Below are 232,763 nucleotides of genomic sequence, written 5' to 3' on the forward strand. Positions count from 1 at the left end.
CAGGCACTGAGGCAGCCCAAGTTCCCTCAGCCGCGGGAATGTCAGCTGAAGTTAACATTTGCTGCTGTAGTTTTTTGTTGTTTTGTTTTTGTTTTTTTCCAATTAAGACAAATGCAAAATGCTGCTGTTGATGACTCGTGTGGCACAACTTTCAGCACAGGATTACTCATGGCCCTGGAGTTATACAACAACATGTTTGTTTGTGGGATCAACGAGCGCAGGGTGGGACGACGGTCTGCGGCGTTCAGCACACTCCGTGAAATCCCTGTGAGACATCCTAGGACCAAGCACGTGGTCCCATCCCCGTCCCTGGGTCTTCCCAAGCAATAACTCGGGTTTTACAAGAGTTCAATGAAGCATGGTCCCTTTCTCTGGCTGCCCATCACACTGCCGGTACCTCGTCGGGGAAGAGCTGCCCATTCGCTTTACTTTTTAAAATGTACCATTGCTTGTTTGCACCTCGCTCAAGCTGGGCGGTGATTTTAACCATCCTTGTTTCACTTCTGGAGGAATCCAGTTAGTTTTGGGGTCCCTGTAGCAGCAGCAGTCATTGCTGCGTGCAGCACTCATTGCTCTGAGTGTAGGGGACTCCGAAACTCCAAGCCAACAAAAATGTTCCCCTGAAATTAGAAGCAAATAACGAAGATATTTTTATTCCACTTCACGTTACAAAATCCCTTTTTGTATTACAGAACCCAAATTTTAGCCTAAGTGACTCAAGGAAGTCTCTTCAAGAAGACAAATATATATATATATATAGAAAAAAAGCCAAGCACAGACTTTGCATTCGTTACTCCCACAAATTGCGAAGTGGGAAAATGGGATGCACAGCCCTGCGCACAAGCAGCCCCTCAAAAGCCTCCCTTTAAAACAGATTTGCCAGCAGATGTTCAATAGAAAATGGAGCGAATTATTTTCACCACACACTCACGACTTCTCAGGGATGGGGGGAAGGAGGCTCTCGGTACCTTTTTTATGATCTGCCGTTGACTTCACTAATGACTCACATTTGGTTCCAATGAGATATTTTCATATGACTAATGAATCTATATTTGGAGGCGTAAGAGGGTTTGGCTAATTATCTGTTGCAGTCAGTTAAATATTCCAAGTATTCAAAGTGGGTTTTCTTCCAGTGGCAAATGTTATGCCCCCACGGTCTGTCTTCTCCTGGTGCTTTAAAAGCAGCCCAGCACTTTGACTTGTACCAAGCTGACATCTGGGTTTCTGCGCATGTAAGCACGATAGATGGCCTGAACTTAATTATACAGCGAACCAATCCTGCATTTTTTAGGTGGCCAATAGGTCATTCCCTAAGGGACAATTTAAACCCGATTTTTCAACACGCACTTGATGCTTGCAGCGGCCCGTTTTGCTGGGGGCATTTACTGGGGTGCCATTAATAACTCCTGGCAGGGGCAAATTCCTTATGAGCACCATCGTGTAGGCTGCTTGTGCACAAATCATTTTTCGACAGGGAAGGCTCAAAATCTGATGAGAGAAGGGAAGGGAGAGTGGAGGGGGAGGGAAGGGGCTCCGTCGGCTCAGCTGTCTGAATTGCAGGAGGACATTAAACATAATGATCCTGGAGGGAAAGAAACCCTACGCAGCTCAGATGTGGGAACGAGCCAGGATTTCCTGTTCATATGCCTCTTTAGTAGGTGCTCGGGCTGTTCTCCTTCTTTTATTGCCGTCATTTTCTTTGTCCGCCACCGAAGCAATAACGCCGGTGCAGATACAATGGATCAGATGTTCCCCCTGCCCCTGCTGCTGCAGCCCTGGGCCAGGAGACCTCTCCGTGCCGCTCTCCAACTCGAGCAGAACAATAAAGAAGATTTTACAGCTGTTGTGGGGATGGGGGGAGGCGGGGAGGCAGAGGGAAAACAGCTTGAGTGCCCGTGGCCAGCTATAATTTCTCCAGTGGGTCTTTGCTGACAGTTTTAGGATTAACAAGTGAGCTCTGTTCCCAGGCATTTACCCCTCTGGACAAGCTGGCCTGTTTGTTCTCAAGGGTTTATTTTACCCTACAAAATATGGCATTGCCAAACAGATGTAGGCTTGTTCCTAGAAAGGCAAGTTATAGCTGAAGCTGCATCTCAGAGAGGCTTTAGCCCTTGGAATTGTTTGGAAATGCTACAGTATTCCTCCGACCCTTTTCAGGGCAGTTTTTTCCCACAGACGTGCTGGTCGATTCTTTTATGGCTCTGTCCTTTGTCAAGGATGAATTAGGAAAAATAAACTCGCAAACAAAAAGTGGAGGCCCAGCACAGAGATCTTCTTGCTCCCAATGATTAAGAAGTATTTTACAGCTCCATATGTGGGGGGGGTAAAACAATGTGTCCTCCTGTCTTTTTCTTTCCCTCATTTTTAGCTTGGTGGGTAATGGGGGAAAAAAGAAAAAAAAAAAAGAGGAAAGAAGAATAAAACAGTCTTATTATTTTTAAAGGCCTCTCTTTCAATAGACTGAAACAAAGTGCTTTACGGCGAGTGCTGGACAAAACCTCCTGTGCCCCAGAGCTGGCGTGGTGAGGGGCAGGTGATGAGGAAGGTAAGGCTGTGAGGACGTGTGCTGGGCCCGATGTGAGTATTTGGTGGCCAGCATCTTGCTTTCTCCCTGGAGATTTGGCAAACTTCGGCCATGAGTAAAAGTTTGCCGAGAGGCTGGGACCTGGGAATTGCCACTGACTCACAGCAAAGCAGATCAGGGTGGGACAGTGAGGGGTCTGCCCTCCCTCGCCCCTGTTCCTCCCCGGGGGATGGCAGGGGGACATGCCCAAGGTCAGGGTGAGTCAGCAGTGGGGGCAGAAGGAGCTGTGCCCTGATCCCTGTCCTCTGCAGGGGGGACCCCAGCTCCCCCTCGAGCAAAATTGCCTTAAAATCCAACTACGGAGATGCCAAGTCTCTTCACAAGACATGTGTGCGTTCATGGTCTCAGGTGATGCCCTGCCCTTGCCGGCCAGCACGTTTTTCCCCTCAGCAGCAGGTCAAGCATGCTGCCGGAGCTTTGGGGGCCGGATACCCCCCTCGCACACTCTTGGAGGGAAATCGCGCCTCACCCACAAGCCCAGCTCCCTTTCCCTATGCTGGCATTTGGGAAATGGCTCCCTGTGCCCCCCGGCACGCTCCCTAGGACCGTAGGTCCCTGATGCTCCAGCCCCACGCCACCTTGCCCCCAGTCACAGGAGCAGGGAGGGTGAAACTTAACCTGCTTCCAGACACCCCAGTTCAGCAGCTTCGCCCACCGAATCGGGGCGGTGGGAGTGAGCTGAGCAGGGCACTGCAGGGAGGAGGGAGGCACTGCAAGACCCACTTGATCCAGCCTGCCTACAGTGCTAGCTGTTCCCCAAGGCAATCACACTGAAAATGGGAAGGAAACAAAAGAATGACCCAGAAATAAGTTGCCAGCGTCACCTCTTCTTCTTCCTCAGGGTTAGGTGCCCAGAGGTTTGCAGCAAACCTTACCTGTGCTGCCAGGGCATGCAGGAGAGAGCAAAATTTCAAGTGGTGCAAGACCAGATTTTGCCCACCCAGCAGGCTTGGTCAGCAGAAGTGGTTGAATGGAAGCGGGAATGGTTCTCATCTGAAATGAAGCTCACGTTTTCTCACTTGGAGGGATGAGTGGGCTCCGAGCACTCCCCCTGCTCTTGCCAGAGGCAGGGACAGAGCTGCACCACCTGCGCTGTTGCACATCTCCCCAGCGCACCCTCTGCCTGTCCCTGCCCTCCAGCCTTCACTCCTGGTGGAGACTCGCTTTTGTTTGCCCTGTGGTTACACCCCAGCCTCTTGTCCTTCCCCCCCCACCAAAACTCATCCAGCATGTTTCATGCCTCCCTCAGCACTTGCTCTCTGGAGCTTGGTTGGCTCCGGTGCGAGGAGCACAGGTACCCCACGAGCTCCTGCTGCTCCACAGGTCACGCTCAGAGGTAGGTCTGAACCTGCCTGATGCCCCAGGCCCCTCTCTCCATTCTCAAATTGTTCTCCCCAGGTGCATCAGCCCAGCCAGAGTTCAGATGTCAGCAGAAGGGTCAATTATAGGCCACTTTCTTTACATTTACCCTGAGAGGTTTTTAGAGCAGCCCTAAACGCATTATCTATGAGCCCGATCCAGTAATTACGAATGCTTTGGAGTGGTCCAGGCTAGTTTGTTTAAGTTTCTGCAGCACTGATTAGAGATTAGCAGAGCTAAAACCACCCATTAGCTGGAAGGCATAAAGCAGTGGTGGTTTTCAGGCTCAGGGGTCTCCCAGGCACCGCTGCTCTTCAGTGAGGCTGCAGGGGAGGGAGGCAGGGTGCTGTGAGTTTGTCTGGTCTGCAGTTACCATACATAGCAGAGGCTTGCGGATTTGGACATCCTGGTAGCCAAACTCCTCACTCATCCCTAAGCATCCCTCAAAGATGCCTTCATTAGTCCTCAAGTGTACAAAGCAGTTTGAAACCAAGCAGCTGACCAGGAGGAGGTGATGCAAAAGGGTTAAATATTGACCTAGGCTGGTCAGGCACAGCGACTGGGCTTATAGAGATGATAAAACAAGAGCAGAGAGGATTTGTGTGGAGATTGTCCTTGGCTTCAGCAGATACCGGGGTTAATTGCTGTTGGAAGAGAACCTGGCAAGGATGTAGCTGAGGGAGGGGAAGGAGGAGCCTTTATCTCAGTCCAAGGCAGCAGCGCATCTTTGCAGAGATATTCCTACTTTATCACAAAAACATCACAAAATCCAAGCCTATAGGGAACAGGGATTAATACTCTGGGTTTGATGGCCAACAGCCCTAGCTTCTTACCTGAGGACCTGCTCCTCTGGCCTCAGAGATCTTCCCTCTCCAGGCCACTTAACCCTGATTTCCCTTCAGTGGTAGGAGTGCTCCCACAAACTCGCAGGCCTGAGCATAAGGGCCACCACTTTACTTACACCTATGGAGTCTTCCAACATTCTCCTTGGTTTCCATGGGGATTTAGACCCCCAGATAAAAGTTAGATTCAAAATCCCTTTGTTTCAGTGAGCCCAGATGCTAGAGGGTCCGGCTCCTTGGAGAGGGCTGGAACAGCCTCCCAGCCTCATGACACAGTGGGAATAGGAACTGGGCAGGATCCCCCTGACAAATATGAGAACCCAAAGATCCCTTTGACATTTACATTGACAGGCTTTCCCTCAGTGTCTGGTACCCCTTGAGCAGGGCAGTGGGATGAAAGCATTTCAAAGCACACGTAGATGCTTAAGAATTTTATTAGCAGCATCAGCCAACATTTCCACTTGCGTTGTATTTGCTGTTGGAAAAGTAATAACAGTTTTGGAGAACCTACTCAGGAGAGAAAACGGCTCTTTCCTAGGCACCACGCTGGGATACTGCTTTGAGTAACAACATTGCATGCAGGAATGGGGTGGAAAGGGGCTGCAGCCCCAGGAGGAGCAGGGATTGCTTACATGAGCCCACAGAAAGTGCTTGGATGGAACAGGATGAAGGGAAGTGTGGTGTGACTACATATCAAGAAAAGACTCCAGCTGCTGGTCTCTAGCTGCCTGTGTCAAAGCCTCCTTGGGGAAGTAACTTTATTCGTCTCCTGGGACAAATAAAACAAGTACTGGAAAAAATACAGGGAACAGTCTTGTGTTGGCCGGGGACAAGACAGATCATTCAGATCTTAACCCAAAGCACAGAGCTCTCCTAGGGCAAGAGAAGTATTTGAAGGTGCATTGGTATTTACCTCTAACACAAAGGAAACCCCAGGCCCCTGCAATCTCCTGGCTGCCGAGGAACAGGAGCTACTCCAGGACTAGGGGACACACAGGGCTGTGCTGCCTTTGACCTCCTACCAACTCCTAAAACAAGAATTTCCCCAGTGCCATTTCCCTGGTCCTGTGTCTGCACCTCTCTTGGGTCTGACTCATTTCTGGAGATGTGGCCAAGGCAGAGGAAGACGGAGCCAAGAGCTGAGGGGACAGAGCATCTTGCAGAAACAAGTCCTCATCCCACAGCTCCCCTGGCCTAAGACAAGCTCTGTCCCACCTCTGTCCTTGCTCAATGGTAGAGACCACTCGTAGGGCATCTTGGGGCAACACCAGCTCTGCCTTTTTGCCTCCAGATGAAACTACTTGCCCTCCTCAGCAACAGCACAGGAGAAAGACTGAGGAATCAACACTGTATAAAAGTGTCCTTTTCTGCTAGCAGCTACAGATGAACATCTCTAGTGAGCATCACGGCCATTCGACCGATAACGGTACTTAACCAAAAAGCCAGCAGAAAAACACAGGGCCTCAACTCAGAATATTTAATCATATGCTTTAAAGCATGCTACCTGTCAAGGCAGGTGTGGGAGGAGGCGATCTGGATGATCTCACTCCAAGGTAATGCGATGAGCCCTCCTGCACTGCTGCAGCCCTGCTGAGACAGCCAGGCAGCCTGGCGGGTGGGTTTCCCCTTGCAGGACACTCCCATGCCAGTGAGTCTTTCCATTTCTTCAGTGTGTTTATATGTACCAGCCTGTGAACACAAGCAGTGACATGCAGCCCACAAGCAAGACCTCTTCCGTCACCTTCTGCCCAAGCATCACTGCTCATTTCTGGCTTGCCGCTCTGGACCCTCACTGGTTCCTGTTACACAGGAGGAGCTGGACTAACAAGCTCTCCCTTTCCTTGCTGACATGGACACCCTGCCAAAGAAAACGCATGACAAAAGTAACAAGGATGGGCCACCACTGCCCAAGGCTATATATTTCCAACACAAGAAAAGGTCCCCTGGTGTCCCCACAAACCAGTGCCTCCTAGAGCCCCCCACCACAAGCAAACAGATGCTGTGCAAAGCAGAGGGTTTGGCTAGAGACATCCAGAGGTCCCCTTCAGAGCTGGAAAAGGTTGCTCAGGGTCTGTTCCAGTCCAGTTTTGAATATCTCCAGGGATGGAGATCCCACAGCCCCTCTGAGCTAAACCACTCTCCCTGTGAACTTATTTTCTTTTTATTGAGACAGAACTTCCTTCGCAGCAGCATGTCCCTGTTGCTTCTTGTCCTGTCATGGTGCCCCTCTGAGAAGAGACCGGCTCCATCCTCTCTGAACCCTCCCTTTGTAGAGTCAAACACAGAAATTAGCTCTTGCCATCTCTTCAGGTGGAACAAACCCAGCCCACAGCCTCTCCTCATTGCTTGCTATCACACGCTAGTTATTAACCAGACCTTTAATAAAGATGCTGCTGTCTCACTCAGCAGTAGAGCATGTGTTTAGGTTTATAGCTCTGTGTCTATTTCCAAGAATATTCTACTGGCCTGATGTACAAAGCTACTTAAACCTTAAAATGAAGTCATCTCTGCTGCAGCACACAGCTTGCTAATTAACACTTCACAAAAACACTACAGCTAAGATCTCAAAGCATGAGCACCTGCGTAGCCCAATGAAAGGGCAGGGGGCTTTTAGGAAAGTATCAGAAAGGATCCAAATCATGGATTTGCTTGGACATCAGAGCTGCATGAGCCAAGCTCTATCACGTTGCTTTGAAAGCAAGCAGACATTAAAGCCAAGGATGCTCCCACTCGAGTAAACTAAACTTGGCTTTTAAGCGCAGCCCCACTCTGCAAAGCAGCTCTATAAAAATGTCATTGCGGGACTTCCTGTTTATTGTCTCTTGCAGACTCCAGATGAAACCCATCCCACCAGAGAGAGCTGTTTTCTAACAAGCCTTCTGCAAACACAGGTTCTCCTCCCTCACCCACCAGCTCTCAGACAAAGGGTCCCCGTCTACTCCCCCAAACCCTATGCAACACCCTGGCTTTAGGGACATCCACCCAGCCAGAGCCTGCTAATCCGCTTTCTTGCTCCGTGCTGGATCCATCCTTCTCCTCCAGCATCCGGCTCTCCCGTGGGTCACTCTGTCCTGGTGGGCGCTGCTGGTGCAGCTGTAGGGGGGCATGGGGAGCAGCCAGGAGCAAACACAGCCCCTGTCTTAGGCAATAAACCAGTTACTCACTTTTTTACCTACCAGAACAGCTGTGAGCTGGAGTAAAGCCTACTTACCTTCATTGCTGGGATTTTTCAGAAGGGCCTAAGAGAACCAGGAGCCTGTGCACTACAGGCATTAAAAGGCAAATGAGTACATGGTTTCCTACAGCATTTTTAACTCTCCCAGCCTGCAGCAAGTACAGCCCAATTCTGACCCTTCAAAGGAAGCAAATGCACAACAACTGGTGCTGTTTTTCCAGTGTCTTTTGAGAGTTGAACCGCACTTTAAATCACTTTGATGATGCACATACACTAATTTGTCCTGAGAACAAAGAGAGCGTCCCGGAAAAAAAAAAAAAACCAAACAAACCAACAAAAACCCCAGAAATATCTGCTTCACTTCAAACTTGATTTTTTTTTTTTAATTTGCTGGTTAAATATTAAATCTTAAACCTCAGCCAGGTCTAAGGGTGAACACTGCACATCCCCAGAAAGAAGGGGACTTGGTTAGGAAAATTCTGTCCTGCAGCACGTGGGAGTGTATACCGGCCAGCTGGAACAGTAACAGGTAACAACGAGAACGTATGGATGCACTATAGCTGTAAAAGAGCAGCAGGCATAATTTGAGCAATGCTTGTGCACACCTTGGGCAAAACTGCTCCTTGCTTATAGCAGGCAGGCTGGGGAAACAGCAGCCCTTCCAGACCCCAGGGCTTGTGTTCCAAAGTCGACCAAAAAAAGCGGAAGATGTCTTCCAAAACAGCAGGAAACAGACATAGGAAATAAAAACCATACAAAAATACTTCTTGTATCTAGCCACATTAGTAAGGCTGAAAAATAGCTAAAAAATTTGAATATAAGATCATGCCAGTACCAATCAGGACATCAGTATAATGAAGAATAAAATATGGTGTTACTGGCCGGGAGAAATGACAAGATGCAGCCAGGTGAAGAGGGGAAAAAAGGGGCTGGATAGTGTGATCTGGTCTGCTGACAGCCCAAAACAATCCCAAAGGATCTTTCCTGAGCAATTTGCTGGATTTGCTGCTCTGGGCCTGACGAGAGCGGCGCAGGAGGGATTGCAGGGACAGGGCTGCTCTCTTCGCTCGCTTGCCCTCTGCCGGACGCCAGGAGCTCGGCGAGCCCAGCCCCACACCCGGAGCCCCAGGGCTAAAGCCAGCGCTTTTTCAGTCCAGTGCTGCGTTTCTGCAGCAGTTCTGGGAACTGCAAGGGGAGGGGGTAGGGAAAAGCTGAACACAAGGTATGGCAGAGTTAGAAACTGCAATGGATACAAAAAGTGATGGAGGGTGAGTTAAAAAAAAAAAAAAAAAAGAAACATCTTCCTCTTGCTGCTTGTACCTCTGAATTGTCCAAAGTCTCAATGAAACAAGCTTTTTCTAGCTCAGGTTCTCAAGATTTGGGTGTCTGTCTTCCTGAAGAAGATGAACACTGCTTTCTCATGCTGCATTAGTGTGCCTAGAAGAGCAAGAGGCGGATGTCAGGAGGGTCCTGCCATCCTTCTGTCCGAGCAGGACTGCCCAGCCCCACAGAGAGGAGATGGGGGCATGGCTGGTGCTATGAGAAGACGCCCACCTTTCAAACTCCTCCAGCCACTTAGCCACTGTAGAAACAACACCCATCCCAATGGCTTTTGTGAGCCAGCCCGACCCAGCGGAGCATAAACACAAAAGATCTCCTAGGAAATAGCTTCTGCATCTCTTAATTTCGCGGGGCAAGTCAGGGCAGGGAGCTGCATGGGAGCCAGCCAGGATTCCTGTGTACACACACCACCAGCAGCCTGCACATGAGCTCCCACGAGGTTTAAATCATGGTCTGTGGGAAAACGTCAGCTTTTCTAGACAAACTATTCACATCAACGCACCTGGAGAGGTTTGATAGCAAGCTCAGCGTGATCCACGTGGCGCAGTGATATCGGGTCTTTTGCCTGCATCCTCCCAGACAGGTAGAGTCTTTCTTCAGACACTTCGCATCCCCCACTGCTGGGAATTCACTTGAAAACCCACCCTGGCGTGGCAGAGATGGGACCCAATCATGCGGCTTCCTACATCCAACACTGCTGCTTGCAAAATCACCATGGTTGCCCTCTATACCCACTTTTCTCCCACAAAAGCAAGTAGATGCTCCCACTCCAGCATGATGGTAACCTCTCACATGAGGACAAAGGGTGTCACCGCATGCACATTGCCATTTTGCCAATAAACACAGTCATCACTCAAAGAAGGGCAAAAGCACAGTGAACGGTATGAAGTGCTCGGTGAACCAGTTCACCACATTGGTCTGAACTGGGAAGAGCTGAGAGAGATCAGCCTGCCAAATCCTCCACTGGAGTCCTTCCAAACTACCCAAGCCAGCCAGGACAGCGCAGCTTGGCTGGGAAGCTGATGGGATGGGGCGTTTGCAGGCAGCTGGACTTCCCCTGTGTCTAGACTGACGTGGGGAGGTGACTCACCCCAGGCACCTGGCAGCATGGCAGTGGCCTCCGCTCTCCCCTGCAAAACCCAACAGCCGGGTTGGAGGAGGTTGTGTGCATGATCCTGAGGAGAAGCAGTCTGCAGCTGGGCCTGGGTGCTGAGGTGCTCCGTGGGCACCAGGCAGTCTGGCTGCAACCTCTGTGCCTGGCTCTGAAAGCACAGGCAGACAAAACCGCTCTATCACCACTTCTGTCCATGGCGTGTTCTGTACCTAACTCGTGAGATCACAGGGACATGACTACTCTGCCTGAGCTTGTCCCCAAAATGGGACTCGTCTGCTAGCCATGTTACTCGCACAGGAACACAAGCCCCACATGAGTCCTGGAGCCCTGCAGCTGAGATCCAAGACTTGGTTCATGTTCTCTGGGTGATCAGAGACACTGCTCCGGTCCTCGACAGACGAGCCCTTTGGCAGGACCTTTGAGCATGAGCAAGTCAGAGCTCTGGGTATCTGCTTTCAAACCCACTCTTGAACTGGCAGCATGGACGTCACAGCTAGCTTGTGGCTGCCGCAGACTAGTGTGAGCCCAGAAAGCCTAGCAGGGCTGTACTTCACATGGGGACAATAAAGCCACCATCCCCGGGGCTGGCAATAAGCTATCCCCAGAAAAGAACAGCTCTGCTGGTGTAACTGCACTGGGGACTTCAGTGAGCCCAGCTAGAGCCACTCACAAAGCACATCACCCCCCACCCCTGACCCGCATAGCTCTGTGGGTAAAAATTCTGTACCATTGCTCTGGCCAGAAACATTAGACACAACAAATGTATTTTTAAAACAAGGGGGAGGAACATTTTTCAGGCCTAGGGGGTAGAGGATGTTGGCTTGAACTGCAGGAGAAAGTTCAAGGTCAAATCCTCCTGCATGCGAACCAGCTCCTCCGGCAATGCTTTGCAGCAGTGCCAAGTATCATCTCCTATTAACATCTTTCACACAAGTACCTCTCTCCTTTGGGCGCAGACATATTTCCGAAAAAAAAAAAATAAAATCAAGCTGTAAATCAGCTCTGCTCTTAGCTGGTAAAGTCCTCAAGGCAAGGAAAGTCTCCAAATAATACCTGAAAACCATGCGACAGAAAGCCAGGTGACACTGTCTTTCTCACACCGAGATGTGGATGCATCAGCCCGTGCTTCTCACTCAGGATCCCAACAGAAGGTTTGGGCTTCATAATTCTTGTTAGCACCTCTCTTCCAAGACTGGGACAGACAGATGGACAGGCGGACAAGCAGATCATACATCAGTAAAATGTATCACTTTTAGAGCACCTCTGCCTCTTCCCCATGATCGCCTTCCCACTGGGAAGCCAACCTGAAAGACCCTGGACCACTCTGAAGAGACACGTATCCAAAACCCCTTTCCCAACAGAGATTGCCCGAAGCCTTGTTAGAGTTGGTTTTCTTGTTTTTTTAAGTATTTTACTCTCCTCATTGGAAGAGAGACAAGTGGTTGACTGTAGGAAAGGAAGTGATGAAGCCCACCCCACTCACAATGTTATGTTGATCTCACTCATCTCCCCCAGCCTGAGCCACAGCAGATACTGCACAAGTTAGATTTGTAAGACAAAGTTCTCTCTTCAAATATGTTTAGTTCAGCATTTTGGTGAGCAGTATTTCCTGCAATGAAACCTCACCTTGCTTACTCCCCTGAAGAAACGTCCTTGTGTACAGCAGATTAATCACTGTCCTCTGGGCATGGTGTTCCTTCATTTTTATTACGGTAAACTATTTTCAGGAAAAATACTGCATCAGGAAATTAACTACGCTACAGATGCTAAAAAAATGTATCTTGCATGGCTCAAAGCAATCAGCATGGTAATTTTTCTGCTCTACCCATTTTCAGTTCCTTGCCACCCTTAAAAAAAAGGTTGAGGAAGGTGCATAATAGAGGTCCTGCAATTTTGTTCTGTCTTTACCTGCTCTTTAATTCAGCTAAACCCTCAACAGAGTATTTTTCACATGCCTGGCCAAAAGCAGTCCACCATTCAAGAGCTTACCTAGCTACCCATGACTTCAAAGCACTCTCATTAACCACTTTCTTTATAGTGCTCCTCACCACATAGGTGTCCCACACACTTCCCAAGGGTTTTTGGGGAGGTAGCCACCCTGGGGCGGCACTCGGCAACCCCTCAGCAGGGCTGCGCAGAGCCCTGCAGCTGGAAGGGGAAGCTCTGGATGGCCCATGGGAACATGCTGTCAGTGCGGCAGCGTGCCAGAGTCAACACTTGTGCTGACCTTCAGCTGCGAGCAAGAAAATCCCGTAACAGAGACCATGCCACAAACATCTGTGCTCTTGCCGTGGCCAGGTGAAATTAGTGTAACGGGCTGTTAATTGGCCTCTCCCTGAAACCGATCCAGGGGCAGCAGTGCTGGGGATTGTGCAGTACAGGAGAAGCAATGGTTGCACTCCCCAATGTGCTCCCCATCTGGGCAGCCCTGATCCCGGGGAATGTGTGTTCACCAGCTGGGCTTGCAATGGGTCACCTCCAGGCCTCCTGGCTCAGCCAGGGTCAACCCATCTCCAATAAGGTCCTTCACCCCAGGACTCTCCGCTTGGAGGAGATCTGTGGCCTGAGCCACCCCATCCTCCAGGCTGCACACAGAGACCCACCAGTGGCTGGCTGGCCCACAGGGAACAGACCCTTCCCTTGGTGGCTCACCTGGCCCTACAGACATAGATCTCCTTCTGCTGGTGCCTGGTGATTAGAGAGCTGCTCCCGGTGCCAGGTTCTCCTCCACTGCCTGGCTGTGTGTTGGGACATGCTGGCTTCATGTCCAGATTTTTCAAATATTTTGCTTTGTGGTTTTTCCTGCAGCGCTCAAGATATTTTGCAAAAGGCACCTTATAAATTGACTCAATAAATACACATAAAACACTGAGTTTAATCCTTCCTTTCACATTCTTCTTTTCATTATTAAAATGTCCCCAACCTACTGACTCCCTCCCCACCCTGCGTTTAGGCCAGTCCGGTCCAACTTAAAATACTTTTGGCTTCTACAGGAAGACTGGAAAATGACTATTTTATTTCAAGGAAGCTTGTTTTGGACTAAAATCAGGGCTTGTAAATGGTCAAAGCAAAGAATGGCTGTAAGGACTATCATATCAGGTGCACAAAATAATGACAGCGTGGTGGTATTTTCATGCCAAGGGGCCTAGTACCATACAATAAGACCTCCACTCACCAGCCCTTCCTCACTGAGGCATCCTGAATGGGAAAAAGTACATACAAAAGAATAAGAAATTCTTAGGGATTTGTTATTCAACCAGACATGGGTTGAGCAGCGTGGGTACAGCCTTGGGGACAGGCAGGACCTGCCCACAGCAATGGTGGGACTGTCTCCCTTGTATGGGTCAAAAAGGTGCCTGACTTCAGTGAATGACTCCTAAAAGGTGGGTTCAGCCCCTCCAAAATCAGGTCAGATGGGCACTGGTTTGGAATTAACTTTAGAGGAAGATCCATCAAACGTGCTTTGGTTTCCTCATCGCCCTGGTGTTTGCATCATATCCAGCACCAGGGATGCTCAGCCACCCAACAACTGTCTGCTCTGATCAGCCTCCAGCTCCTATCTTCTCCTTGCAGCCCAGCTCTGCTCAGCACTGATGGACCATCTCCAGGTCCTTTGTACACTAAAGAAGTAGTGGGACAAGCCAACAAGGAGAAGCAGCGAAGGTCAATTAGTGGTGACAGCAGGTTAGCCTGCACTGGCCCATGCTCTGCACCTCACAGGTTCCCTCCAGCAGCTGAGAGATGGAGAGAGACAGCAAAGTACTAGAAGGGCATTTTGTACATCACCAGCTAATACCTGAGTGTTCAGGATTTCCCCTACCACCAGGTGAGAGAGCCTCATCTGAAAAATGAGAATTAAGCTTTGTTACCTGCATCACAGCCACGAGGCACAGTGGGAGACTCATGCCATCCATAGGGATAAGGGAGCACCCTCATCTGGCAGGGCTCTGAGTGACAAGCCCCAGAGGATACTATCCATGCTCTTTAAAAAGCACAAAGTTCCTAAATAGGGTCTCATCAGCTAAGAGGTCAGAGCAGCTGAGAAACCACACTAGCCTGGATTTTGTTCCTGGAGCCCTAACCCTGTGGTTTAACTTTCTTAAGATTCCTTTAAGGATCACAATGTTCTGGACAAGAGACCTTTGGGACCTCTTGGGTAAACGTGGGCATTTCTTGTATTCATTACCAGCCTCTGGCTGCATTAATACCTTAGCTATTTCATCACAGGCCTCTCATGCCTGTTAATATGTCTTTTGGACTCATTTCAGCCCGCAAGCCTCCCAGTTCCACAGTTTTGCTGAACAGCTTTGTCCTTTTTCAGAAGGAGCTGAGCACTGTGGTCTGGAGGTTAAAGCCCTGGAGGCCTGTGCATGGGACAGCTGGCCTCCATCCCTGGCTCGCTGCAGCCTGGGCACCCCTTTTACCCTTTCCATCCCTCTGAGCCCAACGGAGAGAACCTGGCAGCAGCAGGGTGACCTGGCCTGTGGTGTTTGCGGGAGCGGGAATTACCTGTGCACGGGCACATTTGTGTGTATCTATCTGATGTTCTCACTTCTTCACCCATAACCCAAAGCATGATGGCAGCAGTGAAGCCAGGCACAACGCCAGCTCAGCCAGTTGTGTCCAACACTCGTGAAGCTTTACTGCAAGACCTGAAAGGCAGAGAGATCAGGCTTCTTTGTCCGATAAATGAAGGGATAAACCAGCTTTTGACACAACTCTAATTATTTAAAGATGGCCACAAGCCCAAATGGAGCTTTGTCTTCGAGGTCTGAAAGGGGAAAGACATAAAAGTCCTTTTCATGGGATTTGTGTGGATTTTTCTTTGCGGAAATAGTTTGGTCCAGGGGTCAGGGAGAGCCTGCAAGCAGAGCCAGAGAAAGCAAACCTAAGCCCATGTGCTCAACAAAAACCAAGCCCTGAGAAGTGGGCATGGCGATGACCTTCAATGCCTTCTGCAGGCAGAAGATGCACAGAGTAGATGAGGACCAGAGTCCAGTCCCTGCTCCATGCACTTCTGGTGGCTTCCCTGCCTGTCTCCCAGGAGAACCCTCCTTGTCTTCTTTCCCTTGGAGGTGCAGAAAAACTGGAGCTCATGCATAAGCTGGGGTTACTCACCTCTGTGCAAGTGAATCCCACCGGGGTCAAAACCCCAAGGCTTGGGTCACAGGAGTTGACGATTAAATGAGTCAGGCTGGCCAGCTTATGGCACCGGACTGGCAAGGTTGTGGCACCATCACCAGGCTGTTTGAGAGGGACCTTCCAAGGCAGCTGGCTTTGCTGCCACCTAAGCATGGAGATTTTGATCCTCTCTGAGGCTTTTAACAGTGGTTTAATGAAGAATTAGCCAAGCTGGTCAGGAAAAAAGGTTGTTAAAATGTTGTTGCTTTTCCCTGCTAAAAAATGTCATTCTCTTTGACCTCTTTTTAACATGTTTCTCAGGTTTATGGTGAAGAAACAAAACCTCTGAGGCTTTCAGCAAAGGCCCATAAATTTGTTTTAAAAGAAAATAACCTCAGAATCAGGGTTATTTGGTCAGTTTCCCATGAAAAATCTAGGGAAAAAATATTCAGAGAGAGATGTGCCCTGTTGAAATGATCAGTTTCACAAAAAGGACTGGTTTTCATCATAGATAAGCAATTCCTGTAAGAAAATCAGAAGAATGTCTGATGAGATAGTTCATACAGGTTTGGTTCAATAGGAGCTACTGGATTTGGTTCTCTTATATTCTTACACTGTCTCACTCTTTCTGAAACTGTCAGTAAAAGAACCTGCATCCTATAACCAGGTAACTAAACAAGACTGACACATCTTTGCTCTTTTCATTATAGACAGGAATTTGTTGTTGTTGTTGTTCTTGAAGGCCTTAATTTGCAATATTCAACAGCTTAACAATTTCCCCACGCCTTCTGCTCATTAACTGCATCAATGAAAGGAATACATTTGATTTATATCCATCTACATCAAAAACCATCATGAGTGACACTTTTTAATAGGAACAATGTATTCAGCAATAAAAGAAATGTCACAGTGCTTTCCAGGATGACAATAAACTGATAGGTCTTGGAGTTTTTAAAGCAAGGATAAGGTAAATTAATTCAGATTGTTCCTCGTGGTTCCAAGTCTGAAGGTGATGCCTTGCCAAATCTACATTAGAAGTGCAAATTGGCAAGGAAAAGCAATAAAAGACAAGAACTTGTCACTTACTTTCCTGTTGCTCCAGACTGGATCTCAATCTACCTTCTCCAAAACAGCTGGCTCCATGGTACACACATTCTACCCAAAGAGAAATCCTTGAAGAAAGTCTTCCACCATGCTCCACCCAAACACCCCTTTTTTCCTCAGCTTCCTTAAAGGGAGCGAGTACAGGTGTCTCCTCAGTATGAGCTGCAGATGATGACTTCAAGGACGTTACCTATGGGTAGGAGAGCAAGGAAGGAGGAACTGGAAAGGATATTGATGCTTCTGCAGGCCAAATGAAACCTTTCACAAGGCCAGAGATGCAGATAAAGTGACTTACTGCTATCCAAAATGTACAGCACCCCTCCTGCCCCCACATTTAAGGAAAAGGTGAGAGGTGGCATTAGGCAGACAATGACTGGTTCAAATGAACTATCTGACCATGCTTTTATCTACCAGCAAGCCCACAAGACACCCAGATCTGCTTGCCTGCCTTTCCATAAATGTTGTGCGGGTCTGGTCACTGCAAACCATTCCACACTGGTGGCTCTGGAAACTTCATCCATTTGTGCCCAGAGGAGGAGCCAGCCAGCTGAACCAGCACAAGCTTCTGTCCAGCTGGGAACAGAGAAAGAGAAGCCTGTCTTTTACCGGTGCCCTCTGCAGACGCATCTGTTGGGCTGAGTTTTGGAGCAGGGGCTGAAGTATATGGGAAAGAAAATGACTGAGAACACAAGATGGAGGGGGAGGACAGGTACAGAGACGTAACTTCAAATCTGAAAGTGTGACATGAACTATTCAGCCCATCAATGACACAACCCCAAGGTGACTTGGTTGAGGCAATAATTATGCACATGGAGAAGAGAACTGATATGACAGGGGCTCTTCAGCCTGGCAGACAGAAGCATAACACAATCCATGGTGTAGCAGCAAAATTGGCCAAATTCAGCCTAGAAATAAGCTTGGTAGAAGGAATTGCCCATTGGCACAACTCACCGATGGCTGTAATGGCTTCCCCATCACTGATGGTTAAGAACAGTGGTTGGATATTTCCCTACAAGATCTGCTCTTGCAGTCCTGAAAACTTCTAGCACTATTGAGGAGACTGGATGATCAGTGAGTGTCCCCTTCATCTTACCTGAGCCACTGCTCAGCTACCTGGCAGGGACCATTTGAGATGACCAAGACAATCAGTTCATCAAAATGAACTGATGACCTACATTTTGGTGAAGGACTTTGCTTCAGCACCAGGCTCCTGAACAATGCAGCCTTCTAGCCAGATATCTCTCTCCCTCTGCCTAACCCATTAGCTCAGAAACCAGCCAGAAGAGACCAAAACGATCTCTCAGTCTGAACTCTTGCACAAAACAGACCACAGAGCCCGCCCCAGTAATTCCTTCATGAATACACTGCAGTCCTCCGGAGCCACTGGGAATACAGGGTTGGAAACAATAGCTTTGAAAGAGCAACTCAAACTTATAAAACAAAAAAAAAAAAAAAGAGGGGGAGGGCAATAAAAGTCCTGATGAGTCAAGGAGGTAATTATGTGTGATAGCAGGGTTTCTTTGGCTGGGGACCAGCAAGAGACACTGTCTGCATCCAACCCTCAGGATGAGCATGACAGAGCAGTTTGTGCCGCAAAGAATTAAAAGTCTTCAGACAGGAGAAAGGTGAGGGAAAAGCCAACAATCTGAGATGGGGCCAGGTCTAACTCAGACACACACAAGTCATTAAGCTAATGTCTCTTAGCTAATTGCACACACAGAGACATATCCTGCAGGGAAAACAGCCTGAGAAACAGCCTTATGGAATGGGCATTAAACAAATGCATTAAGCAGGGGAACAGTAATCCTTTTTCAATGCCAGCAGGGTGCGAGACATTTCTCATCCACAGGACCACAGCAATTCAGTCACACTCAGCCCACGGGAATCCCATAGAAGCAAGAAAACGCAAGAAGCTACAGACCCCCCCTCCCCATCGTTGCTTCGTGTACAAAGGCTCAGGGCAAAGAGGAAGAGATCTGGCTGATGATAGATGTGCGCTGTTAAACATACCTCCCTGGAAAGGACTGTGAGCCCCAGGTTTAGATTTAGAAATAAAATCATGAAATGGGAGTGGGGGAAGGAGACCAAGACTTCTGGGTATTGTTTGCAGCTCTGCCCGTGTTTGCTCAGTGATTCAACTCAGCATTATTAGGTCTTTTAGAAACAGGCCATGAGTCATCCACACCATTGGTTCCTTCCCTCTCTAGAAAACCTCCAACCCAGAAGGGTGAACACAGAGCAACAGCATTTTTCCTAATGAAACCATGCAGCCTCCCAGGTTCCCCTATCTTTTCTCATGCCAGGTATCTGTAAGCCTCAAGCTCCTCCAAGCAGAAATGGAGGATGCATAGCCTGATGCCCTCAGACATCAGTGCTTGAAAGGTAGGACCTGCTGGTTTTTAAAGCCAAAGCAAGAAGAGACCTCAGGAGGAGAGTCTGCTTTCACTCCTCCATACAGTGTCAGCTCTACTCAAGCCAATTCTGACAAGTGTTTGCCTGATCTCCAACTTGAAACTTCCAGAGATGACGTTACTGCCACCTCCCTTCGTCACTATGTGACCATCCGTATTGTGGGGAAGTTGTTCCTCTCGCAGAATTGTAGAATTTTGAAGCTGAAAAGGACCTCTGGAGGTCTCTGCTCCAACCCCAACTCAAAGGAAAGCCAACCAGATCAACTTGGCCAGATAGTGGCCAACAAACACCTAACCTGTATCTCTCTTGCTGTGGTTTCAACCATCACTTATTGTCAGGTCTGCCATGGATACAGAGAACCGATGAGTACCTTTCACCTTACAGCAAAATCGTTTGTGTATTTAAAAAAATGTTTTCAAAAAATGTTTCCTTCTTCAGATCCTTCACCCTTTCCTCATAGGTCATGTTTCTGAGACTGATGATCTTTGCTAGTCTCCAGACACACAGATCCTGGAGCTGCCAACTTCATGAAGACTACTGCAGCTGTAAATGGGAAGAGTTAGAAGCACGTGTCTCCACAGGCTTCCTCTATGGAGAGCAGAAGACAGAAGAAAGGCAGACAAAGCAGAAACAGCTCATCAGATGCTCTGAGCACCAGCCTTCCCTTGGGCCCCTTCTCCTCACGTCTCCGACAACCTCAAGCATGAAGACGCATGAAAAACCCAAGTGCTCAGTTCAGCTGTTGATAGCTGTGGTACTTCTTTCTGTGCCAACAATGTTGCATGCCCCAGTGCTTCCCCAGGGCTAGCAGCATAAAAGAGTGGAAAACCTAACTCACGAGACATTACTGTTATTGTTTTCTAACAGGGTCGTGCTAAAAAAACCTCCACCCAGAGGAAAGCCTTTTTGTGCCATGAAAAGGCCAAACACAGTCCAACTGCCGACCAGCAGACTGGGAGGAGAGGCTCATGGTGAGATGTGTTCCCCAAGATCCAGAAAAGTTAGGACCAGATCTCCCTTGGCTGTAGGCCCACTCTTGCATATCCTCTGCTCTGCAAATCCCTTAGCTGCATCACCCCATCCTCTTCTTAGCCCTGTCCTGAGAGCTCTGCTCCACCATCCTTCCTTGCCTGTCCCAATCCCCCAGAGCATTTGTCACCTCCCCAACCACAAGAAAAACCCTCATTCGACTTCTCTTCAACCTGCCCTAGTCCTGCATTCTCCCCACATCCTCCCCCTCCCCAAACACACGTGCATTTTAGGGCTGAGAAACTCCAGTCAAACAGGAGGTGCTTTAGCAGAGCAGGGCTTTGAAGAGAAAGGGCCTTGCCATGTTAACTAGAGGCGCCTGCCAGCCAACAGCGCAGCCCCTGAATGCGCAAGGAATTTTGACCTCACATAGTGAAATTTCCTAGAACTTTAAACCTTTGTTGTTGTTGTTGTTGTCGTCGTTTCTTTGGCTCTCTCTTGCTTTTCAATTTTCTACTTGGCAACCGCATTGAAATGATGCAAGGAAGTAACCGCTGCTTAACTGCAAATTATTAATTAGATGCCAATGAGTCTGTGCATGAGTGCACGCAGGGCAAGGGGGGCTGTGTCCTACATTACAAAATCAACGGACCAGCTTGGCATTGCTTTTCTGCCCTGAGATATAATTTAGCAGCAAGTCTCCATTTGCTCCAGAACTGTTTCCTAAAAGAGAAGGCACAGTCTATTCAGGGGAAGAAGGGGAGGGAAAAACAAAAAAACCCCCACCCTTGGTGACCAAGGGCTGATCCTTTAGCTGTTGAAACTCTTTCCTAAGAGCCTCAATCACTGTTAAAACAAATACTAATTGTTCTTAGCTAGGGGCTGGCTAGAAATAGTCTGACCGAAGACGTTTTGCTGTAAAATACCAATCTGATGAAATTGAGAGACTTCGGGCGCTCAGGGCTACCCAGCTCTCCAGGTTTTCCTAAGACTTACTGCCACCCCAGCGGGAGCTGACACCCCTCTGCTGAGACAGCGTGTCTGGCCACACGCGTCCTCCCAGACTGCTGCAGCGCAACTGAAAGTAGGTTTGCACAAGCTGTGGCTGAAGGCGCTGCGGTTTTCGGTGCTCTATGTACACTTTGCCCTAGACATGTCTCTGCTCAGAGGACCTCATAGTTTAAACACTCAAGACCAACAAACATCCCAGGGGGGATCTGTTCCAATGGGTAATTACCCTCATTGTTAAAAATTAACAACAAAACAATAATCGTAGACAGCTGGACCTTTCGCACCTTTTATAGCAACATTCCCACAGCTCCGCAAGAGACATTGTTTGGGATTCACAAATAAATTTTCACCCCAATTCAGGATAAATCCTTAGTTGACTGTTTCAGATGCTTTCCCAAGAGGGAATGGCCACTTCCCACATGACTCTAGCCATGGCATATCTTCCTGGCATGGATATTCCGGGCAGCAGGGCTGCGGGGCTTCGATGCTTGCAGGAGCCAAGCTCCAGACCGTGCTTGCGCACCCAGAGTTGCTGCATCCCTCATTTTCTGTGTGTTTTAACTCACAGCATTGCCTGGCCTTGGCACTGACAGAGACTTGGGAGCCTTCGGTTGCCTCCTTCCCTCCAAGAGGTTGGCTGGTGGCAGATGGCCCAGGGCAAAGGGAGGCTCAAGGAGAAGTGTAAATACGTAAAAAGCTGCAGCCAGCTCATCTTCAAGGGGGTAGGCAGAGGTGACCAGGAGATGGACTTAAACTGAGCAGAGAAACAACCCCAGCTCCTGGAAGCCAAGCTGATAACCTCGGAGAAGACTGGCAGAGGCCTGACGGGAAGGGTGGAGGGAGATTGGTCAGCTGTGATGAGGTGCATCCTGCAAAGCTGAAAGAGCATGCTTGGCTTGGAATTCTCCAAGTGCCAAATCTTCTGAGTGGTCTTGGCACAGTCATTTGAAGGCAGACCTCAGCTGCACCCTCCTCTTCTCAGGCTTGGGTGTCCCCTCCCTCTACCACCCATAACAATTTGTATTTCTGTATGCCCAGAAGTGCTAAGTAACATCAAGGGCACAGGCTTGCAAGTGGCAAGAAAAACCTTCTTCAGCTTCCCTAAACAGTGCAGCTGATTGCCACCGCTCCGCAGCCTGACACGAAACCAAAGCAAGATGATGTAAACCATCACATAGACCCTGTCAGGGTTAGCAGGAACAGCCAGTGCTCGATCCCAGCCCTGAGAATCAGAAAGTCTTCATAATCCAGACCAAGAAACATCCCTGGGGAATCTACTCCACTGGTTAATCACCATAGCCCTTAAAAATTAACAACAAACAATAGTAGACAGCTGTGCTTTTCCTGCCTTTTATAGCAACGTTCCCACAGCACAGTGAGGGACATTGTTTTGGGTTCACAAACAGCTTTTGGGCCACGTTCATGCCTTCATCTCTTTTTCCGTGGCCTACCTCTCACCTACTGGACTCCACTCGCCAGAAGGCAGCCAGCACGCCACTTCCACTGCAATAAAACCAACCAGCCAGCAGAAAAGCACATGCACGCACGCAGCAAGCTTGGTCTTAGCCTGGGTGAAGCTTAGCATTCCTTCACATTCTGAGTTGTGGAAAGAGTTGTTCAAACCAGGCTCATAGCAACCTTTTAGACGTCGCACTCAGAGTTATGTAAAATATTTTCCCTGCTTTGGTAGTTGGCAAACTTTGTTTTATAAGGCAAATGGAATTTATTAATGCAAAATATTTATCAAGTCTTCGTATTTTTTTTTTTTCCAAGGGAGTAGAGAGGTTAACCAGGAGTCTTTCATCTTTGCTGGCTTCTGAATGTTAAAAATGCAGCTGATTTAGAGCAAGACCACAAGCCAGAGTCTCTCTCATTTCCATGCAACCCCTTTTTGTGCAAGTGATGGCAAATTCTCCCTTTGACAAAGGTACCATCTTCCTGCAGTGATGGCAGGGAGCACTCCTGAAATGTATTCTCAAGGGCTTGGGTGATCTCCATCCTACAGATAAACAACAGAGGTAAAAGGCAGGGGGCAAGGTCCTCTGTGTTCAGCTCTCCACTGATAGGCAAAACAAGAAGATATTCCATGCCTCAAGGACCTCACATCCTCCAGGAAGGTGCAGGTAAGGTGAGAACACACCAAAAAAGGAAGTAGCAGGAAAGGGGAGGACAGTACATTGGCCAAATGACGTCGCCTGATCCCCACGTACAACCACTCTGATCACCGATCTCCATGCTTTGGAAATAAAAGTAGTAACACAACTGGCAGCTCTACTGCCATGTCTAATGCCTTGGATTCTCCAATTGAGCAATGTGAAATTACTTATCACTGCTTAAGGTCCACGCTGTAAAAACCATCACTGTCTTAAGCTGCTAAACACTGATTTGGTAAGAATAATCCAAACCAAAGCTCTTGGCAATGGCCAGACTGCTGATGGGCTCAGATCACAAACCTTTAGGCTTCCATACCTGTCCATCATCTTCTATCTTTTCCTTTGACTATTTTCTTCTTTGTTTTGATAGATATCAGCATACTCTTCATCTGAGGTTCATGTGGACTATCATGGCATACACACCATTTTTGTCAAAGGTGGACCTACTTTGGAATAAACACCTCTGCTTGCTACAGGAGGTTGCATTTATTTCTTTCTTATTCTTCATGCACAAAGAAGAATACATCTTCAGCTGACTAAGGTTAAAAATTAGTTGTTTAACGCCTGGATTATTTATTTGTTCCCCTTCTTCCCTTGCATGACTTGGGTCTACTCTGCATTTAAGGGTTTTTTAAATGTTCCCTTTACAGATTTGCCTTTTAATCTCAAATCCAATCCATTACAGTAAAAACAGTTTCACATCCAACAGCTTGAATGGAAACAGACATGGTTGATAGAGACCAAGATCCTATCTTCAGGCAATCAATTTGGTGTCACAGCCAGGATATTGGAATCAATCTTGTTCTGCATCAAAACTTCTCCCTTTGAAGGTGAGGCCCAGTAGTAGGTGGTGAGTTGGGAGAACTTTTTCCAGCGAAAAGGGCAAGTGCCCCCTTGGTCCACCACTTAGCATATCCCATGAAATAATATTTATTTGGAGGAATCTGGTCCTCTCTCCACACTTTCAAAGAACTGGAGCCGCTCCAGAACTGCCTGAAGGGGAGAGCAAAGCAGCAACTTGCAGGACATTTGTCTCAGGGTGGGAAAGGGCTGCAGAATAAAATGTTCCTCTTACAAGATGAGATTTAATCAAAGAAATGGAGAGGGATCACAGAGCAAATTCCTGAAACCAAACTCATGAGTTATAAATAAATATTCCCTGGTGTGGACAGAGGTCTCTTCAGAAAAGCCCACTGAATCAAGGCTGAAAATATTCTGTTTTGGTGAACAAAAACCAAAAAAGAAGTCATCATTAACAGGAGAGCTACAAGGTCCACAAGGAGCAGTTCTCCACTCTCCAGGTTCACAGGCCCATCTCACGAGAGTGGGCCAAAATCACAACGCTTCAAGCAGAGAGAACATGAACAAGAAGCAACTTAGTGGAAAAGTAAGGAGTCATTGCATGGCCTGGAGTACGCTTCCAGTTGTCTCAAATATGGCCTCTTCTGTGCCAAGGTCTGCCCTTGGCTTTCCAGCCCTCTGCTCATCCCAGGCTGTAACGCGATGAATGCAGGCTCTGTGGCTCCAAAACATAATTTTCTCTGCAGTGGCTTCCCCACGTCCCCTGCTGAGCTCTTTCCACGAAGAGCAGGTAGGACTCTGAGCACAGAGTGGTGAATGTAACATCCCAACCCGAACACAAACGCTTGCTCCCAATGCGTGTCCATCGGATGACCGAAGGCCAGGAGAGTATGTTGGAGGCAGAGCAAAGCCCAGGGAATCTTTTACAGAATTCACATTTTGAAAGCGCAGCCCAAAGCATCACCTGCTGTAACCTAGCAATATTGTGCTTGTAATTGCACAAAAATAAGAAAGCCTGGCCAGCTCTCCCTCTGCTGCTGCAGGGGCAAGGGGCAGCCGTGACTGTGCACACCACAGCAGAGCCAGTGAGGGCAGCTCCGACCTGTCTTGCCTCCTGAGACGTCAGGGGGAGGCGTGCTGCCAGCAAAGCCCCAGAGGTGCAAAGCCTCAGAGGTGCTGCACACCGGGAAGCTCGGACACTTTCCCACAGCGACACTGCCCACACTCTGGGTCAGGAGGTGAGTAAGAGAGAACAAGAGAAGAAACAGGAGGTGGGCAAAGGTTGAGGGAAAGCTGGCCCTTTGGCTCTCCAAATGCTTATGCAAGATTGTCTCCAGTGAAGCTCAAGGGAGGTTTGTAGCCTGACATATCGATGGATGCCAGAGTCCTAGAAGAAGATTTCTTTTAGGGAGACACTGGGGTTTCGGCAATGCCGCACTGGCTTCTCCCACCTTTCTTTGCTTTGGCAGTTTAAGATGCCAGAGTGGCACTGCCCTTTGCCTGGGGCAGAGGCAGAGAGGCAGCCTGGGCCTGAAGCTCTGACCTGCAGGTCTGCGGGTCCCTGCCTGGCTGTAGGCACCAGCTCCGGGGCTGCTTCTACACCAGTATAAGCACTGGGGGAGGGAGGGGGGGACAAAAGGGGAGCACGACAGCCTCATTCACTTGCTAATAGGCTACTGAAAGGAAGACATCAAATCTATGATTGCCCTGCAAGGGTACAGTCCAACTTGCTAACTAAAACAGGAAAAAGTAAGACACTGCAAAAGAGGAGAGGAAATGGATTAGGTTTTCCAGAAGCACCCCAAAACCCAAACTTCCAGCTCAACAGGAGCCCAAGAAGGCTGAGCAGGGCAGTGACACCAAACTGCTGAACACCAAACAAGCACTTTTTTTAGCTCTGGTTAGAAAAATCCTTTCTTGCAGAGCTGCCATAGTTCATATGCTCAGAGCAGCACTGTACAGAAAGGAGAAGGGTTGGGGTTTTTTTGGGAAGGGGGGTGGGGAAAAGGAAAAAAAAAAAAAAAAAAAAGAGCACAAACCCTGCGCTGGGAAAGCCACACCGATGAGCTTGTTAACATTTGAAGAGACTGCTTGGCGTGATTCCTTCCAAAGATTCCTGCCAAGAATTTGCAAGAGGAAAGTATATTTAGCAATCCAAGGCATGCCAAAGCCTTGTCAAGAGAAAAAAAACCACTTTGAATATGTGGAATAGCAATTAGACATTTTCTAAGCAGCCATTTTCAAAATGCATCCAGGCATCTAATAAGGGCACCTGAGGCATATCCACAACTCCGCCACACTCCATGCCTCAAAAGACATCCGCTAAGGATCGAATACTTGGAGGAAGGATATGTTACCGATGGCAACTGCCCACTTCCAGAGCACTGGGGCTGGTTTCAAGCAGGCGATTCTCTGTCACCCTGAGCCATTGGAAATACAGTCTTATGCCACTGCGTATCACTTTGTAGCATCCTTTGAGGAATCCTTTCTCCAAGAAAAGCTGTGAGCCATACTGCATTGCTGGGAAGCAGAGGCATGCTGCCTGCCCGCTTCTTTCATGGGAGCTGGACCACCAGCTCTGCGATGCTGTTTCCCCAAAGGGAGCTGGTGAGCATTCAGGTGAGGTGAGCAGCAGCTCAAAGCTGGGACAATATGTAAAATCAGATGGTGACTCGCAGCCCGTTAAAGCGGCAGTCACATCATTCCCCAATCCTGTCTGATTCTCTCATTGGCCAACGCTCTGAGCTGCAAAGCCAGCAATAAACTTCATCACTAAGGCTCTTTTCTTGCTAGGGAGAGACCTAGAAAAATTTCCCAGGACGGGGTATATCTGCCCCAGGAAGGTAACTCACCTGCATTGGTTGCTCTTGTTTCTGAAGCACTGTTGGGAATCTCCCTGGGAGGCAGCATGGAGGAAGAGGCATGAAGAAGCTCAGGAAGGCAATGGGCAGCACTTAATCTTGCACAAGGATGAAGGCAGCCGATCATACAGTAAGGATAGACTCCTTAAAACATGGTGCCCATTGCTTATACCTGTCAGGCTCTATTACAGTCAAATCCCCAAGTAAGACACAAAGGCAAAAGGGAGTACCTGCACATGGGCTGAGTCCACACCGCCTTTAAGCCAGGACGCACAGAAGGGACAACCAATGCCTGTGGCTGAGGTTTCTCATCCCCATGAGCCCTAGGCCCCAATGGTCTTTAATGTGTGGCACAATACAGACACAAATGGTGCCCCCAAGGCTTAGTATCATCATCCCCTACCGAACAAACAGGCTGTCCGTGAGCAGGAGGGAGCAGGAAGCACAAATGGGGTAAAGCCAAAGCAATTATTTTCTTTTGGAAGCAGGTAAATGCTTAACAGAGAAACCAGAATGAGGACAGCTGCCCCAAGTTCTTTCAGTCTTCCGTTTCCAAGTTCCTTTGGGCTCCTGAAATGCCTCTCTGATTACAGCCACCATCCCCTTGGGTTATATTCTTGATCCAGCATAAATATCCCATGGGACTGATAGATTGCTCTGAGAAAGAGGTCCCCTTCCCACCTGCTCTTCAAAAGCAACCAAGATCAACCAACCTGCTCAGCCACATCTACAGAACAGTCAGATCCAAAGTCTCTGTTTCCATCAAACCCTCCTCTAATTCCCACAGCTGTAGCAATCCAGAAGGGTCAGACGCTGCCGTAAGCTCACAGCCTCCAAGACAGGTGCCAGCACTTTGCTCTCTGCTTCTACAGCACCTAAGACAACTCTTTCCAAGTTCCTGACTGAGGCTCAACAACAACTATACTGAAAGCAGTAAGTAAAATTGCTAAGAATTCCTGTTTTCATCCTCGATTCCCAGAGGAAATAACAAATTTTGAGGATCACCTGGCCAAATCACATAGCTGTTGATACAAAAAATTCTCCTAGGAGATATACAGGGTTTGGACAGAGCAACAACAAAAAATCAGCTCTATTAGAAGTGACAAGTGCCCACAAAATGCCTGTCTCCAACCTCCCCATTCCTATTCCTACGTCCTTACCTCTTTTGGCACAGACCCTTGTTTCAGTCTAAAATCACCGTCACGGTCTGTTTTAGGGGGAAAGCATGAAACACTGAGCCAAGAAGCTCTAGTAGGCGTACAGGTGAGCAGAGCCTGTCTCCGGGATGGGAAGGCAAGCTGAGGAGATGCAGCCAAGCGGCAGCCCTGCAAGACCGAGCAGCAGTGTCGCCCGCTGGCCGCTCGCAGCATTGCCTGCCGACAGCGCCCTGACCACGGCGTCCTTCCTCCTCCTGCCCTCCCCGCTCTCGCTTTGGGGAAACGTGCCGACCTGGCAGCCCTGAAGGTTCACCAGCACAAAACCCCTCTGGTGAGGAACAGGCCAGGCACCACCGTGCTCTCGGGAGAAAACAAGCCCAGGGGCTCTGCGGGTGCAGCTCACGCAGGTAGGACCACGCGGTCCAGATCGAACAAATCATCCCACATCCTTCTCTTGTCTTCTCTTCCTATTTGAACCCCGCCCAGCTTCCACTCTCTGCAAATATTAATCCCAAAGGTAATTAATAACTTCCTCAGCAGGAGTAGAAGTCACCTTAGATAAGATACCTGTGCAATCACCCTGGGATATCAACATATCTCAGCACCCAGAACTGGGAGGGGAGAGGGACATGGCATGACCCAAGCACACTGAGTGAGGAATAAAAGGCAATATGCAGACCACCATTATCCTGCTTGTAAAGGCAGTGAGAGCTGGCAACACACAGCTCCACACAGCAGCTGTCACAGCCAGCTACAAGGCTTTGAGACTGCAGGTAAATCTGAATTTGCCAGGAGCATGCTCACCAGCTTGCTGCTTACACCTGATCTTAGCGGCTCAAGAAGTCCAGAAGAGAGGACACATTTAACCAGGGGACACCTGCAGCTGTCCCAAGGACTGAGCTGTACTTTTCCCTGGCAGATGACTGAGGCACAGCAGTGACATTCCTGTGGCAGATGAGCCACATCCATGGCCCCTGTATTGCTGCAGATCCCTGCGAAGTTTTGGCCCAGTAGGAACACCTCATGCAGGTGGTGCTGGAGTTTTGGACCTCTTGTGCAGCTTCACTGAAAACAGCATTTCCCCTTCCCATCCTCAAGCCCACCGCCCAGGAAGCTGGGCTGCTGTTTCCAAGCTGTCAGGCCTCTCCTGCCTCAAATGGCTGTAGAAACGTGGACCTCCAGAGCAAGCCAAGCCCCTCAGAGCCTCTTCTAGAGGCAGAGCTGTACGGCCACATCACCAGAGGAACCCCCCCCCCAAGCACATCGAATGTTTTACCACCAAAGGCTTTCACACAATGAAGTAGCAAGCAAAGTAATCAGTGCTCACATGGTTTCATCACAATTTCCCAACAAAAGGGCTCACATGAAGACCCCTTTAGCATAATGGAAGCTGTCTTTATTTTGATGCAGTTACAGAAGCGTTGTTGTTGCTTGGAAGCCTTCTCAAAAGCACTCTCCCAAGGTGATGCACAGATGTGTGGCCAACATCTTCGGAGCTCACTCATCTCTGTGTAAGCTGGCAACTGGAGCAGCTTCCCCCAACTGCTTCACCCCTTTTCCTGGAGTTCCAAGCGGGACACAGAGCTGCTTCTGGACATCCAGTCTATACCAGCTCCCCAACCCTTCCTTCTTGCCGTTTCCTTAAAGGATGGCTCGGTTACCTGCAAAGCAGCCCCTGGATCACAGCACTTCATAAACCTACGTAGGAAGGTAAGCCAAAGCCAGGGGCAGCGCCCCTTAATAAACTCACTGAGGCAGGCCAGCAGCTGTTTTTCAGGCAGCAGAGATCCTCACAGTAGCACGAGCCATCCTCACACACCATGCACCTCACCTTCAGTGGAGGCAGCAGCCAGCAGGAGAAAAGCTGGCTCCTTGAGCTGTTCCAGCTATCCACACACCAGTGCACAAGGCATCCCCAAGGGAGCAGAAACATCTTAACTGAAAAGAAAGTTCAAGGCAGCTTGGAGATGGCACCCCAAGCAAGCTGGTTAGCAGGACCAGCAAGAGCAGTGCCCAGGACTAAGCTGGGAGGTCTGACAAGTACCTAGAGAAGCTGCTGTGGGCATGTCATGTAAGAAAAGCAGCCCCAAAAATGAGAGTGGAGCTAGGAGTTTCTTGAACCCACAGGTTTCCTTCATAACCCTGCTGTAACAGAAGACACATGGGCAGGCAGCTCTGACAGGGCTCATCTGCATACACAAAAATGAGCCACTGCTTCTAAGGAGTCCCCCACTGCCACCTCCACTTCCCACCTGTCACACCGCTCTTCCACCCTGCGCTACAGGCAGAACGAGGCTGTCAATGGAGAGACGGGCAGTGACCTCCCTCCCAGAAGACAGACTGCCTGCGGCCCAGGGAATGACCCTCGTCACTGCTGGGAGGTGACATGAAGGATAGGCAGGTTGGTATGAATGACACTGGATACCTGACCACACGAATTCACTTTAGTAAGGGAAGTTTAGAGCACTGAACTAAAAAAAAAAAATAAGGTTAGGAAACAAGTTCAGGGACACTGCGGTCAAACTTCTGAGCCACAGACATTTTGCAGCTGGGGAAAAGGTTCCTGCTTAGGTCCACTTCTGAATCTCTTTCGAAGACGCCAGGCTCCTTAATGACATTATTGCCGTAGCTCATCACCACCCGAATCCATTTAAAGCTTAAGCTGGAGGAAGAGCAAGCAACCACATGCTACCTGCTAACTGTTTTTCCTCCAGCAGCTATCAAGGTTATTACCAAGACTTGTCTTTTCTGACCTGAGAACAGGAAAGGTGCTGCAGTCCAGACAAAAACAAACCTCAAACCACATCAAAACTCACCTGACAAACAGACCATAAAACATGTTCCAGCATCTTAAGCTTGGAGGTCTACAGAGATGATTTCAAGGAAATTATTAACTCAAACAGCAGCTTTTCCTTCAAGACTGAATGTCCCAGGAGTTCACCCAAGATTTTATTGTTGCAACTTGGTATGGATTAGGGAACTTGAACATACAGACACAGCAGCCCACTATCAGACCTAGGAAGAGCAAGCCACAGGGCACGTTCAGGTAGACCGACCTCAAGACCTGCACACACCACCACGCTACAGGCTGCAGTAAGCAACTGTCTGTAGCTGGCACTGGAAAATAAAGCGGCACCAGCCAGCAACAGAGGATGATAGCTGCCCTTTTACCATTCCAATCTCTGCCCCCAAGCCAGTCATGATGCTTTTTTTTCTCCTCCATCTTGCAGCACACGCCCTACTCCCCTGAGCCCTCCTCAAAGGCAAATGGGAAGCGGCAGAGCGATGTTTTGCATGTTCTCTCCTCCCCCCTTACATCTGTCCATTCCTCCACTCACGGAGCTCTAGGCTGTTCCTCAAGGCACAGACATGAAAGACATAGCAAGATGTGCCAGGCTTCTTCAAGCTATTTAAGCGTTCCTCAGATTCACCTCAGCGCATTTAAGCAACAAAGTATGCAATTAACTAGAAAGGAAAAGTGGTTTTTAATGGCTTCATCAGTAACAAGAGCCACTCAACTACTGGATAGAACTACTAATGTCTCTACTTATAAATATAGTACAGAAAGACAGACAGGACTTTTTGCAGAAAGACGGACATGATTCCAACTCCATTATCACCTTTTTATTGTTAAAAGGACAGATATTGACAGCGGAAAAATGGATGTTGCACAAGGAGAACATGACGTAGCTTTTACTGGTCCTTCAATTCCTTCAGTCTTCTGATCGCAGATTTGACTGTCACTGCAGAGGTGGTACTGGAAGAAGAAGCAGAGTCATCCGCACGTGGCGGTAGAACAACCCGCGCCAATGTTATTTTTTGGAGAAAGCACTAATCATTTCAAATAGTTATCGCCTGATTGCATTGTCAACATGAGGCTAATTCCACTTTGATTTTCATGACAACAAAGCGTAGGCCTTTGTCTACAGAAGCACACGCAACTTCACAAGCTACATCTCAACCCAAATTATCCAGTCATGCGTCGACTACGTGCACAAGTGCGTGGGCTCAAATTCCTAGCGACTGTCATGCGTGGGACAACAGTGTCTTCTACCAGAATTGGGGGGGAAGGAAACTAAAGAAAAGGAGTAAGCGAGGGCACCATCGCAATAAGGATTATAATGATTCAATGCTTTTAATATAAAAACAAAATATGGAAATCATGTTCCTTGGAGTAAACCTGGTTTTGCCTATTGTATCTGTGTCTTTGAACTGAAAAGGCTAGGGTAGTAATCACAAAAAATGCTGCTTAGGCTTTGAAAGAAGAGGTAAGAGTTCCCTTATGCAGCTAAAATTTTTATACAGTCAAAAGACTCAAGGAAGGAAAAATAATCCCCAGCTCAGACGCATAATTTATTAGAAGCTGTTGAAGCTCTTTTAGAATAGGTCAGTGGAACATCTGTCAGGGGTCATCCATACAGTTCATTCCACCCCAAGACGGCTGGATGAACGAGCCATCCTCGCTGCTCCTTTTTTTCCAACATCACAAAAAAAAGGGCCCAAGCATAATACCTCGTACAAGCAACAACTGCAGTTCACATCTCCAGTAAGAAATGCTACTACAGCCAAGGCACAAAAGAGACTACTTAAATAAAAATATTTGTTTCAGGATTTGCAGATGTTTCAATTTCTTTATTTAAAGTTTGGGAAAAGATGCAGAGCTTGCATTTTTGAAGAAGAAAACAACTACTTTGATAAAGCCCAGAGAGATAAAGAAATTTTTGGAGGGACCCATCAAAACCAGCAGCAGTAATATGATGGATCAAATACAATATTCTCAGAAGCTGCACAATCGATACTGGAAAGAATAGCAATCAAATCCAATTTGATCCATTCCAATCAGATTTTAACAATGCAGGCAAAAAAACCCCACATATCACTAACTCGAGACAGATCTACTTAATGGTTAGTAGACTAAAATAAAAAAAAAAAAAGCAAGCGCTATATTATGCTTCAGCTATGTGAGAATAAATGCTGATAGGAGCTTCTTCATGTCCTTACTTGTAAGTCCAGGCACCACCAGCAACTGTCTTCATGCAGGATCCACAGTGCCAGATACCCACGGCCTTCCTCTTCATTTTGGTCTGTAATAAAAAGAAAAAAAATGCACTCTCCATCAGCTGAAAAAGCCAAAGAACAAACTTCAGGCGAGGACTTCAGCATCACACCACAGCACTACCTATAAGCCTAGTTAAGACAGGCAAGGATCAGCGAATGTTTTTATTTAGATTCTTGAGAACAAAGAAAGTCCTTCTGAAACACTTTTTCATTCAGATATGAAGTGGGTCATTCCAACATGCATCATCAAAAATTCAGGTCTTTTTGAAGGAGAAAAATACTAAGGAGTTGCATTGGTCATAATAACCAAGATTCTCACCCGGTTTGATGACCAATGTAACACCGCTATTACTAGGGCTCTCTGGACGTCCCATGACCCCTCTAAACTGGACCCCCTTTGAATAGCACCTGAAGAGTGAGTGGTGGGTACTGAGCTCCTTTCACCTGGGCAAGTCTCCATCACCCTGCAAAGATGACACCGCATTTGCCTATACCTGTACTGGATTTAGGCAGCTCCGTAAATGGGGTTATCAACATTCTCACTTCACGTGAGAAAAACACTAAACAAACAAACAAACAAAAAGTAAATATTTTTAAAATTTTCAGCCACTTAAAGATACCTACTTTACAGATATCAAAAATTAGCTGGGCAAAGCACAAGCTGATGGGCCTCTGAAACTGTCAAAAAACAGATTTAAGAATGAATTTTGCATGAGCAGATAAGATTACTTATGAGAAACTCTTCCCCATCCAGAGTTATACAGCACACAAATGTAAGCAAGCAACTGCAATCAAAAGTTTTAAGTGGGAAAAGAAAGCTCTCTTCCTCCTCCAGGCAAGCTGCAAAGTTACTGAAGGAAAAAAAAGAAAAAGCCCAAGGCATGACTTAATTATCAGGATAACAAGCGTGTTGTTTTAATTCTGTCAAGTCTTTTTATTAGATACCTAAAACGTATAGTATGGCAACATTTCTCACTACTTTGTGTAATGAAATGTAATTTATGTTTTGTTTTCATTTAAGTATCACTAAACACGCATGTGAAATGTCTACTAACTCTCTTTATTTTATAAGGGATTCTGACAGTAGCCTAAAGCTCACAATAAACTAATCGCTGTCTCAAAACTAGTTCTCTCTTCAGTAGAAAAATTACCGAAGCATCAAATTGCATTTCTAGCACCAATAACAAAGTTATTTTTAATGACTTTTTTTAGGGAAGGCCGTCTCTCACCTTGCCGCAGAAGGAGCAGGTATACTTGGCATGCTGGCTAATTTCAATCTTCTTCACCATTTTCCTAAGGGACGCGCCGTAACGGGTACCATATTTACCCACAATCCCAACCTTCTTGGTGCGCTTAGCCTGTCGGGAGGCAAACCAGAACAAGCTTCAGCTTTACGGAGCTCGCCATCTCCTCGGCAGCTGCCCTCTCCTGACACAGCAAAGCGCCCAGCGCTCCAAGGCAGCGCCGCAGCCGGCCAACGCCTCTCCCTCACGTCGCAGAAGCTACGGAGCGGCAAGAGGCGCAGGCTGCCGCGGCCTCCCAGCTCCCGCTGGGCACCCGGGCCCGGCCTCTTCCCGGGACGCCCGTTCGGTCTTCCAGCGTCTCCCCCCCGCGCCCTGCCGTTCCCCTCGCTCGGCCATCTCCCCCAGGCCACCCCGGCGGCAGCGAGCCCCTCCCGCAGCCCAGCCAGGTGAACGGGGCCTGCTCGGGGGCAGAGCCCACACAGGGGCCCAGCTTGCAGGCGCTCCCGCTCCGTGCCGCACCCGCGGCGGGCTCCGCACTGCCACCCGCCGTGCCCCAGGCCCTCAGGGCGGCGGCCCCGGGGCGGATGGCGGCAGATGAGCCGCGGCGCCCCGGCCCCACTCACCATCTTCCTGCCCGGCGCCTACGCGGAGAGAGGAAACGGCAACTGCGCAGGCGCAGTATGAGCCGTCGCCGCCGGAAGTGATGATAGGCGACGGAGCGTGGAGCGGATGGGACTCGGAGTGGGCCTGTCTGCACCGCGGCGGTGCGTAGCTCTATGGTCGCGCTGTATATTCTGTACCTTTATCCCACGACAACAGGGTTCTCTCAAGCCTAAAGCACACAAACCGGAACGCAGCTGCGGCCTGATGGTGGAAGATGCATCGCTCAGAAAACATCATGCACGAGTGTGAAACCCAAGCGGTACGTCAGCCCCAGCAGCACTGGAGGGGAGAGCTCAAGAGTAGCGCAAGAGCTCAGATTCCTGGATTTCCACCCAAGGAGGTCACACCAGGAAAGGAGATGGAGCAGTTACATTCACTCACCTCATTTTCAAAGAGAATAAGTAGTAGGTAGATGTCAATTAAACAAGTAACAGCAAACCAGACCGGAGCCACAGAAGGGGTAAGAAAAAATCATATATATTATATATAAATCAATGAGGATGAATTCTCATCTTAGCCCTAAACCCAGAGGTTTCACGATAACCCGATCAGGTGCAACCACGGCATCTACCCGCTTTCCTTGGGGTCATCCAGTGTGGAGGCAACCAGCCACGAAAGCCCCCGCGTGCCGCCGGGGGGGGGTGAGGGGAGCCGGCACCCGGGGCCCCCAGGCTGCCTCCGCCACAGCGGCAAAGCATGAGGCCGGGACCCGGGAGGGTACACGAAACGCGTACCAACGCCGCTGAGCTGCAATGCTCGTAACAGGATTAACAACCCATTAACCTCCATTAAGAAATCCAATCGCGTTAGCCCGACAGCTTTTTAACGCGCAGAGCCGGCTGCAGCGCATCCCCTCCGGCCGGGAGGGAGCCGGGGCTGCCCAGCCCACCCGGAGAAACCAGCCCCGCGTACTTTTTGCAGGTGCTTTTCCTCCCGGGACAGCCCCATGCCCGCCCCAGCTGTCTCGAGCCATGACAGCCCTCCTCTTCGTTTGCAGTCTATTTAATTAATAGGGAATTAACGACGAGAGCGTACCCTGCCACTACGTTAACCTTTCCCTGGCTGGGGCCCGTACTTTCAGAGACGCTCGTGGACAGATGCCGCATCCCCTCTTGGCTCTTGCTTTGAGGGTTTGGACACTCACATTTTTAATTCCCTCTGTCATGGCAGGTTCCCTGTTCCTCCATCATTCCTGCAAGCTCTCCTCCCGCCCAAGCAGGTCCTCCTAGGAGCTGGTGGGCCAGAGCCCTGTTCCAGGTGAGTGCTCAGCGGGGCTTTAGGCAACGGCATTTGTATCTCCCTCTGTTGAGTCAAAATCTCATTTGCTATATCCTAGGAATGTATTTGCCCTTTCCCGATCCTCATCATAATGACGACTCACAGGATATGCCTTTGATACCAATATATTAAATAGAAGGAAAAAAAAAGAAAAAATAAGAAGTTCCTTTGGCTGCTTTGTGACTATTTGGTTAAAAAAAACAAAACAAAACAAAACAAAAAACCCCCAACAACTCAGCCAACACATCCTGCTATTCTCCAGTCTGCACCTACAGAGTTAAAGTTCACCGTGACAGTACAGCGCGTGGTCATATCCTTCATCTACCAGTATTACAGACAGCTCGGCCAACAACCGAACCCAGCCCCTCAGACGACAGCCATTCCCAGCACCACCAAAATACACGTTTCCAAGTGACTGAGAGGATGGATGGACGCCGACAGGCCAGCACAGCTCCAAAAGCCTTGCCTTGACAGTCCACGCCCTTGAACTCTTCTGCGCGCCCCAGGCCGGCCAGCTTCACGTACTGAAGACTTAGTTCAAACTGCTCCATTTTATTGTTTGTGTATTTTTTTCTGTTGTTCCTGGTTTGGCAACCTTCCTGAAAACATGCCTTTCTCTAGCAAGGGTGAGAGCAGACACAGGTGTACAAGCAGGCAACCAGTCACAGTAAGATGCTGCAAGATCCAGTAAGATGGGTCCTTCCCTTTGCTCTATTGGGCTTTAGACAATGCCAAAACGTTAGTTATACCATCTTCGATGGGCAGGTGTAAGAGTCCCCAAGAGCACTGCGTGTTCCAGAGCCTGCCCGTGGGTCTCGCTGGCAACCTGCATGCTACCTTGTACAAATTCTCATCAGCAAGCCTTGGAGATCCTGTCTGAGCCAGCTGGCAGCTTCCCAACCACCTCCTCATCATATTAATGACACACTAATAGTGTAATTGGGCTAAGGCCTGCACAGTCTTTCCAATCCCTTGATGTAATGACTAAAAGCACTTTCCTGCAAGATTCTTCTCCCCTTTTTTCATCTAGTAAGGATAAAGCGAATCTCAAGTGTACTTGAAGAGCGTTTGTAACTCTGCAGCAAACCAGCTGAGATTTTATGGGCCCTAACAAAGAAAGAGTACGCCTAGCATTCCTCTAACAGGGCTGGGATTTATCAATATATGGATAAGATAAATTGAGTTTATGAGAAGCAGAATTCTCCAAGGGTACTTTCAGCAGATTTCAGAAAAGTACTATTTTGAAATAGCTGTAAGCTTTACACGGAGGAAGAGAATTACTCCTACAGGACATGACAATATGGGTACACAAATAATGTCTTCCTTTTTTTTTTTTCAGTAGGCAGACAGCAACATTTCTCACCCCTTACTCAGAACAACTCTCTCTGCAAGTAGAAAGATCACATGTCCTAGAAACAGATTAAATACCCTGTGTTCAAGAAGAAAGACATTTAAAAATGTTGAAAAGCTTGTATTTATCTCCTAGTCCGCTGTTGGAGCAAGAGAAATGATGTTTAGCTCTCCATCTCGAATCCAGAGATAAAGCATTTCCTTCAGTTGGCCAGTCACAGGATCCTCAGTCCTACTCCTCTTCACTGGCACATGTGCCAAAGCACCTTCTGCAGTCACGAATGAAAAGCAAGTCAATTGCATACACAGCCTGTAGGGCATTTCCATGACACTTGCTGAAAACACAATAATCAAACCCTTCGAAGCAGGAAAAAAATGTCCCAGTTATTATCAGGTTGATCTTCTAGCACAAACTTTTTCGTCCTCGACCATGGAAGAGAGGGCTTTTTGTCAGTGTCTGGTATCTGCACACAGCCAAGCATGCTGCCTGCGCAGCATGTTAGCTCCTGGTCTCCAGAAGCTAAATGTAAGCCTTGAGTTTTCTTTTCCCCCACCCTTCTCTAGAGATTATGGCTGTAAACATAGCTAACTGGTACCTCTGTGAAATTATACCTTCTCCTGTACTCCCTGGTCACATTTGCTTAACACTACCCCATTTCCAACTATTTTTAAGTACTAAGACCAGAAGTGCAAAAGACACTCATTTGGGATCACGCTACACCACACTGGCAATAATACACAAGAATATGAAGACCAGCCAGAGATGCCTGAAAAGATCGGTTGTGATAAACAGAGCCATTTGCCTTTACATCAGGCCCACATCAAAAGTGGCCTCTAGAGTTTTTGCAGAGGCATCACCTCCGTGAAGTGGAATCAGGCCATGCCCAAGGGACAGCAAATGTGTCACAAGCTCCTGAAAGGACCCAAAGAGCAGTTTTGCTCAGGCACCAAGGCTGGGAGTTCAGGTCTCCCAGCTCACAGGGCTGAGAGGATGATTGAGACTATCACAAATCAAAAACAGGTATTTTAATCACTGCATCAAGCAACAGTGCTGCTTTTGGCATTCTCAGTGTAACCTGCACAGACCTGTAATGGGAGCAAATAACAGGTCCTAGGGTACCAGCCTGAATGTCTTATGCAAGTAGTTGTTGATTCATCTATAAGCAAAGTATCATGGGAGTTTCCCATTTGAAAGTTGATGCGTTTTAGAAAGGACAAAAGGAAGTGTCCCCAAAAAGACCTATCCTAGCCATTGTAAATATTTTAAAAAACTCATATTTCCACTGCATCATGTATTTCTTAAGCTTAAGGTCCAAATGGGACATGAAATTCTAAAACAGAAAAAGTACCAAAAGCTTGGGAACCACAACTTAAACCAACTTTTTATTTGAACAGTTCAGTCCAGAATCAGTTTCTTACAAATAGAGAACAAAAGTCCGCACATGTCCCCCTCTCCTCACTGATTTGTGGAAATCAGTCTCGTGTCTTGAAGAACACACACAAACACCCCCTTCCTGAGCAGCCAGGCTTAATTCCTGGCAGTCAGCACAAGCTTCACCCTCCACTGAGACAAGAAGCACGTGTCATGGAGCAGGTCCTAAGATTCAGCAGATGAGGCCAGAGATCAGTGTGCTCAGGCAGACATGTGCCTCACAGGCAATACACACCTGGCAGACAGTTATACTGCTTAGTTTCAAGGTACTGACTGCTCTGCACGGATAAAAATCTGGGGCTCTCCCTCCTCTCCCCCACCTCCACAAAACATCAAGATCTGTCTGGATCTTTTCTCCTCACTGCCAAACTGAATACCAGAGAGCCAGTTTGTAAGTGACCCACGCAAGGGCCCAATTTTGCTAGTGAACTGACTCCTATAAATACAGGCTAAAATTCTTGGAGATGGAAGACTGATTGTTAAAAGTACTCTGTAGCTACCGAGAAATTAGTTTTCACAACAGTTCTGCCTTGTGGACAGACAGACATTATCTGCTTTTGAAACAAAACAACTGTGGAAGCTGACATGCTGAAACAAAGCACCGTGCTACTTGCCTATGGCCACTCAGTCAGCAGCAAAACCAGGACTACAAAACCTGCAGGCTGCCAGGTGTGCCCTGCTCATCTGTCACGCTGTCAGATCCTTCTCATCCTTTGAGATGAAATGCACCAGAGATACAAAAAACTTAAAGTCTTTTATTTTTGAAAACTCAAAAAATAATACTTGATTGCTGTTTTCTCCCTTTTAATTTAAAAAAAATCTCTTAGGCCCCTTCTCTTTTGCTGTCACCATTACACTTTTAAAAAATCCTCAATACGCCGCTTTTTGGGGGAACTCACTGAACACGTCTCTCCTTCTGTATCTTGCAAGGCACTGCCAGAGTCAAACTCACAGCAAGCATCAGCTGCCTCCAAAAGCAAAACTTCATCAATGTCGTCTTTGCTCTCAGAGAAGGTCCTCTGGAAAAGGTCATAGATGGTCTTCTGCTTTGGATCTGGCTGAGAAATTAGAACAGACAGAATCTGCACACACATTGTCATGTACAAACAAAGTGAGCAACAATCAGAGGGCACTCCCCGAGACAGTACACATGTGTGTATATCTCATATGCTATATATACACACACACATATACATATATCTCAGAGACATATATATGCTATGGAGGCTATCATGTCTCCTTGCATGCAGCAGGTTTGGGAACACTCTGTGGAAAGTCCAAGTCAAGGCATGGATCCTGGAAGGAGTTGGAGAATCTGGTCTGTGGCCTTAAAGGCAGAACAGGGGTAAGGTCAGCCTCCCAATCACCTGCCAATCTAGATGTACACAAGCCAAAGTCCATTTAGCCTCTCCCAGGGACCATCGATATTCTTTCAGGTCAATTACCTTAGGGCAGTAATTAGTAGATTCAGCTGTTTTGGACAAACTGGTTTCTGAAAGACCAGCTTCCCCCAACACTTTGATTTTCCCTTGAATCATTGGCCTAGGAGAGATAAACAGATATTACTGAAAGGAAGAAAATATCATGCAAAGACACTCTCATTTACTATGTGTAGATGAAAAAAAGATGTAACAGGGGTATAAAGATGGCTTGGAACTAATCAAAGCTTGTTAGTTCCTTAACCTGTCTTGCTCTTGTTTATGACGACTGTATGCTGTCTCGGGATATCAGTCAATCCACTTTAAATAAGTAACAAGAAGAGGATTTCAGGCTATAAATATTTGGAGAGCACACATATCCAATAGCAAAACTAGTTGACTGAGGCAACAGCAATGGTATGAAGTTAGAACAAGAAGATGCAGCTAAAGGGAATCGCAATAGCCTGTGTGTTCAGTCTCCGAGGCAAGCAATGGTAATCCCCAGCAAGAGACACATAAGCATTTCTAGGGTATCTCCCAATATGCTGCAGGAGAAAGAATTCATCACTGGCCGCCCAAGAGGTCCCAACTGCACCTGCAGACTGGATACTTTGAAAGAAGCAAAGGCCACAGCACATAATTGTGCATTTACCAAATAGCCTTGTCTTCTTATTCTTTTTCTTGCCTTTAAAAAGGATGCCACTGTCCTCCTTTGAAGAGCCGTATTTCCTTCCCATTAAGCATTAATGACTGCATGGACAGCATTTCACAAATAAAGGCAGAATTACTGTCTACTTTCCATGAAACGTGGGCGATGCATCAGTTTCCAGATCCCTGCATTGTAGGGTTATAATTATTTGCCATCATGATATTCTGGGAACTGCACAAGTTAACTTAGTTCATTTGTTCCTTTAAACAAGGTAATAAAGATGTAGTTTTGGACTTCAAATGAACCAGCTAGTAGATAATCTCTTTTCATCATTTGCAGGTCAGTTCCCTTGCAGCACTAAGGATTCCTGGGATCCTCCTGTTCCACAGGAAGTCAGATTCCCCAGCCCTAAGGACCAGTGTCCACTGATAGCTCTCACTGCAGCCAAAAAGGCTCAGACCACAACTCTTCAGAGGTGGGTTAGGAGCACTTCTTTAACCCATCCAAAGGGCGCACTGAAGAGCAAGAGGAAAGCAACAGTGCAGTCCTCCTCCACAGCTCCCTGTCCAAGCGCTCAGGAGCCAGATTGCTCCTCAGACCTGATCCATAATGCACTGAACCATCTCCAGTGCCTGTTGACTTTGCTTGAAAGTATTCAGCACTTCCCAGTACCCTAGCACATGAATGCCCTGGGCTGTATCTAAGACAATTCCTTCTCCTTATACAGAGGCTGTGAAGGTTTTAGATGCATCGGCTCTCCCAGAATTTCTCTCAACAGCCCTTTCTTTATCACATAACTACTTTTATTCCTCCTGCTTGTCATCCACTTAGTTATGTCCACTGTGGCCAGGCCATGTCACCAGCTCATAGCAGCCCTGACTGGCAGTTATTGCTCCTCCCCTCACAGGCTGTGGAAAGCAGCACTAACTTTAAGCACCTTACATCACGTATGTGACAAACAGTGAAAACAAGTGGCAGGAGAATCAAAGGGTCTTTCTTATTTCCTACCATAAGTAGTCATCTGCTGTGCCTTTAGCCACCAGGTAGTGAACATTAACAGAGCTGGTCTGTCCAATTCGATGTGCCCGATCTTCTGCTTGGATCAAAACCTTTATGTAAAAACATGACAAAGAAAATAAAGTGAGAGCTGCAACATCTAAGAAATAGTGTAAGCACTAGAGAACACGGATATCTCCTTTCTTGTGCTTAGTGACTATTTCTCATCTGGATCCTGTTGACACCTGCATCCTCAAACGCAGACTAAGCCCAGAAGTAATCTGGTGCACCGGGTTCCCAAAAGGTACTGAGCATTTTTCAAAATTAGAGGGTGAGCACTGATGATGGACTCTTTCAGGTCTTGGCTGGGCACGTTGTTGAGAGCTCTGTCAAGTTAAGAAACAGGAGCATGTTTCCCTTTCACACCATCGTCTCCAGCCAGCAAGCTGTGTAACCAGCCTCATTGGTTCAAGCCCAGGCACCTGGGAGCGCACAGACAAGTAGCCATCAGCAAAAGAAAGAGAAAAACCCTAAAGAAAGTCTCTTGCCCATTACATCTCCTCCGAAGCGCCAATATTCTGCCCTCCAGGGAGCATCCAACCCCTGTCCCCTCCAGTACGCATACCCCCGGATTCCAGAAGAGCTCTGCAAACACCACCAGGTCCGCAGCAGACAGTGTCAGGCCCATGTTTGCAGCAGTGAGGGACAGGACAGCCACAGCCTGCTTCTCCGAGATCTGGAACTTGTGGCACAGAGACTGCCGCTCGGCTGAAGATGTGGAGCCGTCAATGCGAATGTATTCAACATGCTGTGACAAGCCAGAAGAATATACTTGTTAGAAGCCTTGTGTCCCCTTTCCTGTATCCTACTTCCATGTTTTAGTGGATTCTGTTTCCCTTCCCCATGGCAGAACCAGGAAAGTAAAAAGTCAACAGTGGTATTTTATGACTTTTCCTCATCTTTAAGGCAGAGGCACTGTAGCTCAGCACATAACGTACCTCCCCTCTATTCACAATGCATGACTTGCTCCTATATCCATCGCTCTCTCACTGGTCCTGAGCAACAGGAAGAATAGCAACAAGCTGGCAACTCAGGTACAGTGGAAAGGCAACTGGATTAATATGAAGCTGAACATTGTGTGCTGATGTTACAGCTGCTACAACCTCCCCAACCTCCCTAAGTCTTCCCCTGTTTGCGATGGGAGGAGATGGGATCCTACACATCTCAGTTGCCCTGTGGTAGGCTCAGGAGAGGCACAACAAACTTGGGTGATGCAGGGCTGTAACTCTTTAGTGTCCAATCTCCTTGCTACCACAGGGGCAGCAAAGTCACCACTGCCACTGTGGTTGATAGTTTGGAATATTAACTTAAACCATCCTTCACACTGCCCCAGCATGACCCAGAACTCTTTCGGGGCATCCATGGAAATCTCTCATGAATAATTAGCCAAACACTTTTGAAATCAGACAGATGATTGGCAGGTCTATCAAGTCTCCCTACAGTATCCCAGTTCAAAAATGTAAAAGCACCACAGAGATAAAGGAAGGCAGCCATAGCTGGACTTGGGTTGTTACATTCTCCCTCTCTGAGGAAAGCCTGCAGGACAAAGCAGAGATGGCCACACATGGTAACATTCTTCCAAGAATTCACAAGCTCCAGGGCAGATGATGGAGATTAAAGAACATATTTAACAACAAAAGCCATTCAGCTAATACAAAGTGCATCCTGTGAGTCATTCACATCGACAGCTCAGCTCCCTTGGTGAAGGGTACATTCAGAAGCACAGCAAGTAGAAATTATCTCTGCCACTAACCTTCATAAACTATCTGACTGGCCATAACTCTGGGGAGCTCTTAAACAGCTTTGAAGCTGGAATAGTGATAAGCTTAAGACAAGTCAGTCAACTACTTACTTTCTTCTCCAGCTCTGCAACTATTGCATCCAGCACTATCTTGTGATGAGCAAACACCAGGAATTTATGATTCCCACTTTCCAGTAACTCCAGGATGTATTCTCTACATGAAAAAGGAAAAAACAAAACAAAACAAAACTCTATAAATTATGTGCTGAGAGAATACAGGCTTTGCTCACAACCAGTTTTAAAGATACTGCTCATCTGTACACAGAAACTAGGAAACAGGCTAGCATAAAAAAGTTGCAGTAAAATGCAAGTAGCAAGTCAAGTCTCCTACAGATTAAAAAAGACACTGCAGGAAAATCCACTCATTTTTCTTCACCACAGCTGGACAGCTGCCTACATTTATACTTGTGTTTCACTGAGAATCAATTTATTATACCATACTTGAAACATGACATCCCAGACCAAATCAACTGGAAGTCATCTACACTTACTTGACGATCTCATTCACCCTTCTGTATTTCTAACTTTTGCACAATCACAATACACTAAGATAACCTGTATACAATTATCCTTTCTATGTTTACTTAAGATTGTTTTTATTTTAGAAGAAAAGCCCTCTAAATGCGTGGATCAGAGTATCCTAAAAGTAGCTTTTCTTGCAAGGGTTCACACTGACAATTTACTACAGCTTAACAACCTAAATATATCAGCTATTTCTAGAAATTATCCATATGCATATAGGCTAATGACCAATGAAAGGTAACAAGACTCCTTTTAAACGCAGTTAAACAGTGTTAATTAAATGAAAACACCTGGTTTTTGCCACGGACCAACAGGAGAGCTACAGAATCCATTTCTGTGCAGTAACTTGTGATACAATCAGGTCAACTGGAGCCTGAAAAACACCTGTAAGCCTAAAATTTGTAACTAAGTACAGCAACAGCCATCAGAATGGATGATGCAAATGTCATCTTTTCTTTGGAATAGCAAAATTGTTGCAAAGATCAGGAATACCAAGTTCTTTGCTAAATACAACACAGCTTAGGTGAGCAGCAACTGTCAGAAAACACCAAGCGGGATTTCCAGTGCTATATTAAGGTGTATCAGTGCTTTGCAGACAGCTCCCAGGGTTCGTGATGTTCAGATCCCAATTATGTGACAATATCATTTAACAAAGAAATCTAGGAGACGTGGGATTGCTGGATTTCAAAGCAAAACAAATATCAAAGTGAACATTCAGTGCAGCAAGCAGATGCCAACACATCACAATTATTTTGTATCTCATTCCCATATTCCATTTAACAAATGGCTAGTCATTTCAATGGAAGCCATGGAAGACACTGTCATCAAGGGTAAGACATGGGAGGTGCTGATGATCATAGGACAGTATCATTAGCTAGATGGTACTGTACCTTAGCAGCTTATAATAAGTGTTATTTTAAATGCTACTAAACTCCAGAAAAAAGTGGACTAGCTCCTACCAGACAGTCAAGTAAACTGCACTTCATGGTTTTATATTCAGTTCACACTTCCAACTGAAATAAAATGAAGAAAGTCTTCTAACTGTTCACTAGCATAAAAGGAAGAAACTCTTCTACAGAAATGAGTGCTGGGACTCTGAAGTGCAGTTCTGTGCCAAACAGGCAAATTCTGCAGCAAGGTCTGAGACTGTGAAATCACAAAGTGCACATCAGCTGGTCCTTACGTTCAGAGGGCTATGGAAAAGTAAACTGTTTTCATGTTATTAGCATACTATTTATTAAAAAGTCATGTTATATGACCTAAAGCAACTCCTTTACAGTCCCAGCAGAAAGGCTAAGGATGAAAGGGCACGGAAAGTCACAGAAGGAAATTATTCCTAAGGAAGACAGAATTAAAAACACACCTGTGATAGAAAACTTTTGCTACTGAGGTCCCACGTGAGCTCTGTGGAAGAGCCAAGAACTTCAGTAGGGGTGGTGACATCCTTAAAGCATGCTACAACTAAAGCTCAGTCCATCTCATAAGGTTTTGGCTCAGGGTTCCTGCTGCAGCAGGACTGCAGCGTCTGTTTTCTCAAATTCTGTTAATACTTTTAGTTTCATTACTCCCCCCCTCCTTAAACTGAAATAGGGTCCGGACCAGGGAACTTGATCCAAGTCCCAAACACCAAGTAATTTTAGATGGTTCAAATGACAGTTTAGATCCATATCTGGAATGAAATCAGAAGACTCACTCAGCCTAGGAACTCCAAGAGAAGAAAACGTTTAGCGCGTTGTAATTAAAATAAATTTTTTCTAAGCTGGCTTGAGGCTATGCTTCATGTCCCTGCACTGTTATCTCTAAGGCACCATTTTCCTGTTCTCAGCGGAAAAACATATTTTACTAGGCAAGAATGAAGCAATGACATGCAGCTTACATGACTGAGTGGATTTTAGCTTCTGCCGTTCTGCTGTAGAAGAGGAGAAGAGCTTCCTTCTCCTGTTGTTTCTGCAGAGAGAAAGATAAATAAATGTGAGTCTCAGAAATGCCTTTTCTCTTTCTTGCTTACAGAACTGGGATGTCTGCTGCTGCCAATAAACACTTTGCTAGGAAAAAAATCAGCCTAAAAATGCACAACAAAAGGGGGCTGGAGGGGGAAGTCTCCTACTCACCACTGGGTATGGCAGATACTCACACACTCTTATTTCTGACACCTCCCTTCCTACCTCCTACTCAACTCCTACAAGTTGGATGACAAGCATGTCACAGATGTAGTTTTGGTTGAGAAAGCATTTCCCTAACTAAAATGGCAAGGAAAAACTCCTAAGTTCTTACAGAACTGTATTAGCAACCTAAGAGCCTAGAACATGTATTTGCCATCCATACAAGAAAAACAAACCAAAAAAGCAAAAATACATTTTTCACATTTTTGTCTACTGCTCTGTTCACAACACAGCTTCAACAAGGCTGTGTTCGTAGGGCGAACGGGATCACAAGGCAAGACAGAAGAGTAAGTACAGAGGCAGGAGGTATGAAAGACAATTAGAAAGGACTCATGAGTGACGAAAAAAGAGAGAGGAAGTGGTATTTCACAAAGGGACAAAGTAGACCACATAAATCAAAAGGAAAAAAAGCTGAACTATTTTGATTGTGTTGTACATTCTGTGCAAACTGTGCCTTCAACAGCCTTCCACTGTGCCTTCACATGAGGTGTGGCTCTGACCTTCCTTGGAACTCAAGGTACTGTTTTTCCACCGATGTTTTTAAATAAAGGTACCTGAAATACCAATGGCTCATCATGAAAATAGTTTCTGACTTACACTTCCATATCCTTTGGCCATCTTCTTTGCTTCAGCTGCCAAGACAGCTTTGGTCTTTGCACTGATGCCTTCAGGAGCCACCACAACCATTTTGCGTTGCTTTGCTGGAAGCTGGGAAAGCACATCTGATTTCAGACGTCGGATCATGATGGACTCTTCCAGCAAAATTTTCAGTTCAGTTAAGTTGGATGATCCAGAGTAGTCCCAACCCCACGGCATCTGGGAAAGATCAAAGCAGTTATCAGCGTCAAACTTACAAGAGACTGACTCTTCTGGTCTGCAGGTGATCAAAGAGTAGAGTAAAATTCCAGGGAAACTGGACAAGGCAAGAACTTAATGGTCAGTAGGAAGAGAGATTTGACAAAAATGGCAATAAGATAGAAGTGTACAAATTAATTCACCCAACATGAGGAGGTTACTCACAAACTTCCCTTCTTCCTATCTACAAGTGCTCTGGGAGGTGCAGGGAAGAGGACTGCACAGAACGGTAGGGATCCCTACCACAGCACTGTACCCTGGTATTCATCCTCACGCAGCAAGGTGTCCCAGCTCTCCACTTGCAGCTTTGGGCAGGCTGACAGAAATCAATGCAGTTCTGTGCACACACATTTACCTCAGCTTTAAGCAGAGAGAGACAAAAAATCTTCTCTAACTGCATGAGGACAAAAATCCTTAACCTAAAATCCTTCACAGAGATGCTACACTTGTCTGGCATGCCTAGTAAATGCTAGGTCAAAATTGCCTGCTTTCCACTGTGACCTGTCTCTTGATCTGCTTCCTGACATACTCTGTTTCTGCCATTACCATGTTTGGCTCAGACTCAAGCAAACTATAAATAAATTGTGGCCCAAAATACATCAGTCCAAGCATTGTCTCTTCAAAGCATCATCACTTCAAAGCTCCTCTGAACAAACCCTTCGTTTACTCCTCCTTGAAGCACTTGCCTCTGAACCTGCCCTATCCTCCAAGATCCTGTGTGCAGACAATATATATCTGTTCAATTAATCTCAGCTCATCACTTCTCCTACTAGTAACCCCACAGCCTATCATTTGTTCTCTGGGAAAGAACAACTAAGCTGACAAACAGTGGCATCAAATTGGTACATTCCCCAAAAGAAACATCTTTAAACAACTTACTTTTGGACAGGAGACCAAGGTTTTTTATGCTGACTTAAAGGATAAAGAGATACCTTTCTTCTGAAGTTTCACAAATAAGTATATGAAATACAGTTACAGTAATACCAAGAAAACCAAGGTGGTGGTGAGGGGAGTGGAATCTTCCTCACAGCTCTAATTCCAAGTCTTACTGACAGCGTCACCAAAAAAAGCCAAAAATACAACCTCTGGTCTTGGAATAACAACTCAAAGTAACTCCCTACATATATATACATACACCCTCCTGAACTGCACATAACGGAGATGTGAGGAGCTTCAGCATCAACCCATTTGATCTGCTGCTCTACTCTCATTGCACCACATTAATTGCTAAAATAGATTTAACCATAAAATCGTATTTCTTTTATTTTCCTTCCACAAGAGAAACCTGCTGCAACACAGAACTGGAAGTAAAACAGGAAAAAGCTCCAAAGTATTCACTGCACCCTCCATCCTCCTGTAGAGTGCATGAGACAAAAAAATAAATCATACCAGCCATGAGGTTAGTCACATTACTGACTGTATTAAGGGATGGTGCTTTGACAGAACAGGGATGAGAACATGCTATGAGACAGAAAGAGGAGGAATCAAACAGCTCATAGGCAATTAAGACCTCTCTGATATCTGGAAGTGAGCATTCCTGCTTCAGGTTGAGGCATAACAGGACAATCTGCAATTTTACTGCTATGTTGTACTGATGTGAAACATTAACTGACTTCAGATTCTGGCACCTATGGCTACCATTAAAACTCATTTGACTTAATCTACTACATAATTATGGTACCATCTGATTATCTGTAGTTGGTTCATTAAAGCAGGAAACAATTCAAAACCTAGATACAAAGCCAGTTTGGATCCCGTAGAGTTAAAACTTTTGCTCCATCAACAGCACACTGGTATACAGCTAGAGGTAATAAGTCCACCTGGATCTGAGCCCAGCCCTCAAAAAGCCAACATGGGTATTACTGCTCTGCTTCCCTGAAACCAGGAGTGCAATGCAGGTACTTCCCTCAGGTCTGTGAAAAGCTGGCTCAAGTCTAGCTGGGTTTATCAGCTTTAAGCATGCTGCGTGAAAGCTGACAGTGCTAAGCCCCAGTCTTTGTGCCCCCTTTCTGCATTTCTTCAGGCTCTGTGGACCCAGCAGAGCAGACATACAGAACCAAGAAGGACCCACCTGGTGCTGCACCCAGCCTCATAAGCGCTCTGCCCACACTGCTCAGTGTGCTGGTGGCTAAGTAGCGGGGATCAACACTGACTAGGCTGCTCAGCAAAACCTGCTAAGGGGTCTGGACACTCTCCTCAGGCTACCTCATTCTACTCATGCAGCCCATGTTTTTCCACTTTGCACTTCCATAACAGGCAAGTGATACATATGTTTTGTGTCCACGTAGCACAATTCATTTCAGAAGAGTAACATCATCATAACTGAAAAAACAAGGCACAGAGCCAATATACTATCTACTGTCACATTAAAAAGCATATACAGGCAGAATCCCTGCAGTATGTTCAGATTACTGAATTTCCTTTACGGTGACTGTTGCTGGAACAATTTGCAAATAAGGAAACATGCTAGTTCTGTGCTGCAGCCAGCTAGTGATAAAAAAGATTATTTTTTTTGCAATTATTAAAATACAGTTTAGTATATCCTATTGTGGAGAAGAAGAGAGAGAAAAGAGAGGGACACTTATTTTGCCAAAATACACATCTGGCTTTGATCCATAACATTCCAGAACAAATGCATCCAACTGTGATTTTCTTACCAAAGTGTTACAGCATCTTACATGAGTCAGTAAACTTATTACAGTGTTAGCAGAAGCTGCCAAACTCTTACAAATTCAGAGCATGTGCTCAGATAGAAATTATTTAATATTTGCCAACATCGCCCAGTTTGAAAAATGAATTCACAGCATGTATTTTGGGAAACAGACTTGAGATATTTTGTAAATAAGCAGGTGACATTTCACTTGCTGCATTTTTAAGAGTACAGATGCTGGGAGACTGAACTACAAACTTATATACCTTTTCTAATCACATCTTCCAGATATTTGCAATTTTCTATCATAAAATATATTATCTTCAAACAGAGAGTTGTCAGGTTTTAGTTTTAAATTGAATAGTTCAGGTTTATCAATTTTGCTTTAATCTTATAATACAAACAGATTTATTATTAATGCAGAAACATTTTTACATAGCACCTTTCATCCTGACAGATCTCCAAAAGCCTTGAAAACCTCCCTGTTTCTGTGCAATTCCATCCCCACTTACAGTGCTGCCACTTTCAGGACACAAAGAACCTATTTAAGTAATGACAGTAAAAGTACCCCAACAGTTCTTCAGAGAGGATGTAACTCCTAACACCATCTCAGGTTAGAGCTGCAAAAAGGAAGATGAGGAACATACTACAGTCATGAGGTAACAACTACAATAATCAAAACACCTTTTAATTTACTCATAGCTGAGTGAATCTATGGCAACCCAATATTCAGCAGTCACATTTTTTCCTCTAGTACCATCTACATCTTTTTATTTCCAGCAGCCCCACTTCTCTAAATAACCAAATTCTTTCTAGGTTCACTCTATCATTTACTGACATTAACTGTAGCAAAATGTTCCAGGTGAGCACTGAGACCAGTAATGTTCAACTGTCTAGTAGAGGCCAGTGGAACAGAGAAACAAAACTGTACTAGAAACACTGCAGAGGTTTTGAAGGGAAGTTGATACAGACTGTGACCTCCATGCTCAGTTTCATTGTAGGTTGAAAACTCATTTACTCAGAATACACTGTTACAACCTGGATTGTGCAAAACAATTTTATTTCTTTTATTCAATTCAACATCTTACCTGAGGTCCATATGCCTCGTAATTGAAGCAACAGCTAGTCATGCAGAACTTTACCGTCAAAGGGTTTATGAAACTCCAAACCTATTTAGACCCATGTTGCAATTCAACTTTCCTTTTCACTGCAGAAAACCAATGAGATTAAACTGCATCTCTTCGTTTCCCTCTAGGAAGCATTCTGGACACTGCTCAGACAGGAATCTTTCAACAAAGATAATGAACCTCAGCAGAAGACGTGGCCCTCTCCCTCCATATGATTCCTACTATGGATGGAGAAATAATAAGTTTATCCCCTGCCAGGAAAACAGTGCTTTGCTAATATAAATGCTGTCATCTTCCAGAACTCAAGTTCTGTGATTCTGCATGCTAAATGGCCTTACTTTAATCAATGGCATCAGCATGTAAGTACCAAAGGCAATGAATCACTCATTTATCTTGCACATTTGGACATACATAGAACAGTACTACACTAGCTATGAAAGTAAAAGCAGGCATTCAGATCTAGGAAAAAGGGGACTTGAGAACTTTATATGAGACTGCAATATGAATCTTCTTGATGGAAACTTGGCATATGTTAACTACCCCAAAAAGAGAAAAGAAAACAAACACAAAAGCCCTACAAATAGCTATAACTATTTTTATGGCATACACTGATGATGTTCAGTTCTTCTGTATTTCTGAGCATTGAAATGGTCATTTGGTGTTTCCAACCACTCTGCTGAAAGTTATTGCCCAGTCTTACAGAAAATGAGGCACAAGAAGTGAAACGGATTACTTGAGAACAAAGAAGAGCAAGCAAGTTCATGCACTACAGGTCCATGCTCACACTGCCAAGCCATTCTGTGACATATGCTGACTGCTACATGCTTGTCCTGGAGGAACTGGAGGGCAAGCCAGATTAGAAGGCTCTCGTTTCAAATCAGAACTCAGGGGAACTTTGGTTTCCCTTTTTGTGTCTATGCAACCAACAGAGAAGATCCTAGAGCCTCCTTGTACAACAGGCAGCAGCAAGAGCTCTTCTCTTAGCAGTGTGTGTGTGTTCCAACACATGCAGCAGCCCTAGAGATGGCAAATCCAAGCACAGCTGACTTGCCCATACGTTGGGAGCAAGGCAGACACCTGCCATCATGGCTGCAAATGCTGGCTTCCTGCAAAGCCAAGATCTTGCAGTGGTTGGACTCAATGACTCTGCTGAAACCACTGCTGAGCAGAGGTAAGAGAAGTTAATTAATTTTCAAGATATGCTGAGGACCACATCCATTTCCTGAATTAGAAGAGGGTGGAATACAAAGATGGACTATAAGTCTTCATTTTTCTACTTACCTGGAGGTATAAAATTCAAAATCCCAAGCAACAGAGGCCTTACTTTGTTAAACAGTCACTAAAGTAGACTAGAAACTGTGTTTTTTTGTTGTTTTTTTTTTTTTTTTTTTAATCAATTAGCCCAAACCTGCAGCTGAAAAAAGACCCCATAGTTACTTTGTCCATTTAAAACCTTCTGGGGGCAAGTTTGTATCAGAACAGGCTCATTTCCCCAGCTATGGCTTTTTTTTTTTTAAAAAGCTTTTTACTTCCGTGGTTTTGAGGGCAGATTTTGACAAGAAACATTACTGTCTTCACGTCTCAGGCCCACCACTGCAGCACCTAGAGCTTCTCAGGTTGAGAGCTTTCAAAATGTTACTCTGGAGTGAGACTTTCTCAAAAAAGACGTAACATCAGACAGAAGGAAGGAAAGAAAAAGCCTCCACATTTTGAAAAAAATGCAGAGTCACAGTCTGCCACTTCCCCCACTGAAATACCTTCTTGGCACCACAGTAGCGTAGCCCGAAGGAGTGGAACTGCGGGAAGAAGGCTGGCTGGACAGCCACGATCTGCGTGTAGAGCTCTGCGGGCCGCGACATGGCAGGGGTTCCCGAAAGCAAGATCACTCTCCTGGCAGCCTGGGAAAGCAAAATGGAGCATGATTATCATACAGCTTACAATATAAGCAGAACCTGCATTTCCCCCATCCTGAAAGAAAATCCCAGAGACATTGTCCAAGCATCCTAAATGGAGGAGTCCTTCACCTTCCACAGATACTTTCAGCCTTCACTGCCTGAAGACACTCAAGGACAGTGCTTAAAACTTCTAGGAAGCAGGACAAACCATATCGTTTCTTATTCACCATCCACATGCTGTAAGGGAAGGGAACATCAATTTTTATGACAGTACTTTCTGAATTGGCATTTACCCACTAGAGCGTTAATATCTTATGTCTGGCTCAACATTTCATTTGGCATCAGATGTCACAGGAAAATGACACACCCTTTCAGGTATATCCTCACCTCCGAAATAAATTCTCTTGTAATAAACCTGCCACAGCAAGCCATAAACAGACTGTCTTCCTCACAAAAGCAGAAAAGATCCAGAGAAGTAGGATTTTTTTCTTACTTTGTATTCATTTTTTCTTTTTAAATTCTACTAGGAAGGAGAGAAAGAGGAAGCTGCCTGAAGCAGGACCAGAAGATGCCCACCTGACAGTCATGGTGAGTCCAGGCACAGCTGGCTGGATGCTAGAACATGAGTTAATAAATACAAATCATGTAAGAAGATTGTAAAACATGTGTTGCAGGGGAGACAGGAAGGGGGTGGGAAACCTGTATCTAAAGTGGGTGCTCCCAAAAAGTGGGGAAAAAAATTACACTATAGACATAAAGGCCTCCAAGATGCATTTCTACCCTCATACCTCCATTATTGTCTAATTCTATTATTAGATGAGAGCTTGAATTTCTACTGCTGTAAATTCACATATAGTAGTTAAATTACAAATGCCGTGTAATTTCCTGCATGGTTTAATGCAGGTTCATTAAAATAACAAAGAGATTCTTGAGTGACATCTGTACCAACAGCTCATTCACATTTAAATGAAAAAGAAAATTAAATTCTTTTATCGTTTCACTGAGATCTACCAGTCACCCAAATCTATTCAGCTGATTCATCCACTCGCCAACCAAATCTGGTGGAAAAAGAGTTCACAGATCAGCTACCGGAAATTAATTCCAGGACTCTCTATCAGATATTTATATATAGGTTGTAATCAAGGTGGGACTTGCCTTCTCCCTCCATCCCTATTAAACAGATCAGAAGGAAATGTGATCACCACCAGGATCAGACAATTCCCATAAACATTTAAAAAAGCAGGATATTTATTGAACTAAATAAGAGAGGTCAAACCTTTGGACATGTCGGAAGGTGAGAGTTAGTTCACACAAGACAGAGGTGCCTGTGCTACTCAAAAGAGGGAGAAGTCACAGAGGCCAAAGATATCAGATCCCATGAGGAAACAAAGTGATAGAGTAGAAATTAGGTCAGTATTTAAAATTAGGGTCACAGTGGAGGGTAACTGAGCAGAACCTAGACAATATCTGATACCATGCAGAAGCCTTTGAGGAATAAACTGACACCACCCTGAGAAATCTGCTGAACCGCAAGACAAGCCAGTCCCACATGTGCAAGAAACCTCCAAATTAAACTTTTTTCCTCCTGGACTAACAGAAGGCCACTGCTAGGAAAAAGACAACATGGAGGTCACGCAATTGCCAACGGCTCATTTCAAATAACTCTGGATTAAGCTAAAGCAAGAAAAGTTCACTCAAAACAGACCAGGGACCTATTAAATGCAACATAAACCCAACTGTGTTGAAAGGTTTTATGCCATTCTCAAGGCTCCTCCTCTTTGGAGGGTGCCCCCCAGAAGCTGCATGAGACGAGGCTGGAACACTAATTCCCCAGTAGTCAAAACCATTAGTCAGGCTCCTTCCCCAATCCCTAAATAGGTATCAAAAGAGAGAACAATGAAGTTACAGGTTATTTGAACTCTAAACTTGTCGAGCTGCTGCTTTGCTGGGCACAACTTAATTTTGAACAGATAGGGTATCTAACCACTGCAAGCACTTACCAAGGGCTGTGATACATCTTCTATAATTAACCATTTTAAACAAACCAAGAAGTAAAAAACAACGACAAAAAAAAAACCCAAACAACAAAAAACCCAAAGGACACTAGCTCCACAAGAGCTGTGAAGAACTTGAAGAAATTAATTCCAGAAAATCGTGTGGAACATAGGTGGTCTATCTCATTACCCCAAGGGTCCCTTTGAGTTTTAAAATCCATGACAGAAGGAGCCCAAGAGAGAAAAGAAGAAAAAAAAAAAATCCTAGGAAGACAAGTTTCTGAGTGTTGAAGGCTTACTTAAATTCTGGATGAAAGAAATGGCTTTGATTCACATCTCTCTTTCTAGTGGCAACTCATTTTGAATAGACGCCAATAAAGGTTTGCTCCTGCAGAGAAGTCACTGCTGATCACTGCTTAATTCTTGTTTCCTGCTGAACCTTCTCTGTGCTGTCAAGAGTGAGAGCTTACCCTCTTTCTTCTGAGGTCTATAAGAATATGGAACAGCAGCAGAAAATAAGATTGCAGTGACCAGCAAGGACTTTCTAGCAAAACCAGATCTGTAATCAATTGATACATATTTCCACATAGGAGAACTAACATTAGCTGCTCATTAGCATTTAGGCATGAAGTTTAATCTTCCCCAGAAGCACTCCTCTCTCTCGTGTCCTTCTGACTGTTCTTACAGCTACTTTCCTGTAAGATTGCTTAAGGAAACTCTGACAATGACTTGACTAGCGGAGACCTGTTCTGTAGCCCTCATTTACTAAGCAATGTAAGACGATTGTGGCTTTGTAGTATTACACTTGCACACACAATACACCAGCAAGAATTAATTCCACAGCTGTGACAACATTTGGAAAAGTCACTTTTGAAAGTCAAAGAATAGTTTATGAAATGGTAACTCCTGATGGCACTTACTTTAGAGGTCAAAACACAGCACCCAACTCATTCGAAGGGGAGTAGGTAAGGAGGGGCAGTTATGCCACAAAGAAATAATTGAACATGCAAAGAGCCTCATTAACATACAATGACTGTCTCTGTGTTAAATGAATTTCACAGTATGAGCTCTGCCATATGCTAACAGACTGACATACTTTTTTAAGTAAGTGTGGCTGGTTCTGGCTGTACAATTACTTGTGTCCCCAGTTTTTGCTTACTCTGTCATTTTGAACTGCTTAGCATAAGAATACCTTACCCTGTGAAATGAAAAAATCTGAGAGTGGCGATAATATAATAGAGATAATCACCTGATGAAATAGAAGATTTGATAAATGGAAAGGGTTGCAGCTGTTTTAAGGAGTCTGTTTCTGTACTTGGGTAAGATACATAGAGCTCTGCATTTCATAAAATGATCCTACAGTGGTTATTCCAAAAAATATAAATGCCTTTCCCTATTCTTAAGTGATATCTAGATAGAGAATGTGTGTCAAATGGCAACAATCAGCTACGACTGAAACAAATTACACTACCTCCCTATTTCAAGAAGGAAGGGTAATTGGAAGGTAAAAGCAGATCTGAAGATGCAGCCTTGAGGGCCCACAGCTTCTCCAATTTCAAGACAAAGTTCCTTCTCTCAGCAGGTGACAACAAGCAAAGGCTTATTTATCCAATCCATATGGATTTGTAATGCCTAAATACAGCTGCTATTTATTTCCCACTGGAAAGGGAGATTTTTGTGTTCCCTCCTCACCTTCTACCTTCAGCTTTGACCTATTTCCCTCTATTATTTTTAAGCATCTCTTTATTAAAACAAGCAGAAAGGGTATTAGATTCCAGCCACACAATGTATTTGGACTTCCATAATAGAAACAAAGACCTTTAACCCTGCAAACATCAGGACGTGCATCATGCTATTAACCTGAACAGCAGCTCAATAGGAGCAATCACATTAGTAATATTACCCAAATGTTGTGGAACAAAGCCCAGAGGGAGCACAACAGGAATAAGACCATTTCATGCCACTGGAATCTTTGATTAGATACTACTTTTTATTTCTCAGTTTCTGACGCAGTTCTTCACTAAAAACTTACTGTCATCCTTCCAAAAAAACTCATCCACGTTCCACTGGGACCTTCCCCAGTTTCCACTGCCTTGCAATACTCTGAGGGAGGCAGATGCAGGGCAGAGGCGAAGGGAACAACCAGTACTGTCAGTATGCCCAGGAGAATTTAGTCCCAATCATGAGACTAAAGAAAACAGCAAGGTGACAAGTAGGTCCTACTACTGATTGCCATAGCTCTGGATTAGAGGCAGGGACAAGCCAGGCCTGACAATGGTGACTCAACCAAAGCCCGACAGTATGAGGCTATTCTCTCTTTGATGTGCGTGGAAACAAGACAAAAGGACCACTTTGAACACAGGAACTTCTAGCCCTCTTGAGTACCATAAGAGATGCTGAAGGTGGGGACAGATCTCATGCAGCTGCTGGCACAGACTGGCCAGTGTGAAAGCTGGCTGAGCTTGAAAGCACGATTTTTGCCACATTCCAAAACATCAAAGGACTGTTTTCTACTACGGCTTTCAATCCATCCGCCTCCATAATTTTGCAAGGATGCACACAGACTGTGTACAAACTCTGCCACCTGGTTCCACGTAGGCGGATGAAACATTCTCCCCCAGGTACAAGTCTGCACACCCACAAGTTTGCACATCCACTGGGAATGTGAAGGGAATAAGAAATCTGGCCTAAACATTTTGCTGCTGCTACTTCAGCTCACCCTATCTTACTGTTCACGTAATTATAAGTTCCTCTCAAAGTTTTGTCCATTAACAATAACTTGGGCACAACATGTCTATATACTTACTCCAAACTAATGGCAGCCTGGGGCAAGCTAGCAGGTAGTAAGCATGGTCATTGCATATATCCAGCCATTATAAAAGTGCACTAAAAAGTCTTTCTGGTCACACTTCCCACTGTCCTAAGCAAAACTTCCCTAAATCTTTGTCAGGGCAGCAGCTAAGTATGTCACAAAAGACACTGAATGCTGCACACACACAGAGTTTGTGTTTTTTTTTTAATATTAAAAAAGTGTCTAGAAGTTCCCAACTGACAAACTTAGGCCACATGTTTAATACATGGTTCTGCTTGATAATTCCATACCACACCTGCTCTGCAATATATACAAGAGAGCAGGAAAAGATGAATTATTACTGAGCGGCTAAAAATACCACTTCATTTTGAAAACCAGTCAATGTCAGATATTAAAAGTAAAATAAGGCTTTAAATGCTGTAACCATGGGTTAAATATTTCAGAGGTGGAGATTCAGCTTGGCTGTCTAACAAGGCAGATTCAAAATTAATATCCAAGGTAAGTCATCTTTATTATGAATGTATTGATTTAATCTGATTATTGTGCTGTTCTGTCTAAACACTTAAAACAATTTTTATATTTTACTTATTATTCAAATGGAGAAGTCACAGGAGCAGATTCTATCAAGATAAAAAGAATCCATTAAGTATGGATGGAAGCAACAGAAACATTTCAGGCTCAGAAACATTTTTAACTTAGATCTGTCCAGTGTCGTTACGGACTCATAAATCTTTGTAGCATGTAAGGACAAAGGAGCACATTTCTTAGGTGCTTTTTCTTCTCTTCTGTCCCCAAAAGTCAGTTCAAGGCTAAGCTTCCATGCGTTAGGATGTTGGGAACCTCGTAGGAAATATAAGCAACTATGGCAATCTCACAAAGTTTAAAGTAGTATAATGCTAACAACAGTTAGAAGTAGCAACGCCTAGAAGGTAGACAAGGCACGAGTTGGCTCCAGGGGCTCTGGTTACAGCACTGGCACGGCTTCACACTGTGAATTTAAGGTAGGGACTAAGGTGCTAGAAGCAGTGTACCTATCAAGGGCTCACCTATGGACACAGCTTTTTTGGTGTCTTCTAAGAGCCCCAGTACTGTTCTAATCCTTTTAACATAAAGGAGGCAAGAGCAAGAATATTTTGCTCAGCAGCACATTTATCAATGCCTCTTATTCAATAATCTCAAAGCATCATGTAAAATACTGAAAATAATCCCATTTTTACCCTGTTGACTATTTACTATAAAGATGACACAGTATAGTTGTTAAATCCAGTATTCAAGTGATGAAAACTCCTCATATTTTGGCAGTTCTTTCAAATACAAAAGCATTGCTGTGATGTGTTGTGCCAGCAGTGAACACAGCATCACTCACTAGTAGTTGAGGACAAAGCTGCCAAAGGGGCTAGGTTTAGAGCAAAACACCTGTGTTGGAAAGCAAGGAGGGCAGAAGAGTGGCTATTACAGCAAATACTCGCTTCAGAAGTTATAGACAGCAAGCAGGAGAATAAAATTTACCTGAACATCTAACACAAAATATCTGGTACTGTATGCTGTTTGCAGGTGAGTTAATGCATGATATGAACATGAAACTCTTAATGCTTTCAGAAGACTGAAATTCAGTTTCAGAAGCACCAGTTCTCAATTCTCTAAGACCAATGATGTGACAGCCTAAAACTGTAAATTCTCAGTAAGTTCATACAGGCAATTAACCTCCACTTAACAGCTACCATCTTTCACTCTAATATCTTGTAGGCTGCAAATAATTTTGACAAGCTGATCCTTATAAAGCTACAGTAGGAAAGGATGAGACCGCTTTTCAAGCACTTTGCAACAAGGTAAACTTGTTATTTTCCACCATTTCCAGACACACACCCTAATTATTGTACTTCAAACTGCTCATAAAATTGGACCTCCTACTTAGTTTCCAAACAGTAAAAGCCTGAAGTGATTTGAAAGGCAAGAGAAGACAAGAGTCAGGCCTTTAAAGAGAACAATGAAGTTATTCAAGGACAACCACCTTCAGCTTGCCATTAAAAATCTTGCATATAAAAGTTGGTTGCTATAAAGCCATCACAGATCGAATCTTCCCTTTATACACACTTGCTGATAATTGCTGAAGAGGAACTGCATTTACCTTGTTCTAATGTACAGACTCTGCAGTGTCTAGAAACTACTCGTTAACTTTAATCTGCTAGAGGCTACCAGGGAGAGTTTGATCCTTTGCTCCCAGGACAACAGGCAGACATTAAAATTGACATTTGTCCTGCTATCGCATACTTGAATATAGTCTCCCTTCTGTGGGCCACTTGTCTTGCTAACCTCACATTCTGCCATTTCCTACTAATTCTGTACATTTAACCAGCCGGAGTGATCCTGAACTCCAGACACACAAATACATTGGAAGCTTGCAGTAACAAAGCAGAGTCCAAAACCAAAGCCAAGAAAGGGATCTAGGTAATGTCATTTTGATATACAGCAGTGATTTGTGTGCCAAGAAGTAACTGATAATGATTATTTCAATAAAACAAGCTACGTTGACACTACTATATCCTTCCTACGCTCCCCGAATACATTCGGTAAGTTTTGACATTCCCTTTTTCCCGTCACCATAAAACTCATCAGTGGCAGTACCACAATTAGATCAAGGGAGCTTCTGAAGTTTGTTTGTTAGGTCTTACCATCTAACATTTGTATGGAAACAAGTGTCTAAGCCAGAGACAAATTTTGCTCTTGGATCTACAATGTTACCTGGATTTCCACTTGCACAACAACAGAATTCAGCTGCTGGCTCCTAAACCTGGTAAATGGAGCAACGCTGCTTTGGGAGCCTGACCTTAGCTGCTGGAGGTTTGGCACCCAGCATACGCACCTTGAGTAGAGGCATGGCAGCTCGGCATCGTGCAGTTTTTATGTTCCTTAGGAAATGGGATTCATCCTGAAACAAAACAAGCATGAAAGTGAAGACAGTTCTGATCCATAGTCCAACTGCAGGCTACAGAACAAATTCCCAGTATTCTCAGCTATCTAATATTACAAATCTATCATCCCAGAGGATATTTAAAGCACTGGGATAGTCACATCAAATTCTAAATGAAAAGACAGCATGGAGAGTAGCAGACTTCCTACATTCAAACCCACAGCTGCAAGCAAATGGAACAGAAATCAAACCTTAAAGTCATGAATCTCAAATGACTGCAAACAAGTGAGCAGAGGGGGCTGGAGAGGGAAGGACAGAGATGAACATTATTTCCACCACTGATACTCATTTGCCCCTGTGTGTCCTTTAAATGCAGCAAACATAGGAGGTCTATACAGTGCCACTTCCCTAAATAAGGGGTTAATGAAAACAATAAGGAAAAAAAGAAATCTAATTAGGATCCAACTGCTCTGCTGATAGGGCTCACCAGGCAGATAATAGCCTCCTACCTGAGACATCACCCCCAAACAGGCTTCATTTCTACTGCTGTAGCAAGGCAGAACTTAGACACAAGAAGTAATCGGCACCCTCCAAGGGTACATTCTCATCTTTCCACGTGTGGATGAGCAAGCAACCATGCATGCAAAGACAATACAACTGCTTAGCCTCTCAGGCATAGCCTTCTCCCTCCTGATTAACAAATAAGCTACATTAATGTTCCCAGCCATCAAAAGAAGATTGGAAGAAAAAGCAGGGAAGCTCAGCACTCAATAGGGCTACTCTCATCTGTAAAAACATATACAGGGTCCAAATTTGAACATATAAACACACAGAAGGAACATCTGCCAGCTCAGGGCTGGTAAAAGGTTCTAGGGCAGTAGCCCCAGAGCCCAAGTCCCTTTACTCCAAGCACCAGCACACAAAAGTAACAACCTGCACATCCACCCTGACAGAATGTCTTGTCAGAGAGGGGGCAGGGGAAAAAAATAAAAATGGGGAAAAAAAAAAAGAAATCAATTCCCCCATGAGTAGTCTGGTCTCCAAAGAACTCCATCTATTCCCACATTCCCATCTGACGCTGAGAAACAAAAAGATTATTATGTTCCAGTTGTCATGATCTTAGGGACAGGTGCATATGTGTGCTGAACACTAGACTGAGAACATCAAACAAAGCTACGTAGACACTTTTGGTCTCTATTGATCCAAGCTGGATTTGAAACACTGGGTGTTTTGAATTTTTAGTAACTGAAATCTAGAAAAATGCCTTTCACCACATCTCTGTAACAGGTTAAAAATGGATTTCAAAGTAATTTACAAAAGAAATGATACAAGTGATCAAAGAAGGCTTAATGCAGATTGTCAGTGGAACACAAGCAAAGGGAGATTTTTTGATGCTTTACCTACATACTTGATATTGAGAGGTTATCTGGTTTACTGGATAAACACTAATACCACCCTGAAGTCCAATCCCCTTAAAAAGATACAGTTCCAAGACTACCGTATTGACACACCACATTAAACACCTTGCTCTCCAGCAGAGGACATACTTAAAACCAGTGAAATCAGAGAGGCACCATAACCAGTAAAAGAGAAAACACAGCCTCAGGAATCAAAAAGGAATTAAACTCTACTAGTTATCTTAAAAGGTTTCAGAGAAACCTGCTTCTGCTCTTAAGAGAGCTGAAATCACAGCCACAATTACAAGACAGTTTCAGTCCTAAATAAGTCCCACTTCACACTGCTGTACAACACAAAGGTTACCCCACTTGCAGCATACAATTAACTTCAAAATTTTAGTGTACCACTTACAATAATAACTACTTGAAAAGTGCTCTTAAGCTGCTTGTCCATCTTGCTGAGGAGGTCAAAGCTGATGATGTTGATCACGCTTGCTGTTAGGTTGTCTTTGCCAGTCACTATGACATTGGTGCTACCTGGACTCAACGATGGAAGCCACCTGTGAAATGCCTGGAGGAAGAGGAAAGCAATTAATTGCATTCTGGTGCTTATGTCCTCTGTTGAGATCCCAAAGCACTTCACAGAGCAGCCTCATGAATGCTTAGAACATGGAGCCACCGCACCTGCCATTAGACATCAGCTGGGAGCACAGTAAAGGTAAGCAGCCTTCCCAAAGCAACAACCCTAGTTATGGAAAGATCAAGAACAGAACTCAAGCTATAAGGCTAAATCTACCTTCCAGAGCTAGGAAGGCTCAAACGTGCTCTATTCTTGCTTCTTACAGAAAAAAAAATCTGATCTGTAGTAGAAATGTGCATAACCTCCTGACAATGTTACCTGCTATGCTCAGAGCCAGAGAACTCAGTAACCTCTACTGACAGGGAAATTTAGTTTTCCCACTCAACAGAAACCCTCAGGCTGTGAAACACAGAATTCTAAGCAGTAAACATCTCTCACTATAGCAATGTTTACTCCACAGTAAGGATGAAGTCCGACTCATCCAGATCAACAAAAACTCTTCCAATACCTCTCCTTCTTAAAAAGTCTACCAAAAAAACCCCAAACAAACAAACAAAATGGAAAGATCAAGTTGACAACACACCAGCTGCTCTATGACAGCAGCTGAAATACATGTGGTGATAGTCATTCAAATCAACCTCTTGAAATGCTCCACACACCAGAGCAAAATATCCTCCCCCAAACCCATCTGTTAGCTACTGAGCACCCACCATTTCCCTTGTAATTGTGTCCCCAATGACACCAATCTCTTTGCAACATTTGATTTCTGCTGATGTTGCTCTGCAGAGAACTGGCTGAGGCTTTAGCAATCAGGATCTGGTCCCTACGGAAATGTATCCAAGGAGTGGTGATGGGAAATGGCATCTCTGCCTCTAGGCCCTTCACTTGTGGAAATTCCCCAAGCCTCATTCCTCTCCGTTCAGCAACCACATGTAGCAGCCAGAGGAGTCAAATGTGAGCTTCTCACATTTCTCAGTATGCGAGAAACTAACAATTAACTATCCTTCACCACTTACAGTAAGCACCACAACCAAAATTGGCCAACATGCAGGCAAGGTTAGATCCCAACCAAAAAATACGTGGCTGATGCTAAGCCAAAACTTAGACAAAGGCGGCAGCAGTGGGCAAGTATCTGGAAGCTCCTAGCTGTACTGCCCTCTCCTTTTATAAAGGGCACATGACTAATTCACACTGTAAAAGCAATCCTATGCTGCTCACTCAATGCTGACCTTTGTCCACAAGAAGTGCTTTGAAATTGTCCTCACCGTTAATTATTTAAGTTTCAATGCTGAACTCCAAAGGCACATGGCTGCAGTACTTCTCACCCAAGAGTACCTCGCATCTTCCTGCTAGTTTCCTATAGCACCTTGAATATAAAGGCATTCAGTGGCCTGAGCCCAGAAAGCCAAAAGAAAATGCCGACCACTCTGAGATTAAGAAAATTTCTGGCAATTCAGCTCCAGAGACACCACAAAAGCTTCTACCATTACAGTAAAACACATCTGTGCAAGAATGAACCAAGTAGATTACAGACCATAATAAACTCTACCTTCTTCCACTTTGTGACACATTTTTCTTAGACCTGCATCCTTCACATACCCACAAAGCAACACAGATCATTCTAAAGCAAATGTCCTAACAAAACATCTCCCACAACAGCCTCCTGGAGAGTTGGGAGTAGGACAAGGAAGAGGAAATCAAGCACTCAAAGGAAAACAAAACAAAACAAAAAACCCAAAACGAACTCATATTGCTTAAATGTCTTGAAGTGGGATGTAGGAGTTTAGCTTCAGGTGCCCAGTACTTCAGGAAAACCGTCCCCAAATTGTTCCCAGTAGGTATCCCACAGAAGCCATGGATTCAGGTTACGTGTTGACCCAAAGGCCTACAGGCCTTTGAAATATCAAACATGATGAGTATCACTCCCTTGTTCAGTAAACAATTTTCTTTTCTTGTTGCCCAACATTTTGTTGCACTACTAGGTGTGAAAACACAACCCAAGATGCTTTAACAACCTGGTTACAGCACAAAACCAGCAAATCCCAACCAATACACTTATCAGTGCAACATTCCAGGGAAAGCTAAACTCCCACTCTCTCCTGCTCAAGCATGAAATTACTGACCTAAAACTTCTGGCTCACCTTTTTCTCCCACAGTGAACACTTCACTAGCCTATGGCAACCCAACAGCCTCAGTGTACAAGCCACAACAGTGATTTATTTCAAGAGACATTTCCCAATGATACAAGCTTTCTTGGGCTTCTGATCAACATTAATAAAGGACTAGGAGGAGTCAGCAACATACAGGGGACAGGCCAAAAGACATGTTATGACAGACACTTAATGATGATAATGGGCCTCTTGAACAAAGTGGAGAATCCCAGCATCTGGGCTTCTATTCCAGCCAAGAGACTGGCAAATACTGCTACGAAGGGCGTGAATACAACAGACAATTGCTAGAATGCAACTATTGTCTTTGACACCGATGAGTAAAACGCCCCTTGGAGCCAGCTGACTTGCAGAAACAAAGTTAACAGAGGGTCAGAGGAGGTATTTTCTCTAGACCTCCCTCCTTCCAACAGATCAGCTGGACCACAAAAAGAAAACTGGCCAATAAAAGAAAACAGGCATATATCATACAGTCAGTGCCAAGCAATTTCCCCCCCTCAAGTTTCTAAATGAGTACAAATTGTAGTTTCTTCCACTTACCATACATATTTTTTAAAATTTTAACTTGTACAGAATGCAACACAGCACAACCATCACACATACCCTCTACTGGCCACCTGCACGTGCTCAAGCTCACAGTACCTCTGCCCATGTAAACCTCACGGAAGATGGAGTCACCACCAGCAAGGGCCATTCCTTTCGGTAATATGCAGCAATGCAGATTGCCTGGATGGTCTTGCCCAATCCCATGTCATCCGCAAGAAGTAAACGTCCATTTCGTAAAATTGCAAAACTGGGGAAAATAGAGAGGGGAAATAATGAAGAGTCAAGAAATGGGTTACCATCTGTCCTAGCAGCCAAGATAAGCACAACCCATCACCCAGCCTATAATGTGGATCACCTGGAAGTGATCTGGGTTCTTCAGTAAACCTGGATCTTCGCTCTTAGTCCTAACACAACTGAGCAACTCACAAATCTCTTAAACCTTGGAAGGTCCTGAATAGAGTGGTTCAGGCCAGTCCTTAGAGACTTTGATTTCATATGACGAGTAGTCTCAAGACCTTAAAATTATTTAAAGCACATTCTCTCCATGATATTACTCACATTCTGTCCCAAAGTTAATCCTGGCTGAGCTAAGAAAATATTATTAATAACAATGCCACTTTAACACCAGTAAGTACAGACTTTCCTGGATTGCATCTTGAAGTCAACAACTAATGACCACGTATGACGGGGACAGGGACATTTAAAAGTTTATCTCTACATACAATTAGTCATTTTAAATCTTTCAGGGCCTGGGTCCCGTTTTCTGGCACTTTCCCATGTGTAGTTAATATTTAAAAAACAACAACAACAAAAGAGATGCACTTGGGGGAAAAAAAAAAATAAATGACCTTCCAAAATAAAAAAATCATATGACAATTAGGCACATACTGAATCACAAGAGGAAGATCAGAGATGTATCATTTGAACAATTTTATGAGACTAGCAAAATGCTACTTTCCTCCTGACTCATGATGAAGAATTCTAGCTAGAAACAGAATAGATGTGTCACTCAAAAAAAAAAAATCCACAAAAAAAAGCAACAAAACAAGACATACCAAAAAACCAAGAGCCCAGAGTGCTGGAGTGTAACAGCCCAAGACTCTGGAGAAAGTGGAGCCCTCCATGGAAGACAATGCAGCCTGGGCACCAATATAAAGTATGCAATTCTAGGCAAGGACTAGCTCTTAACAGCATGCAAAAAGGACATACTTCACACCTTCCCGCTGAAAGGGCATGAGGCTCGTCACAATTTTGGAGTCCACTACTGAAAGGTCAGCATCAGGAATGTCTGTCTGTGACGCAGATCTCTGTATTTGAGCAGCAAAGGTTTGTATTACTGCCTCGGGCAGTGGCTCCACTTCTACCGACACAAGGCTCTGTAACATTTCCACTGCAAAGAACAGAGCAGTTTATTATCAGAAGGGGCAACATACACACAACTTACATTATGGATGTCAGAGCACAACCCTCGACCTCATCAACAATATTATTTCCTATGCTGAAACAGCTCAAGAAAGCACTGCATCATGCACAGGTGTTGGCCTGGCCTCTTCCCTGAAGTCTATTTCAGAACCACATGATGAATCACATCTCCTCCCCTTGTATTTAGACTTGGTTATAAAAAACTGAAAGTCTGATGCCATCATTCAGAGATGATTGCTACTAATACAGCTGGAATTGGATTATTCACACTGAGGGCAACTTAGGGCACACTTTACTCAGAAATGAAAGTATGGATTTAAACAAAAAAGCTCCTGAAGCCTAGAAGGCAGGGGCATCTTTATCTTGACCTTGGCATTCTGCATTGAACCTTGGCATTCTGAGGTCTCCACCATCCCTGAGTGATCAGGAGTGACCTGAGACACAGTTACCTAAAGATCATACACCTTTAGCTTTGACAACTCTCTTCTCCTCCTGTTCCCCAAATTCACACAGGTTTGGCTGTCTCCACCTTATCACCCCTCATTTACCATGTTTGGATAAGAAAACACGAAGCACCTCAAGACTCGGAGAAACTGCTCTTGTACCACCATCAGCAGCGCTCTGACAGAATCCTTCAGGGACATAGTACCAACAGCAACTCCCTGCTCAGCTGGTGTCCCCTGCTGTTCTCCTGGACAGAAGTAGCTTGCGGGCCAGAATCAGCCCGCAGGCAGCCACCTGAGTCCCTCACCACTACTGTTGTTTCACCCATGAACCATCTCAACTTTACCTGCAGCTTAAAACCTTCCCAGTCAAACTAAAGGGATCCGCAGCCTCCATTATGCAAAGACATCAGGGCCTTCATCTTTTCAACCCATGCATCACAACAAGCAAAGCGCCAGGGCATTTCTCCTCCTAGACAACCTTATTTCAGTCCCCTCCACTAGCCTCTCTATCCCATCCCAAAAAGATAAAAGTATTTCTTTTTAGTCCAAAAGTAAGTTTCTATAAAAACAAATACCAGTTTAAAACATGCAGTGAACTGGGACCAGGAAAACATGTTTAGTAATCAATCTTTGACCACTGACTGAGAAACAAAAGACACCTCTACACCAGGAACACAATGCATGTGCACAGACCCTTTATTGCAGGAAGCATTTTTTTTTTATTCAGTGGTTGGTTTGTATATGAAGTCAGGAAGATATAAAACAACTCTGTCTGCAAAAATAACCAGAGATATGCAAACTGAAATAAGAACTCACTACACCAGGAGTAAATGCACCTCCAGAATTCAGTTAAGTATTTTCATTTCAGTTATCTCCAAGAGAAAAGCAGCAGAATGGACCCCTGCCATATCAAGGGGGAAAGCAATTCCAAGAAATATACATATGAAAAGATTTCCATTTGTGATTGGGCAATGACCAAACTTTTTAAACTCTCCAGTTTAATTTATGCTTCTTCAATAGCAGGAACTCTCTCCACCCAAAGTACAGCATAGGCTTGTTATTACACTCACAGACTGAGCTATGTGTTAGCATAATTGCTACAATTTGCTCACTGATAATTCTGTTGCTATTGTTCTGTACATGAGCTGGGAGAGTGATTAAGATATATCTGCCACCAGCATGATTCATCCAACAGACATTTTTTACTGAAGTGACCTTTATATAAAGATGACTGAGCAACTAGGCAAAGAGACGTTAACCTCTACAAACAGTTCCCAGCTAGCAGATCTCTGCTGGAAATGGCAACCAGCCTTTTAAAATTCTTTTCTTTTTTTTTATTTTAACATAGGTAAACGAACAGGCACAAAGCAAATGCTGCTCCTCAAAAAGGCATGTGCCAGAAGCCTCAAATGCCCTCACAAATTACACCCTGCAAGAACACTTAGGGAGAAATTTTTTTGTTGCTTTCCTTAAGTCTGTGGGATTCTGAATACTTCATGTGAGGCATACAATTGCCAGCCAGCATGGCCAAGAGAGTGACAGACTGGGAGATGATGTGTTTGCTCAGACTGCCTAACATGTGCTACAGGATCAGGCCCTTTGCACATACAAAAGGCCATTTTAGAAAATTGAGAGAGATCATCAGCTCTCATTGAAATCGGGGCCTGCCAACATCCCAAACCTGGAGTTTCATAATAGTCTCCCCCAAGACACACTCATTTGTTCTCATGATCTGGCATTCCTACAAGGCCCCACAATGTGGCTTTCAGCCCTACAACCACTACTAATGTTATTAAGACATGCATCATAGGAGCATGCAGATACTCAATTATTAAACATGCTTCGGTATCCCATGGAAGCAGGAGCCAATGCTGGAGAAAAACCACTCTGAGCAATAGCATTTCGGCTCTGAAACACTCAGTCACACTTTCTAAGGGCGTGCGTAGAGCACCTTGCATATTATCTTTCTGAAGCCTACCCCAATCAAATTCCACAGCCACATACCCTCACACAAGTACTAAGGCAAACACAGCAGGCCGACTGGGATGATAAATAATAATTATAATACTTAGGACTTGCATAATGGTATTCATCTCAAAGCACTCTATAAACTTAACTAAACATAAAAAACTAAGAAGCAGATGTGCTAAGAGCATGCTGCTGAGACTGGATTATTCTGCAAAGTGGCATCCATTTTTTAAAAAAAAACAAAACACAACAAACCACAGTTCTACATTTCAGTTCAGTGAGTCACAGCTTCACCAGCATTACACAGATGCATAAAGGCAGAAGTCTACTGCTCAACTTCTACCAAGAAATGAACACTGTAGCAACACTATGTGCTTAGATTCCAGTTGCAAGGGAAAATACGATGCTCTCAAAAAGATTTTTTGGCGAGGCTTTCTTTTAAGCATCCATCAACCAGCACCGAAGCATTTTAGTAGAGTATGAAATTCTGCTTCAAGAAGAATGCTTCTGCTTCAAGCAGATTTGCACACTTCTGCAAGAGAAACAGGCAGTTCTTGTTTGCCCCACAATCAACTCAGCTATGGAAGCAACCTGAATTCTAACCTGCTTCATGTTATCAATTAAAAACTTAACAGTTGTGTGCTGCCTGCAAAGCCATTATTACTAGCAGTAACATATGAAGCTGAACAAAATAATCTAGACAGTCACCACCTAGACTGTAACTGTGGATGAACTGGCTGTTACAGAAATCATCAGTTGTCTCGAAAACCTAGCGCTCTGTCCTGAAAAACAAAATTTCCTGGGTGTGAAATGAAATAGCACAACACAGTGCACACTACTTAAAGAACTGGAAGTAAAACAGCCTGATACATGTTTGTTTTCTAAGCAAGGGGTGGCTGTGCCAGTTTACAAATTGATATACTCACAAAAGGGAGCAAGGCAGGCTGGCACTGAGGACAAGGGGAGCACAGCTAAAAAGAGTCCATATAACAGAATTTCTGTAAGGACAGGAAGGCCTGGCAGCTACCATGCAGACCTCTTCAAATTTGGCAAGTGGGAACAGAGGAATCCATTCTCCTGCAACTCCTTAGTTCAAGTAGAGCTGCTGTACATTGTAAGTGATAAAAATAACTTTGTGATAGTAAATACATTCTGGAGTTCTAAGAAATGGTACAAAAATTCAGTGCCAAATCTGACAAAACAGGGCCACCCTCCCAATGGGCCCCTAAAGGACTGCCATGAATAACACACATTTATAAAATTCTGAGTCTGGACAAACTGTAAATGTCTGACAACACAGGAAAACATCTGCTTCGCGGTTCGTTAGCATCTTATCTCCCCAGAGCAAAAAGACTTAGCCCAAGAAATGAAGTTAGAATTAATTTACCTCCCCAGAAAAAAACCCTAGCCAGGAAAATGCAGGTACTCACTCAGTTTGGGATAGTCCTCCAGCAGGAAATTCCACTTTCTGGTGTTCATATCTGCAATAGTTACAACAAACACTGTCATAAGTCTCTTTTTTAAAAGACTGAATGCTCTGTCCATAAGAACGTGGCTATCCATTCATAACCTCTGCATTTCAGAACTGCTTTAAAAGAATTCTTACCTTATCCAGCAATCAATTCTCCTCTGTTGGCTTTCACATTAAGCAAACAGTTTGAAGAAGACTTAAAAGTACGAGCACACATCTAGAAGTGGTGGTATCACCAGAGCAAGCCAAGGTCAGCTCCTTTAATGAACCAGTGTAATGAACCTACCTGCTCAAGGATTTTGGCAACACTTTCTCTTCACTGCAAGAAGGGATGAAGAATGTGCATGAAGGTTCCTATTTGTTAACCAACAAACTCTGACTTCAGTCAGTAACACAATCACCTTCAATTGTACCTCTGTACCCTATAAATGATGTGCCCAGGATGGTACAGAGGAAATTCCCCAATTCATCAATACACAAAACATAACACGAATGCCAGACTTGTCTGGCAGGTTTATCCCTGGGTAGCACCTGCCTACAACTTCCAGGGAAGGTTAGAGTGAATTCAGAGTCAGCTGAAGACACAATGAGCCAGGTGGGACCCTGCCCAAAGAACAAGAGCCCCAGGATTTGTTCTCCATGCTGTCACTGACCTGCTGTGACAATGCGCAGATCACCTCATCACTCTGTGCTTCGTTTCCCACATTACAAGTGGGAAAAACTGGTATTTACCATGGAAATCTGAATGCCAACATAAAAAGTGCTCTACAGTTCCACTTGCCTCAAAAACATCAGTAAAGCTGCTGGTAAATTCAATCTGCTCAGGCAGTTGCAGCCATTATACACCACAGTAAAGCGGGAGAAATATGAGAACGTCCAACTGCATTTGATAGTAAAGACAAGAACTTACGCGTGGCCTTCGTACTGCCAGCAAATCATCAGCGCATCCCACCTCAACAGTAAATGTAATCATGCCAAGTCCTGAAATATCACCTTGGCTAACAGGCCCAGAAGAGGACATGCTCTGGTACAGAGTAAAGAGCAGGACACAGATACAGCGCTATACCAGAACTACAGGAGATCTCAAAATTGTCACCAAAGTACATCCTCTCATGCTGTTTCAGAGGAATGTACTCTCACAATTTCTCTCCTCTGAAGCATTCACAGCACTCCAAGAGCAGCCCCAACAACATCATTAGAATAAAGCAGAAATAACCAGAGACTCACCATAATTTCTGGAATCCATCTGTTTGAACACTCCAATCACTTCTGCAGAATACCCAATATCAACCTCAAACCGCAAGCGAGAGATCAGCACGCACTTCCCTTTGACAAGGGCCGAGGGTTTCTTCCAGTTCTTACACATCTTCAAGAGGGATTTCACATCAACCCTACTGCCAATGAAATGAGAGCCTGATGCCAAGCCAACTGCATTTTCTCCTCCCAGTGGTGCCAGAATTACTGACGAAAGTTGATTTGCTGCTTCCACTAGGGAGAGAAGCATGAGATACCGAGAAAAGAATTAATAACAAAGAACATGGATAAAACTAAAGATGCACAGGATACTTTGCGAAGAGAAAGGACAAGAGGATGACAAACAAACCATGCACCTTCAAGTTTAAAAGGAATGATGATTCCCCGCTTTCACTCACAGGGACAAAGAATAGAGAGAGTGATGGCCTGGAGGAGCAGGCCGGTGGGATTTTCCACAGAGAATACAGCAGGGGCAGAGGGAACACGTGACAGTAGGTGAACAAGGGCCTGTCCAGCACTGTCACTCTCTGTCAGAAATCCCAAAATGTGGCTCACTAGGTCCGAGCAGGCAATCTGCAGAGCCACATTCAGCAGGAAATTGCACAGAGTCATACAGTGTTTTCACTTACAATGGTGCAGGGACAGGGGCATGGTGACCAACAGTATGTGCCTGAAAAGATGGGAAGGTACTTCTGCAAACAGCAAAAGAGAAAGATCTAAAATTATCTGCCTCCTGCCTCATGTCAATGTCTGATATGCAATCTCATCTAGGAGGAATGCTGTATATTCACAATACTGTAGGAGGGATATCAGGAAGGAATCTAGTCCAAATCCCTAAAATCTCTTCTGTTACAATTTAAGTCCATCACCCTTTATTCTACCGTGTCTTACAGTTAGACTTGTACTTTCCCCTAGCCATCTGCACTCCTGCCTTACTAATCACCAGCAGCCGTCTCTGTCATGATGCCATGGCATGGGGAGAAAAGGGACACAGCATTTCACAGCTGTTAGCCTGAGACCACAGCTATCCACACTAACAAACGTTCCACTTTTCCCTGTGTCTCTCTGCCAATCTAGACCCACACGTTGTCTTTATCATTACAGCTGAACTTTGATGGGTAAGGAACAAGAACAATTTCTTCTTGTATTTTTACAGCAATAAAATAATTAATTTCATCCCCAAGACTCCAACGCATAGGTACTACAGTAACACAAGGATTCACTAGCATCTCGAGAGTCCATTAGACTCAAGATCAGGGGACAACTAAGCACATTCTACCTCCATGTATCTGTAAAGAGAAGCAGCCTCCCCTATCCAGTAGCTGTTTAGAGTAAGCCCAGCTGAATCTAGTCCTTTGAGGACTGAGCTGCGCATCATGATCCACCCTGCTTCTGTTTAAATAGTCCAGCTTACTGATATGCAACAACAACTTAAACAAATTTAAGTTCAGTGGTTAAGATTTGAAAAGGGGAAAAAAAGGGAAAAAGAAACAAATTCAGACACTTTCTTCCTAACCAGTTAGTAAGCCATTTGGATCTCATCTACCTTTATTTTAAAATAAGTGACTTCCAGAATAAACCCAAGCATTTGAGATTTCCACTCCGAAGAAAAAGTTTGAGAGCATCAAGTGAAAATAATTTTTAAAGTAGAGGACTAGGAAACCACTGGTTTAGACTTTCTCCTCCCAATGCACCAAGCAAGAGAGTTTCGATGCTACTGTTCTAGCATTGCATAGTTAAAGCTCATCTCTACAACTAATACTGAAAGAAATTGAAGAAAAACCACCATACTTTTCTCTTTTATTTCACTATCTGTTTCTAGGCTTGACTGCGTGTTTAATTTTTACTACAAAGAAAGAAATGTAATACACAACATTATTCAGAAGAAAAAAATTAATACTGGGAAGTTTTAAAATAACTGTTTTTACACTTACAGGACTTCAAACCAAGGGCATTTTAAGTCAGTTCCCTTTTCTCAGGGTATTTTTTCCCCTGCTATCGTTGTCCAATGTTGGTCACATATTGTCTTCTCTTGTCAACAGGAACTTTCCACAGAGAACTCATATAGTGGATATCTTTAAGGAAAAAAAGCCTGATTTCTAAAAACCATCCTCTTCATTTGCAAGCTCCTTGGTGCAGAGACTCTGCTCTCATCTGTACTTGATACACTTCAAGCAAACCAGCAGCATTTAAATTATAAATGTGTGGCAACCCACATGGGAAGCTAAAATACCAGCACTCAACTGTGGGTTTTTCAAAGTGCTCAACACAGGCCTAATTCTGTTCCCACTGAAATCAATAGTGATTTATCACTCGCTTCAATACAATGTGCTTTTGAAAAGCTTACCTGAAGTGTTTGCCTCTATCATCTCTCAATCTTTCCAGAACAAAATGACAGGAGAGAAAAAAAGATAAAGCCATCCTTGTTATGCCAAAAAAAGGCAAATCCATTTTCAGTCTCACTCAAAGCCCTAGAGAATTACCCTTTTTCCTTTTCTGACACCCAAAATTAACAGGAAAAAATGTAGCAGGGGGTGGGGAAGAGCTGTTTAAAAAGAAAATACATGAACGGACCTAGAAATTAAGCATTAGCCAGTGAGTGGAACACACTCACTCAGTTCTCAATACAGATTCATATGAAGCACCTGCACAGCAGATATTTTTTCTGTGATCCGGCTTGTTGGTTGCTGAAAAATTCAGCAACAGCAGAAAAAGTTAAACCTATGCTTAGCATTTAGATTATGTGAAAAATTATGTTATTTCTAATCAACTACAAAGTGTCAGAAAAATGTTATGAGCTAGATGCCTAACAGATGGGTATTATGCTTGAGTAGCACTACTTTTATTACCCCAGACAATAACAAAGCTAAATAACAATTATGGAAGGCGGGGGGGGGGGGGGGGTCAAGACTTGGATTCTTTTTTATCATTCAACAACCCATTTACTTACTGAAACTGCTGTAATCTTCCAGGCTGAAATTCCATTTTTTCACAGTAGGATCTAAAATTGGGCAGAATATGAATCATTTGGGGTAGAAAAAAGTGCTGTTGTATAATGTTCACGCGAGGTAAAAGAGAATTCAATCTACTCGTGAACTTTTTGACACACATCTGAAAAACAGTATGTCCAAGTTCACAGCTACATGACACCAAAAAAACCCATAGGCATCAATACTAAGACACGAAGAATGCAGCAGCCATTCATAGGGAGCACCAACACATGGGTGGTAAACAAAAGTACAATATAACAAATAAAGGCAGGGAGAAGAGATCAGAAGCAGGCCAAAAGATGGAGACTCCACTGCTCTCAGTAATCCAGTTAACAGAATCGGCTCATCAACTCTGAACTACAGCTAAAGTGACCCATTTTCCCATACCAATTCATGAATAACTTCTCTTCCTTCACTCCCAAAACTCTGACCAGCTGCTGTCACTAAACTTCTCAAAGCATTGTTCATAATGTAGGGCTTCTGATTCCTTGGCTAAATCCAAGCTCAAACTATTTATGCCCAGAATTTCTTTCCAATTTCAGCAGTCTCTATTTTTCCAGTCCCCCATTAATACCACATATTCCACCCCAGCAATAGCTACACTGCTAAGAGCACATAGCAACTACAGTTCCAGCAGATGCTGAAACTTTGATCCAACATAAAACAGAGATAACAGCAAACAATCAGTTCTTACCATAGCTTTTGCTTGGTATCTTCTTAAACACAGCAATGAGTTCAGCATTATACCCTATTTCGACCTGGAATCGGTCTTCCCCATATTTCACACATTTTCCTTTTGTAACACTATTTACATTCTTGCAAGAGGCACCTTCAAAGGTAGAGCCTGCACCAGCAGAGCTGGTCAGCTTCTGCATCCTACCACTGGCCTGAGAGGCACCACCTCCCCCTTCTCTTTCCGTTGGTCTGCTTGTGTTTATCTGCATTTCTGAATCACTTGGGGTGGCACTGCTTGGTGGTGAAACATATTTTATGGCAAATTTGTTCCGATTTTGTAAATCTTTACTACCATCAGGGTGCCCATTATCAATTAATCTAGGATGAGATGGTTCTGTAGGATTTTTGAAAGCTGGGTAGCATTTGGGCTGCTGGAATGTACCAAGATTAATTAAAGCTTGTTGTCCATGTTCCTGACCACCAGCATCCAAGTAATGTTTATTGGAATAACTCAGAGAATTTGGGATTGTTGTAGGGAACTGTTTAATGCCACTTGCTTGTTTCGAGTCCTCTGAACAATTCTTTTGTTGCTCTCCACGTGAACCAGCCATCTGTTGGTTTGCAGTGTAATGATTATAATCTTTCTGAAGATAGCTCTTCTGCTCCGCAGGACTGTTTGGATTCTGTTGGCGATGGCTAATGAACCTGACATGATTGTTTTCTTCCTTCAAGTTTCCCCAATTGCCTGGACTCTGTTCTTTCACCTGAGGTCCAGTGACCCCCACGTGCCCACCTCTCTGGGCTGCTAGCCTCTCTGCTCTCCTAGCCAAAGCCTTCTGGCGGTTCTCTTCAATTCTTCTCTTTTGTTCCTCTGTAAGGCCTGATGACATCTTCAACAATTCAAACAATAAATCTGAATCAAAACTACATCGGGAATTAATCACAGAGACACTTGCTTCTTTATAGGAATGAAGGCCAGTCTTAAAAAAAAAAAAAAAAATAAAAAAGCAAAAAGAGACAGGAAGGTTCAACTCTGTTCCCCCAAAAAATACTTACTGTATTGATAACACAGTATTATTAGTGATTGAGTATTACTGTAACTGATCCTACACAAAAACCTAGTAGTACAGCAAAGCTGTCAGACCAATGCTGAGCCATTATGAGCAAGCAGACACTGACAGCCTCTACTGGGGCTTTGCATGCCAGTACCACATAGATAAAACATAAGAAAAAAGGAGAAAAGCCCTATTTCACTACAGTTCTGAGCACTTTTCTCTGCAAATCCCAGCAGAACTGATAAAATAACCAAGCACAGGGACAAGCTGCACTTCAGAGCCAGACCTGTAAAGGCAAATGCAGGCAAAGCAATATATCTCTTCACAGTCTTGTGTGAAAGCATTTGATATTTCTGGTACCTAACAGCAAAGATGAGATGACACCCCATCTTTCCTGATCACCTTCCAGTTCCTGGGCATCTCACAGCAGGTAGCACATACATACTCAACCTCAAAGGGCAGAGGCAGCTCCTGCTTTGAGAAAGGTCCACTCGCAGGTCAAGGACCTTCTGACAAAAGCAAGGACCTGGCTCCCACCACGTCTCCCAGGAGCTGGCCTCACTCCATCTACTCCCAGCCTCATGCCCGGGGAGCTGCCCGCCTCGCCCAGCACTCACTCACCACCCTGTAAGAAGTGGGGCGCACTCCTTGCCCTGCTCCTCTCCCAGGCACCAGGCTGCCCTGTCCCAAACTCCATCGAGGTCCCGGCCCCCACCCCGCAGGCTGCGGTCCCCCGCCGTCCTCAAGGACCACCCGCCACTCCACGGGGGACTAGGGGCCACGCCGCAGGCCGCGGCCCCTCCCCGCTCCCCGGGAGCTCCACTACTGCCCGCCCTGGGCTCAGCCGCGGCCCAGCCGCCTTCCCCTGCCCGCAGGCCCGCACACCCACCGGCTGGCAGAGGCCTCGTAGGGCGCGCAGCCGCGCAGACTACAACTCCCAGCAGACCCCGCGCTGCCGCCCGGCGGCGCCCAACGGCCGACAGCGCGCAGCATGCCGGGAACTAAACCTTGGCGCGCGGGGCGCTCGGCACGCTGGGAAATGTAGTCTTTCCCTCACGGCGCCATCTTAGGGGCGCTGAGAGCTGCGGGCTCTCGCCTTAGGAGTCGGGGGGCTGGAGGCCGCCCCCGCCACCCTCTTGCTGGGGTTTGGCTCAGGCCCACATGCGGGGGGCGGGCCCCTGCTGCTGGCCATCGGCTGAGACTTTGCTCCAAACAGCACCCAGTGCTGCACGGCTGGTTCAGGTCTCCCTTGCCGGCTGCCTCTGCTGTGTGGGGACTGGCATGCCAAGGCATGTGGCTTTTAAATGAGCAACTGTGAGTGGGGAATAAAAAATGGAGGTAATGCATGAGAAAGGGTGAAAACTGTTGTCAGCAGTGAGGAGGTGTTCAGAGCAGTGGCTGACATTGGTGCAAGGCTGCTGTCTGTAATCTGTGAAAAGTAGTGGAGGTGAGAGGATGTCCCTGGCACCTGGAAGAGGGCAAATGTCAGAGCTGTGTGCAAGAAGGGCCCAAAAGAGGACCCAGGAAACTACAGGCCCATTAGTCTTAATGCAATCCCTGGCGAGTCTTCCTAGAAACTATGACAAACCAAACGAATCACCTTCTACAGTGAAATAACTTTTTCTGTCTACATGGGGAGAGCAGTGGATGTTGTTTACCTGGACTTCAGCAGAGTGTTCGACCCTGTTTCCCGCAGCCTCCTCCTGGATGAACTGGCCAGATGCAGACTGGAGGGCTGGTCTGTGAGATGGGTAGGAAATTGGCTCCCAAGCACTCGCAGAAGGTAGTGATCGATGGGTTTTACTCAGGCTGGCAGCCCGTCACCAGTGGGGTCCCTCAGCGATCAATACTGGGCCCTGTGCTGTTCAACAAGTTGCACTGGAAGAGGTTTCATCTTGATATAAGAAAGAAATTGTTTACAGTGAGAACAATCAATCACTGGAACAAGCTCCGCAGGGACAGGGTGGGGTCCCTGTCACTGAAGGTTTTCAAGATGCGATTGGACAGGGTGCTAGGTAATCTCATCTAGGCTCCCTTTCCCACAAAAGGCTGGACCAGATGATCTTTCGAGGTCCCTTCTAACCTGAGCTGTTCTATGATTCTGTGAACACCTTCATAATAAGGTACTTACTCATATTAGTGTCAAAGTTCTGAATAAAAGCATTTCCCAGGGTTTAATTATACATGGGGCTTGATTATACACATCAAGCCACCCTTCCTGGACAGTCGTGATCCCCATGTGCGTGACCAGAGCGATACCTTGGGAGAAAGCAGAGAAAAGGCCCCGGGGAGCACCATAACCCACTCACATCTCTGGTTTTCACTACCTTGCCCAGTGGCAGGTCTGGGGCCGCCATCCCTGTCCTCAGATGCCATTTTCTCCCACCTGACAGACCCTTTGGCTGGGGACACCGAAGCCAGCTCGCTGTTTCACAGTTTATTCACTCTCTCTGCTGGTTAATTAGAAAAGGTTATCCTTAAATTGCTTCTTGATTAAGCAGCAGTGACTGCCATTAGTCAGGAGCTCATCAGCCCGAGAAAAACAAGGCAGGCAGCAAGAACGAGGTGCGACTTGACACACAGCACAACCCCGGGAGTGCTGTTACTCACCTGGGAATCGCACACGCACAGACGTGAGCACGCCATGTGCACGCGGGCACTCGCAAACACGCCACTTTTAAAGAAAACCACAGGGCTGAGGAGAGGTCCATGTCGAGGGTTTTGTCCCAGCTTCTTTTAAGAAAAAGAGTAGAAGTCAAACCTTTATCCAGATTCCAGGTCCCCTCACTGCACAGTGGCTTTGCTAGGAAAGGTTGCTCAGCCCAGTGGTCTCGTTCAGATCCTCTGCTGTTGCCCTTTCTTCCCCTGCAAGCCAGCAGACTCCAGCTGGCTGCCCAGCAGAGAGAGAAAGGAATGGATGAGAGACCTTTTTTTTTTTCTCCTTCTTGTCACACTTTTAACTGCCCAAAGCTAAACCAGATCCCTGTGTCACATATGGAAAAGAGAGAGAACATGCAGAGTACAACCCTGCAACTGTTTCGAGCTATCTTCTCCCCCTCCAGCAGCTGTCCAGTTCCAGGTCTCTGGTGATGGCTCCTCATGCTTTGGGAGATTTGGGGGAAAAAAAAAAAAACTTGGGAAAAGTGGAGAAAAGCCCCTTTTGGGGAATGTCCCCAACTTGTGAAAATGATGAGAGTGGAGCATCGTTTGCAGAGAGCTCTTGGGTTGCACGGTCAGGCAGACACACAGACAGACGTTGAAGCATTTGCTCCATATGGCACAGCTTCAGCAAGGCACAAGGAACAGCCCAGCCATGCAGAGAACAGACCTACAAAATGAGAGGCCGTTTGTGAGCAGTTCGCTGGTAGCTCTCCAGGTGTCCTTTCAGTCAGAACATGCTTCCAGCAGTGGCTTGGACTCACCCTCCACATACTGGGTCAGGGAGCAAAGATGCAGTACAAAAATCCTGGGAGGACTGGGAGGGTTAGCACACCCCAGCTCTGCTGCAGAGGAAATGGTTTGCCCACTTCCAAAGAAACGTTCCCATCAGCGAAAAAAAATAAGCAAATGGGGCTCTCAGTGCTGTTCTTAACCAGGATCTTTCCATCACTTGGATCATGCTCTAAACATCCTCTCATGGGCTGGGTTGGCTGGTCCTGACTGCTGGCTCCCAAATGAGGACAGAATTGTACATCTTGTATAAGCAGCAGCTAATATCTGAAATACGAGTGATCCAAGACACCAGAGATATTCTGGAATCTCATGGATTGTCCTCTGAGAGGTTTTGAGCTGCTCTTAGGAGGTCCTACTGCTGTCATATTGAATGTATTTGCCCCACTCCACCACCTTGCCAACGCACCTTGGTGGTTCGCTACATGGACAGAGCTGGCTGCCTTCATCCTGGATATGTGGCCAGCCTGCACTCTCTGCTGGGGCTGAATTGCATGCAGAGCTGCTGTGTGTAGCAAGGTCATCCAGCAGACAACTGGAAATCAGCCCAGGCTATCAGCCCTCAGATGCCCCAGCTTCTTGGAGGGTTTTAGTAGCCCACACTGAGCTCAGAGACACCATTACCAGTGCCCAAATGTGCCAGTCTTTGACCAGCTGTGGAGAACTTGTAGTTGCCCCTTCTAAAATAAATTAATGCCATGCTCATGAGCCTTATCAGTTCCTTCCCAGCTAAAACCAGTCAAGTGGCTGGACTGGGGACATACAGGTCAGCTCTTCAGAGAATGCCTTGGGGCAGGAGTGTCAGAGAAAGGCCCCTGGACCGGCAGAGCTTCTGGTTGGAGAAACCCTTTCTTGTGGGCTGCTAGGGTCCAGCCAGAATACTTTTTACAGTACCTGTCCTCTGTAGGCTGTGGGGTTGTGCTTCCTCTGCTCTGGTTTGGGGTCCTCAGCGGGGTCTAAGCTTCCTACTGGGGACCCAGAGCCCTGGGCTTGGAGGGCCAGGGGGTGCTTGGGTTTAGGGGAATGATGACCCTGCATCCCTCCCTGTACCAGTTCTCCCTGGATTTCTTCTCTTAGACAGCTGTTAATCCCCTCTACTTTCCCTCTGCCATCAAGGCACATTAAGAACCTGCTGTCCCATTTGACAGCCCAGCTACTACCACAAGTTGACTCTGAATCAGGCCCTTTCCCCAACCATCTTTGTAGCACCAAAGACAAAATCTGGAGTTTGCTGGATCCAACTGCCTGTGAAATTCTGATGAAAAAGGACCTGCAGAGGCTTTGCTGTGAGCTTTTCTAGCATGAGGAGGTTGCTCCCCTCCTCTGACTGCCAGCTCAGTGAAGACCACTTCTTTTTCCCTACTCTTTGGCCACCCGGTGCAAGGAAAATTAGTCACCCTCCACTCTTTTGAAGCAGCCTCTTTTATCTACGCAGCTTGTTCTTCCCTGGCACACTGAAGCCTTCCTGCTCTTGTTTATAGTACAACCCCTCCAACAGATTGCAGGGTCTCTTTTCTGCCTTCTGTCCTTCTTGGCTGGATTCCTCTCCACAGCACCAGTCCAGAGCAATGGTCTGCACAGCACATGGCCTCCGCTTCACTGCCAGGCTGCTGCCATGCTCACAGGGCTGCTGCAAAGCTGAGCCGACTCTTGATCTTTTATGCGATGCAGCCCAGGTGTGGGGGGCAGTTCATTGGCACCCAGAACAAAGATTTAAAAGAGAAAAAGAACTCCACATCCTACATTGAGATGCAAACAGTGTTCCCAAAGCTTCTGTGTTGCCAGCGTTTAACGCAATCTGTGATCCAGCTGGGGTGAGGGCACTAGCAATGTGGACTCTTCAGTGTCTTATAATATGCTTAAGATCAGGGCAGAGAACATCCCTCTGCTTTAAGCAACTGGTTTTTTTTTTGTCCAGATGCTGAACAGAACTTTATCTTGGTGAAACACAGTTGAACTGGCAGAAGGGTGTGAAGTTAGAAGGAAAGGCTTGTGTGCACACACAGAGAATTTAACTGCATAAGCTTTATTTCCTTGGGAAACCGGGCTAAACAAACCAAAGTTGCATTCCCTGTTCTATTCTGGGATTAATATTAAATTACTGGCCTGGTTTTCAAGCTCAGAATAAGCAACTAGTCCTATGGCCTTAGTATTGATGTGAAGCCAACTCTTGAGAACCAGTTTGTTAAAGCTAGCCACAGTTCTCTGCCCTTTTTCTTCCTGGTGCATAAGAGACCCAGAGATACGGAGAAATCCTTTAAGCAGGAGCATCAGAGGTCACTGATGTTAAATTATTAACCACCAATGTAATATTAATGGTCCTTTGCCCTTGCACAGGAGCAGCATCTCTCCTTGGAGGATCTCAAAGCATACTCTAGACCAAGAGGAGCTGGTGGAGCAGCTCTGGACTTCTGTGGGATGCCAGGTCTGATGCCAAGTGGGTTTCCAAGAGACAGACCCAGGGTTGTGGCATGCCCAAGACTTTCCTAAAAGACCTGAGCTTACAGTGGGTTCTGATACGAGTGTTTGCCATCCTCTGCTGTGACTTAGATGGGAGCAGCGTAAGACCACTGCTTTAATTAGGAATGTGGACTCAGCACAGGAGTCTCTTCTGCCTCAGTCTTCACTCAACTGATGATGCACGAAGGTTGCTCTCATCTTAAAAACCTCCTTGAATGCAGTGCATGGAAAGCGAGCCAGAATCTGGCCTTGGCAAACAGCACACTTAAGCACACGCTAAACTTGAAGTGTGTGCTTAAGCTTGTTAAGCCTGCTCCTTCAACAGAGATGATTTTCCTTTATGTTGGGAGTCTCATCTGCTACAGAAGGGGGGAGTCACAAGGTGATTTGTTTGTTATATTTTGTATAGCAGCCTGATCTAGAAAACCCTTGCTGTCAGCTGCAGTATTTTGCTACCAGCTTGTCTCAGTGACTTCCACTGGGCTCCTTGGGATAGCAATTATTCCACAACAGGGAGTGCTCTTGAAGTGTCAGGGCAGCGTGCTCGCAAGGCGCTGCTGCAGTCTGCCTGGGCGGTGCTATACGTCTCTCATTATAAATAACAAGGGTCATAAGCAATGAGAATGCACATGCCTTTATTTAGGGGGGGTATTTCCCCATTTTGATCACAGTAAAAATCGTGATAGCCAGATCCTGAGAAACAGCTACAAAGGTTCTGTTTAAAAGAATGTGACTACAGAAAGCAGATGCTCATCAAGTTAAATAAGGAATTTAATTAGCCCGCATTTTATCTTGTTTTCAGCAATATGATGACAAATCGCATCTTAATAAAATAACATTAGGGAGCAGCACAATTCCAGTGCTTCAGGAAATGAGAAGCAGTATAAGTTATAGGCCTGTTCCCACGGAAGAAGTCATTCTCATTCAGAAATCTGACATGATGTTAAGATGGATAATGTTTTAGCAAAATGGTCCTCTGGCATTTAGAAAGATTTACAGCCACTTTCGGCTTTAAAAGGCTTAATATAGGGTGGTGGGGGAGAAGGAAGTGGCATGAATAGCTCAAGGGACTGGTAGTGCAATTAATATTTTTTTATGCCTATGGTGGCACAGGCATGCAGGGTTCGTTATAGGTGAATAAAAAGAGTTGTCCTTTCCCCAGTGGGGCTATAACTAAACATAGACATTATACGTTGTACAACAAGCAGCGGGTTTAGTGTTTGTCATGTAGTCGAATATGTCCAAATTCAATTACAAACTCGCATTTGATCTAGGAAATCAGTTTTGTGTTACACTGTGAGGATGGGTCTTGCCTCACCCTGAGAAGTGTTCACGAAGGATCCACAGAAAGTTCACTCATGTCATGGTTTGAGGGCTGCAAAAGTTTGTCTAAACTCAGTTGTAGTTTCTGGGACTCAAGAAACTAGCATTGTTTGGAATACTTCTGTCCAGTAAAAAGGATTACAAAACACAAGAGTTACAACAATAAAACATGATGAGATTTATCTTCACTATACAAGAATAAAGGAACTACTCGTCCCATTCAGCATGGTTGTTCACTGAATCCTTTCTTTTGTCTGTACCAGGGAGCAGATCCATGTTTTAGGTGATAGATCATGGGATTATCACATAGCTGTCCACTATCAAATGCACAGTTTGATCCTGCGTGATATCTTGAGGCAATATATTTCATTTGCTGGTCATATGTCGTAACAACCGTTATTCCTGGTGGTCTATTTGACATTTTCCATCTTTCAGATTCAGTGGTTGCTCCATAGCTCTTGTATCAGGAGAGGAGAAAAGTGCACGAGTTGTCTGATTGCATCTCTTGTCATGCGAGGGTGCACACATACACAGACAGTACACACATTGAGTTTATACATGTATACATATTTGTGCGTATACAAATATATATAGTTGCTGATAGAGTAGTTTTCTGGATTCATGATTTAATATATTAATCTGAGATTATGCTGCTATTGCTGAGGACAGAAATGCTTCAGAAGTCGTCGATGAATTGGGAGTCTTGCACCAATAATTTCTTGACCTGCATTTAGTTTAGGCTGATGAGGGCTGAAAGCTGTTGCTCTGTGATAGCTGTTCACTGGTGTATGTGAAATGAGTTTATGATTCTTGATCCAGGTCCTAGAAAACAGATGTCCATGCTACAAAACCCATTTTTGCTATTTAGACCCTCACTAACACTGTCTAGAGGGATGGTGATGAAGCTCTGCTCATTGCTATGGGGCAGCCTTGAATCAAAAGACAGTGCAGAAGTATGGATTGAGAGTGGGTCTCCTCCTGTAACAGGCAACAAATTTGTTTTAAAATTGTCTTGCAGGAGCAAGACTTAAAACTGAGTGTGGAAGGGTGAGGTTTTCCCTTCTCTCTGTCGGTGGAAAAAAATTTGAAATGTATTGACCTGGAAAATCCAAGCTCAGAAGCAGCAGCTGGGTTTTCAGCAAATCCCTTGTTTCTTTCCCTGTTGTCCATCTGGATTCACTGTAACACAGAGTAATCAAGCATTGCCTCTGAGGTCAAGTAAAGTTTGCAAATGGTCACCATTTCCATACAGTTTTGCCAGGATGGGTGGTGCTGCCCCGTGCTCTGAGAACGCTGCTTGCTGGATGTGAAGGGCTCAGGTCTGTAAGCAGTGGTGGGGACGACTTTTCTCATTTGCAGAGCTGTTGCAGAATTGGACCCTAAGCCCTCCTGGAGCGAATTGTGAAGCAATGCACAAATCAAATCAAGATGCTGACTGTGACTGCATCACGGCACAATATCATGCTGACAGAATTTGAGGCTAAAAGCAGTGACACTCATGTCTAGCGATGTCTAATACATCATATGGTTGTAAAGTGACAACTGAGTCCTGGAGGGCAAAGACTAACCCCCATATGCCCTGCAAATATTTTCCAGTCCACAGACGAGTTAAAGACCAGGTCTTGAAACTCATTTGATGCAGCGTTTGAACTTGATCTCTTAACAGCAGAACAGGTAGTTCCCTCTGAATTTGCACATGCTGTCAGGTTTTGTTCATGGTCATGACACCATGCGATATTAATGTTCCCTGTGGATGCAGGGATTTTTAAATAGATTTTCCAGACTTTCATTAATTACTTAATTGGCGCACAGTAATATAAGAAATGAAGTGTATTCCTATAGGGCAGTCGTACTTCAGACAGGCAACAAGCTATTTGCAAGCAGAATTAAAAACAAACGGGAGAAACATTTTCAGTTGTCCCTGCTTCGTCCCCGATTTCAGCAACAAAGCTGATATGTTGCCAGGTACTGATCCCACTATCTGGGATCTGTCCAGGTTGAGGACTTATTAATGCTTATTTGAGGGAAGAGGGAGAGAGAGAACACAGCTTGTATAAATCAGATTGAAGTATTGACAACTCCTAAGCAATGCTCATTCCAGGAACAAGCTCGCTATGTGATAACACCACTGCTATAAAAGAAGTGCATTTTGAATGCATGCCACTTTGCAAATACCCAGTGGGTCATGAGTTCTTGAGGCTTAGTTCCTAGAAGAGAAAACAGGATTGCTGGAAAAATTAAATACTCTAAATGGAGATTATCTGAATGATTTAATAGGTGAGAGACTTAACAGCACTGGACCTTGCTTTGCCTGTAGTTGATGGTTCAGAACCATCCTGGGTCAGAGTAGAGTAGAAATTGTTATAGCTGATACAGACTGCATGAAAAAATCAGGGTCTTGACCCAGGCCTAGTGAGCAAAGAACTCCGCTGTGTGCCGTGACTAGCCTTGGCTTGCACGTTCAGTGGGAAGGGCATGGTTAAATGAGAATCTAAAAGAACAAACTCCTGTCTCTCCTCTCAGTGTGGTTGCTGGATGTCAGGACCATGAAATATTAATAGTCAGTGTGTGTTAAGAGTCCCCCTCTCTGCCTGATCCACAGATGATGTGCATCTGTCTCTGCTTTCAGCCACAGAGCTCGGCTCAAGCTGCGGACGCTGGTGTTTTTCGCTTGGGAGCCCTCAATGCCCCTGGCAGCAGGGCAGTTTTGCCACCGGTGTTGAGTCTGGGTTTGGCAGATGGCTCCAGCTTCCTGACTCTCACCCTGGCATCTTGCATCAGCACTAAAAAACCCTGCGTTATTTTTATTTGATACATTAGTCTCTTTTTTGCCACAAAGCAGAACACGAGCAAAGGGTTGGAGGCAATGTGAGATGACTGGAGGAGGGATGAATAGCAGGGTGGTAGGAAGGAAAGGAGAGAGCTACAGTTGCAAGCAGAGAGATCTTCAGTGGCTTTACCAGTATCCCATCCCCTTTCCCCATCCCTCTTGCACACACACACACACACACAGACGCAGTTGAGCAGTGGCAGATGGGGAAAGAAAACAGATAAATAAAAGTGTCAGTAGGATGGATTGGTTTGCACTTGGTCTCCTCTCATCTCTCTGCATATGTCTGCTGGTATGTAAAGATCACACAACCAAGGGACTTAGCACTGACCTGGAAAATTTATACCACTGAACATAAAAATGAATCAAAAAGAAAAATGTAGGAAGGAGGTGGTCAGGGAAGAGAACAAAAGGAGATTAATTTTTTTTCTTGTGTACATCAGGATTTCGTTGGGACAGCAATTTTGTGGGAGCACATATTGCCAATGCCACTGCAGGAGCAGCTCTGCCTCAGAGAAAAGAGATCGTGTGGGCAGTTTCCTGTGCTGAGATCCCTCATGGTTTTGATCCTTATCTGCCTAAATGAGGGCTCCCCAAAGGGCATCAGAGCCGGACAGGGGTGAGCTCAGCAGCAGAGTCCCAACACATGATGGCTTCAGACAGAAGAGATGTCATCTCCCTCCTCATGCTCTCCTGGTATCACACACCCAAACTGTATCAGGGAAGGCAAGAGGAGGATATACTCTGGGCCAATTCTCCTGTGATTTTCTGATTTTCTAGTAAGCTGGTGTGTCCAGAGGAAACTCTTCCCCTCTGTGTAGTGCCACCATGTAACTGAAAAAGCAGCATCCTAAGGAAGAGATTGTTGGTCTGCCCGCTCTGCCTTTTGCCTGGATGACCAGGACTCCCAGCCATGGGCTTCGTTTAGCGTATGTCAGCAGCAGCTCCTCATCGTCATAATGTACATAAGCACAGTCATTCCTGCAGTCCTGTCAGCTTGTGATCTTCCTCTGGGTCGCAGACCCAGACCCATTCCCAGAATTATCACAGGTACCACGACACCATGCCCTGCAGGTGGCAAAAGTGGGTCCTGCACTGGGCTAAGCCCACCTTGCCCCATGCACCCTCCTGTGCAGGGAGCCTGGGCAGAGGCCCACGACATGGCCACTGTGCTGGGGTAGGGTGATGGTTGGGCAGGGCAAACAACGGCCACCAGCTCCTCCGGTGGGGCCACGGCAAGCTTGAATGCCCATCCCTGCTCCTCCAGGAGTAGGTGGGGAGCATCTGGAGCACTATCCTGCCGGGTCTCCTGGCCTCCATGCCCAGCATGGGAGCCTTACCCAGGATCACAGGCAGGTTCAAAGGTGGGATGAGGTTCAAATTTGGCCTATGTCTTATGCGTGGAAACCTCCCTTTTTAGAACATGCTGGAAACTTTTTTCCTAAGGCACTATATATCCTCCAGGGTATCCTTTCCTCCTTCTCATTGCTAGTTTCTACACAAATGCAGGATCTTTGCTGCTTAGTCACTCTACCATTTGTGCTGTTTATTGCCTCCGACGGGCATAATTCTGTGCTCGGGAGAACTTTGTGAGTTGCTGTGGAGGAGCTGTGGGCTGTTGTCATCCTGTTTCCAGGGGGCAATAAACAGCAGCAGTCAAACTTCCATGGAACAAAGATTGTGTGGTTATTCAGTCGTAAAGACAGGGAAGAAAAACAGATATATATTGCGTGTGTGCTTATTTGCACATCACACAAGGATGTGCAAATTGCTCTCAGAAGAGACTCTTGCTACGAGGTAAAATAGGTCCCCATGTAGCGCTTCACTGCTGACTCGAATGAGGGAATTCTCCTGCCTGTGCCTCGGTTTCCCTGTGCAAATCAAAGGGCTTGTAGCTCTTCCCACCTAGCTTAAGTGCTTTCAGGGCCAGGAGTTTATTCATGCCCTTACAGGGCAGGGCAGGAAGGCAGGGATGCAAGTTTTGGGGTGACGCAGGGAGGGAAGTGTTTCCTGGGGTAGACGGCTTGTGTTCTCCCCCTCTTCTTGAATGAGAGCAAGCATTTGTCTGGGAGGAAGATCCAGAGAAACCACATTAGTCTTAATATGGAAAGGGCTGGTATTAGAGCCAGCCCATCACCACAGTCACCTGCATCTGACCTGAGGGTTAAAAAAACATCACCGGAGACAGCTAAAGCCTGTTAGGAAGGAAAAGCCCTTTCAACAGCCGGGAGTTGCTGCCTACATGCAGACACTGGCTCTGAAGCAAGTGCTTTAGAGAGTTTCCTTCTGGAGGCTATGAGACTGGATACTTCAGTCTAGTGGGACCAAGTCATTAAGAGCTGCATGACCCCAAGGACCAGAGGGGATTTCCAGCTCATCAGCAGCAACGGTTCAGCCCACTGGGGAACCCAGGTGCTCAGCATCTTCACAGAGTTGTTCAGCACGTGGCAGAATCCATCCCTAAAATGCTCCCCCCACCATAAAATGTAATTACAGAACTCTTTAACTACATAAACTTCTAAATCAATTAATTATCTTGGCAAGAAAATGTATATGGTTTTGAAATCTCCCTTTAATTAATGCAAAAGTCCGTTAGGAAGCAGTAGATCTAGGCCATCACTTGGACATAACAGTCTCTCACTTCACGTGCTCCTGAGGCCCTGGGAGAGTGTGCCAATGCGATGCTCAAGCTCTCTTTCAGATGCTGTGTCTGGGCCACCCCCTTTCAGAACAAGGTTTCCATTCTGATGTACTATTGTGGGACCCTCCTTAGAAGTGCAATGGTCAAAAATCAACTCCTGTTTCCACTGGTGTAAATCCATTAACTTTTCCCACTCACTGCTCTTCCATTTCTCTCTGCTTTCATCGCCGGCAGCACTCCATCTCCGACAGTCCTGCCTTTAAATCCACACTTATCCTCTTATCTCCGTCCTATCTCTTCCCAATGGAGCCCTGAGTTCTTTCATTGACAAGACACCACACTTGTCCTTTGTGCAAAGGTGTGGGGAGAAGTCACCAAGGAGAGTGATGCCTGCCAGTGGAATCTTCGCGCGCTTATTAACAACAGTTGTGAGCTTTCCTGTATTTCTGATGTGCAGTGGAGCATATTCAGGGCAAGGGAGAGAGGCAACGCAGTATCTTAACAGGCTGTGGGTTAGACCAGTGTTTTGTACCTGACATTTCCAGGCAGATCTGGAAACCTACCGACTGCTCCTGCTGTGAAAATGATGTGGAGCTGGTGCACGTGGTGGGTGCTTCTTCAGCACAGGGAGAAGCTAGGATGTCCTCCTGCCATGTTCTTCACTGTGTGCCTTTCTCTGATTTCCAGTGACCCCTCCTTTCTCAAGACCCACTATATGCAATGAGGGTCACTTAGGAGACACCTAAAATGGTCTTCTATTCACATCTGGACCTTGGCCTCTGCCAACACGGAAACTCATCTACTACTGATGAAACTAAGACGATTATCTGGCTTGCAAGTGATTTCACTGCCTGCATTGTATTTATGCAGCATGCGTGTATTTGCCTGCTGATCCAGAAACAAGCTGCTGTAGCTGAGGAAGTTATCTGGGCAGCCTAAGATGTTAAATCCTAAGGTATGGATTTATAAGAATTTGGGGAAACAGTCTCAAATGCTCAAGATATTTATTATACCGAAGCAGAGTTCTAGCTCAAGAGGGATCTCAGCTCAGCACAGGATTCACAGAATTCATCTCCTGGACATCCTGGTGTGGTGTCACCACACATGACCCCTTTGTGCCACAAATGGGTCCTCCTGAGGACAGACATTCAGTCTTCCCATACAAAGTTGCTCCTGTTTTCTTAAGCTGAGTATGGCAGTGTTGTGCCACAGTACACTCATGATGGTCCTAAGGGGAATATCCTCAGTCCTACTGTGTCTGATCATGAATCCTGGTAGCTAAGCAAATGCCTGACAACATGCTAGATCCTCTAGTTCAGCTTGATTTGGAGAGCATGGCATATCTCTCAGGATCAGTCTCTAATGGGCTTGCTTAACAACGTTGTTTTCTCTCTAAATCCCATGTCAGACAAGTGAGAGCTAGTTCTAGGACTGTTGCATGTCGCTAAAATAACATACATCTGAGAATGCAATTAGGGACTTGAAACAAATTTGACTTGACTCAGGAGAGTAGTGGAAATATCCAAGGGACCTGTGATTATATACTTTCTCTTTTTTTTTTTTTTTAAATGTCTAAATTCCATGTTCTTTTAGGTTTGGGATTTCATGACAATTACTACATTCCTGGATAGATAAAACTACTCAGCATTTGGTTAAATGCCTTCTGAAGATATCCTGAAATGCACCATCTATTGCAGCTGCTCTGTTCAAGTCACAGTTCTGACTAGTCACCCAAGGGGACAAGGAATTCCTTTTGTAGGAGTTAGTGTAGGACTTGTTACCAGGAAAGCTCTATGTTTGGGGTTGTCTAGTCCTGAAGAGAAGTGCTGTGGCTTTGCAAGTTTGAATTTGAAATCCAGATCCTGAAGGAGGAAAGGTGGGGGCTGTCCTCATCAGCAATTGTGTCATCTCTCTCACATACTCCTGCACATTGACTGGCCTCAAGACTGCTTGTAGAGAAAGCTCAATAAAACAAAGACCTGGATTTCTTCCTAAACCCAAGGAAAAAGATGTACAGTTGTACTTCAGTGCTTGGGCTCCTGTTGCAGGGCATGCCTGATTTTTCAAAAAAGAACTATTCCTTCTCTTCCCTTAGCGGAGAGCAAGCTGCCATGGAAGTAGAAAAATTTGCTCTGTATCAACTCAGAGGCAGACCGTGGTCCTCACAGGAAGAGAGCGAGTGGAAGTTTAGCCCCTGCTTGGGGAGAAAGCAGTAGCACAGGGACTCCCTGTGTGCAGAGAACCACATGGATGCTTTTTGCTCCAGCCCAAGGCAGCAGATATACCAAGGCACAGCACTCCAGAAATTATTTCTGATCTCCTTTGAGAAGATCATTCCAATCAATACATGGATTATTTCTGGATGCTTGGAGGATGCATAACCCCCACCTGCTAAGCCCAGCTTCCCAGCAGCAGCATCCTTTGCATCGGCACATTTGCAACTGCCCAGAAAGAAAGAAAGACCAAAGAAAATATGACAGAGCTCCCTTCAGCCCCCGGCTGTGTCTGCCCGCAAGCTTCGTTGACTGAGTTATGGTAATTACATCACTTGAGATTTATTTAATATCTCCATCCGGGAAAAAGAACCAGGAAGTCTGGCTGTGACAAGCAATCAGAGGGTACTCAGCTGATGAGCAGCTCCCCATCACTGAGAGAGCAGTAGGAACCTTCGATGGATTGGATTTAAGTAATGGTTTGCCAGAGGGATGGGGCCCACGCCACGGCAATCAAAGCTCCTCTGCACCATTAAGGATCTGTAAGTGGAGCAGGAGGCGCAGTGCAGCTATTGACCGAGTAGGTGGGCATGAAAATGGGTTTAGGTAACTGTTTATTTCCTGAGAGATGGAAAACACAAAGGGATGTTTCTCTGGCAGCTTTCTGGCTGTCCACATCAGCATTTATATTGTCTGTCTCTCACATACTCGTGCACAATGACCGGTATGCTGCATTCAAGCTGTTCGGCTGCAGTCCACACAGAGCTGTCCTGCTTGTATTTGCCCTCTCACTCTCTGCCATTTTTTAAATTTCTGACCTAACAACATTAAAAAAAAAGATTTCTGATATGATTTTATATCAGACTGCCACATAGGCAGATCAAGTATCGCTGCCACTCTAGCCACCCTCTTTCTTCCTTCCTCCACTCCCTCTGCACTGAGCGATGGTTTGTACAGAGAGACGAAGAGGAGGCACATAAACAACAATATTTTTTTCCTCCTTGTTGAGGTGGTAGCTAAGGGCCAATGGGCCCACACTCTGCTCTAGAAGACCAGAGCGAGAATATCTGCCATGAGACCGACCTGCAGCCTGACACCTGAATCCATCCTGATGCAGGATCTATAACAAACAGGCATGCAGCTCTGCACTGAGATGCCTGGGCATCTCCCCTTCTGATTTCCTAGCCAGTAGCTCAGATGCAGCCAATCAAGAGGAACCAGTTCTTCACTCTCAGCTGATGGGTCCATGTTTTTTTCTTCCCCTTTCTGTACCTGAGGAGGGCAGAGGTAGTGTGTGCCAGAGCTGATGCCTCCCATATGTTTCCTCCCTATGTTAACCTCATGACTATTAGTGGGCTCAAGAAACACAGCATCAAAACTCCCAGAGACAGGCCCTTCTGCAAAAGGAGAAGGGGTTGCCCATCATTTGCAGCATGTTGCTTCCTGTGGAGCAAAGTTAGGAAGGCTGCATCGGCCTCTGGACAGCCCCCTGCTCTCATTGGCATCTCACCAAAGTGTCTTGGGCCAGCTCTTTCCAGTGCGAGCATTTTAAGCAAGGGACCTTGATCCATACCAAGGGACCTGAATGCAGCATCCAAGTGTGAAAACATTGGCCGCTGTCCCATTTACCAAAAGAGGAACAATAGTACCCACTCACCTCTGGGAAGCATATGGAGCACCTCCGATTTATTGTTTGTTTTATTTATTTTGTCACATTTATCAGCCATTCAACTCTCTGGGCACACAGCCCGTACATTAAAACCCAGAGTATAATACAAAGATCTCCTCTACCCTGAGCATATCCTTTCTGTAAAACCAGGCATGGGCAGGAGGGGAGGATGAAAGATGCTTTACACAGGCAAAGGATGACAACAATATATTTTTCTCCAGTTCTGTTATTGATGGAACCATTCTAAAAATGTTGGCGACATCAAGACAAGAAGATGAGGGCAATAAAAAGCAGGGGGGGTGGAAAGCCATCCTGGAGCATGGGCAGAGAGACTCAGCCTCTAGCCAGCCTGTCTCATGCTCAGGAAGTCCCTAAAATGCTCTTTCCATTATTATTTCTCTAATGACCCCATTAGACACATGTGAAATTCTGAGAAGCCTTAGATATGTTGTAGAGAGCCACTACTGGCAAATCTGACCAGCTTTTCTGAGAAATGGCAGGCTGCAGTGATGAATGTTTTAGCTTTAGAGCATCCCGATGTGTAATTTATTTGTTGGAAATTAATTGTATGTGCTGGTTTCATTTTCCTGTAGTGAATAATCAAGTTTGTTCCCTTTTTAATTAGGTACCAACATAGATTCCTCTGCTGATCATGGCACAGTGGTTTATGCATGTCACGTCTTATTCTAAGGGAGACAATTTCAAATCATTGTCTAGGGCCCAGCACAACTTTTGAGTGACATTAGATTGTCTGTCAGCCGTAACTCCTGGGCCACTGCCAAGGAAGACCTCATGCACAAGACCAGCTAAGAGAACCCAGCCTGGGCATTGGTGCATGCTGCGTCCTACTGAAGCAGGAGTCTGAGGAAACCCTAGCGAGAAACCAAATTAAGGAGCCTGAAATTTCAATGGCGTTGACATGATGTCGGACCCAGGCCCAGCTCTGTGTCACCAAAAGGTGTGTCCCATCTGGCGGGAGTTCACTGGTCCCTGAGCTGAGACACTGCACTAGCCAGACTGCATAGACTAGAAGCCTTCCGATCATCTGTATCATTCATACTTTTGGTCCACATCAAACCCAGCACCTTTGTCAGCTGTTCCAGTGGAGATGGCAAAGACAGAGTCCTGGCGAAGAGCTGATTTTCCCCTTGTATTCATAGACCGGATGGGGCTGCACGGACACACATAGCAGGCCAATGTGGAGAAAGCCACCTCTGCTGATTGCAGAGAAAAGGTAATGGGCTCCAGCAGCTGCTACTTAAAATTTTCAAATAGGCTGAAGCGAGTAAAAACTATCAGCTTTGGCTGCCATTGGTTACTTTCAGCAAATCTCTAATTAAGCGATGGTGTTCAGTCATATTTACCCTTCATTGGGCTACAAGGAACCCATATTTCTACTGAAATATATGCTACTGAAACAAAACAAATCTATCAGCGAGCAAATGCTGCTGGAGTGAAATGAAAAAATATTGATTATCATAGCTATTAAACCATGAAATCCTCTGCAACTAATTAATCCGGTAGGCAAAAGTTTGTTAGTGGGATTTCGGCTTCCTGCTGGGAACCTGTGAAGCAGGCACCATTGCCCCAGAAGCCACCGAACGGTCCCTCGCTGCCACCTGCCCCTGGAAGTTTCCTTCTTTCGCGGGTCCCCGCCACGGGCGGTGGGAGGGGAACATCTCCCAGCCTGGCGGCAGGCCGGGGCGCAGAGGTTTCGCCTTCGGCAGGCTGCGGACCCTGGCTGCCTTCCGCCTCCTGCGGTGGCCGCTCTCGGCAGGGCGGGCGGGCTGCGGGGCCCCGGGGCCTGGCCCGGCGGCGGGGGGGGGGGGGCCGGGGGCGCGCAGCGCAGCGCGGAGCAGCGCGGAGCAGCGCGGAGGCGCCGCGCCCCCGCCCGCGGCCGGCGGAGCTGTCCGCCGCTCCTGGTGCTGAAGCCGCAGCGGCCGCCCAGCCCCTTCCCCCGCCCCTCCTCCCTGCCTCCCCGGCGTGGGCTCTTGCAGGCAGCCGGCAGCCCGGGGCATCAAAGCTTGGGGAGGGCCCCATTTCTCCCTTTGATTCTCCCCCCCCGCCTCACCCCGCCTTTTTGCTTCTTTTTTTTCCTTTTTTTTGCCCTTTTTTTTTTTTTTAAGCCGGGGGAGGGAGGAGAGCGCGGCCACGTTACACCCCTCCCTTCCTGCAAATCCCCGCTTGCACTGCAAACAATCTGCCTTCCCCATTGCATCCAAGGGAGATAGCAACAGCAACATCATCACGGCAAGCCGGATGGGATAACGGAGGGGAGGCTGCTGCTGAGGGAGAAAGGCACACAGGCACACACCAGCTCGATGTTGCCAAAGCGGTAGGAGCCGCACGAAGAATAAGCCATGCTGCCCCGTGTGTCTGGCGCATTGTGCTCCATCCGAGCCTTTTAGGAGGAAGAAGAGAATTATCTGCTCCGATTTTTTTTTTCCTGCCAGCGAGAGTGCGACAGACTTGCGATGGTTGAATGTCAATGCCTGTGAGAGAGAACAACAGTCAGAGGAGGAGGAGGGCAGAAGGGGAGGAAAATGAAGGTGGGGACGGTGGTGGAGAGAAAGAAGCAGCCTCGTCCAATGCATCAAAAGGAGGTCCCTGCAATTGCTGATAGAGCCCTGGCCGCCTCGCCATCCACAATGGTCTGTACAAGCTGCCAATGCGTTTGATGACGTTCCTGTTTTGTGAAAGGAGGAAAGGAAACGTGACCATGTAAGATCCACGTTTCCCCGGTCAATTACATGCGAAGAATAGATCCGATTTCGACGGGGTTTTTTTGGTCCAGGATGGTATCAGCTTAGGGAATAATACAGCCGCCTTCCCTCACCAATTTCGCTCTGATTTTTTTTTTTTTTTGGTGTGGTCCAGACAGCTGCTGGAATAGAGAAGGTCAGAATATATAAATATATATAAAAATATATATGATATATATATATTATATATATAAAAATATATTTATCTCAGTACATCTGGGATTAAGCTCACTGAATGCTAATTATTTCTTTCAGGACTTTTAATATTTACAATGAAATCTTTTAAAGGCAACGGTAAAATCTGAAGCCACCTGGGAGTACAGTGTTGGAAACGTAGGGTGTTTTCCCACAAACAATGTGAAGGTCTTTTTTGTCAAAGAGGCAATTTTGATAATAACAACAGCTACCAATTTTGCATTTTGATAGCCAGACCGGCTGCTATTTTGTCTGGGTGCACACCGGGTCTCGTGTGATCGGGTTTTATTTTTTAATTGAAAAAAAAAATTATTAAAAAATAGAAGAAAAAGGAAAATTACTTGAGATGCCAAATACTGTCGAAAGAACCATATTCTCCCTCCTCCCCACACCCACCGGAGACGTGGACCCTTCTTTTTTACAGGCTTAGGAGTTGCGAGAGCCGAGCAGGGGCTCCCTCCCGGGCCCGCCGCCCGCGCCCCGGACCCTCGGGCGTGGGAGATTTATTTCCTCCTCCCGCTGATTTCTGAACAAACTTGTGGACGGGGGGTTAAGAATCCCCCAGGAGCGCAGAGTCGGGGGTTATTTTGGCGTGGGTTTTTTGTCGTTTTTTGTTTATTCATTGTCATCCTCGGCGGATTTCAGCGGGCTGCCGGGGGTTTCACCCCCTCGCCCTCCGGCTCTGCCTTCGTCCTTTCCCCGCCGGCCCGCGCAGCCCCCTCCCCAGGCGCCGCGGCCGCAGCGGAGCCCCCCCGGCCGCGGGGCTGCCCGGCTCCTGCCTTTTTCTTTCCCGGCCCGTTCCCGCCTGCCAAGGAAAGGCACATGTTAATACCACCCGGCGCGGTCACTTTCTGCTTCTGCTGCTGCGGGCTCCTCCGTCCGAGACAGATGTTGCGAAACCAAGGCCTCCTCAAGTGCCGCTGCCGCATGCTCTTCAATGACCTGAAGGTCTTCCTGCTGCGGAGACCCCCCGCTCCGCCGCCGCCCTCCCCGCCGCCGCCGCTCCCCATGCCCGGCGGCGCAGAGGCGGCGGCGGGCGGCCCGGCGGGGGCCGCACCGCCCGGGGGGCGAGGGCCCGGCTGGCGGGCGGCGGCGGCGGCGGCGGCGGCGGCGGGAGGCGGCGGCGGCGGAGCGGGCAGCCCGGCCGCCGAGGAGTGGGGCAGCCCCGCCGGGGAGCCGCCCGCCTCCCTGCCCAGCAGCACCTCCTCGGATGACTTCGGCAAGGGCAAGGCCGAGGACCGCTACTCGTTGGGCAGCAGCGTCGACAGCGGCATCCGCACCCCGCTCTGCAGGATCTGCTTCCAGGGGCCCGAGCAGGTGAGCCCGCCGAGGGCGGTGGGCGCTGGGGCGGGGGAGCGACGGCGGGTGGCGGCGGGAGGCCGGCTCCCCCGGTGGTAGCGATGCTTCAGCCTGCAGCAGCTGGGGCCTGCTGCTCACAGGGGTCTCCCCGCTGCGCGGAACAGGACCCCAGACCCAGAGGGGCTCTGTCCTCTGCCCAGGCCCTGGGCTCCAGGATTCTGCTCCTCGGCGGTGTTTCCCAGAGAAATGTGGGGCGGAGGCCCACTTCTTCCCTCTCTGCTGCCCAGCAGCCTTGCCCCGGGCACTCATGCCCAGCCTCAGAGCCGTGCAGCTGTGGCATGGCAGGGACTCACGGACTCCTTCATGGAGCAGAGCCCATCTCGGCATGGGGGGGCTTTTTGTCGCCTTGTTGGTACCCAGTTACGATGATGCCAGAAGTGATGCAAAGGACGTGTTTAATGTGCTGTTTGCTCTTAAAAATACAACTTCAGTCTGTATATACACGTGGCAGGAGGCAGCCCCAGCTCATCAGTGGTTCCCAAGGGACGGCTAGTAGGAGCTCTGTGGGTTTGCCGTTGCTCCTATGCTCCCAGTGCACTACCTAGAGGAGGAAAACCTCTGGTTACAATTGTACCTGCTGAAGCTGCAGCCTTGAGATGCTCCTTGGTACAGACTGAGGTTGAGCCAGTGAAGTTTCCCTCCACTACACAGGACAATGAAACAAATGCAACCTCACTAGAACATGAGGTGCCACCCTGGGGCATTATTCTCCCTATTTAATGACAATTAAAAGCAGTTCATGTATTTTCAGGCTGGCAACTTCCTTACAGTAATATACACAGCAATATTTGTACCTAACGTGACACGGCTGCAGGCGGCAAGGAAGGCTGCAGACTTCTGCTTGTGGGATCAAGCCCAGATATGCAGATAACCTTTAGTACTCAGGATAGTCCTGTTACCTGTGATAATAAGGGATCCTTGCACAAGAAAGGGTTGTGAGGTTCGACTTGGCTGGTACCGATTTCCATTTTAGGCACAGATCCTGGCACGTAAGGTGATGCGTTGAAATCTTGAGCAAAACAGGTTTTGCCCCATGTCTTCTTTCCCCTGCGTGGGCCTGTGTGCTCAGCTAAGGAAAGCCAGTGCTCGTCTGAGAGTGGCCACGCTCTGGCACGCGTCCTGCCTGTCCCAAGGATAGTGCCCACATCTGTAATGCAGTGATCGTGCCTTCCCTTATGGAGGTCTGAGGATGGTGGTGATGGGGGCAGGGAGGTGGGGAATAGGCTCCCATTCTCCTTTGGGAGAAGCAGGGCCTGCCACCACCTCATCCGTCTGTCCACAGCCCTGCTGCATGTGTCACACCAGGGGTCCCATAGATCAGAGCTCAGTGCTCAATGGACTGTGGCCTTCTCTAATGATTTATGCAGCTGAGTGGTAGCTGTGAGACACAATTTTCACCATAGGCTTTCAGATGGGGGGCGGGGAGAATCATTCTTTTCTGGAGATGCTGTATGCCTTCCTCACTTGACTGTCTCCTCCCCGTCTCTTCTAAAAGTTGGGAGCCATGCAACTCGCTCCCTGGGAATTTGCATTATTCCACATTTCTAGTACTCTTCCCTGGCTTGCAGTTCTGCCTGTGTACATGAGACATAGCGCCTGCAAGATTGGCTTATGTGTCTGAGCAAATAGAGCCTAAGCAGAATTAAAATAGAGGTAACTCGCTTCCTTGGAGAACATTAATGCTCGAAAATAATTGGATGCTAATTTTCACACTGAAAACCTGTGTAAGTTGCATTGTAAAACTGAGACTATTTGCTGACCATCTGCCAGCCTACCTGAGTGAGAAGCTGGGCAGACGTGACTGGCATCTAATAGAATTTCACCAGGATTTCTCTTTTTTGCTTCTCACAGTTTCTGACCAATATAATAAGACACTTACAGCTGGGTTCTGCCACTCGTCCTTGAGCCATTCCGCAAATAATTTTTTCTTCACCAGCATGTCTTGAGGACTGTCTGAAACCCTTTGCCTTGCAGCAGCTGGGAAGCACAAGTCATTATGGAGGCCCAAATTGTGGGGTTTTAAAGCATGGCCAGATCCTGACAGACCTTCCTAGAAGTACAGTTCAGAATAACTGAGAGCTGAATCAGTGCAGCTGATGTCAAGACCTGCAGTTTGGTTTATTTGGCCTTTATGTCAATAAAACTCCAACAGGGCTAGATCCCAAATTCCTTGTTCTTTTTTATTATGGTGGTTATTACTGGTTTAGCCTTTATTTCCCATTTGTTTTCCAACTCAACAGCTGAGTGAGGACCCTTCATGTTTTGGCCCCTTAAAACTATAAAAGTCATAGAGGCACATTATTCTATACCACCCCTGCCAAGATCATCATGAAAATTTATCCACTTGGAAACAAAATATAATTGCTAGTTCTTTACTGTGCAGATTAATAACAATGACAGATATAAACAGTGTTTTATTTACCTGTCAAAAACATCTGAAACTGCTGCAGCTGTGGGCAAATTTGCAGGGCTGCATCACAGTACCAAGAACAAAAGCCTTCATTATAAATTGACTGTTAGGCGCTCTAAGCTTATTTACCCAGATAAAATGACAGCTAGTCTCCAAAAGATGTTTTAATCCTGTTTTGATTTAAAAAAAAAAAAAAAAGTGCAACAGCCAAAAAGGTTTTTTTACTAATCTGGCTTTGCAAGTAGGTTTTATTTAATATCTAATGCAAAACAAAATCAGTAGGGATTTTCACTTTAAATTTATGATTGCCCAACACGCATGATACTTCAGGCTACCAAATTGCTTATATCTTAAGCTCCTCATATTTGTTTGTGGCTCTTATGGGTAAGCTGATTCTTTCATTTAATAATGTGCTGAGGACCGTAGGAAGGAGTAAAGCTCATTATTGTAAAACTGTTCTGATCCTTGTGTGTTACTCAAGAGAAACCAGTGATGCAGATGAGAAAGAGTGGATCTGGTGGCCAGGTGATCACAGCATCTGGGCTCCCGTTTTGAGGGCATGAAGAGCAAGCTCTGCTCAGGTCTGGCAGTTGAAAGAGGCAACTGCTTTTATTGAAAATGAGGGCTTAACGTCGTGAAAGCTGATGGGCTGAACTCTGAGCTTGGTAATGGCATTGCCTTTCGGGGGCTTGCTTGGCATTTGCAAAGGTTTCACTGAGTGAGCGTCCTGCACCGTTGTGTCAGCTAATTCTGAGACCCTGGATAGAACGGCAAAGCTCTGGGGAGAAAGTGAGAAAGAAAGATGCTGGAGTATTTTCTTCTGTTATGGTTAATGCTCAGTGTTTGCAGAATTTTGTCTGCTTTCCTGGATCTCTGACAAAGTTCTGCAAGAGAAAGAAACTAAGAAGAGCTCTGCTCTCACAAATGTTTCACAGTGCTTGGTGTGGATCCAAGTTGAAAGCAAGTCATGGAGAGCAGCAGGAAAAGGCATGGGTGAAAAGTCCCTTCACATCAGCAGATAAAGTATTTGCCCATGGCACAAGGATTTAGCAGTACAGCAGGGTTTAGGAGCTCAGAGTTGGTGCTAGCTGTGCTGAAAATAAATAGAAAAGTGTTCTTAAATGAAACTGAGATCATTTGGAAATCAGTGTGTCTCAAGGATTGCTTGTTAGATTGTCGGTTAGAGAGTGTATGCGTCTTTTCTTACCTGTCAGTTTCTGTCTGTGTTTCTCTTTTTCTCTGTTCTGGGGAAAAATGCTGTAAAGATGGAGATTTGAGAAGCCAGTGCAAATAGGATTGGTTGGCTAAGGAGGATCAGAGAGAACAGACTGTGGACTCTTTTGCCTGCAGGCTGCTAGTTTGGACTTAGCTCGGTATTCAATAGAAATGTTTGAAAATAGACTACTCTTCCCACCAAAGTCCCCTCCAGACTTTAGGGACACCAACTCATTAATATGAGAACATGAAGACCTTCAAGGAAATTGGAAGGGAAGACAACTTATAATGGATATTAGGACATGCATTTACATGTGATATGTCATTAGGTTGTGGAGCTCCTTGCTGCAGGACGTTAGCAGGACAAAGACTAAGTTTAATAAAGGATTATAAAGCCATGTGGTTATTAAAGATATCTAGAGTCATCGCAATTAATGATAACACTTCTGAAAGTAAAATTCATGCTTCAGTCAATCTAGAGATCAGGGTTACACTGAAGAGGAGCAGAGCCCTGGGGCTGGTCTCTAGCCACACAGCTCACCAGCCCCTTGTGCATGGCCAGTGAGATCCGCCTCTCCAGGTGCATGTCTGGATTTCATGCACATGTAATGTAATGTCTTCAGCGTGTAGGGACCTGCCACGCTCAGGACCTCTCTAGAACTAAGGTGACCCTAAATTACTCAGTCTCGATTAACACCCCATTCTTGGGAGCCCTGTGTAGGCTCAGTGAATGGTTAGTGCCTTCGTATGGCTGGTCATTAGCATGCATTGTTTGAAATAACTAGTGAGAATTGCAGCCCCATGCCTGTTACAGGTACAGGCAAAAGCCATCATTAGCTTCCTGCCTGGTAGTGTCGCAGAGAAGGCATGAAGTAAGCCAGGAAATATTGCCACTCTACAGACTGGTCTCTCAGCAGCACAGAGGAGTAGAGGAAGTCTCTGGGATGCTTGATTTCTGATTTACAACATTGTAAGATGGAGGAGAATCAGGTACCTCTTTTCTGGAGTGAGACAAAGAGGAAAAGAGGTAGCCTGTGGCAGAATTCAGGGCACAAGCATGATGTGAAGGAGTGGAAGAAGAAACAACTGTGCAACCAGCATCACACGCATGTCCAAAGCCAGGGAAACTTGGACAGGTCTGTCCAAACCAGCTAGACCATCAGGACACTGTTTTCAAACACGTTGCATGACTTGATGATGGTGCAGGCTTCCCATCCACGTCCTTTTCGTAGGTGTGTTCCCACAGGATTCATTTACTTGGTGTTAGAAGGAGAATCATGTATTGGAAAACAGCCAGTCCTGCTAAAACCGAAGACTAAGAGATGCCAGGATGCAGCCCTTTAGATTTCAATCTGTATATTGTAATTTATGACAGAAAGGAAGGGAAGATACTTTCTGTGACATTCAGGCCACCTCTCTCCCATCTCTGAATCTTAGCACCTTGATAGCTAACTCCCCTGTTTCATCTGTCCCAGGATCAAACCTACACTGTGCAGGCAGAACATTTTTGGCTTTGGCAAAAGCTTTCTTGAGCCATCAACTGAATAGAGCCCAGGATGTCATCTATTTTAGATTTAGACTCTGTTGCCACAGAGTTGATTGGCAAAGCTCCCATTAACTTCAACAGCAAAAGGGTAGGCATCCAGTAGCAGGGACTTGACCCCTGTATTTCAGTAATGTTGTGCACACAGTGGGGTTTCTATAAATAATAGTGAAGGCCACTAATCCCATTGGCTTTTAATTGCTCTAGGAGACAGGGTTTTCACCTTTTGTGCCTGCTGAAACTCTGATGCCTGACCCATTTATTTCAGTGCCACTAGCGAGCCTGAGGAGCAGTTTTTCTTTTCTTTCACTTTTCCCCATATAAAAGGCATCATGAAGGAACTTGTCTGTGTTTGTGTCACTGTTTCTTAAATATACATTTCAGGCCATGATTAACAGTGGCTGATGTCAGTTAGTGACAGAACAAGCAATGCAAAAGCATGTAGCTCCATTGTTTGCATCTGTAGAGTCACTGTTATTTCCACAAAGGCAACACTTACTCCTGGAAGGGCTCTGTTCGTACAAAACTGAATTGCATTCAGGTTGTCTTTCAAGCAAAAATTCATTCCCAGCGAGGGCCTCCTCTGCGGCAGCCTTTTGCTCACATTGATAGTTTTCCATTCAAGGTTGGCCCACTCCAGAAGTCAGAAATATGGTTGTGCCAAAAATCTGTGATGCTGTCTGTCCTATGTGTCTGCTGCACATGTTTTCTTCACTCCTAGGCCTGGACTAAGATAATAAGATAGACTATAATCATTATTGGTCCATATCTGTGGCCACCCCATCCCTTTTATTAGCTGATTGCTAAAGGAATAAAGCCATGTGACGGTGTTAAGCTGTTAGAGTTTATGCTCATCAGCCCTCCTCTAAATCTATTGGCCGATTTCAGGCAGATTTGGCAGAGTGGAGATCTGAAAGGTGTTAATTTCCTGCTAGTTTCATGAAAACTAGCTGGATGAAGAAGAGGAAACCTAGAAACGTCCTGTTGTGGGAGAGATTATAGCATTGGCTGTGCTACACACTGTCGAGTCCATGCAGGACAGATCTTCAGCTGGAGGAAAAGCTTTAACAGGAACGTGTATCCCATTAGACATAAAAAAAACCCCAACATGATATGGTTTCCATGGGAAACCAGACTCAAATAATACTCACAGAATAGCTTGTTAACTTTTTATCTTTCTCCTTTTCCTTTGTTAATCAGGGTTACTTGCCTAAAATGAATTGCTTGATGCTGAAGACTTTCTTAGCTTCCCCCATCTTTTCACAACTGACATTTTATCCTTTTCTGATTTATCGCTGGTTACAGTAGAACAGATTACGTTGTTGGCAGTGGAGAGTGATGAGTGATGACTTTCTTCTGGTGAGGAAAAAACCAGCAAGACCTGGAAACCTGTGTAGATAATAAATAGGCTGTCCCCATGCCCCTCTGTGAAAAGCGATGAGATAAGGCAAAATGTTGGTGGGCAGACTGGTTCCAGTGACAGGGCCCAGATCCTGAAATCCTCACAGATCTTTTCTTCTGTCGTGTCATTTCTTCTTCTTTATGCTCTTTGGTGGTTTTCTCTCACCTCCTCTTCCTTCTCTTCTTCTTGGCCAGAGTAAATTGAAACATCAGACCTTGGTCCCACCCATCCTATCTGTCTCTTCTCTGCACACGTTCTCCTATGGCCTATGCACCCCCTTATCCAAGCACCCTCTGTTTGCAGCTTGAACACTGGTGGCATCAATCACAACAGTCACACAAGTTTAATGTGCTTCCCTGGGTGGGAGTGAGGGAAGGGATGGTACAGAATGGGAGAATGATAAGCAAAAATATGTTTCACCTGTTGTTTATTCTTTCCTACATCTGGTGCCTTGTATTTGTTGGAGAAATCAGGCTATGCTTGGGGAAAACTGTGTAAACTTCATGGAGGATGGGATAGTTCAATCTTGAACAGATTCCTGAGAAAGTTTTGTCTCCTCTGTAGAAGAACTTTGTAGGCAACTTCCGTTATGGTTGGAGAATAGGACTGTCAGCCATACTTTTTACCATGGAGTCACAGACATTTTAGATCAGCAGGTCCACATACAAAACAACTTTTCAGAATAGGAGAGAGAAAATGAACTTGATATGCCACCAGTTTGGGAGGCCAATGACTGCTACTGTCTTTGTGGTGTCCCATTGTGCCATGTCGCTCTTGGCAAAAGTTTACCAAGGGTTGCTTGATTGACAGTGTATTTACATTTAAGGTAAGGCCATGTGGTCACCTTTTCCTTGCAAAAAGTATGTGTCATTAGCTAAGAGATCCACATAAGAAGCACCTTTAAAGTTTCCAGGGCATTGAGCATTTGGAGGTGTTTGCCCTCACTGGATGCAGACAGTTCCCGTGTAAAGTTGTTCCCTGTGACTACCATCATAACCTCTGGTACTGTGTGGATTTAGCTTCTGTTACTTAATCCATGCACTGATCGTGCCCAAGCACTGGGCAATGCCCAGGTCTCAGGAGATCAATTAGTCCACCCATCCAAAATCCTGACAGAGGCTGATGTAACCAGTTCTTAAGGGTCATCATGGTTGGAGACTCCATCTTTCCTGCTGCAGCCCATTTCTTCTTGCCCTGCCCATTAGGAGGAGAGCAGATTATTTTTACGGTTTCCTTTTTTCCGAGCAGTAAGTAATTGAAGGTATTATCCAGTAGCTGCATGTAAATATAGCAAAAATTCATCCTCTGAGGACTTTACAAGTTCAAGTGACAACTGAAGCCATGACACTCCCTGTTCTTCTCTAGGCCAAACAATCCCAATCCCACCTTTGCTGTTATGACATGTTTTCTAGACCTCTAATCATCCTTGGTGTTATCCTCTGGACTCTCACCAAATGGTCCATATTTTTCTTTAAATGCACTGTCTAAAGTTGGAAACAGTTCTCCAGCTGCGTCCTTGTAAGTGCTGAGCAGTGCAGAAAGGTTTTGAATCCTGTTTAACAGATAACAGATGCCATCCATTCCAGGGTGATGTTTGCCCTCTTTATTTATTTATTTATGGGACAGCAGAAGATTATTGATTGTTACTCAACTCATGATCCCATATAATCGCCCTGTCCTTCAGAACTGCTTCCTGGCCAGTCCTTCTGCATCCTGGTTCTGTGCAGTTGGCATTACTGCCTTGGTGGAGGAGCTGTACTTGGCCCTACTGAATTGCGTCCTTTTTTCCCCAGTCCTCTCCTCTGCAGTACCAGCCCCTTCCAGGTGGGCCCGCAGATGCAGTAAGCATTAACTCTGTTGAATCTTCTATGTCATTAATGACTTGAGCTCTTCTGCCTTGACTCCTGAGGAGAACTGGTAGGAAAAGGCTGGAGGAGAAGCTGTGCTTTTCTTTAAGGATCCCTTGGCTGCCAGAGATGAGACTTATGGCTGGGGCTGGTCCTGTCACTGCTCACTTACAGCCATGTGGAGGAGGAAAGAATGGATCCTCGTTACTTCAGTTCAGGTGTCTGCTCTCTGCCCTCAATTAAAGCCACTCAGCAAGGCTGAATATGACCTTTCCTGACAGATGCAGGCCTCCAGCCAGTCCTATCTGAAATGTTGCCTCCACCACCCATTTCTCTCCTGCTTCTCCAATCACTTTGTCATTGATGGGGTGGCTCACATTTCTTCCACAATCCCCTAATGGGGTCCCACAAAGCTGCTTTCTCCTTGTCCTTCCCATCTTTCTCCAGCTCGTCCACTTCCTCCATTCTGTCAGCCCTTGTCTGGCTTTGCAGGCTTGATTTGCTTCAGTCCAACCCCAGATCTCCTTCTGTCTCCCGGACATCTGTTATTGAATGCTCTGGTATCAGCTCAGGTTTCTTGTATCCAGCATTTTCCTCCATGTCCATCTTTTTTCTGCCTTCCTCTTGTGCTAGCACTGTCACTTGGGGCATTAACCCTACCCTCAGCTTGACTTTCTTTCCTCTTACTTCCCAGCTGTGTATTCATGTTGTGCCCACATCTTTATTTGCTTTCTTTTGGGTTGCACTTGCTCAGATCCTCATTTCTTCCCTTCATTTTTGTGATCCCTTCTTGTCCACCTTCTCAGCACAGACATTGATTGCCCTGCTTCAGTTAAGTCAAAACCAAGATGTGAAGATCATTTTCTTTCACTGGTATTTTGATGGAAGAAGTGGTTCCCCTGAGAACTCCCTTCCCATCAGTGTTCCCTGTCTTTACCCAGGTAGGTCCTGTCCAGTTTTCTACTCCAATTCCCAGTCTTTGGGAAAGCCAGGAAAGCTCTGTGGATGGATCTGATGAAGACATAACATACAGCGTTGGCACGCAGGAATTCTGCTGACGCTTCACCCACATCACATCAGTACCTACACTGGCAATTTCATGCAGGCGGTGAACTAAAGCTCAAAGGATGGTTTGTACTTTCTGCAAGTACAGGGCCATGGGCTAAACCTTCCCCTCCAAACACCCCAGCACTTCTGGTTGTGTCAGGTCTTCTTCTCAGCCTGCCTGATATCCTGCATGACCTTGCCCTGTCTGTCAAATGAAGCACTTTCCCTCTCCTTTTCTTCTTGTTAAGCACACTAGGACCCGTCAGGATTAAAGGTGCTGGAGAAGTACAAGCAGATTATTATCCCATCCCAAATGATATTAAAAGAACATTAAGACGGATCAGATGAGCATTCAAGAAAAGTAGGTAATAATAAAATATTATATCGGAGAGAAATAGCAGTTAAGTAATTAAAGAGAGGGTTTGCATGAAAGGCAGAAGTAAAGTTATGGGTGCTTCTGGCCTCTAGACCATTCTTTATTTTAATACTGTGGTAACCTTTAGAGGATGTCAGTAAGCCAAGCATTGCACCAAGAAGTGAAGCGAAGGCTTTTCTTGCCCTAAAGAGTTCACATTTCAGGACGTAAAAAAACAACATTTCCTTAACGTTGAAGAGAGGTGAATTCTTACAAGATTTAGGGCCAGAGGGGGTTATTGGGCTAGTCTAGTCTGAACCTGTCTATAATAGCAGTGAAATAAGTTCCCTCAATGAAATTCACACTTGAAGGTTAATAGCTGTGCAAGGACTGGAGAAGAAATATCCCATCTTGATTTTAAAATCTCCAACAATGGGAAATTGTTGCAGTGCCCAAGGGGAAAATTTGGGGGAACAGGGAACTGAAACTGTCTCTGCAAATGAACTTTTGTCTTTTCTGTCACAGAAAGCACCATGTACTGTGTGCATCCTTAGAAACCAGCTTCAGAAACTCCTGGGCTGGCTGGCAGAGGAGATTTCCCCCATGGAAAAAGTTCTGTGTTTGAAGACAGTTTTATTCCACATCAGATTAAAAGCAAGAAACTTTCAGTCTGGGAAAACGTGCATGGGATTCAGCTAGTTAGCAAAAACCAGTTCATAGCCTCCTCTGACATATGAAAGCAGAAGTGCTGTCACCTAGATTTAACCCATGTTTGGAAAATTTTCTTCATAGGCAGGATGGCCACGTCATTCCCAAGAAAAACATTTCTACAGCCCCCCTAGCCTGCAGTGAGGACTCTGACTTAAAATCCAGCTTGCTAAGCTGCCATGACCTGGCCCAGCTGCCATTGGCTTTCTCTTTCCCAGTCCTAATGGATTTAGTTCTTGCCCTTCTTGCAGACATGCGAAAATGTGCAGGAGAGCCCCTGGCCTTCCCATCCTGCAGCTGTTAAAGAGATTTCTTCTCTTAACTTTTTCTTGGTGTTGCCAGACAAGAGCTTCATGTCTTTGGAGGTGTGCTCAGGTGTATGACGCAAATGTCAGAGGAAGGTGGCAATTCTGAGTGTTATATCTCAGGTCAAACAAAATCACACAACCCCAGAATAATTTAGGATGCAGGGATCTCTGGAGGTCATCTTGTCCAACTGCCTACTCAAGCAGATCTGACTAGATCAGGTTGTTCTGGGCCTTGTCCAGCTGAGAACTGGATATCTCCAAGGATGGTTATTCCACTCAACTCTCTAGACCCCTGGTCCAATATTTGACTTCCCTCATGGTGAAAATGTGTTTTTCCTGATTTCTAATCAGAATTTCTTGTGTTCCAAATTGTGTCTGTTGCTTCTTGTCTTATAAGCATGCACCTTTGAAAAGAGTCTGGCTCTCATAGAATCATAGAATTGTTTAGGCTGGAAAAGACCTTTAAGGTCATCAGGTCTAACCATTAACCTAGCACTGCCAAGTCCACCACTAAACCATGTCCCTAAGCACCACATCTCCATGTCTTTTAAATACCTCCAGGGATGGGGACTCAATCACTTCCCTGGGCAGCCTGTTCCAATGCTTTGGATAACCTTTTCAGTGAAGAATTTTTTCCTAATATCAAATCTAAACTTCCCCTGATGCAACTTGAGGCCATTTCCTCTTGTCCTGTCAATTGTTACTTGGGAGAAGAGACCAACCCTCACCTCGCTACAACCTCCTTTCAGGTAGTTGTAGAGAGCAGTAAGGTCTGCCCTGAGCCTCCTTTTCTCCAGACTAAACAACCCCAGTTTCCTCAGCCGCTCCTCATAAGACTTGTTCTCTAGAGCCTTCACTGGCTTCGTTGCCCTTCTCTGGACACGCTCCAGCACCTCAATGTCCTTCTTGTAGTGAAGAACCCAAAACTGAACACAGTATTCAAGGTGCGGCCTCACCAGTGCCGAGTACTGGGGCACTATCACCTCGCTGGTCCTGGTGGCCACACTACTTCTGATACAAGCCAGGATGCTATTGGTCTTCTTGGCCACCTAGGCACACTGGTGGCTCATATGCAGCTGGCTGTTGACCAATACTGCCAGGTCCTTTTCCACTGGGCAGCTCTCCAGCCACTCTTCCTCAAGCCTGCAGCGTTGCATGGGGTTGTTGTGACCCAAGTGCAGGGACCGGCACTGAGCCTTGTTGAACCTCATACAGTTGGCCTCAGCCCATTGATCCAGTCTGTTCAGATCCCTCTATAGCACTTTCCTACCCTCCAGCAGATCAACACTCCCAGCCAACTTGGTGTCATCTGCAAACTTACTGAGGATGCAATTGATCCCCTTGTCCAGATCACTGATAAAGATATTAAACAGAACTGGCCCTAGTACTGAGCCCTGGGGAACACCACTTGTGACCGGCCGCCAACTGGATTTAACTCCATTCACCACAACTCTTTGGGCTTGGCCATCCAACCAGGTTTTTACCCAGCGAAGAGTACACCTGCCCAAGCCATGAGCAGGCAGTTTCTCCAGGAGAATGCTCTGAGAAATGGTGTCGAAGGCTTTCCTAAAGTCCAGGTAGACAACATCCACCGCCTTTCCCTCATCCACTAAGTGGGTCATCTTGTCATAGAAGGAGATCAGGTTAGTCAAGCAGGACCTGCCTTTCATAAACCCATGCTGGCTGGGCCTGATCACCTGGTTGTCCTCTCTTTGCTGTACCTTTCCATGAGGTGGCTGAAGACAGCAATAAGATCTCCCCTTAGTCTTTACAGTGATTTTAGAAGAAGCTGTACAAAAGATAGGATTAAATGTCTGCTCTAGCTCCCTAGGGTGGATTTGGAGAGGGGCTGAGATTTTTGTAATGATAGCCAGATAAATACCAAGGGAAAATAGCTGCCTAGCCACAGATTGAAGAATGAGAACAAACATCCCTAATAATAGCAAAGGCTCAGATATTTCTGTTTATCATAGCCAAGACACTTGATCCAATAATCACTAAACCTCCAAGAAGTGATACTATTTAAAATCTGAGTCTTATATAGAAATACTGGTTGTATAAAAGCTTGATTGAGCAAGAACTATTTCTGTTTAAATCGAACAGAAGGATAAGCAAAAAGAGATCTGTAACTAAGGTTTTAAACTTTGCAAAAGCAGATTTTGAAAAATTAGGAATCTTTAAAAGTATGCAATATAGCAGAAATTTATTATATCTTGTCTAATGACTACCAAAACAGCCATTAGTGTCTCTATAACAAACAAAAGCATTCTGTTACAATTGCTGGAATCTCACAGTTATTCTCCTTTATACAGGCTATTTTTGCTTTCTTCCTTCAATTAATTTGCCTGGAAAGCTGTTCAAAAGCTGTCCCAAGATGTATTTTAATAAAAATGAAAAATATTATTTTCTCTTTCTAGCTTGCTTTTCTAAGCAACAGTACTTACCCATGTAAGTTCTAAGTCCATGAGATACACTCAGTGACGTTTAAACTTCTTGGCCAAACTCAGACAATTTATTTATTTGATAAATAAAAGCCGCAGAATTCTTAAGCTTTTATGAGTTGCGTGAAAATATGGAGCCAAGTGGGGCGTAACCCCACATTAGGTTTGTGATGCCATGGAGGGGAACTGTCTTAAGAGGTCCACCCCTACCAGACATCAAAGAAGTCACCTTACTCCCAGATACAAATCAGAGGGAACTTACACTTCATTTGGCTCCATTGCTCTGAGAACTTCTGGGTTTGCTGTTGATTTTGTTCTCCATTCTGTTTAAAAAAAAGGCAAGAAAAAGATCCATCTGCCAGCAGAGGCTGAGCCTAGCAAGTTTGAATGTAGTACTAGAGTATTTCAGAAAACTATACATTTAGGAAAACGAAGGAACCGCATAGTAAAAATTTTGGAGTCTTCTGCACTGATCACAGTCCAGGATCTGTTTTTTCAGTTGGCCTCTTCCAAGGGCACTTCACAACAGGGCAGTCACACCCAGCCAAATGATGGTGTTTGCCCTCCAGGCAGCATGGGCATGGAGGAGGTTGGTGTAGAGCTGCCTAGGACAGCCTGAAAGCCTGAACCAGCATCTTCATGGTAGTTGGCTGATGGCAGCACCTCTTCCCCAAGCCTGCAGAACCCCACGTGTCACCTGATTGCTATAGCAAACCCAACTGGAGTGGAGAGACAAGTGATCGGGGAAGCAATAGTAGACCAGTTAAGTGAGCATGCATGGTGGGGAGAATATCAGAAATAATTCTGTGCAACTTAACAAGAGGAGGAACTTTGATCAGAGGCAGCCAAACTGCGTCTGTCAGTGGGAACTGAGCGGCTGGGACTCTTCAGATGTTGTTATTGTCACGGTAGGCCAAGGGGAATGCAGAGATGGCTATGAGCTTATGCATTTCTACAGAGCAGTCCGAGAGGCTCCACGTCAGAGATTATTTGCAAACGCAAAATATACAAATGTGTGTGTGTGTGTGTAACCGAGCTGCTCTGTGTGTGTTTAGGAGGATCAGAAACATACGGGGCAAATGTTGCAATCCCTCTGAAGCTGGCAGGAGGTTTATCACCATAGCATGGCTCTGTTTTCTGTTTGGATTGGATCCAGTTATTTTTCCCTGCAATGGATGTGAGGAGACCGCTGAGATCGGGTTTCTCTGATGAAACAGAAGGTGCAGGGGGATGGTCTTGGGAGAGGAGAAGCTGGAAAACATGTGCTCTGCTTCTCTCATCAGCACAAGCTTGTGTTGCACCTGATGGAGCCTCACTTGTTCGCTCCTGCAGGCGATCCCACTGCCACCAAAAGAGCCCAGTGATGTTCATCTGCTACTTGCTTCTTTGCATCACTCCCAATTCTGCCTTTCCCCACTTGTGTATCTCCTTCCGTAGGATTTATAACTTCATCCCTCTCCATGTGATGTCTCTCCAACGGGGGAATGTAACTGTCTTTTCTCACCAGATAATCCTCTGCCCCTAAGTGCTGTGATCAGAGCAGCAATACCAGCCCTCCCAGGCTACAGGGGAGGTTTTCACCTTCTCTAACTACATCCTGAATGTTCCCAGTTTTTCAGCATGCTCTGCATTTTGGCCTGATTAGGCTATTTGTTCTGTTGTATTGCAGAGACAAGGAGTGGTGCTTAGGCACAAGAGAGTATGTTCTCTCTGTATCCTGTAAAATAAGAGAAAATTTGCTCAGCTGGAAATGAAACAACCTGGAGTTCAAAACTCACTTCCACTGACAGCTGTTTTGCATTTTCATACACTTACCAGCCATCAGCACTGGCCAAGGTCGCTACCCCTAGGTAAATGCCCCTAAGGCACTTAGCTGTTTGTATGTTGGAGATACTGATGAGTCAAAACGAGGCTGTAGGAACACATGGAGATCAGGAAAACCATCCAGATCCCTGAAATTTGGCCTGCCTTAACCACGTCTGGGACAAATATGCACCCCTTGAGTCCCCTTTCTCTAACTGCCCTGTGGTATTTTGTTCCCCGAGGTGAGATAAAACCCTCCTAGCTGACACTATTTGGTAACCCTCTGACACAGCTTCAGATGTAATGAGTGGGCCACAGGATGAATAACAGCCCTTCCCACGATTTATATCCTGTTGGGGGAGGGGGGGGGGATTTTTGCCAGATATCTATCTACCTATAAATACGTATGGCATAGCTGCTGGGACACAGCTGCACTCAAGTGTCCGTCTTTAATCTGTTTCCTTTTAAATCACTGTGTCTACATTACCTTGAGCTGTTTTTCTTCCCTCCTGAAATGTGCACAGCAGCATCGGAGGTAGGTATTTTCAGTGCATTGCTCCACTCCCAGACTGCACGCTCTCTGGGGCTTTCATGAGACCATGGAGGTCAGGGACCTGGATTCCCACTAACACATTCCCTGACCTCTCTGTCTTTCAAGGATCAGCACGATTTCCAAGCAGGAGCCGGCCATCACACACTGCCGCAGCGTACGCTGATCCCAGCGCTCGCTATTAGGCAGGGATTTGCTGTGCGCGTGTTTGCGGCAGTGCGGTGGAAGGTGGATGCCACGTGGCTGAGCCAAATGGGATAGAGAAGGAGATTAAGTGGTCACTTGTGGGTCAGCTTTCCCTGCAGAGGGCAGCTTGGTGCCACGGTGCACATCTGGGCTGTTGAGCAGATGCAGCAGTTTCAGGCTGCTGCAAGGCACTTTCCTGGAGGTCTCTGCTAAGCTTACTGCAGGGCTGGAGGCACAACACACCAACCAAGAGCTCCCCTAGCAAAGGAAGTTCCTGTGAAGAAAGTGGTCCTTTGGAAGGTAACTACTCTTCGCTGTTACTGGTACATTTGTACTCATAGATCAGCACTTTGGCTGTTTTTCCCAATAGCATGTGCATGGCATGTCCAGCGCAGCGTGGTGATTTGCAGTGTATTGCGACTGGGCTGAATCACAGTGGCCCACGGATCAGGCCTGTGTGTCTTCTGTTTTTTCAGTCCCCATATTGGTGCTCTGTGCCCACTCACTGAAAAAGACCTTTCTGTCTGGCTGGTCAGCTATGAGGTTCACCAGGTCATGAAAGCAGGCTGACCTAGAAAGATCCAAGATATGATGATGGTTAAGAACTTAGGCTTGTTGAGGCTTTGGGCACTTTCTGACACTGGGATGTCAGGGCTGTGACTGTGAAACAGTAGTGAGCCCTTGCTGGACAATACAAGCAGTAAAGAAAACTTCCTGGTCAGGGCAGTATTTAACCTATGTGAGAAGATGTCTAAGCAAACGGCACACCGTGATATGGGGGAAAACCACATGGCCTGCCCCCATGAGTGCTTGGAGAGAGGCATCTCTGCTTTCTGCAGAGCCACGGTTTGCCTTTCTGCTAGAGAAAAAAAGGTAGGCTGAAGGGTGTGGGGAACTGAGCAGCAAACACAGTCCTCTCACATGAGAGTTACCCTAGAGATCAGTATTAGCAAATCCCAGGTTTTAGAGTCAAGGTGACAGCTCAGTCACTGGTTAACAAACAGGTCCCAACCCAGGTGGAGGGTTGCTCACTGGCTCTAAGAGGACACATTTAGAGTAGTTCCCCCATGGTGACAGCTTGACTAGAGGAGGTTGGTCTTCCAGTTCAAGCGACGAAGGAAGATGAGCAGCAGCCCAAGGATCTCAGCTTCTCCTCTGAGCTTTGTAAAGAAGCCGTGATCCTGGGCACATCACCGAGGTGGGATGCAGCTCTGGATTGCAGACACCTCAATGTGACTGTCGCAACGTAGGTGTCTGCATGTGGACTGGGTGTCTAGGCAGTGAAAAATCAAGAGCTTGACTCATGCCCACACAGTGATTTCTTGGCGGAAAACATCTCAAGGTAGGTAATCATGCCCCTAGTCAATAGTCAGTTGTGCTGGAGAGCTAGACACCTACATCTGCTCATCTGACTCACTCCCAGGGCTCTGCTGTCAGCATTGACTAGACCTCCATTGATTATATGGGATGTGCACATATAGCTGCTACATCTAGATATAGTCCATCTGGACCTGGATTCACCTGTAGTGATACGTAGGGCCCTTTCATCCCGCCATAAAGCAGGACTAGAAATCTTCACTTCCTCCTAGGAAAGCTGTGAGGGATCCTTGCTCGACTATAAAACACCTAAAACACTTCAAAGCTAGGTGCTCTGCAAATGCTGAGTATTCGCATTCTTGTAAGTAAACAGCAATTCAGAAATGCACGCACAACATTGAAGAGTAGTAAACAGATGGGAGAAGTTGCCAAGTAAGGCCACGCTGAAGCGGTGAGCAAAAATAAGTGTTAGAGACAGTCTGACATTTTTATAGCGAGACAGACGCAGCCAGGATTTGAAGCATATAGCAATGAAAAGGGGTCAAGGAGGTGAGCTGCCTTTTCTTGGCCAAGTTCTCCTGTCGAGCAGTCCCTTCTGTGCTCAGATAGCAAGCGTTCCTTGTCGCTGGCCCGGCTGGGAGTTTTTGAGGTAATCACAGCGCAACACAGCTTCAGTGGACAAGGCAGGAAAAGTGATAGTGTTTATGATGAGCTGCTGTGTGGGAGAAAAGAGATTTTAAACACAGCCTTGAAGTCACTGGGTTACACCAGCACTGGACTGAGTTGAACTGACAACTACTAATTACTGAGAGAAAAATGACTCACTAAAACCCAGTAATAATTGTCTTATGTCTAATTAAAATGGATGATTTACAGTCAAATAGAAAACTATAGTCTTGGCATGGGGCATATGCAGAATGTGATGGACAGCCTGCAGCCTTGCGTATCTTTTACAGAAATAGAGTTCAAAAGTTGTGCAAGACGTACTGTATTTTAATTAACCAAAGCCCAGAGAAGCTGTTCTGCAAATTCAGGCAGAAACTGCACACGAGGACACTGTTCTCCTGGCAAAACACTGAAAGTCCAGTCTGATGCTGCTAACAGCAAAAGTCCGCTGGCTTCCGAGGAGTCACTATTTTATCTTTTCCAGTATCCAGCTGGAATTGCCGCTGGAAACTCTCCCATGGGGAAGGGAGAGCATCAGCAGAGAGGGTCTCCACAGAGAAATAGTGAGAGGGAGCAATTCTTGGGGACTGACATAGTAAACCTGTGACAGGCACTTCTGAAAATTCATATATCTGTCAGAGACATTAGAACTATTTTCTGTTGGTGTGATAAGAATATATGAAATATTTGTTGGGATTTACATGAGCATGGATTATAAGGAAAGCTCTTGTATTTTAAGGGATTACATACTTTGCTACAGTATATGCTACCTAAGTAGTACTGAGAACAGTTCTCGTGTGTGTGTGTGTGTGTGCTACAAGGGAACAGTTAGCAAAAGGCAAATGGTTGTTGGTGGTCTTAGGTGTAATTTGGATGAACAGGCATGGTTTTCCTCTTTTTGGCATCCAGAATGATTTTTTCACCTCCATAAAGTGATCTGAAGTCTGTCTGAAAACCAAGCTGGTGTTGAGGCTCTCCTCATTTGGGTGTAAATGGCTCCACCACGCTTCTGGGTCCTCGGAACTCAGGGGATCTGTCTCTGGTTCCCAGCTCACTTTTTAACCTTGAGCAGGTCATTTCCAATCTCTGTTTTGGGAGGGACGGCTCAGCAGACCTTGGCTCTGAATTTCAAACTGCTGGGCCTACTCAGCAGGCGGAGACGTCTGCTGGGGAAGAAGGCTCTCAGCATCTCTGGAAATGGCACTGTCAGTTCAATGCCATTTTTATTTTTTAAGAAAAAGTTGGCTTAGTTGGTCTTTGCGTTAGTTACCTTCCCATGTGTATGTTGATAATTCCTTGGGTCATTTCTGTTTGTAAAGCACTTTAAGTACAGTTCAACACCAGTGTGGGACACGCTCTTCCCTAAGGTGGTCGTGGCCTCCTGTTTGCCTCGTCTTCTCTTTTTCTCTCTCTCTTGCAGTTGCTTGAAAGTTCCCCGTGAGCCCTTGCTTAGCTGGTTCACCCTGGACTCAAAATAGTAACAGCCTTAATCCAGGGGACTTCTCTAATCCTGGGGTCGGAGTGGGATGCATGAGTGATCGCTCTGAGCAGCAAACCCATTTATGCAAAGTGCTTCACTCTCCGAGCAGCATCATTGAGGAAGGATGAGATTAGAAGGATATCACTGGCAAAGTGACTAAGAGATTTATCTTATTCATAGGCTTGGCTTGTACTTAAGGAATTTACATTATTGGGATTTTTCAAAATCTGAGCTGGCTGAATCTATCCTTCTTCCAGCAGTGTCACAGATAATTGAAGGCTTGTTGTTTCCTTTCTAGTTCATACTTTCCATCACCGACACATCGCTCCCATTGCTTTCTCTGTTGCTTTTTCACACTTGTTTTCAAATGCCAGGAGTACCACAGCCTCCCTCAAATTACTAAGAGATAAGGTGATTCAGTGTCATAAGCTGATTCAGTGTCAAGACATTTTCCTAGGTATTCAGCCTGTTTTTCCTTTTGCTTAATTAATTTCTTCCTGATTTGTCTAGTTAATACTGTTGGGAAGGATTAAGAGGGATGCATCTCCCTCTGACACTGACATGTCCAGATATTTATGATAAAGAAGAGCTAGATCGCCTTGAAACTTCTAGGTCAGAGATCCCCTCTAGAGAGGGAGCTGGGCCAGATCATAGGATGGAGACAGGTATTTCTGTGCATATGTCCTGAGAGAAAACCCTCAGGAGGACAGACCTCAGGGAGCCCTTACCCCAGCTGAGGTCAGGGATGCCAGTGCAAGGCCCCCGGCTCACAACACTGAGGGAAGTGCTGGAGTGCCTTTGCTCCGCTAGGACTGTGTATGCAGCCAGACTACTTGGGAAATGATATCAGCAAAACCCCACACTTCTCTGCTAATGAAGACTGACACCTTGCTGGGGGCTTCGGAGAGGTGGCAGGGCTGGGCTGGATGAGGAGTGGGGATGGCGGGGCTGGGCTGGCACACATGAATTGCTCTGGGGAAAGGCTGCGTGGAACAAGACATGCAATGCTGGCTGGAAGGCAAAAGGTTCGCTGTGAGCTAAGTCAGGCTAAAGTCGTTTCAGAAACTGTGTCCTCCCAGCATGGCGTCTCCCTGCTCAGCAATGAGGCAGGAGCAGTAGGAACATTCCCAGGGGGAAAAAAAGGTGTCGCTGAAGTTGAAGGAGAGGAGGTGGGTGTCACTGAAAGAAGGCAAAGTCTAATCTACAGACCTTTCCTCAGCGTAAGGATGACTTTTTGGTCTCTTGGTGCTGTGTGTTCGTGAGTGAGCTGAGCCAATCTAAGCCCATGCAGCTATAGTGAGCAGCGACCTCAGCTCTGCATTTCCACCCTTTCTGAGCTCTAGCACCAGTGACTGTGCAGCCAGGGACTTGATCCAACAAGAATCAACTTTTAAAAATTTTGATTAGCTTTCAGTTGGATCAGTTCCCAGATCCGACCACTCGGTTACCACCACAGCACCGGTGAAGGGGCAGGGCAGCACACCCGGGAGGACAAGGGAAAGGGGGAGATGGCAGCACAGACTTAGGCATACACTGTGCATGGAATTGCATCCTGATATCAAGAATTCAGCAACTCCCTTCTAGCAACAATGAATTGAAGGCAGCTGAAGATATACCGCAGCAATGTCAAGGGGATTATTCTAAATTCAGCCCAGTGAAATAAAGCATACTTTGGGATCAGCTCTTCAAGAAAACAAGCTCCCTACCTGGCCTCACAGCTGAAGAGCTGTCCCAGGAGGGAGTCCTTTTACCTCTGTAAAAGGAAAAAGAAAACGAGTGGCACTTTTAGGCATGGAGCCATGCCATTTTCATTCTCATATACTTTGCAGTTTTTCCCAAGTGACACTGAAGCTGTTCCCAGATCAGGGATGCAATGTCTTCTGGCCAGCCTGGGAAGAAGGGCTACACTACAGCTGTGTATGAGGTGGTTGCAGGCTGTAATTTCAGAGGTTTCTTTCTTAGCACCCAAATACCCCCAGTACAAAAGAGAGATTCACAGTTCGGGGCCAGTCCATGGGGGGGGCTGCTAAAATGGTTGAGGGGCAGGAGCCCATGATGGGTGAGGAGCAGTGGAGGGAGTTGGACTTGTTCAGCCTGGCAATGAGAAGGTGAAAGGCAAAATCTGCTGCCTTCTGCTACCTAAAGTCAGATTATAGAGGCCACAGAGCTAGAGGGACACAGCGAAGGGCAAGAGGCAACGGCACAAGTTGCAGCAAGGGAAATGGTTGTTATATACAGAAGCAAGCTTTCACAGTGAGAGCAGTGCAGCCCTAAGACAAGGGCCCAGAGATACGGTAGGATCTCAGTCCTCAGAGATCTTCAAGGTTCAGCTAAACAAAGCCCTGTGCAACCTTGAAGCTAGCCCTGGTGTGAGCAGGAGGTTGGACTAAAGAAATCCAGAGACCTTTCCCAACCTAAATTCTGAAACCATACAAAAACCACAGGGTCAGGGGACTGAGAAGTGTTTGCAATGTCACTGCTCGTAGGATTTAGACTTCTTGTTCTGGAGAAGGATGTTGCGGGGGGAGAAGATTTTTATACATGCAGAGATGTGTGCCCACCCACTTGCCTGCCTTCAGATGCGACTGTGCCTGCAGCTGTCTCAGTGGTGTCCTGACTTCTGTCTCATTGACCTTTAAACGCTTGAGCTGGCCCAGCATGAGAGCCTGCCCTAATGAGCACAGCAAAGTCACGGCCTCTTGAACCGGTGGCAGCAGTTGGTGCATCACTGGTGGCAAGGAGGTGCCTGTGCCTGGCTTCCCACTCATGTCGGGGGGGGGTGCTGCTGCTGCTATCCTTCACCTGCTGCACTTTTAAGATCAAATTAATGTAGAACCAGTGAAAACTGGAGCTAGAAAGGGCTGGATAGACCTGCTGTATGCCCACTACCTGCCTTACCTGTACCTCTAACGTGGCCCCTGCCCTATCCCCTGCATAACCTCCAGTCTCCCGTATCATTGTGCTTCTCTCCACCCCATGGCCCCCAGCTGACTCCCCACTACTCACTTTTCTTCTTGTTTCCAAGCATGGTTCTCCTGCCTTTTCCCTCCTCTCTCCCTCAGACCTGGTGCTCAGACCTGGATTGAAGGTCCCTTCTGTCCTCCTCAGGGATGGCAACAGAGTGGGACTGGTGAAGGAGCCACACTCTGAAGTCCCTTAGCTCCCATGGTGAGACCACCCTCTGGTGAGCATGAGTCTGGGTTTGGTGCCTCTCTCTCCCAATCCTCTCCCTCCCAGCAGAGATGGAAACAATTTCCTCCAAGCCTGTCTTGCCTATGGGACCCTGGACTGCCTGGACAAACTGTGCCCATGCCCATCCCAGCACTGCTGCTGCCCTTTCTCTATCAGGCAGCAAGGAGGGAAGAGCAGCCAGGAATGAGAAAGCACTTCTTTGACCAACCTGGTTTCCTGCAGGTTATCCCAGGTCCCTCCAGTGTAACATCACACCCCTGCTCCCCAGTTCATCAAGTCCTTTACCCTCACTATTATTCCCAAGTCTGTCTTGCCGGGGCATCCCAGTCCTCCATCCCCAGTGACTGTCACCTCAGAGCCACACTCGGAAGCACCCCTTTTACACCCTCATTTCCCAGAGCCCTTCCAAGCTCAGTACTGCCAACTCATCACACTTGTGACTGTCATCACACAGGGCTCTTTCCCCTCTGGCACATCCCCATCACCTGTACATCCCCCCCTCTCCCAGCAGCTCTCCCAGCCCAGCCTCCAGAAATGGTCCTCCCAGGTCCCCCCTTCATCTTCACCTTCCTCCCTGGCAGCAGTGTGGGAGGAGAAGGCAGGCAAAACCTCTCCCCGTAGAGTGGGCGTGCTTAATTTGGTGTTTGTTTTCAGTGCTGTCTGCTCAGTCACTGCTTAATGGAGTTCATTTGTGATGTTCAAAGAAAGAAAAAAAAGAGGTATATCCCTGCCTCACTGCAGTACCTTCTTTCAAGGGAAAATACCTTCTCTGTTTGCCCGTGGATGCTGATTTCTGTCTGTGAGGTTCAGCTACCAAAAGGCTTGAGTGTGGTCACCTGAAACATGCTTTGAAATGCTGCTTATTTTCTCCCTCCAGGGAGCAGGTGAAACGTTTTAAATCTGGTCTTGTTCTGCCAAGGGAGAAAGTGATGCTAAAATGCAGCCTGCCCCAGCGGAGGAGCTGGGTGAAGAGGACGGCTCTGGAAAGGTAGCGTGGGCTCACCCGGCCAGGTCCAGCCGTCACAGGCAACCCCTGTATCTCCTGAGCATGCCCACCACCAGAAGAGAGAGAGTTTCTTCCCTCCCTGCTCTTGCTGGGGACAGACCCTGAGCATCCCTGCACTGGGGATGGCTGGGAAATCTCAGCTCATTTCCAGCCTGCCCACAAGTCCAGGCTACTTGAGACCCATTTGGTTTTGTGTCTACAAAGTCCTTTATTTAACCAAAGTCAGACCTTCAGCCTCCTCAATATGCTTTAAAGCGTGAAATAGTTGATTCATGTTCCTTTAAATTGCTGTTGCTTTCCTCTTTTAAAATTTCCTTCCCATACTCCTACACTGTCTGAGTTTGGATCAGGTGCCACAACCAGCCTGCCTGTCCCTGGACAGGGGCAGCTTTCCCAGCCTCTGTGTGGAATTTGGTACCATTCAGCAGGTTTGCATCATTTTCCTGATTTCGGCATGGGCTTCAACTCTTACTCAAGCTGCTGTGAAAGGAGAGGCATTAGGGAACGGCTACGAGGTCTCCGGAGAGCCAGACCCAAGCAGAAGTGTGAAATGTCACTGTGCCAGCAGGGGAGAAGGAAGAAAGCGTGTTAATGCTTTTGAGAAGCACTGTCAGGCCACAGACTTCGTTTCTCAGCCATCCACCTCGCCACCCTATTTGCAAACTGCAAATAGTAACACCTCCCTCCATCCCTCCCTCCCTCCTGGGAGCCGGGAGGCAAAATTAACTATTGCAAAGCCCACTGGGTGCATGAAACAAAGAGTCCAAAAGGTCTATGAAAAAGCCTTTCCATGATGTAAATTCTCACTCGATGTATTTTAGGCTTTTCATAAAATTAAAAATAAAGCGAGACAAACCTCTTCCCAGCGCTCGGAGCTGAGTGTGTGTGCAAGGCGGATTTTGGCTCAGAGCAGGCGCTGCTCTCCGCAGCACGAGTGACTTGAAGGAGGGAGCCCGGCCTCACGTTGTGCTTTTAGCACAAAAGGATGGATTTTGCAGCTCACTGCAAAGGAGTAGCGCTGCCTTCCCCTGCCACTGTGGTCCCACCTTTGTTACGGCAGAGCGCGCTGCCAGGAGCAATTAGGCAGAACGAGTTTTGTTCTTTCCAAGAGCAAGAGCTCTCTCGTGGCGAGGTCACTTCTCACGGCTCACATGGCTGAGCTCGGGAATTTGCCGTGGTTTTTGAAGGGTGCTGCCAGCCAGGGTAGGACCAACAGGTTTCATTAGAAAGAGGATGAATGCAAAGCCAGGGAGGGGCATACACGCTGGTTAAAGGAGGGAAGGATGGTGCCGAGATGAAACCTCTCGCCTAGCACTTGGAAGCCCATGGTGTAAACCCCTCCTCCACTGGAGTCTTCCCGTGTGTCCTCCAGCGAGTCTCTGCCCGCACACCAGCTCCCGCCTGGGCACTGGGGACACCATGCTGTCCCTTCTCCCCGGGGAGACCATCAAGTTAAAGGCATCAACAATTACACAGCCCTCAGACAGTATGAAAAAAGGAGACACATGCACATGCCCGAGATAGCCGCTATTAACCTTGCCTCATTTTATATATTTTTACAGCTGCAGCAGATGTCTCTGTGTCTCCCTGGAGGGACGTTAGGTACTTACAGCCCTTTCAGCTCAGACAGAGCTGCCTAGAGGAGCTGATGGCTTTGGCCCCGGCTCCGTGAGGCTCCCTCCTCACAGGCAGGCTGATTGAAGTCGGTCGAATCATCCCTGCCCTGAAAGGGACTTGTCTGCCAGAGCGTGGCTGGGTTTCAGCAGCCGGGTCAGTGCCGGCAGCCGCTCACCCAGATCTAATTGCAAGCTTGGGACGTAAATAAGACAGAGGATAAATAAGAAAGGATGTTCTGGGAAGCCCCACAAGAGGAAATAAGGATATTATTATTGATTAATAAAGATAATAACAATAGTAGTTATCAACTCAATGTTGCAGCGTTGGGCACACCAGCCATGTTGTGCTAATGCAGGAGAAGCGAGAGGCGCAGCAGCCCCTGGACGCCAGTCACGCAGCTTGTTTGCTCTCGCCGAGCTGAACTGGAGAGAGCACATGTGTAAAATGCAGCCTGAATATCATAAGCTAAAGTGACCTGTAGGATTTTCCTGACATAGTCACCTGGGGAGCTGTTAGCAGCAGTAGTCCAGAAGTATTTTTCTGTGGCATCAGCTCAGAGGACGGTGGCATTGCTGGGAAATGTGCTGAATTTAGGGAGCTTTGGAGCTGGCTGGAAGAGTCTTGCAGAAGATGAAGAGGAATTGGGGTTTGGTGTCAGGGCAGTGCTGATTCCCAGTCCTGGGCTCTGCAGCAAACTGGTCTCCCCCTTTAAGTCCCACCAAGGAAGTGCTGGGTGCAGAGAAACCCGTCACTCACCCCCCTGGTGAGCTCTGCACATATCCATAGGGTGGAAGAAAACACCCGTGATTTTCACTTCTGGTGTAGCTGTCTCCACTGTGGCCCAAAGTGATTTTTTTTTCCCTGTTCCTTTCCAGCTGCCTGCTGCTTGCCTGGCCCCGGCTGGGGCTCTCCCTCTGCAGTGCATGGGTGATGTCTGAGCATCGCTTCTCCAGGCAGCCTGGGTGGTGGGTTAGCCTGGCTTTGAGTGGGGACTCAAAGCAGCCAGGAGTGGGACACCCTGACAGGTGGCTCTGCCACCCCCTTACCCTGCTCTCCATCCTATGCACGGCCCCAGCATGGGCTGCCCAGCCCTGGTCCTGCCTCTCTTCTCTGTCTCCCTGTGTCCTAGCTGGCTTGGCTTACAAAATGCCAGTAGCTACATGGAGATCTCCTTGTGAGAGTAAAGGGGCATTTCCCAGCTTCTGGAGTTGCTTAATAGGGCAGGCAGGTTTGGTTGCTGGAGAGCCAGTGTCCCTGGCACATCCCATCTCCCTGCAGTTTGCAGCTGCTCCCTTCACCCCACTTGTGCCTTTTTCCCCCCTGTATTTCATATAGAAATCCAAATGAGAGTAGCTAGCTCTGATAGGAACTAGGATGCTTAGAGTATTAAAGATCGCACGGCACCTGGATAGCCTTGGATGAAAGCACGTGGAAAATGTCTCCACATTTTTATTAAATGCATTTTCTACTGATCATTCTGTGCTGCCTCCCCAAAGCTGCCAAGTCCCTTGCAGATGAGGTTAAAACCTCGTACCGAGCAGACGAACCAGCTGCGGTGACCTGCTGACAGCAGAGCCATCCCTGGGCTCACTGTAGCTCCCCGAGCTCAGGGCTGGCACAGCCATCCCTGGACATGCCGTGTGGCGGGATGTATCCCTCCTGCTCCGGCTCAGCATGAGCAGCTGGAACCCCAGCCTTGGTGCCAAGGCGAGGGACGCTCTCCGCAGAGCTAAATGTTACATGTACTTGCTGTTCTCTGGTTCATGGCCCCCAGCCACCTCTCTACCTGGCCCCTTTGCAAGGCAGGTAGCTTTTAGTTGGGGAAAGGACTGCCGGGACACTGCAGCAGCTGCTGTCTCAGAAAACCAGTTACAAACGGCCCGAGTGAGAAGATGCAGAGCTCAGGTAACCCTCACCCACAGGGTCTGTGGGGTGGATGCAGCCTTGACCAGGGTAAGAAGCTTACATGTGTTACGGCGAGCGTGTGTGGTGCTGCACAGGAGCACCTCACGTTTGCTTTGTCCTTTCACCCCCTAAATCTGATTTAGGGTGGCCTTGTCTATGAGGAAACCCACTTATTTCCCATTCCTTCGGTCTGTTTCAAATCACCCTGCCGGCCACCCTGCTAGTCTGCGGCTGTGTGTGTGTAGAGGGGTGTTAAGCCCTTTAAAGCATGAAATGTGATAGCTCTCCCTGCATGCGGTGAACTGGAGCTGCAAAGGGAGATGTAATTAATTGCACCAGCAGTAGAAGTTGATTGACAGTCAGGCGTCGCGGTGGTGGAGAGGTGAGTCTGCAAAGGAGTGAGCTTTATAAAAAAGTTGGGAATCGGCTTAATCAGGAGGGTTTTTCTTCAGTTGGTAGCTGGGCAGAAAACACATCTGTTGGCATTAGTGCCTGAGGGCACCCGCTGGATTTGGAGGTGCAGCAGCCACTTGGGTGCCAGCCTGGGCTCCTCGAGGGTGCAGAGAAGGACTCACGGGAGAGCAGCCTGGATGTGCTGCATCAGACTTGGTTTGATGTGCATGTAGGAAAGGGGCCACAGACCAGTCCCTGGGGATGCGGGCTGTAAGTGAGGGATTGGGACCGATCTGAAATACCAGATTTAAAAGTGAATTTTGGAGGTAGTGATTTTCAGAGGTAGCTGCCCATGGCAACTGGGTTGGAGGACAAGGAACATTTAGAGATTCAGCCTGGCATTTCTGGTGCCAGAGCATGGAGCTACCATCAACCTGCTGTGCCAGGGCAGGGTGAAGCACAGTGCCAGTCAAGGTTGTTTTTACTGTGCCATGGGCAACACTGACGGCTAATCTCCAACCCCCTAGCTCACTGTGGAAGACTTTATTAAACATCTCCATAACCCCAAAACCACTTTGTACAGTATACTGATTCAGGGTCCCTGCTAAGGCCAGATCCTCAGTGACTCCAACTTGGTGTCTTTCCCTCCTCAGTGCCATGGAGAGGTTTTATTGCATGCATTGGAGATGTGACCACCCAGGCTGATCAGTCCCAGGCTGATAGTCACCATAATGACAGATTACCCCATGGCTCTGCTTTTTGTTACACAGCTATCACCACCATGTCCATGACATACGGATGAATCATTCTGCCCAGCGGTAGTGCACAGCCTCCTCCAGAATAGCCGCTGGTTACTCATGCACAGCAGCAATACGTGCTGGCTTACTGCTCCAGGAGTGTCATCTCCAGCTGCCACTTCAAAATGCAAGAGGGGGGTGATTTAGACCTGCCTGATGCTGTAGCTGAGTGGGGCTGAGCCCCTAGATGGGCGAAAAGAGGGGCAGCAAATTGTCCCTGTCCCTCTATGGAGAGCAGAGTTGCTTAGAGTCTCTACTGAGCATAAGGAAGACCCAGGATTTCCACCCTTACTTAAAGTCATTTGAGCTGATCTCAGTGGAAGGCAGGACTGGGCAGCAGGGCCCCCAGCCCAGTGTTTTGGCTCGCAGCTGATTCACTGCCTGACACAGGAAAATGAACTAGGGCTTGTCTGCACCGGAGAATTTCCCCCCGCACTAATCTGGTCTGGCAGGGGAGGCAGAGCGAGGTGCCAAAATGCTTTTTTTTTCTTTTCCTTTTCATCCTCTTTTTAAATAGCAGTTCAGCTGATGGGCAAAACACAGTCTAGAGTAGCATTTCAGGCAGCAGAAAATTAGTTCAGCTTTTACCCTCATTAGCTGATTGCCAGTAATTAACATTTTGTCATTAACTACAGATGTTTATGGCCTGGAAGAGAAGTTTGGGTGTCTCCACATTAGCTCTCAGAAATGCACTGATTATTTCCATTTAATTGGCTGACTGTGCCTCAGTTTCCTTATCACTAAGGGGAAAAAAAGGTTATAATGACTCACCCCCATCCTCTACTTTACATCCCAGCCTATAAGAGCTGTCAAAGGAGCATCTGCTGCCTTTAGATATGGGTCTTTTTAGGAAGCTCGGCTTCAGGAAATGCAGTTTTTCACTCTCTCTAGCTTGCTAGTCCTTCCCTTTAATGAGCCTCATCATCCAATAGATCATAATCTCCTTAGCATTAAGTGACTCTCCATTGTGTCCTGGGGCTTTATTCAAACTATTATCTTCAAATGAACGTGGATGCCCACAAGTGTTTTCATGCCTGGTTTTTGATGGCACCTGGTTCTTTTGGAGTTGGTTAGGCTAAGGTGTCTTAAAGAACCATAGCTGGGGTGCAGGTGGACCATCCCACCCTAAAGATCCCACTCCTGGTCTGAAAAAGCAGGCATAGCCCAGCACTTGGGTCCCAAACCCAGTGGCAACTGGGGATGGCTGGCATTCGTTCATGTCATCCTCATGCCTTCTCCCTCTTTGACAAGCTTCTCTGTCTCCCTGGGTTTCAGAACAAATCCTTCCATACTGCTTGTTTTCTCATTAAAATAAATGCATTTATGTAGCAACCTCTTCTGGAGGAGTAACTCCACGGTAGCAAATTCATATGTGCAGCCTGGCATTTCAGAGCAATGGTGTAATGGGAAATAAAGCCAGCTGGAGTTTCACGGGGGAAGCTAAAAGAGGACTCCCTTTCCCCTATCCCCACTCCTCCTGCCTGGGACACTGAGCACGGCCCCAGCAACGTGACGTGGATGTGGCTCTCCTCCCCTCCTATTCCCACTGCAGCTGCGACGGCCCCGGAAAACAGGAAAGGCAGCAGCACACCATGCAAAAATGTGTTTCCGGGAGGCTGCTGTAAGTATCGCTGAATGAACAGGGAGCCTGGGGAGGTAGGAAGAACTGGGAAATCATGCACAATATCCTGCCAGTTTCCCTTTGAAAGCCATTCCTGTTTATCTCCCCAGCACACCCCTCTCCCGTTCCTCCCGCTGCTGCTGGGAGCCTCAGTGCTCTCTGCTTACCAGCCGTTGCTCCTCCTTCTCCTATGTAGCAATTGCCACCTTTTGATGCTCTTTCTCCGAGCGGGAGGGCGCAAAGCGGAGATTGACAACAGAGTTCAAAGGCCCTGGGGATCAAGCAGTGCCGCTTTCTCACTGCTGCAGTGACTGAGTCTCTTTCTGGTGACTCCGCGTGGAGGGTTGTACACCAGTGCCTCTCCCAGGTATAGCTACAGTCTCTGCAGGCTGAGACAAAGGCTCTGGATGTATCTGGAGATAGTGGCAGTCTTCGATGGGAGGGAATGTAGGTTTTCAGCAGAGCTAAAGGCAGCTGGGTGGTTTCTGGTTCACACAGCAGGCCCGGAGCTCAGCTGCTCTGTGCACGAGCAGAGCGGGTTTGCGTGTGCCAGCAAAATGCACATCGATGCAGCCTTGCATACCAACCCCTCCTGCACAGCGGCTTTGGCTGCCAATGCAGTCCCCGCCGTATTTATATTCCAGCAGTGCCTGAGCCGCACTGTTAATAGGTGTCAGCATCAGGACAAGCGGATTTGACGGTCCCCAGGAAGACCTTGTCTGAAGGATAGGGACATGAGGGCATTGCAGTATCCAGGCTGGAGCTGCTCAAGCACAGGCTGCGAGTATTGGCATTGGAGTCCGGGGACAAGCTGTTGTGCTGAGGGCAGGAGGCAGGAGAAATGGGATTCATGCAGTAATGCTCAGCACTTGCGTTTTCTTGCCCTTGCACCTGCTTAGTTTCCTCTCCTCCTCCTCGGACGTCACCTGCTGAGTCTTTGGCCCTGCTTTTCTGTGTGGCATGCCCCGACTTTGCACAGACTAAAGCCAAGTGTGGCTGAAAACCCCTGGGGCAGCACTGGGAAAGCATGACAGCACAGAGAGTGGCATCCCAGGAGCACCCAAGACAAGAGAATTACTGGGCATCTGGATAAATCCAAGGAGGAGTCCAAGGATCAAGCAGGGCCAGCATGTGGCCAGAAGCCGTGTCACAGCCACACGTAACGCCAGGTCATTATGAAGGAACAGGACCCCAGTAGCTGTCCAAGCTGTGCAGAGCACATTCACACGCACTGGGAGCTGCGTGTCTCGGAGCCGTCTGTACTTTCTGCATCCCGGTCAGGCTGGGGGCATTGTACAATCACACCTGATCTTGTGTCAGAGCAGTGGCCCCATTGGGATGACTTGTAAGTCCCAGTGTCTGTATTAGCTCTTGCTGGACCCATTGTTCAGCTCCCCAGGCTCTGCCCTGCGAGCGCCGTCCTGCTGGAGTGGCTTTGCACAAGGCAGGAATCCCCAGTCCCTGGATTTCCCTCTGGTCTTGTCAGACAGGCTTTCCTCATGTAGTAAAACCTCCAAACACCCACAGGATCCCTGCAGAGGAAAAACTCCCAGTCTGTCCTCTGGTGAATTCCCTGCCTTCTCTACTCCTCAGCACACCACCCAGTCACCTGGGGTGAAATATCTGCTTTGCAGGCAGAGGGAACTCCAGAGGAACCTGGAAAATGTGCTTTTCCTGCTAGTTAGATGTCTTCAAAATGGGAGGATCCTCCACCAACAGCCTCAGCAAACATTGTCTCCAGTGCTGGCACCCTGGTCCTAGCTCCGTGGTTTCCAGGAGGAAAAGACCCTCGGTGTTCAGTGGAGGTCTTGAAGAAAAGTGTAGATCAAGGCTGATCAAGACTGCTTTCCCCTGTGCCTTGCAGTCAAATTCTCTCATGCTTAATCATGTGAACTGAAGCAATTTCCAAGATACCAGGGCATTTCTGACAATTCTCTTTGTGTTCTTTCCATCTTGTGTGGATACTCCACTCCAGAGTCTAATAAGGAATGTAACTCAGTCCATTGATTTTTCTACAATGGCGGTTTTTAATAACGTTTCTCTCTTCTATGCATTCCCCTGTTTTCAAGAAACATAAGCAAATTTATTTTCTTGGAGCCCTCCAGTCCTTGCCAAATTTGGCTGAAAGTGGCCAGTTACTTACTTAAAAATGAGTTATTGGGTGGTATACACAGACCCACATGTTACCAGCAATGTGGTCTCATAAGCCCCATTCCCATTACTAACCACGCTAAAAAGGGGAAGAGCAAAACCTGGTGGGACTCCGTGATACCTGATGAGATGAGGAAAGTCATGATGGGGGGAGATGCAACACTGTAGAGATGGCAGTGATGAGAGAGCAGAGGCGAGGTAGCCCTGACTGTGCAGGAGAGATAGAATAATGAAATTCAGCAGTGTATGAGGCCGCTGAAATGATGGGATGTATCTGACACATGTTGGCCAAAGCGTGTGCTGGGATAATCCAAAGACTGCCGTTCTGGCCAAAGGTTGATGCTTCAGGTGTGACTGAGCACTGGTTTGAATGCCTCCCTGCTAAGATCCTGTGGATGTCCCAGAGTTTGAGCTAGAGAACTGGACAGACCATTGGCGGTCACTGGGAAAGCTGGGGCAGGACAGGAACTGGTGTATGTGTTTCTGCACATGTTACTGCACGAGCACATTATGCCCTGTGGAAGGGCTTCAGGGCTGGAATGCCAAAGTGTCTGAAAGGGTTTGGACAAGAAGGTCTCTGGCAAGTGCTTGGTGTGCCAATGAGAATGGAAGATGCCTGTGGGACATGTCATTGCCACGACTGTGGTAACTAGGAGAGAAAGTCCTCGATCCTCTTGACAGCACTAGGTGTGGCCCTTTGGTCCCCAGACAGATGCCAGCAAGACCATTTTGCTTGTGGGAACTTTTTCAGTTACTCAGAGTGCAGTGGCTTGGCCAGAACAACTGCTTCCAGGTGGGAGCTGGAGAGGCATCTGGGACTCGGCATGAGCCTGAGCAGCACAGAGATCCTCCTCACACCCCAGCAAGCACGAAAAACGGGAGAAACACGTTCCAAACTGGGAGCCAGATGGTCTGGCTGGGTTGAGATGCATTTGCAGCCTCTGAGCAGATCCAGGGGAGAGGCAGGGAATGTCTGTGCCCAAGAGATGCGAGGAGAAAATAGTGCGAGAAGAGAGCGTGAGGGTGGGCTGCAAGAGGAGGCAGGTTATTCTGGTCATGTATAGGCATGGAGCGGAGGTTACGGTTACTGTAGAGCCCTTGAAAACTGAAGCGGGAGAGGAGGAGTATGTGCAAGTGATTAAGAGCCTGATTAACGTTCTCCCGTGGAGAATGTGTATAACCGCATGATGCACAACTCATGGCTGGAAGGCAACAGCTATTAAACATTCAGAAGCCTTTAGGAAGCAAAGGTAAATTCATGGATTTTTTTTTTTAAGTGGGTCTTTTATAAACCTGCTATCCTGGTTCCTCTGTGGTGTGAAATTCTAGCAGATCCCCTCATTTCAGACCCAGTGACACCTATCATTTCAAACATAATCAGGTTTTGTTGAAGACTTTAGGAGCTGGGGGACCTAGTGCATCTCTCCATAGGTTCTTTAATGGCTAATTGCTTTCACTGTTTAAAAAAAAATGCACTTTATTTCTAGACTGTATCTGCCCGCCTTCATCTTCCATCCACTGGATCTCATTCTGCCTGTCTACTGGATTAAAAAGCCCTCCACTGTTAAAAGCCTTCTCCCAGTGGTAGCACTTAACAGATTGCAGTTGCGTCACGTCTTTACCTTCTCTTCATTAAGCTAAGCAGATTAAGCTTCTCTCTCCACTCACCAGAGAGGCAGGTCTTCCCAAACATGGACTCACAGTTCTGCTTTTCACGTCTGAAGTCGTAGGAGGGTTGTGGGGAGTCAGGGTACGCTCCAGATGACCAGACTAACCTCAAGACATGAGGATAAGGTGCAGGCTGTGTTTGAGAAGCTAAACACACACTGTCTGAGATGCTGATTTGCCAGACCCTGCTCCATGGAGATGAAGTACAGTGCAGTATGGTCGTGGAGACTTCTCCTCTCCACCATATCCCATTCCAGGATGTATTTACAGGAATTGGAGGCAAAAGAACATTTCTTAACTTTCCCAACTTAGAGTGGCTCCTCTGTGCATCTGGCAGTCCTTGGGTTAATCTTGCACTTGGAAGTTTACCGATGTGCAGAAATCTCCTGTTTATTTCTTTTGTACACTTTGTTAAGGGTAGGCCCATATGTCCTGTTTGCTCACCTAGCATGAAGAGGATTGACACAAATGAGTAGTGCCATCCACAGCCTGATCATACTTGGCATCCTTGCATTTGGCAGAGGCTGTGGAGCTAGTTTTAAAAAAGAAGAAAGAAGAAAAAACTGTAAGATGCTGTCAGCTCTGCTTTCCTAAAGGGCTTATTAGAAAGTATGTTGTAAGAATCTGCTCAGCATTTTTGTGATTCGATCAAGGAGGGATGAGTGAAGCAAACTGGAAGGAGCAAGAATTGATCCAAAGCTCAGCCTGAAACTTATTGGAAGTTTGTAAGTTTGAGCAGCTTCATTTAACTGTTCCCACCACTACTTTCATGAGCTCCTGCCTTGCTAACACTGGGACCAGAGTCCCGAATAACAGGACTGCTCTAAAGCCAGGATGTGTCCTGCCTGACCAGACATGCCAAGTCTTGAAGAGGATCTCTGCCTCTGGATTTCTGGCCAAGCCGCGCTCCTCGATCACACGTTCCTCCCTTGGTGTAAATGCACGGTTTCTCATCCTGGCAGTCTGAGAACATGCTGTCATTGCTGCCACCCAGGAGCAGTGGGTGGGACAGGCCTCTGAGCTGGGGACTGAAAGGTGTCCAGTCCCCTATCTTTGAATGCTGTTTGTGATGTTGTCTGTGAAACATGAATCCCTTACTAGCTGATTTGATTTAATGCACTCAGATTGTTTTGTGTCAGGTCCCCAAAGCCTTTCCTATCCTCTTCTCTCTGGTTTGTGAAGAGTGAGGAAAGGGATGTCCCGCTGACCAAACTGTGCCAAGGACCGAAGAGTCCTCAAGACTCAGAAGTCCTCAAGAAGACACAGAGGATTTAGTGAGGGAGAAGACTAAGCAGAAAACAGCTCCAAGCTTCAGGGAGGGTCAAAAAAAGAGTAATTGTTGGAAGTGATCCCAGTGTCACCACAATGGGTCTACTTGCTGCTTGGGGACCCTTCCAGTCCAAACCCAATGGACTGCCTGGAGCAGTGTTACTGAGTTAAGGAGGTATCTCCTACCTGCCTTCAGTCCCCAGCGTGATGTTAGCTCTTGTGATTATCTCAGGAAGCTTGCTTTCAGTCAGAATGGCAGTGCCTGTTCCCACTGGCAGGCATGAAAGTTCTCATGATGCTTTTGGAAAGGGCATCCAAACAACACTGTCCTGGCGAAAGGGCATCCAAACAAGTGTCTGGGCCACTCGCCAGGCTGGGGAAATCACTGCTCCTGCAGTCTGCCTAGATCTCTCCTTAGAGTTATTAAATTGTGGTAGGCCTCCCAACACTAGTGGCATTGAGGGTAAATTACTACTTTTAGTGGCAGTCTACTGCCTCCCTGCTTTGGGCCCTAATCTGCCACATTTCCAGTTACCTATTGAAATATGTACACCTCCGCTCTGTGTGTCAAGTAGGTGAGTTGTACATTGAGCGATAAATTCGATGCCTTCAGGTGGCACTGGGCTTTCCAGAGCAACTGGACTTTTCCAGAGGAAGAATCTGCTTTCCCAGGAGGTGGTATGGTGGTGGCTGGGTGGCAGCCCAGTAAATGCCTCCTATGTGTCACACCATGAGATGGAGAAGTGGTTGCGGGATTTTGTGCCTAGTGCATGAAGCTTAGCAGATACAAGGGTACACGTTAATTGTGGAGTTGTGCAAATACTACATGCATAACTGGGACCCAGTTCCCTTTCTGTCCTGTTAGTACAGAAGTGAAAGGTCTTAGGTAGCAGATACGCTCGGTTACAATGTTCAGACTAAAAATAATTAATCCTTATGAATGCTAAGAAAGAGTTTAAGGAGCTGCCTGCCTGGATGGTTATAAATCCCAACTAAATGTGTTTACCACAGTCAGTCAAACATGTAACTTAACACTGACTAAATTTCTTAGTAAGCAAGGAGATTATTAGCTGTCTGGGCAGGAAGAGTGGATCAGAGTGCTGATCCTTAGAAGTCAGTGCCCCTGTGGTGGTTAAAATGTCCCCTCTGTGTTCCACTGGGCTTCCACAAACACACAGGACAGGATGTTTACCCACACGTACTTAAGGTCACAGGTGATAATTTCAAGCCTCAGGGGACCTGTGAACACTAAACCCACTAAGGTTACAGAAGGGACTGTTCAGCACTGAGGAAATCTCCCATGCAAAGATCCTTTTCCATGCAGCAATCATGGGTGTTCACAGTATATACATGTATGGATTCACGTTCCTTTTTGCACCTTGAAAACAAAGAACAAGAGAAGGTTGGGAAAACACAAGGTATAAAAATAAAAGATACAAAAAAAGGAAAAGAAGGCAAAATTATGTGTAACAGAGAGAAAGTTGCAATCTCTCCAGCTTTCTTCATCTGTGGACACTTCCAGAATAAGCACCAGAACTGCAGTCACTGCACTGCTAGCACAGCTTTAGCCATGGCTGCTGGCATGGTGGTTTTTGCTTATCAGGTTTCCTGAGGGGCCGGGAAAGCCTGATTGAAGGACAGAGTGGCTTGGTGGGCTATTACAGGAATGCACTAATGAAATCTGCTGATGACATGAGGTTCAGAGGCATTGGCCGTGGAGAGGAGAATGAGAGTCTCAGCTTTGGATTACTCTGGGTAATAGAAATTACCTGAAATGGAGTAGGGCTACAGGGAATAACAGCCTGGACTTCCAGTGTTGCAGCTGGAAAGGGCAATGCTGGACCTAGCAGGCCAGGTGTTTCCTGCAGAGGCAGGAAAATCGTAACCGTGGCATTGGCAAGCCCTCCTGGGGAGTCCTGGGCAGAGGGTTTCTGGGATGGCCACAGGCATGGAGTCTCCATCGGATGAGAGGAAGACACCAGCCATGTGTTTAGCCTAAGAAAGCAAAGTCTGGAGGAGAAACGCTGGGCTATTCTAGCTCTGCTGGGGGTGGGAGACCACAGCACGAGAGAGTGATGTCCACTAGCGGTCAGCACTGGTTCCCAGAGGAGAGAGATTCAGAAACAGATTCTCAATAGGAATAAAAAGAGGAAACCTACTTGTAAGAGGAGCCCGAGTCCTTTATTTGGGATTGAGGCTTGCCTTGGAGTCATGCAACTTGATCTACCCAAGTTCAAAGTCTTCCCTATAACAACAGTCAGTTGAGAAAAGTCTCTCATAAATCACCCACCATTTTATGTCCCAGAGTCTGTAACCCTACTGTTCTTCACAAACCCAGTACCCATTTGCCAAAAATAATAAATAGGGTGGCTACAGGTAGGAGGAAGGTGCATGAAGTTTTACCTGGGAGAGGAGGATTTGAGATTCCAGCATTAGGTATACGATTCTATACATATAGCTGGTTAATCCTGGCTGGATTTGTTTCAGTCATTTGAGACTCATCCACTAGCAAAAATAAAAATAACTTCGACCTTATGACTATTTCATCATCTCTGGTTTCTTCTCCCTGATCAAAAGCTAGAGCTATAAATCAGAGAGTTCATCTTTGTAACCTATGTCAAGTTAAAGAAATGTTATCCTAGATCTTAATCAGAGTAAAGCTTCCTTTGAACACAGAGTATTAAATTTGGGAAAGGTCTAGATCTCCACACACACTCTTCCTCCCACCTAAGTAGCCAGGTCTGCTGTCGGGAGGCATAGGGAGGAGCTGAGATTTGCTCTGGTCCAGCTCCTGCTCTCCTAAACAAGAGCACAGCAAGCACAGACACCAAGACCTTGTCTTGACTTTGTTTCAGCTCTCATGGCTTTATAGAGAGGAGAGAGATAAGATGCAAATCATTCAGATCAGTATTTAAACTTCCACTCACTGTCCAACTGGTGGCCTGTCAAGAGATGGCTATCTGAGGACAACCCCAACTGATCAGAAGGCAACTGGGTTTGGCATTAGCTATCGCTAGTTACCTGTAGCTAGTGGAGGCTCTTCAGAGGTAGCCTGTAGTGACGGTCCCGTTGTACCTCAGCCATCTGTGCAAGGCAGTGCAACCTCTCCAGCACCTGAAGTTATGAACATACCTAACACTCTCTGCTAGGAAAAAAACCAAAACAAAACAAAACAAACACTCCCAGGAAGTGCACCTAGGAATCAGTTTCCCTTCCCAGGCTTGACCAAGGGGCAGCAGATGCTACCCCTTAAGCTCTCATCCTCTCTTTGTTTCACCCAGCCCTCAGCATTATCTTTGTCTCCTCCTTGCTGAGTATCAGACAGACACATGAGGACCCACTGTCCAGCTCTGCTGTACGTTCATTGCAGGACATACTTAACCCCAACGTCATTTTATCCTCCACTGAGTAAAGGTAGCATTGCTTCTCCACAGCCACAATGCGTTGTGTTATGTACATGGTGCCTTTCCAGTCATTTTTAGAGAGGCTGATGGCTGACGGAACTCTCAGCAGCACAGCCTGGGAAGTTATGTCAAAAGAACACCCACTTTGTACTCTCCCTGGTTTTGGTACCCCCAGCACCCACATCTGGGCATGTCCAAGGGCAGGTGCGGGACTGAGAGAGCCTTTGATTCGGATGCTTTTCTAGCTGACGTTCAAAGGACTTACAGAGATTGTATTTTTCCACTGAGAAATTGTGAGGTCCCCTTTAAATGGGTAGTTTCAGCTTTCTGGGGACCTCATGAAAACATGGAAAGTACAAGCTGAGACAGTCATTGGGGTGGCTGGTCTCTATGGGAAGCAGTCTCCTGTTGCCCCACACAATATGGCAGGCCCCTCCACCTAGAAGTATCTCCAGGCACCTTGCGGCCCCACAAATCAGGATCCAAAAGAGGTGGCAGGAGGGCAGCTGAGCAAGGGGGAGTCTGGCCATGCTTGCTGGTCCATCCCAGAGTGACGGCTTTGCATTTCTTCTTTACTCAGAGGAGGCTGCTGGCCTTCATCAGTCCCAAAGCAAACTTTGTATGCAGTTATTCCTTCAGCCTTCACACGTGGCAGGAGATCACACGGATCCTGATGGGTGTCTCCAGCCCTGCTCCTGCCCTGCTGGTGCTGCCTTCCCGGGGAACAGCAGACCTGCTCCACAGGCTGCTTTGTTCACCGTTGGAAACTGGATCCCAGCCCGCTCCATCATGGCTCCAGCTCAGGTAGAAAACCTCCCCTCCAGCCCAAACTTGGCCCTCCGAATGGGGCTGGGAAAGGATCTTTAGTTCTTCACAGCCAAAAGCATGGTGGGTTTGAACACATCCTCCCTGAGCGACCTGCCCCGAGACTGTGCTGTGGAGATGCATACATTACCCAGCTCCTGCCGGCTGCACAGAGAGCATTAAATGACTCACTAGGCTTTTCTGCCAATTTTTTTTTTTTTTTTATTATTATTATTATTTAGCCTCCAAAAGCATTTTTCATATCCTCTCATCTGCTTTTAATGGAATGCATTTAGTTTTCTTTTTTTTTTACCCAAGATTAAGGTATGATTTTTTTGTTCTTAAACCTGGGCTGGTCATTATTTCTGTCAAAGTTTTTGGGATGTCTGGGGTTTCTTTTCCATGTGCATTAGGGAGAGCAGGACTTGAAGCAAGAATAGATGTCTTTTACATTTTTTCACTGTGCCTGCCATGAAAACCATTCCTGTTTGAAATGAAGTCTTGTTATCTCAAAGATGCCTCTTACTTCTGTGGTGGCAGCTGCCAGAGAAAATGCATTACCCTTCTAGCTTGTGCAGGGGGGTTGGGGCTGCGTGTGTGGGAAGGCAGGAGTGTTTTTTTCTGGAAGGACCCTTTACCAAAGTGCAGATGCCTTTCCAGCACAAAATTCTTGCTCCTGGGATGAGGGACACCATGAGAAGATGGAGTTTTCTCCTCAGTAAAACATGGGAAGAGCAGTTGAGAAGAATTGTGTGAGCGTGTTGCATTTTTAGGAAGCCTCTACTGTCACTCAGTTCTGGTGAAGGCTAACATGCTTTTCTGGTGGAGCAGAGGGCCTCCAAGAGGAGCAGCGCAGCCCTCGCTGCCCACCTACGCAACAGCACATCGAGGTCTCATTCCCAGCCTTTCCCGAAGCCTTTGCCAGCCCTGAAGATGGAGGCGTGTGTGGATGAGACGGGTGCCTCTCAGAGCAGCTCTCCAAATTACGTCACTGGAGAAAAACAAGGAATACAGGCAGGGTGCAGGGAAGAGGGAGGGAGGCAAACTGGAAGGGTGAACCCAGGAGCAGGCAGGGGAGAGATCAGCAGGATCTCAGAAGCAGAGGCAAAAAGAGAGCTCAATGCTGTCACCAACCTGGGAGGTTCAGGCAAAGAGCATGGGCATCCCGAGGACTGTGTGTGGCTGTGCTGGGACGTGTGGGTGTATTTGCTATCTGACAGAGACTGCACAGCATCTTCATCATCCCTATCTAATATATTGATTGTGATTAATGCTATTACACGGCGATTCTGATTAATTAACAATGGCTTCCCACTTGCGACTGCTTCTAGCCCAGCAAGTGCATCAGCTCTCGCCCAGCAGATGTGGGCGCTAGTATTCCTAGTCCTGACAGCAGGGCTCCCGCTGCCCACCATGGGAGCACGGTGGCCAGGGCAGTAACACAAGGTCTGGAGGAAATGTGCAAAAACACCACGTTGGTGGCAAACCAAGCTTTGCCACAGGAACAGCAGGGGTCACCCATTGTACCAGCAGAAATGATAGCAAAGGGGAGGATGCTCATCTGGTCAGCTGGAGCAGGAGGCTTGGAGAAGTTGGAGTTGCCCCTATGCAGGGACTTCATCCTCCTCACAGCCCCAGTTCCCAACCACCAGGCTGTAGGCTTCGATCTCCTCCAAATGGAGGGCTCAGCACTATTTGGACAGGAGGGTCTGAGGCTCTTCATTGTCTCACGTCTCCTCCTTCTTTGGCATCAGTTGTTTTTTCTCCCCTATAAAGTTCTGCAGTCTTGCCAGGGAAAAGGCACTCTGGGAACCTCCTTGCCCTGACCTCCAAGGCAGGGGAAATCATGAGCCTGCATGTCTGTATCTCCTCTCTCCTGTGCTCAAAAGCCATCTTGATCTGCTGCCTGTTGGCACCTGCACAGGAACCAGAGTGGTGGATTTTTGCAGCCTCTTCTACGTGGAGGACAGGTTTTCCCCTGCATTCCCCCTCATCCAGGGACAAAGCCACCCTTTGGCATCCCCTTCCCTGCTGTGTGTCCATCCTCCCCCTGCCCCAGTTGCCATCTCTCCTTGTGATATTTTGTTATGGATGGTTTTTGATAGCTGATAACCTGTTACCATGACAACCGGCCTCTGTTGTGACATTGGTCTTGAAAGAAGCCCAGGCTGATGGTTTTTCAAAGTTCCCGCATGTCTCAAGCGGTCAGAGGGCTGCCTTTGTGCCCTCCATTCATCCCCGGCATGCCTCCAAGGCCGAGAGGAGGAGGGTAAAGTTTCCCTCTAATGAGGGCAGTGGGTGCCTGGCTACATTTTTATGTATTAGTGAACCAGGGAGAGATTAAAGGAAAGAGGCTCCACTAAAGGATTAACAGATTTGGGTATTCAACTATCTCTTTAAATTATTATCCCTAATTATGAGTATGATGAAAGTCCACTTGGTGAGGGATTAGAAAAGAGTCAGATGCAGCACTTGGGGCTCTTGTGCTAGCGCCTGGCTCTGGGGAAGATGGCCATGCTGTGCTTTTGTGTGCTCCGCTCTGCTCTTTCTCGTTCGGGTGGAGAACAACTCTCTTAAAGGGGGGATGAGGTCCTGGTGTTCCCTTTTCTCCCCTCTGAACCCAGTGAGATGTCCCATGTGTAGGAGAAGGCGAAGGCAAAGGCAAGCAGGACCCCCGTCTCCTTCCTGGCTCCTCACCATCTCCCTTTGCTTCCACTTCTGATTGGACATGGTTTCTTTGTCTTCCCACATCAGAACATGATCAGAGCCTCACCATTATTTGCAAAACCCTTTGGGGTCCTCACATATGCTCCAGACACAAAAATTATTAGTATTTAAAACCCACTCAGTCTTTGCTACATGTAGGTCTTTTGCACCTGCTACATTATTTTCCACCTGAAGGGTTCCAAAGCAGTTTTCAAGGACAAGACTCAGGTTCCTGCTGCTGATGGGACATGTGGCGGGAGGGAAGGAGGAGATTATCAGCAAAGACAGAACAGCTCAAACTGGGCCGGACCCTGGAAGTTCTTGTGAACTGGGTGAGCCGAAGGACAGGCATTTCCTCCTAGGAAGAAAGCTGAAATTTGGGCAGAAGATAGGGACTAACCCATCTACGCCTGCAAAGTGCACACAGAGAGTCTTTAGGTCATTTTGGGGGTCATTTTGGCGATGCTGTACCCCCGTTTTCCTGGAAAGCTAGCACACTCCTTTCTGGCAGCCTGTGGTGTCTGGAGCAAGACTCAGCCACGATGCAGAGCTAAGTGTTGGGGACCAGAAATGGGACGAAGCTCAGGGGTTGAACTAATTAAGCTCAAACACCCTCTGGGGAAGGGTGAGGCTGAGCAGGACTGGGGAGGGGCAGGAGCAGTTGGCATCCATGAGCCTGGGTTTTGTCAGGGTCTTGGTGGTGCTAAACCTGTGGGAAGAGCAGACCTTGCCGGCAGCTGGGAGAAGGACCTTGCAACCCCTTGTGAACCATGCCTCAGGACAGCTGATTGGGAGCCCCAAACCTATCAGCAGTATTCTGGGCTCTCTTGTGGCTGCAGATTTGACTGAACAGTTTCTTTTTTGGGTGCTTGGGGGTGGGGGAAGAGTAAATCACTGGCAAGAATTTGAAACACAGCAATTAATAGGATTAAAGTGTCATGTTTTACAGGACTGCATACACAATTTACAATAATGGGAATTATAATTATAAGCACTCCCAACTGACAGGGAAAGTGCAGCTTTGTGAGTCGGAGTGCCTTATCCAGCACACCACAGTGTCTCTTTAGGATGGGGAAGGAATGAGCAGCAGTGTTTGGGAGTGGCATCATTTTAGGGGAGAAGTTGTCATATTGGCTCATAGAGGAAACCTGAGGGATCCCAGGTGGGGAATGGAAACCACATCCAAGCCAAATATCATCATCTCTATCAGGGCTGCTGAGCTCCGAGTTATGTCCTGGTAACCACAGCAGTATTGCCTCCAAACAGTTAAAACTATGGCTTTGCTGAGCTTCTTGCTGAGGAGAGGGGAGGAGGAGATAAGAAACCACGTTTTGATCACTTCTTTGACTCAGTGGAGATATGTGCTCTGCCAGTTTTGCTACAGTGATGACCTTAGGTTCGTGCATCTGGTGGAATGAGACTGAATGATGTGAAAGGAGCTCTACGTAGGGGGGGCAGCAGTGTGGTGAATTGAAAAGGCTTCTTGGACAGGCCCAAGGCCAGCACCCTGTGCCCCAGACATCTGCCCGCCTCTGTCACTGCCCTCTCCGCCTGGCATGGTGGCTCCGTGGTCATAGAATCATAGAATCGTCAAGGTTGGAAAAGACCCTTAAGATCATTGAGTCCAACTGTCAATTTATCACTGCCAAGTCCATCTATACCATGTCTTCAAGCACCGTATCTATCCGTTCTTTAAATACCTCCAGGGATGGAGACTCAACCACTTCCCTGGGCAGCCTGTTCCAATGCTTGACCACCCTCTTGGTGAAGAATTTTTTCCTAATGTCTAACCTAAACCTCCCCTGGTGCAGCTTGGGGCCGTTTCCTCTCATTCTATCACTCGTTACTAGGGAGAAGAGACCGACCCCCACCTCGCTACAGCCTCCTTTCAGGTAGTTGTAGAGAGCAATAAGGTCTCCCCTCAGCCTCCTCTTCTCCAGGCTAAACAACACCAGTTCCCTCAGCCGCTCTTCATAAGACATGTGCTCTAGACCCTTCACCAACTTCGTTGCCCTCCTCTGGACACGCTCCAGCACCTCAATGTCCTTCTTGTAGTGAGGGGCCCAAAACTGAACACGGTACTCGAGGTGCGGCCTCACCAGTGCTGAGTACTGGGGCACTATCACCTCCCTGGTCCTGCTGGCCACACTATTCTTGATACAGGCCAGGATGCCATTGGCCCTCTTGGCCACCTGGGCACACTGCTGGCTCATGTTCAGGCGGCTGTCAACCAACACCCCCAGGTCCTTTTTCCACCAGGCAGCTCTCCAGCCACTCCTTCCCCAGCCTGTAGCGTTGCATGGGGTTGTTGTGACCGAAGTGCAGGACCCGGCACCTAGCCTTGTTGAATCTCATACAGTTGGCCCCGGCCCAACGATCCAGCCTGTCCAGGTCACTCTGTGGGGCCTTCCTGCCCTCCAGCAGATCGACACTTCCACCCAACTTGGTGTCATCTGCAAACTTACTGAGGGTGCACTCGATCCCCTCATCCAGATCATCAATGAAGATATTGAACAGGACTGGCCCCAGTACTGAGCCCTGGGGAACACCACTCGTGACCGGCCGCCAACTGGATTTGGCTCCATTCACCACCACTCTCTGGGCTCGGCCGTCCAGCCAGTTTTTAACCCAGCGTAGAGGGCACCCATCCAAGCCATGAACAGCCAGCTTCTCCAGGAGAATGCTGTGGGAGACTGTGTCAAAGGCCTTACTAAAGTCCAAGTAGACCACATCCACAGCCTTTCCCTCATCCACTAAGCGGGTCACCTTGTCATAAAAGGAGACCAGGTTAGTGAAACAGGATCTCCCTTTCATAAACTCATGCTGGCTGGGTCTGATCCCCGAGTTGTCCTGCACTTGCTGCATAATGGCATTCAAGATGACCTGCTCCATGACCTTCCCCGGCACCGAGGTCAGGCTGACAGGCCTGTAGTTCCCGGGATCCTCCTTCCAACCCTTCTTGTAGAGGGGCGTGATGTTTGCTAGCTTCCAGTCATCTGGGACCTCCCCAGTTGACCAGGACTGCTGATAAATAATGGAGAGTGGCCTGGCCAGCTCCTCTGCCAGCTCCCTCAGTATCCTCGGGTGGATCCCATCTGGGCCCATGGACTTGTGCGCATCCAGGTGGAGGAGCAGGTCAGTGACTGCCACCTCTTCGACAACTGGAACTTCACTCTGTGTCCTGTCTCCATCTCCCAGCTCAGGGGCTTGAAAAACCCGGGTCCATGTCTCAAAGGGAAAGGGTCCATGTCTCAAAGGGAAAGTCTTTGGGGTGTGCTTGGCGTGGTTAATCAGTAACATCATAATCACGAGCCAAGAGGTGTCAGTAATTGGACTCTGCCACTTAATTTCATCTGCAGCCCATAAATTTGGGGGTTCCCCCCACAGGGAGATCAGTGCCAAGCAGGGCTGGATTTTTGGAAGGTTTCTGTGTTGGGGACCTCTCTGAGGTTGGCTGTGACATGAACTCCTCCTGGGCCCCTGCATGTGGCTAGCACCCAAAACTGGTTCTCCTGCATGCCCGTGGCCATGGGCTCAGCTGCTTCCCAGCAGGCAGGAGGAGACCCAGGCTCTGCATCATTACCTGGGTAAATGGCACATCCTGAACAATGGTGCGTAGTCCCCAGCCTGGCTGGTGCAGGAAGCACCAGCTGGGTAAATAAACTAAGAAGCCTGAGAGAGGTGATCTGACGACTGTTTCTGCAAGCTTCATCTCACACCATTAACAACAGAAGCTGAATTTTAGCTGTTATTTTGCAGTCCTGGGGCTGGTTTTGTGGTGCTGTCGTGCAGTGGCAGGTTTGGATCCAGCTGGGCTGACTGAACCAAGCCTCTGTGCTCCGCAGCATCACAGGGATTTAGACCTGGTCCAATGTCAGCATTGTGGGAGCAAACACATTCGGGCAGGATCTGCCACTTTTCTTTGTCTGCCAGAAAGCAGTGGAGCTTCCCATAATTTGTTCCCTCACTACCACATAGGTATAGTCCAAAAAGGTCTCACTTTTCCAGGAAAAAAGCCAGGATTAGGTTCCTTATAAAGATCAGCCTTGGCATCATCAGGTCTCCAGTTGAGAATAGGGTCAAGCCGGCCTCTATGTTGTCCAATACACCAGAGCTGTGACCTCCGGATCAGTAGTTCCCAAATTAGGGGTCCCCTTAGCCAGTGGGGTCACGAGCCCCTTGGAAATACGTTCCTAGTAATAGGGCTATGAAATGAACCCAGCAGAGCTCTAGGAAGTGGATCATCTGTGAAAAAGTCTGGGTTCAACAGGGCTAGAAACTGCCACCACAAAGCAAGCTGAGGTTGTCGCTGAGGGGGAACACGTCCTGTTGGCAGGGGAGGCAGCACAAAATCCGTTTCCTTTAATTACCGTGGGAGACACCCACTGTATAAAGGAGCAAAATATGTGTCCTTCACCTGACGCTAATCAGCAGTTACCAGGATCTTTACATGCTCAAAGGCACTACAATACTTCGGGGATGCCAAGGGCAGAGGGTGGGCTAGATTTACTCAAATACAATTTAGGAGAGATTTTTGTATGTGTTGACACTGAAATTCACAGCAAGGACAGAATAAAGCTCGTGCAATAGGAAGGTGTCACAGGAAAAAAACAAACAAACAAACAAACAAGTGAGCAGCTCAGCATGGGGGCTTAATTCCCTATTGTTAAGGAGAGCTGGAAAGCAAACCTCCTCCAGCTCATGATGTGCTCACCTTCTTGCAGGGCTGGCCTGTAAAATCTCTGCCCGCAGCTGAGACTCCTCCTAGCTCCATGCAGTTGTTGCTCCTGCACCATTTCAACCTGGACCTCTTATGTCGTGTTTACGAGATGCTGTTGGAAACCTGATTCATAGCTCTCAGCTCAGGAGCTGGGTCTGCGTCTAATGAAAAGCAAGAGTTAGGGGCAAATGTTGCCTTGGACAAGATCAATTGTTACAGGTTTACATTTTTTTTTCAGCTAGATTTATACCCCTGTCCAGCCCTCTGTGTCTGGGGGTTACTGCTGCAAATAATAAATAAGTGAAAAGCTGGGCTGAAATTCCTGCATTTAAGCAGAAACCCGCTCCCCTTTGGGCTAGTTTTCTGATGGCCGGCAGGGAACAGAACAAACTCCCTGGCCCTTTAGCTGAAGGCTTTTCCACCATGTTTCAGTAACAGCGTTCAAAGTCACCCTCTTGCTGATTTAAATGTTTCACAGCTTGCAGGGCCTTAAATGAGTTGTATATTGTGAACAATAAATTACATCACAGCGTGTGCAATTGGGTTCAGCCTAAACATGAAACACTCCTTTTCCTGAGTCAGCGAGTTTTCGCAGATAACTTTTAAGGCTATTCGTGTTTAAATGTCATTTGCACAGAGGATTTGGGACCTGTCTCTTTGAATGCTGAGGTCAATAACTGCCTACAAATGCCAGCAAGAGCAAAAAGGATTTTAGTTATCCACGCTCCTTTTACCAGGGAGATTATTGCTTTGTTCAGAGAAGTTGTGTGTGGTTGGGGGTATTATAGGGGATTGCAAGATATGCCAGGAGGCTGCAGTGTTTGATGGCTGGAGCTCTGCACTGGGTCTTGAGTCCTGGGTTTGACTCTTAAGTCCATATTTAGTCCCCTGAGGCATCTGCCCTTCCCATGCCTCAGTTTCCCCAGAAGTAAATTTGAGACAGTGGCTCCCCCTCCCTATAAAGTGCTATGAAATAATCCTGAAAAACAGCTCATATGAGAGGGGTTATATTTTCAATATGGTGTTAATAAATACTGCAATACGAATCATTTGGTAGCCTTACATATAATTATATATCCTCCTTAATTATTGAACAGAAGCTTTAATAAAACATGCAACAAATAACTCAAAATCTATTCAAGGAAAAAGATGTGCAAAAATTCTTCCTGTAAATATGTACAAAAAATAATCTGTGTATTATTTAAAAATCAGAGAAGTCCTTTGCTCTATCTATAGACAATAATTGAATAGAAAAAATATTGAAGTTAGTAAACAGCAAATTAATAATTCACATAGTATTTACAGTCACAGTACACCATATTTTCCACCAAGTGCATATTCTCTTTTCACCAATTGACTGAAGAGATCCTGCAGTCTAAGGCACTTGTCTCTGGGCACATTTGTGAGCTGTTTTGTGACTGGGGGATGCTGCTGTGAGTGACTCGTCAAGTTGTCCAGCAGACGCTGGGGCCGATGAAAACCTGCCAAGATGGAAAGCCAACCTCTACCTACAGGTCTGCAACATTTCAGCTCCAGTGTCTGGAGCATTGTATAAGCTCTGCTTCGTGTGAGGACTAATGATCTCATTTGCATGCTCTGCATCCTGGTCCCGCTATCACAGACTGAATCCAGTTTATGGCACACAAAGAAATTGATTTTAAATTATTTTCCTTGCTCCTAGCTCTGCAATGGTCAGTTTGGGAAGTGATTGTCCTATGTTAACATTTATTCTTCTCTGGAATTGTCTGAAAATCTATTGCTTGGCCTGTACCAAAATCTGTGTGTTGCTCAAGAGACATAAGAAGTCATTTAGAGTTCTCATTTAAAGAGGAAATGGGGGTAGAAACCCAATTTTGCCACAGACCACCTGTGGGATCTTGGTGAATCACTCAGAGCCAATCTGAAACCGTCACTATGGTGTGCAAATTTGGGGAAAAAAGGAACAATCTGGGTTGCCTGCTCTCCTGAGCCCCTCTGCCTGGCCCCCCGGCGGGCAGTGCCAAGAGGTGTGCACCCTCAGTACCCAGATATTGGGTGCTCAGGGCTCCTTGGCATTGAATCAGCGCCACTACAGGGGTGGTTTGAAAGCAACTGCTCACTGTGGAAACACGAGATGGTATCTCTGGAGCAGCTTGTAGACAACCAACTTGTACCCACAAAGGCAGCCCCATCTGGCAGCAGCGGCATCACCTCTCCATCCCTGTCCCCAGCCATGACATGAGGGAAGGTGTCCTCACACCCCATGCACACAGCGGTGCAGGAGGAGACATCCCAAGGGCAGTGCTGGGCCAGCCTCCATAGGCAGCTGTGACCTGGCTGCCAGACACCAGGCTAGGGGTGTCTGCACCTGCCTGCAACCCCCCTGTTAAATCAAACCCCTGCAGCCACTGCTGGGCAGGAGTTTGCTGTGGGTCAGACCTTTGCTTTCAGCTCCCATCCCTACAAGAGGCTGAAGCCTGAGAGTCGGACAGATTTATATGGGCAGGCCTCCAGGGAAGGTTTCAGACCTGAACTCAGCAGCTTTTGGGCCACTTTTTGGGTTAGGATCACCTCCAACCTTCCACTTTTTCTAATGACACTGCACAGGGCACATCTCTAGAGTTCAGTGCATTTAAAAGCTTTTTTTTTTTTTTTTGGTGCTAAATCTTGGGGGAGAAGGCCTTTTCAGAGGCTCTTTGAACAGGTTTTTCTAAGATCTAGCTTTCTATTGTGTCCCTTTCCTTTCTTCAGATCTGAAAATTAAATGCTGCCTGACTTCTCCAGGAGTTTATCCCCAGAACAGTCAGATGTTGCTTCCTTTCTGAAAACCCAGAGCATTCACAGCATCCACGAGCTCAGGGGACTGGAATCAAGAAAAATAAATGTTTTTTTTTTCCTTTCTAGCTCAGCGGTCTAAATCCTGGTCAGCAACTGCCCACATGGGGCGGTCCTGTCAGAAGAGCTGAACCTTGTTTCTCGTCCTGAGCGCTGGACAGTTTCAAAGGAGCGAGATGCCAAGACATGCTCATGGCTAGGTGTTAGTGGGGCTGGGATAGAGTGAGGGAGATTTGGGGGGAATCAGGAGTTTTGGTGAAAGGGGAGCAAGTGGTAGGTGGCTCTCCATCATGGGCTGTGCTCAAGGAGAGGCCAGGAACAGGGGGGCAAGCCTTCAGCCAGGAGTTAAAGGAGTGCTAAACCCAAAAGAGTGGAGGAGCAGGGAGAGAAGAAGCCTGGCCTAGTTTGCACGACTCGGAGACATCAGCCCTCAGGGGTGCGTCTGGATCTGCTGATGAGGGTGGGGAGGGGAGTCACCGGAGATCTGCATCGGGGGTTATTTCTTCAATCAGGTTCCTCTTGCGTTTCCTCCCGGGAGCCCCTGAGTGACAGCTCTCCAGCAGGAATTCGTGCAGTGCTGTCAGTCATTCATTACTGCCAGAGACATTATGTGCTGATGGGACCGCAAAGGAGTGGGAGATGTCTGAGGGACAGGAGGTACATTTTACTCCATCATTTCCCTTCCTTGCTGGGGCTCGCATGACTTTGTATCTGACAAAGACAGGGGTATTATCTTCAGCTCTGTGACCAGATTTTAATGAGGCAATTCTTTTATTTCTGCTTTACATTCATTGAATGCCTGGGTGCAAAGAGGAGGCATTGCACAAGGATTAAACCATTACCAAACCCGCCAGAAGTGGAGAGCTGGAGCTGCTGCCCATGCTTCCTGTCCCAAATCTCCCACATCAAATCTCCACATGGCTGTGACGGCCACCTTGCCCCAACCCACAGTCAGGAATTTTAGCAGGGGATGATCAGGCGGTCTGGGGTGAAAGTTGCTCATGAAAACCAACTTCTTACCTCTCAGGGTTAAGACTGTAAGACCACGGAGCATAAAAGGCAGCCATGGGTTTCAGAAATGTTGCCTTGTTGTCCCATCAGGTGAAGGGTCTGGGTACAGGTTATGACTGGAGACTCCACTTGTGCTCTTACATGGTGAAGGCTGGTGGGGCTGAGTGTAGAGATGTGGTCAAGCACCCACTGATGCCAACAGGAACTGGCCCTAGACTGCCTCAGATGAGAGCAGGGAAGATGGGTTATCCTGAGGGTGCAGCATGGATGTATGTCAGGTCCATCCTGGCCAAAATGACCCTTTTGGTTCATCTCTTTTCATGCATTTTCTTGGACACTCACAACCACGTTAGGGAAAGCAGAGAAAAGTGAAAGGATGGGATCCACATGGCAACACCTGCTATTTTCACTTGCCCATGCTCTCCCACATTTTTAGTTCCCATTATCTATAACTGCTTGCTTGGGTGAGGTCCTCAGTCATGGCCTTGCCTTGGTCATAGAGCAGTGCCTGGAGAGAGGTGTTGCAGGTTTTGTGTGGTTTGTCTCTCCTGGCACCCCTGCAGTTGTCCACTCATGGGTACAGTCCTGACATTGCCCCACTCTTTGCGTCACACATTGGCAGGTGACTAAAGCTAGGGGCTGGCTGTTCCTGGCAGCAGTATCTGTCCTACCATCCAGGTGGGACCTTCCCTTTTTTCAAGGGGATGCTCTACTCCTTTATAGTTTTATCACTGGAGATAGACCCCATTGCTACCATGAGCAAGGACCCTTTTCTGGGCCTTTAGCGTGTATTCAGTATATTTAGTATCTGTTTCATGCTAATGCTGCTGTTTTCTTTTGCTCATGAGAACACCAAAAGAACTGAAGTGAGATTTAGATGATTTTCTTCTTTGTTCTCCCAAAAACATAAAGGGCATTATTCACAGTAAAAATATATTTAAATCAACTGAAACAGAAATTCTCTCTCCCCCTCTATATGCATATAATGTAATTTCAACTACAATTTAAAAATGAGGAAAGTTATCCCTATAAAAACTAATTCTATTCAAAGACGATTAGTGTAAACTAGACATCAACTGATCAAAAATATTTTTGCATTTATAAAAAATTTAAATTCTAGTCAGCCTGACTGTGCAGGAAAAAGCCTAAAAATATCACATCTCAAATTTCTTGAGACAGAATTTCTGCCACTGAGATCAGAGAAGGAAAATTTCCAGGTGCACAGGGAAAGGTGAGCACACTGCACCCCATATACCTCCAGAAACTTCTAGAAACCAAGCACTATCCTCATGGATTAATAATGGATATGGTACAGCAAGGAAGCATCAAGACCAAGTCATTGGCTGTGGCTGGTTAATGGTCACTGCTGCGGCTCTCAGCCTGAAACTCTTAACGTTGGTGTCATCACAGCAAAAAGTAGTTGTCCACATCTGCCTCGGACTCCATTAAAGACAGTGGGCTGTAGGGCAGGCATCATCTCACCCAAAATAAGCCAAACCAACCCTGCCCTCTCTCACCTGTCTTGACTCACCCCTAAACCAGGAGCCCAGGGAGCCAACCTCAGATGGAAATGTCTGCTCAGAGGCACTGCACATTAGATGTGATAAAACCCACCTTCAGTGTCTTTCAGTTGAAGTGCTTCTCTTGCTGTCAGTGCCTTTTCTCAATGTTCCTCTCCAAGTTTTTAAAAATGCTGATGTTGCTGCTATCTATAGGTTATGCAAATGAAACATCATCTTTTTTTCCCCCAAAATACACCACCTTCCTTTGCTCTGTTTCTAGATAGGAAGAAGCTAAATAACTAGCTCGCCCTGGCTTGGAGAAGGAATGACGGTGGGGATTATAGGGTAGGAACCTATAAAATCCAGAACGGAGGGGAGTACAAGAACAGGGAACCTCTTCTTCCAGTCCATGAACCAAAGGGTGCCCAGTTACCAGATAACAGGTCAGAAGGCAGCAAAAGGAAGGTGTTCCCATACAATGCATCATCTGGGCAGCTCATTTCCTCAGGATGTTGCAGGAGGAAAAAGAATAAAACACCTGAAAGAGGGATTAGGAGTTATTAAAGTCAGTGGTCCAGAAGCGACCTCTTTCAATGAACTTTCAGTCTGACCCTGTTCTTATGAAGACTGTTGCTGTGAAATGTTAACCCCAACCACTGTTGCAACCCCAAGAGGAAAACTAATTAAAACACAGTTATCCAGTCCAGGGCAGACTGCCCAGTAGTAATGGGGGGAGATTCAATAGATATTGGTGGCTTTAGAGGCGATATCATCTTCTGTCAAAAAGCAAAGGAGCCCAGCTGGACTCTAGGAAATGGGAAGCTGATCTGCTGCATGGCCTCAGGCAAACAATTTCCTTGGTATTGCTCCTGACCCTGCTTCTGTCTTATTAAGATGATGGTCACTCCTGTAGGGCAGGAGCAATCTTATACTATTTGTCTGTTTAGTTCTTAGGAGAAATCAGCCCATCTCTCAGGCAGTGCCTCTCATTGTGCTTGCAACAGAGACCCAAATTGGCAATAATTATGTCTATTATGGAAAAAAAAAAATCCATTCCACTGTGTATTTTGCTCTGCATATTTGAAGCTGTTCCATTTACAGACACCCTCCATGTGTCACTCCACTTACGGACTCTGATGCAGATGGTCCAATTATTTATTAATCTGGTTTTAAAATATCCTCAGAGTGTTTCAGCAGGAGACACTTTCTTCAAGGTCCCAATTTCAGCAGAGTCAATAAGAGTTTTGCTGTTGAATTTGCTGGAAAGCAGGATCGAGGCTTCTTTTGTCCTTTCTGACCTTCCCTTTCACATACTACCAACATCTCTTAGACCTGGGAGAGACAGTTACTCTTGTGGTGCATTCATATTTCTAAAATGTCTGAAATTGAAGGGATTATGTCTTAAATCTTTGCCTGCATCCCTAGAGTGCCTTTATACTGTCACAAGCCATGGCAGCATGGATAAGAAAAAGCATAAAAATTTCTGTGAATTACGTGTTAAAAAGATGGGTTTTTTTCTTTCTGCCACATGTCCTAGAAGATTCAGGACAACGGGGGTGTTGGCTGCAGGCCTGAATGAACTGGTTTTAGTGGTAGCTCCTTGGATTTTGCTCCCACTCTTTATGAGTATGTGAAGCCAACCAGGAGATTCATCCAGCCCAGGCACCACAGCTGAATTGGGCATTGCCGTGACTCAGGCTTTTCCCTTGCAGAATAAGCACAGTTAGCCGATCTCAGTTAGCCAGCCGTCAAGCTAGCCACCAGCCACATTCACAGGCTAGGTCACATGGGCTGCACTGAAACCCAAAGGCCAAATTCAACCAAGCCATGGGAAACTTCAAATGTCAGCTTGGGGGTTGTGCCCTTCCTCTACAAAAGCAGAGGAAGAAAAATGCTAGGAAACACATTCACTGCTTTTTTGCTTTTCCAGCACCATTGCTGATGTGATGCACCAAAGGGGTCCAGAAAGCACTCAGAGATCTGTGCCTGCAACCTTCCCCTGGCTTCACAGGATGAGGTCTGAAAATAACCACAGCCTTCAAAAGATCACAGCAGAAAATAACACACACAAGACTTTCTTCTTGTGCATCCTGTGAACCTGAGGTCATGGTATGACACTGCTATTGCCACAGCCAGCCTCAGCACACCTGGGAGGAGGACTGCCTCGTACTGAATGGCACCAAGTGTATTTTAGAGGTCTGAACCTCTGCCTGCAGTTCAGTGCTCTGCCCCATGTGCAGGAACAGCTGGAGAGGCATAGAGGAACAGGGCAGCAGATTTCCCCAGGATGGGTCCTTATTCGGCCTCGTATCCTGACCTGCCTCTCAAAAATACCTGTCATTCAAATCCCATCATTGCAAGGTTAAGCCCCCTTTTGTTGCACCAAGTGAGTAAATTCACAAACAGTTAATTGGTACATTTGTCTTATGCCCATTAAATTACAGTACAGCAAAAAAAAGGTTTCCTGGGAATAAAACAATTATGGAAAATGAAAGGAGCTGTTTAATTCCCTTTTGTAATAAATTGTTTGGACAATGCAACATTTGAACCGATGAGCAGGAAACAAAGGAATTCTGCCATTGAAGAGGAGTGGAAGTCTTCCCAGCACTGCTGCCGACTGGGCAATCCTCCTCCTCCTCCCAGCTCCACAGCTTAGAGCATCACTGCATGAAAGTGCTCACTGCACCCCGGGTCTCGGAGGGAAACACAGACAAGAGGGACACCAAGGGCTTCTGCTTTGCTGAAGGAAATCTTCAGCTCACCTGGGCTTCTGCTGCTGTGCCCCTTCGTGCTTTTCATCCATATTTTTTGGCTTTTTGTAGCCAGGGGTTTCTGTCATTTAAAGAACCTTTGGCTTTAGGAGTAGCTCAGGTGCTTACCCTGCCACTGAAGCGGGCAGGATGCGAGGCAGCAATGCGGGCCTTAGTCCTAGACAAGACTTGGGCAGGTCTGGAGTTGATCTAGTGTGGAGCAATACCAAAGGCGTGGCATCCTCTTGTAAAATCTCTCAGTCCCTAATGCACAAATATTAGAAATTTGATGAACTTGTGAGGCTTCAACCTCCAATAGGCTGGTCTCGCAAGGCTCCAATATACACTATCTAGTACAAATAATATTCCTACACTTGCTGCTGTAAAGTCCTGCACACAGCAGAAGCAGAAGGATGTGTGTTTCCTTGTGTCCAACATCTCCACCCCTAGAAAAACTAAGAACAACAGAGAGAAGGTAACTGAGCTCCTTGAGGAAGCCTGGTATCTGTGAATCTGTAATACAGAGAAAGACCTTGGTGTTGTCATTGAACATATGGTGATTTTGAATGACCAAGGCTGAATGCTTCTGGGCTGAAAAAGACAAACATGATCCTGCAACACTGTGGAAAACAGTGTCACCAACAGCTCTTGTGCAATATTGATACCTCCATGTCTGGCTGCAGGAAGGGCTGGACTAGGACAGCATGAGGAGCAGAGCACCTGTGCTTGAAGGGGAGGCCCTCAACCCAGAAGCAGCACAGAAACAGGCTACCCACATAACCACAGTGAGGTGGTCTCACGAGCAGGAGCTCAAGAGTCCAGGAAAAAGAAACAGCTGGCAGGGGACCTGATTTATCCCTGTAAATATTCAAGAGAGGGGGAAATCTGGGGAGTAAAGAAGAGCTGTTCAAGCCCCCAAAATTATTTTGCAGCAAGAATATTTAATATAGAGAGAGCTGAAATGAATTTAGGGTGAAAATCATAAGCATGTTTCTAAGTGTCCAAGTAGGGAGGTTTTGGAGGAGCTTTCCAGAAGAAGTTGGGGCATTAAATTGAACTGATTTTATAATGAAGCAGAGCACATTTGTGAGCAAATTTATGAGACATGCAATAACAGGAGGCTGGAGCTGTCTGCTGAAGCAGTCTCGTCAATCTTATATCTGTCTGTTCAAAGCAGGCTCCAATTTCTTAATGTAAAGGTATTTACCTCCGTTAGTGAGGGAAGATGTGCGGCTGGCCACCAGCCCACAGGTCTCTCCCCATAGCTGAGATCTGCTTCCCGTGGTCTGCTCTCTGTGGTTGGGCTGGAGGCTCACAATTCTTGGTCTAAAGAGATACCATGAAGCTACAGCACAAGGCAACAAAAACTTCTGCACTAAAAAACCTCCTCCTTCTAAAGTCAAACCCAGTTGTGCTCTTTCTGGGAGAGGCCTCTCTTGAATGCTTTTAGGCTTTTTTTCTCTGGCTACAAGAATAAAGGCGTGTTACTCCTAATACAGAAGTAAGCCAGAAAAGGCATCCACAGAATGGTGGAAGCATTGTGGCCCTTGACACATGAAGGCTAGAACAGAATCAATGCAAGGGGAAAACCCTTCCCAGCCCAGGAGAGCATCATCCACGCTTAGGTGGACCCTTGTCACGTGAGGGAATTTTGTTCACTTTCTCCCATTGCTTCTCCTTGAACTCTGCTAAATAATCACTCTCCCTCTCTGATCTTGCAGCTTTCAGCAGGCCATGTGCACAGTGGGGCTACCTGTCCCTCTCCAGCCTTTTTGCAGACTTAGCATACGCTAAAGCCCCTCAGGTTTTGAGAGTCTGAATTGGGACAAGCAATCCTCAAATCAGCCACAATCACTGAAAGCAACCAGCTCCAAACACACACACATGAGGGAACAACTAAACCTCAAATTGGTAAACAGCTTATTGCTCATTTAATCTTACCACTCAGCAAAGCTCCCAGTTCGCTAATACACCTGGGTGATCTTGTTACAATTGCTGTTGAATTGCGGAGGAGCATCCTCCAAAATAGTTCCAGGTACACAGAGCTTGCCTGGCAGACAGCTCTGAGTATCTCCCAAGTGAAATAAGTACTGTTTCCACCTAAATAGGATCTAATGAGCCATTCAGGAGAACAGGAAAAAAAAGTCTTCGCCCTGAGGAAAAACATCCCAAAGAACTCAACAGCATCTCCAGCCTGCTGCTGGCAGTGCTTCTCTCTCAGATAATATAGGCTAAGATAATTTTCTTGAAGCGTAAAGGAAAACACAGAATTAGGTGGAGGAACTGGGGGTCTTTGGGGTACAGATTTCATAATTGTTTTCTGGAGCCTCAGCCTTCAGTTTCACAATATATTGTCCTATCATGCTTGCAAAAAAAAAAAAAAAAAAAAAAAAAAGAAGTTGTTAAAGATGGACTGTGGTGGTCCCAGAGCCTGGTCCCTGCATTTGCAGAGAGCCTGAGAAGACAGGTCAGCAATGCAGGCAGTAGTATCAGTGCTGCCAGGGACCTCTTCGCAGCTCACAAAAGCACAGAATTACAGCAAAATCACAGAAAAGAAGTGAATGCCTATCCTGAGAAGCTACTGGGTTGCAACAGCATGTTTCTGTGAACCTGGAGGTAGGACAAGGAGATGCAGTTCTCTGTGCAGTTCCATAGTCTATAGCAAGGTATGCAGAGAGCAGTAACTGCTTTCATCAGCTGAGCTGATACAGGTGAAAAACTGGCCTGACTCACAGAAAAACCTATGTCAAATACAGGCCAGATACAGAGGCTCTGTATTAATCTGGTTGCACGGGAAGAGGCAAGGCTGGCCATCCCCAGGAGGTAGCAGAGGGTTAGAGAGAGGAAGGAAAGGCTGCAGGCCCCAAACAGAGAGAGGTAAGGATGCTGAGCACCAACCAAAACTGGGGGTGAGCAACCTTGTTATTGCTAACCTTAAACCTGAGAGAGACAGTGGTTTATTGACAGAAAACTGATTTTTAGCCCCAAGATTATCTCTTGAACTCTTGAGGATCAGGGAAGAAAAGTCAGTTGTATTGTCTCTGGTGAAAAAAATATTCCTTCCCCATTGACTGGGTGTCTCTATTCATATTCATGGGAGAGGGGACAAGTCTGGAGCCTAAGACACAGCAAGGGTGAGGTAGGTTAGACATAAGCAGAAAGGCTCCTCTAGGGACTAGAAAAAATGTGAGGGGCTTCTGAATCACAGAAGCTTAAAGATAAAATGTCTTTAGCAATCAAATTGAAAAGCTCATGCCAGCTGCCTGCTCCTATCCAGCCATTAATCTTCTCTTGAGAGATTTTGTACCCAAGATATACGCAGAGCAAGGGTGGATGCAGAAGAAATCCCAGCCAGACCAGTTCAGAGCTCATGTTCTCATTTGCACCTAGCTGCATTGTGGACCAGGACCAATAAATCTGTCCCCCAGGCCTCCAAAGTGGCCCCTGGGGCTGCCCAGCCTGCAGCAGGGGGCAATTCCCTGATGGGAGGGTGGGCTTGTGTGTGCTCTGATCACTGCAGGCTGTCAGGTGGCTTTTTCTTCCCCATGACAATAGCTGTGATTTAGGAATAAAGTTAGTTTGTATTTTGTTATTAAACACTTAAAACACATGCCTGGGAATGGGCTCACAAAGCACATGCAGGTACTGCATGACCTCTCAGAGACAAGAGGAGGAGACAGGGGAAGGGGAGGCTAAGAAAGTCAATGGTACCTGCTCTCCAAGGGACCACAAGACCAGTGAGCTAATCCTCCTAGGAGGGAAGTGCAGATTAACATTGTCACTCTACCAGGGAAACCAATGCTGCATAACTCAGAGTAATGTATCACAACCCACTGAAGCCAAATCAAGGCCACTGCTGCCTAAAAAGGAGCACAACCTCATCCTGCCCTGCTTCCAAGCACAGGTTCCCTTCTATGTATCTGTCCCTTCCCCAGCCCCACCAAAAGTTTCAGTTTTTCCCCAGGTCAGTTTTCAGCCAGATCAGCAGAACTGGCCAAATGCCAGCTGCAGCCCCAGAGAGACAGCAAAAGCTTCCCAGATGTCCATGTGACCCATAGTAAACATATGCCCAGCCAGATTTCTGTCTTAGTAGAGACTTAAAACATATCTACTTACAGCTGCTCTAGGAACCAATTCAGCTATGGAGGCTCCGCTCCTGGAGACCCTAGAATTATCCCTGGGCATGTAGCCTGAGACCTCCCCAACAGGAGACCCTGGTGTCTCATTCTAAACCAGCCTTGCTTTCTGCTCTTAAAGAGTGTAGGGATGCTCAGGTGTGTCTGATAACGAGGGGCAGGACTGTGGAGATGAGCCCAATGGCTTTCCACAAGTGTGTTTAATAACTAAATTAAAGAGAAGGCTTGGGCAGGAGAAGTTCTGGGACACCCTTTGGAGAGGTGCAGCGCTGCAGCAGCTGCAGGTAGGCTGTGATGCTGTGTGGTCCCTGCTGAGGAGGTCTGAGATGGAGAAGCCCCAGCTTCCCAGACCGTATTTTAGGAAGTTGGGCTCCTGGAAATGTTTTCTACTTAGCCAGGATGCTTTTAATTTTAATTCAATATTAATACTTAAAAAGAAAGGCTGTAATAAGACTGTTTCATGTTCCAGGGCACTTTATGATCCTCCCCTCACTGTCCGGTGGGAGTGGGGAAGCTTTTCTATATGTGACAATCTCCGTAACTGAGTATCAAAGTGCAAAAAGCTTAGGTACACCCATGCCGATGCCTTTTATTTTAAGGCACCCTCCACAGGATGGATAATGGCATTTCCCTTGTAGGCCCTCACCCCCTGTGTCTGTTCCCAGATATTGCCCCCATCATCTTTCGAGGCTGTACTGTAGGATGTTTTTCCTGTGAGAACAGTGCAGGTGAACACGGCATAGTGTATGCAGCCATCTATTGCCATCTACTCCTGACAGTCTGGGATGAAAAAGGAGAAATCAGTGTATGTAGGGAAGTCATGTAAAGAGCAGACAGGGAGGAAAGGAAAGGTTATGGCAGGGTCAGTCGGGCAGGTTTGAGCGACTGCCTTTGCGTATCTGAGCTTGTTTCATAACTAGCGCAGGGAAAATACTGGTTTTGCTTCTGGAAAACAATGTGCAAGTGTCCATACAAAGCTGGGGACAGTGCAAAGCCCTGCCCTGAAAGGCTTGCACCCTGGGGATGATGAGCACGTAATCAGCCCTGAGGTCCCCCTGCCCGAAATCCCAAGGCCTGAAGCAGATAGGCAAAGCGTCACCCAGGTCAAGGCAGGACTGGATCTGCTGGCAGTCTTGAGGCGGCATGACTTTAACACGTTCAGTCCTAGCAGCATTTTATCCCTGCCTCATGGGGAAAACCAAATAACGGATCTCCCCAGGTTGCTGCCTTGCCGTTTCTGCACAGCTGCTATCGACCGTGGCCATCGTGCAGGCAGCACCGGGCAGGGCTCGGCACGTGCTGCCAGCCTCTGTTTACTCCTCGCACCACAGCTCTCCGCGTCTCTGTTTCCTTTGCAGTTTCACACCTCGCTCCCTTTCATCACATTACACCGAGGTGACCGCTTCCCCCCTGCCTTCTCTTTCATGCACTCCAGCCCAAGCGCCGAGCGTTGTCTTCACAGGCCCAAGTTGCCTGCAGGCTGTGCAAATAAAACCATTTCTGCGGTGACAAACGTGCCCATGTTTTTGGCTCACCTTGGGGAAACTCTCACTCAGCTTATGTCCCTGTTTTCTTGCAATCTAATAAGGTAAGGGGGGAGGCGAGCTCCCCCCTGTAACGATGGGCAAATCTAATAGTCACAGGCTTGGATTATTTTTTTTTTTTCCTATTAGCAGTGAATGTAATCAGAAAACAAGCTAGTCAGGAGAGACCTGGGCACCCTGCTCTCTGTCTGTGATATAGCCAGCCCTGAAACACGTGGCAGTGCAGCAGAGCACGTTTCAAGACCTGCCCCCTGTGTGCTTGTGTTCATCAGTGCTGTTACCAGGCAGACTTTCATCTCAGACATCTCCAAAGAAATTAAAGAAAAGGAATTAAATTAAAAATTCAAGAAACTGTTGCTCTCCTCCCAGCAGCGGGAAGGCAAAATTTCTGGAGATCCTGGACAGTGTAGCCCAGGACCCAGGACAGGTCCCACCCGGAGATCCCACTCAGCCTCCCCGGCTGCTGGCAGAGCCCAGGGATGGTGGCCAAGCACAAGGAGATGTTCTGGAGGACGCAGAAGGAGCGTTTCCACCTGCCAGGCCCTGGGGCTGTCAGAAGTCATCCAGCTTCTCAGGATAATTGCAAATACTCTTGCCAGCAGGCACCACTGGTTTCATTTCTTGCTCACTGCCCCTCAAAAAAAATCTCCAAGTGAAGGTACTGCCTGTGGAAATGCGTGGATAGGAGAGATGAAGGCAAACGGGGCTTGGGCAGGAGCCATGGATGCAGGCACTGTGTCTCTGCCAAGGCACCTCGACCCTGCTCTGCCGTCCCTGGAGCCAGGGACCTTGCTGAGCACTGGCACTTCGTGGAGGCTTGCATGGAGGTACTCGTTTTGGAAATGAAGTTAAAAAAAAGTTATCTCCTATTGCCCATTCCTTTCAGCAAGGACACAGAAGTCAGACTGAGGATTTGTGTGCAAACGTATTGAATACGAGAAGGCCTCTGACTAGGTGGATGTGCAGTAGTAGGATAATTTCTTTTCCGTCAAAGGCTCAGTTTGCTTTCACATAGGGCTGGCAAGGGGCTCTGAAGGACACCTTCCACTTAAACACCCCTGCTGGTGGATAAGGCTGCCGCAAGGAATGGGACCTTCCTCCAGAGCAGATGTGGGCTGCCACAGTGCTCCAGACTGGGACACGCTCTGACTGCCAGAGCAACAAAGATCGATGTCCATGCAGACGGGTGACCAGCGATGTTTAATCATTTACTCTTCAACAGCCTTGTTTATTCAAGATCTCAAAGCCCCTGACAAATGCAGATAAATGAAGTCTCTGATTGGCCGTGTGCGGTGGATAAGAGTCATTACCCTGCTATGGAGCAAGGATCCCGGCATGGAAATTGCCCCAGACCCAACAGCATGTCATCAGCACAGCTGCAGGAGGGAGAGCCAGGGCTGGGACACACTCTGCCCATGCCGACCTCAGATGGACATGCTTCCCAGCGCACCGTAGCCCACGAGGAGCATCTGCGGCTGCCGCAGATATTTCCCATTCCCGGAGCATCGCCGTGAAGGGTGATGGCTGGGTAATGAGTTTCTTTAGTCTTGCCTGAATGCTTTCGGCTCTGCAGACACAACTTCTCAGCGTTCAGCACCAAAGAGCAGATGAGTAGCTGATTACATACTACCCTGCCCTGAACACAAATCTCAACAATTAGTGGGACTTCTTCCAGATAATACACATCTGTGAATAGTGGTCATTTCTGTGCTCATCTCTCTACTAACCCCAGTTCTGCAAAGGCAAGAAAAAAAAACCCAGGAACTTTCAAAAACCTCTTAAATTCTTCCTGACGTAACAAAGCAGAGCAGCACCGCACTAGAAGATCTCAGCTCTTGGGACTTCCAGCCCTGGCCACTTTGCACCCATGACACCCAGGGCAAAGTGATGAGAACAGCATTCCACTTCTCAGTTCTCTCTCTGATGGCCCAGCTGCTGACCCTCTTGCAGCATGAAGTGACGGAGTATCTTCAATAGTGAAGGAGTAACTGGTTCTGCCAGAAGACAGCAGGTCATCATCAGGGAAGGGGGCTGGCCGCATGGCACATTTCCATGTTGCTCTTAGCTCGGTGCACCAATAAGTGGGGTAGAGCAGCTGGGTGGGTGTAAAGGACAATCCCATCCTAAAAGCTGACTGCAGATTAGAAAGACAATAAAATCTCCACCACTGGTAAGTAACAGCAGTAGGGTCTCTGTGCAGCTTGAGTGGCTGAAGCCCGTAGTCAGTGCACACCAACTTTTCGCTCCCAACACTGCCCAACAGCAGGTTGAGCACCAGTTTCATTGCTTGTGCCTTTGACTTCATTGCCAAGGCAAAAGAAAAGCCTGGCCAGGAACAGGCACTTGACTCTTCCTGTGCAGAGACACATCTTTCTAAGGGAACTATAAGGTGTTAGGGAAGGAGGCGAGTTGTCTCAGAGGAAGGCAGCCTACCCCCTAGCTAAAGGAGGGTGCTGGGAGACCCGTCACAGCCCAGTCTGACTGGATGTCGTTCACCAAGTTGAATAACCTAATTCAGGTGTGGTAGGAGGAACATCGTGTGGCAGAAACAGGTTCTGTATCTGATACAGCAAATCCCACAGGGAGGGAGCAGGAGAAGCAGTTTGACAAAGCACAATAAAGGCCAACAACAGAGAGGGCAATAATTCATATTTCAATAGGGCATCTTTTGTGCTGAAGGATACAGATGATTTGGCCACTGTTTGAAATTCAGCCACCTCTGGAGTGGAACGTAGCTGAGCATAACATCTGACATTGCCTCGGTGTTGATGTGTTTGTTAATATGCAAACTGCCAATCAGTATATCTTCGAAAGGTTATGGCAGAGTCAGATAATAAATCAGCCCTATGTAATGCTTAATATCTTCGCGCTGACAGTGCCGAAACCTCAGAGCCTTGGCACTGTTTATATATACACATGTCTCTGTGTCTGTATTTCACTCTTGCACAATAAACCTGATAATGTTCTTGTGCAAAAGGAGGACTGAAAGAAAAAATAGAAAATGGCCTCTGTAGCCCACTTTACTGATGTTACGGCTATTCCTACATTTATTTTTACCTTTTCTCCTCTCTGTTTTATACTCTGCCTGCAAAAGGGAAGCTGGATTCCCCAGCTGGGTGAGAAAACACAACAAGGCTTTTCACCAGGAGGTATATGCAGGCAAAGACTGAAACACATGGATTCCTGCAGCTTCTTATACAGGAGGCCCTTGGCCAGAGCAGCATTGGGAAATCAGAATTAATGTGCAGCTTCCCCCAGGGACAGTGCAGCCAGCGCTACCGGTACCTTCGGCTCTATCCTCTCGAGCTGCTCTCAGCTGGAAAGTTGTCACGCAAAGCAAAGGGATTTGGGGATTAAGCTGCCTGTTCTCCCTTCTCATGGTTTATTTTAGCTGCACTTCGACTAAGTGGGTCTACAGGTTTATGAGCTCTGGACCACGCTCCTGCGGTGGCGGGGAGGATGGTGCTGAGAGTCGGCAAGAGCATGCTCACCCGCCTACTAATCCCAGCTTTTCCCCAGGGGACTTCACCTACTTTTCCAGCACCTAGGATGCCTTGAATGTAGAAAGCAAGTGAAGGGGCAACGTGACCACTCTCGCCACGGCCAAGTGGTTTGAGACTCCCTGCTTTTATTCACTCCCTTATCCCATCCCTTGCTCTGCTAGCTCTTCCATCTACTTTGCAGCTCCCTGACTCCCGCAGGCGTGACCCTGAGCTGCCAGCCCTGCAGACACCTCTCCCCAGATCCCATTGGAGAGGTATTACCAGCGGTGGTTGGTTTGGCCCATTCGGGGTCCTGCATGGCATCCGTCATTGCTGCACGAGTGCATCCTGCAGGCAGCTGCTCTGCTGCTGCTCCACTCGCCAGCTCGGCAGAGACCTGCTGAAGAAACACTTTATATTTATGGCTGGTTTTTAGCTCGCTGCCAGTAAAGGCAGTTCAGCCTTACTCTGTAACTGCATCATTTCCAAAGGAGGTGCCTCTGCCTCCAGTGCATGTTTGTGCCAGCAAGCATTTTGACTTTCCGCCAAACATTTAAGTGACCTTATGGCAGGATTGGAAGCTCCACCACCCGCGGTCCCCGAGGGCCTCTATTCTCCCCTCTACCGCCTCCTTTGTATATTTTTGTTCAGCATCTCTGCTTGCAGGGTTGCCTGAGATGTTAAAAGGCATGCCTTCCCCACTAAGACCCTCTGTAGTAATAAGAAACTTGATCTCACGTAAATTGGGATGTTCTGAGAACCATTTTAATTTCTGCTAATCGGCAAATGAAAAATGAATTACTTCAGATGTCATGTCCTACTGCATGAGCCTCGTAATGTTTGGAAAAGCCATAACAGAGTTACCCAGTAATTGAAGGGCTCTACATGAGTGAACTTTGTAATTGCGTATTCTTCTCCTCGAGTCCGGGAGGCAGAAAGGAAACGCAGATCAGGCCACGTCTTGATGAAACAGCTCAGTCTCGCAGCGTTACCGAAGCTAAAAGTAAACAAACCGTGCTCATTATTTTATATTGCAGCTCCCCGGCTGCCGCAGCAGCCCTGTGTGTGATGTGCTGTCTCCCACTTCACTGCCCCTCCACCACTTCTGCTTCCAGCCCCTCGCCAGGCTGCCCGTGGCCCCACCGGCAGCCTTCACCCCAGGTGCACCCGAGGCCAGCGGCCACCCCTGTCCCAGCCCTACCCCCCGCTGGGGCAGGAGACACAAACAGCTTTGGAGACACAAATGGTTTTGGAGACACAAATGGCTTTGGAGGCTTTCCATCTCCTCCTGACCAACCTGGGAGGAGGAGGAAAAGCAACTGCATAACATCCCCATCCAGACCTGTTGGGGCAGCCCCTTCTGCCGAACCCCCGTCTTTGCTCCCAGCTGGGAAACGCTGCCTTTGCATACTGGAAACGTTTCTGTCTGCACCTTATTATTGGCTTCCACTTATTGAACATGCACACAGCTCCCCCGGCTCCCCACCCTGCTGCCCTTGGTCCTGGCTGGGGGTCACTTGAGTGTGCTATGGCAAACGGGAACCCCCAAATCCTGCGGTGCCATCATTTTCCACTCCCCTCCATCGATGAGCTGCTGGTACTGGTATGAAGCAGCTCTTGAGCAGTTGTTGCACTTCTGGAAGGAGCATCTCACTGCTGTAAGGCTGCAAACAGCACCTGGCCATTTTCTTGTTTGTGAAGAAAGCGGGAAGATGAGGCAAATATTACAGAATAAAGATTTTCTCAGCTCTTATGTTGAAGGGGTTTTCAGCTTTCTCAGGGGAAAAAAAAGAAAGTCTATTGCTCTGTTTGTTTCACTATCTTTAAAAGTGGGATCTATCATCTGGAGAGTCAAATCAGCATCCATTTCTGTGGATTTTCCATGGCTGCTCCTCAGCAGCTGATAGCATAGTGTTTTCTGAAATGGCCATTAGCTGAGTATCTTTATGAACAGCTTCCCAGAGAAGTAGCTGCAAAGTTCAATTTGCTGAATTATGAGCGCATCTCTGATAAGAATTGCATTATATGGTACTTGCATGCTGAAAGCATTAACTTTATACTTTGAACTTTTAGAATAAACATTGATGGATCTGGTGAGGACTGAAGAAGTAGAAAGGTGAAGGTCCCCAAGGATTATAGATAATAACGAATAATCACTATCTTTTTTTTCCATGAAAAAGAAGCGGTATATTTAGAAGAATTCTATTTAGCTGAGGCTTTTTCACTAGAAAAAGCCATTTGTACAAAAAAAATGGAAAACCTCTTTAATTTGTTGAAAATTTATTACAACAAGCCATAACTTAAGGGCACTTGAAGTGCTGTTGGGCTTCCTGGAGTCACATCAGATTCACCCCAGCATCCTAGGGAGCAAAATTGAGCTCACTCTTGTATCTCACACGGAATAAATCTAAGTATTGTCTGAAATACTTTTATTTTTTAATTAAGAAGAACCAGAGTGAAACAACAGTGGGTTTCTCTTTCAGAAGAGACTAGATGATTCTACCTCACAAAATGGATGTGGTCTACAGTAAATCTCCAGAAGTTTAAAGCCTCAATACTTCGGGTGAAAGCCCAAGAGCTACAGACTAGGACGCTGCTTCTCTGGGATGCTGAGACAGCTCCGCTCTGTACTCAGGAAAACTCTAGAGCTGAACTTGCTCTAACACCCAAGTGCTCAGGGATATTCAGGTATCTTGATTTCACATGCACAGCACTGTGATTTCTATGCATCGAAGGCTCTTCACTTAATCAGTGCTATTATCACACCTGATGAGGCACAGCAGGTGATCTTTGAGATGCTTGCCTTTTGATTCCTTGCAACTGAGCAACATTTAGGAAGAATTACTTAAATCAGCTAATCAAAAATATATTCAATTACATTAGGATGAAGTGAGCTCTAGAACACCTAAGCAAAGTTATTTTTCTTGTGGAAATCCTTCTGTAGAGAGAAAAGCAAATAAATCCCAATGTGATCTATATATTGTAGGTCTCTGCTCCTTGGGCTATTGATAAGTAGTTCCTGAAAATCCTTTGTTATTCCATATTTCAGGCAAGGTTCAACTTTGTTCTGCTGGAACATGTCTTCACAAACCTTTTCTACTTGCATTTCAGTGGCATAGCTGAGACCGGCCAAGAGCCTGTGTGATAGCTGCCAGAGCAAGGGCATGCAGTGATGCAGCTGGGCTGTGGCTGGGCTCTGCAAACACATCTGTGCACAGCTGGGACAGTCTGGTGTCTGCCTTCCCCTGCCAGGGAAACGGGATGGTGGGGCTGTTCGCAGGTGTCATTTTGATGGTGGTGCATGTAGGCAGTGGCATGGTCCTTTGCAGCATTGGTCCACCAGTTGCCATTTCTGTTGAATAGGCATTGAGCCCTGGTCCTTGATACCAGGTTTTCAGCCCCTAGGAAGGGTGTTCTCTGACTTTAGGAAATGAATTTGCATGGAGTTTGGCTACCCGCAAGTGCTGATGCTGAAAGAACAAGATGGTGGAGCTGTAAAGGGGCAAAGTACGAAGCTTGGTGCAGTGGGCAGAGCAGGGGGCAGTCCACCTCCAACCCCCGGTCACATGGGAGCTGGGCGAGCTCCTCCCGTCCATGCAGAGGGGACCACAACGCTTCGTCCCACAGAGGTGTGAGGGCCTGATCGGGTACAGCAAGGAGACACCACCCAGCTGCCTGGACCCTGCAAACCAAAGGCTTCCATTTTGCTGAGAAATGAAGCCAGAAACGCTGCTGGCACAAACTGCTGGAGAAAAACACCTGCAGAAAGTCAAGGCGTGTGTTTTCTTCTCTCTGAAGTCAGTAGAGCCCTTCTGCTGTATTGCACAATGCAGAACAGCCCAGTCTGCTGGGCACAGGGCAGGATCAGTCCTGGCTTGGGTTCAGTGGTGGCAGCAACAGCATGGGAGGAGTGCTTGCAGGTCCCTGTGCTTGCTGTGTTATTTGCTCTGAGGACAACTGAGGGGTCAGGATTCCCGTTCAGAGGAATCTCCTCCCAGAATGGCCCGTCTGTTGGCAAGACTTGCACATAGAGATGGAGCTCAGCATCTTCCCTCTCAGTCAAAGGGACCCTTAAGGACTGTGTCCTCCCCTCTCACTCCCCCAGCAGTGGCTGTCCCAGGTGAGATCCCAGCATCCCTTCCCATGCTGTCCCCATTTCATAGCCAAGTGGGACTTACATTGTAGGGCTCTTTGCCCTTCACCTTTCACTGGCCTGAAACCAGTTGTTAAAATTCTCCATAGCCCATTGCACAAAAAATGCCCTGTGATTCTCTGTTTCTCACAAAAATGTATGCTTTCTTCTCCTTTAAAGTACTTTCCCTTAAAGAAAATTGATGTTAAGCCATGAGACACCTGGTCCTACCGGTACCAGCTCCCTTTAGCCTTCACCAGTGGTGGCAGGGATGCGCCCAGAGCTGATGGATTGTGCCTGCCTGTGGGCAAACACATGGGCAAGTTACTGTCAGCTAATTAAAACGTCCCTAGCCTAGATTAAGCCCTTTTTTCCTTTTTTTAGTGGGAAGGGGTAGGGCCACGTCAAAATATTTCACATTGAACTCCACAATGTTCCTGCTTCGCTTTTCTGTTTCTGAGGCATTGCGCAAACCTGCCCCAGCTCTCTGACAGCTCACATTAAGCTCCACGGAGCTGCGTTCCATCACCTTCCCCTGAAAATCAGTGAAGGAGTGAGGGCAGAGCTGTCCTGTGGAGCCGCCACTCCAGACTGCTCTGAGGATGAGTCACGGAGGCAAAGGCTCCTGTCTGAGGGAGGCAAAGCCGCTGCTCTCTAAGGCGCTGGGCTTTCTGCACCAAGGACTCTTTTCTTCCTGAGTTTTTATTCCTCGTCTTCATTTGTCTCTCGCCCGCCCTCCTGTCCTGCAGAGCTCTTTAAGGTTTTAGTAATTAAAGGGGGGAAAAATGCCATCCTTATTCTGCTCCCTGGAGGGGCCAAGAGCTGGTCTGTGTGCAGAGGAGACCCATCCCTGCTCCTGCCCGGCTGAGTCCATTGCACCATTGCTTAGCCTGTGGGAAAGGTGGAGTACGGAGGTTGCTCTCAGACTTCTTCGATGTGGCACCGATCCCTGTTAATACGCGGTGGGGATCCCACGGGGGCACATGGGCAGCACTGTGGGGGTCTTGCTTTTAAACATCCCACTCAGAGGCAGCAGAGGAGGAGCAGGGCAATTTGGTGAAGAGGGTGGCCATCGCCGTGGTGTGGCTCAGGGCCCTTTTGGGGTTTCCTGTGTTCTGCTGACCGGGGCACAGCTCTGGGATGGGGACCAGCCAAACACCTCTCCCCCAAATCCCTGCACTGTTGTTGGGCATGGGGGCGTGGGGGTTTTGCCTGCTGTCTGCCTCTGACACAGCTGAGCCTCCTGTGTCATCTACTTTAACAAAAAGAATAATCTTTTGGCTTAAAACATGGGCAAACTTCACTGATGCCCTGGCAAGCAGGCAAGGTGGGGTGATGGTGCCTTAGCTCTGCAGTGACAAAAAGTCCCAGAAACCCTGTGGGGATCAATAAAGCTCAGAAAAAGAAAGTCTCCCTTCCTTCCCCCTTCTCCATCCCACTCGCAAATTCTGAGCTGCCACCTCCGGCTTTGTCTGTTCATCCATCCGTCTGTCCCAGCGGCGGTGACAGGCACAAAAGGCTGGAGAGGGAAGCAGCAGAGGCCACTTAAAATTCCCCTTGGCTGTGGTAAAGCCAAATGCTGTGGGCAGCAGCTGCTCAGCTGGAAAGCCATGTCGCTTGTGGTAGCGGTGGGACGAGTTTTCCTGCAGAAGGCGGCTGCAGAGGAGGTCCCACCCTGCCCGCCATGCAGATGTGGCTGCAGCCTTTCATGCCTGAGCAGCATGGCAGCCTTGGCGCTCCTTGCAGGTGCCGCGGCAGCAGCCTCCGTGGGCGGAAAGGCAATTTGTGCTGTTTTTGGAGGATCGGGAGCTCTGCAGATGTGATCGCTTTTCAGACAGGACTTGCTCTGGACAAACATTGGGCCTCAGTTCAGGACTCTGTGTGACATATCCCTCTCCTGACCAGCACCCACGTTTTCAGACACCCCCAAATTTGTCTTTTGGCAAATTGCTGCCAAGATGGGGACTGGAGTCATCACCCAGCTCTGACGGGGTCCCTAGGGAAATGCCACCTCACCACAGTGCCCCATACATAACCATGTCCTGTGCTGTCCTGACACCCCAGGAGACGTAAGCCGACTCCTCACTGGGTCCACACTCTGCATCAATCTCCCACAATGGTGGAGAATTCTCATGTAATATACATATATATTCGTGGATACTTATTTCATGTCCCTTGTTGTCTGTGGCTGGCTGGCACAGCGCTCGCACACAGGAGGGTACTCATGGGAAGCATTTGAGAGGCTGATAGTAACATGTGTTTCGGTTTAAAAGCATGGAGGGGAAGTTCCTGTAAGTGTGTGTGAAGACAGCGTGATCATTAATACCTGTTTATCGAAGTTTACCGGCTCTGTAACAACGGGGTTTCTCTTTGCCATTGGATTTAATTCCTCTGTAATTATGTTCCTAATATAGAAATCATTTGGCATTTATTTGCCATAATAAAACTTCCCATTGCATTTAAATTCAATGTGAAGATTTAAGTGTATTTAGTGGACTCAGTTGAAGACCTGAAATTAAATATTCCTGGTTTCCTTTTCCAAACAAGACAAAATCAGATAAATGCTAGCAGTCAGATCGATGCATGCAGCTACTCCTGTGAGCAGTGGCAGCTGCACGTGCATATCCAGAGAGAGATGGTAGCCCTTGTGATGTGGACAGCTCTTTCAGCTTCTTCTCACTGTCCCGCTCTGTCCTGAAGCACTGGTCCAGCGGGCGATGCCAAAGACTGATGCTGCTTTGTACACCTGAGCAGGGAAAACACACAGTTGAGGAAAAACTGCACGTGTTAAGAGCACCATCAGCCATCCCGGTTTGCTGTACAGTTTGCGCTGCTTTTCAAAATGTTTGCTTTAATAGCGGTGGTAGCAGGACGTTGCTAACATGGCTCTTTCCAGCTGAGCTGGTGCTCAGTAGCAACCCAGGCAGCAGACATAGGTCAGCACAGATGGAGCTGGGAGAGCCCAGAAGACCAGTCCTGGCCCAATGACACCATCGTCTCCAGCCCTGCCATGTTCAAAGGAGACTGGGTAGCCAAATTTGCTATACTTAATTTATAGTTAAAAGAACAGGCTTGGAAAACACATCCCATGACCGCCTGCTTGTGGGTGAGCAGCTGCAGCTTTGGTAGCAATGTGTGGATGGGCTCCCAGCACTGATAAATGACAGATAAAATGGCCAGGTGGAACACTGACACCAGCACGCCACAGGGGTGATGCCGCTCCTGACGTCATTATTTTCTCCCTAGATATACTGAGCATCAGAAGCGTGCACTGGCAATAATTTTTCTTCCATCCGTTCTCAGAACTCCTCCCAGTAGGCTTAAAATAGCAGGGCCCAGATAATCATTAACCACTTTAACGTATTGCAATGGGCACAGATTGGGAATTCATAAGGAGAGGAAAGAGCTGGAACAGACCCGCACTCCCGATTCGTCTCTGGCAGTATCGTCCTCCTCAGGATAAAGCCAGTTCAGCCTGGCCTTGCCACTGCTGCTCCTAGAGACAAGCTCCCCTCACAGCCAGAAACAGGGAAGAATATTAATTGCTTAATATGTGATTCTTCCCAGAAGTAGGGAAGAGTAATAATATGTAGGGAAGAGTAATAATATATAGGGAAGAGTATTTCATCCAAATGTTGAGAGGGTTATGGCTGAAGCCAGAGCCACCCTTCCCTTTTTGTTAACTCTGGTTTTCCACCTTTGACATGAACCCTAATTTAGACTTGGATACCAACAAAAAAAAGGCAGGTGCCCTGAGTCCTAAGCCCACTTGGTTGTTTCAGGGGAACAAGAGGGTACTGAGCAAGTTGAGGATGAAGCTTGCAGCCGGGAAGCATTTCTCTGCTAGTTGCTGATAAAGCAGAAATACTGCTTAGACTGATCCGAGTGACGGGTTGTAACTCTACAAAGGAAAATTGCAAAAATAAGTGTTGGGAAGTAGACCCTTCAAACGGTCTTTGGAGAGCAATCTCCAAAGGGAATTGGTGGGAACGCTGTTGTTTGAAGCACTGGAGAATATGTTGTGTGGAGCTGCCTTCTACAAACCTACAGAAATGGGCGAGGGGAGTTAATTTCCGTCTCTAATTGCTGTGATCTGCATCTCGTTTTGGGCTTGCTTTTGCGTGCGTGTAGCTTTTAGCAGAGGTCTCGGCACAGCAAATCCTTCATGCGTATCACAGCCGATGGACTGCTCCTGAGCTCGCTGTACAGCCAGCAGTGAGACTCCTTCTCCTTTGCTGTACAAAGGATTTATTCCATTAATATGCCCCGATGTTTATTTTTCTGCTGGTACAGGAGTGCGTGTGCACGTGTGTGCATGTGGCAGTGTTTTACAAATGCCTGCTGTGGACAGAATTGGGCTTCGCAGTATGCAAAAACAGCTGTGCGCCACACACAAGGATATAATATTTCACACGGCTGGAGAAAATGTGATAAATCAGGTTTTTGCTGGATTTGCAAAAATCAAGAAACTGGGGGATTCATCTCCACAGTTGAGTCCTGAGCTCTTGCAGGAGAACAGCGGGACTCTCTGGATTGGAGCATCCCAGTTAAGGAAGGGGGACCAGGTCCCCACGGCAGTGTAGGATGTTTACGGACATCTCTTGGCTCTGAAGAGACAAGCTCAGATTTTTTTAGACTTGTTTATTACAGAGCCCAAGAAGCCAATATGAGTCCAGGCTGCAGCTACAGCTTTTCTCCTCTGCCTTTGCCTGGAGGTTGTTGCTCTTAGTTCCTGCTTCGTTCTGCCCCGTTCCTGATCCCTCATCACTGATGCCTCCAGCTGCTCATTAGACAAAACCCAGGTCCCTCCCTCACCCTTGTGAGCCCTGCAGGAGACCCCGGTGTGCGGCGAGGTGGAAAGGCAGGGATGCTGTAGAGCTGGGAGGTTTCTGCGTTACCTGCTTGGTGCTGGGATCACACTTGTGCACTGAGGAGTGAAGCTGTTGAGAAAATAAAGCCCCAGGGACTGAGATGAGGAGGGTAGACGAGAGGCACGGAGCAGCGGTCCTTGTACCAGGCTGGCTCTTTGTGTGGAAGAGGATTGGTGAGCAAGGGAGCGGAGGAGCGGTGCTAAGCCCTGATCCCTCCCCTTTCACATCCTTGCTGGCAGTATGTGCTCGTGCGGGTTCCTTACCACACTTGTGCTTTCCCACCCCAGTCCCAGCAAGGGGCACAAACATGCGCAGCCGAACGCGAGCCCCTCAAACTGCACCTCACATGGGGAGTTTGAACGCCAAATGTCAGTGCTCCTTCCCACACGCACCTTCCTCCCATCTAATCCTTCCCTGCTTCCCTTCTCCTGGCTTGTCCTGTCGCACCTTTCCAGGTGAAAAAGGTTTATGGACCCTACAACCCTCCTTGCTCTCCCTCTCCCTTTGTGGCCCCTCCTGTGTGTAATGAAAACCAGTGACAGGTAGAGCTGAGCCTGGTTTTGTAACGTAAACAGTTATTTACAGTTTTGCTAAAATTTCATGGAAGATGACATTTTTAGGCCACCTAGCTGAAGCAAATGAAATGATTAACATGTTTGCATTAGGTTTCATAAAAAAAAGTATCACTCTTGTCCAGTGTGGTGCTCAGTTCCTCAGGGCCTGAGACCTGATGTGATACCCTGAAAGCTCAGGCGGTTTCCCACCAGGGTTAGCAAGGGCAGGATCTGGTTTCCTAACCCAAGGCAGCTGGGAGGGATGTCTTTTATTGTGTCCAGCAGCCTCAGACACCAGGGCCTGTTATCCTTGCGCTAATGATAGGGCTGATCTAGAGGCGTAAGAGGAAATATCCTCTCCCCAACACCAAAAGTATGATGATGCCAGCCTTCCCCATCCTGTAGATATTCTCATTCTGCCTTTAGAAACTTTTAAATCTTGGAGCACAGCTAAATGCACAATTGGGGTCTATACTGTGGCTTTTAAACACTAAAAGGTGGGGAGTGAAATGTAATGGCTCTGTTCTTCCCTAAATAAGCGATGGCAAATGACTGTAAAATGAACTCCTGAACTTGTGTGTGCAGCGGGGAATTTAGTCCCATCATGAACAAAATGATAGCAGCTGGATCAGAATAATATTGAGGTTTCCTGGATACCCCTGTTTAAAGCTACACCAGAAACAAGGGAGCAAGACAAGGATCAGTGTTTCAGCCACCACTCATAAATGTCCGTGTGTCACAAGCCAGGACACAATTTGTTCTCCATCTTGCTTGCTTCTAGGGTGGAAATAGCCAGCCCTACAGGCTGTCCATCAGTATGACTCACTTTTGGGACAGACTGTCTGGGGGAAGTGGACAGGGGTGAAATTTGAGGACTTTTTCGCTTCTGGGATGGGTACACAAAGACCTGGACCCAAAGCACACACCTGCCACCCATGGTCAGGTTCGTCCCTCCTGGTCCAGGAGCATTGGGAAGGAGAGACCTGTGTCTAGCGCTGGAAACGCCCATTGCCTGGCAAGTCCTGGGAGGTACCGCATGGCGCGGGGCTCAGTCCAGCTCCCGGAGAGGAGCAGCACCTCCACAGCTGGCACAAGCCAGCCTGCACAGAAAGTCCGAGGGCCACCGCGTCTGTACTCCCTCTCCTGCCCGGCCGGGCTCGAGGAAGCTGCCCTGGGCTGAGCAGGACACCAGCCTGCAGCAGAGGCTGTCTTGCAGCTATCCCCACTGCCAACCTCATTTTATAAAATAGGTGGCAGAGAGACAGAAACCTGAGCAGTGAAACAGTGGCATCTGGTTACCAACAGAGCTGTCCCCACTGGTTGGGGTCTAGTGTGGGTGCTCTGGTGTCTAGTAAGAGCTGTGTTCATCTAGCTTTTCCTTCAGCGGTGATATTACATGTCTTTCATCTACCCAGCTGTCTCTTTCCACAAAAAATTGTAGGACCCAAGTATCTCAGACCGTTACATCTCTGTCAAACTCTGTTCACATCAGCCAAGAATTAGTAGAGGTAAAACAGCAGGAGGGAGCATGATTACCTAAGCCAAACCAGGTAAAAAGGAACAAAGAGCAACTGGGTGGATGATGGAGCTTCTGTCGTGCCATGCCGTGCCGTGCTCAGGCCCTGTGGGAGGAGGGGAGCCTCACTGATGCTGTCTTTCTTTTTCAGGGGGAGTTGCTGAGCCCGTGTCGATGCGACGGATCGGTGAAGTGCACGCACCAGCCATGTCTGATCAAATGGATTAGCGAGAGAGGCTGCTGGAGCTGTGAGCTGTGTTACTACAAGTATCACGTCATTGCCATAAGCACAAAGAACCCTCTGCAGGTAAAGGTACTAGAGACATTTCAAAGTCTATTTATTATCGTTTCTATTTTTGTTTCTGGGATCAAGTGGATTTCACCTGTGTGGGTTTTCCTTCCCTGCACGCAGTGATCCGTACATCTGGGACACTTAGAAAGGGTTGTCAGGGGCTGGTCCAAAGAGGCCCCATGTTCTGCTCGGTGGTACTGAGGGCATCCCTCAGATGTCTGCTCTTTCTGTCTTTTGACAATTCCCACATTCTTTCTCCTCCTGTTGAAAACACCAGTGTGACCACGATAGTGCTGTAACACCTCACAGCCCTTCAAATGTGTTCATCCACTGGAGACCACAGGTATGCCACTGTCCCCAGAGACAGATGGGAAGGAAGGAGTTACAGGATTTGCTACAACAGGGCACACAGTCTGTGGCAGATTAGTGTCTTGAGACCCCTGGAGTTGTGCCATTAACCTCGATCTCCTGCTGGGCCTCCTCTGTGTTGGCATGAGGGATGGAGGAGATAGATGGAGGGCTCTGACAGCTCTCCTCTCTGTTCCTCACACCTTTTTCACTTTACTGCTCCCCCATGATCAAATACCTCCTGGCATGGCACAAGGGGTGTTGGTTCTGACGCTCTGGTCTCTCCAACCCTGATTCTCAGTGGACATTTGCAGATGTGCACATAACGGGTAAAGCACATCTTGATGTAAGTGGCTGTGAAAGGCATCAGAGGGCCCACCTTCATTCTCTTCCCAGTTCAAAAGCACTGTGGTTTAATAAGCCCCACTGCAGGCTGGTAACTGAAATCAAGATTCAGAATGGGGAAAATGGTGTGACTGTTAAAAAATGGGATAAATTATCCTCCATAGCTATTGATTTATTGTGGGGGCAACACCTGAAGATGAACTAATTGCTGCGTGCCTTTGCTGAGCACCATTAGTGCCTCGGATGTAAGGAAGCACATTATATCCAGGCACTACTGCTTCATTAGCATCATCTGGACGGAGAGACATTACAGCAGCATGCTGTGGTTTAGAGACGGGGAAATGTCTATAAGTATGTTGGTCTGTCCAGGACCTGGCTTTGGCTCTCTGCTGGTTGCTCTGCTCTCTAACAGGAGGCAAAGACTTTGCCAGTGATGGTGCCCAGTTGTACAGGGGTGGGGGGAATGCAAACTCCTGCTCTCTCCTCCAAATTGCAGTCCCTGTGTGTCTTTTTCCAGGCCTGAGGTCACTAACCACAGTAAGGAAACAGGGACAGCCCTTTAGGACTCCAGACTTAAATGAAGTAATGAAATTAGTGGGGCATCATGGGGAAATTTTGCTGGGGGGAAGGAAAAAGCCTGCCTGCTCTCTGCAAGTCCCTGCATCTTCTGATTCAATTTTCCATGTGCTGTGAGAGATCAGTAGTTTCATCCCAAGCCCCAGACCCAAGGTGTTTTAATTTCTTGGCTCTAGTAGCTCAGAGCAGAATGAAACACAGGAGGGGAGATGTGGACAAAGCAGCGTTTGTTTATTTCTGGAAAGCTGGTCCATGAGTGCCTTAATGCTTCCTGCATCTCCGATCGGGGGTGCGATGCTGAGCAATATTGAAGGTTTGTGGGTGCAGATTTGCGAGCGTGTGTGTAGCCAGCACTGCCTTTAATGAATGACCTCCAAATGCTCTACACCTTCAAGTGGCTCAAGGCAACGGGTCAGTGACTTCCCTCCTACTGCTCACTCGGCTAAAATTTGTTGGAGCTATTCATAGACAAGCTCTTCTCCCACACACAGGTTTCAAAAGCCCGTGCAAAGCATTGCTCTTTCTGGGCTCCCCTGTTAGAAAGTGGCCTGATCTGCTGGCCTTTGCCACAAACACAAAAACTGAGTGGCAGGGGCAACTGAGTTAGCTCAGCTCCAGGAGCGAGGGTCCCAGAGGACTGTGCAGACCCCGGGCTCGGAGGCTTCACGTTGCTGGCTTCGACTTCACAGTGCTTCTCGCAGAAGCACTCGGAGATTTGGAGGGTGGGAAGAAGCAACTGGAGCAAAAAGCCACTTGGTCTGGAATACATGCGGCGTGTGTGGAGTCACAGCTGCGTGCCCGGGCACCCTGTCTGGTGCCAGCACAAAGGCACTTCTGGGAAGCAGATGCTACACTAGCACTAGTATGTGAAATCCCGTGGGAAGTGGCTGATGTACCAGGCCTGGACTTCCCACAAGGACTAAGTGCTCGGGCCCCCCATAACCCATCACCACGCATGCCATCGGGGTTTCCCTCGTTCCTCAGTGGCTCTCACCATCCTCTGACACTGGGAAAGGGAGGCAGAGAGGACCCAGGGGCTGCGATGCCCTGACACTATGTGCCGTAACAACGTGTTACAGCATGTGCAGGTGGTAAGAGCATCCTTTCTGCTTGGACTTCACCCCACACATGGATAACAGGGGCCACCTGGACATACAAACATGTCTCTAAATAAAGCAACAGTCCCTGGCCTTTCTTCTCAGGGTCTGCTGGAACATCTGCCCACCTTTATTCTTACTAGAAAGCTCTGAATTTCTCAAACACAGGTTTTGGAGGGCAAATGCTGTAGGAAGTCATGGTTCTCTGCTTATTCCAGACCAACCGTAATAGAGGCAAGGACCACACAAACCTCATTTGTCAAATGAAACCTGTTTGGGTGATGCTCTGAGCCTGGCCAGCAACGTGGCCTACCTATCCCCTGAGACTATGCTTGTGTCCTCTCATGTGACAGACCACTGGAAAGCCAAACCCAGGCAGCTGGCAAGCCCCAGACTCCGTGAAGCATGTCCAATCGGTCCAAGCAGAGCAGCACACCCGACACCCACATGTTCCCCAGGATCTGCATGTTTCTCTGCCCATTTTGACATCTGCTGCACATTTTTTGGAGTGCTTAGGAACACAGCACAGGCCAGATGTGTGTGGAGACACATGGCGTGGGCAGAGAAGTTACAGCCAGGGGAACATGGTTCATGCATAATTAACAGAGGCTCCTTCCAGCCTCCAGGCCGTTATGATGTCTCATTCCAGAGAGAGGCCTTTAGTCTGGTATTTTGGCAGAATGAATCTCTATAAATTAACCACCCCCCCATTGCTGGACTGCAGGCATTTAAGAGCAAAGGTCTTAAAGCAGCAACACTGCAAACCCACTGAGACTGGGGGATTAAAGTTGTTGGACAACATGGCAGGTGTGCTGCCAAGCAGCAGTCAGGCAGCAAATGAGCAAAAATATCCCACCAGCTGTGAGAAACCAGAAGGTCCAGAGCTTTTGTCCATCCATCCATCCATCCATCCATCCATCCATCCATCTTCCTGCTCTCCAGTCTGCCAGTCACTGAGACAGGAGTCGTGGGCATGGAGGCTTTAAATGCTCCTCTCCATTGCAATATTTGTGCAAAGCCTATGATATTAAAAAAGCTCTGAAGACATAGGGTTTTAGAAGCATGTGATAGTACTGCAGGCACCCTGGTGCTGATACATAGTGGAGTAGGTATCTGCTGTGATTGGACTCTGCAGTGGATTTCATCTATACAGCTCCTTTGTAGCCGCTCCTGAGCCACATCCACTCTGATGCTTTGATTTTAGCAAATAGAAAATCCGTTTGAACAAACCTACCCAGACCTACAACTGTCTGCAGTCTTGGAGAGTTCAACTCTGCTTTACAGTTGTTATCTCTGACTCTTCCTGTATTGTGGGTTGTTTCAACTCCAAAGATCCTCAGTTATCCAGTGCTGAGGTTGGGATCCGGTTCCAGTTCTCCTCTGGCTCTGTTTTGGCTGTGGTGATGCTCTGTTAAGAGCTGATGAGTGTTTGTTTATATGGCCTCTTCATCGCCACATCTGCAAGAAAAGTGGCCAAGGTTCCTGGGTATTTCAACTTCAGTCTGAGCTTCTGAGCTAAAAAGCTTGAGGCAAGTTCCCTGGTGTCTCTTGGTTGACCCAACTTACTGAATCACTTGTGTTGACTATGAGCTTTGGCTGGTCCCTGCTGAGCTCCAGCTGCAGCCTGCAGCCTGCAAGCAATGGGTGCAATCACAGTAAGAGAGCCTTCATGGCCTGTGGCTCATAACGGCGGCTTTCTAGGATGCCAGTAGTGTAGCCTGAGTCTTACCAAGTGCCCTGGCACATGGAGGAGAGGGGGTTTCATCACTGCACGTTTCCATTACACAGCCCCCGTGGACCCTCCTTCCTCCCTGCTGTCTTTCCAGTATCTGAATAAGCCACAGCATCTGTACAGCAGGGAAGCTATCACAGCAGTGGCATAACTGTGCTTGGAGAATTTATAAAAAGAAAAGCCATCCTCCAAAAAATGATCGAGGAGGATGGCCAGGGCCTCAGGACAGCAGCGAGGGGAGAGCCAGACCTCAGCAGGGCTGGGAATGGTCCACTCCAACCTTCTAGGAAAAACCTCTGCTTGCTTGTGATCCTGGGTCTGAAAATTAAATTGCTGACTAGCACAGTTCAGGATGTTAATGATACGTACGAAGGGGACGTGTCAGATACAGCAATAAAAATAAACTGAAGTGCCTGAGGCAGGCATGGGGGAGCTCTCAGAGGAGTGTAGGATGGCTTTTCCAGCAAGCAAGTCTTCTTTGCAAGCTGCTGCAGTAAGACATAGATATCTTCTGCAGGCAAATATCTGCCTTGGATCTGCTCATGCTGGTGCTTGGGAGCCTTTGGAGACTGCTGGTGCCAAAGAAAGGGAAATACGGATCAGGCCTTAAATACTATAGTAATGACATTATTAATCTGTGTTACATTACCACTGGGGGTTTTCAATCACAAGCCTCTGCACAGAAGCACTGAAGCAAACAGGGAAACATGTTTGTCCCAAGTACAACCCGTAGGTTATGAAACAGTGCAAGAGAACAGGAGTGACATGACTGGCAGGCACCAGTCCCAGCTTGGCCCCTGCTAAGGTCATCACAAGTGTCAGACCTTGGCTCCTAAGAAACCCTTTCTGAGGCATCTGGGTCGCAGAGCTTCGCGATTTGAGTAAAATGGGGAAACCTGGGGAAAATCAGTCCAAGAGAGCGTGGTGTTTTGCATGTGCACATCTGGGTGGTGTGCCAAAGCACTCGGCCAAGGGGGATGGCAGCAGAGGACAGACAGCTCCTGAGTGAATGAGGACATTTCTTCAGAAGGGTCTGGAGGGACGGAGCCCTTTTTCCAGCGCAGGTGGCAAGCCATTGCAGAGAGCTGCTTGGGCATGCTCTGAAGCCATTGTAAGCCCGGAGATCACAAAGCTGCTCCTGTTTTCCTGCAGGAGCCTTTAAAGCTTTCTGGTACCACCAAGTCCTTAGTTCTGCCCTGTTCAGCACTGGCAGAGCATCTGTAGAGCTTTCTACCTGCCTAAAGGTCACATTCGTGTTTGACAACCTGGGTGAGCTGCAGGTTGTTAAAGGTGCACTTCAGTACAGCTCAGCGGCTACCTGGGACTCAACAGTCATTATCAGCTGAGGAAAGAAGGGTTTGGTTTTAGGTCTCTCCCCGCAAGGTGTGATTGTTTGGCACTGGGACCTTGCTAGAGCTTGGATGTTTGAGCTGGAGATTTGAAGGGAGGGGGCTGTGTCTGCAGCCAGGCATTCAGACAAAGAGCTTTGGGGGTTTCAGACATGCCAGTAAAGGGGCTCTGCAGCATTGCTGAGGCTTTTCTTTGCAGCTCTAGCGGTGACCTGAGGACAATAGGGTCACTCACCAAATCCCTGGTCTACTGGCCATAATGATAGTGGAGAGGGGTTAGGAGAACGGGCGATTTTCTAAGGGCTGTTATGAAATCTGAAAGGCACAGTGCTGTGATTGAGGCAGGCTCCTGAGGCCACCGGTGCAGGGATGCATCAGGCCCAGCTCCTGCAGCTGAAATTCATCAGCACGTTCCACCTCCAAACAGCTCTTGGACCTTTCTATCTGTGCTCTCACTGGGTAACATGCTTTATCCTCTGTCTCACCCCTTCTCTTCTCTCTGTGCTAACCTCATAACCTAGGATGTGTAGCAAAATGGAATTAAAAGATGAAAAATAATGACTCCAGTTATTGGTGGCTTGGGCTAGATGTCTGATGCTAAATTGCAGTTCTCAGGGTTGCCAGAGAGGAAATACAACATTTATTACTTACTTTTTTTTTTCCCTGGAAAATATTAAATTCTTCTGCAAGCTGGTTATTTTCCCCAGTGTTCAGCTCTGACCCATTTACCTCCTTGCCAGAGGGTAATCACACCTCAGTGCCACCTCCTGAACAGAGTCAGGACTGCTGCTGCGTGTGTCACTGTCACTTAGTGCCAGATGCCGGGGGAGAGTCTCCGACCCCCTGGCACGGCTGACGGACTCCAGCCTCTTCATTATCGCTGCAGCGAACTTCCCAGCAGCTGCTGCCAGCCGAGCAGCGTCAGGCAGCGGCTCTGCCTGTGTTCCAGCCTCTCTGTTCCCAACCAAAGGGAGCGGGATTTGAAGTTTGCACTCGGGTGTAACTTCTCCGTGCCCTGAGCCCCATCCCCTTTCACAGTGTATTTAGTACTACACCTAAGCCTCGCTGTCTCTGCAAAGCAGTGGTGCTAGTTGTATTTGTCTGCTAGTTGTAGAAAACAGCTCCTTCTTCTTTTTCTGTCTTTAAATGCTACCTTGGAAGGACCTGTTGCCACCACAGGCCTTGCAGTGTGCCAGACAGATGGTGAGGAGCCAGTCCATTACCTCCTCTCGAGAAAGAAATGATGCAGAATGATTTGGCTGGCACAGGCGCACACTGGTCAGCATGAGGAACCTGCAGGAAAACCTTCACAGGCAGCACCAGGCTGTGCACCGGGCTCTCTGCACTCCCGTCCCCTCGGTGTTTGCAAGAGGTAGTGGAAGGGGAGATGAGGTCTGGGGAAAGCTGCAGGGGTGAAAGTGCAACCCCACGCACTGAACCAATTCCTCCCCACCACGTGCCTCTAGTCCTGGAGCTCTGAGCTGATGGCACCGGTTGTGGATTTGTCCTGCATCTGTTTGGTGCTGTTGAGGATGAAGTTGAAGAGCTGATGGGAGGGCAACATAGCTGCTGATCCCACCCTCAGAACTCAAATTTGGGGGTGAAGGTTGCTGGGAGGTCTATCACCCCCTCTCAGCTCTGAGGTGGCCTTTGCTCTGTCTCATGAGGGGAGAGGAGTGGCACAGCTGTGCGTCTCCTGTGGACTCCAGCACCCTTGACCCTCCCATCGTGACTGGCACCACCAAGCTCCCAGCCCTCAGAGGAGGGCAGTTCACTACCTCAACTTCTTCGTGGCACAAAGGGGCCACTGGTGTGGCTGGGGCTGCTGGTGGAGGCGTGTAGCAGGTTGGGCTATGGCAGAGTGGGAACGGGCTGTTTAAGAGGTCACTGAGCGTCCCCAGTGCTTGGTGTTTGCCTTTGGCTGGGCCAGCTGCTGGAGCGGGTGGCAGGAAGGGCACTGGGGTTAGCGGAGCATAGTCCTGCCTCAGCGCGGAACAGGTTCTCTTCTGTTCAGCAGCTTTATGGCCATCTACTCTGTGGCCAACTATGAAATAAGCTGGTACCACCCACCTCACTGATGCTGCACACCCCAACATACAATTTGAGGGCTGTCTTCCCTTGCAGGACATAAGCCAAGGAGCAAGGCTGGCAGAGGCAGACTTCATCTCACCTCTGAGCCAAGCCAGGCAATCTCCTTGCAGCTGCAACCCACAGACCTCAGCCTCAGGCTGAAGCTCTTGTCTGTTCCTCTCCAAAGGCAGCCCTTTGCAGGGGAGTGCATTTGGTTCAGGGGTTTGGTCATTGGACTGGTAGCAATGCCATGCATGCCTGTACCAGCACAAGTCACCTGTTGTCCTTCTTGCCCTTCAATCAGGGTTCAAAGTCCTCTCTGCCTCCCGAAAAACACTGGTAACTCCTGTCTGGCCTGAGCATTAAAGAGGGACACAGCAACTGAACTCCCTTCTTGCCCTGTAAAAGGATTGGACAAGGCTTGACGACTGACCTTGCTGTCCCAGGATATGTTTGGCAAACGCGCAGGGTGCTGAGGGCTTGCCAGAGATGCCACCTCACAGGGACACTGAATTTGGGCTGAATCCAGGCTAAACATTTTCAGTTCCTCTGAATCCTCTATACCTGCAGGAGTTTGAATTCTGCCTTTATTTATCCTTCTGCCAGTCCCACTGAGATTTCAAGGGCATGTGTCTCACAGCTAAAAGTGGCCTATATACTTCGATGCCAGGAGAGACTGTCTCTCCCCAGCCTGTTTACGCATTTGATTTCTGATTTGCAGGAGGGGCTACAGACCATGTCCCCAAGTCTTGTTAAAGAAAGCAATTTCTGCTCTTGGTTTTTACAGAGCAGTTCTCTCAGCAGTGTAAATCTGAGCAGGGAGGTTTTATGCTGGATGACAGAGAGGAACCCAGGCTTAGGATATTTATACTGTAGCTTATACAAAGCTATTTGACATAGTGAATGGATTTGGGGGAGTTATTTCTATTTTTTCTTCTTCTGAGGAAGAAGCATTGGCGTTTACCTTGGAACACAGCCTGAACGTGTCATCACCTAAAGGCAGGGTGTCCTGACCACAGCAACTTGTGTTGTTTGTAACAAGTTTTGTGGGATGTGCGTTGCCACTGCGAGATCCTACCTAATGCTGTGATCCTGTCAGATCTCACAAAGTGGCACAGAGCCAGCTCATGGGAGGCCTCCGAAGGAAAGCTTGGCTCTCTGAGACACTTCTTCTCATGGTAATAGGATGCCCTGGCTGAGGATGCTGCCTGGCCTCTATGTGAGGTAGCAACTGAATGTCCTGGTTTGTGATGGCCACCACAGACCTACTGTCACATGGATGTCACTTTCAGTGTCTTGCCCCCAGTCCATCCTGCCTCCCTCAGGTCTCTGTGCTTTCCTGGTGAGATGCAGGATTCCTCCCCATGTCCTCCTCACCAATGCTGGCAGGAAACACGGGGCCACACACTGTTGAATGACTGCCATGCTGCACCCCAGATGTGGACCAGGTAAAAGCATCTATACATAGGGTGCACATACAAGTTACAGGTACTCTTTGAGACCTCCAAAACCACCACAATGATGTAAAACAGCAATGATGTTCCCCATGTAACTAATCTCTTCTATTTTTCCTTCCTCCCTCCCCCTTGTCCCCTCTCCTCTCCCTGTTGCCTCCCCTTGCAGTGGCAGGCCATCTCTCTGACAGTCATTGAGAAGGTTCAGATAGCAGCGGCCATCCTGGGTTCCCTCTTCCTCATCGCCAGTATCTCGTGGCTCATCTGGTCGACCTTCAGTCCTTCGGCCAAATGGCAGCGCCAGGACCTGCTCTTCCAGATCTGCTATGGAATGTACGGCTTCATGGACATTGTCTGTATAGGTGGGTGATCGCATCTCATGGCACGGCCGAGGTTGCCCACCTGCTCACCCGCGGAGAGGAGCGGGAGATGGCATGGAGAGCCAGCTGGTACAGCTCGGCTTGGATTGAGCCTCCCCGGCTTTTCCTCCTCTTTGCTTTTGTGACACCTATTTTAAAATCCTCTCTGCTTGTCTGGGCAGCCCTGGAGTATCTCTTTGGCTAGGCTGGCAGAGGGCCCTGCAGCAACCCCAGAGAGAAACAAATCTCTCTTCAGAGCAAGAAGAGGGTGGGGAGGTCTGGGGGAGGCTGGGGAGTGTAAGGCTTTTAGGAAAGTCCTTCCTTTCTGGAATAGCCAATTTAGGGACTGCCCCATGGTTGGGTACGGCAGGGTGTCTCCACGTGCAACGCCTTGGCTCTCCAGCCCAGGCTCTCTCCCGGGCAGGGGTGGATGCCCCTTTTTTGGCCCATCATGGAGCTGCAAGTCCCAACCAGCCCAGGTCATGGCCCACCCTGGGGTCCTTGTCAGATTGCTGGTACAGAGTAGCTCTGATGAAGAAGCTGCCCCACACTGAGCAAGTCCAGACAGCAAAGTAGATGCTGGAAGCCTGGCCCCAGCAGGTCTCCTCGAGAGCAAGAGCTGTAGCCCCAGTGCAGACCTGTTGGATGGGGGGACATAGCCGATGATACCTACGGGCAGAGGCATTCACCAGCCAGGATGTTGAAAGAGTGGTGGTTGCCAAAACAGTTCAATGAACACCAGCCACCTCCAAATGTGCTCCTGAGCAGCGTCCACCCAAGCACAGGCCACCAGATAACATCAGTTCAAGTGACCCTGCCAGGAAGCAAAGAGGGTCCCAGAGAGCTCCTCATGTCTGGGTCCTTCCATTATTGGTATAAAGGCAGAAGGAGCCTCCCAGAAACATGGTGGGACAAGGCAGTCCTCTTGACTTGGTGGATTTGTGTTTGTGTGGGTAGGGCCACTCCAGAGAAAGGAGCACAGTCCCCAGCTCAGCCCTCAGGAGGAGCAGGACAGACATTATAACAGAGCAACAGTACAGAAGCAAAACAAACCCAATGGCAGGGACAGAGTTCTGGACAGCACGCCCTGGTATCCGGGTTCAAATGGATCTTGGCTTCAGCATCCTTCCAGCACAGGACTTGGGCCTGCTGAAACCCAGACCAATTCCTCCCACTGTTGCCACCACTGTGCTGACAAGGAGATGTGAGTTTGGCCTGTAGACATCATCCTGCTCCTCCATGAGGTGCTGGTGGAGCTACCACATGTCTCCAGGAACAAAGGGTGGCAAAGCAGGATGAAAGAGAGACGAGCAGCACCCACATTTTGGCACAATAGCCACTGGGGACATCCTCTTGCTGGTGTGATTGGGAGTGGGAAAAAATGATCCATGTGTGTGTGCAGTGTGCATGTGTGTCGCCTTGTTGGCAGAGGACTGAAGTGGAGAGCCCTGGCCTGGGCGGACATCAGTAACATGATTAACTGGCTTTGATAAAGCTTCAAGAGCTGAGGGGAACTGATTAGCTCATCTGTCAATAGGAGCTAAATCCTCCCACACAAGGAAGAATAAACCACGCCAGCCATGAAGTGAAGGGGAACTGGGCAGAAAAATTCAGATTTGAGGTTTTTTGTTTCTTTCTTATTAATTTTTTTAAGCGTCTGGCCTCTATTTCTCTTCTCTACCTTCTCTAAAGGGAAAAACAGCCCCTTTCCATTTCCATTGATGTCACTATCAAGCTTAATGCTTTAAGCTGGGAGCTTTGATTTTTTCCAGCCAAAGATCAGGCAGCTGTCCTGTTCCCAGGATCATTTCAGAGTCATGGCTTGGGGCAGCCCCTTGTCTCATGGTCCTCCTATACAGCTGGCAGTCCTGGTGGGCCAGGCATACTGGCTTTCCTGCAAACTCAAAAGCAAGTGGGAAGCATTACAGATGCAGTGAGTTAACATGTGTGTATGTCGCTTCTCTTGCCCAGCACCTCAGAGCAGTGTCCACGCAGAGATGGCTCCACTTGTGTGCAACATGTCTGCCTGTGCTGCCAGGCAGCTCACCCATGCTCAACCAGGAGAGATGATGTTCTGGGCCATGTCAGCCCTTCATACATATCAAACATTTCCCTAGAAAAGCTCATATGTGCATGCAGCCAGCCCTCTGCCCCTGCCGCACTCCAGTGTAAAACCTGTTTGTATTGTGCATCAGTACCTTTTGCAATCCCAGCTGCTGCTGCTCCCGGGTCTGCAGTGGAGGGGAAGGGCAGCTCTGAGCAGCACTAGCTGAGATCTGGTGTTCACTCTCCTCCCCACCTCCTCCTTCTTCTCTTCTTTCTCTGCCCAGGTTGAACCAAGTGACAAATGAGGTCTTCACGGGGAGCTGTGACTCCCTGGCTGTCGATGCGGTCAGGTCTCTCCTCTGAATGACTTCTCTCCAGCCCTGCTGATTTCAGGGGGCTGCACTAATGCTAGCCCAAAGGCTGCTCTGTCCCGTGGAGAGGCCAGGCCAGGTCAGGTCAGCAGAAAGGGCTGATCAAAGGGCACTCCGCGACTGGGTTTAATTCCTCATTTATTATAGCTTTGCTCGACTGTGATGGATGCAGCAATGCCAGCTCCCTAGAAGACTTGCAGTGAGTTCCTCACTGTGGAACAGCTATTCTCCCTCTCCTTCTCCCAAACCTTGCTGCCTTGTGCAGGGACTTTGATCACAGATGGGCAAGGCCGGCTCCGAAGATTCAGAGTTCTACTCCTGACTGCCAGCATGGCCCAAGGCCTCTTGTTACTCCTGCCTGGGCTTTAGTTCCACTTCTGCAAGTTCAGGATAAAACCTCTCATGGATAACTGCAGAGACAATGGTTCTTAAAATACCAGGGTGCTGTCTGTGCATTTTGGTGTCTCCTCCTCTGCAGTCCAGCCCTTTCCCCCTTTTGCTTTCCAGCCTGTGGGTGGGTAGGAAAGATTTAGGAACTAAGAAATGCTCAGTGATGAGGAAAGAGCAGGACATTAAGTGCACTCCGTTCTACCACACTTGTTTTTTTCAGCTGATGTAACGCACACATTGCCTGCGCATTGTTTGCTAACAGGCTGGGCAGCCTTAGCTAGCAGAATGTTATACTGTAGGTCCTACACTAATTGTATGAATTCCAATTGTTCCTTCCCCCAGTTTGACCCCAAGTTTTGCTTTCACTGGCAGAGGAGCAGAGGTTTGAAAGACACAGTATTTACTAAAGAGCAGATGTGCTGAAGCAGAGCTCCTCTGCAGTTCCTGCCAGTTCCCACTTCGGTTGTCCTCGGATGTCTCATGTCCATTGAGTAGCCAGTGACTTTTGTCCAGGAGGCCAGTTTACACACCCTGTCACTGGAGGTGCTCAGCAGAACATTTCCTCTGGCGCTGTAGAGTCTCAAAGCTTGAGAAGACACCAAATCTGCAGAGATCCTGACTATCATCAGACAGACCATTTGCTACGCCTTCACCCACCATGGAAACAAAACCGCAACCAAAGTAAAATAAATCTGCTCCTCACGACCACCAGGACAGATGGTATGGCCCCAAGTACCAGAAGCTACATCCATCTGGGCAAGATGTGCAAAATGGTTTTTCAACATTGTTCTCCCCCTTGCTCCCAGACATCTAACAGGAGGGCAGGAAGCACTGGAAAGGATTGCTTGGGATTTGTGGCAGTCTCCAATACTGGATTTTTTTTTTAAGAACCTGTTAAAAAACATATGTCAAGAACAGGTTGAGGAGAGATGATACCGGTTTGTGAAGGAGGAACAGACTGAATGCTTCTTCATAGCCAGCCAGCCCCAATGTCTTTGATTCTGATCTCTCTCTGTTTCATGTGTGCTATCTCTGGTCATGTCTGTAGGACAGATATAAGAGTTGCATTAAACTAGAAACTGGTAATGGTTGCCAGCATAGGTATTGCTCTGCCATAAAGCCATCTACAACACAGACATTTGAGATCAGGAACCAGGAAGTGAATGAAAACTGAGATGGGGACTGTTCATTTGATTAACTGCTCTCTCCATGAGAGGTAAATCCAGAAAGCTGGCATAGAGGGGGATTAGCAGAAATGCAGTTATTGAAATGCAGAGATAAATGGAGTGAGCCTTCACAGGCCTGAGTTACTGAGTAGGGAGAGTAGCAGCTTAGAACTGGGCTGTAAATCCTGAGAGATACCTGCCTGTTAATTAAATGACAGTCCTTGGAGGGGGAAGGGGGGGGGGGGGGGGGTTGCCTCTCTTTCTGTCAAGGTGCAATTAGGGAAAGTCAGCGTTTGTAGATGAAGGTGTCATTTGGGGTCAGGAGGACAGGAAACCATCTCCTGTTAAACAAGGAGGAACTCTGCCAGCTAATGAGAGCACGTCACAATCTAGGCTCAGGCATCACCAGATCGGCTCCAAGGGGGAAGCACGTCTCAGGAAGGCCATTAGCAGGCTGTGCGCACAGGGCTGTCACTGTCACGGTTTGTGTGCGCAGTCCTGCTTGTGCTCACACAGGGGTATCCCTGTGGTTGGCATGAGGGGGGCTTATCCCCAGCGATGCAAAAGCACTCTGATCTGCCTCTCCTGGATCACTGTCTGGTGGAGACAGTTGCTTTGTCCATGCCCACCCAGTCCTTGCTCTCTGACTCACCCTGCCTTGGTGCTGACAGCCGTGCACTTTTGCAAGCACTAAATCCTCATGCTCTTTGAAGCTTTTCCCTAGCTTTCCTTGGCAGCCAGTCCCTGAGGGTATTTGCCTTCACAACAGTAACTGCACTGCAGCTCAATAGCACAAGAGACAGGCAAAGCAGGACCATTCATCCTGCCAACGATTTTTGTTGGCACACCATGGCAATCCATTACAGATCAGGAAGTGTGTGCCCGCTGTTTTTAATCCCAGCTGCCAGCAAGAATAATCAAAAGCATCCAGTATGTCTGATGGCATCTCAGCACAACCGTAGGTAATAACATAAGAAATCAATAGCCAATTAAAACTGATCCACAGCATTTGATCTTTCATAGTGCAATGGGAACAGTAATTAATGGAGCTTCCTTGAGACAGTCACAATTCAGACTTCCTGCCAAGGCTAATGTGGTTTCGTTTTAAATGAGCTTTGCTTCCTAGAGGAAATGCCAGGCTGAGGCAGCCTCAGGGTGTTTTCTAGCCAGGTCACTCGGGCCCTCAGCATTCAAAGGATTTAGGAGTCAAAGTCCCAATAAAATAAAGAGAAACTGAGAAATTAAGTGTCTTCCGGGTCTTCATCTGTATTGATCCGATTCTCAAAAGGAAAGCAGATGTTTTCATTCAGGTCTGCATGGTCCCCCAAGGTACAAAGCAGGAAGAATTGCTACAGCAGTAAGGAATCAGTTCTGGGGAAGCATCAAGCCCATGCGTTGCCTTGATGACACCCTAAAGGCAGAGCACAAGGCAGAGAAGTTCAGCAAATGTCTTCAGAGGAGAAACCTGAGACCACCCAGACAGCAAATGTGCATGGCTTCAACATACCTGGAAGACACCCATGAGAGTACACAGAAGTCTTCTGTGCCCTTCAGGTTAATGCACTGCTTGCCACACTGTTCATGCACTTCTTGCCCAGTTTGCCTGCAACCTGGATCCACCAGGAGCTAAGTGGAGTGTCCAGATCCAGGCCCTATCATCAGAGCAGGCAGTTGGGATAAAGTCAGGCAGCCAATTCCCTTCTTTTGCACTATGAATCCTGGTTTGCATATATTCAGCCACGACGTGTGTGCTTGAAAAATCACTGAGCAAATAATTGATTTATCAGCTGTAAAGGGGGATGTGGAGACAGGAACAGTCCCCACAGGGCACGTTGTGGGGCTCTCAATCCAGCTGGGCAGGGACTGTCCCTCAAGAGCAGTCATTCAGGGCCCTGTACCTGGTCCAGCAGCAGGAGAAGCGACACTGCGCAGCTGATCTGCTGACTGACTTCTTGGCCGCTCTCCAGGAACAGCGGATGCTCGGCAAAGCCAAGACATGCCACCCCTCTGTTCCTGAAAGATGAGACCTATTTTTATCTAATGCTGCATTGATTATTCAATAAGAGAGCAGAGTGGGCCAGCCGGCACGCGTGCATGTGTGCTGCTTTCACCAGCGGGCATTTCTGCAGAGGCTCAATGCACCTACTGAACTCCAGTGCAGCTCCGGCAGCTCTCTGCAGAACGAGCACGCTGCTACTGAGCAAAGAGCCACAGGGTTTGGACCTGGCTCTGAACCCCCTCCCTTTTTGCAGGGAAGGAGCTTGGCTTCCAGCACACTCAGAGCAACACCTGGCCTTTCACACATGTTCTTTCAACTCCACAGTCCTTCACCACATCCATCTCCATGCAGTTTCCCACTATTGCAACAGGGCTCCAGAGATGTATTTTGTCATGAATAACCATATGGTGCTCTCTGCTCCAGTGGATCAATGTGTTTAGCATTTAATGAGGGCAACATAATTAACATTTTCTGAGGGGGAAAAGAAATCCTTTTGCCTTGTGAACTGAATCTTGTGCTTTAGAGGGTGATAGGTTATAATCAGAATGAGGCTTCCCTGTCTCTAAACCCCATGCTGGAATCAAGTGCCTGGTGTCCCTGGGTTAAGTTCCCATCCGTGGGCAGAGGCAGAAGCACTCACCTGCCTGTCACAGCTTCTACACTACAGCAGGATATTCCCTCGTAGGCAGCTGGTAGGATCTCCTGCACCAGCTGCATAAATTGTGCTGTCTAGTAAAGGATGGAAAAAGCCCTCAGCTCAGTGCCAGGCTGTGTTTTTCCAACTGCCTTCTGTCCAATCACTCCTCCTAGTACAGCCTCCATCCCTGCAGACACATTACTCCTGGAGGTGGGAGGCTGTGGTCCATGGCATCCCTTTGTGGCCATAGCAAGAGAAGTCAACTCCATAGTCAAAGATGAGGCCATAGGCGGTTCATCCCCCATGCATAGTGGATGAGGCTGCTTTTGCTGTGTCCCCAGCTGTATAGGGAACCAGAATCAGAGGTAAGAAGATACTAGCATGAAGCCACATTAACCCAACTCTGGGATCGCTTCTTAAAGTAGTGACTGATCAGTTCTTCTCCTGGAGGAATGGATACCTACCAACAGAGACATCTTTCAGACCCAGATACAACAGTCTGTAAGCAAGAATACTGCAAACAGGCCTGTGGACTAAGTTGCTAAACTTAAGTCGCTAAACTTATTCTGCCTGGAATATACTCCCTGAAGCAGCACTTTTCTTGCTGAACCAAGACCACCAATGGCAGCCACAGCCCGAGTCCCTCTGCCCCATGGCAGAGCTGGATCCATAATACCCATATGACCATGCAGTGTTTTGCAGAAGTTGTTCAATAAGATTAAATAACGCCAAGGATCCTGTGCCCAGTAGTCCAGCCAGCACTTCACCTTCTCAGAAGTCGTCCAGCCAGCAAACAAACCCACAGCAATGACTTTCAGGCAGGGCCAGCGTGGAGTGGGCAGTCATCATTACCTGCTGAATGCAGAGAAGCCTGAAGAGCCGAAGGTCCAGGTGTTTACTATGCCAGGTGGGACAATTCACTCTGCTCAGCCACAGCCACATCATGGACCTCTGTGTCCTATAAGGCTCTTCTCCAGACCTTTGCTGCAGGCTTAGCCACTCTCAGTTCCTTTTGCTGGTTTCATTCTTGTCAGCTCAGCACTGAGGGATCCCATAGGTGTGTATGAACTCTTACCTGCCCCTTTCAGCCTTCCCTCAGCTGGGTATCACAGCCCCTAAAGGTCTTCAGCTCTGGTGGAAGAAACTTGCATATGCAGAGCAGGAAGGCAAAAGTTTTGCCCTTCCAGAGATCCTAACTAGTAACGGATCAGAAATGATAGACCCTTGTCCTCTTGGCTCCTACCACCTTCCTTAATTTTGAATAGTGCCTCTGTGTGAGAGGTGAAGACCTTTGCAGAGAAGGTGGGGTGAGACATGTGGAGACACTGTAGGGGAGCAGAGAGGAGAGGCCGCAGCACTCAAGGTGGAAGGCTTCTGGAAAAATCACAGAAATCCTGGGGTCTGCAATGAAAGATTTTGTCATGGGTGTGGAGGACAAAGCAGCCAAACACAGGCTGTACCATGGTGTGTCCCAGGGACACATTTATCCCAGCAAAAGGCTGGCCATAGAGCACCATGAGCACCTTCTGCCTTACGTCCTTGGGATGCCTTCCTACATGGCAGAGGGGAAAGATACCCACATCTCGCTCCAACAAGGGGATAGAAGCAATCACAATACACATGCCGACCTACAACTTCAGAGGCATTCCCAGGTCCATTAATTTAGCCTATGTGCCCTATGTCATTACCCTGGAGGATGCTCTGTTAAGGGTGATCTGTACTCACCTTTATGTCTCTCCTAACTGGTCCCTATTCCTCTTAGTGAAAGAGCGCTTGGGTGGCTGGAGCAGTCTGAAGGGATTGCGCTCAGACAGGACCTGCATCCCTCAGAAAATGAAAAACTGTGAAACTATTGCCATTTTTTCTTACAGAAATTCATTTGCTAATAAAAGCAGAGAGGGAGGCACTAGTTCTACCTTCAATAAGCAAATGTCATGTTTTGATCATTATTGAACAAAGCATTTTGATTTAGCATTTAGAGATGACTGCTCATGCTGAGTATTTTAAATTCAGTGTCAGAATTGGAATACAACATTTAAAAAAGGATTCAAGTCCAAATGAAACATTCTCACCTGTCTGAAAATATGTATGTATTCTTCCGTTCTGGGGGACAGCGTGACTTTTTCAAGTCTCACCACAAGCAAGCGTGACGCCAGATTTCCAAACCCTACGCAAAACAGTGCTGTTGTCCAGCTTTGCCTTTCAAGAAATGTCCCAGGAATGGCTGAGGATGCAGAATGACTGCACAGGCAGGACTTTGGTCAAGGTAATGTTAGCTATAGGATGGAAAGGTTCAGGACCCAGACCTGGAGGACTGACTGCCATGGTGCAAGCGTAGTGAAATGGAAGCCACGTGCTTTTTTTCTCCTCACCACGAGTACCCACCTCTGTGGACTTCTGTCAGGGAATGTCTAGAAAGAGAGACCCAGAGACCAGGGTGCGCATTTGACTAGTGCTCTGTTCAATCCAGTTTGAAATGATTCTCTACTCCCTTCTTTTAAAGACCTAACACAACAAGTGACTTTCATCTCTTGTGCACAAAGTCCTTTCAAGATGTGGGGTGTTGTTCTCATCTCCATTTTAAATTTGGGGAAAAAAGGCACCAAGAGGGTCTATATAATCCTAGCTACAAAGCAAGGAGGGGAAACCTTAAGAGAGCCAGGGGGTATATGGGTAATGCCTGCAAGCCCTGTCCCTCCTGTACTGGCACAGTTGTGGGTAGACTCACAAGTGGGGAATGATGCTGGAGTTGTATGATTCAGAAGCAAGGCTGTTCTGCCGGTGGAGCTCCAGTCTTTATTTATTTATTTGCTTTTTCCAAGAAGAGTCTCATTTATTGCTGCCCGCATAGCTAGAGACTGCCCTTTAATCCTCTGCTTTATCGTGCACTGTGAATTAAATACCACAGGAGTACAAGAGCCCTTAAGGGCACAACATCCATTTTGCTGTAGCTGTCCACAGCCAGCTGAATTTACAGGAGTGCTTTTGTTTATGGTTTATCTATTGCCTGAGCAAGGATTTCTCTGGGGTTTATTTTACCTATTTTTGCTGTTATTTCTTGGTTTGGGGTTTTTTGTCCCAGTTTTGAGGCAGTGTGTAAAAGTACTAGTCTGGGCAGGGCAGGAGAAAGTTGTGGTGGTTGGTAGCTCCTATGCTTACAGCTGAAAATACTGTGGCATTTCTAGAGCGATGATGTTGCTGCGTGCAGTTCCTGGGGTCAGCCCAGCTCCTCTGTCACAGATGGCATCCTGCAGACAACGGATGCTGTTTTCCCATTACAAACAAACCATGTGGCAGGGCTGAATGAAAAGGTATCTATCTCCTGTCCCTTGGACACCTCCTATCAGCTCCTTAATTTTGCCAGTCTTTCCTCATTTGGGGCCTTACCAGCTCAGCCCTACAGGGCCCAGCCCATATGTTGTAGAGGAACGTGGGAGTGGGCAGAGGACATGAACAAAGGTGGCTGCCCTGGGATGAAGGTAGCACCTTGCAGAGAAGCTGGCATCTACCTGGCAGCCATAAAAGCTCCCCCAATGCTCCTACAACATACTGCCCACAGCTCCCACCAGCTCCCCAAGCCCGATGATAGGCAGTCCTACCTGTCCTCTCAATTCATCCCACTGGATAAAGCATTCCTCCTTCCCTAGCTACAAATGCTGTGTATGTGGGATGGACTGCTCCTGCTTCCGAGAGGAACCCATAGCATCCTGTGCATACAGGAATCACTGCCTCATACTTGTGTTACACGAACTCATGACGTGCTGCAGTGTCACGACCTGGAAATTGTCTCTTGCCATACAGCTCAGCAGCATCCTGCAAAATCACTGTGCTGTCTGGAGGAGAGATGCTACCAGCTGTCACACCAAGCACTGCCATCAGTAATAAAAGAGCTGCCTCCTGTCCCTGGTCCCCCATACTCAGCCCCAGAAGGGGGTGAGGTCTGCCATGATCGCTCCTCTGGTGGAACAGCAACTGTGGAGACCCTCTGAGATGCTGGCGCGCTGGATCCATCTCGCACCCGGCAGGGCTCTTGCTGAGTCTGGGGGCGGGTGTTAATGGCTGCAGAGAGCTTGGGGTGTAGTGTAACCACCCACCCACATGGGACCTGCTGCTCCCGTTGCTCTGCCAGGTGGAGCGGAGGAGGCAGGGAAGAAGGGCTCTCACTGCCTTTGTGGGGGGTCCTGGCCCACCTGGGGCTGAGGAAGCTTTGAGACAGAGCTGTCCTTGAACCCCAGCTTGCACAAGAGGAGACAAGTTGTAATAAGCACAAGGTTTGCCTGTTAGTCAGCAGTCAAAAGCTTGGGGGCCAGCCCATTTGTGCTGTTAATGACCCGAAATGGAAGAGTCCATACCTCCATAAAATACCTCCCCAAGACAGCTGGGAGCAGCTTTTCTGCGTACACTGCTGGGGCTCTGCCCAGGCCATGGAAGTCTCACCCTTTGAGGGGCTCAGTTTCAGTTTTGCTGGAGTTACGGCCCCTGTGGCCTGAGGAGAGCCAAGCCTGGCACATACATCGCTGTGAAAGCCGCCTGCCAGTGGAGCCCCATTACAGCAAATACACTTAAAGGGTGATGGGCAGAAGGAGTGTTTCGTCTTTCCCAGACCCGTGGGCTCCATGACAGCACATGTCATCCAGTGATCAACAGCAACTCAACAGGGTCCAGCCATGTAGCCATCCCAGTTCTGCAGGGCCAAAACACAGCCCAGATTCGTACATATTTAATAGGTTCTTTAGATATTAAAAAATGTGCATGGAGAATGATTGATAAGAATGCGTGATTATAATCAGCTAATTATTTTTTTTCCATATGCTAGGCATTCACTCGAGCTGTAATCATTATGAATACACTTTCAGTTTATGCCATATGTCATTCCATGCTGGACATTTCTAAGCTTGCACACTCTCCTTGTACAGTTCCAGCATTATTCAGAGCAGAATTTTGCTAGATGTCTTGTGGACTGGAAACATCCTGCTCACTGGTCCAGTGTCTTGCAACTACCTGAAATGTCTAAAAGGCAGCACCAGAGGTCCCAGGTCATCCATTACCTGGCCTTCTCCTGTAAGCAAGATAGACTATCCACTAAGGTCTTGAAACATTTTGGGGAGAAAATTTATATTTTGGAAAGCAGGGGTAACAGTTATGAGGGAGTCTATACTTCCTACTTGATTTCACCAGAAAGCAAAGAATCCCTGAAAATCTGAATGTAGCAGTAGCTTGTATGAAAAGTGACTGTGCAATGAAAGCATTCCTGAGCTGAAGAAAAGTATGATATGAGGGGAATGGACTCCAGAAAAGCAGCAGCAGCAGCCTCAGGGGACGAGAGCAGGGAGTGTCTCTTGGGAAGAGAATCTGAAGGATAAAAGCTGCAAACAACTCACGGCTGCCAAGAGGGATGATACTAAAGGCACAACAGCAACCTATGCCTGTGCAGGGGAAAGCTCAGAAGCGTGGGAAGAGAGCACTGAGGCTGCATCAGGAGCTCTTTGAGGACCCAAAATCAGAAGCTGCAATCACAAAAAAGGCAGAAAGAAGAGCCCGCAACTAATCAAAAGTCTCTAGAAATCACACAGGCATGGGGAGCTGTCAGAGCTGAACCCCAGGATGGCCATCCAGAGATACAAAAGGCAACAAGAAATGGGTCCATAAGCATATGGAAGAAGAAGAACAAAGGCGAGTCTAAGAGCTCAAGTAATATTTGATACAAAAAGGGCCAAAGAGTTAAATGTTGCCTTTGTTTCAGTCTTCAAAACTTAACTAAAATAATTTTAATGAGGAGAAAGGAGCCCAGGGCAGAATCACAAAAGAACAGACTCAAAAATATTCAAACGAGTTAGCTCTGTCCTTGTCAGCATGTCCTAATGAACTTCAGAGGAAGCTGCAGGAACTTGGGGAGGATGCAGGAGGTGCCAGGCCGCTGGGGAAATGCAAGAAGAGTACCTAGCTTTAAATATAATCTCTATCATTAATGAAGGTAGGAACTGAGGATCAAGGAAATGAAGGGCAAATCAGCTTAACTGAATCATAGAAAGATATTAGAATAATTTTTTAACTAACCAATTGATGAGCATGAGAGTATAACTGTATCTAATTTGGGAGGGTAATTGTCCTAGTGGCTAAGCAGGAAGCAGTCAGTTTGATATGCTGTGACTTGGGCAATGCTTTTGGTGCTTTGCCTTAAGATTCTCGTAAACAAACCAAAGAAATGTGGTCTAGATTAAATAACTATAATGCAGGTGTACAGCCAATTGAAAAACTGCTTTCTCAGTAACTGTCAGTGGGGTACTGTAAACTGGAAACATGTTTCAAGTAGGACTATTTTGGATTCTGCTCTCTTCAATATTTTTGTTAATGGCTTAGATAATGAAATAGGAAGTGCTGTTATAAAATTCACAGATGACACCAAGCTTGGAAAGGCTGCAAGTATTCTGGAGGATCAGGTCGGCATTTCAAATGATCTTGGCAAATTGGAGAAATCAACAAGATGGAATTGAATGAAGTGCAAAGTGCTGCCCTTAGGAAGGAGAAACCAGAATCCCAAACACAAGCTGGGCCAGGCAGTCACACTGCCGAAGACAGCAATTCTGTGACTCTGATTCTGTGATTCTGATCAGTTTATTTCATCAGGGTATCGAAAGGAAGGTGGGGTGTACAGTGCTGATTCTGCACCTCTCTGCTCTGGGGACTGCACCTTCCTGGGGAGTTCACTTGCAGAAAAAGGGGGGTGAAATGAAGAAGTTCTGGAGATGATGAACAAGAGTGAGGAGAGGAGGACCTGATTTCTCACCTGGTCAGCTCTGATGTTCATATCTCCCCTTCCAAATCAGCCCAAGTGCAGAGTGCCAGTGGTGCCATGACATTACTCTCAATTATGAATCTACCTTTCCCCGCTCCCTGATTCACCCTCTTCCCCATTGCCTGCAGAGCACAGTTCTGCAGCCTTGAGTCTAGCCAGATACTAGGTGCCCCTTTCCCAGCTTGTATTTGCAGGAAAAGTCCCTGTGGCTCTCTTTTCCCTGTTTATCACTAAGGACTATCTTGCATCATGGATGAGGGATAAAGTACAGAGGATTGCACTGAAGAGCAGTATGGACTGGAAGGGTCCAGTGGGAGCTCGGTGACTCATCTCCCATGTACTGTGAGGTACTTGCGAAGCTGGGGTGAGGCAGAGATTCATGGTTATTTCTAAAGCACTTTTTGGAACAGAGTGATCTCATGGGGACTATGAGAATTTGGGAAGTGGTGGGGCAGCCTAACTTGAGCAAATGCAGAGTGTAGAGCAAAAGTCAGTACGCTTTACTGTACTACACTAGAAACCTATGTTTAGGGAACACAAATGAGCCAAAAGAGATCATCTGTGGCTAGGGATGGCCCCTGCAGCATGCAGAGCTTGTCAGGAAAGCATCACTCTCCTGGCTTTGTTTTTACACCCTTCCTTGTACTGTTGGCCACTGCTGGAGGCAGGATGCTATGATAGACAGACAAACCCCTTGTCTGAACCAGCACAGCCACTTTTCTGCTCTTAGGTTAAGATAAAAGACAGCTCAGGATGGAGCACATAGGATGAGATTAAGGCAAAGAGATAAGTGAGGGCTGAGCTGTTGGAGCTTTGGAAACAAAAGTGGGGGAATTTGAGATTGAAGATTAAAGAATTCACAGAAAGGGATAGAAGGGCTTGTGTACGCAATGATGTCAATAGGGGGAAAGCCCAGCAATGAAAGTGTTATCTCCCAGGAGGATTGGTTTGCCTTGGCCTGAGCCACCGCTGCTGTGGATGCAAACATTAAGCTTTGATCACAGCTGCTGTAATCTTCCCCTGACACCCAGCAATGAAAGCAACAGAAACAGGCTAAAGCATGGCAGCTGTCTGAGGAGAAACTGCATTTGGAAAGGAAACCAAAGGGGGAAAGTGCTGCTGAAGGTGGAAACAAGAGGTGACAGCTCAGGTGGCAGGACAGGGACTTTATGAGAAACAGGACAGAGTAACTGGCTGGAACAGACCGTGATTTTTCCTCCTGTAGATAATGTGAGTGACAGCACAGGGGTGATGTACCCACTCACTGTCAGCAGAAGCCTTGTTTTGGTGGTTTCTTTACTGGCAAACAGGAGAAACAGTTCCTGCCCCAAGAATTTACCTGTCTCAAGAAAATGCATGGCAAGTGCTGGAATAAGAGGAAGGTTAATTAGAGGCTGAAAGTCCTGGTGAAAAGATCGCTTGGTGGCAGAGGCTGACAACGTGCAGAAGGTGACTGCTTGTCATTTCTTGGTAACTGCTGCTCCAAAGTTGCCTGAAATTGGAGGCTCACAACTGCTCTGGTTATTCTCACAGGATGGTGGTCTGCCAGCTGATTCTCCCTTGCCCATCCAGAGGCACAAATGCAGTTGTCCTTGTTACATCTGGGTTTTGCCCATGTTCTTCCAACAGCCCTTCTAGCCATTGGGCTGAGGACCTCTCTCTTGACCAGTCTTGCCAGGGGCCCACTGATGGCAACGCACTTCTGTCCTGACTAATCCCAAGAGACAAAGGGCCACCTGCACACAGCCCATATGTGTCCATCCTCAGCACCAAGAACATTTCCTTGCACAGAGACTGCCCACGTGGCTCACGATGTGGTGTGAGCAGGTACTGCAAAGCCCAGAGAAATCCTACAGTGACATGAGCCTTACCTCTGGCCCACGATACTCACCCTTGGTCATACTCCCCTTTCTAACTCCCGCGTTTTAAGAGTCCAGAAGATCAGGGTTAGCTGTGGCAATCAGTAGAACATGGAAATTAAGCTGCTTCCACCAGTGCTAGATCTGTTGCAGACTGCATCTTGAACATCTGGAAAAGAAACACTCCAGTTATTCTTGCTCAGGGATGAAAATGAGTGAGGGTGGGAGTAAATGGAAGAGGCAAGTCTTTCCCCAGAGTCAGCAGTTGTCAGCTTGCTCTCCCAGATGCTGTGGGCATGCACTGATTGGGTACGCAACTGCACTGACACAACCCTTGCCTAGCCAACCTGCATCGATGTTGCTTACCTGTTGTTTTAAATCCAATCTGGAACCGGGCTCTGTGCCCTTTGGGGCTGGGCCACTTACTCTGGTAGTTTTGCATAAGAGCAGTGGCTAGGTGCTGGGTGCTCTCCCATGTATAATAAATGAAAGGAAGCATAAGATACCAGTGTAAGCAATGTGTACAGTTTTAGTATAACCTATTGCCAAGGTATTGTGTTTGCCTGTGCTGTGAAGCACAAAGCAGTTTCTCAGCTCTGGGAAGTAATCCCTGCACCCAGGATAATCACTGCTCCCTCCTGCCTGGACTCTACAGAGCTCCACAGGGCTGACCATGATCTGACCCTCTGCGTGGACTCAATAATAATAAAGCCACAAGAGAAAGAGCAAAAAAGGCTAACATATGGAGAGAGTGAACACAAAGAGATCAATATGGTTTCCTGTACATATTGTTCCAGATTCAGCATGTGTTAATTTGGAGCACTGCACTGGGTTAGCCCTACCATGTTAGCTCAGAGATAGTGTCTTGTCTTGGGAACAGCACAGCCACATCAATGTGGCAATGCAAGCAGAGGCATTAGAAATCTTTTTTTCAGACTTTGCTGTCAGGTTAATTACCCCGTCACATAATATGGGCTGTCTCCAGCTCCAGAGCCATCTGGAAAATCTTTTCATGGCACAAGCCAGTTCAAGTAGAAATGTCTAAGAATATAAGAATGGCCAAGGCTCCATCTAGCCAGCTGCTCTCTTTCCATCAATGGCCACAAACAGACATAACAGTGAAATAACAAGACAAGTGTATATTATAGTTCCCCTGAATACTTCTTCCAGCATTCAACAATTTTCAGCTCAAGGGATTTCTTCTGATGCTGGTCCAGCAGGGTCTCTACATGAGAAAATGGGAATGAGAACAGCGCATCTTCAGTGCCCACATTCCATAGGAGTTTCATTTCACCAACACCACAAACAAGGGATTTCATGGACCAGGCAACAATCTGTACCAATACGTTTTGCATTAAACTCACAGAGATTTTCCTTCCGAAGAGGATGGTTTCCATGGAGGATCTGTTGGGAACAGATTTTGTGAAGCAGAAGAGGGCAGGATAAACTTGGGAGGAGTGGAAAAGGACCAGACCACTACCAGAATCCATGTGAAATTCTCATGTAGACATTTCTGCATTGAAAAGAGAGAAGTGCACAAACAGGGAAGTTCAAACCAACCTGCTATGTTCCCCACATACACAGGATTTGGCTTATGGAATAATTGCTTCTAGCTGGACACTTCTAGTTGAGTACCGTTCTTCCCGAAGGATTTCCCACTTAAGTCTGGCCTTTAATTGGAAAGTTTCACTTCTGTAAACAAGAATGATCCTTGAGGGAGGGGTGTTTCTGGAAGGGGATGCACAGAGCTGAACGTAGGAATTCCAATCCTAATTTATCTCGGGCAGACAAAATTTGTGTCGATGGGAGCATTAAGCGTCCTGCAGCTTGATATAAACTGATGGACTCTTGCTTACTCTTGGCATTTACTCTTGCAAATGAATCACTGTTACTTCCGCCTCCCTGCCCACCCCTCCACTTGGTTCCTTTTTAATTTTACAGCTTCCTGAGCTTGACACTGGGAAATCGATAAGTAATTTAGAGCCCAGTAAATACAGACGAAAACAAGTTATTTTGTACTTTTATAAATATTTGGAAACCAAAATTATCTAAGAAAACAGGTGCTCAGTTGACTCAGCAACCCATCCATCAGTATCACACAGTTAATTGCATAAGATCATAAACATTTATAATTAGAAAGCAAACAAACAAGAATTTTATAAACAGCCCTCTTGAATCAGGCTGCACATTAAATATTTGTGATAAGGTAATTAAGAATAGATTTACAATCCTGGCTCAGTGTTTAATACTTCGGAGAATGGATTTGATTCTATGGAGAATGTTCTACAGCCAGGGAGAAAACATTCGATTTCGGCTCTTTTATGCAAGGCTTAAAGTCATCTCGGAGAAACATTGGCTCTGTCATTGATCAGAGTGCAATTTCATTCATTACAAATCAGACAGCTCATTTAAATCTATGTCTAATGTCCCTTGTCATGAGCTGATCCACTTCAGGCCTGCTTCAAAGCTCTGTCTCCTTGGCTGGATCTGCAGGCTTTCCCTAAGTCCTGCTTTTTATGGTTGATGTTTTGATCAGAAGATGTCAGAATTCTCAACTGTGTTTCAAAGTAAGGAGGAAAACCCACATTTTTCTATTACGACATCATGGTGTTTGGTTATGAAAAGCCAGCATCACTACAGGATTACAGCTGTGCGATCTCACTGGTCTATGGGAACCAGAGTCAAGATCTTTCCCGTACTGTAGCGCCCAATGCCATTCCCTGTCCCAGAATAGCCAGATTTGAAACTATCATCTAATGTGATTACTTCTACAGCCAGTAAGCAGGCTCAGCACCCCATTATGAATGTGAGAGTCTGCCTGAAGCTATTCTGTGATCAAGTCAGCAGGGTTCTAGTTATGCTTAAAACCAGAGAGGCTAGAAACTCAATCTGTACTGAAGCTAGAGTTTGAACTCTGTAAAATCAGATGCAGACCCTAAGAAACTAGGTGGCTGCATCTCATCAGTGAGTAAGGCGGAGGTCAGCCCTAAGGGTAGGATATTCAGATATTTGGGGTTTTGATATACAGAGGTTTACTCCGATAATTACCTGTCATCAGAAAGTAGAACAGTCTGGAAAAGCTGGGTGGAGGGTAAAGCCCTAGCATTTGATTCATCAGGGACAGCAGTAAACCACTTTATTCTGTGGTGACCATCATCTCCCCACACAATGCTGGTCAAGGTAACCTCCTAATTTCAGTATGATTTTGCTTCTTATTTCTTGTGCTGCCCACTCTCTTTCAAATGCAGAGACCATTAGAAGTCAGTTGTCCTACAGCCCTGTGCCGTCCCCCGGACATCAGCGCTGGTAGATGCAGATGGGTAGCCGGACATAGGCATTACGCACATACTCCGCGCACATGCGGCGTAACCTCATCTGCCCTTTCTTTCAAGCGTGTTGTTTTTCCCCTTGGAAGGGAGCAGTGACGTCCGATGAGGTACCTGCTCTGCAGATGAGCAAAACTTTGCCTAGGATGACAAACCATTTATAGGTATAGACAGACCCTTTTTTTTGCTTGATTGCCGCCTCTGGCCTCCATGTGCGTGTCTGCCCTGCTGCTGTCTGTGTGGGGAGAGACTCGGGCTCTGCACGCACATGACGCTGGTACAGCAGACGTCACCGGCACGTCAGATCCAGCTACACCCCCTCCAAACACACGCCGTTAGCTGGGTGAATCATGCCTATGCAGCATGCAAAACCAGTCCAGTGATAGATAAACCTCAGGCGTTTATTGGTAAACAGATACTGTTTTGCTGTAAGAGCATAACTCACTTTGCTGCGTTTACGATCCATTTATTGATTGCTGAGATAAAGCTGTAATCCTTTTAATTCAGGGGAAAAGGGATCCAGCTGAGAAAGAGCACCGGTGTTCTGCCAGTCGGTAATTAAAAAACATGATTTATCGTTGAATAAACACTGGCTGAGGGAGAGCTGAGCTAACCAGCTAGCTGGGGGCAGGATGCTGGGGTAGGTTTATGGTTCTTTCTAAAGTTTTGTTTCTGTTTTATGTTTATTTCTTTCCCCCTTCCCTCCAGGTCTAATAATACACGAAGGGCCCTCGGTTTACCGGATTTTTAAACGGTGGCAGGCGGTCAATCAGCAGTGGAAAGTGCTGAACTATGACAAAACAAAGGACATGGAGGAACAAAAAACAGGGACCAGGACAAATCAGCGCCCCTCCTCCCAAACCACCCACTCGTCCTCCACTGGTGGTACAGCCACTAACTCCGCTCCAGCCGACAGCGGGGCACGGGCTGCCGGCCATGCCACAGGCACCCTCTCTGACCACCACTGTGCTTATACCATCCTGCATATACTCAGCCACCTGAGGCCTCACGAACAGAGGAGTCAGTCTAGTAGTAACAGAGAGCTCGTCATGAGGGTCACGACGGTCTGAGCCGAGGAATTCAGGAGGCCTTAACATGGAGCGGAGGAGACAAAGAACTCATAAAGCAGAGGAGCATGGTGTGCCTTTTTCTTTCTCTTCCCTTTTCCTTTTTTTTTTTTTTTGTTTTTTTTTGTTTCCTCCTCTCCTTTTCTTTTTCGGTAACTGCACAAGATATAAGAGGCGGCACCTGGCCAGCTGAGGAAAAAGCAGGTGGAGGGAGAGCTGCACACACATGCTAAAGAGGTTAATGTTTTCCAGCCAGTTTAAAAAAAAAAAAGAAAAAAAAAAGAAAAAAAAAACAACAACACAAATCACAAAAAAAACCAACAAAACAAGTGCAATACAGACTACAAACTGAGTAGGCAGAGTTCTGGGGAAGCAGAGGAACAGACGGTTTAGCATGTCTTACAAATCCTATTACCTGGAATAGGTAACGCTCTGTACACACCCCCCGTACACACACGCACGCGCACACAAACACACACACACAGTGTGAGATTTATAAAAACAAGGAAGGGAATGAAATATTTGGAGTATTTTTATTTTCCAGACTGTGATTAACCAGGGCTATGAGTTGTTTTGTTTCATGAGTCACTCTGGAGCCTTGTTTGATTTACCATAGGATACCTGAAGTGAAATGGCTGGGTATTTTTCAGTATTGATTTACAGAAAGAGAGATTGAATCATCCCACCAAGAAAATCTAACAAAACCCAGGCATACCCAAATTTCACCAAAACAAAAAGCCTGTTTTTTTCATAATGTTCCTGACAAAGGGTTTGTGAGGGTGGAATTGAGGGGGGGGGGGGGGGGGGGGGGGGGGAGGGCACTCCATGACCTTTATTTGGCGTATAGGCATTTTTGACAAATTTTGTAAAAACGCTCCGCAGGTGTTTCAAGCACAAATACTGGTGTGATTTATGCCTTCATAACCCCAAATCCAGCATCCAAATCTTGCCACTCACACACATCATTTCCCATGCAGACATTCCAGGTTAATTGCCTTCCATTTTACTCCAGTCATAAGAAGCCAACCCATCTTAGTGGGTTTCTGCTACCTTGCTGATTCAGACACTCATGCATTAGAGTGGTACATCTCTTTTTTTGGTGTCTGTATCCCTGCTGCTCGATTTGCAACAGTCTCACTCAGTCTTGTAGGCTGAGCCTTTCACCATCCAGTCTGTTAGTTTATTACAGAGTCTATTCCATTCGATCATTCCAGGGAGAGTTAGTGTGAAAAGGGAGCTCAGTTGCTGATCAAATATGTAACACTTCTAATAACTCTCCTTCTCTGGGATATATCCTCGAAGGTACCGGTTGCTCTTCAGGAACATTCTCTTTCAATGCACAATGGTTGAATCATTTGTGGATATTAAAGGGACACTGTCAAGTACTTTTTAAATAGTTTTTAGGGTTTGGGCTTTTTTTACTCTCCGTTGTTTGTAATATTCTCTTACAAGCTTGAAAATAAAATTTCTTTCCCTACCGATTTTGTCCTTTTCCATTTGGGCACGTACCGTTCTCTCCACTCACCCCATTCCTTTCACCATCCCTGTCCTTCTCCTCCCCACCTTTCTTCTGCGACAGGAGAAAATCCATGTTACTGATTTCCTCCTGACTGTCCTCGCTCCATGGAGGGTATGTCCCAGCTCTACGGGGTTGAGCTGTTTTGCTAGTGCAACTGCCACAAAGGAAGCGTAAGAGCAGGAACCCTAAAAATACGGAGACTAGCTGATTGAGGAGCAACAGCTCAGCAATCCCAAAACAATGAGCCCATAGTGATCAAGCCTGAACCCAGCTCCCCGCCAAAATTAACAGAAGGACTTCAGCCAAACTGCATCCATTTAGCAGCAGTGCTGAGCAACGTTGCAGAATGGCTGTGTCCAACTGCCCTCTGTCACCGTACCAGCACCTCTCGCAGCTTCTATCAGAGCCAGGGCAAACGTGAGCCACCAGCTCCTTTGGCAGGGAGGCCATCATGGGTCAGGTGTTGCTGAACTGGGGAAGGTGTCATTCTTTAGCCTCCAGGTTTGAACACACCATCCATTCTGCAACGTTGAAGACGGAGGCTAACATCTTAAGGCAGGTTGTATTTTTCACCTCAATTACTTGACAGTGTCCCTTTGAATATCAGAATGCAACAGAACAGGTACTTCTCTGGCAGAGAATGTGGGAGGTGAAACACCAGTCAAGAAAGCTGACTTACTGAGGACCCATGTGAAACAGCATGGTTTCTGAGGCCACTGTACCTTTATCTGACCAATCTTACTATCTACCAAAGAGTGCTTTTGGCAGAGGGGAGGGAAGGGATGTTTGTGGGCGGAGGGAGAGGGAAGGGGCAATCCCGATCATCTCTAAAAGCAGCTACCCCCAGAATGAAGGTGTCGCAACAACGGTCTCTGGAAGAACCGCTTCTGATCCACAGTAGAGAGAAAACTGGCCAAAGCAAGCAAACACAGCAGCCTCTCGCCCCCATGCCTATCCTGGAAGCTGTCCTCATTCCAAGAGATGAGTAATTATGGTGGTTTTAGGAAGGGGGAAGCATACACAGACAAAGGGACAGCTGTCAGACCTGATATTGTTTCCCTCCCTGCCCTCTGCTCATTTAAAATGAAGAAGTCAAATTCCTTTAATTTGGCTAATGGCTAAAAGTTTATGAGGTCAGAAGCACAACTTGCCGTGAAAGAGTGGTGTGATCTAGTAATCCGAGCACACAGGACTCTGCATACTCTCACTCCAGCTCTGCCACCGACTCTGTAGCCTTGGGCTGTTTGGCTCAGTCCCCCCTCCACGCAAAGGGGGAATAACAATACGTACCTACCTCACAGGGGTGTTGTGAGAATCCACGTTGGTAAAGCCTGTTGAAGTGCTAAGTCTACCACCAGTAGTCACGAAGCGTGTGGTGGGGGTGAGCAGCGCTGACCTTTTGCTGGTTACAGTCCGAATCACTCAGCGGGAGTCCCATCGGCCCTCTCCTGCTTGGAGATCCTCCTTGATCCGAAGCGGAGGGTGTCGTCCGAGTGCCCTCTCCTCCATTGCATGACATTTTAAGCGGCTGTGAGGTGCAGGGTAGTGACAGACATGAAGTCCTACTTGACCAGGGATTTGCTACAACGTTTTCTATATCTGTGGGGTTTGTTGGTTTGGTTTTTCCATATATTGTGCTTAGAAATAAACTTTCCACTTAGGGCTGGCGGTTCGGGGTCTCTTCTGTTGCATGGCAATGTATACAAGTCTTATTGTCTGTCTTACTGTGCAAATGATCCCGCAGCCCAATTTCAGAGATGGGTATGGTTTGAGCCTTTTCATAGTGGCGTAAGACTCAAAAGCCTGTCTAGACTGTTTAATATTTAAACAACACTATGAACTTGTCAATTGTATGTGTTCTGTGCAATACAAAGCATGTCATTAGCTGGCTTGATGGGCAGAGGGGCTAAAGGAAGGTCAAAACTTGTTCAAAGAGCTTCATACATGTGCCAGCATGGAGCCAAAGGGCTGCCACCAGCAAAGCAAACTCGGGAAAGCCATTGGAAACTGTTTTCAGAACAGTTTACTCCAGAACAAGGTACTTCTGAGTTTATGAACTTCTAGGCTGCCAGCCTGAGAGAACAAGTGCAAATTTAGTGTGGGGCTTGGGGTTTTGGATTCTCTTTTTTCTTTCCTCCCCAAAGTATTGATGGCAGAAATACTGATGAGGGCCTCTTCCTTCCATAGCACGGTTCTCTCAACTCCCACGACCTCCTTGTGCCATCCCCCTTGTGCTACTATGCAGGACTTTAAAAGGTGCAAATGGAGACAGTACGCTCCCGAGACATGCGAAATACGTTGCATATTGGGGGATTCTAGCAGACAGAAGAGATGGGGCAGAGCTATGCTGCAGAAGGCATCTCTTCTTCCCCACATCTTTCCTCTAGTCTTGTCTGCTCGGTTCTCTGTATTTTGTTACAAAGCAGTCAGATCAGCTTCCACCGACAAAGAAAGCTTGCAGAGTTTGGCAGCTGTTTCTCCCAGTGGAGAAAATCCCAGGTCCTATCACTGTGGAGACCCCTCAGTTCTTGGGCTTTGTGGTCCTCCAACACCGTTTGGGGGTGGTCAATGTGGAGGACTGTGTTCAGCCATCATCAGAAATCGTGTGTGTGTGGTCCTGCTCATTCTTGTGATTTCTGCTAGTCCCCTGATTTTCCGTCAGTTTTGACAGGTCTTTCTGGTTATGCTCTTCTGGTTATGCTCTTCAGAGGTGTTTTGCTCTGTGTCAGTTGCCAATGCTATTCTTGCCTACTGAAACATCAGTGCTGGCTTCCAGCTTCCACAGCTCTTCCATTCTTGCCATCCAGTCTCTTGGTAAATACCCACTGCCAAGTTCAGATCCTCTTCCTCTGTGCCTGCAACGACTCAAGCATATGTACTAACCCAAGGGCCATCAGAGAACACAGGGACTATTAAGAGTCTGTACCAATAGTCAGACTCCATAACCATCAGTTGTCTTTGATATTTATTCACTTTGCCAATCTCAGTGCCTGCTGTTAATTGACTGCCACAAAACCCCCATAATGCTAGCAAAACCCATACACCCCACTAACACTTGGTTTCCAACTTCAAATGTCAGAAGTGATGGACTGTTTTTCAAGTAAATCAGGCATGTTCCCTGTTGTGGTTTCCCATGCAAGGTGCTGAAGAGGTCCATGTCTTTTACCTTACCATGATGGGCGACTTAAGGAAAGAGCAAATGAGCAGCATAGATTTGAGTCAAGAGAGGTGTCAGCTGTTCACCATGTTTTTACTCGGTGAGACAGGAAAATACCATGCATGTCTGCCGGGTCCCTGACCCTTTTCAAAGCCCTTGTATCTGGCAGCGGTAAAACATCAGAGCCAACGCCTGTAGATATAGGACAATTCTGAAGACTTTCCAGTCCTGAAGAACGTCCCCTGCCCACGTGTGGTGGTCAGTCATTCAAGCATCTTCTCTTTGTTTTCCTCAAGAGAAAAAAAGATTATTTTGACTAAGCAAAGTACTGCTAACTCTTCAATGTAGGAGGAGGCTGCACCATTAGCACTTCCAACCTGTGGTTCATCCACCAGGACTCCTGCACATCTCCTTGTGAGAACACATGGCCAGAAGACCCATTCCTTCCTCTTACTATTGTATGTTGGTCCAGCACTTGGAGGGAAATAGCCAGCAGTGCAATTGCCTTAGTGACTACTGGCTGAATATCCTAACCTTCCCTCCACTATTCACCTCACCTGTGACTGCTTCTTCTCATTCCTGAGCCAACAGATGCCTCATCCCCTCTGCCATCCCTAGACTCCAGCCTTGAAGATCTCTGGAGCAGACACAGACACAGGATTCCTCCCAGACTAGTTTTAGTCTTTTACATTCTTCATGTATCCAGACAGGCAAATTCATTTCATTGATAGACAATGACATATTTGAATCCTGAGAGGAGAACCAAGTGTAGGAGCTTATTGCATTGACCTTCACCTTTCCTTCCACGTTGAGGGAGATGATACAGTGAAAACATCAATTGGTTTCCATACAACAGCAATGAGCTGATGGCTCTAGGAACGTTTCCCTCAATAATGCAAGTCTGACATGCTGCAGTTACTGAAGGCAGTCTTTGATCTCACATCTATCACGTTGGATACAAGGAGAACAGAATCTGACACTTCTGTGCTGTTTACACAAACATCAAAAACTATCTTAGTTCATTATTCAAATTACCTCCAGGTCAGTGGGTGAATTTCTTCTTTGATGAAAGAATGATGTTTTCTCTTCCAGAACTGGAATTGCAAGATAAAATATATGTACACATATACATATATTTATAAATGTTATCCTGAAAAAATAAAGAAGAGAAAAGAAAAAAAAATCCAAATAAACCTGAAAGAATACTCAACTGCATTGAATAAGTCTTGACAGGAGCTAGGGGGTTGCTGTGTGGAAAGTATTACATATGATCTGACTTCAGGCAAAGAGAAGACAGAAGAGGGAAATGCTTTTATGTGACCTCTGGCCTGTCTCTGGTTCATGCTTATTATTGTATAGCATTTAATTAATGCCAAAGTATGTGGAAAACAGATGCTCAGCTCCAGCAGCGGGAAACAGACTGAAGACCCCTCAAACTTATCTGAGCCATACTCAAACAAGCACAATGATGCAAAAGCACAAAAACCTGCCATCACAACTGTTTGACAAGAGATGGATTTCTGAACAGGGACAAGGACTCAGAGAGAAATTCTTTTCCAAGCCACATTGACAGTATTGTTCCCAGCTTCTTTGCTTTCTATTATTAAACCCTTTTTTTCCCAGGCATCTTAGGAAAAAAAAAAAGAAAAGAAAAAAAAAAGATTCTGATACCCAGGACTCAAAGAATTAAATAACAGTAGAGAAGAGGTACTAAGGGGAGATGCTTCTTTATATGTTATGCATCAAGATGTGCTTTACCGAACAAAATTAGGACATCCCATTCAGTTCCCTGCTTGCTCAAAGAAAGTCTGAGTGATTGAGTCTGCTCATAATCAAGGAGCCTTCCTAGAGCATAGCTTTCTACAGGGGACCACAGCTTCCTTCTGGACGGGATAGCCAGCATCAGGCAGAGATGTTTTGCCTCCAGTTGCGCCCCTCTATGGCAAGATGACAACCTGTTGGTAGTAGGTTGTTAGCAAGTCACTGGTGGGCAGTGGGAGCATCTATCAGCTTATATAAGTTTTGATATCAATAATCACAAGAATTGCACATGCCCAGTGTGCCCCCACAAGTGCGCTATCTCATCTTTTCACAGTTCAAGTTGGTGACAGAGTTACTCTGCTCTTTGCTTTTCATTACAAGACAGCTTTCCTTTAAAATCCAGCCTGCCACACTTCTCTGGAAGTTTTTCCACTGCACACCACAGAGGTTTTTCAGTTTTTTCCTAGAAGGATGAACAGACTTCTACCCAACCCACCTGATCTTATTCCCAGCTAGAGAGACAAAAATCGATGTCCTCTGAGCAGCTGGTCTCAGTACCTTTGTTCTTACGAGATCATATTCCCCCTTTCACTCACTACTCCATAATCTTCGCTTTCCCTTGGAAAGGGGTGATTCATTGCTGCTAAATGGTAGAGCATCTCTCTGAGATGGGAGTGTGGACAGCCCTTCTACTCCTTGCTAACAGGCACACAAACCTTCCTCCCATCCCTCTAGACTGGTGTGGCCAGCAGAACCCTTTTTCATGGACTTTAGCTTCTTGATCCAGAAGAACAAATGCTTTCAAGCATCTCCTTCACTGCTGTCAAGCTGTGGGATAATGTCACGGGGAATCTTTTGCTTCTTAGCCTCAGGGTAACTAGAGTGCATGATGTACCTGAGCCAAAAAAAAAAGGTGAGGACAAAGCACTTGTATTTTAGATGGTGGTTAAAACTGGGTGAGGTCTGCCCTGATGAGAAGGGAGCAAGAATCTTTGTCAGGTTTATACGGTAGCAAAACAAAATGGCCTTGTCCCTCATGTTTTTAGCTCATACACATCAGCTCTCCATTATAAACAAACCCTCTGTAGGCAATGCAGGCCGGGCTTGGGGAGGAAATCTTCCTCATTCCAGAAGCACAACCAGCCCATAGCTATGCATCAGCCCCTTCAGGACTTTTGCCCCAGACAGGCTGAGAGTGAGAAGGGAGGTAGCTAGTGGGGATGGCAAGAACACTTCCCTGGATCTTCATCCCCAACGGGCAGAGTCCCCAGCAGGCTAATTCTGCATCTCCTCACGTGAGTCCCCTGTGAAATCACTCCCAAGGACTACGGACTGATCCTTCACTACTGCAGGGTCTGCCCAGGAGAGGAAGCAGTGTCTCTGCATGGATCTCCAAGGTCTGTTGGTAGGGTCCTAAGCTGGGCCTGGAAGAAATCATTATGTCTACCGAGGGATGAGATGAGTCAATGGTGTGTCCATGCAGAAATACTCTTTTTGAGACTTCTACAGAGATGTCTGTGGGGTTGGGAGGGGGGGGTGGTTTTGTTCAGGGCAGGAAGCATGGGGAAGGGAAGGCTGCAATGTAAGAAACAATCAGCCACAAGGGAGGGGTTGACTAAGAGGAATGACCATGTCGACTGTGTTACTGTCCCGTCATTCTCCTGAACCCAGAATGGAAACTTCCAAGTGCTCTTCATGAGCTTACGTTTATTAGAAAACTATTCCTGGGTGTTCAAGGTTGTTTTCTAATGAAAATATACATAATAAAAAAAGCAAATGAATGACTCTTGTTAATCTTTTCCTCTCCTTCTCTGTTAACCTCTAACACACACTGTGAAACTTACCTCCTTCCTTGGTTGTTTACTGCCATTCCTGGTCAACAAAATCTCTTTTTTTCTGGTCATGACCCACACAGGGCCTTATACAGTAAGCTTTCATCTTCTGCCTACGTATCAGAGGTCGAGAATTCACATAAGGCATTTGCAAAAAAAGCTATGCCTTAGCATATATAACACAATGTGTTAGCACTTTGACTTATCATTTGCTTATGACATTACACAGCAAAAATCATTTACCAAACATCACTATAAGGTTCATGTGTAGGGTTCTCCCTATGTGCAAGGGAGAAGCTCGAGGCAACCATGGTAAGTACAGGCAAGCACTGAAAAATGCTGCTATTTTCAGAGTACCCACTCTGGTGTGCTAGGTCCTTCCCAGGGAGAATACAGAGCTGCCCTTGACAATAAGCATCTCCCATCTAAGCAGTACTGGAGTCAGCCGTCACGCCAGGGCTTTATCTTCTACAAATTACTGCGTGAACTTGAAGACACGGAACGCTCAGAGCAAGCATGCACAGAGAAAGTCAGGACGGTGGAAACAACCACCAATGCCATGGTAGGAAGGTGTTGGTAAAGAGCTGGGATAGATCCGCAGCTCCTCTCCCGAATGCTAGGTGCATGACAGCAAGCTGTGCCCTAGGACATTTTTTGAGACTGCCCTTTGTTTCTGTGGTGCCCACTGAATGCCTAGAGCATCACTTTTTTAGGTGATGTGCCCAGAAGCGCAGTGCCACGAGCTGCACACCCTTCCGGTCTCAGGAGGAAAGCAGGGGCAGTGTTTCACCAGCCAAACACAGGGCTCACAAAAGACGGTCTCAAGAAGCTCTGAAGACTCTTCTTCTGCTGAAGGGTCTCAGAACTTTCCCATGGTGAGGATGCTGCCCTGGAGAGACAGGCAGAGTCTGTTCCCCATCCTTCCCCTGGAAACCAGATAAGTCCTTTTCTTCTCTCTCTCTTTTTTAAAAAATATATGTCTATTACAATAAGTCTATGAAAATACACAGAGAGACAGAGAGGGAGAAGGGAAGAAATGGAGAAAAAGAAATGGGCAGGACAAGGAGCTGCTTGGAAAGAAAGAGCTGTGCTAATCAAATGGAGGACAAAAAACAAGCAGAGGGGAAATGTTAGTAGGAGCAGGGGCTGGGGCAGAAGATAGGGAGCAGGGATAGGACTGGCAGAGAGAAGGGAGAAGTGTGGTGTGAAGAGGCTGGTGGCAACTATTAATTACTGCAGCAATAACGCTGATGGTTTGGAGAAAAGAGGGCAAGACAAGCCCTAGAGGATCCTCAGGGAAAGGAGGAAGGAGCCATGAAACACTGACAGACCGGACTTCGCAGAGTCCTCTCACAGTCCTTTCTATGAGTCCAGGACCCAAACTGGGTCTTTCACATACTGCAGACTGACAAACCACCCTCTTGTTAGATTATATCCCCCAATTAACAAAAAGCTGCATCACCCAGGCTAGGCAAACACAAATTATTGCACACATCATCTTAACTGTAACTCCGTTATTTTTTCACAAAAAGTATTATTCCTAATTCAAGAAGGCCTCCCAGGGTTTGTTTTATTCTGTGCATGTGCTAAATGTGCACATGTGCTAAAAACCATAATGTGCCCTGCACCTGCTCAGACCAAAAGTAATTTCCTACACCAGTCAGCCAGGGCTCTGCTGAATTGTAGCAGCTATAACACACTGTGGTCTTTGCCAGCTCAGTGGGTTTCAGGAAAACAGGGATGCTGAAACACTGGGTTGCTCTAGAGAGCTAGAAGGTTGTCTGTAAAAAAAGGAGGTTTGAGTGATACTGCAGCCTGGATTCCCTCACACACAGACAGGAGTGTTGCCAAAACATTGGGATCTGAGCTCAAGCTGCAAAATTCGCAGCAGAATTGCAAAAATCACAGGCTTGAGAGTAAAAAGCATTTCAGGCAAGGTGGTGGCAGGAAAAGGTTTTAACCACTGGGAACATGAAACTATTTTGGTTTAGAAACAGGTGAAAATTTCAAAACCTAACCTACAATGAACATAGTTGTATCTGCATGGGGAATATATTTACCTGAATCTTAAAGAGAAAATAATCTGTTTTAAGAATTTCAAACAGCAAACAATGGTGTCTCCTATCCAGAAGTTACTGGTCACTTCCAGAAGCAATACAACAGCTGTCTGCCCAGTGTCCAGAGGATGCCGATCCCTGAAGAGGATGCCTAACAACTGTCTGCAATTACACTGATAACATTCCCAATGTAATACAGGTCTATCAGACAACCGGTTTATTAATATTGAATGAGATCACCTAAGGGTCTGACATAAACCTGACTGAAATGAGCAGGATGTTTCCTCAGACTTTGGTGGGCACACGGGGGCAGGACTGTGCCCTTGGGGCATTTTGTGCTCCCAGCTCCTCAGTTCTCACATCTTCTGGTTTTACAATACAGAGTCAAAAGCACAGGAGAGCAGCGAGTGAAACATCTCCACGAGGTCAACTGAGTCAGTCTCACTGCAAGATTTGCAAAAGCCATTATTTTTACCACCCACCACGAAAAACCCTCATCTCCCAATGAATCAATAGCCATTCATTTTAAAGCACCAGCTTTGCAACAAAGTTTGCATGAATCTGCACACCTATGTCCAGTCATGCTTACGGGTGTAAATATATGCCTGTGTGAGATAGCACTCAAACTGCTGTGGGCACATACATACAAAACTAAGGCAAGGCAAGCCCAGGGATGTGCACCAGCTACGCTGTGATGTCTCCCGATGTGCGGGGCCTTACTGCCTGGTAAACTGGCATCAGCCAAAGTGGAAATGTAGTTAGTTACCTCGCATCTGCAGGGGAAAACAGCCTGTTCACAGGCAGTTATGGTAGATTAGTTGAAACGTTGTGAGTTCATTACCAAGATCAGTTACTCATATATCTGTAAACAAGGCCTACCGTCCATAAAAATAGCCAACAGTAGCCCCATGCATCCAGGCAAGACACAGTCACAGAGTTGCACATCTTACAAAGAATAATTAAAGTATTCCCCTCCCTCTCATTTTGAATTTAGCTGGGAGCGAAAAGCACTGATTACTTAAGGTAAACAATGTCCTGGTTATTTAATGCAGTAAATAACAACAGACATCCATAAACTCATTTATTTTATATATTTAAATGTCCACAGCCTTCTTTAGTTTGTGAATGCTGTGAACTTTATTGTGTCACTAAAGCCTTATCGAACTTTGGAGCTGTCTTAGGTCAGAGCACAACGGATGATTTTCAAGGCTATAAGAAGAGTAAAGGGAGGCTGAATCATTGCCCGAGGTTTACACTTCCACATACAATCCATGTGTTTGTCCTTTCCCTTCAGGTAAGGTTTCATGGTAGTGAAAGATGCCAGATCTGGAGTTGTTTCTGTTCACAGCACGTGGAGTGACCCTGGAAGCTACGTCTGTCCTCAATCTCCAGTAACCACCTCTATGAGCTGAGCAGTGCTAAAGGCCATATATTTCAACCTGCCTATGTAGGTATTTAACATAGGCATCTACAGCTACAGCTCACCCAACTTTATACACCTAAAGGCCACTTGTCAAATTCTAAGCTGCCTTTGTAATCATCAGAGAAAAATAGGTACCTCCTAGGAATTATTCATCCCAATTGTATTCGGCACTAAACTGCCTACACAGTTGTCTAGTATGATTTGAGATGCTTGACTGGCCTCCAGTGTCTCAATTTTAAATTGACGCCCATCCCTAAACTTAGGAAAAAAGCACCCACCCCTCTTTTGCATATATTGGGTAGCCAGCAGTTGAATCAGTCGGCTTTCCCCTTTGTTATTCCCCTTTCTGACTTTATTACTCAGACGAAATAAGTTAAGCTGCCCAGGCTGAATACAAGATGTGGTCCCTGAAACATTGGTTTCTTCACTCATCTTACTGAAAAAGGGAGAAATAACCTAAGGGATTTGTGAGGTTCTCCTACCATCCACAGTCAGTATGAGACTCCAACCGCCAAACATCTTAGCCCTGCAGTTAATTGTGCTTATGGCCTAAAGCTCATGACATCTATTGCTCGCAACCGGTCTCCAATTCTCGACTTTTGTTCCGAATTTGCAAAAAGGATGACATAATTCAGGGTGTTCAATTCAGGGGACTTTTTAAAGCGGAATCCCAAAAGAATACCGTTCAACTTTTCCTAAAAGTAAAAAAACCCTTTCTAGGCAAATTTAAGGCCCTCAAATTACTGCTACCTTCTGAAAATTCAGGCCTAAATTTCTAAACTCTAAGGAGAAAACCAGCATTTTGAAAACAGCAAACTCTGCAAGGCTGTGAGGGAAGCCTGGCAAAAAGCTGTTCTTTAAACAGGAAGGCAGCTAGTCCTACAACTGTCCCCATTTGTGACTCGTGATACTGCAGAGAGCTCTAATCATTACAGTGCGTCTTGTATCAGAAGCGTCTTTCAGAGCTTTGGGGAATTGTTTGTTTTCTTGTTTAAAGACTGCAGCGGCGGGGTGGGGGGCAAGTCCTGAGAAAACAGAACAGGGAAGGTAGAGGCTGAGTACCCGGGCGGAACGGAGCAAGTACAGCCACCATAGTCAACTAGCTGGCCTGACGGAAAGCCTAACCTCATGCTAAAGGACAGCCCCTGGATTAGAAATCATCCCTGAAAATGTTTAACTAAGGCATTTGCCTCACAGTCAAAGCAAACAAGAAGCAGCACACAGGGGTGTGTTGAGGCTTTAAAACACTATTTGCAAGGTTGAAGGAGATCAGGTGCTCAACAAGCAAAGCTGTTGGTGCCCATTATATTTTCCAAAGTAACCAATCTATGAAAGGGAATTGCTCATGACCCCACAGACCAAGCAACTGATGTTTTACAAGGAGAGTTCCACACCCAGGAGCCTTCCCTTGGACTGCCTTTCTCAGCTACCCAGACAGCAGTGGTCCTCTCCCATCACTCGACCTGCAGCCTGTCTCAGTCTCCCCGTCTGGAAAGCCAAGACTTGCTATTCTGCTGCAGAGCAGGGGCAGATGTCACTGGCTTCCCATTAGCACTCCATCCCACCAGCAAGTGGGCCACTGGGCCTGAGCTCACAAGCACCGGGAACTATCGTGGGATCACCCCTATACTTCATATGGACACCATCAAAAGGGACCAGCAATCCTGTTCCTTGTCCTGGGCTTGATTTGAACCTATCATGTTACACTTAAACTACAGCCCAGGAGACATTTGAAACATTCACAGTACATTTCTAAGCATGCTGTTTCTGAACAAGTGTAAAAAAAATCCCATTATTTTACCTGTCCAGAAAAAATCTAGTGTTGCCTTTGGCATCTGTCTCCATACTTTTTCCACACTTTTTTCTGGGCTTGTGGTGGTGGTGGTATTTGCTGCTGTTACTGAGATGCACGAGATGAAGCAACTGTCTAGCATTTTGATTTAATCAGCTAAGGGAAAAAAACCTGTTCCAAGTTCTATTAATAACTGGCAGCCAGCTCCCCGCTTCCCTCCCTCCCCAAATTCCCACAGAAGGAGGATCACAGACAGATCTCTGCAAGCACAAACCAGCAGCCTGACTGGATCAATAACATATATAGAGCCAGAGATTTGCAATGAATTCTGGGTAATTAATCTGCCAGGGAAAGACAATCTTAATTAAGAAAAGCCAAGCTGTTCTTTTCCCAAGCCTTTTGATTAATAAATCCACAGTACTGGTTTGGTTAAGGATTTTGGTCTAAATTTTAATAGGTTTTGTGTTCCTACCAAATATTTTGAAAGGAACCATGAAGGCAGTGGTAGAGTCTTCAAGCAGCAGTCAGAGATGTAAACTCTTTACTTTGCCTTCTTGACACTACATTAAAGGTGAATGATGTCATTATTTCAGATGGCCTCAGTGCTGGGAAGCAGCACTGGCTTCACAGCTTGGATGAGCAGTTTCATGGAGAGGTTGCCCCCATCCTTATGTAAAGGAGCTACAGTTGAGCTAAGACTGAGACCCTCCCTCCTCCTCTTCTCAGGAAGATCATCCAGGACAAAGGATTTCCTCAGAAGTCTAAAGCTCCTGCTTTCACATCCCATTCAGGCAATCCTGGAAATATCATTTGGAAGCAAAGTCTTGCCAGCACCCATACGATGTTGCAAGCAGCCATTTGGATATGAACAGTTGTACAGGTCACTCCAAAGTTCCTGAAGCAGCTGTTGTCATGAGTCCTCCTAGGCACCACGTCAAGATTTAGGAGGAATATTGGGTATATTTCAGAGATGTGGGATTTAAGTTCTTTGTTCTTTTGCTTCTGGTTCTACGTCAAACTCATTTCACGCATGATAAGTAGCTATGGCAACACCTATCCTAGTATGCTCAAGGTGCTCAGGGCCTTTCTCTGGTGCTGATGCCAATTGGTACAGACTCACTGAAGTCCAAACTCTTATTCCTCAGTGCAAAATAGGCCAAAGGGTGGCCACATCCAAACTGTCTATTGCTCCTGACCTGTGTTAACTCCTCAACCATGCTGGGTACTCTCATGGAGACAGCCTGGGGCAAAAGCATGGCAAAAGCTATGCTAACAATTTACCGAGATAACTCCAGTGCCTGAGAGCGTTTCCTGGGCATCCATTCACAATGGAGGACGTCTCAAACCACTTTGGTAGGGCACATTCAGAAAGACACAAGAAACTCCCCCCAAAGTAGCACTATTCCCCAGCAAGGACTTGGTCAGCTGCAAGCAAAAACCTCCTGCAGCAATTTGCATCCAGTTTTGAGGGCCTAAGAAGGTGTGTTCTTTTTATTTCCCCAAGGTAAGAAGGCTGTTTGTCTGTGAAAAACGTGACAGTTGACCACATTTCTGTCTTGAGATGGTGTGAAGAGCCAGGAGACCAGAGAGTTCAGGACACTGGGTGAGTCACAAAGAAATCCAAGAGACTTTCAAAGGGAACTTGAATCTCACCAGCCCCGCTCATCTCTGCAGGTCAAACTCTACTCACCTGTCTGAAGCCAAGTAGGGCCTACTTATTTATTGGCAAAAAAGAGCATTTTCCCTAATGGTATCCTGGATACGGGGTAATTATGGTAAAGACTGATGAAAATCATTTAACTCCTGCTACGGGGACAGCATGATGGCAGCTAGATTGAAGATGTCCTTTATAAACCATCACAGAGCAAGAGAACATGATAATGAAGGAGTTAATTACCCCAGCATTTGAGGCTGATACTACCCATCTGTCGCTTTGATTAATTAAAACTCTGACAGACAACAATGAGGCCCTTCTCAGGTCTGAAAGCAATTAATTGCCAAAGTCCTCAATAAATCTAACAGCATCACTGACTGAACTGGCAGAAGAGGCCACTTTGAACGGCCCCAGAACAGAGGCAGCAAAGCAGATTATGGAGTCTGAAGCATCCCCAATGTAACACTGGGAGCTGAGACCTAGCAATTTTAACTTGTTTGATCTCCTTCTCATTCTCCTTTCTTCCTTTCCTCTCAAGATCAGAGGAACGGAGAGTCTCAGTAAAGGACACGAACATTGTTAAGGAGACATTGGCCCTTTTTGTCCTTTGTCCAGACTTTCCAAGCTGTAATCAATGGGTTAAATTTTTGCTCTTGAATATCTGTTCTCCTCAGACCAGTCGTAACCAGTCCTGACAAAGCGGGATTTTGGAAATGCAATGGGGAGCTGAACTCTTCCAATGCTTTCTCTGTTCATCGTTTAAAGAATGACAAAAAGCAACAGCCCTTGCCCAGAAAATGGTGGCAAATCAAACCCCCCCTATGGGCAGGTCAGGGAAAGACTCTGAGAAACCCGACACAGACCGTGGGGGTCAGGAGCAAAGGCAGGGCATAAGGAACAGAAGATGCAGTTGATCAAAGGACTTTCTAATGTAAGAAATCCTAGACTACAGAACCACTTTCCAAGACAGGCAGAAGGGGAAACTCCTAACGCACAACGATTTGAGAGAAAAAAATGTTGTCAGCATACTGCAGGGAAAACTGGCCACAGCCAGCAGAGAGGGGAGGAATTAGTGCTTTTCATTTTTTGCCCTCTATCTACACTGCGCATCAGTCTTGCAAACCAGGCCCAGCTAGGACACGATGGGATTTTGAGGGAACACCATGAAAGACCACTTTCTTTTGCAGCAAACAGGGCTAGAGGACAGCAGACCAGCTTCGGAGCCAGTGCAGCTCAAACATGTAGTTTGGAGACCTTGCACTACAAGATGCTGCTCTTTCAGAGAGATGGGGAAAAAAAGCCTTTCCTGCCATTTTTATCCTACTTATGCATTGTCAAGCAGCTCTTGCATTTCACCTCGAACAGTTACAATTGAGGAACTAAAGCTTCTTCACGCCACAGATCCAAGACAGTGATTAATAACAATTATCAGCAGTGATTAGCTAATACGACCATAATACAACAATCCCACTGCCTGCCAGTCAATTGCAGGCATCAGCGCGCTGAAGCATGACAGCGCGTTCTGATGAAACACTGCCTCGCTCCTGAGGACAAGAGGAGAATCCTCTTTGCAGCAGCAGCCTCAGCTGAGTGTGGTGCAGGCTGCAACTTCCCATGCTGGAATTGGCCAGGGAATGGTGAGTTTAGCCATTTTGAACTCAAAAGATCATTGCTTTATAATCACATTAGAGAGAAGGTAAGTATATCCTGGGTGCATGGCTCTTTAGTTCAGTAACTGAAAAAGAACCGTGTATAAAAGGGTAAAATAGGGGTAAGTAAGCACAGGACAACAAAAAGGGTTTACTTACAGGGGTCCTGTTTTAAATTACAGAAGCTGGTTGTCCAAGTGTTGCAAAAGGGTTCACTACGGAAAGGAACTTTTAACATGCAAGTACAGTAAACAGCAGACCCCTTTTCCAGTCACAGAAGAGGAGGAAACCAGTCAAGGAAAGAAATGGACCTGAAAGGGGGATGGTAGGAAGGCACTTTCCAACAGACAAAGTGGCCGTTTGCAAATGCTAATCACTCTTTGTTTCCATCTAAACAAAGGAGGGTGAGAGACAGATGCCACATACACACCTAGATTTCCCAGGAGAAGAATGGAAGAGAAATTAGGACAGACCAGATGTTCAAGAATTAAAAGTTTTGAAGAGTGACTGAAACACACAAGGAGCCGTTATTGCTCAGGTGAGCTCCAGCTGCCTCAAGGTATGTCTATATCGTGCAGTACAGAAGCACACAGATGTGCTCTAGGCATCTCAAAAAAGCCACTAGGTCAGAGTCATGCAGGTATCTCTTCAGAGCACCGAGCTCCCCGGAGCCCAAAGGGCGAGAGGAGGCTAATGTTCTGCCTGTGCATTTTAAGCCACCTTCAGGAAGCAGATAAGGCTTCTGCCTCTGCAGATCAGTTGACACGACAAATATGTACAGACGTGCATCCACTGTGGAGTGAATCCATCATTCAACCTAAGATTTGGGTCAGATCTTCTGACTCCACCTGCAGCTCAACAAAAGACCACTCAAAAAAACAGAGGGACAAGGACAGGGTGGGGTTTTTCTTTTTTTTTTTTTTTTCCACATGCTTTTGCTTTCTGTCCCTTACAAGTATCACACACTTAACTCATCGTACTCTCCAGAAGTCCTTTCCCTGTTGCCCAGTCCCAAAAGACTGCACATTCAGGAAGGGAACTGAGAAACCACTCTCCAACAGCAGGGATTTTTTGTCCCAGTTTCAGGTTTAAGTCCATTTCACATATTGACTTTTAATGTTAAAGCCATAGCTCCTTCCAAAAAATCAGGTTAGAAGAAACAACTTCTTTCAAACAACATTAAAACCTTACAGCATACTGCAAGAAGAACCATCATTCCAAGCTCCCGGCAGTATTTGGCTGTTGCAAGGTAAGAGGGGGATGTGGGTATAACTTTAGCTTTGAATTTCTTTCTTACCACTGTCAAGGTAAGCCCCAGTGTTATTTTTATCCACTGTATAGACCAGGTGCTACAGAAGTACTTGGTGTAACATGCCACACTGCAAAACAAGTGTCATATTGAATTAGTGATTCTCTGCTACACTTCTGTCCTGTTCCTCCACAAACAGGCATGTAGAAGAGGTGTAATCTGAAAAAACATATCACTTTCTAACTCCTATTTTATAAGCCAACTAATACCTCCACTTACATAGCATTATTGTCATGGACAATCAAGAGAAGCACTAATTAGACTGGCACATTAGGCACTTGTTAATTACATTCTCAGTTCCCAGTGTCAGGAGAGTCTCTCGTTTGTACCTTTAGAAGCTGCGAAAGGAGGAAGGCTCTGTCTTTGGGGGGAAAATAAAAACAACTCTTCCCTGATGCTGTGTAGTTCTTGAGTCAGCTAACCAGCTACTGCAGTGTAGCTGCCTTATTTTTGTCACAGACTAATGTATGCATCTGGATATGCAGATGGACTGATTTTATCCACAAGAATATACAAAATAAGCATCTCTCTCTGCTGAAGTCAATGAAACTGTATTGGTATGTAAACCAGCAAAAATAAAATCAAAATACATCACATCACTCCTAGCATTTTGATCTTGATCTGAGATCTGCATTCACAGATGATGTTTCAAAGTATTCATACGTGTCTGGAGTTGAGCATTCAGTTTGGTCCAGTTCAGCTGATAAGAACTCAGTTCAAGAGACAAAAACACCATCTAGGTTTGAGGGAATTAGAGCTAATATTTTTGATTCAGGCTCAACTCTGACTTTTCTCTTACCCATGTATATGGTACATCTTTTAATATCTTCCTCTCCAACAAAATTATTACACTTTTCTCATGCCTCTCCATCTCATATGCTTAACACTGCATTTTCACAGCTCTTTCACAGGCAGCCTCTGAGCCAAATATCCCTTCTGAAGCACAGAAAGAGGAAGGATGGCTGCCCAAAAAAGTGTAAAAGATGTGCCGCGTGTACCAAAGGACCCAAGAACTGACCTGTTATTTGCTCTCAAACAAGGGAGCACTGAAAGGAGGAAAAATCTAGGACTAGAGTCACCATCCTTCTTGCACAAAACTAAACAAAGCGAAGGGTGTATCAGCGATGGCGGACAAGCTCATGTGCTGAGCAGCACAGAAAACCGCAGTTAAAGTCCTGCTTAAAGCTCTGCTCGCACAATTGACCTGAACCACTTGCCCCTGGGGGTAGAGGGAGAACTCGCAGAAAAACCTAAAAGTAGAACCCAGAAGTCCTAATCACAAATACCACCAATTAACGACCAGCACATAAAATCTGGCAGCTAGCACATAATATCTTCAGTCTGCTTTCATATGCTTTGGTTTGCCAGGCAGAGAGCAACACCGACTTCGATGACACATTCCTGCACTGCCTTCTCCGTCAGCCAAGCTGCGGCAGACAGCAAAGAGCGCACGAACAACCTCTTGCACTGAAGTACTTGTGTCTGGAGCCCTCTTGCAAGCTCCCACAGAATTAAGGGTAAATAGATGATTAGATTCCTTTGATAGTTTTGGAAATGTTCTTTTAGGCATTTAAAAAAAAGCAATCAAGGGAGTGCAGGCCTAGTTGAAAGGGAGCATGTTTGTTCCCTTTGGAGCGAGGATCACAGGCAGCTGCATGAGACAGCAAACCCCTACACACTGGGCTACAGCAGTCACTAGGGAGCAGCCGCGCAGTGAAATGCCCTGAGCAGAAAGCAATACAGGCTTTCTCTACCTCTTGCTTTTTAACTGCTGCATCTTTCCTGAGAGAAAAGGGCCACACACATGTTGGCTTCTGCTAACACAGCAACCCGCTTAAGATGCTTTACAAAGGATCAGTGAACCCACCTTGAACAAAAGTAAGACACTTTTTCTTTCTCCATTGATAGCAGGGGGGAAAAGTTGCCCTTTCCCCAAGTTCAAGAGCTTGCATTAGCTTCAGCCAATCCATGCCAGTGAAGGGGATGAAAGTATTGCTCTATCTTACACAAGAGATCTGAGGCAAAAAAAAAAAAAAAAAAAGGCTTAACACCTCCCATCCTCCTCCTTCCGTGCTCTAGCATGCAAGCAGAAGTTTGTACAGAGTCGTGGATTTCTAACCTCAGAAGCAACAACTGGATCATTTGTTCTGACTTCTCTCACACCCCTCAGCTCCTTTGGCTAATCATGAATTTCCCACAAAGCTATCCATAGCACTGATGTGAAGGCTTCAGGACATGGGAAAATGCATCCATTTCCTCAGTATTTTGATCTAAACTGTCAGAGCAGGGAATTGGGTCTCTCCACATCTGCCGCCATTGCTGCTTTTAATTATGGGACCGGGAGCACATCACTTACAACCTCAAAACCAGGGCAAAAAGGTTACTACCAGTCCACCAAAGCGCAGTGAGATTGTCACAAGAAACATGGTGCCGATTAAAAGGAGATTGTCTGGAGTTCAAGCACTGTCTGCAAAGTGAATCAAAACTTGAAGGTGTTACTACAGGCAAACGCATGTGCTCAAAATCAAAATTTCTCTGGCTGTGCCAACTGTCTCTCACAGTTACAGCCTATATTTAACAAGGAAGGCAGCAAGACGTGCTTACTTTCAAAGTGCATTTCATGAGAATTTGCTATGCCATACCCACTATAGGTGCTCAGACAGCAGCAACAAGATGAGTTGGTAGAAAAGTTTGGCTTATATTAGGCTCAATAAGATTAAATTGGAGAGTTATCAAAGGCTGGATTTTGACAGGAGATGATAGGACAATGCTAGTCTCAACGCAGGCACATTTTGAACCCACAGAGACACATTCTGCTACCAGGAACAGCAGGGGTATTTTTGGAGTCATTCAGAATCTGCCTTGTAGCATGTCTTGTCACGCTCATCTTCAGCCTCCCACGCTTTCTCCACCTTTTCTGCAGCCCTGCAGTGCAGGGAAAGTTTGGATTTTTGCATCATTTGTACCCCTGAGGGCACAAGGCTTTCCACTGAGAAACCGGCACCGAAAAGCATTTGCTGGTAGAACAAAGCCCACTGCTAAACACCATAACCCCAGAGACAGGGTTCCAGAGACGGACCAGTTGCTTGTTTTTTACAATCCAAATGAACCTTAAAAAGCCCTTGGGGCTTTTGTCACCACATTTGATGTTGGGCCAAGTATGACTCTGCACCAATGGCACACGTCACCAACATCATTTCCCCATCAGCTTTGACTTGCCCACCTCAAGTGTGCAGAGCCAGTCCACGAAGGTCTGTGGCAGGGACATAACTTCTGTTTGCCAGCCTAGAGCCCTGCCTGAAGGCTGCACCTTCCTTCCTCTAACAGGCACAGCTGGAGTAACAGTTGCACAGGATGACAGTGCTGAAGTTGTGTCTAGACCTGGATTTTACAGATTCCCCGTTGTTGCTTGTACCACTGAGTTGTGCACAAGCCGACTTGGTGCCAACAAATAAGGAGAGTCCTGCATAAAGTTTTGTTAGATCAGACCCACCACCTTGCTCATTGCTTGATTGACCAAGTGCAGGTGCTCTCTCAGTTGCAGTACACAAGTTCAGACACAGCCCCTTCCAGGCAACACAGTGACCCCAAAAGCCCCAGCGGCATGGGCTCAGCTCAATGCCATCTCTTTTGCAGGGCAGGTGGAGCGAGCATCAGATGAGCTAGCTGGAGCTTTTGCTTTAGGATCAAGATCCTAAGTTGGCTTCTCTGCAGCCTGAACTAGCTTTTGGTCTCAAAAGCTTACATGGGTGATGCTCTTTCCTTCCTCCTGCTGATCTACAGATCAATATGAACCTCTTTATTCATCTAATTACAGCTGCAGGGGGCTCTTCACAGCTCAAGTGCATTTGTCTCCCTGTGATGTTAATACAATCAGGCACAAAAATCACTTCATTAAAAGATCATCTATGCTTGATCTTATCTGAGCTATAAAAATCGCTCCTTTGTCATACAAACTGTATGGCGAAAAGTGCAAAGCTGGATGACTCGCTTTAGCCCAGGGAGCAGAGTTCAGCTCCAAAGAACAGCTGGAAGAAGAGCTGTCACCAAGTAAATGCAGGACTTCCACCACAGTTCAGATGGAGCTACAGGCACCACACTCCAAGCCCCAGTTAGCTTTCTGCTTGAGGCCCCAATTCAGCCAGTATCTCGGCACTATTTAAGCACTAATTTAAGACACTGCTGCTTGCCTTATGCTTGAGTTGGTGGGACAGGAATGTAAGCATCCCTCAAAGCCAGTCAGCTCGGTTCAAGTCTCCAGCAGAGGTGACTGAACTAGCCTGGCTGGCTTTGCAAAGCAATGAGCCAGGTTGCACCTCCCGCATCCTTTCTACCACAGAGCTGCTGGTGGGAAGGACAAGCCTCCAGGAAAAAAAGCAGTCCTGCAACAAAGCAGCAGGAGACTTCAGCCACCTCAGCTGACTCCAGGAAGGACACCCATCTCTGCCCAACAGGACTCACCCACTGCATAGATAAATGGGCACTCTGCAATCAGGTGTGGGGGAGAAATGAGGAGTACATTGAATGTAAGGTGCAGAGTATCTGTGGCAGAACCCAGAACAGACTCCAGCTCTCCTGTACTGTAAAATTATGTCCTCTTATTTTCAGTCCATCTCTGTGCAGAGTTTGTTTATTTATAGTGCAGTCAGACAGACACTGTCCTCAGAGCAAAGGGGCTCTTTTCTAAGTAGCTGGTGGCCTAGAGGGGATGTTGTCTGCAAAGGAGGCTGAGAGTGTCCCAGCAAATGCAGCTCGAGCTTGGTACATAATAGTCACCCGACAGATGTAGCTCCCAGCTGGTCAGCCAGTGGATATTACACTTACACAAAAGAGCACATCTTCAGCAGTAAAGTCTAAGATTCAAGATTAACAACGAAGAGGAATCAGGTAGAGGAAGGATTTGAATTTGAGAGTCCAATATTGCTAGAAAATGCTTTAACCTCTTGACTAGGACAGACAATAAGGGGGTAAGGGAACAACACAACCAGCCTGCCTCCACTACATTTTTTTCAGATCTAACCTATTTTTGCAGACATCATCTGAGGACACCTACCCTCAGGCCTGTGGGTGAAGAACACTTTCTTTGTTAATTCTGCAAGGAAAGCAATGCAGCCTTAGGACATTGGACTGTGCACACAGAATATGCAGGCAGAGCACAGCCTTTGCTGCTGACTGTGTCCCAGTCCAAAAGGGACATCAAAATCCTCCACAGAAATGATATTGCCCTGCCAACATCTATATTTCTACCAATACTGACCCATCTGTGTGGATATTGCCTCTCTACATTATAAATCGCTCAGCTGAAAAATAAAAGCAACACTTAATGTTCTTTTGAAAACCTCAGGATGAAAGTAAGCTATTACGGCACTCTGTGCCACGAAGTTATTAATAAACATGCAAAGTCTTGAAATCTTTTTAGTAGATTATCACTGGAAAGAAAAAAACAACCAACGACCTGTACATGCTAGAAATTCAGCAGAACAGGAAAACCTAAATCCTTAGTTCATCATTCATAGAAATTTCTGGACATGAATTAAATACATATGCTTAACACCAGAAGTGCTCATACAGCAGCATCATAATGCAAGTTCTGGCCACCTTATTGGCCAGAATGATTTTCAGGAACTAGTGATCACAAGAAAATTCAGGGAGAGATAATTATAAGTCACCAGATTGACACTGGCCCCAGAAATCAGAGATTAGCTGTACAGCAGGAACAAAATGAAAAACTATAATGGAGCATCCTAGCACTAAAGAAGACAAATTGGCAAGAGGTCTACCATACAGCACTGGAGAAATAGATATGTCCCCAAAGAATGGTGGTTTGAAGCCTTCTTAGTAGCCTTCTGGAGAGGTGAATTTTGAAAAGGCATTAAGTCAGAAGGGTTTGAGGGGTCTCATTCCAGCCCCCAGGACTCAGAATCAGATGGCAATTCCCTGCAACCAGTGGTTTTGCCTCCCAAATCTGGAAGTGCAGCAGATAGTGGAGATTTCAGCTGAAGGTAAGAGCTGAGAATGAAGCACAGCAGCAAAACAGGCTGAAGGGAGCAGTCATATGGCCGGAGCTGGAAACTGCCAAAAAGGCAAAAGTAAGAGTAAGTGAGCAAAGCTGAATGGACACCCAAAAGCCTGCACCCAGGTTCAGAAGCGCTTTGTACGCAGTGCACATGGCACGTGAAGGAGGCAGGGGAACACACTGAGAAGGTGCAGTGCACAGAAAGAGATAGAAAAAGAAAAGTTACAGTACTTCCATGGGAGGTCACCTCCCCAGAAACCATTGTGTCTGCTTCCTGCTGACCAGCAAGGCGGTGATGATTACAGCGTGAGTCTCCATGCACCCGGCCTGTGGCAGTTCGTAAACGACTCATTGCTTCTTATCCCAAATTACAGTAAGTGGGTGTCTGCAATCTCGAACACGTATGCAATAGCAACGTGACAGCAGTTGTACAAGGGGCCTGATGTGCTGACCATAACAGATAGGTGGCAGACCCACGGCAATGGTAAGGGAGTAAAGAGAAGGCATTAGAGAATCAGCAAACAGAGCCAGGGCAGCTCACTCCCAATCCACCTCTGCTAGTTTGGAGTGATGGCATTTTCCTGCCTCTTCACATCAAAGCATTAAAGTCTGGGGCTGTTCAAACACCAACTAGCAAAGCCACTGTCTCTCAACACATTGCCTTTCCCTTTAAAATCTTACAGAGAAGTATCACCCAGTTGAAGGGGTTGCTTTGTTGTCTGTTCTGTGCACAAGAGGCAAAGTACGCGTGCACATTTTGTGCCCAAAGGCCTGCTGAGCTTGAGATAAGTGAGACTGTATCTCCGAGTTCTGCTAGTAAATATAAAATATGCATTTCCTCCCAGGGTGTTAACAGTCAGCTGGTCAGCAAATGAGCCTGTTAATGATCTCAGGGCACCAGGAAAAAAATAAAAATCATACACTCAGCCTATGGCACCTCATAAAGCACTCATTGCTTCTTACCCCAAATTACAGCAGCATGCAAAGACGGGGGAAGGGTATAAACCATCTATTTCACATTTTCAAAATTAATTTTTGGGATTTCACTGTTTCTGTTTTGTGCTGCTATGGGGCTGTGTGCTTGTATGAGAACATCCGTCATGTGTGCATGTACATTCACATGTCCACATACATCACCACCATAGACGCAACCTTTCCCAAAGAAAATGAAGAAGAAACTGAGAACCTGACCCTGGGTCGCCAAAAAGTTCCCACCCTCTTGAACTCAGAAAAAACAACTGCACAGGGAGCGAAGGCAGTTTACATCATCATTCCGATAAACCTTTTTCTATATGTTAGTCTTGTTTTGCTGTAGGAGCAGCTTCCCAAGGATAGCTGCACAGGCAGGCAGGAAGGACAACCAGGCCGGTGGCAGCAGGCCATCAGCACTGTGACACAAAGCTACAGGATTCCTCAGCTCTGATACCCCACCCTGGATCCCCATACCTGCACCCTTGATACAGACAGGCCAGATGCACCTTTTAAGGCTTCTACAGCAATGCTAGCAGAAGCAATAAACTTGCCTTGAATTAGCCATCTGAATAAATCCAAGAGAATGGAGCTGTCCGGTCCAGAAAGCACAACTGCTTTTGAAATGTCCTATGTATTAGAGAAATTGTGTAGCTCTATGTTGTGACTTTTTTTTGCAAAATGCCCTCAGTAAGCAATGCAAGCCTGGGTAATCGTTGTTAAAAGCATCCCATTAAGGGACTGCAGCTCTAGGACACACGGGTGTTATCTACAAACAGCTAACACGCATTAATACAGACTGGTTTATACATCACAAATATTGACAAGCTCCATGCATAGCAGCTACAAGTATTCTCTATCACCAAGTAGCATTTTGAGCTGATGACACACAGATAAATCCTGAAAGCCATGCAAAGTCCAAGAAAGAACAGATTTTTTTCTGCTCCTCCTTAGGGCCTCTGGGTGTCCATTTGAGTGAATCCTAAGGGAACGTGCTTGTTACAATTTGCCCACTTCTCATAGTAAATATTATGCCCTCATCTATTCAACTTCCTCCCTCCTTGTCTTGACGCACTATTTTTTCAGCTAATCTCTGATCCTGAACTGTGTATATGTGTTTTGAGTTACTTTTCCCTTCTCCTCCTCTCTCAGTTCCCTTGCTGCCTTTAATTGATGCAGGGAGCAATTGTGCTCCACAGACACGGCTGGCTTGTGGGGTACCCAACAAGTGTGAGTACCCAACAAATGAGTGCGGAGGAACAGCATTCACGGCAGTCTCACAAGCTTCCCTGCACCCGGCCGCCAGAGCATTCTGAACCTGAGCAACCTGGCTGCCAATTCTAGGCCTACCTGGTGATTTTGCCTTAGTATCCTCTGTGCAGACGTTGCTATCTGGAGGAAAACTGATGACACCCAAGATAACTGTGGTGCAATGAAGTCATCAACATCTGCTCCATCGGCTGGTTTCAGGCCAGCTCTGAGGGCACACAGGAAATCTTCAGAGACTTCAGGAAATCTTTTTACAACAAAGACGACAGACATAGGTAAATTATCTTCAGATACATTTGCTCTTCTAAGATTTGGAAAGTGTGGTTGATTGCTTCTTTAAAGCCAAACAAAATACAGAATTGTACCCCAACAATTTTGGTCATGCTGCAGCTACCAAGAGAATCACAACAGCTTATTTTCTTCTGTTCCACTCATCCTATGGTTTTTGTACCAGTCTTGAACAATTTGCTGTCTGGTCTAGAGTCATTTTCAGGAACAGATACTGGCACCTAAAGGCCAGATCCCATCACATGGAAAATCCTGCACAAAAACTTCAGCAGTTAAACTTAAGAGAAGGAAACGATTTGCTTTGCGTACCTAACATATGCTTCTCCATGTAGCTGGGATCTGCCTTTCAATTCTATTTACCCTACAGTAAATCTCTGAAACTGCCCACAGCTCTTCCGTGAAGAAGTAGATTCTGCAGAGCAATCTTCCCTTGAAGTATATACAGCTGTCCAGAAGGTGAAGCTGGTGCTGCCTTCCAGCACACACTCACTGTGTAACATATATGCAAAGATTTGGGTCTCGCGATTTCCAGTGGTCCCCTTGGGTATGTATCGCTCTTCTTGTGTTTCAGGTTAGAGTGACCTGTTGTAGGAAAAGGTCATTCCTGTATGATTTTCTCTCTTCATGTTTGTTTTTTTTCACGTCCTCTGTCTCACTGCAGTTCTTACATCTGAGTCATCAGCAGCTTTGGGTTAACGGGGATTATACACAATCTCATGTGTAAACCTTGAGCTGTGAGGCATTCAAATGCTAAAGCCTCTATTGCTCCCATGCCTGAGGACTGCAGAGAAAATCTCTGCCGGACAAGCTACAACCCAATTACATATTGTCTTGCTGGACTAACCCTATTCCTTCTACATTGATTTTGTCACTGCTGCCTGAAGGGAACTTTGCGACCATTTGCATTTTTAAATAGGTCAGTGTGTGTGTGTCTGGGAGAAGAGTAAGTAAATGTTCATTATGTAAAACAGCTCATTCTTTCTGATTGTGAAAGAGATATAGAAAGGCTGTTCTTTCCAATAATAGGCTTTGAAATCTCATCTGTTTCCTCTCCTTACTTTTCAAAGTCATTAAGTGGAATAACTGATTGTCCATTTCTCCAGAATACCTTGGTCTTTGTCTGTTTAATGTCTGCCTCTCACATACTCCTGCTGCCCATGAGACACTTAAGGGAATTCCCACTGCTCCACTTCTCCTCAAAACTACTGATCATGTTCTCCTCATGTCCCAGGGAGCATGACAATAACTTGCTTTTTTTGTCTTCATTTACTCCCCCCTCCATCTTTTGCCATAAAACTTTTTCACTTACATATCCTCTCTATATGAAGTCTTATCCAACCAAAGTCCCTCAAAAGTCTTTCAACTGCCTTCTCTGAGACACCACGAGTAAACAACTGTCCCCAACTGCAAGGGGAGGATAATCAAGAGGCAGAGAGGTTGAATAAGTGGCCCCAAATGAGTCTTCAGCAGAGCTAGGAATAAAACCCTACTGTTGCTGTCCTCCACTAGTGAACCAGAAGATTAGCTCTCTTACTTTCTTATGAAATAAGACAATGAAAAATCTTTAATGAAGCTACAGGGGACACAGACTCTTTCCCTAACTCTTAAACTTACAGCTTGATTTAGTATTAGTACATCACCAAGAAACTCCACCTGTTAGAGAACATATCTCATCTAGAGTATCTTCTTTGTCTCCCCAAAAGCCCGACCACCAGATCTCACAGTTTTGAATCACCCCTTTGATAGAGCCAGAGACTCCTTACAAACAATGCGCAATAAACCCAACCAGCTCTGTGATACGTATGGTCCTATAAAAGTGCAGATCTCCTCAAGTTTTGCTTGTTTGCTAGCAAATACTAAAGGCTTAAGACGGCAACCTTCCTAGCTCTGTCCCGTCCAGACCTTTCTGCAGTAAGTGCATGCCTCTAAAGGTAATGTTATTGTCTGCAAAGCACAACCCACACCAGAAAAACAATAGCTTAATAAGCTACAGAACACAGTAGTAAGTTCTGGTACTTCAAGTGGTAGAACATAAGCCAGAAGTAAGTTCATTAATTGTATGCAGTTTCTATCTCACCAAAAATGCTTTCCTCCCCAAAACCCTTTGTCTCCTTTACTCCTTTTCCTCAGGGAGAAGAATATACCTGCTGGCTGATGTTATCTTTGATAAATTCCCCCACAAGCAAATGAAGTGACTCAGCAGGCTTAGCTTCTAGAAGATGATCAGAATGTTAGTTGAAGGTGGGATTCAGATGATATACAAATTTGTACACTACCCAGCACAGTTTTGTGGAAGGTGGATCAATATTCCTTATGCTAAGCTCTTCCTGGAGAGCATACAGACTTCTAAAGCTTGGGGCCAAACTGAAACATGGAGATACTATGGTTGGTAACTGCTGAAAGTTCACAAGGAGTACTAGAAGACTCCAGGGTGAAAAACCTACATCCCAAGTCACTAAAAAAAAGGAGGTCATGTTATTTCTCATCTCACCTTTGCTGAGCCATTTTTTATCTTTTGTAGACAGACAAGTGACACCCCCTGAACATTCAGGAAGGCTGAGAGCTAGAAGATGAAATTCATGTGGGATTCATGCACGGTGTTAAGCGACCACAGGGAAAAGTTGTTGACCAACTCTCTTACCCATTCAGATCAGGGCTGGCCTGTTTGGGACCAAATAAAAAAATTCTTCCCCCCTCCCTCCTTTTTAGTAAGTAAAGGGTCCCTAAGCATTCTGATATAGCTGCTATAACTCTTGTCAAAAGCCAACATGGTGCAGGGGGCTCTACACCATTTCTCCACATTGTGGATGTACCTGACTCCGTGGGGAGAGGATATTTGTCATTTGACTACTCGCATTAGCAGGCCAGAGAAGGAGTTCTCACACATCCAAGCCATACAAAACTCCAACAATCAAGTACTACAGCTATTTTACCTTACTTTACCTAGCATTATGTCTGATCCACATGCTTCAGGCAAAAACATCTGCACCACAGTTGGTCTCCTCAGGGGCTTGTGCTCCCTTTATGCATTGTCTCAGACAGCACATAGAAAATGTTTCTAGTTATACCCCTACATTGGAGGTATTTCTGTTTTCTGTTAATATCTTGAAAGCTGCAAAATTCACTCCCTTCTGCAGGAAAAGGAAATGACAGTTATTACTGCCTATTACTGCACATCAAAATAGGAAGAAAGGATGAGATGGGGTTGGAACTCAGTAAGAATAAGGAAGAAAAACAATCCTTTGGTTTGCTACATTGAAAGCAACATTAAATACATTTCTACGGTCAACTTACCTATAATACCATTATAGACTTCCCAAACTCTCATAGGACTCCATACAGCTGACTTGGTCCATACAGAGGGGTCCTAAGAATTAGTGCACCAGTAAACATACGTATGACCAAATTTAAGTACTTTTCAGTGCTGTGAAATAATTTGTGATTTGGTAACAGCAAGAAGTACTGTGAGTACTTTAGGCTGCTGGTAAAAGAGATGCTTTTGATGGTCAATAGCTGAGAATTGTACTGGTGAGGCACCAGAAGGAACAGGATTCATTTCACTGTCTTAGTCATGCTGGCTTCACAAAGTTATTGGGAAGAGGCAGCAGATTAATTTCTGTCCAACTGAAATCACTGAAGTACAGTAAGTATGTGCAGAGAGAGAAAGTCAGAAGAGTGAAGGGCCTATTTTAAGGCACTCAGCTCACAGATACACTAAAATTATGTCTCGTCTGTAAAAACTAGAGGAAGGGACAGGTTTTCTAGTTCTTGTTTAGTTCTTTTATTTTCATAAATGCAAGTACTATTCCAAAACAGTAAAACACGGGGGGGGGGGGACGGGACAGATAGAGGGGGACACTAATCTTTTCCACTTATCAAAACTCGCTGCATGGAAAAATATGGTCAAACTTTAAGCTAAGCTAAGCTGTGTTCACATATTTCCCAAGTAATTTTCTTGTACAGTAAAGAGTATCTTTGCCTCTATGCCAAATTTTCATGCAGAGTTCAATGTGGTTTTTCATCCTTTGGGAAAGGTAAGAGAGGTTAAAAATCACAGACTTGACTTTTTAAATATCTATTTTAGTTTTTCATATCAGATTATGACAGTATTACAAAAGAAAACTTCACCTATTCTAGTTTCTTTTATTTTCCTTAGTATGTGGCAATCTATTCCTCTAAAATTTTCAGGTT

General features: G+C 46.8%; 3 protein-coding genes and 2 long non-coding RNA genes across 13 annotated transcripts; 2 read left to right on the forward strand and 3 right to left on the reverse strand.

Annotated features, from left to right (window-relative positions):
• Nucleotides 1-31,613: 31,613 nt before the first annotated feature.
• RPL37A (ribosomal protein L37a) lies at nucleotides 31,614-35,067 on the reverse strand. Its single transcript, XM_009472240.2, has 4 exons — nucleotides 34,930-35,067; nucleotides 34,292-34,420; nucleotides 33,006-33,088; nucleotides 31,614-31,761 (listed from the first exon to the last, which is right to left on the reverse strand). The coding sequence occupies exons 1-4, from the start codon at nucleotides 34,930-34,932 to the stop codon at nucleotides 31,698-31,700; spliced, it is 279 nt and encodes a 92-aa protein (XP_009470515.1). The 5' UTR covers nucleotides 34,933-35,067; the 3' UTR covers nucleotides 31,614-31,697.
• SMARCAL1 (SNF2 related chromatin remodeling annealing helicase 1) lies at nucleotides 34,999-77,860 on the reverse strand. 8 transcript variants are annotated; one of them, XM_087730947.1, is made up of 19 exons: nucleotides 77,743-77,860; nucleotides 75,818-76,778; nucleotides 75,084-75,134; nucleotides 72,763-72,825; nucleotides 72,107-72,367; nucleotides 70,839-70,889; nucleotides 66,782-66,962; nucleotides 65,669-65,819; nucleotides 62,691-62,849; nucleotides 60,834-60,899; nucleotides 53,027-53,167; nucleotides 47,235-47,453; nucleotides 46,352-46,422; nucleotides 44,005-44,107; nucleotides 42,718-42,900; nucleotides 42,105-42,205; nucleotides 40,475-40,571; nucleotides 39,929-40,087; nucleotides 35,041-35,170 (listed from the first exon to the last, which is right to left on the reverse strand). In XM_087730947.1, exons 2-19 carry the CDS (start codon nucleotides 76,686-76,688, stop codon nucleotides 35,081-35,083), a joined length of 3,018 nt encoding a protein of 1,005 aa, XP_087587073.1. In that variant the 5' UTR covers nucleotides 76,689-76,778; nucleotides 77,743-77,860; the 3' UTR covers nucleotides 35,041-35,080. The 8 variants fall into 8 exon arrangements, with proteins under 8 accessions (XP_087587076.1, XP_087587073.1, XP_087587072.1 ...); XM_087730946.1 differs by lacking the exon at nucleotides 77,743-77,860 and adding an exon at nucleotides 77,475-77,736; XM_087730950.1 differs by lacking the exon at nucleotides 77,743-77,860 and having other exon boundaries at nucleotides 34,999-35,138; nucleotides 75,818-77,736.
• On the forward strand, nucleotides 35,304-39,620 carry LOC148052368 (uncharacterized). Its single transcript, XR_015698675.1, has 3 exons — nucleotides 35,304-35,429; nucleotides 36,140-36,226; nucleotides 36,306-39,620. It is a non-coding gene; the product is annotated as an uncharacterized LOC148052368 (long non-coding RNA).
• An 18,722-nt stretch (nucleotides 77,861-96,582) lies between the features above and the next one.
• MARCHF4 (membrane associated ring-CH-type finger 4) lies at nucleotides 96,583-202,621 on the forward strand. Of its 2 annotated transcripts, none has more exons than XM_087732988.1 (4): nucleotides 96,583-97,713; nucleotides 172,750-172,911; nucleotides 182,031-182,223; nucleotides 201,519-202,621. In XM_087732988.1, the coding sequence occupies exons 1-4, from the start codon at nucleotides 97,219-97,221 to the stop codon at nucleotides 201,878-201,880; spliced, it is 1,212 nt and encodes a 403-aa protein (XP_087589114.1). In that variant the 5' UTR covers nucleotides 96,583-97,218; the 3' UTR covers nucleotides 201,881-202,621. The 2 variants fall into 2 exon arrangements, with proteins under 2 accessions (XP_087589114.1, XP_009472136.2); XM_009473861.2 differs by having other exon boundaries at nucleotides 172,750-172,905.
• On the reverse strand, nucleotides 150,561-156,581 carry LOC148052369 (uncharacterized). Its single transcript, XR_015699110.1, has 3 exons — nucleotides 156,480-156,581; nucleotides 156,075-156,114; nucleotides 150,561-150,945 (listed from the first exon to the last, which is right to left on the reverse strand). It is a non-coding gene; the product is annotated as an uncharacterized LOC148052369 (long non-coding RNA).
• Nucleotides 202,622-232,763: the final 30,142 nt, after the last annotated feature.

Source organism: Nipponia nippon, unplaced genomic scaffold, assembly GCF_047370975.1.
Source record: "Nipponia nippon isolate SJK-2023a ecotype South Korea unplaced genomic scaffold, ASM4737097v1 scaffold_5, whole genome shotgun sequence".
NCBI lineage: Eukaryota > Metazoa > Chordata > Aves > Pelecaniformes > Threskiornithidae > Nipponia > Nipponia nippon.

Coding starts and splice junctions, on each gene's coding strand:
- RPL37A (XM_009472240.2), bottom strand. Junction 33,089..34,291: donor CCTGCTCCTTCTGCGGCAAG/GTGAGAGACGGC, acceptor TTTTTATTACAG/ACCAAAATGAAGAGGAAGGC. Junction 31,762..33,005: donor GGTGGTGCCTGGACTTACAA/GTAAGGACATGA, acceptor TTCTTCTTCCAG/TACCACCTCTGCAGTGACAG.
- SMARCAL1 (XM_087730947.1), bottom strand. CDS start 76,688: ATGTCATCAGGCCTTACAGAGGAACAAAAGAGAAGAATTGAAGAGAAC. Junction 53,168..60,833: donor CTGCCATGCCTCTACTCAAG/GTGCGTATGCTG, acceptor TTGCTTTCCCAG/GCTGCCAGGAGAGTGATCTT. Junction 35,171..39,928: donor CAGAAGGAGAGACGTGTTCA/GTGAGTTCCCCC, acceptor TTCCACCATCAG/GCCGCAGCTGCGTTCCGGTT.
- MARCHF4 (XM_087732988.1), top strand. CDS start 97,219: ATGTTAATACCACCCGGCGCGGTCACTTTCTGCTTCTGCTGCTGCGGG. Junction 172,912..182,030: donor AGAACCCTCTGCAGGTAAAG/GTACTAGAGACA, acceptor CTCCCCTTGCAG/TGGCAGGCCATCTCTCTGAC. Junction 182,224..201,518: donor CATGGACATTGTCTGTATAG/GTGGGTGATCGC, acceptor CCTTCCCTCCAG/GTCTAATAATACACGAAGGG.